The sequence below is a fragment of the Rhinatrema bivittatum genome, chromosome 6, assembly GCF_901001135.1.
Source record: "Rhinatrema bivittatum chromosome 6, aRhiBiv1.1, whole genome shotgun sequence".
In the NCBI taxonomy this organism is placed as follows: Eukaryota; Metazoa; Chordata; class Amphibia; order Gymnophiona; family Rhinatrematidae; genus Rhinatrema; species Rhinatrema bivittatum.
The window spans coordinates 339,824,589-340,061,697 of record NC_042620.1 but is presented as its reverse complement, the minus strand read 5'-3'; the positions used below and the strand labels follow the sequence as shown (position 1 = coordinate 340,061,697).

At 45.0% G+C, this 237,109-nt stretch overlaps 1 protein-coding gene across 1 annotated transcript; it reads right to left on the bottom strand.

The window, feature by feature from the left end:
* Positions 1-22,822: 22,822 nt before the first annotated feature.
* FMR1 (fragile X mental retardation 1) lies at positions 22,823-195,189 on the bottom strand. Its single transcript, XM_029607747.1, has 15 exons — positions 194,858-195,189; positions 162,229-162,281; positions 138,017-138,110; positions 118,857-118,928; positions 118,500-118,648; positions 115,710-115,803; positions 114,906-115,022; positions 113,061-113,231; positions 112,890-112,968; positions 103,376-103,485; positions 85,829-85,915; positions 59,322-59,511; positions 43,775-43,954; positions 39,021-39,106; positions 22,823-23,239 (listed from the first exon to the last, which is right to left on the bottom strand). Exons 1-15 carry the CDS (start codon positions 194,906-194,908, stop codon positions 23,078-23,080), a joined length of 1,695 nt encoding a protein of 564 aa, XP_029463607.1. The 5' UTR covers positions 194,909-195,189; the 3' UTR covers positions 22,823-23,077.
* Positions 195,190-237,109: the final 41,920 nt, after the last annotated feature.

Here is a 237,109-nt window from a genome sequence, read left to right as displayed (position 1 = left end):
GTATAACCCTGGATTTGGACAAATAGTTACAAAGTTTGTACAGAACTGCTTAACTTGTGCCAAACAATGTTGCTTCTGGAATTTATCTCCCTCAATAAGCTGCATCACCACCCTAGAGCCCATTTGTACAGTTACAGATGGATTTTATACATATGCCAAAAGCTCGTTATCAATATTGTTTGGTGATTGTAGACTACGGACCACGATTTCATAATGAGGTAATTGAACAAGTAACTGCTGATATGGGAATGAAAAAGACTACAATTTTCGTACCATCCAGAGTCATTCGGACAGGTGGAACAGATGAACCAAACAATTAAAACTAGACTGGCTAAAGCTGTAGATGAAACTGGTTTACCGTGGCCAGATGTATTACCAGCAGTCTTACTTAGTATTAGGGGTCCAATTGCTCTAAGTATGAATTTAAGTCCATTTGAAGTAGTTACTAGAAGCCTTATGCCAGTACCTCCTGCTCCAGGAATTAAGCTAATTGAATGTGATTTATCTCAATTAACTGATTAAGTGATCTCATATTGCAAATTACTAACTGAAGCTATTTCTAGAATATCTCCCCAGGTCAAAGATGCCCTGCCAAAACTTGGAATACAACCTAGTCATACTGTTCTCATTTGAAATTTCTTTTGAGCAACTCTTGAACCTTGCTGGGAAGGGACCTATCAAGTTCTTCGCACCACATCCACAGCTGTTCAGGTCAATGAAAAAAAAGCCTGGATCCACGCAGAATGGAGTTTGCCAATTCATCAACTTCTCTTGTTGTACCTTTATTGATAAATCTAGGGAAATACAAAAAGTCTCCACTGTCCTTTGAAACGTTGCCCACCAAGTTCACATACCCCTGCTTAATTCTTAGGACTGGGATTTTCTAGGTATAGAGGCCTGGTTTGGAAATCTGGGAAATAATTTAATGTATATAATAATTTTTATCATGTTAACCTCTTGTATTATGCCTCATTTACCCAATGCATGTTAAACGTCTGTCATAAATCCACTTCCAAGCTGATTGTTCCTGTAGTTGTAACTACACTACCTGACAGTCCTGAACTTTCTTCTGCGGCCATTTGTCCTATAGAATTTGACTGCCCTCCTGCTTCCCCTGAAGAAGAAAATGATATATTGCAAATAGACCTTATATAAACATAAGACCCCGTGAATAATTTCTTGCTGCAACTCTCTGACTGTATTACCAACCAAAGTGTGCAAGAAACAAGACCACAGTTAAAGATGTCCTTCTGAACTTAGAAGCAATAAACTGTTAACATATACTTCAATAGTAACAAGCTATATACAAGATTTGACATTGCTGATTGTTTAATAATGCTACTGTGCTAATGTGCCTTTATTTCATGTTCTCTATAATTACAATTCACTGAACAAAAGGGGGGTGAAACTGATTTAACTATTAAAAGATAAAATGAATTAATATGTATATATGTATCCACACAAAGATTATTTTAAATCTTCCTATTCCTACTTTGCAAGTATAGGCTAGTCCATTAGTCACTTTGTTAGAATTTACACTTATTTTTAATAATCAGTTAAGAAAAACAGCTTTTAGTTTGTATTTGAAAGTAGAAATACAGCATATAATAATTTTATTTTTACTAACATTTTATATTTTATTCATAAGTTTAGAAACATATAAAAGGATTTTTACTCTGTGAGAGTTTATTTTTTTAAATCAGGTTTGCTCATAGACTAGAATATTTTTCTTAGAAAAGCTACTCATGAAACTTTTTTAACTTTTTAATTTTGTTTTACACCTGACTACGATGTGTATCCATTTAATCTCTGCTATAAGTCCACCTCTAACTTTAATGATTTAGCAAGCACCTCATTAATAGGCCTCAAGATATATGCTGCTTCCTCTGTCCTACAAAGGGTAAGGCCCAGTCTATCTATAGCTCCTAGGATGCCAACACCCTGGGGCCAACCTAAGCCATGGAAGGGAGACAAATGATTGGAGCTTATTATGATATGTCATCATGAACATGATGAAAAGTGGGGATTGTTGTGGTGTTTATAGCCCCATCACAGACATGAAAGTGGTAAAGAGGCAGTGAAACATTTTTTGACATGTCACACATGAAGTCATTATTCTTGTTCTCCTAATTTTTTGATCATAGGCAGGTTTTACTAATAACATTATAGCTTTAGCCTTGTACTTGTCTTTCTAGACAAACAGATGATACAAGTTAGATAAAGATGCTAAGATACAAGGTTTTGAAACAATTTTGAACAGATATGAGGTCAGTTGACATTCCATCTAAGGTTATAGAATATATATATATATATTTTTTTTAACAAAGACAAGGCCAGTTGACATTCCTTCTAATTGCAAGCTATAGATATCTAAATGATGTAAATGATGTTATGAGGCAAGGATAATTAGCATGGAAGCTGAGAGCAAGTTACCATATGTCCATTGAGATTATTTGTTTATAATAGAAAACCAATCATAGAAATTTTGGCAATTATATAACCTAGTTTAGGGATAGACAAAACAGATGTACAAATCCTATTTATAGTCTTTTTATTAGTAAAATCACTTGAAAAAAAAATGTTATATCAGTGTTTTGTATAGCATGCTCTCTCTAAGGCAGTAGTTCCCAACCCTGTCCTGGGGACCCCCCAGCCAGTCGGGCTTTCAAGATATCCACAATGAATATGCATGAGAGAAAATGTGCATGGAGGCAATATATGCCAATTTTCTCTCATGCATATTCACTGTGGATATCCTGAAACTTGACTGGCTGGGAGGTTCCCAGTACAAGGTTGGGAATATCTGCTCTAAGGCATACCTTATATTATTTTGCAGCATTTTCATAAAGTTTATTTTCTCCTCAGCTGCTGGCTTTAAGCATGTTTTTATTTCAATGAACCACATCAGAGCAGGGGAAGGGGATTAAAATGGGGTACTGTAATGCTCCTTACCTTCAAATGCTCAGTGTGTTGCCCTGTGCAGCTCCAAGGGCTGTGGTTAGTACTTCCTGTTGCCAGGACATCCTCTTATAGGCCCTGATACCATGACTTCCTGGGGACGCTGGCTGATGACATCACATCCTGGCCTTCTGCTATCAGCTAGTGCCTCAGGATCAAGTCTGTTACAATCAAAGACTGCTATTATAAACTTCACGTATTAAAAAATGAAGGCCTCTTCTACATCACACTGACTTCAGAACGGTTTTACAGGCACTAATCTTCACAAAAATGGATTATTGTAACTACATATTATTAGGTCTCCCTGCGTCAACACTCAGACCCCTTCAACCTTTACAAAACGCCACCACCGGAGTCCTTACAAATACCCGTAGAAATGAACATATCCCACCGATCCTAAAAGAACTCCACTGGCTCCCGATTCCTTTCAGAATACTATTTAAGAGTCTATCTTTAATCCACAAAACTCTAATCTTAATGTACACTGGCTCGATGCCTCCCTTCATTTCCAGACCCCACATAGATCCTCCAACAATGGAACCCTCCCGATACCCTCACCTAAATTAGCACACCTAACCTCCACCTGTGAACGATCACTATCACTTGCTGGTCCTCCCATCTGGAACTCCTTGCCCCAAGAACTAAGACTCGAGCCCAACCCTCACACTTTCAAAAAAAGATTAAAAACCTGGCTGTTCAAGCAGGCATACTCCTAACACACTCCCCCTCTGATAACAGATCCACCAAGCATTAGTCACTTTATAAAAGCCATTTTACTCAGACACTTATACACCAATTGTATCGTTTTATATACGTTAATACTACTAATAGTTACTTCTCTGTTATCTATCTCTTGACATCCTTTTCTACCCCTTTGTAACAACTGCTGCTTGAAACCTTGATTTGTTTGAAATTTTGAGATGTAACTTCCTTTTCTGTTCACTTCAAGCCATAGGATTCTCCCAGATCATCTCCACCCCCACACACAAAGCAGGGCATACACTGGACCTCATCTTCATTAACTCCTGCATCCAATCGCCTTTCCCAGCTTCCTGTACCCCAGTACCTTGGTCAGACCACTCACTTATTGAGGCTCCCCTCAACATAAACATCCCCACCACCTGTGAGCCTCCTCAAAACAACTCCTCATTTAGAAAGTCCTGCCCCACTGATGAACTCACATCTGCACTCACAGATTCCTTGTCCAATTTAGACTGCTCCACTTCTGAAGCTGCCCTGTCATGGAACAATATCACCCAAGACACAGCCAACAAACTATGTCCCCTCACCACCTGCAACCAACACCCTGCACAAAAACAAACTCTGGTACACCCCAGAACTGCATCAAATGAAGAAAAACCTCAGACAGAGAGGATCTGGCGCAAAAACCCCATACAACAACATGCTGCCTCATACAAATCGACACTACATGCTTACCGACTCTCCATCCTAAAAACCAAATGTGACCACTACGCTGCTAAGATACATGAATACATGTTCAATCCCAAAGCCCTTTTCTCATACGTTGCCACCCTTACCAAATCCGCCCCATTCCTACAGCTAACAGCAAAGCCAGCAGTAAATGTGAGGAACTAGCTCTATTCTTCCATAACAAAATAACAAACATCCTCCTTCGCTTCCCTAACACATCCCACCCTCCCCCCCCCCCCCCCCCATCCCTAGTGCCACTCTAGACTTCATTGATCTCACCTCCTCCAAGGAAGTAGAGTCCATCCTCAAAAAGATCAAACCCGCCACCCACCCTGCTGACACCATTACCACCAAAACACTCCTAACCATTCCCAACACTATTGCCAAGCCCCTCGCAGACATCATCAACTGCTCCCTCTCTACCGGTGCTGTCCCTGACTCATTAAAGCACACAGTTGTCAAACCACTGCTAAAAAAACCCATCACTTGACCCCAAAGACCCAGCCAACAATTGCCCCATCTCAAACCTCCCCTTCATCGCAAAAATTATGGAAAAGGTAGTAAATTTGCAACTCATGGAATACCTCGAAAATAATAACATCCTCCACACTTCTCAATTTGGTTTTCGAAAAAATCTTAGCACAGAAACACTCTTACTCTCACTCACTGATGCCCTCCTTATTGGCCTAGTCCAAGGTCACAGCTACATCATTGCTTTCGTTGACATCTCCGCGGCTTTCGACACGATAAGCCACAAACTCCTCCTTTCACATCTAACTGACATCGGCATATCTGGCACAGCCCTTCTTTGGTTCAAATCATACCTTGAGTACAGAAAATTCTCTGATAAACTAGGAAAGTCAGAATGTACACACATCCCCCTCACCCAGGGAGTCCCCCAAGGTTCCTCCCTCTCGTCCACCCTATTTAACATATACCTCCTGCCCCTATGCCAGCTACTTTCTGAACTCGGCCTCAATTTCTACATCTACGCAGATGATGTACAAATCATCATACCCATACAAGAATCCATCAACTCCACGCTAAAATACTGGGAAAAATGTCTCTCTTCCATCAACTCCTTACTCACAAATCTCCACCTCGCTCTAAATTCATCAAAAACCGAACTACTCTTCATCCACAACCACCAAACGCATAAGCTCTCACCTACTGACTACCCAGCCAACAGCTCCTTCGCCTCTCAGCCCCCAGTAAGAAACTTGGGTGTATTAATTGATCAACATCTAAACCTAAAAAAACACATCAACTCCGTCTTAAAAGAAGGATTCTACAAGCTAAATACAATAAAAAAAACAAAAAACTTAAACCCTTACTCCACACCCACGACATCAGAACGGTTATACAAGCCACCCTCTCATCCAAACTAGACTATTGCAACTCCTTGTATTTAGGCCTCCCCTACTCCACAATCAAACCTCTTCAAATGCTACAAAACGCCACCCGCTAGAATCATCTTGAACGCACGTAAATCCGACCATATTACACCTCTACTAAATGACCTCCATTGGCTCCCCATCCCATCACGCATCCTTTTCAAGACCCTCACTATTATTCATAAATCCATATTCAAAAACAATTCCTTCTGGCTCAATGAACCCCTACGACTCACACAATCATCCCGCCCAACCACAGCACACCTCAAAGGCACTTTGTACATCCCACCACTCAAAAGCGCCTACCTCACCTCAACTAGGGACCGTGCCCTATCAATTGCTGGACCTACTCGAAGGAAATGCTAAGAGAAATTAGGGAAGCTAACCAAATTGGTAGTGCAGTAATAATGGGAGACTTCAATTATCCCAATATAGACTGGGTAAATGTATCATCGGGTCACGCTAGAGAGATAACGTTCCTGGATGGAATAAATGATAGCTTTATGGAGCAATTGGTTCAGGAACTGACGAGAGAGGGAGCAATTTTAGATCTAATTCTCAGTGGAGCACAAGACTTGGTGAGAGAGGTAACGGTGGTGGGGCCGCTTGGCAATAGTGATCATAATATGATCAAATTTGATTTAATGACAGGAAGAGGAACAGTGTGCAAATCCAAGGCTCTCGTGCTAAACTTTCAAAAGGGAAACTTTGATAAAATGAGAAAAATTGTTAGAAAAAAACTGAAAGGAGCAGCTACAAAAGTAAAAAATGTCCAAGAGGCGTGGTCATTGTTAAAAAATACCATTCTAGAAGCAGAGTCCAGATGTATTCCACACGTTAAGAAAGGTGGAAAGAAGGCAAAACGATTACCGGCATGGTTAAAAGGGGAGGTGAAAGAAGCTATTTTAGCCAAAAGATCTTCATTCAAAAATTGGAAGAAGGATCCAACAGAAGAAAATAGGATAAAGCATAAACGTTGGCAAGTTCAATGTAAGACATTGATAAGAAAGGCTAAGAGAGAATTTGAAAAGAAGTTGGCTGTAGAGGCAAAAACTCACAGTAAAAACTTTTTTAAATATATCCGAAGCAGAAAGCCTGTGAGGGAGTCAGTTGGACCGTTAGATGATCGAGGGGTTAAAAGGGCACTTAGAGAAGATAAGGCCATCGTGGAAATATTAAATGATTTCTTTGCTTCGGTGTTTACTGAAGAGGATGTTGGGGAGGTACCCGTAATGGAGAAGGTTTTCATGGGTTATGATTCAGATGGACTGAATCAAATCACGGTGAACCTAGAAGATGTGGTAGGCCTGATTGACAAACTGAAGAGTAGTAAATCACCTGGACCAGAGTTCTGAAGGAACTAAAAAATGAAATTTCAGACCTATTAGTAAAAATTTGTAACTTATCATTAAAATCATCCATTGTACCTGAAGACTGGAGGATAGCAAATGTAACCCCAATATTTAAAAAGGGCTCCAGGGGCGATCCGGGAAACTACAGACCAGTTAGCCTGACTTCAGTGCCAGGAAAAATAGTGGAAAGTGTTCTAAACATCAAAATCACAGAACATATAGAAAGACATGGTTTAATGGAACTAAGGCAGCATGGCTTTACCCAGGGCAAGTCTTGCCTCACAAATCTGCTTAACTTTTTTGAAGGAGTTAATAAACCTGTGGATAAAGGTGAACCGGTAGATATAGTATACTTGGATTTTCAGAAGGCGTTTGACAAAGTTCCTCAAGAGTGGCTTCTAGGAAAAGTAAAAAGTCATGGGATAGGTGGCAATGTCCTTTCGTGGATTGCAAACTGGCTAAAAGCCAGGAAGCAGAGAGTAGGATGAAATGGACAATTTTCTCAGTGGAAGGGAGTGGACAGTGGAGTGCCTCAGGGATCTGTATTAGGACCCTTACTTTTCAATATATTTATAAATGATCTGGAAAGAAATACGAGTAATATAATCAAATTTGCAGATGACACAAAATTGTTCAGAGTAGTTAAATCACAAGCAGATTGTGATAAATTGCAGGAAGACCTTGTGAGACTGGAAAATTGGGCATCCAAATGGCAGATGAAATCTAATGTGGATAAGTGCAAGGTGATGCATATAGGGAAAAATAACCCATGCTATAATTACACAATGTTGGGTTCCATATTAGGTGCTACAACCCAAGAAAGAGATCTAGGTGTCATAGTGGATAGCATATTGAAATCGTTAGTTCAGTGTGCTGTGGCAGTCAAAAAAGCAAACAGAATTTTGGGAATTATTAGAAAGGGAATGGTGAATAAAACTGAAAATGTCATAATGCCTCTGTATCGCTCCATGGTGAGACCGCACCTTGAATACTGTGTACAATTCTGGTCGCCACATCTCAAAAAAATATAATTGCGATGGAGAAGGTACAGAGAAGGGCTACCAAAATGATAAGGGGAATGGAACAACTTCCCTATGAGGAAAGACTAAAGAGGTTAGGTCTTTTCAGCTTGGAGAAGAGATGACTGAGGGGGGATATGATAGAGATGTTTAAAATCATGAGAGGTCTAGAACGGGTAGATGTGATACGGTTATTTACTCTTTCGGATAGTAGAAAGACTAGGGGGCACTCCATGAAGTTAGCATGGGGCACATTTAAAACTAATCGGAGAAAGTTCTTTTTTACTCAACGCACAATTAAACTCTGGAATTTGTTGCCAGAGGATGTGGTTAGTGCAGTTAGTATAGCTGTGTTTAAAAAAAGGATTGGATAAGTTCTTGGAGAAGTCCATTACCTGCTATTAAATTCACTTAGAGAATAGCCACTGCCATTAACAATGGTAATATGGAATAGACTTAGTTTTTGGGTACTTGCCACGTTCTTATGGCCTGGATTGGCCACTGTTGGAAACAGGATGCTGGGCTTGATGGATCCTTGGTCTGACCTTGTATGGCATTTTCTTATGTTCTTATGAATGCTCTACCTACCAATCTCCGCCTAGAACTCTGCCCCTTGAAATTCAAAAAAATGCTCAAGACCTGGCTCTTCCACCAGGCTTACCCTGACTAGACTCGCGCATGCTCCCCCACCTGGCCGCCAACTGTTGCCCTTCGTATTTATCAGCTTTCTGTTATTTATCAGTTACCAGTTATCTTACTAAATTGTTAATTATCTAATTATTATTTTCAGGCTCCCTTTATAGCCTACTCGAACTGTAACACTCTCTTGTTGCAGAAGTTTCCACTAGTTGTCCCATTTCCCCCGCTCCCTGTTCTTTGTACCTTTTCCAATCTAGAGTTTTAATGTAAACCGACATGATGTGCCTAGTAATGTCAGTATAGAAAAACTGTTAAATAAATAAATAAATAACCTGCATGGTGTGGCAGTTACTACCCTTAACAGAAGGCATGGAGATTACTACCCTTAACCAATAAGCCTAGATGCTTTTGATGCAACTTCAATGGCAGGGAGGAAAAGGGCATTTGGATTCTGATAGCAACCAAAATGGGACCTGACTTTTATGGTCTGGAGTACTGATATACAGACATAAGGGAAAAGCACAGGACTGTTTCTATGGGCAAGTCCAAAAGAAATGCATATCAAGCAGTATTGTCTGAATTTTCAAGAAAGCTCCTTGCCCAGTAAAATTGTTGCTAGCAGTAATTTTTTTTTATAGGTTTTATGGGTTTGACAGTTGCTTGCTTTTGATTATAAATATTACTATCCTTATGATAAGGCTTGGGGATAACCGATACTACCCTTAAGGAAAGCATGGGGGTAACCTGCACGACACTGCAGATACTTCCTTAAGAAACTTTCTGGGTAGACTGGATGGACCATTTGGTCCATTTCTGCCATCATTACTATGGCTTTCTACCCCCACTCCCAAGTCGGTAGGCCAATGCCTGCCAGAAGTTCAATTGATCCCCTGTTTGGCCTGAAAAAGCTTGAATGCTGGAGACAGAGAAATATGTTTGAGGGAATTCAACAGTTTAGTTGTTCTTTCTCCATTTGATGATAGGGGAGACTGTTCTGATGGTATAAAAAGGAAAAATAAATTACGTTCATTTAATTGCTGTTCTCTTATTTTTAAGGATATGTAAGCCTAAGTGGATATGTAAGCCTAAGAACTGGTCACAGAAATGGCAGCTTTCAGTGCCTCCAGGATGTCTTGAAATACGAGCAACAAGTATAACACTGTACGGGGGATTTATTATCACCATTATAGGTTTACAGCAGGCGATATTACATTTTCTGTAATCTCACCTGTTATTGAGCTGTACAAGCTGTTAATTCAAGATGTTTCTGCATGCTATTGTTATTGTAATTTGTCCCTTTGGGAATTTTTGATTGTAATTTGTATGCCAAGAAACGTTTATAAATAAATGGGTGAAGTGATTTACCAGAATAAAATAGTTACCTGAAAATTACCCCTCACTAAATTCAGTTAAAAGTACATGTGGCTTTTCATAGTGCATGATTTTTAGTTTGTTTGCGGGGAGGGTTGGAAAACAACACATACAGAGAACATTAAGGGGTGAATTCTAAAAGCGTTGCATAAAAAGTCCCATATATGCAAGATCAAAGAGTATTTGAAAAGCTGCAAATTATGCGCATATATGCACCTACTAAAAAAAAAAAAAAAAAAGAGGCGCAGTTGGGGTGTATCGGGGGTGTTCCAGGGCAGGGCCAAGATTTACATGTGAAAATCCATATATTAAATCCGGCTGCTGCAGTGGGCTGTTAGCTGTGCATGTTTACTTCTGCTCTTGATGAGGTAGGAGTCTGCATATATTTCTATTTAGGTCTAACTCGACTGGATTAGGGGTGTGGGTCAACTCGAGGGCAGGCAGGCTGAAGAACCAGAGGAATCTGGATGACTTCGAGACTGACTGGGCAAGCTGATGGACTAATTGATATAACTGGGAATGGCCTTCCGACAAGCATGTTGTAAAATCTGTTTAGCTGTACCCTTTAAATATGACAAAGTTCTAAGGAAGATATGCAAAATATGTTTGCTCAAGTAACTGCTTTATATTAGGAGCAGCTATAAGCACGGTAGGTATATTTTAAATCATATGCGTGTAATTGTTCATGGTTTAAAATCCCAGCGTATGGGCGCCTGCGCTCTTGTTTTATAGTTACCATCCCTATATGCATGTACTGTTTTTCCAGGAAAAATCTTGAGAATAGGAAATGCAGGTCCTTTGAACTTGGAGAAATTTTCAAATGGAAAGTACGTATGTGAAGGTTTGAGGGTGCAAAGTGTATCTGATGAGGAGCCCTCAAAACAGAGGAGACATGTTGAGGTGCCTTGGTTCAGGGTGGCTCCGTTACTGAAGCAGACTGGGAGAGAACTGGGGAAAAGGCCTATCCCATCGCTGCACGCATCTATTAAATTCCCCCCAACTTACACGTGCAAGTCTAAAAATCTACCTTTAACAGTGCTACTTTTCCAAGCCATTTCCGCAGGCATAACAGTGCTTTACCTGTGAAAATGGGCTTTTATAAGACTACTCTCCCAATATGTGGGTAAAACGTACATGCTTAGGGATCGTATAGGTGAATTTACCCACAATGAGCAGAGATATCCCATAGGCTAGGTTGGGCAGTAGTTTGCACTTACATGTATACTTTTTCATTTTCAAAAGTATACACACAATTTATCTCTATTATTGTATTCAGATTAGCACAGTGATGCTCAAACTGGTCCTATGGGCCCCTCCAGTCAGGTTTTCAGGATATCCCTAATGAATATGCATGAGATTTATTTGCATGCACTACCTCCTGTGCATGTCAAAATTCTGCAATTCTGAAAGAACTGTCAGAATAGTAAGAATTATTTTACTACCAGGAGCTCTGGCTTTGGATTTCAATTTATTCTGAAACTAGGAGAATGGGTCTATGATTTCTGCTTTTTGTGCAACATTGCTACTGTTTATATAGCTTGCCAGTGACCTTGTTCGAATATGACTAGTTTTGTAAAAGCTAACACTCATCCAATCTGGATTTGTTGGACAATTTTGGGACTATAGATTAAGCCTTGTGAGAAATATAGAAACTTCAACAAATTGTAACGCTTGTCACATGTCAAGTCCAGTCCCTGTACCAGCAAATTCAGCTTCAGCAGTTTCAGCAATACTGCTTTGAGTTGTTCCAACAATAACAACTTCATTCCTAGCTACTCTAGTGCCAGCAGTCTACACAGCTCCGGTACCAGTGAATCTGACACCGGTTGTCTGTATAACTCCAGTTCTCACACCAGTGAATCCAGCTTTTGCACCAGTGAACCTGGCTCCAGCTGTTCTAGCTACTCCAGATAATGCAGATACCGTGAAAGTCCTAGTAGATATCATCCAGAACCTATATCTGGCTATCGTAAAGGAACCTCTCCCACCAGGATTCCAAGACAAGATCCAGTATCATGCCTCTAGCCCAGCTTCAAGTTAGCTGTGGCACCAAAGGAACTGCATTTGTTCACGTCAGTGATTCCATTTCTGGAAAATTCTGCTCCAGCCATCTCTGAAAGGAAAATTGGTTCTTACCTGTTAATTTTAATTCCTGTAGTACCATGGATCAGTCCAAACTCCTGGGTTGTGCCTCCATTCCAGCAGATGGAGACAGAGAAAGTTTTACTGACACTGCTACTTAACCACATATGCCACCTGCAGTTCCTCAGTATTTATCCATATCCAAGCCAAACACAGTAAAAAGAAAAAAAGTCTCAACTTTTAAACCGTTACAAAAAATGAATATCTGAAAAAGCCTCTGCATTAAAAACTGGACGAGAGGATGATTCTCTCCCTTAATAGACTGGGCAGGTTCTGGACTGATCCATGGTACTACAGGAATGAAAATTAGCAGGTAAGAACCAGTTTTACTTTCCCTGTATGTACCCGGATCAGTCCAGACTCCTGGGATGTACCAAAGCTCCCCAGACAAGGTGGGACCTGGAGAGTCCTGCTTGCAGGACACTTTCACCAAAGGACGGGGAGTCCGTATCGCCCACATCCAAATAGTGTCTAGCAAATGTAGCGACTTCCAAGTCACTGCTCTGCAGATCTCTTGGGGAGAAACTAGCTAAACTTCCGCGCATGAGGCCGCCGGTGAACGTGTAGAATGAGCACGTAACCTCTACGGGACCAGCCGGTCTCGTAGAATATAGGTGGAACCAATAGCCTCCTTAAGCCAACGAGCAATGGTAGCCTTAGAAGCCTGAAAACATCTCTTGGGGCCGCTTCCCAGAACAAAGAGGTGATCTGATCTCCTAAAGTCATTTGTTACCTTGAGGTAAAGTAACAAAGCTCTTCGGACATCTAACAATCTGAGTTCAATCACATGGGAAAGGCTGGAAGTTCCACAGTCTGATTCACGTGGAACACAGATATCACTTTTGGCAAAAAAGAAGGTACTGTTCTCATCGAGACTCCTGAATTTGAAATCTGAAGGAACGGATCACGACGTGACAGCGCCTGCAACTCAGATCCTAGAAGAACATATGGCCACCAGAAAAACTACCTTCAGAGTCAAGTCCTTCAAAGTCGCCCTCCAAAGCGGTTCAAAAGGAGCCTCACAAACCCGAGGACAAAATTAAGATTCCAGGACGGACAAACTTGTTGAGGTGAAGGACGCAAATTCTTTACCCCTCGAAGAAAGCGGACAAAGTCCAGATGTGCAGAAATAGATGAACCATCAATCTTACTATGAAGGCAACCTATTTGCACTTTAAGTGAGCTAAGGGACAAGCCTTTGGCGAAACCACCTTGAAAAAAAAGGACTGACGACCTGAGAGGACGAACTTCGTTGGCGGTACACCAGGACTCAAAAACTTTCCTGACCCATACACATAGGAAAGATTAGTAGACTTTCTCCTGGCTTGCAACAATGTAGTAAAATAACCGCCTCAGGATAACCCCTGCACCATAACCTTCGCCTCTCAAAACCTAGGCCGTTAGACAAAAGCGAGCAGCCTGATTGGAATATATGGGTCCCTGGTGGAGAAGACCCTCCAGATGACCCAACCGAATTGGTCAGTCTACCGCCAGATTGATCAAATCTGTGAACCACGGATGGCATGGCCACTCCGGTGCCACCAAGATCACTTTTCCCTGATGCTTTTCCATGCAACGCCTTTCCCAAGAGAGGCCAAGGAGGAAAGAGAGTAGAACTCCTCTCAGCCAAGGAAGCACCAGCGCATCGACCCCCTCAGCCCTGTGCTCTCGCCTTCAACTGAAAAACAGAGGTGCTTTGGCATTCAGATGAGAAGCCATTAGGTCTACATGGGGAGGTCCCCACCGCTTGTAAACGAGCTGCATCACTGACTCAGACAACTCCCACTCGTTCTGGATCTAATACTGTCCAATTCAAGAAATCCACTTGAATGTTCTCGACCCTGGCAATATGAGATGCCTCTATGCGCTCCAGATGTTGTTCTGCCCAATGAATCAATTCCTGTGCCTCCCGTGCTACTCCCTGACTCCTGGTTCCGCCCTGATGAATGATATAAACCACCGTTGTTGTATTGTCTGATAAAATCCTCACTGACCGGCCTATCACCAACAGAAGAAATCCCTGCAAGGCTAAGTGGACTGCTCTGGTCTCTAGTCGGTTGATAGACCACACAGACTCTTTCCTGGACCAGCCACTCTGAACTGACTGGTGCTGACATATTGCTCCCCAACCAGAGGACTGGCCTCAGTAGTAACTATCACCCAATCCGGAACTTCTAGGTCCACACTGCGGACCAGACTGGAGGTTAGAAGCAACCAGGAAAGGCTCTCCTGTGCGATGCCCTCAAGTGCAACGGAATCTGAAAATCCTGTAAGAGCCCGCTGCAACGGTCTCATGTGAGCGAAGGCACATGCATTAACTCCAGTGTCGAGGCCATTGAGCCCAGCACTTACAAATAATCCCACACCCTGGGTACCTGTAACTGCAACAAATGCCGAATCTGTCCCTGCAGCTTCAAAATGCGTTCATCGGAGAGGTATACCTTGCCAACCAGGGTGTCGAACCGAGCCCCCAGATACTCCAGGGACTGCATCAGTGAGAGGAGACTCTTTGCTATGTTCACCCCCAACCAAGTGACTGTAGGAGATCGAGAACCCTTTGAACTGCCCAGCGACAAAGAGCCTCTGATTTTGCCCTGATAAGCCAGTCGTCCAGATACTGATGTACCAAAATCACCTCCTTCCGGAATGCCGCCGCCGCCACCACCACCACCATGGTGAAGGTGAGTGGTGCCGTGGCTAGCCCAAAATGAAGGGCCTGAAATTGAAAATGTTGTCTGAGAATCATGAAGTGCAGAAAGTGCTGCGAGGCCTAATGAATGAGGATATGCAGATAAACCTCCATCAAATCCAGGGACGCTAAAAACTCCCCTTAGCAAACTGCCTCCACTATGGACCTGAGGGTTTCCATTCTGAAATGTGGGACTTTGCAGCATTCACCTTCTTCAGATCTAAAATCAGGAGAAAGGTCCCATCCTTCTTTGGGACCACAAAGTAAATGGAATACTGCCCCTTGCGAAGCTCCTTGTGGGACACCGGAACCACCGCCCCCCAGGCGTCATAGGCGGTCTAACGTATCTCGAACAGCCGCCCCCCATGGGGAGGTTAGGAACAAATCAGTGACGAGACGAGCAAATTCTAACACGTAACCATCCCTTACCACACTGAGAACCCACTGATCCTAGGTGATACTTGTCCACTCCTCATAAAACTGCATCAGGCGACCACCTATAGTGGGAATGATGGAGTGGACCGGCCTTGCCTCAATGCGGGGATTTAGTACCAAAAGTACCCCCTCCAGTGGCTCCTTGGAAGGGCTGTCGAGCCGCCCAAAAGGATTGGCCTCCAGATTGACCCCGATAAGAGGACTGCCTTTGGGGCCCAGAAAGAGGTCTGGATGGCTGCGATCTATCAAGCCGAAACCATGAATGTGTCTGAAAAAAACACTTGCCCTTAAGCTTATCCTCCAATAACCTAAGGACTTTATTGTCCCCAAGAAACTGCATCAATTGTTCAAGGTCCTCCCCAAATAAAAGAAGACCTTTGAAAGGTACGGAACCTAGGAGGAAACGTCTGCCGCCCAATTACGAAGCCAGAGCAACCTTCTGGCAGAAACCACAGACTCCATAATACGAGATGAGGTACGGACCAAATCATACAGAACATCCGCCCCATAAGCCTCTGCTGCCTCAAGTCTCTCAGCCCTGTGTCCTTGCCTGAGGTGGAAAGGTTCTCCTGGGACTGTTGTACCCATCGGAGACATTCTCTCTGCATAAAACTAGTACAAATAGCTGCGCGCAGCCAGGGTCGGGACTTCAAAAATCCTTGAGGTGGACCTCTAACTTACTATCTTGAACATCCTTCAGCACTGTGGAGCCTACCACGGGAATGGTAGTTCTTTTTGTAACTGCCGATACAGCTGCAAAAAGTTCCAGTGCCTGTTTGGGTAAAGGATAAAGCCGCGCCATGGCTTTATCCTTTCTCTGTCTCCATCTGCTAGAAGGGAGGCACAACCCAGGAGTCTGGACTGATCCGGGTATGTACAGGGAAACTTTAGATTCTTTACCAGGGAATCTGGCTCCAGCCATCTCAATGATTCCAGCTCCTGTATGGAAGAATCAGGCACCAATTGTTCCATTCCTGGCAACACTGGTTCCAGTTCCAATCACCTCAATGATTCCAATCCCTGCATTGGAGAAATTGGATCTAGTCTTTTGTCAAGAATCCAGATCCCGCACCACAGCATCCAAGTCCAATCATCTCTCCAACTCCAGTTTTTGCTATCATGTTAGTGACTCCAGATCCAGCTCCAGATGTCTCAGCAGCAGCAGTTATAAATACTTTAATTGATGCTGTCCCTGACTTCGAGCCAACCATGTCTGGGCCGTTCTGATTGCATCTCTAAATGGGCTTTTGCCTCCCTGAGATGGATCAGGGATCCTGGGGGGTGTCAGAAGCCAGCTCTTTTTTTTTTTGGGGGGGGGGGGGGGGGGGGGGGGGTGGTAATGTGAGGTTTTGTTGGGCTGTTCTTACATCATATGCTAGTAGAGGGCTTTGGTGGGCCTCAGACTATTTGGTTTGTCCTCCCAGCTTTATGGCCCACACTACTTGCAGGTAGCAATCTTGTTCCTGTCTGGTCACAGTTATATTTCAGGCTCTGTTTTCACTTTTCTAAAGATTGCTTATGTTCCTATACTTAGTCCTGTTTGGTCCTCGATTACTTTGTGTATCTAGTCCTCCTGCCATGGTCCTACACTGCTACTCCACGTTTTCCTGCAGTGGTTCTTGCCCTGCTTCTGTGGGCACCTTCATGTACATTCTTTGTACATTCTTCATGTACATTCTTTGTACATTGTTTTATTCATTTTATTCATGTACATTCTTTGTACATTCTTCATGTACAATTCTTTGTACATTGTTTTATTGTTTTATTGTATCGCCCACCTGAGTTCTATGTAAACCGGCATGATGTGCTGCACGAATGTCGGTAAATAAAAGCTAATAAATAAATAAATAAATAAAATGTCTCCAGGTTTGGGTTCTACATTGTCTTAGTGTGTGCCTTGTGTTTCCTGTTTTTTTATTTTTATTTTTATTGAATTTTAACATTATCTATGAGAACAATTGTTCAGAAATTGGTGGGTTACAGCAATTATTAACCAATTCATTTAACATATATCCAATACCTGAGAAAAATATACAATCTACCTAATTTAAAAATAGGAAATGGGGAGAGAGAGAAAAGAAATAATTGAGCGTTTTATCCAGAAGAAAACAAAATATCAAGAAAATGACTCTTGAAATACCCCAATTTAAATACTTATATCGGTGGTTCTACTTGCAAGCCCAAGAGCAATTTAAGTTGCCCCAGGTCAGTGAAAATATACCTTTCATTATTATATCTGACAAAACATCTGCAAGGGTATTTAAGCAGAAATTGCCCCCTTTATCAAGCACTACTTGTCTATATACTAGAAAGTTTTTTCTTCGCTGCTGGGTGTTCCTGGCCAGATCTGGATAAATCCAGACTTTCTGGCCATAAAAAGTCACAGATCTATTCTTGAAGAAAAACCTTAAAACATTCTCTTTATCAGCCAAGAAAGCAAAGTTCACCATAAGTGTTCCTCTCTGTTTAATCTCATAATCTAGGGAACTTTGAAGAAATTCTGATAAATTCAAAGATTCATCCAATGGTGGTAGATTTCCTTCTCTTCCAACATACATTTGTTCTTTCTTCTGAGGAATGTAATAAACCTTATTCAACACAGGCATGCACTCTGAGGGCATTTTTATCACTTGTAATATATAATTTTTGAACAGTTCCACAGCATTCATTTGCTTTATAATGGGGAAATTTACAACCCTCAGGTTTAATGCCCGTATGTTATTTTCCATATATTCCATTTTCTTAAAGATATCACTTTCTACTTTAATCTGTTGAGATTGAATTTTTTCCACTTTACTTAGCCGACTATCCAAATTCACAGTTAACTCTTCTTGTTTCTTTAAAGTTTGAGAGTCTAATTTCAAGGTATTATTTATTTCTGCAACTGCTTGAGTCTGTTGATATTGAAGAGTCCATTCTTACTATTAAATTCCAAAGCGTTTCAAGAGTAATCACTGGAGGTTTAATAATTACTTTCCCACTGACCTGTGCACTTGGGCTTAGCCTCAGTTCCTGCTGAGGCTAAGTATCCTTCTAAATCGGCGTACTTGCCGCCATTGATGTTAGGGGAGGTGATCCAAAGGACCTGGAGGCAGACATCTCTTCATTTGCCTGACCCCTGGGTTTCCTTTCCTCGCTCCAGGCGTCCTCTCCCTTTGCGTCCCGAACGTTTACCGAATCCGATGCTCCGGGGGAGATGGTGTAGCTGGCACTCCCGGGCTTAACGAGATCTCTTCGTCCAGGAGGTCAGGACCTCGCTCTAGGTCCTCTACTTCAGCGGTCTTCACTTCGGGAGTACTTGGGGATGCCGCGAAACACTCCGAAATGGTTCTCTGCAATGAGTCCACTGACGAAACAACTGAAGTAAGCTTTAACTTTGTTTTTCTCTTTGTGTGTGGCATCTTTTCGCAAAGATAGGAAATTTTTCAAGAAGAAATAAAGCTTTGAGAGCCAGAGCAGAGCTTACGCCTGGCGTTCAAGGGTCAGCCATTTTGTCTCTCCCTCGTGTTTCCTGTTTTTGACCAAAGTCTTGTTGGCCTCCAGCACCTGAGGTGTCAGTGCCAGGGAAAGGTGGCCATCACAGGCAGAAGACATCCTGCTCCTTCTCCATTATGTCTTGCCTTGTATGTGCACCATTTGCTCTCGGTTTTGGGGTCACATCTCTGGCCGATTATACAGTATCACACCACCAATGTGGGCAGTTACAAAATTATCCCCTATAAGGTTTTGCTCAGTTTGAGACTATGAGAAATAGGCTTAGTACATCTGACCATCATTTGGTATCAGATTTAAAGAGAGGGCAAAACACAGGGATAGAAAATCTCTTATTTCTGTGAATAAAGAGGAACTGCTCCACCCAGCAAGATTATGACTTACCAGTTGATGATATGGCAAATAGTTATTTTAGGAGAGGCTAAAAAAAAAAAAAAAAGCAGTAGAGGCAGCTGATTTTATGCAGGTAGTTCTTACTGGATAATCAGGGAATGCAATTATGATGGCACTGAAAGGAAAATATAACATGTTACTTGCTTTTGTAATCAAACTAAGCCAATACTGAGCATTTTGCAAAGGAATTGGAAGATCTGATCCAAAAGTAATTGCACCAACAGTTACCATCATTCTAGAAATGTAAAAGATGTATTAATATATTGCTCCTAGGAGTTTTTGCATTCATGTTATGGAAAGAAATATGTGAACAATTCATTTGACTGTAACAGCCATAATGGGGGTAATATTCAGTCGCTGGCCGGATTGCAAAGTTAGCCAAATAAACCTATCCGGCTAACTTTGGAGGGATATTCAATGGTACAACCACACTACTGAATATAGCTGCACTATTGAATATATCAGAATTATCGGATAATTTAACTCAGCCCCGGTACATAATCCAGGTACATTTTAGCCAGATAACATTATCTGGTTAAACTTTAGCTGAATAAGTGGGGGAAGTATTGAAAAGTTGGCATTTAACGCAATAAATTGTGAGTTATCTGGCTAAATGCTGTTGTATAGTGACCCCCATGTGTTTTATTGCATTGAATGGCGTTCTGGTTCTTGATGTGTGGAGTACATTATCAAACTACCTAGTTTGGACACAAAAACATTTACACTGTCTCAGAAGACCCAACTTTTAATTTTTTCTCTACATTTTTTACTTGCTGCCAGCAGAATTTGTCCTTGCTCTCTCTTTGGGGGTATGGATTGTATATTGATACCAGGAAGTGGACAGAGGTGGGAGGGTCAGGCACAAATCATTTCTCAAACAAGACTGAAGGGATATTCATTTCTTCAGTTTTTATACTTCCCATTCAGAAATGACTCAGGGCGGTGTAATTGGATGGCCTTAGTTCTTCCTGACAATATGAATAACTTTATCGGGGTGGGCTGTTTTGTATTTAACTATTTAATTGTTTGAAGCATAAATGTGTATTTAGTGATACTTTCCAGAGAAATGATGGGTGCTTTCTGATTTACTACTGGAATTCTTTGGCTAGTGCAATGTGTTTGGCATGAATAAAGAGGTTTATGCTTTTTTAATTGCTGGCTGTAGGTGTCTGGTTCTTTGGTTCTTGTAATCTTTAAATGTATTTTTTGTTTTAATATTTATATAAATGCAACAAGCCTGGGTTGAAACTTGTTTGCAAAACCGTGAGTAGCAGCAGCAGCAGCAGTCCAAAGGTCACCACACAGCTACTTCAGGTGGACAACACACACTTTATGCAAAAATAAATCACAGCCTTGAAAAGTTGTATTGGAACTAAGTTGTGAATTTGATATGCTAGGTTAAATTTATGAGACAGGTTTTTTTTTCTATTCATGCACTGCCCTACATACATTCACCTCAATAGTTTGTCCTCACAACACATCCTCATATACTAACACAATGTAGTAAGCTCTAGCAGGGTTCTAGGATTGTGTGTCTTCTAACTTTTCATATACATCTAGCTTCACTAAGGTCATTAATAGATATTCGCTTACACAGAGGTTTCACTGGGTTCAATTTTATTAAAAAAAAAAAAAAAGAAAATCCAAAACCCACACATATGGTGCAAAATAGTAACCAAGGAAAGTAATTTCTTGCTCTGAAAACATGTCTGCTGCACCTTGACACATTCTTGCAAGAGCACACTGCCTTGTAATCAATTTATTCTGCTGACACTATCTTTTATAAGGATATAAATAGAAATTGAAATTATCAATATACATAATTTTAATATACATCTAATACTATTGCATGGTTAACATAACATATCTAAATATATTTCCATAAAAAGACTACAAATTACACTGCCATCGTTTAGCAGAGGAAGATCAAACTTTATTGAAACTGCTTGCATACAAAATATATTGCACTATAACCAAACAAATGTCAACATAAAATCCAATCTGTTGTAGCTAATATGTACAGAGACTATTGTCCCAAAGAGCAGTTACATTACAAGGTCAGTCTACCTTGGTTAATTATCTACAGTATTTTGAACCAAAACAGCTTACAGATGATGTGTGCAAGGTACCAATTATTGTTTCCAAATACTATACATTCCCAAAATAAATAACTAGAAATCAACATTAATGTTTGGCAATACTTTTAAGACATTTTATATTTGTTAAATCATGTGCAGTTTGTTGCCATTTTTATATACTCACTTGTATGCAAGTTAAAAAAAAAACCCCCCAAAAAAAACAAAACAGAAGAATGAAAGCAAAAAGACGAACAAAAGTCACAACATACATCAGAGGCAGGGTCAGGTCTGTACAGTTCTGTACATGATCAGTGGCACCCTAGTGGAATAATGGTAAGAAAAATACAAGCTTAAAATGAAGGCTGTCACAGTTTTGCCTTGTACATTTCATTCATGATCAGAAACAATATTAAAAAAAAGCAAAAAAAAAAAAATACAATTTCTAAATTCTTCCTTTGTTATGCACCACTCTGTAGGATATCCTCTGATGCCTACTAAGCCTGCTGATAAATCTGACCTTGCACCTCAGAAACTTCTACCATATCTGACCTGCCTTCCACATGAGCCATTTCTGCTCGGCCCATACCATCCAGGGCATCAGTTCAATATAGGTAATCTTCCCACCTTCCCCCAAGTTCGGCCAGAAATTAAAATTATGCAAAGAATATGAAAACTGTTGGGAGGCTGAAATAAAGGTTATAAATGTTATTTTATAATTTTATATTTCAGGCCACACAGCAGGCATTGTATGTTATCCTGTGAACAGATACATCCCTTTCAGTCAAATAAGAGTACGTAGTTTCTTACAAATTAAAAGCTGCTTACTTGACGTGTCTATAAAAACAAATTACACTCTTCTTAGTATTACTAATTGCTAAATCTTCAGTGCAAAACAAATTTCCTATCCTTTATACTGCCTAGACTGATGTTTTTTGTAAGGAAAAATTATGGAAAGCATGCATTCTTCTATAAAGTCCTAATGTCCGACAAGGTTTGCTACATATATTTTACATTTAGTGTTTCCAACTCATCTTCCCTGATTTCTGCGTCCAAATATAATATTCCTATCTGCCAAGATATAAAAAAGGCACAGGTCATACAACTTTTTTTTTTGCTAATGAAAATGACAGTTGTTATATCACACATTTCAGGGCCCACTAAAATACTGAAAGAGTGGGCAGACAACATGAACTGACACGGGACATGAAATGACAAAACATTTCATGAAGAACTTGTAAGATAAACTGAGAACAGAAGCCCATTCTTATTACTGCAAATACTATTTGTTCTGAACGTTGAAGTTTAGCAATGATTTTTACCAGCTGCCTTAAAATGGTATAACTGAACACAAGAATACCAACACACAGCCCAGTATTTTTGAAACAAACGGAAAAAAAAGAGACAAAAAAAAAAAACCTTTCATGTCAAGTGCAATATGTACTTGAAAGCATTTTTTTTTTTTTTAAGAATTTTCTCATATTTTTTTATGCAGACATTTTTGCTATTTCTTAATCCGAAACCACTGCTCATAGCCGATGTTAATAAAATAAGGCTAATCAAGAACTTTCTTCCATTCATGCCCTGCGCCGTCTTGCCTACTATTTGTCTTTGGCCTAACAGGTTTCTCTAATGTGGAATAAGAATTATGGAAACGGTGTAGGAAATGACTTCAGAATTATGCAGTTTAGGGTACTCCATTAACCACCATCTGCTGACCATCAATGTTCTCAGATTTTTCTTTCTTCGGATTTCGATCTTTACCCGTGCGCAGCCGACTCCCTTCGCTGGATGTGCTCTGCAAAGTTTTATTATGCACACTCCTTTCATTATTACAGTCAATTCTGATCTGAAATTAGATATAGTTAATGCTCATTTTTATTTTGTAGACATAGCCATAGTAAGTTTGTCCATAAAGCAAATTTCAAGCAATCTGAAGAATTTCATAATGTATATTTAAGTATCCTGAATCTAAAATATTCACAAAAAAAAAATCATTAAGATGGCAGAATGATCATTACAATGATCAATACATGAATATTATGCAGACTGATCAGTTCCACTGTGCATAAGACAGACTAATAAATTAATAGTTGGACTTCCCACTTGTACCAAGTTAAATCTCTTGTTCCCATTAAGATAATGGGATTCCCTAAGAGTCAGTAATATCAGCTATGCTGTTTAATATATGCATTGTGAATCATAAATAAGTCAGAAATCTGAATGCACTTAACATAACATACAGTTCAAGCATTCATGAAACAATTACCATATTTTCCGGCGTATAAGACGAGTTTTTAACCCCTGAAAATCTTCTCAAAAGTCGGGGGTCGTCTTATACGCCAGGTGTCGTCTTATAGGGAGAATAATTACTGCATTTTTCGCTCCATAAGACGCACTTTTTTCCCCCAAAAGTGGGGGGAAAATGTCTGCGTCTTATGGAGCGATTATAAAAAAAAATAAAAATCTAACAAAACCCTCCCCCCTCCTGCCCCCCCCCAGACCTGCCAAATTAATTTACTACAAACCCCCCCCCCCCAAGACCTGCCAAAAGTCCCTGGTGGTCCAGCGGGGGTCCGGGAGCGATCTCCTGGACTTGGGCCGTCGGCTGCCAGCAATCTAAATGGCGCCGACGGCCCTTTGCCCTTACTATGTCACTGGGGTCGACCAATGGCAGCGGTAGCCCCTGTGACATAGTAAGGGCAAAGGGCCGTCGGCGCCATTTTGATTACTGGCAGCCGGCTACCGGACTGAGCCGACTCATAAGGGGTTGAGCCGTTAAAAGGGCATCCCCTACTCCCTGGTGGTATGATGAGATGGAACTGAGGTGTACCCGTGCAGAGGATGTCTGGGGACCAGAATCCAAAAGGTATCCTAGATAGCCTAATAGAAATGCATGGGGCAGGAAATGGGGGCCAATACCTTTTTGTGCACGCCATTGGGTAAATCTTGCCCATTGCGAATGGTAAGATTTACGTGTGGAAGGTTTTCGTGAAGCTACAAGTACCTCAGAATATCAGTGAGTCTGTGTTATACGCTTGACCCTGTGGGCAGGCAAATTGGTTCCTGGAGTGATTGGTTGAGAAATATGGGGGAAGCATACTTGTCAAGGCCAGCACAGGGTTATGAGAATCATTGAAGACCTGTCCTGCTGTACCCTTCATGAGAGTTTTGACTATGAGCGATATCGGAAGAGATGCATATAGGTGGCCTTTGTTGCAGGGGCAAGCAAAGGCGTCCATGGCTAACGCATTTCGATGCCTGTGTAGGGAGCAGAATCTGTCCACATTGTAATTCAATTCGGACACAGAGAGGTCGAAGGTTGGTTGACCTCAGTGCCAGAAGATTTTGCTCGCTACACATGGATTCAGAAACCACTCGTGAGGATGGAGACAACGATTAAGATGGTCTGCTAGTACGTTCGGTATGCCTGTTAGATAAGTGTCCCGGAGATGCATGAAGTGTGCAAGGGCCCAGGCCCAGAACTGCGCAGCTTCCTGGCAGAGCAAATAAGAGCCTGTGCGTCCCTGTTTGTTCGAATACCACATTGCCACTATATTGTCTGTATCCACAAAGTTTTGTGTGAGAGGCAGTGTTTGAAGGCATAAAGGGAATAACACATGGCTCGAAGCTCCAGGAAGTTGATCTGAGACTTTTCATGGAGCGGAGTCGACGCGCTTTGGGACTGGAGGGTGTTGATACAAGCTCTCCAACCCAAATTGCATGCGACCGTTGCCAAGATCATCTGAGGATTTGGTTATTGCATCGGTGATATGGATCAGGGATGAAAGCGGTTGAAAGGCTTAGAGCACTGAAATTTTAAAATCCACTAAGTTTTTCTTATGGCTAGTCTGGCCATAGGAGTGACGTGGATCGTGGAAACCATGTGGCTCAGCAATGGAAGAATTGATGGGCTGACGCTATGTTGCATGCGCGCAGAGATGGGGAGCATTTGATAGGATGTCTGCATGGTTGTTGGGCAGGAAGGCTGTTGCGTCTGTAGTGCACAGATCTTCTTCCTATGGGATTTATGGTAGTTGATCAGAAATCCCAGCCAAAGTTAGTAGATTTATAGTGAATTTAGAGCTACTTGTTTGGATTGACTCCTTATAGGCAGTTGTCCAGGTAAGGAAACGCGTGAATGCTGCTGTTCTTTGTAAATGAGCGGCAGTCACTGATAGGCATTTGGTGTAATACACAAGTTATCGAAGGTAGTTCAAATGGTAGAACTTGGTATTGAAAATGTTGTAGACTCACTATGAAGCTTATAGAAATTCCAGAGAATAGAGGCAACCCCATTGTTGTAGTAAGGGAAGCATGATGCCGAGAGACACCATTCAGAGCTTTTCTTTCTGAAGAAATTTCTTGAGATTTCTGAGGTCCAGGATGGGTGGAGGTCACCTGTTTTCTTTGAAAGTAGGAAATAGCGGGATTAAAATCCTCTGCCTTGTTGCGTCCAGGGAATGGTATCCCGAGCCCTGGTACTCAGTGGGATTTATTTATTTATTTTTATTTCTTTTTAATTTTTCTATACCAAAGTTCCTGTACGAATACAGATCACTCCGGTTTACATGATAACCACAAAATTCGCTAGAGAGCGTTACATATAACAAATAGAAGATAACATATAACATATAAAATATAAACAGAGAGCAGCATAACTAAGGAGGCATCCAAATATGAACAGAATTTTTAAACTAATATATAAAGCAGAATATATCTTAATATAAACATGATAAATAGTAAACTTAATATGTATTAAGCAGAACATAACATATCGTATAAATTAACTTTTGGTTACTTAATTTCTCTTAAGTATGTATCTGTGGAAAGCTATGGAGGGTGGGTGGGAAATAAGGTGTGAGCCAATTACGGAGGGATGAGAGGGGGATTAAACAGTCGGAGGATGCTGGAGCTATGAGACTATAAAGGCTGGGATCTGGGTTATGAGAAGAATAGCATTAGGAGTCCGGGAAGGCTAAGCTGAATAGCCATGTTTTAAGTCTTTTTTTGAAGGAAGATGGACATTGTTCTTGCCTGAGGTCTGGTGGCAATGTGTTCCATTGATGGGGTCCTGCTGTCGAGAGGGCCCTCTTTCTTATGGCTGATTTTGCTTGTGGGGCAAACAGGGTGACTTTATAGGCACATCTAATGGGTCTGGATGAGGTGTGAGGTGTGAATTGAATGGTGGTGTCGATGGATGTGAAGTTGTGTTTAGCTTTATGGATAATCATGAGGACTTTGAAGAGGATTCTGAACTTGACGGGAAGCCAGTGGAGGTGCTGAAGGACGGGGGTGATATGATCTCTTTTTTTGGTGTTGGTGAGGATCCTAGCGGCTGAATTTTGAACCATTTGAAGTGGTTTTATGGTGTTAGCTGGGAGTCCGAGCAGAAGGGAGTTGCAATAGTCTAGTTTTGAGAGTATGATGGATTGCAATACCAGTCTAAAATCTTGTAGGTGAAGAAGAGGTTTTAAATTTCTGAGCACTTGTAATTTGAAGAAACAATCTTTCGCTGTGGTGTTCACGAAGTTCTTTAGGTTGAACTGATTATCTAGGATCACGCCTAGATCTCTAACGAAAGGAGAAGGTTTGATCGTTGAGTTGACCGAATGAGTTGGGGATGGTGATGTTGGGGGTTTGTTGAGGATTTCCTTTGAGATGATCAGAATTTCGGTTTTGTCACTATTTAGGACCAGGTTGAGTGTAGCAAGTAGTTGGTTAATTTCTTGGAGGCAGGTGGTCCAGTGGTTCAATGTTTTTTGAAGAGAGTTGTTGATTGGGATGAGGATTTGGACATCACCCGCGTAGAGGTAGTGGGAAAGTTTTAGTCTAGTGAGTAGTTGGCAGAGAGGTATAAGGTATATGTTGAAGAGTGTTGGAGAAAGGGAAGATCCTTGAGGGACACCTTGGTTGGAGCGAACAGGGGGAGATTCTTTATTGTTGATCCTGACTTTGTAGTATCTATTGGATAGGAAGGATCTGAACCAATCATGGGCAGGGCCTTTGACGCCTATGTTAGTTAGTTGATCGAGCAGGATGTTATGGTTCACGGTGTCAAAGGCGGCAGACAGATCCAGGAGGGCGAGAAGATATGTTTGTCCTTTTTCCAAGTTTAGTAGTATAGTGTCTGCTAGAGAAATGAGCAGGGTTTCAGTACTGCGTGTTTTACGAAATCCATGTTGCATGGGAGAGAGAATGTTGTGCTCCTCAAGATACTCTGATAGCTGTTTGTTGACTATTTTTTCCATGATTTTTGCTATCATGGGAAGGTTGGCTATTGGACGGAAACTCGACGGTTCTGTAGGAGGTAAGTTTGGTTTTTTTAAAATAGGTTTGAGAATCGCGAGCTTAAGAGGGTCTGGTACCGATCCTTGGGATAGGGAAAGGTTAATGATATCTGAAATTGGCTTGGAGATGGTGTTTGGGATGTTGAAGAGCAGGTTAGTTGGTATCGGGTCTGAAGGATGTGAAGATGGTTTTATTTTTTTGAGGATATTTTCAACTTCGAGTGATGAAGTTAGCTCAAACGCATCAATCGTGGAGTTCGGTTTTGGTAAAGAAGGGAGGGTGTGAGTAGGTATTCCATGGTGGGTGTGCAAAGTGGCGGTTAGGTTGATGATTTTTTCCTCGAAGAATTGTGCAAGTTCCGTAGCTTTGTTGAGTGCAAGGTCATCTGGGATGGTAGGGGGAGCTGGCTTAGAGAGTGCCGAAACATATGCGAAGAGAGCTTTGGTGTCGTAGATGAAATGATGGATCTTTTTTGCAAAGAAGTCTTTCTTTGTTTTGAGGATGGTGATTCTGTAAGCGTTAAGAAGGGATTTGTAGGCAGCTAATGTGGAGGAGGATGGGTTTCTTCGCCAAGTGTTTTCTTTTCTCCTTAGGTCTTGTTTGAGGGCCTTTAGGTCTGGGGTATACCATGGTTTTCTGTTCTGGGAGGCGGGAGAGATGAACGGGATGAACCGTTCTCTTCTCTGGCAAGGTTGAAGAATCCAGGAACCTGCCCGATTGGCGGAACTGGTGTGATCTGGATATCAGTTGGTCTCAGGCGGGAGCGTGAGTGGTAAAAGGCCCTTCTAGCATTCCTCTTTGCTGTCAAGAAACGTAGTGAGCTGTCGCAGTGTTTCGCGGTGGTCTTGCAATTGAGCCACTGCCTGCTGGACCTTGTGCATGAAGAGATTATCTGCGGTGCATGGCAGATCAGGCAGTTTATCTTGGACTTTGGGCCGTAAATCAGGGGCCGTAAGCCAGGTTACTATCTAGGATGGAGTCTTATTGCTGGTAACGGGAGGACATTTCAAAGCAATCACATGTTGCTCGAATTTCATGTGGATGGCAGAGAGGTTCCCTTGGTGTTGTGTCAAACATAGCTGGTAAATAGCAATATGTGACACCAATATAGTTCTTGGAAGATGTTATGACCTAGACCCTCCTGAAAATGTCTGGTCCTTTTTAGTGACCAGGTCGAAAGGGATGGTTTTAGATGCGTCCTTTACTTAGGTCTCGATGGGATCGGTGCCAAAGCGGGATTAGAATGCCCATCGCCCTTCGAGGATCCCGGGACAGGTATAGGGGTCCGTGGAGGCCCAGGAGGACGAGTCGGCGGCAATGGCTTAGGCTGTCATTGGTAGGTGCCACAACGAGGTGGTGCCTCAGCAGTACGAATATCGATGGCTGCGGTGTTAGTAGATTCCGGAAGGCATCGAGGACAGCCTGATGGACGAGGACGTCCATCTCCTCCCTGGAAGCTGGTATAGGTAGCGCAGCTACAGGGGGAGATAGGCTAGGCGTTACTGGCACTTCCACATGAATCTGTGTTGGCTCAGTACCCGGCACCGGTGTCAGTGGGGAACGCCTTGGTGCCTTGGGCGCAGAGGAGCATGGAGACTCTTGTACCCAGGCTCGCTTCGCAACTGGCTCAATGGACATTGATGCCGGTGCGGTATCAGTGCCGGCGACTATGTTTCCCTCAGTGCTCGGCCCGGTCATTCTCCAGCACAGAGGAAACTGACACCGGTGTCCAGAATAGCGCCAGTGACGGTCGGTTACCGTGGCAGTAATGATGTTTTCCTCGGTGCTTGGCCCGGTCATTCTCCAGCACCGAGGAAAATGCCCTCACTGTCCTGGGTGGTATTGGTGACAGATGGTCACCATGCCTCTACAGCTCCCGGCATTGTTTCTTGCCCAAGGATTACACGGAGCCTTGGTTGAGATCCCGAAGTATAGCAAAATTGCTTACCTTGTAATAGGTGTTATCCCAGGACAGCAGGATGTAGTCCTCACATATGGGTGACATCAGTAATGGAGCCCTATGTACGGAAAACTTCTTTAAAAGTTTCTATGAAACTTTTGACTGGCACCAGAGTGCCTACTGAGCATGCCCAGCATGTCATGATATTCCCTGCCACAGGGTTCTCCCTTCAGTCTTGTTTTGTAGCAATTAGCGTTAGCCAAAAATAAAATAGTAAAACGTATCGGACCCAACTCCGCGGGGTGGCGGGTGGGTTTCGTGAGGACTACATCCTGCTGTCCTGGGATAACACCTATTACAAGGTAAGCAATTTTGCTTTATCCCAGGACAAGCAGGATGCTAGTCCTCACATATGGGTGATTAGCAAGCTAGAGGCTGAGTCATTTTAAGGTGAAGCAACAGTGAAGTATCGTTGTTGAAATGAATCAGCCGAAATCACAGCAGGTTGGATGTAGAAGGAGTTGGGGTTATACTGGAAATAAGTTTTTTAAGACAGATTGTCCATATGCTGAATCTTGTCTGCCTTCTTTGTCTAAACAGTAGTGAGCTGCAAAAGTATGAAGAGAACTCCATGTTGCTGCTTTACAAATGTCCAGAAGAGGTACAGAGCGAAGGTGCGCCACTGAGGTTGACATCGCTCTGACAGAATGTGCTTTTACTCGCCCTTGAAGAGTAAGGCCTGCTTTTTCGTAACAAAATTGTATGCAATCTGCTAGCCAATTTGACAAAGTATGTTTACCCACTGGTTTACCAGGTTTGTTTGGATCATAGGATACAAATAGTTGACTGGATTTCCTTTGGACTGTAGTGCGGTTTAAATAGAAAGACAGTGCGCGCTTACAGTCCAAGGTATGTAAGGCTCTTTCACCCTGGTGAGAGTGAGGTCTTGGAAAGAATGTTGGTAAAACTATAGATTGATTGAGGTGGAATTCCGTGACTACTTTTGGAAGGAATTTTGGATGAGTACGGAGGACCACCCTGTCATGTAGGAACTTCATAAAAGGTTCGTATGTGACTAAAGCTTGTAGTTCACTGACCCTTCTAGCTGATGTAATGGCTATGAGGAATACAGTTTTCCAAGTAAGTTATTTAAGGTCACAGGTATCTATGGGTTCAAATGGAGAACGCATAAGTCTGGTTAATACTACGTTCAGGTCCCATTGTATGCTTGGGGAATGAACTGGAGGTTTAATGTGATTTAGGCCTGTCATGAATTTACTGACGAGAGGCTGTGTAGAGATAGGTGTGTCTCTCAGCTTGTTATGATAAGCTGAGATTGCACTCAAATGTACTCTTACAGATGAAGTCTTAAGACCAGAGTCTGAGAGATGGTATAGGTAATCTAGTAGTGAGGTAGTGGGGCAAGTGAAAGGATCTAGTGCTTTCTGAGTGCACCACAAAGTAAACCATTTCCATTTGTAGGAATAATTCTTTCTAGTGGAAGGTTTACGTGATGCTATCAGCACTTGAGATATAGTGGTTGGAAGGTTGAGTGGTTGTAAGATCAAGCTTTCAACATCCATGCTGTCAGGGACAGGGATTGAAGGTTGGGATGGCGCAGCTGACCCTGTTCCTGAGTTATGAGATTGGGAGCTACTCCCAGGCGAATTGGATCCCTGACAGAGATCTAGAAGTGTGGGGAACCATACTTGTCGAGGCCAATATGGGGCTATGAGTATCATGGTCCCCTTGTCCTGTTGTAGTTTCACTAGCGTTTTGGTTATGAGCGGTATCGGTGGATACGCATATAACAGGCCTGAATTCCAATGGCGAGCAAAGGCGTCCTTTGGCAGGCTGTTCTGCTGCCAGAGGAGTGAGCAGTAATTGTTCACTTTGTAGTTCAGATGGGACGCAAAGAGATCTATTGTTGGTTGACCCCAGCGTTGAAATATCTTGGTTGCTAGCGCTGGGTCTAGAGACCACTCGTGTGGTTGGAAGTGACGGCTGAGGCGATCCGCTACTGTGTTGTGGATGCCCGCTAGATAGGTGGCCCGTAGAAGAATTGAGTGTGCTAGGGTCCAGTCCCAAATTTGAGCTGCTTCTTGACAAAGGAGGTAGGAACCTGTTCCTCCTTGTTTGTTGATGTACCACATGGCTACTGTGTTGTCCGTTTGGATCAGAACAGTCTTGTGTGAAAGACAGTCCTTGAACGCATGTAGTGCATAGCGTATAGCTCGAAGCTCCAGGAAGTTTATTTGAAAGGAGGCTTCTTGCTTTGTCCACGTGCCCTGTGTCTTTAGATGACCAATGTGCGCTCCCCAACCCAAGGTGGATGCATCTGTAGTTAAAGTCACTTGTGGAACTGGTTGCTGGAAAGGTAGGCCTTTGAGCAAGTTGATCGTTGATGTCCACCAGAGAAGGGAAGATTTCAGGTCTTGTGTTATCTGAATGGGAGTGGACAATGGTTGAATGGCTTGAATCCACTGATCTTTTGAGTGTCCATTGCATTAGTCGCATGGTCAGTCTGGCCATGGGAGTGACGTGAACTGTTGAGGCCATGTGTCCGAGTAGGGTGAGGCACTGATGAGCTGTAACTCGAGACTGATTGCGAATAGAGTGCGCTAGGAGAACGAGCGTTTGAGCACGGTCTCTTGGAAGAAAAGCTTTTGCTGTGATGGTGTTGAGATCTGCACCTATGAACTGCAACTGGTGAGATGGTGTGAGATGGGATTTCTCGTAATTGATGAGAAATCCCAAGGAGTGAAGCAAATTTATTGTGAGCTGGAGAGAAGTGAGAGCTCCGCTTTGTGTTTGACTCCTGATGAGCCAGTCGTCTAAGTAAGGAAATACATGCACTCTTTGTTTGTGAAGATGTGCTACCGCTACTGCAAGACACTTTGTGAACACTCGAGGTGCTGAGGCTAGGCCGAATGGTAGCACTCGGTATTGGAAGTGTTGACCTTGCAGCAGAAATCGCAGGTACTGTCGATGAGGAGGAAAAATGGGAATGTGAGCGTAAGCGTCTTGAAGATCCAGAGAGCAGAGCCAATCTCCTTTTTGAAGAAGAGGTAGCATGGTGCCTAACGATACCATCCTGAATTTTTCTTTCTTTAGAAATTTGTTGAGATTTCTGAGGTCCAGGATAGGACGTAGGCCCCCAGTTTTCTTTGGAATGAGGAAATATCAGGAGTAGAATCCTCTGCCCCACTGAGGCCTGGGAACTGGTTCTATGGCCCTGGCTCTCAGAAGGGTGGACAATTCTGCTTGCAGGATTGTGGAGTGATGAGTCACTGTCCAAGATGAAAGAGGAGGATTTTCGTTTGGTACAGTGAGGAAATCCAAGCGGTACCCTTGAGCTGTAATTGAGAGTACCCATTGATCTGTTGTGATGGAGGTCCAAGTTTGATGGTAATAAGCTATTCGACCTCCGACTGGTATGTGTGGTAGAGGATTTCGAGAAGGGCTTCTGCTCTCTGGGTGGTTTTCAAAAGCCTGATGTGGATGCAGTTGGCGCAGGCTGCTGGGGCCTAGTAGGCCTCTGTCTAACTTGAGAATGCTGAGAAGGGCGTGGTTGTCTCGCTCTGGTAGCAGGAGGGTAGTATCGTCGAGGGCGATAATATGGTTCTCTCACTTCTCTTCTAGGAGGCCTCCTAGAAGGTTGATGTGTCTCCTGAGGAAGTTGAGACAATTGTTTTAGGGTTTCTGTGTGGTCTTTTATGGTCACCACTGCCTCCTTGACCTTGTCTCCAAAAAGGTTTTCACCTAGACAAGGTAGGTCTGCTAACCTTTCCTGCACTTCTGGCCTAAGTTCAGAGGATTTTAACCAGGCCCATCTCCGAGCCGTGATACCCGAGGCTGATAAACGGGAGGCCGTTTCGAAGCAATCATAAGTGGCTCTCACCTCGTGCTTGCCTGCTTCTAGGCCCTTATGCACGAGACGGAAGAAACCCTCTTGAAACTGGTCTGGAAGTTGTTGAGAAAGAGCTTCAACCTGTTTCCACAGGTCACGCTGATACTGGTTCATGAATAATTGATAGGAGTTTATCCGTGAGACCAGCATTGCTCCTTGGAAGATCTTTCTTCCTAAACTGTCTAGGAAACGACTGTCTTTGCCTGGAGGTGTGGAAGCATGTTGTTTCAGTCTCTTAGCCTTTTTCTGGGCTGATTCAACCACTACAGATTGGTATGGCAGCTGAGATTTTTGAAACCCTGGAATGGGTTGGACGAGATATGTGGCATCAGCTCGTTTGTTAACTGCTGCCACTGAGCCAGGGTGCTCCCACATCCGGTACATTAGCTCTTGCAGGACTTCGTGCACTGGAATAGCTAGTATCTCTTTAGGAGGATCCACAAACTGAAGGACCTCCAAGGTCTTCTGCCTAGTGTCTATTTCAGAAAGGAGCGAGAATGGAATAGTGTCAGACATCTCTTTGATGAAGTTAGAGAAGGAAAGATCTTCTGGGGGTGATTTCCTTCTGTCTTCTAGTGGTGAAGGTTCAGATAAGATATCTTCTTCAGATGAGATATCGTCCCCTGAGTCAGTACCAGTATCCAGTGGATGACCTGATGGTCTAAGAGGCTTAAAAGGAACCTCAGATAGTGGTGTATGTGGTCTCATAGGTGGGATAACCCCTGATGGACCAGGTACTGGTTCTGGAAGTGTATCTGAATCCAAACCCTGAGGTGAAGTAGAAAAAACTTGAATTAGTGAATCCAATTTATCCATTAATGGTTGAAAAATGGAGGATTCTTGACCTGGCATTGATGGTGTTATCTGTGCCGGCGGCCGAATGGGAATCGACGGCATCGGCGGTCCATACGCAGGAACCGGCGGCATCGATGGTTGTGGTGATGGTACGGCCGGAATCGGCATCGAGGGTACCGGTGCTGGAACGGGCGATGTCATCGGAATCGGTGTCGATGGCATCGCTGGCGTAGAAGGCTGAGATCGTGGCATCGCCTCGATGAATGCGTCTCTGACCGCTTGACATATATATACATCAAGTTCCGCCCGCATGGATGGTGAAAACAGAGCACACATGGGGGGAGGCGGTAATGGCGATGCCGGTACCTCCTCAGGGCCCTGAGGAGGCACGGTTCCCTGCGCCGGAATCGGCGGGGATCGCCCTGTCGATGGCTCCGAAGCCTGATCCTGGAGCCGAGGTTTCTTAGCAGTTGCACTGCTTTCTGTCGATGGCTTGCCGGGTATCGAGGTAGCAGATGCCGTATGCGGCCTACGGTGGCGATGGCGATGCTTTTCCTTTTCGCGGGCTTTTTCACTGCCCGATGTGATGCCCTGGACGATGGTGAGGGGGAGGAAAAAGGAGCATCTCCCGACTCACCTGGTAGACACTTTTTCAACACGACTTTTCGAATCGACCCAGCCGGAGACGATTGTGTTGAGGTAGATGGAGCTGATAAAAGCTGTATTTTAAACAATTGCTCCATTTTTTCTAGTCGGAGACGACGGCCCTTTGATGTCATGGTTGCACATAAGGGACAAGCCTTAACATCATGGGATTCACCAAGACAGAGGACACAATCCTGGTGAGGGTCCGTAATGAACATGTTCCTGGTGCACTTGGGGCACTTTTTGAAACCTGAAGCCATTTTGGGGCCGGACAGCCGTCGACGGCCAATGACCAGGGACAACAAAGTTGTCAGAAAACGGAACGGAACCGCGAAAATCCAAAAACTTACCGCGATGGTGTTTAATAAGGGGAGACCCTTTGCGGCTGAAGTTTTCTAAACTTTTTTTTTCAAAAGTTAAAGTTGTGGAAAATTTCCACAGGACTCCTAGAGACCGCGAGGCTAACTGCTTCGCGGAAAAAAGAAGACTGAAGGGAGACCCCTGTGGCAGGGAATATCATGGCATGCTGGGCATGCTCAGTAGGCACTCTGGTGCCAGTCAAAAGTTTCATAGAAACTTTTAAAGAAGTTTTCCGTACATAGGGCTCCATTACTGATGTCACCCATATGTGAGGACTAGCATCCTGCTTGTCCTGGGATAAGAAGCGTTTTCTTTAGTCGAGGGAATCGATGGAGGTATCGATGGCAGCTTCGATAGTATCGACGGCATCAAAGGGGGCATGGATGGCATCGTTGGCGACTGCAACGGGAACCGTGGATGTCCCAATCCCTCTAGCCCCGATGAACCCGGTGGAAGATTGCAGCAAGGACACTCGCGGGCATCATGGGGCAGACAGAGGGTAATAGACATAGGGAGAAAAGAGGGCCGCAATTCAGTTGGTAACCCGGGGGAACTGATAATGAGGTGACAGGAACTGACCTGAGAACAGGGCATAGTACTCACCGAGTGTGAGACCTGTGTAGGGAAATTATTTGTGAAGTAAAATGTCAAGTGCTTCCGTGAGGAAAAGTTGTGAGAAAAATCTCACAGAGCTCCTAGACGCGAGGCAAACTGCAGCGCGGAAAAAAAAAAAAGACTGAAGGGCCAAGCATGCCCAGCATGACATGATCCCTGTGGACACAGGGATCATGTCATGCTGGGCATGCTCGGTGTGCCAGTCAAAGTTTCTAGAAACTTTGACAAAAGTGTTCCGTAATAGGGCTCCGCCTGATGACATCACCCATATGTGAGGACTACCATCCTGCTTGTCCTGGGAGAATGACCTTTGCATTGTCCTGAAGGATATTTTGGACAGTCCTGGCAATGAGAGGAATTGGAAGATAGGCATAGGGTAAACCTGAGCTCCAGTCTAGCACAAAAGCATTGGAGGTGATCTCTAGCCTCTTGGATTCATGACCATAACAGTTTTCAACTTCAATTCCAAAGCTAACAGGTCGAGTCCTGGGCTCCCCAGCAAATGAATACGTCATCTGAGACTCCTTGATCCAAGAACCACTTCTACGGCCACATACTCTACAGAGATGGTCCACCAATGTATTCTGGATTCTTGGTAAGTAGGCTGCTTGGACATGGGCTCTGTAATGACTGGCCCATAGCCAGATTCAGAGGGCTTTCCTTGCAAAGGCCATATGAGCCTGTGCCACCTTTCTTGTTTACATAGAACATAGTCACTTGATTGTCCATCTGGATCAAGATTCTCTTTCCCAAGAACAGGTGAGATAAAGCTTTTAGAGCATAACAGATAGCTTATATTTCCAGGAGATTAATTTACAGAAGACTAAGGACCATGCAGCACCAGTGTGTGCTCCCCAACCCCTGGTGGAGGTTTTGGTAGATAGGGTATTTGGTATGCTAGAACCCGTAATGAAAGACCCCCAGTTAGAACTTCCAGGATCCTTCTCCACTGAAGGGATGCTCATTTTGAGAGTTCAAGAGGTTGGGTGGATTAACAATTTAAAAAGCTGATTTAACTGGCTTCAGAGGACCCACTGAAGACCTGGCATGTACAGACAAGTTTTGCATTGTTGAGGCTGCCAATAGGCATGATGCTGGTGTCCACAACATCCTCATCTGCAAAACCTCGAGGAGTATGTGCACTGGAATGTATGCACATACTCCTCGAGGTTGAAGAATCTGAAGCCCAAAGTCATCTGTTCATGGGTCTTGTTCTTTCCAGAAACTGATGGACAGAACCGTAGCCAGTTTATCCAAAAACAAGAGTAACAGAGATCAGAGGTATACTGCTACAAATCCAATAAGAGATCTGAAGGAATCATTATGGAATCTTCCTCCCCCTTCCCCTGACCATGGGGGTAATGCTGAGTCATTACCCTGACAATGGTGAGAGTGGCTTTCATTGGTCTGATGCAGAGATGTTTAGCAGGAACTGAGAATGAACAGAGTACACTTCTTCCCCTTTCAATTCATGAAGTGGTTTCCCTAGAAGAGGTAAAGCCCCTGGAAGCCCCTGAGGAAGCACACAATTTTAGAGGACTTTGGACAGCCCTATTATGTGCAATATTTCCTCCATCTTAGGAGAAAATCCAACCTCCCTCTCTAATCTTCAGGGCTTAAGGAGGCAAATAAATTCTTAACCTGCTCCGACAATTGGACTCCCAATAGCTGAGGGATCCTCTGCACTAGAGGTAAAAAGGAGAGACATCCTTCTCATAACTACTAAAGGATGCTGGCAGTGCTGAGGAAAAACTCATTATGGTTGCTGCATCTGCAGCAGAATTGGCTGGTTCCAAGATGCTCTGTGCCATTTGCTTTCATACCACCTATTGAACAGCATCATGTTTCATTCCTAGGGTCAATAAAACCTCTTTTGTACCATAGTCCCAGCAGTGGGACTCTTAGGTTAACGTGTTTAGGTGCTCTGCTTTATCATGATTGAAGACACCATGGCCTGCTGCACCAAGAGGGATAATTGCACCCTAGATTGCATGCTCTGCATTGATGATATGCAAAGCATACTTGTCAGTGCGGGATCTGGGTAAAATAGATGACTTGATTCCATGGGAGTCTTCCATGCCATGAACGATGGTGGCCCTGTGCTGCTGAGACTAAATCTCCCACCTCAGCATCAATGAAGAGTTCACTCTGGCAGAGGGCTGTACCAACATTCTCTTTGGTGCCTAGAGAGAAGGCCCTGGGGGTGGTCTCTTATGTTGTTTAGGCACTCTTCTCAGTGCCTTCACTAGCTTCCGTACCACTCTCAACTCTTGACCTGTGACAGATCGAGAACTAGCCCCACAGATAGGGGAAACCTTCCTGTGCTTGTGGGAATGAAAGGGAGAAGGAATCTCAACTTTTTGCGCTAGAATCTGACAGCAATTCTTTCCTTCAAGAGGATTACTTCTGCTGTTCAGCCTTGCACCATGGCTTCAGTCTCTTACTTGATGGTGCATAACTCAGAGCCTCCAATTTCCAGGCATGGAACTTCTGCTCCCTTAGGGACATCCGACCACTTCTTTAGGAGTTGAAGTTGTTATGATCCATGTCCTCTCAACGATAGAAAAAGGAATACATATCAGTGATGGACATATAGTGGCCACAAATGCAGGCCTTAAAACTACCGACTGTGTTCTTCTTGATCTTGGGCTTTTCCATACCTTTTTTTTTTTTTGAGTAGAGCTAAAACGTTCTGTTGAGGGCCTGCCCAAGGCAATGCAAAAATAAACATAAAATAAGGCACTATGCTACAGATGTGTCCAAGTCTTTCAGTGCTTTGATTTTAACCATTTAAAGACTGAAAAATGGTTAAAATCAAAGTACTGAAAGACTTGGACATATCTGTACCATAGTTCAGATAAAAAAACCTAAAGGGCTCACGAGGCAATGTGTGCATGTGGGAACTCCCCATGCATGCTTAGTATGATATTACCAATTGTGGGGTTCGTGTTGGCGTCGTCAGATGACATCACCCACACGTTTCGGCTGATTCATGCCTTCTTGTTGATGGTGAACAGAACTGTAATTTCATATGCCTATAGATTCCAACATATTCAAATTATTCTCCCCCCTTTTAAAGAAAAAACTATTATATGCACATATTTATAAATATACCTGTAGTGATCCATCTGCTGCTGTCCTTCCTTTAGTATCTCTTGAGTTACGCTGACGGTTATCTGTTCGTGATGGATCATCATTTACTATGAACACATGATGCAGCAATTATTAATCAAGTAGAGAAAATGTGACCTACTTTTGTTCATATTGTGTCATATAAGCACAGTATCAATTTAATTTAGAGAAATAAACAGTTCCATTATTATCCTACAGAAAACTCAGCAATCAGTGTGCAGAACATTAAATAGAGATTTCTAAGGCACTCCTAAATTCTAGTAATAAAGGAAAAAGCAGAACCCCCCCCCCCCCCAACTAAAAAAAAATGAACACTCAAGCTTAGCGGAAATAAGTATAACAGGCTTTGCAACTATAATGAACCAAAAGGTTTTTTTTAATATTCAAATAGAACACCACATAAATAAATCTTAAAACTCAATGATAAAAAAGCACAATAACCTGATATCCAGCATTTCCCAATTAGGATTAAAAAGGAAGTTAATTCTTATATTAACGTTAAAAGGGTATGGAATAGCAGCTTAGTGCAGGGGTGGCCAACTCTGGTTCTAAAGAACCACGAACAGGCCAAGTTTTCAGGATACCCACAAAGCAGAGTTGCTTACCTGTAACAGGTGTTCTCCCAGGACAGCAGTATGTAGTCCTCACATGTGGGTGACATCACTGGATGGAGCCCTCTCACAGAAAACCTGTCAGTTTCTAGAACTTTTGACTGGCACACTGAGCATGCCCAACATGCCATGATCCCTGCAGCCACAAGGGTCTCCCTTCAGTCCCATTTGTAGCAAAAGGTGCGAGCGAAAAAATAAAATAATAAAACGTTTCGGATCCAACTCCATGGGGTGGCGGGTGGGTTTCGTGAGGACTACATCCTGCTGTCCTGGGAGAATACCTGTTACAGGTAAGCAACTCTGCTTTCTCCCAGGACAAGCAGGATGGTAGTCCTCACATGTGGGTGATTAGCAAGCTACAGGCTGACTCATATTTGTGTGGACCAACCGCGTACAACTTATGCAACAGGCACAACAACTGGTGTACTGTTGGGAAAAATGAGGCAACCTGAAAATGACATTAGACTGGATGTGGAAGGAGTTGGGATTATACTGGAATAAGTTCTTCAAGACGGATTGGCCAAATGCAGAGTCTTGACGTCCTTCCTTGTCCAGGCAGTAATGAGCTGCAAATGTGTGAAGAGAGCTCCATGTTGCAGCTTTGCAGATGTCAGCAATCAGTACTGAACGATAGTATGCTACTGAGGTTGCCATGGCTCTTACTGAGTGCGCCTTCACTTGTCCCTGGAGAGGAAGGCCTGCTTTTTCATAGCAGAATTCAATACAGTCTGCTGAGAGAGTTTGCTTGCCCACTGCAACTCCCGATTTGTTTTTAATCGAAAGAAACAAAGAGCTGGGTGATTTTCCTATGGACTGCAGTGCAGTCTAAGTAAAATGCAAGTGCACGTTTACAATCCAAGGTGTGTAAAATTCTTGCCCTGGTGGGAGTGAGGCTTTGGGAAAAAGGTGGGCAAGACTATAGACTGATTCAAGTGGAAGTCAGTAACCACCTTGGGAAGGAATTTAGGGTGAGTACATAGGACCATTCAGTCATGTAGGAACCTTGTATAGGGTGAGTGTCAAGTGCTTATAACTCACTAACCCTTTGAGAAGATGTAACGGCTACTAGGAAGAGAAATTTAACATCGGAGTGCAAAGGCTCAAACGGGGAGCGCATGAGCCTTGTAAGTACTACATTTAGGTCCCATTCAGTGCTGGTAGCCGTAGAGAATGCTTAAGTTGCAGTAGGCCCCTCATAAACCTACTCACAAGGGGTTGCGCTGTTACCGAGGCATCCCCAACGCCTTTGTGGTACGCTGAGATAGCATGCAGGTGTACACTCACCGAAGAAGTCTGGAGACCAGAGTCTGAAAGGTGCCAGAGATAGTCTGAGATAGCATGGGGCAGGAAAAGGGGTCGATACCTTTTTGCATGCACCACGTGATGAATTTTTTCCACTTAGAACGATAGGATTTTCGTGTGGAAGGCTTTCGTGAGGCTACAAGCACTTGAGGGACATCAGTTGAAAGGTTGAGCAGTTGCAGTATCAAGCTTTCAACATCCAGGCTGTGAGGGATAGGGTTTGAAAGTTCGGATGGCATAACATGCCTGGGTTCTGAGGTGTGAGAGTGGGCGCTGAGCCCAGGCGAATGGGTTCTCTGATCGAGAGGTCGAGAAGCATGGGAAACCATACTTGTCGAGGACAATACAGGGCTATGAGTATCATTGACCCTTTGTCCTGTTGTAGCTTCACGAGAGTTTTGGCTATCAGCGGTATCGGGATATACGCGTATAGGAGGCCTGTGTTCCAGGAGCAAGCAAAGGCATCGATGGCTAACTTGTTTTGTTGCCTGTGCAGGGAGCAGAATCTTTCCATTTTGTGGTTTGGTTCGGATGCAAAGAGGTCTATTGTTGGTTGACTCCAGTGTTGGAAGATTCTGGTCGTTACCACAGAATCCAGAGACCACTCATGGGGATGGAACTGTCGGCTGATGCGATCTGCTACCATGTTCTACATGCCTGCCAGATAAGTAGATACATGGAGTGCAAGGGCCAGGCCAGATTTGCGCGGCTTCTTGGCAGAGGAGATAAGAGCCTGTGCCGCCCGGCTTGTTCAAGTACCACACTGCAACTGTGTTGTCTGTTTGTATGAGTACTGTCTTGTGTGAAAGGCAGTCCTTGAACGCATATAGAGTATAATGTATAGCTCGAAGCTCTAGGAAGTTAATCTGAAACGTTGCTTCGAGCTGTGTCCAAGTACCTGGAGTTTGAAGATTGTTCACATGAGCTCCCCAACCCAAGTTGGATGCGTCTGTGGTCAAAGTTATTTGCGGAACTGGTTGCTGAAAGGGTAGACCTGTTAGCAAGTTGACTTTGTTCATCCACCAGAGAAGCGATAAACGTAACTGGTGGGCTCGGTCATTGGGCAGGAAGGCCTTTACCATTGTGGTGTCCAAATCTGCTCTGATGAAAGTCAGGAGGTGAGATGGAGTCAGCTGGGATTTTTGGTAGTTGATGAGAAATCCCAGAGAGTGTAGCAGATTGATAGTGAGCTTGAGCGCGTCGAGAGCTCCTTGCTTGGATTGGCTCTTGATGTGCCAGTCGTCCAGGAAAGGAAAGACGTGTATGCTTTTCTTGCGTAGATGGGCCGCAGCCACTGCTAGGCACTTTGTAAATACACGGGGTGCCGAGGCAAGTCCAAAAGGCAGGACCCAGTACTGAAAGTGTTGATGTCCCACTAGCAAACGCAGGTACTTGTGGTGATGTGGGGATATTGGAATGTGATCGAAAGCGTCTTGAAGATCCAGAGAATAGAGCCAATCTCCTTTTTGCAGAAAGGGAAGCATGGTGCCCAAGGACACCATCCTGAACTTTTCTTTTTGTAGAAATTTGTTGAGATTGCGGAGGCCGCCTGATTTGTTTGGAATGAGAAAATAGTGGGAGTAGAACCCTCTGCCCTGCTGTGCCTGAGGCACAGGTTCCACAGTCCTGGCGCCCAGAAGGGTAGACAGTTCTGACTAGAAGACTTGTGTGATCTTTATGTATCCACAGTGGATTGGTGCTCGGCCCGGTCATTCTCCAGCACAGAGGAACATGCCCTCGCTGTCCCGGATTGTATTAGTGACGGATGGTCACTGTGCCTCTACTGCTCCTGGCATTGTTTCTCGCGCAAGGATTACACGGGGCTCAGGTTAAGAACCCTAAGTATGGAGCGTTTTCTTCAGTCGAGGGCATCGATGGAGGCATTGACGGCGGCCCTGGCAACATCAACGGCGACCAAAACGGGAACCATGGATGTCACAATCCCTCTAGCCCCAATGAACCTGGTGGAAGATTGCAGCAAGGACACTCGCAGGCATCGTGGGGCGGACCGAGGGTGATAGACATAGGGAGAAAAGAGGGCCACAATTCGGTTGGTAATCCAGGGGAATCGATAGTAAGGTGACATGAACCGACCGGAGAACAGGGCATAGTACTCACTGAGCATCGATGAAATGTACGCAAATTTCCGTGTAGGGAAATTATTTGTGAAGTAAATCTTCAAGTGTTTCCGTGAGGAAAAGTTGTGAGAAAAATCTCAGAGCTCCTAAATGTGAGGCAAACTGCAGCACGGAAAAAAAAAGAGACTGAAGGGAGACCATATGTGAGGACTACCATCCTGCTTGTCCTGGGAGAATAAATATGCATGAGATAAAATCTGCATACAATGGAGGCAGTGCATGCAAATCTATCTTATGCATATTCATTGTGAATACCCTGAAAACCTGGCTGTTTATGGCTCTTAAGGACCAAAGTCTGCTACCCTTGGGCTAGTGGTTAGAGCAGCATACTAAGAATCAGAGAAACCAGGGCTCAAATTCTACTGTCACTCTTTGTGACTTTAGGCAAGTCATTTCACCCTCCTTTGAATCAGGTACAAACAGATTATAATCCCTCTGGGGACAGAAAATACCTACTATATCTGTATGTAACTTGCCTTGTGCTACCAATAAAAAAGTGTGAACTATATCTAAATAAAGGAAAAGAAAAAAAAAGAATATGAAATAAAGCTTATGCAATCTAAGACCTCATGGCCATAGAAGATGGAGCAAGAGTTTTTAAAGCAAAATAAAATACACTGTGGTCCAAAGATCATTTCTAAATAAATTGTATTTCTTTTGCAATGAAAATTAGATCTTTAATAACCTTTGAAACCTCCTCGACCTCTTCCGCCTTGACCTCGTGCTCCACCACCACGTCTTCGTCCATCTCCCCTTCGAAGATAGCTGTCCCGTTCTTCTTCTGCTGGAGCTAATGACCAATCACTAAGTTCATCCCTGTGGTCCGACTCAGTTTCAGAAGCATTTGATGCTTCAGAATTTGTTCCTGCCAAAAACAAAACATGGAAATTAATTTATAATTTTAACTAAGTCATTATAATTTATTCATTATTCACTTTCTAGATCAAATCTCCAAAGCGATTTACAACACAATTAAACAACAACATAAAATACATCAAACATAAAATAATAATACAGTCGCCAACTACTGAGTCACTGAACGCCACTGTCATGAGCAATGGTCTTAGTTTGTTATGGAACTTCAAAATTTCCCTTTCTTCTTTTCAAGATAGAAAAATGCCATATTAACTTACTTTAATTACTTATCACTAAAGGCCCCTGTCATGAGGCATGTTTTTAAGTTTTTACAGATTTTCAAAATTTCCTTTTCCGCCTTCAGATTCAAAAGCAAGTTCCATAGGGTAGGAATCCCTACTGTAAACAACCTGTCTTGAACGAGTAGATGTGACTCGGTTATTTACACTTTCGAATAATAGAAGGACTAGGGGGCATTCCATGAAGTTAGCAAGTAACACATTTAAGACTAATCAGAGAAAATTCTTTTTCACTCAAAGCACAATAAAGCTCTGGAATTTGTTGCCAGAGGATGTGGTTAGTGTAGCTGGGTTCAAAAAAGGTTTGGATAAGTTTTTGGAGGAGAAGTCCATTAATGGCTATTTTACTTAGGGAATAGCCACTGCTATTAATTGCATCAGTAGCATGGGATCTTCTTGGTGTTTGGGTAATTGCCAGGTTCTTGTGGCCTGGTTTTGGCCTCTGTTGGAAACAGGATGCTGGGCTTGATGGACCCTTGGTCTGAACAGCATGGCAATTTCTTATGTTCTTATGTTTTGTAATCACTTCTAGCGAAAAGCCTTGACACTTGGTAGCTTGAGGAAGTGCTTTTTGTCCAGCGCAGATTCCTACCTGCTTTGTACTATTTTAATTTACCTTTTAAGTGTGGAGGACATGGGCATGCAAGGACAATGTATGTTTCACTGGGAGCCAATACAGGCTAAACAACAACGGCCTTGCTGAAGAACTTCTAGGGCTCCCGGTTAATATGCGCGCAGGAGTATTTTGAATTACCTGTAGCTTGCGCAATGATTTTACTGGTAATCCCACAAAAAGGCATTATAATAATCCAAGTGGGATAATATAGGTGCATAAGTTACAGTTTTCAAAGAATTCCAATCCAGAAAAGATCTAAGCTGTCTTACCATTTTTACTTTCAGATAAATATTGCATGTCACTTGCGATATGCATTTTTCTAAACACAAATCTGAATCCAAAATTATGCCAGAGTCTTACTTCTTTACATCATTCAATTTCATTCTTTTTTGAACCTCCCCCATTCCTAACCAAAGAACCTCAGTTTTGCTACTTTTCAACCACTGAAATAACCAATTCAAACAGATTTATGTACAAAAATTGTCATCCACATCTGTATCTACTGGTGCCAATACCTGCACATCATCAGCATAGATAAATGTACTAAAACCAGCATCTCAAACTAACTACCTGAACTGTATGAAAAATATATTAAACAATAATGGGGAAAGGGTTGAAACCTTGAGGTATATCCCATTTTGCTTCCTTCACACTAGAGATTTCTCCATAAAATACAATCATTTGTTTTCTATTTTGTAAAAAACTATCAACCCATTTTAATACCTTATTTCTCAATCCTAAAAACTTACATTGTTGTAACAGTAAACAATGGTCCACCAGGTCAAATGTGCTAGAGAGATCCAAAAGGATCAAAACTGCATTTTCCCCTTTATCTAACCTAAGGAGTATTTCATCCATCAATAAAACAATAAAGTTTCTGTGCTGCACCCTCTTCTAAAGCCAGCTTGAGCTGGACCCAACACTTTCTCCTTTTCTAAGGAGGAAGAAATTTGTTTAGTCACAACTTTGTCCAAAACCTTGGCAGAAAATGGCAAATTAGAAATAGGGTGATAGTTATTACATAACCTACAGTCTAAGCACTTATTCTTTAAAGAGAGGAAACCATCTCTTTCCTACAATTTTGTGGAACAGTATTTATTTCCAGTTAATAACTTGCCAAAAACAATCTCAGAGCACTATCTGAACAACCTCGAACAAGCCATGACAAAACTGCGCGTGCAAAGGCTGTGTCCTCCCGGGCCTGCACATCCAAACAATAAAACCTCGAAAAGGTGTGAAAGGAGAGCCATGTCGCAGCTTGGCAAATGTCAACGGGAGATAGCAACCAACCTCCGCCCACAATACTGCCTGAGCCCAAGAGGAATGAATCCTAACCTGACTAGGTAACAGCTTGCCAGAATCAATGTATGCTGCCATTACTGCCTCCTTAATCCAGCGAGCTATTGTAACCCATGAGGCCAGTTCTCCTTGTTTAGCACTGCTGTGAAGAACAAACAGGTGATCTGTTTTCCATAAAGGCTCAGTAACCTCCATATACCGGATATGCCGCTTGACATCCAAGGGTTGCATCAGAGATGGCAGGGAGATGGACTGATTCAAGTGAAATTCAGTGACCACTTTCTGTAAAAAGGAAGGAATAGTAGGCAGTTGTACCACCCCTGGAATCACCTGGAGGAAGGGCTCCAGGCAAGACAAGGCCTGCAGCTCGGAAACTCTCCGCGGAGAATAAATTGCCACAAGAAACACCATTTTCAAGGTCAGAAACCACAAGGACAGGTTATGCGTCTGTCTAAACATAGGATCCCTAAGAAATCCAACACCAAATTAAGATACCATACGGGTACTGGAGACCTCAAAGGATGACGAAGATGTTTCACTCCTTTCAGGAAATAGGCCACATCCTGATGAGCCGACAAGGAACCAGCATTCACCTGGCTCCTGAAACAGGTGAGAGCCGCTACTTGTACTTTTAAGGAATTGAGGGCCAAATCTTTCTTCAAGCCATCCTGAAAAAAATTCCAAAATGAGCAGGATCTTGGCCAAATGAAGAAGAGTACCCAGATCTTCACACCAGACCTCAAACACTTGCCAAACTCGCACATAAGCCAAGGAGGTGGAGAATTTTCTAGCCCTAAGCAAGGTGGAAATCACTGCAACTGAATATCCACGTTTCAGCAATTGAGCCCTTTCTAGGCCCATACCGTAAGACAAAACAGAGTCAGATCTTTGTGAAGAACCTGACCCTGACTTAGCAGGTTCCTGTGTGCCGGAAATCGAAGGGGTGAGTCCCCCCAAGAGCCTCTGCAAATCCATACACCACGGTCTCCTGGGCCAATCCGGAGCAACCACGAGCACCATCCTTCTGTGGCACTCGATCCTTCGAATCAACCTGCCCAATATGGGCCATGGAAGAAAAGCATACAACAACTTGTCTTCTGGCCACTCCTGCACTACGGCATCAATCCCCAATGACATCAGATCTCTCCTGCAACTGAAGAATCATGGAACTCTCGCACTGTGAAAAGTTGCCAGAAGGTCTAGGAACAGGGAACTCCAGCGATCCAGAATCAGCTGAAATGAAACTGATAATGGCCTTTATTACCCAGCGCAATGTCTTCATGCGAAAATGTGTCATTCGCAGATGACAGTTGACACCTTTGAGATCCAGGATGGGATGAAAGGAACCCTCCCTTCTTGGGCACATGAAATAAATAGAATATCGCCCTGTATTTTCTTGAGACTTGGGCACTGGAACCACAGCCCTCAGACTGAGGAGCCTTGCTAATGAAGTTTCCACTGCCTGCTTCTTCTGCAGTGAGTGGCAGGGAGACACCATGAACACGTCCTGAAGAACACTACAAAACTCCAGCACATATCACTCTCGTATCATTTTCAGGACTCATGGATCCAATGTGATCTCAACCCACCTCTGATAGAAGAGAGAGAAGTGTTCTATCTCCTTTTCCTGGGGGTGGGTCGGCAAACCTTCATTGGGAAGGTTGGGAGATTCCACTACCGGAACCCGCGCCCCTTCTAGACTGCTGGAGATGAAAGGACTGAGATCTACCAAAAGGTCGCGTTCTCTGAAGGGTCATTCCTCTATAGGGATGAAAATACCTGGAACCCTAATACAATCTCTCATGTTAAAAGAGCGTGGCGTCTGCTTCTTATCCCTCTGGCAAATGAGGAACCAGAGATTTGCCCCACTTACTGGCCAATTTTTTCAACTTGCTCCCAAATAAAAGCGAGCCTTTAAAGGGCAATTTGGAAAGGTTAGCCTTGGAAGTCGCATTGGCCGACCAATTTTGCAGCCATAACTGATGCCTGGCTGCTACTATGGAAGCCACTCCTCTGGCTGAAGAGCGGACCAAATCACAGCCCGCATATGCCAAAAAAGCAGCAGCTGCCTCCATATCTGCCCTGGGGGTCACTTCAGAGGCATCGACCACCTGGGAGAGAAGCAAACAAGATCGAACCAACAAGGAACAACAAGAAGCAATCTGCAAGGTCATTGCCACTGCATCAAATGCTTGCTTAAGGATAGACTAAATCCTTCTATAATGAGCTTCCTTCAAGGCCGCAAAAATAGTGGTCAGCTTGGAGACTGCACATACCAGGGAATCTACCTTCAGAAAACAAACATTCTCTTGTCACCCGATCCAGAGGATACAGGCCTTCCAAAACCTGGCCCCCTTTGAAATTAGCCTCTGGGGTGCCCCATTCAAGATCAATTAATTCTTGAATGGCTTCCATCACAGGGAAAAAACAAGAGGCCTTATGCAAGGAAACCAAAATGGGATTTTTCTTCAGCTCAGTCACCATGTCTGCCCCAATCTTATATCCGGCCAGGAAGAGCCAGGATTAGTGAAATAAGAGGAAGGCAAATCTCACTGAGCCTCCAAACAGCCTGACCCAAGTTAGCGGGCAATCCTGGCTGAGATGCCCGAATATCACAGGCAGCACCAAGAGAAAGACACTTAGGCATAGGCGCCATTATGGCCAACAGTGCGCCTAAGCAGTGGCTGAAGGCATGTGTTTAGCTTTTTTTTTTTTTTTTAATATCCAAAAATTCAAGACGTACAAAACTTAGGCGTCCAATATTTAGGTGTCTCACACCTAGGCGTTCCAATGCCTAGGCGTCCAAAACTTAGGCACCCCAAAAATAAGCGCCGTAAAACAATTTAAGCGCACAATGCAACTTATGCACATAGTTAAGTGTTCGGCCACTTAAGAAGCTGCTTAACTCAAATGCACATAATATAAGGCCCGACTAAGTGCCCAAAAACTGGACGCACAGCTAGATGCACACGTGGAACCAACAATCCTGTAGAGCGAAGCCTAAGAAAGCGTGCAAAATGCCATTGTGGCCTACCACACGGCGTGCAGTGAAAAAGTCTCAGAGTGGGGCCTGCCTACAGAGGCTGCTCAATCCACCAGGCTGCCCACGTCCCTCGACATCCCACGCAGCGGGACAAACATTGGAATGGCGTGCCGAGCACGCGCCAAGCACGGAGAGCGGAAAAAGGTGGAAGCCCTACACTACAAAAGCCTCATTTTATGTCTCTGTAAATATATATATATCTATCTTTCAAACTTACTTGAGCTCAGTTTTACCTGGCTGAATACAGAGTCAGTCTCCGGCTGCGTGGGGAGAGGGCATATGCCGTGACTGCTGCGCTCGGCTTCCTGCACCCACTGCCTTTCAGCCGCTTAAGCAGCTAAGTCCACGTCGGCTGAAAACAACAGCTACCAGACCAAGGCACTCATCTGAGAAAGCACCTCAGGAATTCTCAACTGGAGGAGGGACCATTTGGTATCACTGCAGGAGAGCAATATCCTTAATTCTCCCCAGTAAAGAGATGCACATCCACCATCTGTTGGAGACAGAGAATACTGGCAGGCTGATGTCACTGTAAGGGTATATGTACTGTGACATCAGTATGCTCGGTCTCCACCTGCTGGTAGAGGTGCATAACCCACTTGTTCTGGATTCATCTGACTGGATGCTATGAAAAATGGATTTAGACGGTCCCACTGCAGAACTCCCATGCCCCACCCCTTTTCAGCATGCTAATTTTAGCTCATGCACACACACATGGACATAAATAGTGGCTTTTAAAATTCACGTCACTTTTGTGCAGCCCACAAACTTGCATAGATGGGTGTTTTAACGCGAGCAATGCTTTTAAAATTTGGCCCTATATGAATAATTTAAAAAATCGTGACCCAATGGATTTGTAACAGATACATACAGGGGGTAATTTTTAAATTAAATGTTGGGTTTACAGTCTACAGATAAATTGTATCCACAAGACTACAAGCATATTTTCACAGGAAAGCCATATTCATACTTTCCCTCCCCTGATTTAACCCTACTCCTTTTGTAATGTGGGCAAACGTACCTGTGCTGTACAGCATGAATAATTTTACCAATAATAAGAGGAGGAGGAACATTTTCAGCACAGCTTTACAAATAGGTACCATATTTTCCCATGTAAAGGAAAATTGGTTCTTACCTGCTAATTTTCGTTCCTGTAGTACAATGGATCAGTCCAGACTCCTGGGTTTTGCCTCCCCTCCAGCAGATGAAAACAGTTGTTTGTTTTTTTTTAATTCTTTATATTCAAACATTTTTTGAACATTATACTCAAGAATAACTCTTGTACAGAAAAACTGGTGTTTACAATCATAGAACAAAATATAAAGAAAAACATAGGATAACTATCCATCATTAATATATTGCAAACAGCCATTAAATAAAAGAATATTTGGGAGGCGGAATTGTAAACGCATTATTTTAAAGAATATATAATCATTTATAGTAAATCATGTACACCAAGTGACACCACTACCTAAATTTTCTAACAAGCTGAGGTTTGAGGGGATGCCTCTTGGGAACAAGCATCTAAGAATGCCCTAAGTTGTACAGGTTCGAAGAAACTGTAATTAACACCAGAATGCTTCACATAGCATTTACATGGATATTTAAGAGTGAATGTGGCTCCTATTTGAAGGACTGATGAACACATATTGAGAAAATCTTTACGTCTAGTTTGAGTCATTTCCAGGACCTTGACTGGCCCCTACAGGGCATGCCCAGCATGGCACCAACCCTGCAGCCAGCAGGGGTCCCCCTTCAGTCTTATTTGATAGCTACAGGCAGTGCCGAAAAAATAAAACAAGAAAACTTTACGAACCCAACACCGAGGGTGGCGGGCGGGTTTCGTGAGGACTAACATCCTGCTGTCCTGTGAGAACACCTGTTACAGGTAAGCAACACTTGCTTTCTCACAGGACAAGCAGGATGGAAGTCTTCACATATGGGTGAGTACCGAGCTGAGGATGTCCAAACATGCACCAAATGAACCCAACGGCGTGCAACAGGCACAACAATTGGGGTGGAATTTGGTAGAGGGCATCCTGAACCCCACTGGGCAGGCAGAAGGGTGTTGGTACGTCCCGTTGGAAATAGGTTACGCAGGACAGACTGGCCGAAGATGGAATCTTGTCTTCCGGCTTTGTCCAAGCAATAATGGGCTGCGAAGGTATGGAGAGAGCTCTATGTGGCAGCCCTGCAAATGTCAGGAAGTGGCACCGATCTTAGGTGTGCTACTGAAGTCGCCATGGCCCTCACAGAGTGTGCTTTAACACGGTCTTGAAAAGGAATGCCTGCTTGCTGGTAGCAAAAAGATATGCATTCCGCCAACCAGGAGGAGAGAGTCTGCTTACCAACAGGTTGCCCTAATTTGTTGAGATGGAAAGAGACGAATAATTGAGTGCTCTTCCTGTGGGCAAGTGTACGGTCTAGATAGAAAGCTAGAGCCCGTTTACAATCAATTCCCCTGGATTGGAATGGGGCCTGGGAAAAAAGGTAGGTAGTATGATGGATTGATTAATGTGAAACTCTGAAACTACCTTGGGTAAAAACGTAGGGTGAGTGTGGAGTACTGCCCGGTCCTGCAGGAGTTTAGTATAAGGCGGATAGGTAACTAGGGCCTGTAACTCACTAACCCTGCGAGCTGAAGTGATAGCTAAAAGGAAAATCACTTTCCATGTGAGATATTTTAGGTCACAGGAGTGAAGAGCCTCAAATGGAGTTTTCATGAGCCGACCGAAAACCAGATTAAGGTCCCAAGAAGAGGCCGGAGGACGTAAAGGTGCCTTGATATGGAGCAAGCCCTTTAAAAATCGTGTTACGAGAGGTTGTACTGATATAAGGACATCCCCGACACCTTTATGGAAGGAAGCTACCGCACTGACATACATTCTGATGGAAGAGGTCTTTAGACCTGACTGACAAATGCCAGAGATAGTCCAAAAACCCTGGGATTGGACAGGAAAAGGGATCAAGGGACTGCGAAGTGCAACATGATGTGTACCTTTTCCATTTATAGGAATAAGATGTTCTTGTGGAAGGCTTCCGTGAAGCAATCAGGACATGAGAAACCGAATCTGAAAGGTTAAGTGGTTGAAGGATTAACCTTTCAACATCCATGCTGTCAGGGACAAGGCCTGAAGATTGGGATGGCGTAGGCATCCGTCATTTTGAGTGATCAGATGCGGGTCCGTTCCCAAAGGAATGTGCCTGCGGATTGAGAGATCCTGGAGTATGGGAAACCACACTTTGCGTGGCCAGTGGGGTGCTATCAGGATCATGGTTCCCTTGTCCTGATGTAGCATCACGAGAGTCTTCGAAAGAAGAGGAAGTGGAGGGAATGCATAGAGCAGACCGGTTGCCCACGAGAGGGAGAATGCATCTCTGGGCTGAGAGCGCTCGCTCCGAATGAGGGAGCAGTAATTGGCCACTTTGTGGTTCTGAGGGGACGCAAAGAGGTCTGTCTGGTGGTATCCCCATTGGCGAAAGATTGAGGTCGCTACCGAGGGGTTGAGAGACCACTCGTGAGGCTGGAAGACATGACTCAGTTTGTCTGCCAAGACATTGTTCACTCCTGGCAAGTAGGTGGCCCTGAGGTACATCGAGTGGGAGAGCGCTTCCGCCCAAATCTGCGCAGCTTCCTGACACAGGAGGAAGGAGCCTGTGCCTCCCTGCTTGCTGATGTACCACATGGCCACCTGATTGTCTGAATCAGGATGACGTGATTTGATAGGCGTTCCTGAAAAGCCCTGAGAGCATATCGCATTGCTCGAAGTTCTAGGAAGTTTATTTGATGTTTGGCTTCCTCTGGAGACCAAGATCCTTGTGTCTGTAGATTGTCCACGTGGGCTCCCTACCCGAGGTTGGAAGCGTCAGTGGTGAGAATGAGTTGAGGATCTGGCATTTGAAAAGGCAGTCCCTGGAGGAGATTGGTCTGATCTTTCCACCAGGCGAGAGACAGACGGAGTGAGTTGGTGATGTGAACAATGGTCGACAGAGGCTGAACAGCTTGAATCCATTGTGACCTCAGAGTCCAATGCATGAGTCTCATGGCCAGGCGGGCCATTGGTGTAACATGGACGGAGGACGCCATGTGTCCTAGCAGGACGAGGAATTGGTGAGCTGTTGCTGTATGTTGAGACTGCAACTGGTGAGCGAGTGCCACGAGTGTTAGCGCTCGTTGTCGAGGTAGAAAGGCTTTTGCCTGTAAACTGTCCAAGTCTGCCCCAATGAACGACAAGTTTTGAGATGGGATTAAATAGGATTTCCCGTAATTGACAAGAAATCCTAAAGAAATTAGAGTGTGTAGGGTGAAATTGAGGGACGACAGAGCGGCTTGCTGGGTTGGAGCCCTGATTAACCAGTCGTCCAGATAGGGGTAAATGTGCACACCTTCTTTCCTGAGGAAAGTTGCTACAACTACGAGGCATTTGGTGAAGACACATGGTGCAGACACTAGGCCGAAGGGAAGCACTCGATATTGATAGTGCTTTGGGCCTACTAAAAACCTGAGGTACTTGCGATGAGTTGGAGTGATCACAATGTGTGTGCATGCGTCCTGAAGGTCCAGAGAGGAGAGCCAGTCTTCTCTTTGTAGAAGAGGTAGAAGCGAGCCCAAGGTTACCATCTTGAACTGGAGGTACTTGTTGAGAGCAAGTAGTCCAGAATTGGATGAAGCCCCCCTGATTTTTTGGGGATCAAAAAGTACCGGGAATAGAACCCTAGGCTTTGCTGCGAGAGTGGGATGGGTTCTATTGCTCTTAACTGGAGCAGAAGGGAAACCTTCTGCTCCAAAAGGACAGAGTGGTCGGATACTCTCCATGTCTGCAGAGGTGGTGAGTCCGGTGGAAGAGCAAGAAAGTTTAGGTGGTAACCCTGAACAATGATTGCTAGCACCCATTGGTCGGTTGTGATTGATTGCCACATGTTGTGAAAGTGGCACAATTGACCTCCCACTGGTATGCTTGGGAGAGGAATTAGGCTGCTGCTCTCCAAGTGAAAGACAAAACCCTGAAGCAGGCCCCAGCTGGGGAGCTGCTTGTGGCTTTTGCTTTCGGGCCTGGCGAGGCTGAGGCTTTTGATAAGGCCTCATAGTTCGGGACCTTGTTGGTGGAGGATAGTATTTCCTTGGACGGAAGAATGACTTCTTAGAGTCCTTTCTGAAGGGCTGCCTTGAGGGGAAGTCGGAAGGTATCGATGAGAGCTGTTTAAGGGTCTCATGATGGTCCTTTAATTCAGCCACCATTTGCTGGATCTGCTCACCGAACAGATTGTCTCCTACACATGGTAGGTCAGATAGCCTGTCTTGTACTTCTGGGCAAAGGTCAGAAGATTTGAGCCAGGCCCATCGTCTTGCCGAAATGGCAGCTGCAGACACTCTAGTAGAGGTGTCGAAGATATCGTAAGCTGTTCTTATCTCATGCTTTCCTGCCTCAAATCCCTTGTTGACAAGGATTTGAAGCTGGTCTTGGAATTGTTCAGGCAGGGTTTCAGTATCTGTTTGAAGCTTCGTCCTTTTTGCTTTCTTTTGAGCCGATTCTACCACAACTGAGTGGTGGTTGAGCTGAGATTTTTGAAAGCCAGGGGCTGACTGCACTAAATAGGTGGTGTCAGCTTTTCTATGGACTGGGGCAATGGATCCAGGGTTTTCCCAGTTCTTTTTGAGGAGGTCAAGAAGAACTTGATGAATGGGAATAGAAGTGATCACTTTAGGGGCATCCAGGAACTGGAGCAACTCCATCATTTGGTGCCTATCATCCTGCTCCGTCTGAAGCTGAAAAGGGACCAACTCAGACATTTCCTTCACAAAAATAATGAAAGAAAGGTCCTCTGAAGGAGAACGCTTTCTACTTTCAGTAGGAGAGGGAGGTGAAGGTAAGTCATCGGTGTCTGAAGAAGTATCATCATCCCAGGTGTCATAAGGATCAGCAGACTGACCTGTAGGACGAAAAGGGGGTTGGATACCCGAAGGCCCCGGCCGAGGCTCCGAGAAAAATCGAAGGAATCGTCGTGGGCACCATGGACGGCCTGGAGGGCATCGGTGCCGGTATCGAAGACATCGATGGCGCCGTTGTATGTATCGCCCCGGATGAATGAAGTGGTGGCGAGGGACGAATTGGTATCGATGGCTGGGGCAAAAACTCCCGAAGGAGGAATGCGGAACGGTGTTTCTCCTCCCGATGAAGCTGTCAACGGGGAGCGCACCGGAGCCATCGGAGACCCGGGAACCACCGGTGGAAGGGCGGTTATGAGTAGAGATGTGAATCGGAACCAGAATCGGTTCGGATTTCAGTTCCGATTCACATCTCTATAGATGTGAATCGGAACCAGAATCGGTTCGGATTTCAGTTCCGATTCACATCTCTAGTTATGAGCGCCTCAATCCGGGAGAGCAGCGGTGCCAGCGCTGCTGGAATCGGGTCAATGACCGGTTCCACAATCAGTGCCGGTGTTGAAGGGACCTGGAGTCGTTGCATCGCCTTGTCGATGGCCTCCTGGACCAGCCGGTTCAGTTCTTCCCGGAGACCTGGAGCAAGCAGCCCCGGCTCCATGACAGAAGAGGGAGGTGGAGGGAGGCACAGTCGGAGGGGACCACCTTTAAAGGCGGAATCGCGACTCCCAAACCCCGATCAGGTGAGGGTGGCCTTGGTGACCCTGCCGCAGGAATGGTTGGTGCCTTTCCTGGACGAGGCTTCTTTGACGGTGGATCAGACGGTGGCGAGGTCGATGATTTCGCTCCCTCGACGGTCCGAGTCCTACGATGTCGATGGCGATGTTTCTCCCTCCGATCTCCTCGATCCTGAGGGGAAGTAGCGGGCGTCGATGGCCACAAGGGACGTCGATGGCGGACGGTGGACGATGCTGGCGCGACGTCGACGGTGCCAGTTCCGATGATGTCGACACGATGGACGGCGTCGGGGTCTGAGTATGGAAGAGGAGTTCCATCTTCTCCATTCTGGCTTTGAGACCTTTTGGCATCATGAGGGCACATTTGGTGCAAGTTAGGACATCGTGCTCACGGCCTAAACACATTACACAGACTCCATGGGGGTCTGTTATAGACATGGTGCGAGTACAGTCCGGGCACCGACGGAACCCCGACGCCATGGACATAGAAAAAAATTGAGCCACGGTACGGTCGACGGCCAGTAGGCCGCGAGGGCCAAACTCGACGGTAATCGATGGAAGAAGGTCAAAAAGCTTACCAGAGTACCGCGGCCTGAGAAAAGTTAGAGGAGGGACCCCTGTGGGGCAATTTAAGTTTAATTTATTCCGTGAGGAAAATTCCTGTCAAGAATCTCTTCAGAGCTCCTAAACTGCGAGGCTACTGCAGCGCGGAAAAAAGAAGACTGAAGGGGGACCCCTGCTGGCTGCAGGGTTGGTGTCATGCTGAGCATGCCCAGTAGGGGCCAGTCAATATTCTGGAAACTTTGATAGAAGTTTTCTGTGATTGGGCTCCATCCTGATGATGTCACCGATATGTGAGGACTACCATCCTGTTTGTCCTGTGAGAATAGACTTTATTCACAGATGGTAAATGTTCAGATGGTATTCTCAATGTCTTTAACATGTACTTCCCTTAATGTTGCTCCCCTGTAATCTTAGGGAAGTTCAAGATTCTTAATTTAATCTCCTTAGTCTATTTTCAATAGCCTCCACTTTTCTATTTACCACTTGCTTGTCTTGGATCAATGCTTGACAAATATTCTGTGCCGACTTTACTTCTTCTTGAATTAAAGTTATCTAGTTTGTATTTTCTTGTAACAAATTATCGTGTTCCTGGGACACTTTATCCAGCTTTCCAGACAATGAATTTAACTGCCTTGTAAGCCCCTGAAAGGTGGGGCCAAACTAGGCTACCAACTCCCATAGGGAGTCAAGAGTGACCATGTCCGGCTTAGGGAAGCCCTTACCCGCTAGCCCTCCCTGCAGGCCTCCTAGTTCTTCCTCTGCCGCAGATCTTCCAACTGAGGTAACTCACCACCTCCACAGAGGTTTGGCAGGATTGGGGCTGCAGCACCTAGCGTCTCTAGGCTTCCCGTCGCTTCCGCTGCCTCAGGATCACTCCTCGCAGCTTCCACTCCCTCCGACTTATTGGCAGAGCTCTTCGGTTCTGCTTCTATCGCCGTGGTTGCTGAAGGAGACTGCAGTCCTGGCACTATCTGATTTCACAAGTCTGGGGGGCTAAGAGATTGTTTCCCCAGAAGCAATCGACGCTCCCAATGGCGATACTTCAGCGGGGACTTTAGCATCCCCAAGTGGGTAAAGTGCGGCAAGTTCGTGGATTGTACATTGCCCTGGTAGAGTCGGGGGTAAGGAAGGATATACCCTCACTCGACCTTTCCTCTTAGGAGGCACTTTAAACATTTTTGAGGAAATATCCAAAATATTTCAAGGAAACCTTGAGCAGCTCTGGACCGCCAGCGTTAGCCTGCCGCCATCGTGGCTCCACCCCCTCATTATTTCTTTTATCCTAATGCTTCCTCAAGCCTACTCTTTCCCCTGCCTGCTACATTTATTTCAAGCAATCTTAAATGCTGTCAGTTTTGGTACTACTACCACCTCTGCTGTTAGGCTACACTTAATAGCTACCATCCCTCTCAGTGAAAAAGCATTTGCTCATATTTTTCTAAGCCTTCCTCTCATATTTACTCTTTGTCCTTGAATTATTGTTTTAATAAAGTAGTAAAATGTTATATAAATATGTGCACAGCATAACTACGGTGTTTCTCTCAAGATTTACACAATTGTGATTAAAACCGCTATTCCCTAACATACAGGCCGAAACAGTAAAGTCTGCGAGAGTCCGGGGAGGCCACTCTCCTGTGCGCGCGATTCTGTATTTAAATGAGGCCCGGCGGTAAAAACGGGCAAAAGGAGGCGCTAGGGACACTAGCGCGTCCCTAGCGCCTCCTTTTGGACCGGAGCGGCGGCTGTCAGCGGGTTTGATAGCCGACGCTCAATTTTGCCGGCATCGGTTCTCGAGCCCGCTGATAGCCATGGGCTCGGAAACCGGATGCCTGCAAAATTGAGCGTCTGGTTTTCGACCCGACAGCCACCGGCCGACTTCAACATTTTTTAAATTTTTTTTTTACACTTTTGAAAAGTTTCGGGTCCTCCGACTTAATATCGCCATGATATTAAGTTTTTACTGCTTTTCTGTGCACTTTCCCGGTGCCCGAAGAAATTAGCGCCTACCTTTGGATAGGCGCTAATTTCTGAAAGCAAAATGTGCGGCTTGGCTGCACATTTTGCTTTGTGAATCGCGCGGGAAAACCTAATAGGGCCATCAACATGCATTTGCATGTTGCGGGCGCTATTAGGTTCGGCGAATTGGACGCGTGTTTTCGGCCCCTTACTGAATAAGGGGGTAAGGGAAAACGTGTGTCCAGTGGCGGGTTAACAGTGTGCTCCATCGAAGCGCACTGTACTGTATCGGCCTGATACATGGTAACTTTTAAACCAGCGAGCAAGCACACATATGCGTGCGTTCGTCGGCCCGCACTCAGGGACACAGCCATTTTTTAACATACGTGCATGTTATAAAATAGCCTGACCGTGAAATTTTAAGTGGATGCGTGCCTAGGCGTGTAAATGCCACTTTTACCATTTAAGTGGTGGGATTTTAAAAGAGACACAAGTCGATGCAATTACCAGTTTTTACTGTTTGTTCTCAATCACCCAGGTAAGGGATAGGACTTCCAACCCCCCCTAGCCTAATAGCCTTCCTTCTGCCTGTTAACCCCTACCTTTAAAACCCCACTGAGCTGCCTATATGTTTTTGTTTTACTACTTACATGCCATCCATAGCAGAAGTAAAGTTATGCGGCAAGGGACCCCAGCGCGCATCAGTGTGCGTAAGCATTCATGCGCAAATTTCAAGTTTAAATTCCAGAAGGCCCATGCCCCGCCTCTTTTGGAAACTTTTTGTGCCCGTAGCAGCAAGTACGCATGCATCCCAGCAGCTTTAAAAATCCGCTCAGTGCACGCTGGCCTGCATATTTGCGTATCCCCTAATTCCGACACCTTATAGTGAATTATGCAGTAAACATTTTTTCCTGCAACATCTCAGTTTCTGAAGATTTATGCAAGTCACATGCTTTCTGGATTTCTCCTAGCATGATACCTGAGGCATAGCCTGGACCTCGCCTGCTGCGCCCTCGATTATTGTATGGTCTACTCCCTCGTCCCATTCCCGTGTTCTCATCAAACACTTTCTCTTTATCTGTACGATTTGGTGGTGGTCTAGAAGTAGCCCCAATCTGTCGCAGCTGTTCATCAATTTGCAACCTTTCCAATCGCAGTTGGTCCACTTCCTGTTTGGAAAACAAACAGCACTTAGACATTATATCATAATGAACTATACTAGAAAATATCATCTACTAGTAAATATGTCATTTCTATTTAAGAACTTAATATCTCTCCAACCATGAAACTACAATTCAAATACATGAACCAGTGCAATTAAAAAGTTTAGCTGTTAATTGGATAAAATCTATAATTTTACAGCTCTCAATTGCTAACTGGATTGCAATTTTGAAACCATAAAAATCAGAACAGTGTATATTATTTATCTAAGACTGACAAATCTAATAATCCAAAGAGTAATGAATTTACATCTGACAGACTGGTACTCTAGTTTATCACTTCATTCCACTCCTCTAGCAATGGCTTTGTCTTCTGTCTTTACCATTTACTAGTATTATTTATGTAGCACTTCACAAAAAAACAAGAGAGACAGTCCCTGCTCTTTGGATCTTACAATCCAGTCAAGACAGATGGATAAGACATACACACAAAAACTAAATTGTTTTGAGTTAAAAACAGCAAGGCCATGATTGGAAAGAACTAAACTAAATAGGTAATATGTAAAATTATCTGAGGAAGGGGCAGTTGTAATTGAGTGAAACTCTAAGAAATGAGGCTTCTTAGAAGTTTGTTTAATAAGAGACTTATGTAGAACTTGAAGCCCTTCCCAAAACGTTTTAGTAATATTATGCTCTTATATTCTAAACTGATACCTAAATGCATCAGCATTTCAAACTAGCTTAATACAGTACTCTGCAATTTTAAACAATTCACTACAAATAGAATGATTAGGTAGGGATCACGTGAGGACAGGTACCATTTAATCTAATTTGGTAAAGCTGAAACAAATTAGGACCATGCCTCATTCACCTACCACTCATGCTGCAGGCCAATACTGTGATCTAATTATCTCAAATTCTTTTACTTTGAGTGTGCCTATGCCCTCACTGATAGTTTTTCCCCATCCTTATGCCTTCCAGACCCGACACAGTTTCATATTCTTCATCACTTCAATCCAAAAACACTTTCAAATTATATTCTCATCTCCTTATATCACTTTCTCTTTCTTTACTATCCTTGACTCCTCTCTAATGCAGTGCTTGACTCATATGCCATGGTAAAGACTTTCCTGTACTGTCTGTTCGCAGTACCAATATGATCTTCTGTCTAGACCTGTGCCCCTAATCTCCTGCTTCAACCCCTTTCACCTTTCCCATAAGAACATAAGAACATGCCATACTGGATCAGACCAAGGGTCCATCAAGCCCAGCATCCTGTTTCCAACAGTGGCCAATTCAGGCCACAAGAACCTGGCAAGTACCCAAAAACTAAGTCTATTCCATGTTACCATTGCTAGTAATAGCAGTGGCTATTTTCTAAGTCAACTTAATTAATAGCAGGTAATGAACTTCTCCTCCAAGAACTTATCCAATCCTTTTTAAACACAGCTATACTAACTGCACGAACCACATCCTCTGGCAACAAATTCCAGAGTTTAATTGTGCGTTGAGTGAAAAAGAACTTTCTCCGATTAGTTTTAAATGTGCCTCATGCTAACTTCATGGAGTGCCCCCTAGTCTTTCTATTATCCGAAAGAGTAAAAAACCGATTCACATCTACCCGTTCTAGACCTCTCATGATTTTAAACACCTCTATCATATCCCCCCTCAGCTGTCTCTTCTCCAAGCTGAAAAGTCCTAACCTCTTTAGTCTTTCCTCATAGGGAAGCTGTTCCATTTCCTTTATCATTTTGGTAGTCCTTCTCTGTACCTTCGCCATCGCCTTCGCCATCGCAATTATATCTTTTTTGAGATGTGGCGACCAGAATTGTACACAATATTCAAGGTGCGGTCTACCATGGAGCGATACAGAGGCATTATGACATTTTCTATTTTATTCACCATTCCCTTTCTAATTCTCAAAATTCTGTTTGCTTTTTTGACTGCCGCAGCACACTGAACCGACGATTTCAATGTTTATCCACTATGACGCCTAGATCTCTTTTTTGGGTAGTAGCACCTAATATGGAACCTAACACTGTGTAACTATATCAAGGGTTATTTTTCCCTATATACATCACCTTGCACTTGTCCACATTAAATTTAATCTGCCATTTAGATGCCCAATTTTCCAGCCTCACAAGATCTTCCTGCAATTTATCACAATCTGCTTGTGATTTAACTACTCTGAACAATTTTGTATCATCTGCAAATTTGATTACCTCACTCGTCGTATTTCTTTCCAGATCATTTATAAATATATTGAAAAGTAAGGGTCCCAGTACAGATCCCTGAGGCACTCCACTGCCCACTCCCTTCCGCTGAGAAAATTGACCATTTAATCCTACTCTGTTTCCTATCTTTTAGCCAGCTTGCAATCCACGAAAGGACATCGCCACCTATCCCTTGACTTTTTACTTTTCCTAGAAGCCTCTCATGAGGAACTTTGTCAAATGCCTTCTGAAAATCCAAGTACACTACATCTACCGGTTCACCTTTATCCACATGTTTATTAACTCCTTCAAAAAAGTGAAGCAGATTTGTGAGGCAAGACTTGCCTTGGGTAAAGCCATGCTGACTTTCCCCATGTCAACCTGGAAGCACCGTAAAAAACAGGGGGGCAGGGGTTGGATCGGGGAGCTCACACAGCAGCAGTGAAGATTAGATAAGGGTCTCTGCTGCCTTCTCCTTCTTTTTCAGCTCACATCCACATCTACTGTATGTAGTACAAGGCTCTTCTCTGCTATGCTGTGTGTGCTCCAGCTGAGAGGAGGAAGTTAACTGGAGTTCTAGTCAGGTGAGAATGATTTGTGGGGAGGAAAGGGATGCGATTGCTGAAAGAGAGTGAGGGGAGAAAACAGAGTTCCCTGTACGCACCCAGATTAGTCCAGACTCCTGGGTTGTGCATCCCTTCCAGCAGATGGAGACAGAGAAATGTTCTTAGGCACTGCCTCATAACGCAGTGTGTCACCTACATCTTCTCAGTATTTCTCTGTCTCCAGCAGATGGAGGTGTAAAACCTGTAGTTCTGAACCCAAGTAAAAAAAAAAAAAAGATGTATCCTCCCAGGGGGTTGTCAGGTTCTAGTTGGGCCATCCCCCCTGGTAGTAGATTGAGGACGAGCAGGGGTTGGGAACCCCAAATTTGCTCCTTCTGGGTGCCGGGTGTGATAGCCTCTGCCACCTTTTCTTCAGGAAAGTATTGTTTTTTATTTCCTTGTAATATAGTTTAAAAAAGAAAAAAGAAGAAAGAAATAAGTGGTTAAAGGCGGACGGTAGCTGAGGTGTGCTGCTGTTGGGGCTGCTCGCTCAATCTAGGGGTGTGGCGGAAGGCAGTGAGTTCAGGCTTCTTTGGTGCTCTGCTCCCGTTTCCTGCTGCTTCTGTTGCCTGCCGTGCGGTCCTCGCCGGGCCACGCTATGCCTTGCACAACCGCTGCTCGCTGTGTGGAGAGCAACTTTCTTGACTCGCTAAGGCCGATCGATGTTCCTGCTGCCTCCCGGGGGGGGGGGGGGGGGGGGGGGGGAGAGGGCTCTTGGCGGCGGCATTAGTGAAGCAGTGTGGCCCTGGTTGGTTGCCGGCTTCCCCAGAGGAAGATACCGACCCGTTCCCACTAAGCGCAGGAAAGGCAGCAATTTTGAAAACATTCAAAGCAGCTGTAGAGACAGCGGCAGGGGAGGGGATCTCCCTCCAGTGCTGTTACTTGGTGGTTTGAGTTCCGAGGAGGCCCGAGAAACCAGTTCTGGGAGGATCCTGATCTCCAGGAAGGGGATCCGGGGGGGGGGGGGCACCCTCATTTTTCTCCTGACTTCATGCTCTTATTGCACCAGGCATATTTGGCCAGTAAACACAGGAAGAGCGCTTCTTCCAGGTGTATGTTTTTTGATGGGCCACCCAAGAAAATGCCCAGGCGCTCGGAGACGCCAGGGGCTACGCAGGTCCGAAAAGTTCAGGATCCAGTGGTAAGGTGTATCATGGAGGACCTTTCCTCGGAGGACTCTAACCACGGGGATATCAGCAGTGGATGATCCTCATGGCATCCCCCTTCCTAGAGGTAGTCAGATCAGGAGGAAGAGCCTGGAAAGATTCCTTCCATGGAAGAGGACGATCCGAAGATGTTGTGCTTATTCCAACGGGAAGAGCTGGTTCCTTTGATCACACATGTCCTAGCGGAGTTAGGAATAGCGGATCCGCAAGTTGAGCCGAACCAGGATATGGTGGACCCGGTCATGGCAGGTTTGTGGGGTCTGGCCAGGACTTTCTCCTTCCATAGCATGGTTAAGGAGCTGATAGTCAGGGAGTGGGATACTCCCGAGACAGGACTCAAAGTCAGTAGAGTCATGGTCAAGCTTTATCCCTTGCCTGAAGAAACTGGAGCTTTTAAGAAACATAAAAACAGAAATGACGGCAGAAAAAGATAAATCGGCCCATCTAGTCTGCCCTGCAAGCTCCCACACTTATTTTCCCATACTTATGTTTCATCAACCATCAAGTTCAGGGCCCTTGTTGGTAACTGATTCAAATTTCCTGCCATCCCCTGTCATTGATGCAGAGAGTAATCCTGGAGTTGCATCAAAGGTGAGCATAAGGCTTAATGGTTAAAGGTAGTAAATGCCGCATCAAGCAAGTTACCCCAATGCTTGTTTACCTAGACTGCACAGATCAATACCTTATTGGATGTTGTCTGAATATAAATCTTGTTTTCCACATTTCCCCTTGCCGTTGAAGCAGAGAGCAACACTGTATATGCATTGGTTTAGGGTAGTAACCACCAAAATAAGCAAGCTACCCCCCATGCTTATTTTTTTTATCCAGATTGTGAAGTTCAGTCCTTGTTGGTTGTTATCTGAATGCAAATCCTCTTTTCTACATTTCCCCTTTCCGTTGAAGCAGAGAACAATATTGGAGTTGCATTAACAGTGCGAAGGCTTATTGAGTAAAGGTAGTAATCACCAAGTAGTAGTAGTCTCCACTCCAGTAATCCACCCCCATGGTTCTTCTCTTCATTCCCATCCTCTAGCCTTTATGGATCCACAGTGTTTATCCCATGCCCCTTTGAAATCCTTCAGTTTTAGTCTTCGCCACTTCCTCCAGAAGGGCATTCCAGGCATCCACCACCCTCTCCGTGAACAAATACTTCCTGACATTGGTTCTGTCTTCCTCCCTGGAGCATCAAATCATGACCTCTAGTTCTAATGATTTTTTTCCAACATAAAAGGTTTGTTGTTGACCATGGATCATTAAAACCTTTCAAGTATCTGAAAGTCTGAATCATATCACCCCTGCTCCTCCTCTCCTCCAGGGTGTACATATTTAGGTTCTTCAATCTCTCCTCATAAATCATTTTATGAAGACCATCCATCTTTTTAGGGCGCCCTTCTCTGGACCGCCTCCATCCTGTCCCTTTGGAGATACAGTCTCCAGAACTGAACACAGTACTCCAGGTGAGGCCTCACCAAGGCCCTGTACAAGGGGATAGCAAATGTTGCTTACCTGATGTAACAGGTGTTCTCACAGGACAGCAGGATGTTAGTCCTCACAAATGGGTGACATCGAGGATGGAGCCCTGTACGGAAAACTTTTCTGTCAAAGTTTCAACAAGCTTTGACTGACACTGGCACACTGGGTGCACTGAGCATGCCCAGCCTGCAATTATCCCTGTGAGCCACAGGTGTCTCCCTCAGTCTCGTCTTATAGCTAAAAAGCTGTCCTGTGAGAACACCTGTTACATCAGGTAAGCAACATTTGCTTTCTCACAGGACAAGCAGGATGGTAGTCCTCACAAATGGGTGAGTACCGAGCTGAGGATGCCCGGGAATGCACCAGATACACCGCAGATGCGCAAAGGCGTAACGACTGAGGTGGAAATGGGAACGGAGGGCATCCGCAACACCATAATGGGTTCGTGGAAGGATGTTGGGTAGTGAATTGAAAAAAGTAAGAGTAGGCGGACTGGCCAAACATGGAGCATGCCGGCTAGTCAAATGTAAGCAATAATAGGCTGCGAAGGTATGGAGAGGACTCCAGGCTGCAACCTGATAAAGTACAAGCAGCAGTAACCAAAGGGAAGCTGTTAAGGCTAAGACGGACACAACAGTATGTGGATACCCACAGTGTTGTAGTGAAATGTCTGCTTGTTGGTAGGAAAGGAAATATAGACCACTTAATCAGAAGGATTAGGTCTGTGTGGCCACTGGAAGTAGCAGCTTGACCCTTGCATGAAGGAAAGAGTCAAGTGGAATTCACATGGAATGCAGTGCAATGTAGATAGAATGTAAGCGCAGCATTACTGTCCAGGAATGTGGAAAACCCAGTCTCTCCCTAGGGCGAGAGAGAGAGGTTAGGAAAAATTAATAGAGTATTTCCTGAGGAAAGGAGATACAACATCTACCTGAAAAGGATAGAAAGTTGAATGCGTAGAACTACTCAGTGGCAGAGGAACGGAGTCAGGTGAGTATGGAAAGAGTGCATAACTCACGGACCCTGCTGGCAGGAATGACATTAAGAGGGAAAGAAGTTCCCTTGCCAAACTGTGGAAGAGAGGAATGGAAAGGCTCAAACGTAGAATGTATGAGACTTATAAGGAGAATATATATGTTCATTCCGTGATTAGAGAAATAGAGGCGGCTTGATCAGTGGATAATCCATGGTAAGCCGACTCAGAGAGGATTACCGAAAACAGGAACCCAACTCCCAAAACGATACACCTCCTAAGAGAAAGGTGTATCTATGTGGAGGATGTCTGGAGAACAGAATCCGAGGGAGTAAGAAAAAATGGTGGAAAAGTAAAAGGGGTAATACCTCTTTTTTTTTTTTTTTTTAGCGTCAGGAGGTAAAGCCTGCCATATTAAACGGCAAGATTTATGTTTAGAAGGTTTTGTGATGCTACCAGAACCTAAGAACATCAGTAAGTCTATGATTTGGGACTGACTGGTGAGGGAATAAAAGGTTACTGATATGATGGATTGAGAAGTATGGGAAGCATACTGATCTCAGTCAGGGAGTGGGGAAAAGAATACTGAACCCCATCCCAGTTCAACATTAGAAGAATGCTGGCTACGAGAGGCAGCAGAAGAGATATATTGAAGAGGCCTTTGATGGAAGAAAAGGCATCTAAGGGAACGCATAGGAAACATGTGCAGGGAGCAGAACCTGTGCATCGTATGGAATGATGCAGACGCCGAGGAAAGTTTAGTTAAACTCAGCGTTAAAAGATTTGCCCTGTACACATGTAATTGAGACCATTCGAGAGGATAGAACCTACGTGGAGAAGGTCAGATAGAGCGTTCATTAAATCTCTTAGATATGTGGCCCAAGGACACATGAAGTGAACAAGGGCCAAGGGTAGAGCTGCGCAGCTGTCTAGCAGAGCAGCTAAGAGGTAATGCGTGCTTATGAGTTGGAAAGCACATTGTCCCTATGCTGTCTGTCTGTATGCACAAAGAATTGTTGCAAAAGCAGTATTGGAAGGCATAAGGGCATAACTCATGGGTGCAACGTCCAGGAAGTTTATGAGAAACTATGCTGGAGTGCAATAGATGCATAATGGGTTGACAGCTTTCAGGAGAAACTTTATAACCCTAAGGAATTGCGAGCATGAGTCGAAGGAGACTAGGTCCTAGTTCGATCTGGGATAAGAATCAGGGACGAAAGCAATGAAACCACTTAGGTCCATTGAGTATAGAATGTCACTGAATATAACCCATAGCAGTTTTGAATTATGAGAAAAATGCATAGTGGGAAGAAACCCCATAGCCCAACCATGAAAAGTTGAAAGGCTGAGGTTATGGAAAATATGCGCAGGGACATATAACAATGTATCAGAATGTCTGTGCGCATGCTGGACAAGAGGGTCTTAAGACTGTGGTGTCCAGAAGTGTTACAGAAGGGATTTATGGCAGTGACAGTAATCCCAGTTAGTAAATGTATAGTGAGTCCTGAAAAAAGTGAGAGCTCCTTGCATGTACTGAAAGTGGTTAGCAGTAGTCTATGCAAGGAAAGTGAATGATGTTACACTCCGCAGAGAAAACAGCATTCACCAACAGTGATGCAAGAGACAGTTCACTTACCGAAGCTGGTGCCAGCGGCAGAGCTTGGGGTTCTAATGTTGACTCACCATAAAGCACATAGAAACATTAAAATAATGTACTTACTGCAGTATGGAATGATGGTAACCAAAGATACCATTGTACCTGTGACGTCTAAAGAAAGTTGGATTTTCTTAGGTCCAGGATGTGCGGAGAGTAACTATTTTCTGTTAAAAGAAAGAATAGTGCAATTAAAACTCCCCAACCCCCCCTCCCTTCTCCCCTCTGCACTTCGTAGCGCCTGGGGGAGTGTACCGGGACTTTGGTACAAGGTGGGGTGGCCGCTCTGATATCTGACCAGATGGGAGACCAGGAGGTGTCCCAATGGAGGATATCATGTAGGCTCCTGCAGGTGTGTGAGCGGTAAGTGGTACCCGCATTTCTGTATGCTGTACAAGGAGACACTGAGACCTGTGGCCAGGCCTCAAGGTGGACTTGTACATGGGGCAATGGTTGCTGAATCTCATGTTTAGCAGATCAGCCAATGCAGCTGGACCTTGGTTGGGAGGGAACCAAGAGTCAGAGCATTGGTCGGCACAGGACTTGTTACTGACAAGAGAAGAAGCCCTGCTGCAATCCCAAGAAGATAGAGGGGTTCTCCTGATATTGTGGCTAACATAGCTAACATAGCGATATGTGACACTAATACAGTTCTAAAAGGCACATGACCCAGAACTTTTCGAACCACGGTCCGAATGGGAGAACACAACTCTATGGGAATGCCGCCGAAGCGGGTACTTACCATCCGACGTGGATCGCCGCAAGTCGAGCCGGTGAAGATTGTTGACTCCGACGGTCTCCAGAGTCCTCGAGGGTAAGGCCGGGGACGTAAACGTCCATCTCGCTCTGAAACCCGGTATGGTGGCACAGGTACAGAGGAGACAGGCCAGGCGTGAGTGGCGTTTAGACTGCTAAGTGTAACAGATGGCCATAGTCCCACACCACTTGACGGTGGGGCACGCCAGGAACAGAGGAGCCCTAACGGAACTCATGTTCCCTTCCCTCGTCACAGCGGCTCGATGTGTCGTGACGCCAATGCAGAAGCTGTCGGACCTGGATCCGGAAGTTCTGGATCACCAAGGACTGCCAAAACTGTAGGAACAGTGCTGATGGCAGTGGTGATGTCGCTCTGCCCGAGCGTTGTCCAGCCTGGAGAAGGATGGCACCGATGTGCTGGATGGCGTCAGCGGCGGACGATCACGATGTCGGCGATGATGGGTGCCACGGTGCTCGGCCCGGTCTTTCCCCAGCGCCGAGATGGAAGCCCTCGTCGTCCTGGAAGGCGATCGATGACGAACTGTCAGCACGCCTGCTCTGCTCCTGACACAATGGAGTGTCTTAAGCTAATACGGGGCTTAAAAAAGAACCCAAAGCGTGGAGCAATGTGAGGAGGCGAGGGTATTATGTGGCGGTGCTATGTCGGTATTGACGATATTGAAGGCAACCTAAGGGGCTTCGAGAATATCATCAAAATGGGTATGAAAAATCGTCGATGACTGGCCAGGAGAATGATGACAGTGACGGGCACTGACAGCAGTGGCATAGGTATCTTTGAAACGATGTGGAATCGAATAATCGAAAAACATTGCCGTTATTGAAAAAGATACCGGCATCGACTGAGTCGAAGTCGAATCAATAGGGCGTCAAGGACACCGAAGGAAAACGGAGGTGTCGAGGGCATCGATGCATGGAGGCGGGCATTTATGCCGTTTGTGGCATGGCCACGGGCATCAACTATAGGGCCACAGACGTTGACGGTATCGATTTGGACAGACTCAGATTTCCAAGTGTACATGGCATCGGTGCCCCAGACACGTGTGTCGGTGGCATCGATATGGACACGTATGGAATCGATGGCATGGATCTCCCAGTCGATGAATTCCATCCCGGCATCAACGCCAGTCCTGGAATCGGCATGGGCATCGATGCCAGCCATAAGGCTGGCATTGGCATCAACGCCCATCCACGGAATCGAGCCGGCATGGATACCCACCGATGGGACCCACCTGGGCATCGAATTTCACCGATGGGAGCAGCCTGGCATCGACTACCCTCGATGGATGCATTCTAACATAGCTGCCCATGGATGAAACACCTGGGCATCGGTGTCCATCGATGCAAAAGGACCTGGCACCGATGCCATCGACGGACGGCCATCCGGCACCAATGCCATCGACGGACAAGCCATCCGGCACCGATGTCCATCGATGGGGACCATCCGGCACCGATGTCCGCCGATGGGGACCATCCGGCACCGATGTCCGCCGATGGGGACCATCCGGCACCGATGCCCACCGACGAATCGATGTGGCACCGATGCCCACCGATGGAAAAGGGCTGGACATCGGTGGGGAGGATGGGGCATCGATGGCATCCCCAAAAGGGGGGGTGGCATCGATGAAGTGACCCTGGGATCGTTAAAAAGTGTCTCGGGCAGCGGTGGCGGCGACTCGAGTATGCATGGCAGTGACTAACAGCGTGTGCGTCAATGGCATGCATCCGGGTAGGGACGGCACCGAGGAAGTCCAAGGAAAAAAACAGTGCGTAGGAGGAAAAAGCCTGGTAGCACTGAAAAGCAAAAAACATGGATAAAGGCATCAGGGCACCGTGGGGGGAGGGGCGCTGATGACATATAAAAGCCCAGGGCGGTTTAGGAGGGTCCCGGTGTAGCGATAGGGTATCGACTGCGTGAGGGTACCAGGGAACGAAGGACTTGAAGCTACAGAGGTCCTAAAGTTAAGGAAAAAATCCCTACCCCACTAGCATAAGCAAGCAGAGTGTCACAGAGATACTCGCAAGCTGTTTAAAGCTAACTGAAAAATGGGGGAAGGGAAGGCTTCAGTCAGTTAACAGCCTTAAGATAGTGACAGGAACCGACCGAAAAATAAGAATTAGTACTCACCGAGCGTCGTAAAAACGTACGCGGAGGGAGACCTGTGCAGGGAAAAGTGTTTTTTGAAGTGAAAAGTTAAGTGTTTCCATGAGGTAATTAGTTAAAAAATCCTCACAGAGCTCCAACCGCTATGCTGACTGCAGAGCGGAAAAAAGAAGACTGAGGGAGACACCTGTGGCTCACAGGGATAATTGCAGGCTGGGCATGCTCAGTGCACCCAGTGTGCCAGTGTCAGTCAAAGCTTGTTGAAACTTTGACAGAAAAGTTTTCCGTACAGGGCTCCATCCTCGATGTCACCCATTTGTGAGGACTACCATCCTGCTTGTCCTGTGAGAACATCACTTCCTTTCTCTTACTAGATATTCCTCTCTCTATGCAGCCCAGCATTCTTCTGGCTTTAGCTATCGCCTTGTCACATTGTTTTGCAGACTTCAGATCGATAGACACTATCACCCCAAGGTCTCTCTCCTGGTCCGTATACCTCAGCCTTCAACCCCCATCAAATAGTTCTTTCGGATTTCCACACCCCATATGCATGACTCTGCACTTCTTGGCATTGAATCTCAGCTGCCATATCTTCAACCAATCTTCCAGCTTCCTTAAATCCTGTCTCATTCTCTTCACTCCTTCCGGCATGTCCACTCTGTTGCAGATTTTAGTATCATCCGCAAATAGACAAACCTTACCTTCTATCCCGTCCGCAATGTCGCTCACAAAGATATTGAACAGGAGTGGTCCCAACACAGATCCTTGCGGCATTCCGCTTAACACTGCTCTCTCTTCAGAGTAAGTTCCATTTACCATCACACATTATCTTCTGTCCATCAACCAGTTTGCAATCCAGGCCACCACTTGACACTCACTCTTAAGCTTCTCATTTTATTCACAAGCCTCCTATACGGGACCGTATCAAAAGCTTTGCTGAAATCCAAGTAGATGACATTGAGCGCTCTTCCTTGATCTAATTCCCTAGTCACCCAATAAAAAAAGTCAATCAGATTTATCTGACAGGACCTTCTCCTGGTGAATCCATGCTGCCTCTGGTCCAGCAATTCTTCTGACTGTAGGTAGCGGGACCACCACTGCTCTTCTCCAATCACGCATCCACTTAAGGGTACCTAAAATGGACATGTCTCTATCAGCGGTTACTTAAAGAACCACCACACCAAAAAGCAGGAGCGGTAGCTCTAAAAGATCTCCAGGATAGGAAGCTTGAAGTGCACCTTAAGAAGATTTTTGAGGTTTCTGCTCTAGGTATCCGGGCGGCAGCATGCAGCAGTTTTATGCTTCGTGCAAGCCTCAGATGGGTGCAACAGTTGCAGAGTGCCAGGGATCTCTTGCCCCAGGAGTCTGAGCAGGTATAACGCTTAGAGACAGCGGTGGCTTTGGGGCTGATGCTTTATACGACCTTATTCGCACCTCTTCCTGGACGATGGTGTGTGCGATCTCGACTACGAGACTCATGTGCTTTCGAAACTGGTTGGCGGATGTTTCATCGAAGGCTCAGCTTGGAGCGCTCCCCTTTAAGAGCAAGCTACTTTTTTGGGGAGGACGGAGAAGCTGATAAAGCAGCTCGGAGATGAGGTGCACAAGCTCCCAGAAGACAAACCGAAAGGGCCTAAAGGGTTTCTACCGGTTCGCTCAGGAGGATCAGAGCAGAGCTCCAGGCACAGGCCAGAGGCAGGTCTCGGGGAGGTCTCAGTCTTGGCCCCAGTCCTTTCATGGACGCAGAGCAAACAGGGATGGCTCCGGCCAAGGCCTAGCGGAGTCAAATCCACACAATGAGGGCTGGCTGGCCCACTCCTTGGTTCCTTTCATTGAGGGTCAGTTGACTTTTTTACAAAGAGTGGGTCAAGATCACGTCGGATCAGTGGGTTCTAAGCATGATAGGAGAAGGCTACGTGTTAGAATTTGCTCGGCCGCTAAGAAACCTATTTATAGTATCTCCTTGCATTTCCTCAGGAAAGAAATTTGTCGATCAGCAGACCATTCAGAGACTGAGGATGCTGGGAGCCATTGTTCCTGCCCCTGGGAGGAGCAGGATACAGGACATTATTCTATCTATTTCACGGTACCAAAGGAAGGAACCTTCCGTCCAATACTGGATTTAAAAAAGGTGAACGTGGTTCTCACGGTCCCCCATTTTCGGATGGAGACTCTCAGGTCGATCATAGCGGTGGTACGAAACTGAGAATTCTTGGCTTTGCTGGATTTAACAGAAGCGTATCTCCACATCGAGATCCGCCAGGATCATTAGAGGTATCTTGGGTTCATGATCCTTGGACAACATTTTCAATTTTGTGTGCTTCCATTTGGTCTAGCCACTGCTCCGAGAACTTTCACCAAGGTAATGGTGGTGGTAACAGTGGCCCTCAGAAAGGAGGGGGTGCTGGTTCACCCATACCTGGCTGACTGGCTCATTCGAGCGAAGTCGGAGGACATTTGCAGGCATGCAGTTTTAAACCACCTGAGATCCCTGTGCTGGGAGCCACCCTTCATCAGAGGTTCTGTACTTAGTTGCATGCTTCGACACACGTGTGGGCAAGGATTTTCTCACGGAAGAACGGACTGTCAAGCTGCAAACGCAAGTTCAAAACATGTTGGACACCAGAGTGCCCAGGGTCTGGGGTTACTTGCAGGTCCTTGGTTCCATGGCATCGACCTTGGAAAGCATATGCCACCTCTACAGAAAGTGCTGCTATCCCGCTGGGATACACTGTCTGAACAGTTTCATTTTCCACTGCTGCTTACAGAAGTCGCCAGTTCCAGTCTTTGATGGTGGCTTGGTGGGGCCATCTGGAGCAGGGGATGGTCCTCGAAGTGCCTCAATGGGTAGTGGTGACTACTGATGCCAGTCTCTCTGGCTGGGGGGCTGTGAGTCAGGCCCATTCGGTGCAGGGCCTATGGTTGGCAGAGGAAGAAACTGGGTTGATCAATCGGCTAGAGACAAGGGCAGTGCGGTTGGCTTTGGAGAGGTTTTTTTCCCCTTCTGGGCAACCAGGCTTCGGACAATGTGACGACGGTGGCTTACATCAACCGTCAGGGAGGAACCAAGAGTCAATCCGTGGCTCTGGAAGAGGAGATGCTGGTGGCCTGTGGGGAGCAACATTTGGCGTTGTTAGTGGTGTTGCACATAGCAGGCTCCGACAATGTGCAAGTGGACTTTATCAGCTGGCAGCATTTGGATCCCGGGGAATGGGAGTTGTTTGACAACGCCATGGGCCTAATCTCTTGCAGATGGGGCAAGCCTTACATGGATCTGATAGCAACTCAGAAGAATGCCAAAGCACAGTGGTTTTTCAGTTGCAGAAGAGAGCACAGAGCAGAAGGGGGTTGATGCCCTTGTACTGCCTTGGCCACACAACGTTCCACTATGTTGCGACTGTCGCTGCCTAATGTCTCCACCCTGCCCACCTTACCTCTGTGGCGACTCCCTCTTTGCTTGCTGGTTGTTTGGCTGACGTGGCGTCAACTTGCCGCCCTCCTCCAGCGTCCCTGGACCGGCAAGACGCTGCACTTCCCCATGTTTCCCAGAAGCCTAAGGGCGCGCACGCGGCGTGGTCCCGACTCAAGTACCAGCAGTGGCATGAACCTCAGGGGCATCCCCCTGAGATGAAGTCACTGGCAGTGGATATTTAAGGTCTCTGAATTCGCTAACTAATCGAGTTAGCAAGGAAAGGTTTCTTACGCTTCTAGCTACTCTGCCTCCTCGGACTTACCAGGGGTACCCGCTCCTCAGGGGCTTCGTTTCTCTTTTGCCTTTCAGGTCGCACTCTGGAACCGGTACTCGCTCCTCGAGGGCCCACATTCTTGGACCTGCTTCTGAATACCACTTCTGCCAGGAAGTCATCGCTGCCTACAACACCAGTGAGTTACCATCCTTTTCTCAGAGCTTTCCCTGGAATCAGGTACTCTCTGCTCGAGGGCCTAATCCATTCCAGCTCCTGGGCTGCTTCAAGAGAATATTGTGTGAGTGTTACCATCAAGGTTCTATTCCTGAACTCTGCATACCTTGCCTACTCACTATACTTAGTTTCCCTACAGCTCTGCCATCCTGGGATCGCTGTTCCAGTATCTGAGGGACTACCGCCCAGCCGGGCACTTCCAGCTCACTACTGCCACCTCTGGTGGTTCAATATACTGGTTAATAAAAGAACTAGTGTGTGTTTCTGTCTCCAAACTCTGAGCCTGACCGGTGGTCCCTCTCGGGATCTTCCCCCGGGGGCGTGGTCATCTGCCACCGGCCCAAGGATCTACCCACAACTATCCCAAACAATAACACACTCTATGTCCCTCCATGGCCTCTAGTGGGCAAGGTCATCAGGATAGAGGTCTACCCAGGAAAGGTGATCCTTGTGGCTCCGGAGTGGCTATGCTGGCCTTGGTTTGCAGATCTGGTAAATCTTGCAGTAGACGGGCCTCTGAGGCTTAGTCTTCTACCAAATCTTCTGTATCAAGGCCCTATATTTTTCAATCAAGCAGATCGCTTTTGTCTAGAGGCTTGGCTTTTTAAAGGAGGCAACTAAGGAAGAAAGGCTATCCTGAGGACGTTATTTCTTCTCTGCTCCGGGCCCGTAAAACCTCTACTTCCTTGGCGTATGTTCGGAGAGTCTTCGAGTCTTGGTGTATGGAGCAGGGGGTTGATCCTCGCTGGGCACTGGTGGCACAAGTTTTGGATTTTTTGCAGAAAGGCCTTGCAAAAGGTTTGTCCTTTAGTTCCCTGAGGCTGCAGGTTTCGGCCTTGAGTTGCTTGCGGGACAAGACTCATGTTTTATCTTTGGCCGCGCATCCAGATGTGGTGCATTTCCTACAAGGGGCGAAGCACTTGTGATCCCCTGTTCGTCAGGTGTGTCCTTCTTGGAGCCTTAACTTGGTCCTCAAAAGCACGTGTGAAGCTCCGTTTGAGCATCTTAAAAGGGCCACCATAAAAGATTGGACTTTAAAGGTGTTTTGTTTGGTTGTGATTTGTTCAGCCAGGAGGGTGTCTGAATTTCAAGCACTGTCATGCAGGGAGCCGTTTTTGCGAATTTCAGATTAAGGAATCTCTCTAAGGACGGTTCTGTCTTTTCTGACAAAGGTAGTTTCAGCGTTCCACTTAAGTCAGTCCATGGAGCTTCCAGCCTTTATGAATTTAGAGCCTGATGCACCTCTTGCACAGGAGCTGAACCTGGATGTTAGAAGGGCCTTGTTATGGTATTTGGAGGTCACCACAGTTTCTGGTTGTCAGATCATCTTTTTGTAATATGAAGTGGTACAAAAAAGGTCAGATGGCATCAAAGGTTACAAAAGCACGTTGGTTGAAAGAGGCTATTGGTTCTGCATATATCTGTAGCGGTTGTTCTGTCCCAGAGGAGTTAAGGGGTCATGCTACCCGTTCCCAGGTGGCCTCCTGGGCTGAGTGCCAACTGGTTTCACTGCAAGAGATTTGCAGGGTGGCTACTTGGAAGTCATTGCATACTTTTGCCAGACACTACAGCTTGGACGTCCAGGCTCCGGCCGTCGACAATTTTGGTGGGAGTGTTCTTCGAGCGGGACTCTCACAGTCCCACCCAGTTTAGGGAAGCTTGGGTACATCCCAGGAGTTTGGACTGATCTGGGTATGTACAGGGAAAGGAAAATTGGTTTTTACCTGCTAATTTTCGTTCCTGTAGTACCACAGATCAGTTCAGAGCCTCACACTCTGGAGAACAGGAGTTTTTATTTCTGGAGAGTCCACTCGATGTGTACCTTTTTCTGATTTCTTCTGAAGAATGGCACATGTTTCTCAATAATCCTTTTAAGGAGTTATCTAAATTTAATTATGAATTTTTCTTGTCCTCTGCTTGTTCTGGAGGAAGTTTCTAGTGTGTCTCATTTTTAAGGTTTTTTGGTCTTATATTTCTGCTTGGGTATCGATAAATACTGAGGAGATGCAGGTGGCACACCAGGTTATGAGGCGGTGCCTAAGAACATTTCTCCATCTGCTGGAAGGGAGGCAAAACCCAGGAGTCTGGACTGATCTGTGGTACTACAGGAATGAAAGTTAGCAGGTAAGAACCAATTTTCCTTTAATTATCTGTAACAGGTGTTCTCCAAGGACAGCAGGATGACAGTCCTCACATGGATGATATCACATGAAGGATGGCACAGAATTTTGACAACGTTTCTACAAGCTCTGAACATGCCCACTGGCTATGCAGAGCCCTGGCCACTTCCCTTATTCTGCAGTGCCCCTAAGTCCATAGCAAATCTAAGACTCTGAGAAAACAACTCCAAGAGAAGGCAGTTTTTTTATTCTTTTTTGAGAAATGACATCCTGCTATCCTCAGAGAAGACCTTCTAAAGGTAAGAGCAATTTTCTTGGAAGACAAACAGGATGGCAGTCCTCACACATGGGAACTCCCAAGCTACAAGCTGCTCCAAACACAAACAAACAAACAAAAAAAAAGAAAAGAAAAAAGAAAAATGAAACCCCAACAATGCCCACAGGCAAGACTGTTTTTGGTGGTAACAGGCCAACCTAATGCTCTCTCTTTTTTTTTAAATAGCTTTCTGGAACTGCTAGAGAGGGATAGGATTGGATTCTACACCTCAAGGAGATTCCATAGGACAGAATTTTCCATAACTACTGTTGCATCGAGAGCCCAAGCTGAAGCAGTAGTGAGATGTGAACATATGGAGAACTATGTGGCAGCTTTGTAGATCTCCTCCATTGAAGTAGATCTCAGGAGGACAACAGATACCACCATGGCTCCAACATTGTAAGCTTTGACGTACATCACCAGAACCTGACTTGCCTAGACATAAAAGGAGACGTAATCTATTAGCTAAACAGAACTAGAGAATTTGGCGATGGGAATTCCAAGCTTAATGGTGTCAAACAAAAGAAAAAGCTGGCTATGTCTATTCATCTTTATGGACTCCAACACAAATGTAGGCAGATTTAGGATGAGCATGTAGCACAACCGTATTGTGAAAAAGTTTGCATGAGATGGATAAGTCACTAGGACCTGGAGTTCACTAAATCCATGTGCCAAAGCAATTGACAGAAAATAGATGAACTTTCAGGCCATAAGAGTCCAGTCTGAGAGATCATGGATTGTCCTCAGGCAAAGCACCCATCAATCCTGGAGTATGACCGACCTAACCCAGTTGCTCAGGGGCAGTATCTAAGTTATAGGTCCTCTGAGGCATCAGCCAAAAAATAAATGAGGTGAACAAATGACTCAAATGCTGGATATAAACTAACTGGAGCCACTCTGGCGCATCAGTATTAATGTACCTCACAGCTAACAAAGTACCGTGCCAGTCTCCATCTGATGTCACAATATGCGAGGACTGCCATTCTGTCTGTCCACAGAGAAATGGGTGAATGCTTGGGAGGGCAGTTTGAGAGGTAGTGAACAATGGGAGAGGAGAGGAAGGGTGTGACTACTTGTGGGACGAGAGGTGGAGGGAGGGTGGGAGAAAGGAAACAGATATGCTTAAAAGAAATGAAAGAAAGAGCTTCTGTGTTGTCAGCTGAGTGCATTTTCTCTTACTATTTGCCACTCTCAGAGACAGGATATTGAGCTTGATAAGAACATAAGAAATTGCCATATCGGGTCAGACCAAGGGTCCATCAAGCCCAGCATCCTGTTGCCAACAGTGGCCAAACCAGGCTACAAGTACCTGGCAAGTACCCAAACACTAAGTAGATCCCATGCTACTGATGCCAGTAATAGCAGAGGCTATTCCCTAAGTCAACTTGATTAATAGCAGTTAAAGGACTTCTCCTCCAAGAACTTATCCAAACCTTTTTTAAACCCAGCTACACTAATTGCACTAAAAACATCCTCTGGCAACAAATTACAGAGTTTAATTGTGCGCTGAGTGAAAAAGAATTTTCTCAGATTAGTTTTAAATGTGCTACTTGCTAACTTCATGGTCCTCCTATTCCTCCTTCTGATAATAGGACTTCTTCATATTCCTCCTTTCTGATAATAGGAGGACTTCCTAGTCCTCCTATTATCAGAAAGAGTAAATAACCGATTCACATCTACCCATTCTAGACCTCTCATGATTTTAAACACCTCTATCATATCCCCCCTCATCTGTCTCTTCTCCAAGCTGAAAAGTCCTAACCTCTTTCCTCATAGGGGAGCTGTACCATTCCCTTTATCATTTTGGTCGCCCTTCTCTGTACCGTCTCCATCGCAACTATATCTTTTTTGAGATGCGGCGACCAGAATTGTACACAGTATTCAAGGTGCGGTCTCACCATGGAGCGAAACAGAGGCATTATGACATCTTCCATTTTATTCAGCATTTCCTTCCTAATAATTCCTAACATTGTTTGCTTTTTTGATTGCCGCAGCACACTAAGCCGACAATTTCAATGTATTATCCACTATGATGCCTTGATCTTTTTCCTGGGTGGTAACTCCCAATATAAAACCTAACATCGTGTAACTACATCATGGGTTATTTTTCCCTATATGCAATATCTTGCACTTTTCCACATTAAATTTCATCTGCCATTTGGATTCCCAATCTTCCAGTCTCACAAAGTCCTTCTGCAATTTATCACAATCCGCTTGTGATTTAACTACTCTGAATAATTTTGTATCATCTGGAAATCTGATAACCTTATTCGTCTTATTTCTTTCCAGATCATTTATAAATATATTGAAAAGTACTCCACTGCCCACTCCCTTTCACTGAGAAGATTGTTCTTTTAATCCTACTCTCTGTTTCCTGTCTATTAGCCAGTTTGTAATCCACGAAAGGACATTACCACCTATCCCATGACTTTTTACTTTTCCTAGGAACCTCTCATGAGGAACTTTGTCAAACGCCTTCTAAAAATCCAAATATACTAACGTACCGGTTTCACCTTTATCTACAAGTTTACTAACTTCTTCAAAAAAGTGAAGCAGATTTGTGAGGCAAGACATGCCTTGGGTAAAGCCATGCTGACTTTGTTCCATTAAACCATGTCTTTATATATGTTCTGTGATTATGATCTTTAGAACACTTTCCACTATTTTTCCTGGCACTGAAGTCAGGCTAACTGGTCTGTAGTTTCCCGGATCGCCCCTGGAGCCCTTTCTAAATATTGGGGTTACAGTAGCCACCCTCCAGTCGTCAGGTACAATGGATGATTTTAATGACAGGTAACAAATTTTTACTAATAGGTCTGAAATTTCATTTTTGAGTTCCTTCAGAACCCTGGGGTGTATACCATCCGGTCCAAGTGATTTGCTACTCTTCAGTTTATCAATCAGGCCTACCACATCTTCTAGGGTCACCGTGATTTTTTTTTCCTGATGATGCCTTCTGTGGTTCCTCCTACTTAGTACTGCAACGATATTAAGTAGGAGGAACTACAGAAACCAGTATTTTTTGTTTTGTGGAGCGCATGAAGACTTAACGCCAGCTCTAGGGTTGGTGTTAAGTTTTGTGTGTTAAAACGTGCATCTGGGGTAATAACTATTACCCACAGATACAAAGCTAATAGCCTCATCTACATGGCATTTACATGTGATGAATGATATAGGAAAATTGGTCATTACCTGCTAATTTTCGTTCCTGTAGTACCACGGATCAGTCCAGACAGCTGGGTTTTGCCTCCCTTCCAGCAGATGGAGACAGAAAAAAACTTCGAGAGCGCCTTCACATAACCACCTGCTGCTCCTCAGTATTTACTCATACCCAAGCAGAACAACAGTATTCAAATAACTATGCAACTCAATTAACCTCCCTTTACCCCTTGAATGAGCAGAGGATGAAGAACCAAACTTCGAAATGTGAACGTTTTGGAAACCATATAATAGCCCATGCCATTTTTTCCGAAAAAAGGGCTAAAAAGAATAGAATAGTTCGAGCGAGCTCTCCACACACACACACCCCCCCTAAACCCTTCATTGGGTGGATGTGGACTGATCCGTGGTACTACAGGAACAAAAATTAGCAGGTAAGAACCAATTTTCCTTTCCCTGTACGTATCCGGATCAGTCCAGACAGCTGGGATGTACCCAAGCTTTCCTAAGTAGGACGGGACCACAAGAGCCCCGTTTGAATGACACTGGCACCGAAATTTCCAGCATCTGAATCCAGGATGTCTGAACGGTAGTGTCTGGAAAAGGTGTGCAGAGACTTCCAGGTAGATGCCCTGCAGATCTCCTGTGGGGAGACCAGCTGACATTCTGCCCATGAGGCCGCCTGCACCCTGGCAGAGTGAGCTTTCAGCCCATCCAGGACTGGTCGACCACGGCATATATATATATATATATATATGCCGACAAAATAGCCTCCTTCAGCCAACGAGCGATAGTAGGTTTGGACGCCTTCTGGCCTCTCTTCGGACCGTGCCACAGCACAAACAGGTGATCTGACAATTGGAAACCATTGGTAGCCTCCAGATAGAGCAACAAAGCCCTGCGAACATCTAGCCTCCTCAGCTCCTTCACCTGATGATCCTTCAGTTGTGTGTACGAAAAGGCTGGAATCTACACGGACTGGTTTAGATGATAGGCTGAGACCACCTTAAGTAAAAAAGATGGAACTGTGCGTAGCGAAACTCCAGAATCAGAGATGCGGAGAAAAGAATCCCTGCAGGATAAGGCCTGAAGCTCAGACACCCTCCTGGCAGAGCAAATAGCCACCAAAAAAACCACCTTCAACATAAGATCTTTCAAAGTGGCTTTCTTCAATGGTTCGAAGGGGGCTTCGCACAATGCCCAGAGCACCAAATTTAGATTCCATGAGGGGCAGAGACTGTGAGTTGGTGGGCGCAAGTGTTTGACTCCTCTGAGAAAGTGCACCACATCCGGATGAGTCGCCAGGGAAGAACCCTGGATAGGGCCCCTCAAAACATCCCAGAGCCGAAAACCTGAGCCTTCAGGGAATTGTAAGACAGCCCTTTGTCGAGACTATCCCGCAGAAAGGAAAGAACCAGGGTCATGGGCGCTTGTCAGGATGTACCCCATGAGGTTGACACCAGGACTGGAAAACCTTCCAGACACGAGCATATGCTTGTGACTTTGATTTCCGAGCACACAGCAGGGTAGATACAACTGCCTCCGGCTAACCCTTCTTCCTTAACTGTCCCCTTTCAAAAGCCAAGCCACAAGACAAAAGCGATCCACCTGATCGAAAAATATAGGTCCCTGGTACAGGAGATTGGGAAGATGGCCCAGCATCTCCAAATTCTGTTCCGCCCAGGACAATAGCAATGCCGCTTCGAGAGCTACAGGATGACTCTTAGTTCCCCCTTATCTGTTGATATAGGCCATGGTCGTCGCATTGTCCGACAATACCCTGACCGCCTGATTGCGCAATAGGGGGAGAAAGCTCTCCAGTGCCCGAATAGCCCTTGTCTCTAAGCGATTGATCGACCAAGTCGCCTCTACCGGTGACCACCGACCCTGAACTGCTCGGGACTGACACACTGTCCCCCAGCCAGACAGGCTGGCATTGGTTATCACCGCCATCCACTGGGGGATCTCCAGATTCACCCCGTGATCCAGATAGCTGGGGGCAAGCCACCACGACAGACCGGACCTGGCGGTGGCTGGAAGTGGTAGCGGAAGATGGAATTATTCCGACAGCGGATTCCAGCAGGCCAGCAATGCATCTTGCAGAGGTCTCATATGCGAAAAGGCCCACGGGACTAGCTCCAAGGTAGATGCCATGAAACCAAGAACCTGTAAATAATCCCAGACTCTGGGCACCAAGGCCCGCAGCAAATTCTAGACTTGGCCCTGCAGCTTGTGAATCCCGTTTCTGGAGAGAAAAACCTTCCCCATTCGGGTATCGAAACGCGCTCCCAAAAATTCCAGGACCTGGGAAGGGACTAAATGGCTCTTGGCGAGGTTGACCACCAGCCCAGGGATCTCAGGCAACGTACAACTACATCCACTGCCTGGGAGCATAGAACTTCCAACTTCGCTCGGATAAGCCAATCGTCCAGGTAGAGATGCATCAGAATTCCCTCCTTCCTGAGGGCCACCGCTACCATCACCATAACTTTGGTGAAGGTCCAAGGCGCCGTGGCAAGGCTGAAAGGTAGAGCACAGAACTGGTAATGTTGCCCCATAATCATGAACCTGAGGAACCTCTGATGGTCCTGTCGGATATCAGTATGTTGATAGGCTTCCGTCAGGTTCAGGGATACCAGATATTCGCCCTTTCGGACTGCTGCAATGACAGAATAGAGCATCTCCATTCGGAAGCGGGGCACCTTGACAGCCATGTTCACCTTCTTCAAATCCAGGATGGGGTGAAAGGACTCTTCCTTCTTTGGGACAACAAAGTAAATGGAGTAACACCCCTTCCCGTGCTCAGACTGGGGGACAGGATCGATGGCCCCCAGGGAACAGAGTCGACAGAGGGTCTGGCGAACTACGGATTCTTTTTCTGATGACCCGCAATGGGACACCAGAAACAGGTCCCTTAGCAGACAAGCAAATTCTAATGCGTAGCCGTGTTCTATTACACTGAGAACCCACCGGTCTGATGTAACCTTGACCCACTCCTGGAGAAAAAGGGAAAGGCAGCCCCCTATGACAAGGTCCACGGAATGGGTTGGCCGCAACTCACTCTGCTGATTTGGTCCCGATGGGCCCTTGTCCCGCACCATCCCGGACCATCCGGCAGCCACGATATGACTGCGACCAAGGCTGAAACCTCCCAGAGGCTTGCCTCTGGCTCGAGGTGGGGGCCCTGCTCTGACAAAACCGCTTTTGGCCATGAAAGCAGGAGCAGGCGGAAGAAAAGGGCCTCTGTCCTCTAGGCCTATCTTCCGGGAGCTTATGGACCTTGTTCTCCCCCAAATTCTTGATCAGCTACTCGAGGTCCTCTCTGAAAAGGAGTTTGCCTTTGAAGGTGAGTGCCTCCAGCTGAGCTTTGGAGGAAACATCCGCCGACCAATTCCGGAGCCACAGCACCCTGCGCGCTGACACTGCAGAGACCACAGTACGCGAGGAAGTGCGAAGCAGATCATAGAGGGCATCCGCACCACACACCACCACAGCTTCCAAGCGCTCGGCCTGCTTCGCCTCCAAGGGATCGAGATCCTTGGCACTTTGCAATTGCTGCACCCAGCAGAGGCCTGCCCGGAGCATGTAACTGCTGCAAACTGCAGCACGAATGCCCAGGGCAGAGACGTCAAATATCCTCTTGAGATAACTCTTCAGTTTACAATCATGGAGATCCTTCAAAGCCGCTGCTCCCAATACAGGAATAGTTGTGCGCTTGGTGACGGCCGTAACGGACGCATCCACTTTGGGAGCCTCAGGAGGTCCAAGATATCCTCCGGCAGGGGATATAGTTTATCCATCACCCTGCTGACCTTGAGGCCTGTCTCTGGAGTATTCCACTCCTGGAGCATCCTCTGTCGGAGCATGGAATTCAGAGGAAAGGTCAGAGCGGGCCCACGCATGCCCACAAGAACAGGATCCACCTTATCTGGACCCAGTTGCACTGGCGATTCTGCAACCCCGAGCTCCGCTAGTACATACGAAATAAGGGGTGCCAACTCGCCAAGCTGAAATAATCACACTACCTCAGGATCATCCCCCTCTACCGAGGGCAAATGATCAGGCCTGGTCTCAAGGTCCAGGGCATCAGGGGGGCGGAGTGGGGTACACCGGTTCCTCCCCCAGGTCCGAATCATCCGGAAAAGCGTCCCGTGTGGTTCCCCGTACCATGGGGCCCGCACTTTGCGGATCCTGGTCGCCGTCAGCGTATCATCCACCCTGGGAATCTTGGCAGGCGGACCCCATGGGGTTTGGGAGTCCCCTCTTAGAGATACCACTGGCCAAAACGGTCTGGTGCATCAAAAAAATAAATTTTGGCGGAGAAAACTGCAGGACCCCGAATTCCCCTCCGGGGAAAAAGGGTCCTCCTCATGAAGCCCCCCTTCCACAGGGCTAGTACTGGCCGGAAAGCGCACTGAGGGAAGATCCCCACCCCCCCACAGCTCTCTCCTCCGCGGCACAAAACATGCCCAAAATGGCCGCCGTTCCCGTGCTTAGGGGGAATGGTTTGGCGTGAGCTGCTGAGCAGCGCGCAACCTCCCGGTGCTCGTATGCTGCCCAATCGTACCTGAAATGGCGCCCGAAGAGCCCTCCCCACCGGGGAGGCACAGGTCGCCGCAGCCCGAGGAGACACGGCCCAAAAGCCATTCTCCACAGCGCGAGCACCGGCTCGTGCGCAGTATGTCGGGCGCAGGAAGTTCGGGGCAGTCGCCAGCAGCCGCGGGAGGGGGGTGAAAAAAGAATTGGGAGAGAAGGAAATCCCCCAACCTGTCTTCCCCACTGACTAGAATCGCTTGGGAACCGCTGCGCAGCCAATCAGCCCTGCCGTCAAGTTCCCCTCAGCTGCAGAAAGTTCAGCTTTTTTTTTTTTGACAGAGTAAGAAATAAATTAAAGGGATACTTCCCTGAATATCTGGCAGAGGCAGCAAAAGGCTGAAGGGAAAGGAGGAGGGAGCTGGACCACCAGCTATCACCCCGCCGGCTACAAGACAGGAGCCAATTTTGGGGTTCCCAACCCCTGCTCGTCCACTGTCCACTACCAGGGAGGACGGTCCCACTAGGACCTAACCACTTCCTGGGAGGCTCCAAAGTCTGAAATCCCTTTCTTTTCTTGCTTTTTTTTTTACTCAAATTCACGCTTGGGATCAGAACTGCAGGTTTTGCACCACCTCCATCTGCTGGAGACAGAAACACTGAGGAGCAGTAGGTGGCACACCAGGTTATGAGAGGGCGCTCTCAAAGTTTTTCGCTGTCTCCAACTGCTGGAAGGGAGGCAAAACCCAGCTCTCTGGACTTATCCGGGTACATACAAGGAATAGCTATGCGCTAGTTTGGACATGCGTTTTGGACGCGCTAATCCCATAATTAAATTGGGAGTTATTTTAGCGGGTCCAAAATGTGCGTCCAACCATGCATAAAGCTGTGCACTAGGCCGAGCGCACTGTATTGCATCGACCCCTTAGACATTCACTATACTTTTGCATACAAAGTCTTCCAAATCTCCGGAAACCACAGTGTTTAAAATGAATTTCATTAGAAGGCATTTGTGAAAATCTCAAAACTCTGATATAAAAAAAATTCAGTTTTTAGTAAAATAATTTCATAATGCTATTTCATAAACTTGAAGATCAAAAAAACATATTTTACATGTACCCAAATGTTATAAAAAGCACATTAGCTCTTCTAAATACTGGATCTTTGTATTTTTTTTTTTTGCTGTAAAGAGATCTTTCTATGTTGTGATACCTTTAAAGCACCAATAGGATAGTGTTAATAATTCTAATCAAAACATGCTTTATTAAGATTTTACAATAATATATTCCATTTATCAGTAGTTTTCCTAATCTCACCTTTAAATAATTGAGGTGATAGTCCAAAAGAACAGTTGCATTAGTGATGCTGTCTTTGGTCCCCACAAATACAAATGGTACCATTCCCTGCAAAGCAAATTTGTGCCATAAAAAAACATTAATTATCTATCAAATACAATGCGTGCAAGTGAACAAAATTACATTTTCAATAACTTAACAGAATGAAAACCTGTATATTTCTAAGAAAAAGAGATATATTCCTTGTAATTGCTCTATTAAATTTTATAAAGCAGTAGTCTGCTTCATAAAGTATTTGCTTTTGGAAAATGATTAAAGGGAAATGTTTCTCCAACTTACAACTAATAAACTCTCAAGGAAGACGCATCGCTTACAAGTGGATAAAGAAAATAAAAATTGCATGTATTCTCTTATACCATTTTTTAAAAAACATGTTAATCTGAAAAATTGGAGACTGAATTAAAACAAACATCACACAACACTTCATTATAAAAAATGATGTCTTGCTAATTGGCCAAAACCAGAATTTCAAATGGTCAGGAACATCCTACTCCACAACTCAGATGTGAAGCCTGTAATTAAAAGACCAAGTATTGCCATTTAATTGGTTGAATATTTGATTTATCTAGTTAAACATTTTCTTGATGTTCATTTTTGTCCCTGATCTTACTTTATAAATGCCGAGTGTTTCCTGCTATGTATGACAGATAGAACATGAGTGTGCTGGGTGTGTCTGATATAAAGAAGGGTGCGAGATATACGGACAGTAATGTCTATGCTAGATAAAATGACTGTATAGTAGTTATAACTAGTACCATGAGTACTCGGTGTAATGGAATAATGCTCGTTTACGTAGCTATGCAATATGTCAACAGTGTGTGAGTCTTTTGATCTCCTTAAAGATCTGCAGTCACATGGATATGTGATATAAAAAGCTGACAAGTATTTCTGAAAATGGAATTGCATGAATATAGAAAGAATACACAGTGCAAGTATAAATATGAATGTTAAAAATGTGGCTGAAGTTTGTGAATTAAAGAAAAAGCTGAGCTGCTTACCTGTAACAGGTGTTCTCTGAAGATAGCAGGATGTCAGTCTTCACAAATGGGTAACATCATCCAATGGAGCCTGGCATGGAAAAATTACCTCAAAGTTTCTAGAACTTTCATTATACCTCACTGGGCATGCTCATGCATGCCATTATAATCGCACATCCTCGCAGGGTCCCTTTAGTCTCATAATTTAGCAATGACGAAACATTTTTGGAAAAAACAACTCTATGGGGAGGTGGGGTGATTTTCTTGAGGACTGACATCCTGTTGTGCTCGGAGACACCTGTTACAGGTTAGCAACTGCTTACACTGAAAAGGAGGAGGATGGCAGTCACACACATGGGAAACATCCCTAGCTGCAGGCTACCTCCAACGAAAAAAGGGGAAGTACAGTAACAGGTGACAAAGTGCAAAACAACAATATTTTTTCTTGGCAACAAGCCTTTTTTCTATTATTTCACTAACTTATGAGGAGGCAGTCTGAAACAGAAAGAATGGCCCTAGGAAAGGAAAGTGTTGGGTTTTACATCTCAAACAAATTCTGAAGGACAGATTAGCCAAACCTACTGTTACGTCAGCCATCCCTATCCAAAACAGTAGTGAGGTGTGAATAAATGACAAGAACTCCATGTCACAGCCTTGCAGATCTCCTCCACATGAACTAATTGCAGGTGAGCCACTGATGCGATCATGGCTCAAACAGAGTAAGCCTTGACATGAACCACCAGATTCTGGGCTCCTTGGGCACAACAGAAGGAGATGAAATCTGCTATCCAATCAGAAATAGTTTGGCAATGGCGATTCCCAGGTTATTTGTGTCAAAAGAACAAAATGTTGGGTAGACTTTAAGGACTTCATCCACGTCAGGTGGAAGGCCAAGGCTCTCTTTCCCTCCAAATGGTGCAGTGCTTGTTCACCTTGGTAAACATGTGGCCTGGGAAATAATTTTGTAAGGACAATTGACTGGTTAATATGGAATTCCAACATCACCTTAGGAAGAAACTTAGCATGGATGCACAAAACCACCCTATCATGAAAAAAACTTAGTATAAGGTAGCTAAGTCACTACAGCCTGAAGCTCACTGACCTTGCATGCCAAAGTGACCACCACCAAGAAAACTTTGCAAGTCAGATACTTCTGATCACATGAGTGCAGTGACTCAAAGGGAGCTTTCATCAGCTGGAACAAAACCATGCTGAGGAACCAAGACACAGTAGATGGTCTGATGGGAGGCTTCAAATAAAGAAGACTCTGCATAAACCGTAGAACTAATGGCTGTACGGAGATGGGTTAACTTTCTATATGATAGTAGGATCAACTGCACTAAATTGGACTCTAACAAAGTTGGTCTCAAGACCCAACTCAGAAAAATGTAGAAGGTAATCAAGCAGATTTTGTGTGGAGCAGGAGAAAAGATCTAGGACCTTTTGCTCACATCATACGGCCAATTTCCTCCACTTAAATTTCTAAGATTTTCTAGTGGAAACCTTTCTTGAAGCTAAAAGAACTCAAGATACATTATCAAGCAAATCAAGGAGGTTGCAGAATCAACCTCTCAACATGCAAGCGGTGAGTGATCGGGACTTGAGGTTGGGATAGTGCAACCTGCCTTGATCCTGAAGTAATGAAATCTGGAGAAAACCCTAGATTGATCAGTTCCCTGATGGACATCCCCCATAGGAATGAGAACCAGAACTGTCTTGGCCAATGGAGGGTTAAGAGAATCTATGGTTTGCCTCTCCTCTTTGAGCTTCAACGTTTTTGCTAGTAGGGATATAGAAAGGTACGCATATGGTAGGCTCCTGTCCCAATGCACGGCAAAGTCATCTGAAGCTAGCTTGCCATGCACCCTCTGTCGAAAGCAGAAGAGTAGGACCTTCCTGTTCTAAGAGGACGTGAACAGATCCACCACAGGTATTTACCAACAGTAGAAGATCTGGTTCACTACTCTTTGATGGACACCGGATTCCACCGCGACAGAAGTTCCCTCTGCAACGGTCTCAGGTGAGCGAAGGCCCAAGGGACCAACTCAAATGTCGATGCCATGGACCCTAGGACTTGCAGATAGTCCCACACTCTGGGGATCGGGAGATGCAGTAGAAGACGCACCTGCTGCTGCAATTTGCACATCCTGTCCGTTGTCAGGAACACCCTGCCATGCAAGGTGTCGAAGTGGGCTCCCAAATATTCCAGGGACTGGGAAGAGATCAGATGACTCTTCACCTCGTTGATCACCCAACCGAGGGACTGAAGGCTATGGGTCACCCGGCATACTGCTTGCATGCAATCCTCTTCAGACTTGGCTCGAATCAGCCAATCATCGGGATACGGGTGAACCATCACCCCTTCCTGCCGTAGGGCCACTGCCACCATGACCATCACCTTCGTAAAGGTGCGCAGGACCATCGCCAGGCCAAATGGAAGCACTCGGAACTGGAAATGATGACCCAGAATCTTGAAGCGCAAGACCTTCCAGTGATTGCTGCAAATCGGGATGTGCAGGTAAGCCTAGATGAGATCCAGAGAGGCGAGGAATTCCCCCTTCCGGACCGCCATGATAACAGATCGGAGAGTCTCCATCCGAAAGCAGGGGACCTTTAGTCTGCGATTCACCTTCTGCAGGTCCAGAATGGGGTGGAAAGTCCCCTCTTTCTTGGGAACCACGAAATAAATGGAATACCTGGCCCGCCCCTGCTCTTCCAGCTGTACGGGACGATAGCCTGCGGGTCCAACAATCTTTGCAGGGTGCCTTCCACCGCGCCCACTTGTTGTGGGAAACAGCGCGATTCCAGGAAACCCTCCCTGAGAGGCCGAGAAAATTCTAAGGCGTAACAGTCCTTTACCATGACCAGCACCCAGCGATCTTGGCCCACTCCTCATAAAAATGGGACAACCTGCCCATGATCGTCCCGCACGAGGGGTGGGCAAGCCTGGCTTCACTGGGCAGGTTTACCGGCTCCAGCCCCCTGCCTGAAGTCTCCTCTTGCAGGCTGGCCAGCGCCACAAAAGGACTGTGAGTGAGAAGTGAACTGCCTGGCACCAGAGAAGGGAGCAACCCTCCCTGACCTGGTTCTTCGGGAGTCCCAAAACCGGGTCCATGGAACAAAGGACTTCTTAAAGGACTTCCTATCTTCCAGCAACTTACTGCCCTTGGATTCTTGCAGAGATTTCATCAGCTGGTCCAAACCCTCTCCAAATAGTAATTTCCCTCGAAAGGGAAGATTACACAATTGCGACTTAGAGGAAGCATCTGCCGCCCAATTGCAGAGCCACAGAAGCCGTCGAGCCGCTACCGATGATATCATTGTCCAGGCAGACGCACATACCAGGTCATATAAGGCATCCGCCACATAATCGACCGCCGATGTGGCCAGGAAACCCGAGGATGTCACTTCTTGTGGTTTCTGAATCCAACATAAACACGCCTGTTGCATCATGCTCGCTCACACTGCCGCCCGAAGACCCAATGAGGAGACTTCGAACAAGCGTTTCAGCTGCAATTCCAGCTTGCGGTCTTGCACATCTCGAAGTGCTGCAGCCCCCGCCACTGGGATTGTAGTTTTCCTATTGACTGCTGATACCACCGCATCCACCTTAGGGACCCTTAAGGTGTTCCAAGTGCTCAAGTAGCGGATATAACTTTTGCATTGCCCGGCCGACCTTAAGACCTGCGTCTGGGGAATCCCACTCACGACTGATGAGCTTCTGAATTTTCTTCGGGATGGGGAAAGCGCTAGGCGGCCCCCGGAGGCCATCCAGGACCGGGTTCACGCCATCACTGTCTGATTCTTCCAGAGAGAGTTTCACCCCTAGTTCCTCAAGCACCTGGGGAACAAGGGGACACAGCTCCTCCTTCTTGAACAACTGGACCACGCGGGGATCGTCGCCTTCCGAGCCAAGATCCACCTGACACTGGTCACCATCGTCCGCATCCAAGTCCAGGGGGATCTTCCCCTGATCATCAGCGGTGTCACCCCGGGGAGGAGGAACCTCTTCCTCCAACGGGTCGTCCAAGCCATCCAAATCTTCCCGCGCCAAGGCAGCGCTGGAAGTACGATTGCCTGCTCAGAGATTAGGATGCTTCGGGGCCCCCACATTCCCCTCCAGGGATCTGCACTTCGCAAACTTCCGTGCCAGGAATGCCTTATGCATTAGGAGCACAAATTCCCATTAAAAACCGCCCAGGCCAGCGTCATCACCGCTGGAATCCAACTCCGCGGCCCTTAAGTCCTCCGGCCTCGATTCCTACACCGCGGGAGACAGCGGAGGCGGGTCATCCTGGGAATCTTTTTCCCACAGGGGGAGCAGCGGACGGTGAAGCCCTACCTTTGAACCCAGTGCCGGTGCCCGATTCGCGTGCGGCCTTCCGAGGCTTAGACCCCTTAACTGAGGACCCCTCCCCTCTCACAGCACAAGTAGTGCAAAGTGAGAGGGTGTTCAAATAGGCATACCATACACCCCACAAGCCTTGCAGGGTTCCACCAGTGGCTTCTCTGCCATTGCAGCGCTCCAAAAATGACCCAAGGGCACTCTCCCCGGGAGGAATCAAGTGCTGCCTTAGAGAACTGATATTGCCCAAAATAATACCTGGCAAAAATCAGTCCCAGCACCTTCAGGGAACTTCGTGGAAGCTGAAAAAGAAAAAAAATGGCTGCCGCACAAAAAATAGACCTGGGACCACCGCGGAGACACTGCATAGGAGGCCCTACACCACCCGGGGAAGGCTCCAAGCTCTCCCCTTTTTAGGAAATCGAAATCGGGGCCCTGTCTGGCCCAGCCCCGCTGAGCAGACTGATTCACCCGGGGAGCAGCGGGACAGAAAAAAAAAAGGCATTTTTTTTTTTCAAACTAAACTTAAAGAAAGCAGAAAAAATTAACTTTCCCGAACGGGGATCCTTCCCTGAACCCGCAGTCACGGAGAGGGAGCCTGTTTCCTGGCTATCAGGAGTCCCGGAACACATGGGCTAGCACTGCTGGGGATATCCAACCCCCCATTCGCCCGGCTCTAACTCGAGGGATGGGCCAAAAAACTGAACCTGGCAGCCCGAAGAACAAGAAATCCAAACTCAGCTCACAGTTGCAGGTATGCACCATCATCTACTGGAGACAGAAATACTGAGGAGCTGCAGGTGGCACACTTGGATATAGCAGTGCCTCAAAGTTTTGGTCTCTGCCTCCATCTGTTGGTGGGAGTGCATAACCCACTGGTCTGGACTGATCTGGGTATGTACAGGAATGTCTGCTAGCACATTCTCCACTCTGGCCAGATAAGTGGCTCTGAGAACCATCCCAAGAGATGGCCCTCCAACTGGACAACCTCCTTATAAAGAAGGTACAAATCCATACTTCCCTGCTTGTTGATGTAATACATTGTCATCTGGTTTCCCATCTAGACAAAGAAAACTTTGTTGGATAGCTATCTCTGAAAGACTTTAGAGCATATTGAATCATCCAAAGCTCCAGTAAATCGTTTTGATGCAACTTTTACTGGCAAAGCCATAAGCCCTGGGTGCAGAGCCCATCACATGAGCTCCCCAACCTAGAATGGATGCATCCTTCTAAGGACAATTTGAATCGGAGAAATTTGGAAGGGGATTCCTCTGACCAGATTGGAATTGTCCCGCTACCATGACAGGGAGTCCCTGAGTGGTTGAGTGATCTGGATGCTGTCCCGCAGATTATGACTTAAAGCCACTAAGACCTTAAGGTCCATTGGGCTCTTCTAATGTAAAGATGTGGAAGTTATATTCACTATTGATGCCATGAGGTCCAATAGCCTCAACATGTTCCATTCTGATGTCTGCTGACTCTTTTGAATCTCCTCTGCCATGGCCATCAATGTGGCAGCCCATTGTTGTACAAGAAAGGTCTCTGCCTGGGTCATGTCTAGCATACTAGCATAGCTCCAATAAACTCCAATTGAGGTGTTGGGCCAAGATGAGACTTGGGGACGTTAACAATGAAACCTGGCGTCTCCAGCACCAGGAAAGTTATGCACATAGATTCCTAGGCTTCTGCCTGAGATGGGCTCTTGACTAGCTAATCGTCCAGCTAAGAATATACATGAACCTACAGTTTGTGTAAATACGTGATCTGGCATTTTGTAAAGACACATGGAGCAGACACTAGCCCAAACGGCAGAAAACGATACTGGAGGTGATGGTTTCTCACAACAAATTGGAGATATAGAGTATAAGCATCCTTGAGATCGAGAGCATAGCCAGTCCCCTCTTTGAATAAAGGAAAGTAAGGTTCACAGGGAAACCATCTGGAACTTTTCCTTTTTGATGAATTTGTTCAAGGCCCTTAGGTCTAGAATGGGATGGAGTCTCCCTGTTTTCTTCAGAATCAGAAAATTCTTGGCATAAAATCCCTGCCCTCTGCCCTGGTGGAACAGGCTTGACCACTATGGTCTTTAGTAGGGAGGAGAATGCAGTTAGACGAGGTTCCTGATGCAACCACTGATCTCAATTGAAATCTGATTTGGAGAAGTCAGAGGTTTAAGATCATGAGAGGTCTTGAACGAGTAGATGTGACTCTGTTATTTACACTTTCGAATAATAGAAGGACTAGGGGGCATTCCATGAAGTTAGCAAGTCGCACATTTAACACTAATTGGAGAAAATTCTTTTTCACTCAACGCACAATAAAGCTCTGGAATTTGTTGCCAAGGGATGTGGTTAGTGCAGTTAGTGTAGCTGGGTTCAAAAAAGATTTGGATAAGTTCTTGGAGGAAAAGTCCATTAATGGCTATTATTCAATTTTACTTAGGGAATAGCCACTGCCATTAATTGCATCAGTAGCATGGGATCTTCTTAGTGTTTGGGTAATTGCCAGGTTCTTGTGGCCTGGTTTTGGCCTCTGTTGGAAACAGGATGCTGGGCTTGATGGACCCTTGGTCTGACCCAGCATGGCAATTTCTTATGTTCTTACCCTCGTTTGATGATGCTGAGGACCCACATATGTGTGAGGCTACTCTCAGCCACTAGTTAATGTAAAACTACAGTCCCCCCCCTTGATTGGAAGGTTTGCTTGCATGGGTACTGGGATTCTGGCATTGTTCTCTGCGATGCAGTCAAAACTCCATCCCAGGTGTGGATTGGGTTGCCATTTGGAGCTTAGGTACGTTTTGCTGCCTCAGACAAGCATAAGGAATCTGCTATGGATGGGACAAAGGGGGAGCAGAGGAAAGTGCCTCGGGTGGAAAAAGGGCTTCTCTGAACTGGCCTCAGATACATCCTGGAGGAGGAGGAGATCAGGTCCAAAGTGCCCATGGAGAGCTGCTGGAGCAATGTACAATGATCCCTGATCTGTGCAACCACATCCTTGACCCTATCTCTGAAGAGATTCTCCTCTGCACACAGCATGTCAACAAATCTTTCCTACACTTCCGAATAGAGATTAGAGGCTCGCAGCCAGGCGAGTTTGTGTGCCCCTATCCCTACGGCAGAAAATCTTGATGTAGTTTCGAAAATATTGAAGGTTGAGTGGACTGCATGTTTTCCATACTCCAACCATTCTTTCATTAGTGACTGGAGGGCATCTTTCTGCTTTCAAGAAAGCTGCTCAGTCACCCTCTCCACCTACTTCAGAATTTCTTTCATGAACTGGCCCATTAAGAGCCACATATAGCCACAACCAGATAACTTATTTGGCTAACTTCTAATATTTGAGCTATTTGGTTATCTAAGCTTTGCCCGGTGACAACCCTGAAAGGCCTCTACATGAGACATGTACATTTTAGCCAGATAAGTGCCTGGAATATTCAAAAGTAGGCATTTCGGCAGATAACGCAAAATCTCAGTCCCTCGATCATCTGGTCACATATATATTCTAAATATCTGCTTTTACAACATTAGGGCTTCATGTTTTTCTTCCATTGCTCACCTTCCAGTGGTCTAAAATAATTTGAGTGAATTAAGCCTGTAAAAGTTGTTTAAGCATATGCAGTGTTCATTCTTCCTAGTTACTTGAGACAAGTGTTTGTATGACCAATTTGTGAGTGACAAACAGTGCATTATTCACAGTGATCACAAAGAGACTCAACAATGCCTCATGGGCAAATTTTATTCTACAATTAATACATCAGCGTTAATCTTGTTAATTGAAGTAATTATTTACAGTTGTGCTCATAAGTTTACGTACCCCTAGCAGAAAGTGAAGTTGCTTACCTGTAACAGGTGTTCTCCTAGGACAAGCAGAATGGTAGTCCTCACAGATGGGTGACATCATCAGATGGAGCCAAACACAGAAAACTTTTGTCAAAGTTTCTAGAAGCTTTGATTGGCTGACTGGCACACTGAGCATGCCCAGCATGACACTATCCGCACGTCCATGTGAGGCCCCCTTCAATCTCGTAACAGAAAAATACGAGCAAAAAAATAAAACAACAGAAACGAAGGAGAAACTAACTTTGTGGGGTAGAGGGCGGGTTTCCTGAGGACTAACATCCTAGGAGAACATCTGTTACAGATAAGCAACTGTGCATTCTCCTAGGACAAGCAGGATGGTAGTCCTCACAGATGAGTAAATACCATGCACAGATGAGTAAATACCATGCAACAACTAAAACCAACAGGTACAGAACAAGGTGCCAATGGGCACAATAACAATTGAGGTACAGTTGGGTGGTAGGGAAGCAGCTTGGTTTCAACTTCCAGGGGGGCTTCCGGTAGGAAAAGTTGTGTTTAAGTCTGGAAGAGATTGTGCAGGACAGACTGGCCGAACTACCATCTTGTCAATCATCCTTGTCCAAGCAGTAATGGGCGGTGAACGTGTAGGGAGCTCCACATCGTAGCCCTGCAGATTTTGATGGGGACCACTGTAACGGTCACAGACGCCACCATAGCCCTCACAGAGTGAGCCTTAACTCTACTGTCTAGATGAAGACCTACCTGTGCATAGCAGAATGAGATGCAGTCTGCTAGCCAGTTGGATAAGGTCTGTTTGCACACCGTAACCCCCATTCTGTTCTTGTCAAAAAATATGAACAGTTGGATGGACTGCCTATGGCCTGATGAGAATTCTAAGTAGAAGGCCAGAGCTCTTTTGCAATCCAATGTATGTAGAGCCCATTTCCCCTTCGTGGGAATGTGGCCTCAGAAAAAAGGTGGGCAACACAATGTTCTGATTGAAGTTCGGCAGGAACTTGGGATGCGTACGAAGGACCACACGATCATGAAAGAATTTCGTGTAGTGCAGGTACGTAACCAAGGCCTGAAGCTCACTTACCCTACAAGCCGAAGTAACTGCCAACCGGAAAAATACTTTGCAGGTGAGAAATTTCAGCTCACAGGAGCACATAGGCTCAAAAGGAGGATGCATGAGCCGTGCCAACACAATGTTGAGATCCCAGGATACAACAGGGGGGCACAGAGGGGGCTTTAGCTGAATCAGGCCCTGCATAAAGTGACCTACTATGGGCTGAACTGAGATGGATGCACCAGAAACCCCACTATGGTAAGCACTAACCACACTCAAATGTACCCTAACTGAGGTGGTTTTGAGTCCAGTCTCGGAAAGGTGCCACAGGTAGTCCAGAAATATCAGCACTGGGCAAGTGAACGATTCTGTCCTGTTCCTCACACTAGGCTGAGAACCTCTTCCACTTCAACTTCAACTTATAAGACTTCCTGGAGGCCACCAGCACCTGGGATATGTTATCAGACAGGTTCAGGGGCTGAAGGACTAGGTGCGCAACATCCAAGCCGTCAAGGCCAACATCTGGAGGTTTGGATGGCGCAGCGTGCCCCGGTCCTGAGTTATCAGGTTGGGCACAGTCCCCAGGCTGATGGTAGTCCTTATCGACAGATGTTGGAGGAGCGGGAACCAGACTTGCCAAGGCCAGTATGGCACTAGTAGAATCATGTTCCCGTTGGAGCTTCAGAAGAGTCCTCATGAGAAGCGGAATAGGAGGATACACATAGAGGAGACCTGTACCCCCAATGGAGGGCAAAGGTGTCAGGACTGGGTGCCCATCCATCCTGAAGAGGGTGCAGAAGTTGCTCACTTTTCAATTGTAGGGGGAGACGAAGAGATCCATATCCGGAGTTAAGGACCACTCATGTGGCTGGAAAGAGCGGCTCAAGTGGTCTGCCAGTATGTTGAACGCCCCAGCCAGGTACATCGCTCGCAGGGACATACCCTGTGAAAGAGCCCAAACCCAGATCTGCACCGCCTCCTGACAGAGGAGGTACGATCCTGTGCCTCCCTGCTTGTTGATATATCACATTGCTACGTGACTGACTGTACGAATCAGGACTGCTATGTGGAACAGCCGATCATGAAACGCCCAAAGAGCGTAGCAATTCACCCAAAGCTCCAGAAGTATATCTGGTACTGAGCTTCCTGAGCTGTCCAGTTCCCCTGTGTGTGGAGGCAATCCACATGCACCCCCCAGCCATGGGGGGAGGCTTCTGTGATAAGGACTACTTGAGGTAGTGCAGGTTGGAAGGGAACCCTCTATTCCAGATTGGAGAGATTCTCCCACCGGGACAAGGAAATCCTCAGGGGCTGCGTGATGGAGACACGAGTACCAAGGTCATGGGATGCTTGCTGCCACTACAAATGCAGAGTCCACTGTGTCCTGCGCATGGAGAGGTGGGTCAAGTGGGTGACATGGACAGAAGCTGCCACGTGGCCCAGCAATTGAAGAAGTAGACGAGCAGTTACCTGCTGACTGCCACCCACTAAGGCCGCCAGCTAGTACAGGGCGAGAGCCTGATTGTGGGGCAAAAATGCCCTCACGTGAGTCATGTCCAGCTTGGCTCCTATGAAATCCAGCTGGGGAGACGGGCAGAGGTTGGACTTCAGGTAACTGAGGACAAATCCCAGAAAGTGCAGCACCTGCATGGCAAGAGTCAAAGCGCTCAATGCTCCTTCGCGGGAGTTGCTTTTGACCAATGAGACATCTAGGTAAAGGAACACATGTACCCCCCCCCCCCCCGATGTCTGAGGTGCACTGCAACCACTGCCAGGCATTGGTGAAGACTGGAGGAGCTGACGCCAAGCAAAACGGACATACTCTGTACTGGTAGTGAATTTGCCCCACCACAAAGCGGAGGTACTTCCTGTGCCTCGGGAGGATGGCAATATGAGCATAGGTGTCTTTGAGATAGAGGGAACAGAGCCAGTCTCCTCTTCTGAGGCGCGGTATCAGAGTGCCCAGAGAGACCATCTTGAAGTTTTCCCTGTGGAGGAATTTGCTCAATGCCCTGAGATTGAGAATGGGGCAAAGGCCCCCAGGTCTCTTTGGTATCAGGAAATACCTTGAATAAAACCCTTGCTCTTTCTGACAACGGGGAATGGGTCCTACCGCTCCTGCTGCTTTTCTAGCGGCGAGTTCTGTTAGAAGAATATCCTGCGAGATGGACAAACCCCACGATGAACATGGGGGAAAGTCTGTTGGGACGTCTCTGAAGTTCAGACGATACCCCTGGCGAACAATGGCGAGGCCCCACCGGACCGATGTGATAAGCGGCCAGCGGTGGGCGAAGCCAAGAAGCCTGCCCCCCACTGGGGGATCGTGTGCCAGGGGTACGACACACTGACTCATACTCCCTCGCCTTCAGTGAGAAACCCCACAGCCGGAGCCTGCTGGGCTCTGGGAGTTCACTGTTGATGGCAGCGACCTCTGGAACCAGCATGGGACGTGTGAGTCCAGGTGGCTGCAGGATAATACTTCCACTGTCGATAAAAGGACTTCCTGGAACTTGGTCAGGAAGATTTCCTAGCAGAGGAAGGCGAGTCAGAAGCACTAGCTGTTGAAGGGTTTTGTTGTGATCCTTCGGCTGAGCTATCGCGTCCCTGACCTTATCCCCAAAGAGATTTTCTCCTGTACAAGGGAGGTCAGCCAATTTCTCTTGGACTTCTGGATGAAAGTCAGAAGCATGGAGTCAGGCCATCCTACGGGCGCAGATGCCCATAGTGGCCACGCGGGCTGCTGATTCAAAAACATCATAGGTGGATTTCACCTCGTGTTTTCCTGCTTCCAGGCCCTGTTGTACAACAGCAGAGAATGACTCCTATTACTGCTGTGGCAGTCACTCTGCAAACCCTTGGACCTGTTTCTCCAGGTTCCAGTTCTACTGGGTCATGTATAACTGGTAGGAGGTGATACGGGAAATGAGCATAGCACCCTGAAAGACCTTCCAACCTAAGGCATCCAGCAGAGGAATGGGTGTGGGAACACTTGGCCTTTTGAGAGTGGACTACACCACCACAGATTGGTGGGGGAGATGGCGTTTCTCAAAACCTAAGGCCTGTTGCACCTCGTAAGTGGAGTCTGCCTTCCTGTTTACAGGAGAAATAGATATCGGGTGTTCCCATATTCTAAGGAGAAGATCCTTAAAGATGTCGTGGATAGAAACTGCCACTATCTCCTTAGGTGTATTGACAAACTGGAGAACCTCCAGCATCTTATGTCATGCATCCTCCTCAGGAGTTGAAAGGAAATAGCTTTGGCCATGGCCTTGAAAAACCCCTCAAAGGAGAGGTCTTCCAGGAGAGTCTGACACCTTTCCTCTGGTGGCGAAGGTTCCGAGAGGAGGTCACCAGAGTCTTCAGAAGAAGACTCGGAACAGTTATCTCCCTATGGATCATACGGGCCCTTCTCCTCACTTGGGTCCCTAAGGGGCCTGTGTGGGTGAGGCCTGTCCAAACCTTTCGGTCTGGCTACTGAGGGCACAGAGGAAACAGTTGGCATTGTCGGCAGGGAAGGCGCCGATGGCAGTGGGAGGCCCGACAGCCTGGGCACAGGCTTGGGAAACCGTGGCCTTGGGACTAAAGCACCGGTCGGTGCATGTTTTCCTCCTCGGAGGACCCGATGATAGGAATCGCTCCCGAGGAGGGTATCAGTGGCCATTAGGGAACTGATGGTCCCCGGGCACTGGCTGCGTCTGAAAGGCGCCAATTAGGCCATCCAGATGCTTGAGCTGGGGCGACGACAGAGATGGTGCGGACTCCAGCACCTGTATGGGGGCTAGGACCGGGGGCGGTTCAATGCCCCTTAAGGCTCGGAGCACCACACACTGCATCCTGCAATCCAACTTCTTCTGGAAGTCCGGTGAAAACAGGACTGATGGAGGGGGACGAGGCGTCACCAGTCTCCTCGGCACCCCAAGGAGGCTCAATGCCCGGCACCGATGTCAGTTGGGAAGGCCTAGGACTCCTGGGTCTGCCAGAGGATGGGGCCTCCTCACCATGGGGCCTCTTCGGTGGTGGCACGGTGCTGTTACCACACAAGGACCAGAGTCGTGCACTGATGACGATGCTTTCAGGGGTCCCACGGTGCATGGTCCGGTGTTTCCATGGCACCGAGGAAGCGGAGGAACCCGATGACCGAGACAGCACAGACAGTTGCGAGGGCCTATCACAGACTCCCAGATATTTGGAAATAGCTGCTGGGGGTTGTAGAGAGCGACAGCATATCCAGCGGTTCTCCCCTACCTCCAGGTGTCAGGGATTCCGAAGCCAGTGTAGATGGAGTGGACTTTTGGGGCCAAAGCGGTTCTCCATTTTTTCGAGACAAGCATGACGGCCCTTGGGGGTCATCTGATCACAGAGCTGACATCCTCTGAGGATGCAAATCTCATGCGGGTCCGTGGTTGGCATAGTCTGCGGGCACTGGCGAAAATTGGACGCCAAAACATATATCTCCCTGCACTGGGTTCACTACAGGTATCCTATATTATAGAATTATACACAATATATCCGTATTTCCACATTAAATGTATTTAAATACTTTATTACAATGTTTATTAAAAAACATACACACCCTAAATTACCATTCACCCTCTCATTCATTCATCTAAGCAACATGTAATAAATACACCCTAAAACCTCTCCTTAACATCATGTACATACTATGCAATTGATATTAATACAATGTAAACATTCCCCTCCAATTACATATTTTCAATCATATATCTCTGCCAGGTGTTTAAAATCATGAGAGGTCTAGAACGGGTAGATGTAAATCGATTATTTACTCTTTCGGATAGTAGAAAGACTAGGGGGCACTCCATGAAGTTAGCATGGGGCACATTTAAAACTAATCGGAGAAAGTTCTTTTTTACTCAACGCACAATTAAACTCTGGAATTTGTTGCCAGAGAATGTGGTTCGTGCAGTTAGTATAGCTGTGTTTAAAAAAGGATTGGATAAGTTCTTGGAGGAGAAGTCCATTACCTGCTATTAAGTTCACTTAGAGAATAGCCACTGCCATTAGCAATGGTTACATGGAATAGACTTAGTTTTTGGGTACTTGCCAGGTTCTTGTGGCCTGGATTGGCCACTGTTGGAAACAGGATGCTGGGCTTGATGGACCCTTGGTCTGACCCAGTATGGCATTTTCTTATGTTCTTATGTAAGTTTTTCACAGATATTAAATTACTTCAATACAGGTCTGAACTTGTTCATGAGCCGGTGAGCGGTCGATGGTCGGCAGTCACAGAGAAGCGAACCGTCGGGAATCGACCGCGAAAAGGTTGAAATGGTAAAATTAATCTCTTCTGCCGAGGGGGCACCATCCGGAGGAAGGGGGACCAGACATGAAACAGGAGAAAAAAATGCTTTAAAAGCTTGAAAAGAGAACACAAACTAGAGAGCTCCATAAACCGTGAGGCAACTAGCACCGCGGAAAAAAAGAGAGACTGAAGGGGGACCTCGTGTGGATAGTGGCATGCTGGGCATGCTCAGTATGCCAGTCAAAACTTCTAAAAACTATGTCAAAGGTTTTTCGTGCCGGGCTCCATCTCATGATGTCGCCCATCTGTGAGGACTACCATCCTGCTTGTCCTAGGAGAATTTGTAAGATGTGCAACATTTTAAGAAAACATGAGTGATCAGACAAAACACAACTGTTATATTTAATGTTTCAAATTAAATTATTTTATGCATCTCAGAGTAGCACAATCATTAACCCATAGCAATAAAGGAAATAATAAAATGGTCCTATTCAAACTTTTACATACCCTTGAATGTTTAGGCTGATAATATGCACTCAAGTTGACACACACTGGTTGAGTTGGCAATGAAGGGTAGGTATCCATACCTGTGCCTTGTTTGATTATAATTAGGAATTAGCTCTTGAGAAACCCTTGTGCATTTCATTCAGGGTTGCATTGACTTTGGTGATTACTGAAGCATGGTGAAAGCAAAATAACTGTCAAAGGATCTGCGAGCAAATGTAGTTCAACTTTATAAATCAGGAAAACGATATAAAAAGATATCCAAAGATTTGAAAATGCCAAACAGTACTGTTCAAACTCTGATCAAGCAGTAGAAAATTATGGGTTCGGTTAATACCAAGCCAGGCCAAGAAAGATTTCAGACAACTCCCAGGAAAATTTGTTGGGATGCAAAGAAATACCCACAAGCAACGTCTACTGAAATACAGGCTTCTGTGAAACAAAGTGGTGTGGGTGTTTCAGCATGCACAATAAGGAGATACTTGAACAAAACTTGACTGTATGGTAGAGTTGCCAGGAAAAAGTCATTGCTGTGCCAACGCCACAATACAGCCCACTTACAATATGCCAATTAGCACCTAGAGAAGCCTTAGAACTTCTGGAACAAAATAATTTGGAGTGATGAGACCAAAATTGAACTTTATGGTCACAACCAAACTCGCTATGATTGGAGAGGAGTCAACACCCACCCTACCATGAAGCATGGATGTGGATTTCTGCTGTTTTGAGGGGGTGTGAGCTACAGCTGCACAGGGAATTTAGTCACAATTGATGGCAGGATGAATGCAGCATCGTATCAGAAATTAGAGGAGAATTTGCATTCATCAGCCAGGAAGCCATACATGGGGCACAATTGGATTTTCCAGCATGGTAATGATGCAAAACATAAGGCCAAGTCAACCCTTCCACAGCTGCAGCAGAAGAAAGTGGAGGCTCTGGAGTGACCATCACAATCTCCTGACCTCATCATCACTGGGCAAATTTAGGGAGAACTTACAGGATCTGGAGGCTTTTTGCCAAGAGGAATGGGCAGCTTTACCCCATGAGAATTTAAAGGGCCTCATTCACAACTACCACAAAAGACTACAAAGCTGTCACTGTTGCAAAAGGGGGCAATACACAATATTAAGAACTAATGGTATGCAAACTTTTCAACAGGACCATTTTATTATTTGTTTAAAATGATTGTGCTATTTGCGATGCATAAAATAGTTTAATCTGAAACATTTAAAATAACAGAAGTGTTTTGTCTCATCACTCAGGTTTTCTTAAAATGTTACACATCTTACAAATTCTGCCAGGGGTATGTAAACTTACGAGCACAACTGTAGATCTGTCAGATGAGCTCATAAGAAATGTTTTTGAAACATTTTAAATTTTATGAAGACTTGCAAAGTCATATCTTCGTAATGAAAAATCCTCTTAATTGTTAAAGTTCTCGTGTCCCATATGGCTACAGTCAGCACACAGAGGTGAAAAACAAATACAATTTTGTAAATCATACCTAAAGGTCTCTTAAAAGAAGATGCTTGAATAAATAAGCATACCTCTTCTTGTGGAATATTTTTATCATTCTCAGCTTCAATTCGCACTCGTACAACACCTGATTTGTCCACTATCTCTTGAATCAGTTTCCCATTTTTTCCTATAACTTTTCCTAAAGACAAAAACGCATAGAATATGTCATTTTTATTACTTAGCTTATACTTTATACTAAAAATAATTGTTATATATCAGCTCTTGCAGATGACAGCTATTTTCATACATTAATACAAACAGGTGTGGTAAAATAGCAAACTAGTAAGTAACTATACTTATTCAAACTATCATGCAAACAGAATGGTGCTGAATAGTTAAAAAGTTAAGTTGCAATGACCAGCCAGAAGCATAATCTAGTCTGTACCAAAAGGATTAAATTGCAAAGTCATGTGACTGGAAGAAAAATAATTCTATTCACACAACTACTGCAATGACAAGTACAAAGCCACAGAAATAAAAACTTGAAAGCAAAACCATTCAGTAGAGATTAATTTGACATAGTGCGATAAGACAGGGGTCAAAAACAACAAAGTTCAAGTTATCTGCAAACATCTCAAATTTGATAAGCAAACTAAGAAATTAAGGCCAGATTAAAAAATGTTATCTGGACTTGTAGAAGCAGCTAAATGGGATCTCATACACCTAAGAAGCCTGGTCTAAATCATCAAAATGCAATGTAAAACGCAAATAAAGGCACCAAATTATCTAGATGGTCCCTGGTCTTGTATACATTTACTTGCCTCACTTTGAGTTCCTTTAACTTTTTCTTTACACTGTAAAAACCGCATACAATATTGTTTGTCAGATAGCTGTTCACAAACATGGACAAAGCACTAGCAGAAGTAGATCAACTGTCCTACTTAAAAAAACTGGAATCTTATCTCTAAAAATGTTCCCCCCACCCCTCCCCACATACAGTAATCCAGCTATGGGGATATGCAGATTTCAAACACTAAGGATTGATTAAGATATGCCACCAAAAGAAAGAGGCTGGGGATGGGCCAGTGGCTGCTTAAACAGTTCTGGCCATCAACCCCTGCAATCCTGTTCCATTGGCCTCTGCCCTTTTGCCAACCCCCCCACTCCAGCACTGCCCGCCCTTTACCAGCTTTTCAGGTGAGGGCTGGGACTGGGGGAAGGGAACAGGAGCACTAGCTGACTTGTGGCCTTTCCCACCACGACATGGGGTTGTTTCAAGCTCCTATGTTCTCTACACCAAAACATTTTACATATGTTAATTTACAAAGGAAGACAAAAGGAAAACTGGTTCTTACCTGCTAATTTTTGTTCCTGTAATACTACAGATCAGTCCAGACCAGTGAGTTGTGCATTCCTACCAGCAGAAGGAGTCAGATAACAAAAACTTTGGGCACTGCTACGTAACCGAGTGTGTCACCTGCAGTCCCTCAGTATTGGCCTGTACCCAAGCCCAAACAGTGCTCCTGTCCCCTTCCCCCAGTCCCAGCCCTCACCTGAAAAGCTGGTCAAGGGCAAAGGGGGTTGGGAACCCAAAACGCAACAGCCAACCCCTCGCCAGTAACAGAGAAAAACAAAAAACCACTAGAGCACCTCGGAACCTGCTCCTTCAAGAGCATCTGCAATAGAACAAAATTGTTTCTTCACGAAAATATCACTTCTCAAGACAGTCTTTCGGAATCTGAAATGGGGGTGGGCCTCTGGACTGATCTGTGGTATTACAGGAACGAAAATTAGCAGGTAAGAACCAATTTTCCTTTCCTGAACATACCCAGATCAGTCCAGACCAGTGGGATGTACCCAAGCCACCCTACACTGGGCGGGTGCCTTGGGTACAGGCCAATACTGTACACTCTCACCGAAGGACGATTCATCGTGCGCCCTAACATCCAAACGATAATGCTTGGTGAAAGTGTGAAGGGAGGACCAAACCAACTCTCTGCAGATTCCCTGTGGCGACAGAAGCTGACACTCAGCTCAGGAGGTCGCCTGGGCCCTTGTGGAATGTGCTCTCAGACCCACGGGGACCTGATGCTCTCGGGCAACATAGGCCGAAGAGATAGCCTCCTTAATCCAGTGCGAAATCGTCGCCTTGGAAGCCTTGTCTCTCTTTTTAGGACCCCCGAACAAGAAAACCAGATGGTCTGACCGCCAGAAGTCAATGGTAACCTCCAAATAGCACAAAAGAGTGCCACGCACATCCAAAAGATGAAGCTCCTTCTCCTGAGGGGAATCCCTGGACCACTGCGGAAATCCTGGCAGATCCACTGCCTGATTGACATGAAAGGTAGATACCATCTTGAGAACGAAAGAAGGAAACTATCATTGTAAATCCTAAGGAAGGGATCCCGACATGACAAAGCCTGCAACTCTGAAACCCGTCGTGCAGAACAAATGGTTACCAGGAAAACTGTCTTCAAGCTCAAATCCTTAATTGGAGCCCTGCTTAAAGGCTCAAAGTGGGCTCCGCAAAGCACACGAAGCACCAGGTTCAAACTCCAGTCCAGACATAACGGACGTACGGGAGTATGTAAATGTTTGACTCCCTTGAGGAACCGTGAAATATCTGGGTGCACCGCCAGCGACCAACCGTGAAACCTGCCCCTTAAGGCACCTAAGGCCGCTACCTGGACCCGAAGGGAGTTGAAAGCCAAACCCTTAGCCAAGCCCTGTTGAAGGAAATCCAACACTGGGGTATCTCCGCTGACAAAAGGATCCAAGGAGCGCTGGCGGCACCATGCCTCAAACAACTTCCAGACCTTAACATAGGCCATAGAAGTAGACTGTCGACGCGCCTGAAGAAGAGTGGAAATAACCAGGTCTGAATATCCCCTCAATAGCAATCATCACCTCTCAAAAGTCAAGCCGCGAGAGAGAAGTGATCCTCCTGATCCGAAAATATGGGCCCCTGACGGAGTAGATGCGGGAGATGAGCCAGCTGCAGGGGGCCTTCCAGTGCTATTCGCACCAGGTCTGATAACCATGGACGATGCGGCCATTCCGGCGCCAGCAGCACTACGCTCTATGCATCGGAGAAGCCAACCGATGAGAGGCCGGGGGGGGGGGGGGGGGGGAGGCATTGAGAAGAATGTCCATGGGCCACGGACACACTAGGGCGCCTAACCCTACCGAGCCCACCTCTCGACGACTGAAAAAGTGTTCTGTCTTCGCATTGGCCTGAGTTGCCATCAGATCCAACTGAGGCACGCCCCACCTGGTGCAAATGAGGATCCAAGCTTCGGGAGCTAACTCCCACTCCCCCGGATCGAGCTGTTGCCTGCTGAGGAAGTCCGCCTGAACATTTTCCACTCCTGCGACATGGTGCTCCGCCCAAGTGAACAAAAGCCTTGCTTCCAGCGTCACCGCGAGACTCCGTGTCCTGCCTTGCTGGTTGATGTAAGCTACCGTCATTGCATTGTCTGAGAACACTTGAACCATTCTGTTCTCGACTAGGGGCAGAAATGCTTACAGGGTCAGTCGGACAGCCCTTGTCTTGAGGCAGCTGATGGACCAAGATCTCTCTGTTGGGGACCAAGACCTTGAGCGGACTTGTAAGTGATGCCAAACCATCTGAACCTTCCTCTGAAGGAGGTCCTTGACCTGATCTTGCAACTTCATTACACGGTCCGATGCTAGAGAAACCTTGCCTTGGAAGGTATTGAAGGGTACTCCCAAGTAAACCAGTGACTGAGTGGGCTCCAAGTGACTTTTCTGGACATTTATGACCCAGCCGAGCGACTGAAAGGTGAGCATCACCCTCTGGACCGATCTTACGCAGTTCTCCTGTGACTTCACTCAAATCAGCCAGTCGTCTAGATACAGGTGAACTAGGACTCCCTCCTTGCGCAGGAACACCGCCACGACCACCATAACCTTGGTGAAGGTACGTGGGGCCGTCGCTAGGCTGAAAGGAAGAGCTTAAAATTGGAAATGTCGACCCAGCACCTTGAATCGGAGGAACTGCTGCTGATCCTGGCGAATCGGGATGTGGAGATATGCCTCGGTGAGGTCTAAGGACGAGAGAAACTACCCTTTGCGCACAGCGGCTACCACAGTCCTGAAGATCTCCATGCGAAAACGGGGGACTCGCAGACACCGGTTCACCTTCTGCAAATCCAGAATGGGACAAAAGGTGCCCTCTTTCTTGGGAATAAAAAGTACATTGAATACCGTCCCTTGCCCTGTTCCGCAAGGGGGACTGGAACAATGGTCCGGAGATCGAGAAGCCATTGTGGGGTCCCCTGTACTGCCTCACGTTTGGCCCGCGTGACTCCACAAAGGCCTCCCACACCAGATGTGAAAATTCGAGAGCATAACTGTCCCGGACCACTTCCAAGACCTATCGGTCCAAGGTAATCCTTTCCCACTCTGCGTAAAAGCTCAACAATCTGCCTCCGACAGCTTCTACGACAGAATGGGTGCTCCTGGCTTCATTGGGAGGGTTTTCCATGTCCAGCACCCTGGCCCGTGGACTCTCTGCCTGGGCGCCAACCTCCACGAAAGGACTGCTGACGCCCCGAGACCCGCTTGGGCCCTGAAGGAGCTGAAGATCTACCAGTGCGAAATCTGCGAGAATCCCGAAAACAAGCTTGAGGGGGAAAAAACTTCCCAGAAGGTTTCCTATCCTCCAGAAGTCGGTTGCCTTTGGCCTCCCCCAGTAATTTTACCAATTGCTCCAGATCCTCCCCGAAGAGAAGCTTGCCCTTAAAGGGGAGGTTACAGAGTTGAGACTTGGAAGACAAATCTGCTGACCAATTCCGCAACCAGAGGAGACTATGAGCTGTGACAGTGGACATCATACTATGCGCCGAGGTCCGAATCAAGTCATACAACGCGTCTTCGACATAGGCAACACCTGCCTCCAATCGTGCGGCCTGCAAGGGCCCCCCGCCGTCGGCACGTGGAGCCAAGGTTGCCTCCTGGACCCAACAAAGGCAGGCTCTCTGCATGAGGCTGGCACAAATCGCTGCCCTGAGACTCAGCACGGGGACCTCGAAGACTCGCTTAAGCTGGATATCCAGCTTACGGTCCTGAATGTCCTCCAGTGCAGCAGCCCCGGCCACAGGAATGGTGGTCTTCTTAGTCACGGCAGACACTGCCGTGTCCACCTTCGGTACCTTCAGAAGATCCAAAACATCTTGCGACAGGGGGTAAAGTTTTGCCATGGCTCTACCCATTTTCAAACCAGCATCTGGCAAATCCCACTCCCGGGTCACCAGCTTGTAGACCTTCTTAGCAACGGGAAGGAAGTTGTCTGTCCCCGAATCCCATCCAGGACCGGGTTAACTCCTTCACTGTCGGACTCTTCCTGCGAAACTTTGATCCCCAGGACCTCCAAGATAAAGGTGAACCGGTAGATGTAGTGTATTTGGATTTTCAGAAGGCGTTTGACAAAGTTCCTCATGAGAGCCTTCTAGGAAAAGTAAAAAGTAATGGGATAGTTGGCGATGTCCTTTCGTGGATTACAAACTGGCTAAAAGACAGGAAACAGAGAGTAGAATTAAATGGACAATTTTCTCAGTGGGAGTGGGCAGTGGAGTGCCTCAGGGATCTGTATTGGGACCCATACTTTTCAATATATTTATAAATGATCTGGAAAGAAATACGACGAGTGAGGTAATCAAATTTGCAGATGATACAAAATTGTTCAGAGTAGTTAAATCACAAGCAGATTGTGATAAATTGCAGAAAGATCTGGTGAGACTGGAAAATCGGGGATCGAAATGGCAGATGAAATTTAATGTGGATAAGTGCAAGGTGATGCATATAGGGAAAAATAACCCTTGCTATAGTTACAGAATGTTAGGTTCCATATTAGTTCCTCCCACTTAAATAAGAGCACCACGCTGGGATCATCACCCTCCAAGGGTGGGAGCTCGGCTGGGTCTGGGTCGCCCTGGTTTCTATCACCCATATCATGGGTGAGTCCCGGATCCTGATCTACTCCGGAGCCCGTGAGATCCCTGAGAAGGACCGGCAACCTATCCTCGACTTGAGCCCCCTGTTGAGCCCCTAAAGGTTGTTGGAGGTCCGGAGGCCCCATGGATACCCGTTTAAGGTTGAATCTTCTCAAAACATCTGGCCATGCTGCTCTCTTCAGGATCGCCTATTTCCTAGCCAGGAACGCCTGGTGCAACAGCAGCAGCACAAAACTCAGGACAGAACTCCTCCGAGTCGGCACCCCCCTCAGCTGGAGGGTCCGGTAGCCCAGATTATCCCCAAAGGTGGAAACCTGCTCCACCAGGGATAGAATGGGAGGGGCATCCTCCTCCCGCGACACCTGCCGCGAGCCACCCTCCCCCACTGAGGAGGACCACGGCCCGGAAGAACAGAGCCTTTGTCTGCCTGATGTCTCCGCCAAGGAATTTCCTCCTGCCCTGTGGAACAGACAGAACAGAGGAAACTAGCGTCTAGGGCCTGTCCTGGCGTGCCACATGCGCGCAGCAGGTCCCCATTTTGGGTCGGGGTGCCGTAATCCAGACCGAGCTGCCACGCGGTGGTCAGCAAAAAAGAAAAAAAAAAGGTCGGGAAACCTTTGCGCAGTTGCAGGAGTTAAAAATAGCAAACTCCCTGCAGGCACAAAAACTTCTCTGTGGAGAGCTGCCGGCGCGAAAAAACGCGGCCTAGAACATGCAAAAAGGCTCCCCCCGCCGACCTACCCAGAGTCCAAAGCCGTCATCGAGACCCGCGGGATATAGCTCCCCGCTCCGACTGGCCTGCTGATGAAACGGCATGGCCCGTCCCCAGACCAGACTCCGCCTACCTTAGAGAAGATCTGCTTCAGACACACACCATTTCTTTTTTTTTTTTTTCCAAGAAAACTTTAAATAGCTACTCCTGGAGCCTGAGGAAAGGAGTGAAGGGAGCCTCCTCAGTGGTCGAGGAAACCAGGAGCCCCTGGCTGTCGAAGGCACTGGACCGTGTGCGGGCGAGACTCAGGCAGGGATGTCCAACCCTCCCTGGTTGCCCGGCTTCAACTGAGGGATGGCCCATGAAGGTGCCTAACACCTCAGAAAGCTATACAGCTAACTACTAACTAGCCTAACCTAGGAAAAAAAACTTTCCCTAATCCTTTTTTTTTTTTTTTAAACTATCAGACTGCAAGTTTGCATCTCTACCATCTGCTGGAGAAATACTGAGGGACTGCAGGTGGCACTCTCGGTTATGTAGCAGTGCCCAAAGTTTTTGTTCTCTGACTTCGTCTGCTGGTAGGAATGTTCTGGACTTCATCTGCTGGTAGGAATGTTCTCTGACTTCATCTGCTGGTAGGAATGGTCTGGACTGATCTGGGTATGTTCAGGAATGGGGTTTAAAAGTTTTCTCCCATTTTGTGCCTATGGGAAAAATGTTCAGTGCATAAGGCCTACTATGTCAGATACCAAGTCAGTAACTGGCCCTCAGATAACAGTGTCATATTCCCCAACAGATACTGCAGCTCACACACAAAAGTAAATAATCACTTGCTTAAAAATCCCATGCTCTGACAGCTTTCAAGTTATCTGGTTAAGTAGTTAGCCAGATAAAACTTACCTGGAAAACTTGGAGGAGTTTTGGAGTGGAGTTAAGTTAGACAGATAAGCTATCAAACTAACTTCACTATTCAGAGTTTTCTAGATAACTTATCCAGTTAAGTCTGGTCGTGCCAGAGAACAGCCCTAATATTAAGCTATGTGGTTAAACAGGACTTTATCCTGACATATTCAGTGGCGTGACTAATCAGCGTGCTCTGCTGAATATCCATTAAAATGTATCTGGTTAACTTTAATTGGCTAAACTGTGTACTGACTGTACTGCTGAATATGGATCACATGAGTACAGGTAGATTGTCAAATATATTTTCTTTTATTCTGAACTCAGAAAATCCAGCCCCCTTGATTAAAAAAAAAAAGTTCTAATGCATACACATAGAAGATGATCACAGGTCAATCTGAGCACAAACGCTTCCTTCTCCAGACTCTTCTCACAGCACTGGCAAGACAACTGCACTTCTTCTCAGGCTAAGAAGGTTTTAACTAAATTTCAGTCACAGATAAAGTAGGGATTTAAAGTGGGGGCTGGGGAGTGCAGGTAGCTGGGATTTCAACTACAACCATTTATTTAAGAAAACCAGGCACGAGTAATTCATTTCAGCATTACTGCAGTAGGGGTAACTTGGTTTCTGATAAGAAAAAACTGTAGCTCCATATATCAAGTAGTAAGGATGTCACTGCAGGAAGTAGATCCCACTAATGAAGTACTATGTTAAAACATTTGGGGGGGATGGCAAGATTTTTGAAACAGATTCTGTGTCCAAAATCACAGCTTCCTATGGTAAATGATTACAATGTTCATTTAGAGATTTTCACGTATAAAATTGGCGTGAAAGTAGTGGGTGCACGTTTATATGCTATTTTGGAAACACTGCGAATAAGTGTGTACTTGCGGTGTCACATATAAATGTTAACACAGGCAAAAAAAAAAAAAAAAAAAAAGAGGTGGCTTGGAGGCATTCCAGGGCAGAGTTCAGAAGTACAGGCACAAGTGGTATATATATATTACCAAACTTATTCCTACCCTTTTACACCTGCTAATTAGGCTGCAAAAGTAAAATTGCACTTGTCTGCAGATTTTGGCTGGGAGGACTGGGTTAAGTGGCGGGGGTCAGGGTGAAGGGCTGGAAGGTATGGATGAACTGGTGGAGGTGTTGGCAAACTGGCGGTTTTACGTCTGCACACAAGTATTTTCAGAAGTGGAGCACCCACATTCTTTATAAAATATGCGCCAAGGCTATTACGTGCATGTTACAATTATTATGTGCATAAAACTATATGCAAGCACATTTATAAAATGGGTAGAGAATGTATGGGCTTTCCAGCATTACATGTAAACACGCACATACGTTCGGGGAGAAATACATGGTATTTTATTAACTGTACAGCTCCTGCCACATGATTTATAAAAAAAAAACTAGCATAAATCCCTGCAGGCCCACTAACGAGTGCATTTGGTGATTTACACAGACAATTGAAAATTTGGCTCTTAACGTAAATTTTCCTTACAATTCATGCAGTAGTCTTTCCTTTAACCTTCAAGGGGTCTAATTTTAGAAAATATTTTTTTCCCCCACTTGCAACATCTAAGCAGATTCACCAATTAGCCAATTTGATTCAACAACTAAAAACAGGAATACTTATGAGTACTGGGAGAGGAGTCCAGAGCGGGGAAGGTAAGGTTCAATAAACCTACAATAAAAGAAAAAGTAATGGTCATAAGAGCTAAACATTTGCTTATTGGTTTAAATGTCTTACTCATTCATTTTCTTACCTGTTTGAATAATACAATGCCACAGACATTTTCTGTGCTGATTTCCAATCATACTTATAACTAAATTTCAAGTGAAAGCAGAAAGTGAGAGAATTTGAGCAGTAACTTTAACAGAAGAGTATTTTGGTGGGGTGGGAATGTCCTTAAACCAGACTGTGTGGTGGGGGTTGGTTTACAACACCAATTCAGGTATCCAGATTAATAAAAACAGGTAATACGAGCAACACCCCAAAAATGACATACCTACTAAATTTCGTGGGACTTGTATTACGTCTTCAGCAAATTCAAGATAACTTCTGGCCTTCTTTACAGCATCCTGGTCCTAAGACATTGAAAAAAAATTCTGTGACATACTATTTTTATAGTCTTTAAGTCAATTTCATTTACAAACATGATCACGTTCTGGAAACTTACTTCTCCGTAAATATGAAACGTGCAGGTATCTTCATCTAAATCTATAGCGGTGACACCAGGCACTTTTCTGGCTTGTTGAATATTAGCACCGTGCGTACCAATGGCCAAACCCATTAGGTCTTCACGTACAACGAACTGTTCGTGAAATCGAGATGCAAGCTGCCTTGAGCTCTGAAGAAGAATAGGGGTCTCATTAGCTTTATTTTTTCACCTTTATAAATGTATCTAAAAGCAAAGTAATGATTTGCCATACATACATATCATGGACAATTTTCAAATCAGCCTGCCCAGGTACTAAGTCCATCCTTATTTTCCCTTTGAAAACTACCTCCGTGTATTATAGGCCTGTGAAGTTTGTACCTGGTTTTGTGTGGAGTAAATTTGGCGGGGAAAAAGCATGCATACCTTTGAAAATGCAATGTTCGCATGCTATTTCCTAATTTTGTCCCAAACATGACTGTGGAAACACGCCCTCTCTTAAATCAACTAAACATGTGTGCTGTGCAACCCTGAACATTTTCAGCAGGATAAAGGGTAGCTAATTTCAGACAGTCCTTTTCAGCCAAGTAAATCACTTTAAGAAAATTGTCCTTATCAAGTTCAGTGTTGGTTTTTTTTAAGCATGCTGATTGGTCAAAGTGCATTGTAATATTTTTTTCAGAAGTATCCAGTTTCATGAATACAGCCATATTTATACTGGGGCTGATATTCAGCCACGGACCAGCTAAATAAGTTAACCGGATTCACATATCTGACTAACATAACCGGGATATTCAGTAGTGAATCAGTGCCGTAGAATACACCTGGATAACAAAGTTAGCCGGATAAGTATATCCAGCTAATTTTAGGACATTCCTAAAGTGCGACCAGAGTTAGCTTCATAACTTACGCGGCTAACTCCGCTCCTCCCAGAAATACCTGCAGCCTGCCCCCGATTTACGCAGCTACATTCTAGCCGCATAAAGACATGAATATTGCTGTTTTTCCATTTACACAAATAACCTTTCAGTTATCCGTCTAAATGGCTTTTGAATACTGACCTCACCATTTGTAAAGTATCTACTTGGTATGGTAAACTAATTAACAAAGCTATTCAGTCCTTCCACACCCATCAACTAATTGTTAGTAAATACCCTATCCACTATAGAAAAGAACCTATATATGGTTACTATCTTTCTTATATGAGAAACAGCACTAGAGAAACACTGCAAGCGTTTTGGTTTTCAACAAGCCAAGAAACATTTATATGTAAACTTTAGCCATAATGTTCAGGGATGGAAAATTTTCAGGCCACCTAAAATAAAATGTAATATTGGCGCTTGACAAATTTTGGAGCAGAAGCCCTGGCACTCACATTGGGCCACTAGAGAAGAACCCATGGCAGCCCATGCAGACTGAGGAGAATTAAGAACATGAAAGGGATAGGGGAAGAAGGAAAAAGTCCCCCCAAAACGGAGCTCAAATTAACAAAAAAGATTAAAAAAAAAAAAAAAGAATAGGAAAGCAAGCAGGTTTTTATCCTGGTGCCTAAAAATTCTAGTTAAATACTGCCAAGTTCTTCCATCCTTGAAAATGAGTAATAAATGTAAATGTACTTTAAATTTGCCTATTTTTAATCTTTTTATTTTATGTTTTGTGATTTTACTTTGTTATTTTATTAAGCTTATTATTGCTGTTTTTATGCCTGTTTTTTTGTAAATCGCCTGCATTAGGCGATCTATAAATTTAATAAATATAAAATGTAAATGTAAATGAGTAACCCAAAAAAATCATAGACCTTCTCACTCAAGTGAACTCTCCACCTAGCAAAGGGTTTTAAGTGTATATTGTAGAGAACAAACATACTTCGAGTTGTTTACTAGCTTCTTCGTTCCTCATCATCAAAGACAATTTGGTGCGAAGACTTCGAAAATGCATGTCACTCAGCATGCTTGATCGTTTTGTCGTCACCTCGTTAATGGACTAAATTGTATAAAAAGACAAACAAAATTAAAAACATACTTGCTCACATCATCTACTAAATACAGAAAAGTAGGTGCTTGAGGAGTACAATAGTGGAAATCTATTATGTCTTTGAGAATTCATAAGACCAAAAGATACAATACTTTGTCAGTTTCTCATATTTTTACAATACAGTGCATTTAGTTTGTTATACTTCACAGAAACTTCCTGAACAAAAATGACTACCACAGGAACATCATGAGCTATGTTCAATTCCTGTGACCTGCAGAATTTATAAACATTTTTAGGGTTTATTTTAATGTTTCCTGGAAGTTTGGAATCCAAACTAATTAATATTTTCCAAGATGCTGACAAGCTACAAAGAAAAGTATGTCAGGAATCTATAGCATGTACCAGGAGAAGAAAGACTGGGGTTACTGGGACATTTGTGGCAGTGAAGAATATTTTGTAGTAACATTCCTTGACCATATTTCTGTATTGGAAAACTGCAGAATCATTTCCATGGAGACACCATGCAAAGTGGAAGTCATAAATGCAAAAAAAAAATAAAAAATACAGAGGGTAATAAAACAGCACATAACTGATTTAATAACTGTAGGCAAAGCCAAGATCTAAAATAAAAATGAAGGGCTTTTTAAACCATTCTTGGTTGTAAAATAAACCACTGCAGAAATTGTTCATACTCACTAAAACGATAAGCTGATTGTTTTCCGAATCATATGTTACAGAAAAAGCTCCAACAGCTTTCTTAAATTCCTTATGCGCAGATTCTTTGGCACACCTTAATGAAAACACCAAATTACCATATGTAACATGAAAAATCCAATCTCTAAACAAACTACAAAATTTACAACTCCATAGTACCAATTCAGTAGGCCTGATATTATAGTATTCTCCAGAACTCAATTTTAAAGGAGGCATATTTTGATTTATTTTTTAAATTTCTATGAGCATGATTATTTTAAATATGATAATGATCAAACTGTACTACCAAACTGCTAATCCCTGATAAAAGGACCTATCTGTCCACAGATGATGTCATTATTTAAATGCAAGTAAATCAATATGGAGTAACTGTGATGCTTTTAGCTATCACGTTTCCAAGAATTAGTGACAATATCCTAGTCTGCACTAAACAGGCAACGATCAGCAAAACATTGCACTTGGTTGGCTGTATTACACTGTAGTGTACTTAATAAAGGACTCCAATATAAAAAGCACTTTGTTTAAAAAAAAAACCAAAACAAAACCTGACCATATGCAAGACTGTTCCATGACTGCTCAATTTTCTGAATCAAATATATTTTCCTTTATGCAATCAGTTATTACAAAAGCAAAACTGCATTAGATGGATAGATAGATGTCAATATAGATATGATACTTTCAGGAAATGATGCACCTGGACAATGGCCATCATGTTGTCAGATGTAAGGTTTGTTTTTTTGTTTTAAATAATTTTTTAAGCATTTTCAATTAAACATAGAAAGTAGAACAAATAGGCAGCCCATAACATAGATATCGTTTTCATTTTTTCTTTTAAATTTATAGCTGTTATGGATCAGGCAGCCCAAGAAATGCCGGGCAGCTTTTGCTAGAATTTTATAAATAAGAAAACAAATTTTTAGGCGCATTTAACAACAGATTTTCAAAAGCATTTAAGTCTCTGCTGCACCCCAATTTCATAGGATCTTCCCCTTAAGCTGCAATTATTGAAAAACATAAAACAGTTAATAAGGTGATATTTCTCCTGAATAGTTTGAAGAGAAAGGGGGAATCACTAAAAAACTAACCCATGTGTCACTCACTAGTAATATCTTGCGAACCGCTTTTCTAGGTCTGAAAACTGTTTCAGAAAATATACTGTTTAGGGAAACTCGATTTAAGTCCCTCAGACACTTATATGTGTCCAGAGCCTGGGCCTATAGGGTAAAAATGATTGACAGTGACATGTGTATTAAATGTAAGGCATTCCCAAATGCCTTATCCTCAGGCATTTGGGAATGCCTGAGGATAAGGCAATTTTGGCAGGATATCACTGCTTTCCTATATGGATTACAAATACCGCCTTTTCCAGAGGCAGCAAATGCATTATTCGGTGAGATGACTGTTTTTCACGCCTCCATATTGGCATTTTAACGGGAATTTATCCACAAAGCCTTCTGGTTAGTCAAAAAATTGATCCTAGCTTAAGGAAGACGCTCCAACAAGGACTCAGTGGAGGTTGAAGCTGCACAAGATGGCAGTATTTGAACATATCACCTTCTGCCACAAAATACCACGACTATCTGGCCCGGTGGAACCCATACTTAATGTCTTTGTCGGTTAAAGCCAGAAGCAACCTACTCAATATGATTTAATGGACCCTGAAACGCTCACCCATTGAAGATGGTGACATGGACTTGACGCACTCTAACCCTTGCCCGTTCAATTATGAACAATAGGGGAAAGGGGGGGGAGGGATGTGGGCATTAACATTGTACCCCTGTTTCCGCTCCCTCGGGAGTGGACTGTTAATGTTTCACTAAGGAAGTTTGAAAAAGCAAAATAAAGAAAATAAAAACAAAAACTGACCCACTACACAAATCTCCTGTTGACTATTATGAAAAATTTGAGTTATTCCAGTGAGGAAAGAGAGGGAAGAGAGAAACTGCTTCACAGCAGAAACTCTATATCAAATGTCTAAGACAGAGGAAATAAAAGGATGGTCAACACGAGACATTTTCCACAACTGTGGTGACGCCCAAAGAGGGATAGCAAAGTTTTTAATCAAGAAAAATGCTGGTCAACTACTGCAAATAAGTTAGAGGTAGGTGAGTACCTGCAACTTATTTAAAGTTCAAAACTGTTCCTTTTTTTTTTTTAAACTGAGCGCAGCAGCGGGTTCAAAAACCCTCTCGGCAGCCAGAGGGGGGAACGAGACCCCGAGAACCTCGGTCCCCACACCTGGAAGCGTCCACGGACTCAGGCTATGCAGGGAATCCCCTCCTGCAAAAGGGGCAAAGCCCCTCTGAGCCGGGCAAGAGCTGGGAGACGGAACCGTCTCCCACACAGAAAAAGGAAAAATCACTAAAAAAAGGCAACTTCCCTTTCTCTGTTTTTTTTTTTTTTTTTTTTTAAACAAGTGAGAACCAAAAGAAGTACTTGCTTGAGCCTAGCAAAAGACAGAAAGAAGAGGCTGACTAGACTACAGCAGAGAACCGAAGGGGAGATGCTACACCTGCTGGAGACAGACAAATACTGAAGGGTTAGAGGATAGGCTCTGTCCTGATATAGGGCATCTTTCAAGTTTTAGTCTGTCTCCACCTGCTGGAAAGGAGGATCAATCCACTGTCTGGATTGATCCGGGTACGTACAGGAACTTACATTATGTATAAAAATTCATTACTCAGAATGACCACAATCCTGGCTATGCCAGATAAACTGTACTTTAGTGTAACAATCAATCATGAATATTTTTTGCAAGAATATGCTACTTACATTTGCCTTAAATCCTCCGGCACTTCCAACTTGATCTTGTTAAACGTGGTTTTTGTTGCCGGTTTGTTTGGATTCACAGATCTTAAACGTTCGATTGTAACGATTTCATTATATGTAGCATCACAGGCTGCATATTCTATTACATAAAACTGATTAAAAAAAGTTAATAAAAATCACCCAATTCACCCTCGTAACAAAAAAAATACACTAGCTCTTAAAAAAAAAAAAAGTATAAAATACAATGGCAAGGGTTTTAAACTTTAGAATAAAAAATGAATAAAAGGTTTTTAATACATTTAAAATACATTAAAGTAAGCAAAAGTGTAAGCAAATTAAAAAAAAGAAATATATTCCTACCTCACCCTTTATCATTCGTACTTTTGCCAGCCACCAACAACATGGTTCCTTTTCATTTGCTCTGGAATACACCTATATAAAACAAATGTTTTATATAATTTTAAAAAAATGCAATATCATATATGAATTTAGTAAAATAAACAAATGTGTGCACAGTTAAATATCCCAGTACATATCTGTGTCTCTATACATATCAATAACCAATATACAGGGAGGAGAGCAGTCTTGAGCACACCTGCTGTGTGGAGCTTCCTGATTGCCGCAAATATCTACTGCCTTCAACCTTCCTCTTCTGATGCCCTATGATCAAGCGGCATGTGAAGTTGAGGGCGAGTCCCTCTCCTTACCCACAATGGGGGTCACCTGTGACAGGCTGCTATACCAGAATTTCTGTAGCCTTCTCCATCATTGTCAGTGGCAGCTCCCAATGCTGGGGATATCGAGGGAGCGATTCGCCAGCTGGGACGTTAAGGTGTCCCTGAGCCCAGACCGCAGATCTCCTCCCGCTCTTCCTTCTGCTTTGTCGACGGAGTCGCTTGTTCCAGGCTTTGTTACTCACCCAGATGGACAAGCTAGGGGGGGGGGGGGGGGGCACAGATGCTGATTCAAGCAGCGAAAGGTACGCAGAATGTGGTAGCATTATCAGTTTTGAGCTCCATGGAGGCTCCCCAGGCTGGAGTGAGCTTTTCTCTAAGTTTTGCCATCAAGCCTGCATTTCAGAGTTCTCAGACATTGCTCCCACCAGTAATACAAAGTGTTAAACTGTCCATAACATTGGACATCATCTGGTTACTTCGATCCTCTATGGAACAGTCATGTTTCCACTAATAACATTCTATCTCACTTTCAATTTCAGGAGGTTACTGTTTCATCTCACTCCAAAGACATTCAGGATCTTAAAGTGGTTACAGAGAATTTTTCCAAGGTTCAGATTTCCATACTAAGGATAGGATGATTGACTCTTGGAGGATAAAGAATTTGAAAAATTCTTCCAGAGCAATGACCCCATTGTGGGTAAGGGGAGGGACTCGTCCTCAACCTCACATACAACTTGACCATAGGGCGTCAGAAGAAAGGTTGAAGGCAGGTTAATTTTCCTGCTGTCCCTATGATCTCTCCTGCTGAACTCTTCAAATCTTATATGCAAGAGGTGTTGGGAATCTCTGAAGAAATGTCCCCTATTATTGTTAAGGCATATTATCTACCCTCAAGAACCTCCCCTGAAATTACTGATCCAAGTCAGGTGGGTACAGTGGGACCTGCAGACCTGGACCTTTCTGCTTTCCTGGAAACCACAGTGGTTGATGAAGATCATAGGGCTGCCCCCTTCTGGTTTCTTTTGCTTCAGTTACTCAGCAGGATCCGGTTCCAAAGCTCTTTTTTCGTGCAGATCAATTGCCTTTCATGAGATTCAAACTTTGGGTTTTTCCCGATTTATCTAGAGTGACTCAAGCAAGAATGAAGAAATTTCTTTCTATGCGTAATGAAGTGATTGCTTTAGGGGTACTTTTTATTTTGTGCTCTCCCTGTAAATATCAAATTTATATTTCTTCAGAAAGATATGCCTTTCTTGAATCTTCTCAGCTTTGCTCCTTTTTAGATTCTAGGTCATCTAGGGCAGAAGATCAAAGTGCTGTCTCTTGAATGGGTGGTTTTTGCAGGGTGGGGTTGACATCTGCTTTATAATGTATCATGGAGATGTATTCTTGGAAGAGTTTTTCATTGAAATATTTTTCTTTTTTGTCTCTCTGGTTTCTGGCTCTCTATTTTGGGACTGTTTTATTTCATATGGTTATATTGTTAACAATCCTTTATGTTTTCTCTTTTCCTATTGCAAAGATTTTTCTTACTATATGTTTAGCTTAATGTGCCTTACAAGTTTTACTTGTATGTTTTTTTTGGGTTTTTTTTTTTTTTAATATAAAGGAAAAAAATTGTATGGTGCAACCACAAAGTTATACAAAAAGGGCTATTCTAGTAAATTTACATGGAATAGTAATTACAATTTATTAAATATCAAAAGTCATTAAGACATAAAAAAAAAATCCTAAATAGTTATCAAAAAATCTTATAAGCCTTAAATATATGCCACTAAGACCAAACCAACATTAAATTGACACAAAAAATCAAAATAAATCCAAAATGACAATTATAAATTGACACTTATGGAGTATCAAAATATTCTAATAAAATAAATACATTTTGTGTGTCAATTTAATGTTGGTTTAGGTTTTAGTGGCATACATTTAGACTTTTTTGATACTGTATTTAGGATTTATGTACTGACTTGTTTGATATTTAATAAATTATAATTATTTCCTTGTAAATCTGACAGTATAGCCATTTTTGTGTACACATGTCTACAAACTAGCTTCCTTTACCACCCTCCTTTGAAGGCATGCCCAAGAATTTTTACTTCCTCTACAAAAGTGAATTCTAAATTTGCTTTCACATTCCTAGTAAGTAATATCAGAAATATCTAATTTATTTAAACATGTTTCTATATCGCTTATAACAAAAATATACTAAGCAGTTTACAATTAAAACATTCTAAAATACATTTAATAAATTAAGCAAAACACAATTAAAACATTAAAATAACATTTAAAAATTACACAAACAGTACATTAGATTCCATCTATATGCAGCATAGTTTATTACACTAGTTTTTTTCTTTGCTAGGACTATCTTCCTTTGGTGTACATGAAGGTGCTATGGAATTCAAGAATAAATGCTTAGTCTATTGTAGATTTAAGATATCATCACTGATCCTATTGTTGAAATACCATTAGTTCTCACGAGCCCTCCAAGGTACAATCTTGTCCAGCTTGGTTGAAAAAACTGTAAAATGTCTGGGTGACCAATTTCCTGTCTCCACCCTTTCCCCTAAGAAAGAAAATGTTTTTCAGATTTTCCCTATTTTAATACTTGGTGTGAAAGCTTCAGTTTCCTACTTGAATGACAGAAGAAAAAAAGATTTTAAAATTCTCATTTTTATAAAAATGTGTGTCATTTGTCTTGCTGTTTTCTTTTCTAACATTAACTTTCCCCATGTCCATAAATTGAACAAGATACCAAAGACTATACTATTTACTACTTTCTTTAGCTAGGTCTGGCTTATTTCTTCTATGCTAGAAGAGCAAGTTTGCTTACCGTAAACGGTGTTTTCCGTAGATAGCAGATGAATTAGCCATGCTGTCTGGGAAGTCCTCCTCCGGGCGGCTATGTGGCAGACCTCTCTTAGAACACTGAGTCAGTGTAGTGTGCCTGCTTGGATCCTCCTGTGCTTCCCCCATCCCCCTCAGTCCGTATCCAAGCAGAGGAAATGTAGCAATAACTGTCCGGGGAGGGTCAGCATGGCTAATTCAACTGCTATCTACGGAAAACACTGTTTACAATAAGCAAACTTGCTCTTTTCCCGCAGATAAGCAGCATGAATTAGCCATGCTGTCTGGCAGTCCCCAGTGCAAAGTTCCTGATCATGGCCCAATGAAAACTTAAAGTAGTGCGCTCAAGACAGTAGAGAAGATAGGTGGACAGTTCATCTCTGTTGTCTTTGCAACTTTAAGAAGTGCCTGATTTGAGAATTGTTTTGCCCATGTCTGCATCAGCTGCAGTGTGCTTGTCTAAACAGTAGTGAGCCGTGAATGTGTGCAGTGAGGACCAGGTGGCAGCTCTGCAAACATCTAGAATAGGCACCTCATGAAGGTGAGCTATTAAAACAGCCATAGCATGGACTTGGTGAGCCTTAGATGAGGCAGACAAGGTCTCAGAACATTTCTGATAGCAGAATTGTATGCAGTTTGAAATCCAGGACGAAAGGGTCCTTTTGGAAACCGGAAGTCCTGGAGCGTTAGGGTTAAATGACACAAAAAGCTGGGAGGCTCTGCGCTCAGTGAAGCGTTTACAGTAAGCGAGAGCCCGCTTACAATCCAGTGTGTGTAGTTTATGCTCTGCCTCATTACTATGTGGCCTTGGGTAAAAGGTTGGAAGGGAAATGGATTGGTTGAGGTGGAAAAGTGAAGGAAGGACGGCAGGATGCGTACGCAATGTAACTTTGTCATGACAGAACTCCAGGTATGGCGAGTAGTGCACCAGGGCCTGCAGCTCACTGACACATCTTGCGGAGGTGAGGGCAACCAGAAGCAGCACCTTCCAGGAGAGGAACTTGGGATGGCAAGTGTCCAGTGGTTCAAAGGGCGGTAGCATCAACTGCTCTAGTACTACATTCAAATCCCATGGAACTGGAGGTTTCAGGATCGGATGCCAGAGGCGAAAACCCCCTTCATGAATCATGAGATGAGCAGGTGGCAAGAGATTGGGGTTTCGTGGTGCAGAGAATGGTACACTACTATGGCACTGAGGTGAATTCTGACTGAAGCTGTGGTTAGTCCCTTCCGGCAGGACAGATGGAGGTAGTCCAGCAATCATTCAGGCAGACAAGTGACCAAGTCCGTCCCGTTTTCTGAGCACCAGGAGGCATGACAGGCCCATTTCCTTTGATAATTAATTCTTGTGAATGGGTTCCTGGAGGAAACTAAGATATCCTTAAGTGGAGGTGAAAGGTTCAGGTGGTGGAGTACCAGCCTTTCAATCTCCACGCAGTGAGAGAGATGAGTGAAGCGGATGAAGCAGGAAGCCTCCTTCTTGGGTAAGGGGGCATGAACTGTTGCCCAGGGGGATCAGTTGGTCTAACTAGATACGCGCACCACGGTTGCCTGAGCCATGCTGGAGCAATGAGAATGAGGTCTGCGTTGTCTGTGATTTCTGGACTGTGCGAGAGATTAGCGGTATGGGGGGGAGGAGGGGGGAGGCGTAAAGCAGACCCCCCTGTCCAGTCGATGAGGAACACATCCTGCCCTAGTTGTTGGGAGCTGGAATACACCGAGCAGAAGGTCTGTATCTTCCGATTGTATTCCATAGCAAAGAGATCGACGTGTGGCAGGCCCCAGGTTTGAAAAAGTCTGTCCGCCACGTCCTGATGGAGTTCCCACTCATGGGGGTGAAAGATTCTGCTCAATCTGTCCGCCCTGGCGTTGTTGATGCCGGGCAGGTACGTGGCCTGCAGGGTGATGGATCTGCTGTCTGCCCATTCCAGGATCTGTACAGCCTCCCTGCAAAGGATCCAGGAACCGGACCCTCCTTTCTTGTTGATGTAGAATATGGCCACTTGGTTGTCCGTGTGGACCATGACTGTCGAATGGCTCGTAGCTCCAGTAGGTTGATCTGTTGCGATCGTTCCCAGGCGGACCACAGGCCTAGAGTTTTAAGGTGGACTAGGTGAGCGCACCATCCTTTGGTGGAAGCGTCCGTGGTGAGGATGGTATGATGCACTGGGGTTCGCAGGGGAGCTCCTGCCGTGAGAGCTGCTGATGTCAGCCACCACTCCAAATCTCGTTTCATGCTGGGCATGAGGGTGATAGGAGTGGAGATGGTTGGAAAACTGGTTCCATTGGGCCTTCAGGCCCCATTGCAGATGGCGCATGGGCAGGCAAGTAAGGGGAATGACACAGATAGCTGCTGCCATGTGGCCAAGGATTGTCAGGATCTGGTGAGCAGGGGCAGTGGTAGCCTTCTGGAGGCGGCTGGCGAGCAATGTCAGGGTTAGGGCTTGGGATTCCGGAAAGAAGGCTCTGTACCGATATGAGCTCCAACGAATTAAAAGACCTGAGTGGGTTGTAGATTTGATTTTTTGTAGTTGACAAGCAGCCCTAGGTTGTCTAGGCAGTGTATGGTTGCGAGAAGATTGTTCTGCAGGAGGGACAGGTTGTGGGCCACCAGCAGCCAATCGTCTAAGTAGGGGAATATTTGAATCCCCCGTTGTTGGAGGTGAGCCATCGCTAGGCATTTGGTAAAAACTGGGGGCTGAGGAGAGGCCAAATGGGAGCACCTTCTACTGAAAATGGCGGCCAGTGGCCATAAAGCATAGGAACCGCCAGGAGGTGGGATGCATCAGTATGTGCGAATAGGCATCCTTGAGTTCTAGTGAACACATCCAATCGCTGGGGCGAAGGAAGGGAAGGATGGACTTGAGTGAAGTCATTTTGAATTTTACCCTCGCCAAGTGTCTGTTGAGAGAGCGAAAATCTAGGATGGGACGTAACCCTCCTGACTTCTTGGGTGTGAGGAAGTATTGGGAGTAGAAGCCCTGGTAGAACTGAACCGAAGGCAGTTCGTGAATGCACTGTTGCTGAAGCAAGTTGTTGATCTCCAGTTGCAGTGGACTGAAATGTGCCGACAGGTGTTTCTGGTGCACCAGGGGTGGAGTGGAGGGGTGGAGTGAAAACTGAGGGAGTAGACCTCCTGTATAATACGTAAAACCCAGAGGTCGGATGTGATCTCCTTCTATGCTGGAAAAAAGTGGGAGAGCCTGCCCCCCACCGGAAGCGGTAGCGATGGGTTCACTCGCCCTAAAAACCCTGGGGGGGCTTAGGGGGGGGGGGATAGAATCCTGAGGTGGACGAGGCTGCCAAGGAGTGCGTTGAAGTTACCAAGTCCCCTGTTGTTGGGAAGACTGAGGATGACTCGGTGTATATTGAGGAGGCCGGTAGGACGGGTAAGGCCGGTAAAGACGTCGCAGGTAATAAGGCTTTTTATATGAGGAAAAGTATCACCTCGAGGAAGCAGCATCTGAAGGAGAGGTCAGTGGCATTACGGCCACATCTGCTCCTTGAGCTGAGCCAACGTTTCTCTCAATTTGTCCCCAAAGAGATTACCTGGGAGACAGGGAAGGTCCGCGAGTTTCTCATGTATGTCCTCGCGAATGGCGCTGGCTCACAGCCACGCTAGGCATCAGGCCGCGATGGCATTGGCCGTGGACTTAGCCGAAGTCTGAAATCCTTCATAGACCGTTCACAGGAGGTGCCGCAATCCTTCCTCTAAGTCATGACATTGTTCAGGAGGTCGGTGGTCTGGGGACACCTCCTAAAACAGGGGCTTTAAAGATTGCAGGCATTCTATAGGTACTGTGTTATATAAAACTGGTCCTGCTGGATCTTGGCATTCAGCATCCCAGATTGGAAAGCCTTCTTCCCAAAGTCGTCCAAGTACTTGGAATCCTTCCCAGGTGGAGTATTAGAGTGCAGGTGTGATTTCTTGGCCTTCTGCATAGCAGACTCCACAACTACAGAGGTATGAGGAAGTTGCACTGTAGAATAGAATGGGGACTGCCACATACGGAATTTCAAGTCTGTTTTGCGAGAGGGTGGTGGTTCTGCAAAGGGAGATTCCCAGGCCCTGGTCATGACAGCATCTAGGACTATGTGAGAGGGCAAGGCCATGGGCTCCGAAAGTGATTCAAATATTTTGAGGATACCCAAGACTTCTGCTCTCGGGTCAGGAATTCTTCTAGTCTCAATATTTCTCCACAAAATTAGAATACAATAAGTCCTCTGGTGGAGAGATCGGCTCCCGTTGTTCTTCCGCCACATTAGAGGGGTACCCCGCAGAGGATCCTGGTGACATGGAAGGCTGGGGGAAAACATCCCCAGGCGGAGAAGTCTGTAGAGGTTGGCCAGGAGAAGGATCTGGACTGAGGCTGTCTTGTGGCAATAGAGGGGCTTCCAGCTCCACGGTGGTAAGGAACTGAGAGAGTATAAGGAAATCTGGAACACTGCTTCAGAGGTCAAGGTGTCCTGAGGGCTCGGCATAGTCTGTGAGGATTGCTGGGTGGCAGCCTAGGTTCCCTGGGAGCACTGCTGGGGGGGTACTGCAACCAGCAGGATTTCCGTGTCAGGACCTCTAGGTGAGGGAGGGACCGTAGGAGGCCACTTGTGTTTCTTATGCAAAGGTTCTTGGAGGCCTGATCTTTTCTTATGTTGTGAGGCAGTGGGCAGGCCAGAGTAGAACCTGGATGAGGCCGAGGAACTCTGAACTGAACGAAATCACTGTGAACCTGGAAGATGTAGTAGGCCAGATTGACAAACTAAAGAGTAGCAAATCACCTGGACCGGATGGTATGCATCCTAGGGTTCTGAAGGAACTCAAAAATGAAATTTCTGATCTATTAGTTAAAATTTGTAACCTATCATTAAAATCATCCATTGTACCTGAAGACTGGAGGGTGGCCAATGTAACCCCAATATTTAAAAAAGACTCCAGGGGCGATCCGGGTAACTATAGACCAGTGAGCCTGACGTCAGTGCCGGGAAAAATAGTGGAAACTATTCTCAAGATCAAAATCGTAGAGCATATAGAAAGACATGATTTAATGGGACACAGTCAACATGGATTTACCCAAGGGAAGTCTTGCCTAACAAATCTGCTTCATTTTTTTGAAAGGGTTAATAAACATGTGGATAAAGGTGAACCGGTAGATGTAGTGTATTTGGATTTTCAGAAGGCGTTTGACAAAGTCCCTCATGAGAGGCTTCTATGAAAACTAAAAAGTCATGGGATAGGAGGCGATGTCCTTTCGTGGATTACAAGCTGGTTAAAAGACAGGAAACAGAGAGTAGGATTAAATGGTCAATTTTCTCAGTGGAAAAGGGTAAACAGTGGAGTGCCTCAGGGATCTGTACTTGGACCGGTGCTTTATTTATTTATTTATTTATTTAACATTTTTTTATATACCGAAGTTCTAGCAACAATGTTGCTAATCACTTCGGTTTACATATAACATTGGAGTGACTTAACAAGTGTGTCTTACATGGAACAGGAAAATGAACTTGGAGAAAAATTGAATAAATACTAATAACAAATAACATTAAAACAAAAACAGTAGTAATAGAAATGTTATATACAGGCGATTAAAATGAATCAATTATGAATAAGGTATCTGCAAAATAGACAAGAGGGATAGGAAAATTAATTCTTTAGTTGTTGAGCTAAGAGGTATTATATGGCATAGACCTGGAGGAGGGATTTGTGAATAGTACTCAATCGTAGGCTTGAGAGAAGAGCCAAGTTTTAAGTCTTTTTTTTTTTAAAGTGAGGGGGCATTGTTCAAGCCTGAGATCCGATGGTAGAGAGTTCCAGTGGATTGGACCTGCAGTGGAGAAGGGTCTTTTGTTTGACGAAATTTTGAGTGGAGGGGTTTTCAGAGAGCCTTTTTGCGCAGTTCTCAGTGGACGGGAGGAAGTATGTAGCTGGAATGGGATCCTGAGGTCTAGGTGTGAGGCTTTGTAAATGGATTTATGAATGGATGAAAGGGTTTTGTAGGTGATTCTGTATTTTATAGGGAGCCAATGGAGATTTTTTAATATTGGTGTTATGTGGTCCCTTTTTTTTGCTTTAGTTAAGATCCTGGCAGTGGCATTTTGGAGCATTTGTAGCGGTTTTAGGGAGATATCTGGGAGTCCAAGTAAAAGGGAGTTGCAGTAATCAATTTTAGAAAATATGATTGCTTGCAGAACTGATCTGAAATCCTGGGGGTGCAATAAAGGTCTGAGTCTTTTTAGAACCTGGAGTTTGAAGAAGCATTCTTTCACTGTGTTACTGATAAAACTTTTGAAATTCAGTAGGTTATCCATAGTGACTCCTAGGTTTCTGACCTGGGTAGATAGAGGAGGTGGTGCCGAAGGATGAGTGTTGGAGAGTTGGTAGTTGCCTTCTTGGGTGATTAGGAGGTATTCCTTTTTGTTGGTATTCAGAACTAGACAGAGATCAGCAAGGAGATTGGATATGGAGAGGAAGCATGAATTCCAAAAGTGAAGAGTTTCTTGCAAGGATTTGGTGATAGGAATAAGTATTTGGACATCGTCCGCATAAAGGTAGTGGGTTAGATTTAGTTTAGAAAGTAGGTTACAGAGTGGGAGCAGGTAAATGTTGCGCCAAGGATCCTCTTTATCCCCGACCTTATTCAACATTTACCTGCTCCCACTCTGTAACCTACTTTCTTTTCAATATATATATAAATGATCTGGAAGGGAATACGACGAGTGAGGTTATCAGGTTTGCGGATGGTGCAAAACTGTTTGGAGTGGTTGAATCACGGGCAGACTGTGATACATTACAGGAGGACCTTGCAAGACTGGAAGATTGGGCATCCAAATGGCAGATGAAATTTAATGTGGACAAGTGCAAGGTGTTGCATAAAGGGAAAAATAACCCTTGCTGTAATTACACGATGTTAGGTTCCATATTAGGAACTACCACCCAGGAAAAAGATCTAGGCATCATAGTGGATAATACTTTAAAATCGTCGGCTCAGTGTGCTGCAGCAGTCAAAAAAAGCAAATAGAATGTTAGGAATTATTAGGAAGGGAATGGTTAATAGAACAGAAAATGTCATAATGCCTCTCTATCGCTCCATGGTGAGACCGCACCTTGAATGCTGTGTGCAATTCTGGTCGCCACATCTCAGGAAAGATGTGGTTGCGATGGAGAGGGTGCAGAGAGCGGCAGCCAGGATGGTGGAGGGGATGGAGCGGCTCCCTTATGAGAAAGGGCTGGAGAGGAGACGGCTGAGGGGGGATGTGATGGAGGTCTTTGAGATCATGAGAGGTCTTGAACGAGTAGATGTGACTCGGTTGTTTACACTTTTGAATGGAGGAGGGACTGGGGGGCATTCCATGGGGTTAGCAGGTGACACATTTGGGACTAATCGGAGAAAGTTCTTTTTCACTTGACGCGCAATAGAGCTCTGGAGTTTGTTGCCAGAGGAGGTGGTTGGTGCAGTTGGTGTAGCTGGGTTCAAAAGGGTTTTGGATAGGTTCTTGGAGGAGAAGTCCATTAATGGCTATTAATCAATTATACTTAGGGAATAGGCACTGCTATTAGTTGCATCAGTGGCATGGGTTCTTCTTAGTGTTTGGGTGATTGCTAGGTTCTTGTGGCCTGGTTTTGGCCTCTGTTGGAAACAGGATGCTGGGCTTGATGGACCCTTGGTCTGACCCACCGTGGCTATTTCTTATGTTCTTCTTATGTTCTTATGAGGCAGCTGGTGAAGAAGGCGCCACATCTGAGTCCACTATTAGGAGTGGGGAAGGTTCCCTGGGCCGTTTGTGCCCTGAAGAGCACTTTTTGGGGGGTCTTTGTGACAGTGTGCATCGAGGGCATCGGCGTTGATTTGCTTCGATGCACCAATGTCTTGTGCTTTGATCCAGAAGCATACAGTTGGCTCCCTGTGTCAGTGATGCGTTGGAGGCCCGACGCTACTCGGCGCAGATGGCTTCTTTGATGCCGTCGACACATCTCGTGCGTCTGCGCCGTTAGCGCTCGCTTCGGCGCAGGCCCAGACAAACCGGGAGGCTCAGTGATGCATCAAATCTTTGGAGGCCTGGGGGGGGGGGGGGGGGGGGGTCCTGGGGAGGACAGAGTCGAGTCTTCAGAAGGGGGCATATGATCCCGATGCCGCTTCACGTAGTTTTGCGATCCTGGCAGCCTGCAGTCGCTGGACTCGGGGGAACATGTGTCTGCAAGTCCCTGCAGGTTTGCCTGGTCGTGGTCTGGTCCAAGGCAGATGTAGCATCTGGTGTGCCCAGTCAGAGACATCATTTTGCCACATTGGCAAAACTTGAAGCCCGGTGGCCGCAGCATTTTGTCGAAAAACTGAAAAAACTTTTTTTTTTTTGGTCAGAAGAAGCGAGAAGAGCTCCGCATGTAGTCAGGCGCGTGGAAAAAAAATGTACTGAGGGGGATGGGAGAAGCGCGGGAGGATCCAAGCAGGCACACTACACTGAAAGACTCAGTGTTCTAAGAGAGCTCCGCCACCTAGCCACCCGGAGGACGTCCCAGACAGCATGGCTAATTCATACTGCTCATCTATGGGAAAAATATCGAAACCCAATAAGAACATAAGAACATAAGAAAATGCCATACTGGGTCAGACCAAGGGTCCATCAAGCCCAGCATCCTGTTTCCAACAGTGGCCAATCCAGGCCATAAGAACCTGGCAAGTACCCAAAAACTAAGTCTATTCCATGTAACCATTGCTAATGGCAGTGGCTATTCTCTAAGTGAACTTAATAGCAGGTAATGGACTTCTCCTCCAAGAACTTATCCAATCCTTTTTTAAACACAGCTATACTAACTGCACGAACCACATTCTCTGGCAACAAATTCCAGAGTTTAATTGTGCGTTGAGTAAAAAAGAACTTTCTCCGATTAGTTTTAAATGTGCCCCATGCTAACTTCATGGAGTGTCCCCTAGTCCTTCTACTATCCGAAAGAGTAAATAACCGATTCACATCTACCCGTTCTAGACCTCTCATGATTTTAAACACCTCTATCATATCCCCCCTCAGTCGTCTCTTCTCCAAGCTGAAAAGTCCTAACCTCTTTAGTCTTTCCTCATAGGGGAGTTGTTCCATTCCCCTTATCATTTTGGTAAGACCTCTAAGTCACATGGATCCTATCTGCATCAGTGGAAAGAAACCTCAAACCTGGTCTACACCTTATTATTTGTGGCAGCAATTTTCAAGAGCATTTATGTGCATAAAATGCAGTTTTACTCACGAAAATGGGCTTTTTGAAAATTACCCTGAGAGTTGTACATGGGTTGTACATGTAAAAGCACAGAAGCAATTTTGCTGGAGAAAGGGATTCATTTGCACACGTATTTTTGAATTTCCCTAGCAAGTATAAATGTTTGTGGCACGTACTGATGAGCGAAAGTTCACTTCGAAAATTCCTTTTTACACATGGACTTCAGCCCTATCCATGCTGTTATAAAATCAGGCTCCGTAAGTATAAATTCAGAAAGTAGAAAAGTAGCCAGCCAAAAATTAAAAAAGAACCATAAAGTAACTAATCCTGATACCTTTATCAAGGCAGTCTTTTGAGTCTATGATAATTCTTTCCTCAAGTAGTGATGAAAGAACTCTTTACACATTAGTGTAATAGAAGGCAACAAATCGCTAACAGACTATTTTGCTTGCACTTGTAACTAAAGCAAAAATGAAAAATCCTTAGATGGTAGTGCATCAAAATTTCTCTCAAAGCAACTACTACTCTTTAAGGAGGTAGTTCTGTAATAGCATGTAAGCTTGCCTTGAAAATTATCCTGGAAAAACTGTGTACACAAATACACCTGCTATTTTGCATGCATAGCTTTTCTAAGAATTTTAAAATTAAAAAGAGGGAAGGTAATTTTCAGAGCAGTGCATGGGCACACACTGATGCAAGTGCACTGGCGAGTACCCAGATACGCGGCCATTTTATAACTTGCACGCACCTTATAAAATAGCCAGGGCGTGTGCACATGTGCACACAATTTTAAGTGTGTGTGTGAACCCAGTGGCATAAAAGCAAGTTTGCTTACCGTAAACAGTGTTTTCTGTACATAGCCGGATGATTTAAGCATGCTGAGTGACATCATCTGGTGTCACGGGGTGGAGCTATCTCTCCAAGACTGCAGGGTTTTGCTTTTGTACTTGTGCGACTCACAGGTTTTCTGCAGGTCTCCTCAGCTGATGATAAAGCAACTTTAACCCATTAACATAGGGAAGAGGGCTGTCTAGGGAGGAGGGCAGAGGCGCATGGCTAAATCATCCTGCTATCTACAGAAAACACCGTTTATGGTAAGCAAACTTGCTTTTTTCTATCAATAAGCAGGCTGAATTAGCCATGCTTTCTGGGAGTCCTCCTTCTGGACAGCCCCTCAAGTCCTTGTTACGTGGTTTAAGACTGCTGATCCCACCAAGCTGTTGGATGCCGATTGTTGGTCCAGTGGGATGTGAACATATGAATTGATGACCATGTAGCTGCTGCTTTACAAATGTCCTAAATCGGAATGTTGTAAAGATGTGCTGTGGAAGCAACCGTTGCTGTCACTTGATGAGCTTTAATGGAACCTTTCAGTTTAGCAGATTGTGCAGCGCAGCAAAATTGAATACACTGAGTTATCCAATTCGACAATGTCCTCTTTGTCACCGCTGTAACAGGCGCATTTGGATTAAAAGAGACTGGAGTGTTTCCTGTTCCATTGTTTTATGTATAACCTAGGGCCTCTACTTTGGCCCTGGGCATGTTTATTTCTGTTCCATGTAAACCGGATTGATTTGTATTTCTTACAAGAACTTCGGTATAAAAAAAAAAAAATCCTAAATAAATAAATAAATAAATAAATAAATAATAGCTGGGATGTCAGTCTGATGAAGAGAGCCCTTTTTTTGTAATAGGCTAAAGCCCATTTGCCGTCTAATGTGTGTAATGTCGCTCCCCGTCAATCCCATGTAGTTTGATTCAAACGGAATGCAGAGACCACTTTTGGCAAGAAAGTTGGCTGGGTCAGAAGAAAGACCTTGTCATGGTGGAATTGCAAATATGGGGAATATTGTACCAGTGCTTGACGTTCACTCACTCATCTTGCTGAAGTCATTGTGATCAGAAAAATGACCTGCCAAGCTGAGTGCTTCAAAGACACTGATTCCAGAGGTTCAAATGGCTGAAACATGTCTTTCTAAAACCATGTTTATGTCCCATGGGACCTGAGGTTTTTGGATTGGAGGGTAAAGCTGGAGAAGAAATTTCATAAAACGAGATACTAGAGGATGAGTAGAAATGGAAGACCCATACTTTGTTGTATGATAAGCTGCTATTGTGCTTAGATGAACCCATATGGATGCTTCTGCTAACCTAGACATTGAGAGAGTATGAAGGTATTCTAATAAATGTTCAGGAGTGTAGGTGAACGGGTCAATGTTATTGGTTTAACACCATTTCGAGTATCTTTGCCATTTGAAGGCATAATTTCTCCTGATTGAAGGCTTTCTCGCAGACACTATAATGTCCTGAATGTACGTTGGCAGCTTGAAGGGCTCTAGAACCATCCGTTCAATCTCCATGCTGTCAGCTGGAGGAAGGAACGCATCCCCTTCTTGGGTTAGTAGTCAGGGGTATTGTTGGATGACTAGAAAGATGTACTAGATAGGAATACCAAGATTGCCTTGGCCACACTGACACAATAAAAATCATGTTTACTCTATCTTGGATGCACTTTTGGACTGTTTGAGATATCAGAGGAATTGGCGAGTATGTGTAGAACAGACCATTCAACTAAACAATAAGGAACACGCCTTGAGATACCTTCCTGGAGCAGAACCTGCCCAGTTTTGTGTTGTGTTTTGTTGCAAATAGGTCTATCCAAGGAAGTCCCCAGTGACTGAATAGGTCGTCCGCTACTGCTTGGTCTAGTGACCATTCGTGAGGATGAAATATCCTGCTGAGTCCATTGGCTTCCATATTCGTCACCGCCTGCAGGGGGAAAGAGTGTTTTTCTGCTCATTGTAATTTTCGCATAACTTCCTTGCAAAGGGTCCAGGAACCGGATCAACCTTCCTTGATTATGTAAAACATGGTTAATTGATTGTCAGTATGTATTATTACACATAGTCCCTGAAGACTTGGCGCAAATGTAAGAACTGTATTCTTTATCGCTCTCAACTCTAAGAGGTTGATCTGGAAGCTGCTTTCTTTTGGAGACCACAAGCTCTGTGTTTTGAACTGAAGCAAACGGGTTCCCCACCCTCGCATTGAGGCATCTGCTATATTGACTGGTGTGGCAGAATCCAAAAAAGGGCCCCTTCTGTCACAACTAATGGAGTCAGCCACCAAGACATGTCCCTTTTCATGGAGGCTGTTATATGTACTCTCTTTGACATGGGTTGTCTGTATTGCGTCCACTAGGCCTTTAGTCCCCACTGCAATCACCGTATGTGCAGGTGGGTGTAAGGGACTACATGCATTGCTGCTGCCATGTGACCCAGCAGAACGAGAACTCAGTGTACCATCACATGTGATTGTTGCCGAAGTTGGAGGCAAAGTGAGCATAGCACCTGAGCTCTGTTGTCGAGCAGGAATGCTCTGCAAAGAGGAGTATGGATCCTAACTCTAATAAATTGAAGAATCTGAGATGGAACGAGATTGTATTTCTAGTAATTTATGAGAAAGCTCAGGTTCTCAAGGCATTGAATTGTCGGCTAGATGGTCCCGAAGATCTTTTGAGTTGCAGGAGACAATGAGCCAGTCATCCAGATATGGGAAAATTCAAATCCCCTTCTTCCATAAATAAGCCACAGCTACTGCAAGGCATTTTGTGAAAACTCTTGGGGCAGATGAGAAGCCCCAAGCAGATGCTTAAGTCACTCTTCCAAATTGACCATAGGTTAAAGTGTTAAATGCTCACCTGTGTCCGATCTTCCAAAAGGTTTTAGATTCTGAACACGTTCGTAGAAGTACTAAAAAACTGGTGTTGAATTCTTGAATTGAGCATGGAACTCAAAAAACTTGTGGCCAGAATCATCGAAGATCCTGTTATCTTTGCCATGGGGCATATTAGAGTGGAGCCTTAGTTTCATCATCGCTGACTCTACCACCACTGAGGCATGTGGGAGTTGCATACCCCATAGTGAGAAGATTGTTTCATCCGGAACTTCGGATCTAATGTCTGGTAGACTGGCAATCCTGAGAAGGGGGCCTCCCATGTTTATCCATCACCAAGTCTAGCAGCAAATGGGATATTAAGGCTGTTGGTTCCACCGGTACATCCAAATTCTTCAAGATACCGAGCACCTTGGATCTGGAATCTTGTGTGTTTCAACGTTCAACAATGTATCCACTTTCTCCACAAATTTTGAGTAAGTTAAATTCTCAGGGAGAGAAAAGGGCTCCAGCACTTCTTCCAGTGGATCCGAGGAATTCTTGTGGAGCTACCCTGTGAAGAATGTGGCGACTCCTGTCGCTGATCATCTGGTTCTGGTGAGAACTGCAAAATAGGTTGTGACCAGTGTCTGGCAGATTACTATCACCCTCAATCTGAGACAGTGGATAATCTCTAAGCGAGGAGAGGTCCTCTTCTGAAGGGCTCACCATCTAATGTGGCACAGAATGCTCTTTGGTAGCCAGAGTATTGAAGAAAGTTTTTAATATGGTGGTATCCTGGTCCATCACCTGCGAGGCTGCTGTGCCTTGGGCTATAGGATGTCTCTCTTCTAATGGAATTACATCTATATCCCAAGAAGGGCTCCAAGGCTAAGGAGAATTTCTACTGCATTTCCTCCGTGGGGCCACAGCTGTTAACAAGATGAAGGAGTTTTACATGTTTCGATGAAAGAGGTTCTGGAATGGAAGCTTTGGATCTCTTCTCCAAGAGTTCTTGTAGGAGAGGAGAATGATGCCGTTTATGTGCACCAGGAAGAGAGACCTGAGTGGAGCCTCTTCTCTGACTGGGTTGATATAGAAGAGGCAGAACAGTGTACTTGAACTGGAAACATCCTCCTCGCCTCTTGGTCTGAGGAATATGACTCCAGTAAATCATTAATTCTGAAGGGGCTCTAATTGACATTGCTCTCCTGTCCTCTTCTCTACGAGGTACACATGGTACTCTTAGGTAGGACAGACTCAGGTTCGGATATTTTGCCTTGTGCGTTGGCCGTAAATTTCCCCTGCATGGTAGGTGTGTCGAGAGATCTCAGCTTCATATACTTTGAGATTGGCTGGTGCATCGTTGCATCACAAGGGTGATGAGTCAAGTGTCGGATGTGTCATGCACCTGATGCGCCAACTGCTTCGGATACAATGACAGTTTTGTGTTGTGCTTCCCATGCGTTGCAGGCTCCAGCATCATATGGGAAGCAGCCCTAAATTGTGGTTCCGATGCACTTGGTTTCTTGGTGGTTTTTGCAAGTATGTCCGACAGCTGTACTGTAAGACCTACCTTCAAATGGAGCATGCTGGGACTCTTACCCATTTGGCTCTTTTTAGTGGTGGTTTCCAGCAGGCCCTATTGATGATGCCCTCCTTACCAGATCCAGATGGTGGGATTTTGGGTCCGGGGATGAAGGAGTTGACCGGCTGTCATCGTGTGGAGGAGAGAGTGTGTAACTACTTGTCATCAAAGACCCATTCTCTTTCAGTCTGGCAATTTTCACGGCCCACTACCTTTATGTTCAGGGAGACATTCAGCCACAGTTCCGGCAGGAAGCCTGGTCATGGTCAGGCCAGAGGCAAAAATAACAATAATTATGTCCATTGTTAATGGACATAATATAGCCGCACTGGCAGTATTTAAATCCCAGTGACTTGCGGAACATGTTAGCACTGAAAAGTTCTATTTTGGGCTTCACCATTCTGAAGGAGAGAAAAATCACAAGGAGAAAAAATGGAAAGATGTGTCTGCACAACTGTTTACAGCGTGAAAAATAAAACTGAGAAGACCTGCAGGAAACACGTGGGAAGAGCCATGCAGGTGCACAAGCAAAATCTGCAATCTTGGAGAGATAACTCTGGTCCCATGACGCTGGATGATGACACCCAGAAGGAATGGCTAATTCAGCCTCTTTATCAATGGAAAAATAGGGTTTCTAGTGCACAATTCAGGATATTTCAGAACAGATGCACGCCCATGCCATGACCAGTTTTACCAGTTCGCCCAGTCTACAGTTATGTCCTTCAAACCCCCCTGGTTTAATAGCCTGCATTCCCTCTAGGTTTTTTTTAAACTTGCACTTCCTCCATTGCAGAAGTAAAATTATTTGATAATGGACCAGGGAGCATAAGTATTTATGAGGAGATTATGAACGAGTGTGTATGTGTGTGTATGTGTTTGAGAGACTGGGAGCTGGTGTGCATGAAAAAGGGATGTGTGTATGTGAGGGTTGCTTGTTTGTGAGAGAGGGAGCCTGTGTGAAGGGATGTGTGTGTGTAAGGGGGGAGTGAGAGAAAGAGGGTGTCAGTGTGCATTGGTATGTGTGTGAGAGATAAGTAGCCTGTATGAGGGTATATGTGGAAGAGAAAAAGGGGGCCTGGGTGGGCGTGTGTACAAGAGAGTGAGCCCATGCCCATTTTAAAGTCAAATGAGATGTATGCACTGCAGGAGATATGCGTGCATCACGCGGCTTTTAAAATTCGGTCAGCGTGCGCAAGCCCAACTTGGATGCGCATCAGTCAATTGATGCATGCACCAGGCTTTTAAAATCTATGTCTGAGTAGTTAAGTTTCAACCCAACCAGCCTCTGGAATACCTCTCCCCTACGAGCATAAGAGTACACACATACACTCTATATGTACTTAATTTTATGAGCATTATCAGTTGCACAATTTTATAAAGGATTATTTCTGCAGGTAAAGCACCACTTTACCCACAGAAGTCCCTTTGAAAATTACCCTCCCTAGCACAACAGCCAACCACATTTAAAAATTCCCTAAATTATTACACTCAGAGCCTCTTTCTCCCATCACTATTTCAACAGGAAAAGTATTGGCTAATAAGGTTGACTTACCTCTACTTCATCACTTTCACTTATATCTTTATTATAACCGGAAGGCGGTGGGAATCTCACATCATGGAATGGTATCTGTCTCTCCGGCTGCCAACTATAAACAAAACATGTGTTGAATGGCTTATTGTCAATGATTTCCTTTGTTACAAGTATTAAAAAGATACAAAGCAACTACATTCAAGGTTCTACTTACAAGAATCACACCAAAAATATCCTTCAGAGAAAAATAGAAAAGTTACCAAAGAAACAAACAACCCCCCCCCCCCCAAAAAAAAAAAAAAGAAAGCAAGCCCAGGTTCCAAAGTCTTTATATATATTTATATTTTTTTTAATTTTTGTATTGGAATTTAGACATAATGCAATTGCCAAAATGTCTATATCAAATATACAATCAAATATTCCATTAATATGACAACTGCATCAAGAAAACCCTAATGTGTTCAACCAAAAAGGGAACAGGAATCTAACTTAACTCACTCACTTATGTTCTCAATAGCGAGCAAGAATCTGGCCTGTTGTGTCTGAGGAAATTTTCTAATATATAAACACCAAACATGAGAAAATACATTAAATCCATTTGACTTTCTACATCGTGTCATTCGGGGCATCTAAATTCAATCATCACAACAGAATACTGACTGCTTCATGGAGCAGCTAGTACAAGAATCAACAAGAAGGAAAACTATTTTAGACCTAGTCCTTAGTGGAACACACGATTTGATGCAAGAGGTAACCGTGTTGGAGCCACTTGACAATAGTAATCACAACGTTATCAAATCTGACTTAACTGAATGGAGCGCAAAAAAGAAATCTACTACAACAACATTTAACTTTCAAAAAGGTGACTATGATAAAATGAGGAAAATGGTTAAGAAAAAACTGAAAGCAACTGAAAAAGTTAAGAGTTTAGCTCAGGCATGGATACTGTTTAAAAATACCATCTTGGAAGCCCGGAACAGATGTATTCCATGCATTAGAAAAGGTGGAAAGGAGGCTAAACGACTACCAGCATGGTTGAAAGGTGAGATGTGAGAGGTTGTAATATCTAAAAGAACATCTTTCAAGAAATGGAAAAGGAATCCCAATGAAGAAAACAGGAAACAGCATAAGCACTAGCAAGTCAAGATGCAAAGCACTGATAAGGAAGGCAAAGAGAAAATTTGAAAATAAGCTTGTAGTGAAAGCAAAAACTCATAAAACATTTTTGGGTACATTTGAGGTAAAAAGCCCATGAGGGAGTCAGTTGGACTATTAGATGATCAAGAGGTAAAAGGAGCACTTAGGGATGACAAAACCATAGCAGAGAGACTAAATTAATTCTTTGCTTCGGTATTCACTGAAGAAGACGTAAGAGATATACCAATGCTAGAAATGATATTCAAAGGTGATGATTCAGAGGAACTGAAACAAATTTCATAGAACCTGGAAGATGTACTACAGCAAATTGACAAACTAAAGAGTAGTAGATCACCTGGTCCAGATGGTATATATCCTAGAGTGCCGAAAGAACTGAGAAATGAAATTGCAGACCTGTTATTGGAAATTTGTAAACTATCAATATCATCATTCATGGTACCTGAAGACTGGAAGGTTGCAAATGTATTGCCAACTTTTAAAAAGGATCAAGGGGCGAGCAAGGAAATTACAAACCCGCAAAGATATATCTATTTACGTTTTAACTTATATTTATTCTGCAACCCCATGGTATTTTATTAGCCATGTTATACTTCTTATCCGCAACCCCATGTTAATTGTTTTATATTTTTATCTACTTGATCTTTCCAAAGCCTGCTATATACCTCTGTATACTGTCCAAGTTCCACCTTTCTCCCTGTTTTATTGTATTTCCCTGCTTTTATAAGTTACATGTAAACCGATATGATGTCTCAACGAATACCGGTATAAAAAAACCCTAAATAAAAAACCCTAAATAAATAAACCAGTGAGTCTGACATCTGTATCAGGCAAAATGGTAGAAACTATCATAAACAACAAAACTGCTGAACATATAGATAAGCATAGTTTAATGGGACAAAGCCAACATGGATTTACCCAAGGGAAGTCTTGCCTCACAAATCTACTACATTTTTTTTGAGGGCGTAAATAAACATGTGAATAAAGATGAGCCAATTGATATAGTATATCTGGATTTCCAGAAAACATTCACAAAGTCCCTCATGAGAGACTTCTTAGGAAATTCAAAAGTCATGGGATGGGGGCAGTGTCCTATTATGGATTGCAAACTGGTTAAAAGATAGAAAACAGAGAGTAGGGCTGAATGGTACATTTTCCCAATGGAAAAAGGTGAATAGTACAGTGCCCCAGGTATCTGTTCTGGGAGCACTGCTTTTTAATATATTTATAAACGACCTGGAAATGGGAACAAGTGAGGTGATCAAATTTGCAGATGACACAAAAGTATTCAAGGTTGTTAAATCACAAGAGGATTGTGAGAAATTGCAAGAGGACATTGCAAAACTGGGAGACTGAACATGCAAATGGCAAATGAAATTTAATGTGGACAAGTGCAAAGTGATGCACTTAGGGAAGAGTAACCCAAATTATAGCTACATAATACTAGGTTCTACATTAGGAGTCACCACTCGGGAATAGGATCTAGGTATCATCGTTCTAGTCAGTGTGCTGCTGCCAAGACAGCAAATAGAATGCTAGGGATTATTAGGAAAGGAATGGAGAATAAAACAGAGAATATCATAATGCCTCTGTATCACTCCACACTGAAACCTCATCTTGAGTATTGTGTGCAGTTTGGTCACCACATCAAGAAAGATATGGAAAAATTAAAAAAGCTAAAGAGAAGGGAGACCATGATGATAAAGGGAATGGAACAATTTCCCTATGAAGAAAGGCTAAAGAGGTTAAGGAAACTTCAGCTTGGAAAAGAGACAGCTGAAGGGATATATGATAGAGGTCTATAAAATAATGAGGATGGAATGAGTAAACATTAATCAGCTGTTTACTCTTTCGAAAATTACAAAGACGAGGGGATACACAATGAAGTTACTAGGTGATATATTTAAAACTAATAAAAGAAAATAATTTTTTACTCAGTACATAATTAAGCTCTGGAATTTGTTGCCAGAGGATATGGTGAAAGCTATTAATATAGTTGTGTTTAAAAAAGGTTTGGACAAGTTCCTGGAAGAAAAGTCCATTAACTATTATTAAGGTAGAGTTGTAGAAATCCACTGCTTATTCTCGGAATAAGCAGCTTGGACTCCATCTACCTGCTGGGATTCTGCCAGGTACTTGTGACTTGGCCACTGTTAGAAACAGGATACTGGGCTTGAAGAATCCTTGGTCTGACCCAGTATGGAAAGTCTTAAGTTCTTATAAATACAAGGTCATGAGACTACAAGGGCTTTGTTGTACAGTAGGGTTATATTTTTTACTTCTGATATTAAATTGTAGATTATTTATTTAGTATTTTAAAATCTTTTCTATACTGTCGTTAAGTGATATACCATCACAACGGTTTACAGAAAGGCACATATATAAATTTGGTAATTGTATATGTTAATACTTATCTATAAGAAGTGCCATTAAAGTCCGGTAACAGTTTCATAATAAAGACTATTTGCTGAATGTTATAAATCTTGTCCTTTTCCTACATGTATCAGTATTAATTATATGTATGGCTCTATTGGATTGTATATTTTATGTTAAAGGTGAACATCAGACAAACATCAAGAAAAACATTACCAGTTGCAATCTTGCAAATAACTTTGGCCTCAAAATTTCTTAATTTCATCACAGAACTATAAACAATGTGGGCCGGATTTTATAAAGTTGCGCGAGCACGTACTTTTGTTCCGCACCAGGCGCAAACAAAAGTACACTGGATTTTATAAGATACTCACGTAGCCGCGCGTATCATAAAATCCGGGGTCGGCACGCGCAAGGGGGTGCACATTTGTGCAACTTGCGCGCGCTGAGTCCGGCGCGCGCTGCCTGTTCCCTCCGAGGCCTCCAAAACCTATAACTCTCTCAGTGATAGAAACCATTTCTTTATATAAGCAAAGAAAGACTTAATAGTGTCAAGAGTTACCCTCAGACTCACACCACACTGCCATTACATGCCAAGTTCTCAAAAACATTCACAGTGAGGAGGAGGGAGAGAGTCCTGTACGCTGGGAATCCTCGACAGGTTCTACCTGCGCGTAGTTTTGAGAGAGAGACCTTACTCCCAGTCGAGAGAGGGGAGGCCCGGATAGGCGGGGCGGAACCCCGCTACGGTGACGTCATCGGTGAGTGCCCCGGGACAGCACAAAAGCAAGGGCACAGCGGCGCGCAGCTCGAGAAGGAGGGAGAGAGTCCTGCACACTGGGAATCCTCGACAGGTTCTACCTGCGGGTAGTTTTGAGAGAGAGAGAGAGAGAGAGACCTTACTCCCAGTCGAGAGAGGGGAGGCCCAGATAGGAGGGGTGGAACCCCGCTACGGTGACGTCATCGGTGAGTGCCCCGGGACAGCACAAAAGCAAGGGCACAGCGGCGCGCTGCCGCTGGCGCGCTGCCGAAGCGGCGCACCCCTGGATGAAATTATGGGAAGGAAAAGAAAATCCAAAACCTATGCCTCTTCGCCTACAACACCCGTGACAAAGAGGATAGGTCCGATAGACTCCCATGTGGTGTTTACTGGTGAGTCCATTGTTGGGGAATTAATGGAGGGGAATACCTTTTTAGGAGCCACTCAAATCCCCAAGGCCATACAATCTTCCCTACAACCCGTATTGGAAGCAACAAATGCAGCTAATGAAGTTATAGTCTCCACGGATGGAGTGATACAAACCCAAAGAGGTAATGGTTCACCACCAGAACGGACTATACATTCTGAATTAACAGTTTTGGGTGGCGAGGCAACTGATACTTGTAATAAGGTTAAGTTCCTATCCATTATTTCTGAAATAAGAAGTGATGGAGAAGAAAGTATCGTTGAACCAGAGAATATAACATTGTTAGATGTGTGCAAATTGTCTGTTAAGATAGATAAGAAAATGTCAGGATTTATATCTAATGTGCAGACTTTTTCCGTAGAAGTTAGAGAAAAATTTGAGGAATTGGATAAAAGAACTGAGAGAATAGAGCAGGAAGTTGCAAAATTGAACCCTGTAGTAAATAAATTGCAAGCTATAAGTGTTGCTTCCATTAAAGATAACGTGATACTGCATAGTAGAATTGAAAGTTTGGAGAATGAATTAAGATCTAGTAATCTTAGATTACTTAATTTTCCAATCTCTAGACTACTATCGGCTGATGAGTTACATAAAAAATATGTGATTGAAGTTTTACAGATTGAATAAGAGAAAATACCTTTAGTTTCAAGACTATATTATTTACCTAAAAGGAAGATAGAGCAGAATCAGGAAGGTGGAGTGGATAATTTAGAAAGTCCAGGAGTCTCTACCTTTTTGGAAGACTCCTTAGACTTGATAAATTCAAGAGCAACATTGCTCGTTTCTTTTTCTTTGAAACGGGATAAAGACTTGTTTTTTCTTAAATATTTTCAAAATAAAGATTGTAATTTTTGTGGATATAAAATACAAGTCTTCCCAGATGTTTCCCGTGCAACTCAAGCACGGAGGAAACTTTTCTTATCTATGAAACAATCGGTGTTGAATATCGGAGCTAGCTTTTTCCTAAAATTTCCCTGTAAATGCCAGATTTTGTTTCAAAATAACAAGTTTGTATTTCTTGATCCATCCCATCTGCAACGCTTCATTTTAGATAAGTCTCAGACTCTATAAAAGGGTAGCAAGGGAATATTTGATTGTAAAAGAGAAATGTCAAATGTTTGCAGTCAGTAACTCTCTTCTCCAAGATGTGGGCTGGAATACAATTATATTTTCTTTAAAAGTTGTGATGTATGAATTATGTAATACCTGATTATATCATTTCATTGTAAATGTTATAATTTGAAAAATATAAATAAAAAATTAAAACATCCACAGGAGCAAAATTCAGGTTTTTATATAAATTAGATAAAGAAATCAACCCTATTCTAGTAGATGTAAGTAATGACTCTAAAAGGAGAAATTACAAATGCCTTACCATCTTTGCCAGGGCAAAATAACTTATGCCGACTACTGCTTGAGAGACTACAACTTGTTACCAAGCCATCTGATGGCTTGGTAACAAGATGGTTAATGTAAATTGGTTATTTATTCTCTCAGATAATAGAAGGACTAGGGGGGTACTCCATGAACTTAGCAAGTAGCTCATTTAAACAAATTGAAGTAAATGCCAGATACTTGTGAATTGGATTAGCCACACATGATGCTGGCTTGATGGTCCCTTCGTCTGTCCCAGTATGGCATATCTTATGTTCTTATGTTCCCTGCTTCTGTGGGAGACATCCTTGGTGACCTCTCAGTACCCTGGAGGGAAGGGTCCCTTCAGCTGAAAAAACTTTTTTTTTTGTTTTTGTTTTTTGTGGTGTAAGAGGTATTGCTCAAGCGACCACTATCCTGGAAATGAGGACTGCCAGTTCCCTTTTTTTTCTGGGATAGGCATATTATAGTGGAGTCATTGACATCTAATGCCAGCACTCCAGCTCTCTCTCTTCCTCGACAGTGAGTTTGCTTTTAAGCTTAACCACAGCCAGATAGCCAGTTAGGAGCACAAGAAAAGATGAGCTTCCAAATTTGGGAGCACAACAAAAGAAATGCTCCTATACTTGCTTTCCCATTCAGCCCCTCCCCTTTCAAGTTGAAATGGACATTCAGCCTGTGCTGACCTCGATTATTGACTTGTGTATGCACATTTTTACTCCCAGTGCATTAGCATAGCATCAGCTTACTGTAACTGGAGTGGAAAAAAAAACTTTTAACCTGTGCGTTAAAACTGTCCGCTCTTAATGCACAGGTTATTGCAACAGCCTGTTTGTTAGGTACTATTTAACCCATGCAGATCGTCACACTCCCAATTAAGTAATGATAGCCTTGCAGTATTCTTTCAGGCCTTACCCAGCCTGTTTGAAAAACTGATAGGTGTATCACCAACGTAGCACTTAATGCTAAAGAAACAACTAGGACAATAGTTTAATAGCAGGGAGTTATACCTTTTCCTCTACAGTAAGGAATATGCTCTACTGCTGTCCTCTCTGGCATATGTATATCTACAAAGAAAACAGCTCAGCTGCTACATACTAATGCTAAAAGCTGATCCGGCTTCTACTTACTTTTGCTATTCCTTCACCTTGAGAGAGAGAGGCAGGAATAGAGCGAGCAAGAGTGTCTTGCAAGCCTCCTGAGTAGATAAGAGACCAACATTGTGCTTTGAAGACACTATAGCCCCTGCAAGGTACTGGGCCAAAAACCATTCTCTGGAGGCAACATGGAGGGACCTCCAGGAACTCATCCAGGGTAGGGCCTGGGAACTGCTACCACTGGGATTAACCAGGAGCTCAGCCAGGCAAAAGCTAGGGAGACTGCTCCCACTGGGAGAAGTAACTCCTAGGATGGTAGTTCCAGGTGCAACAAGGACTCAACCAACAAGGGTACACCCCGATTCTGGGAGCTACATCCTCTTCACGTGTCAGTCATTGCTGAAGACAGAGAACTTCAGGTTTTGGTTAGGGCCACACCTTTGGAACTCTGAGTGAAGTCCTAAGAGGTGTGTCTTCTGTCTCTGTCAGCTGTGGAGGAGGGAAAACTCAATCGGGGTGACTGGTTTAGCAGGAGGATAAGGAAGCACCATAAGTGGAGGCTTGAGCAGGTGAGGTTCTTCTTGAAGAAGAGGAGAATGAGCATTTGCTTTCAGAACAGCCAGGGCCTCTGCTTCCTCTGCAAGAGGTAGATCCAGGGGACAAGCAGTAGACTGGCCCTATGATTGATCCCTCTGTTAGCCGGCCAGGGACTCCCTTTTGGGGGGGGGGGGGGGTTCCATCAGATTCTGTTTAAGCTTAGTGCTCATGATGCACTAGGTATTCTGTACCATGCAGAAGCTTAGTCGAATTGCAGATCCAGGATTCCTGTCCCAGGATGGGAGAGAGCAAGGAAGAGGGGTCCCTATTAAAAGGCTGGACTTCCTGAGAACTGGACCTTCTCCGGTCTCCACCCCCATTCCGGTATTCAATAAGGAGGGATTGTCTCTGTGTGATTCAGAACCAGGTGGTGTTTTACCTTCTCGGGATGAAGAACAGGCTATTCAGAAGAGGAGAGTTCTGTGATTTTCTGGAAAGTGGAGCTTATTGCAGGGATGGAGGACCAAATCTAGCAGGACTGTGGAGAGGGACTCCCATCTTGCAGAAGGTGAGAAAGTATTTAAAGGATTTCCATCAGCATGGAGTTCTAAAGCAAATGGTGTTAGCAGAGTGGGACTGCTCGTTAGGGATCCTTAGAGGGGAGGGATTTCCAGGACTATGGGAAAGTTATATCCCCTGCTTGTGGAAGGAAAGGAAAGGCTGCTGAGAATCCCGAAGGTGAACACAGCAGTCTCAGCAATAGCATGCAGGGCGACCATCCCCGTGGAGGTAAGCACTGCTTTAAAAGTATCCGCAGGATAGGAAATCTGACGTCAGTCCCTAGTACATATACCCCTGCAGGAAGTGCAGCTCTTCAGTATTCTCCTCGAAAAGCGTTGTGGATATGTGTGACTGACTAATTGATTAACTTGAATAACTTCATAACTTGGTTAAACTTTATAACTTGATTAATTTGATTAACTTGAACTGGTTGGGACGACTATAGCTGGAGCCCGCCAGTGTACTCAACCGGAAAGAGTCGACACCCGGTAGGGTGGGTGCCCTAGGTGAATGAAAGCATGGCTTACTCTTGAATCATTCGAAGTTCCATGCGTAACCGCAGCCAAGGGTGGGATGCTGAGTCCATCTGTCTACACTAAGGAAAACAAAATTATCAGGTAAGTAATTTCTCCATTTCCTAGCATGTAGCACAGGGGTCAGGAACCTATGGCTCGGGAGCCAGATATGGCTCTTTTGATGGCTGCATCTGGCTCACAGACAAATCTTTAATAAAAAAAGTAAAAATCTAACAAAATCCCCCACCCTCCTGACGCCCTCCAAGACCTCCAAAATTAATTTACTACAACCCCCACCCTCCTGACCCCCCCCCCCAAGACCTGCCAAAAGTCCCTGGTGGTCCAGCGGAGGTCCGGGAGTGATCTCCTGGACTTGGGCTGTCGGCTGCCAGTAGTCAAAATGGCGCCGACAGCCCTTCACCCTCACTATGTCACTGGGGTCGACCAATGGCGGCGGTAGCCCCTGTGACATAGTAAGGGCAAAGGGCCGTCGACGCCATTTTGATTACTGGCAGCCGACGGCCCTTTGCCCTTACTATGTCACAGGGGCTACCGCCGCCATTGGTCGACCCCAGTGACATAGTGAGGGCGAAGGGCCGTCGGCGCCATTTTGACTACTGGCAGCCGACAGCCCAAGTCCAGGAGATCGCTCCCGGACCCCCGCTGGACCACCAGGGACTTTTGGCAGGTCTTGGGGGGGGGGGGGGTCAGGAGGGTGGGGGTTGTAGTAAATAAATTTTGGAGGTCTTGGGGGGGCATCAGGAGGGTGGGGGGTTTTGTTAGATTTTTACTTTTTTATTAAAGATTTGTCTGCGAGCCCTGGACCCCCGCTGGATCACCAGGGACTTTTGGCAGGTCTTGGAGGGGGGGGGGTGTTAGGAGAATGGGGGGCTGTAGTAAATTAATTTGGCAGGTCTTGGGGGCATCAGGAGAGTAGGGGGTTGTAGTAAATGAATTTGGTAGGTCTTGGGGGAGTCAGGAGGGTGGGGGGTTGTAGTTAGTATGGCTCTCACGGAATTACATTTTAAAATATGTGGCGTTCATGGCTCTCTCAGCCAAAAAGGTTCCCGACCCCTGGTGTAGCAGATGGACTCAGGACCAATGGGATGTATAAAAGCTACTCCCGAACCGGGTGGGAGGCTGCCCATGACTCACTTAGTACTGCCCTTGCAAATGCCGTGTCCTCCCGAGCCTGAATGTTCAGACAGTAAAATCTGGAGAAGGTGTGGATGGAGGACCATGTCGCCACCCTGCAGATCTCGGTGGGTGACAGCATTCTGGTTTCTGCCCAGGATACTGCCTGGGCTCTGGTAGAATGGGCCTTGACCTGTAGAGGCAGAGGCTTGCCTGCTTCTACATAGGCCGCCTTGATTACTTCCTTGATCCAGCGGGCTATGGTTGCCCGCGAGGCCGCTTTCCCTTGTCTCTTCCCGCTGTGAAGGACAAAAAGGTGGTCCATTTTTCATACTGGTTCCGACATTTCCAGGTATCTGGACAGGAGTCTGCCTATATTGAGATGGCGTAGACAACAAGCTTCTTCCGAATTCTTCAAGTCACCCAGCGATGGTAGCGAGATGGTTTGGATAAGATGGAAGTGTGATACCACCTTGGGAAGAAACGAAGGGACCGTGCGTAGCTGGATGGATCCGGGGGTGAGCCTGAGGAACGGCTCACGGCAGGACAGTGCTTGTAGTTCTGAAATGCGGCGGGCTGAGCAAACTGCCAGCAGAAAGACTGTCTTTAAAGTCAACAGACTGAGGGACAGACCTCGGAGGGCTCTTAAGGAGGTTCCTGCTAGGAAATCCGGGACCAAGTTGAGATTCCACAGATGTACCAGCCACTTTAATGGTGGGCGGATGTGTTTGACTCCTTTCAGGAAATGTGGCACGTCCAGGTGAGAAGCTATGCTGTCGCCCCCATCTTGGGGCCTTGCATGACAATGCGGCCACCTGTACCTTGATAGAGTTGAGGGACAGCCCCTTCTGTAGCCATTCTGTAAAAATTCCAGGACCATGGGAACTTTAGTTGAGCGTGGCTTGATGTCGTGGTCTTCGCACCAGGCTTCAAAAACTCTCCAAATCCTTATGTACATTAGAGATGTGGAGAACTTAAGTGCTCGGAGCAGGGTGTCAATTACAGCCCCCGAGTATCCACTCTTTCTCAGGCGAGCCCTCTCAATGGCCAGGCCGTAAGAGAGAATTGAGCTGGGTCCTCATGGAGGATCGGTCCTTGTTGGAGCAGGTCTCTGTGTGGAGGCAGTGGTAGGGGGTTCCCTGCCAATAGTCTTCTCATGTCGGCGTACCACAGTCTTCCTGGCCAGTCCGAGGCCACCAGAAGAACTAGTCCCCTGTGCAGCTGTATTGTGGATGATTGCGCCCAGTAGGGGCCACGGTGGGAAGGCGTATAATAGGGTCCCCTGTAGCCAGGTCTGTACCAGGGCATCAATCCCCTAGGACTGAGGTTCCCACCTGCGGCTGAAGTACCTGGGTACTTGGGCTTTGGCCCGGTTTGCCAGAAGGTCCATGTCTGGTGTCCCCCACCGGTTCACTATCATTTGGAACGCTGCGGGCGACAGCTTCCATTCTCCTGGGTCTAGACTTTCCCTGCTGAGGTAGTCCGCCGTGATGTTGTCTTTCCCGGCGATGTGGACGGCCGAGATCTCTTGGAGGTTTACTTCCGCCCATGTCATTAGGGGGTCTATTTCCAGAAACACCTGTTGGCTTCTGGTTCCTCCCTGACGGTTGATGTAGGCCACTGTTGTGGTGTTGTCTGACATTACTCTGACTGCTTTGTCTCTGAGTCTGTGAGCGAAGCGTAGGCAGGCTAGTCTGACTGCCCGCGCTTCTAGGCGGTTGATGTTCCATCCCACCTCTTCTGCATTCCACTGCCCTTGGGCGGTTAATTCCTCGCAGTGAGCTCCCCATCCTTGTAGGCTGGCGTCTGTGGTGAGCAGGGTCCAGGTTGGGGAGGATAGTCTTGTTCCCTGGCTCAGGTGGCTGGCCAGTAGCCACCACCGTAGCTGGGTCCGAACCCAGCCCGGGAGTGATAGACGTATGGCGTAGTTCTGAGACAGTGGATTCCACCGTGGTAGAAGTGAGCGCTGCAGGGGGTCTCATGTGAGCTCGCGCCCATGGCACTACTTCCAGTGTGGATGCCATCAGACTGAGGACTTGTAGGTAATCCCATGCTGTGGGTCAAGGTTCGCTCAACAGGCTTTGTAACCGGTTCCGCAGTTTTGATCTCCTTGTGGGAGTCAGGCTGATCTTGTCTTCTTTGGTTTCGAATCGGACTCCTAGATACTCTAGAGACTGTGAGGGCTGCAGACAACTTTTGTTTGTGTTGACCACCCATCCTAGGCTCTCCAGTAGAGTTTTGATTCTGTTGGTGCTTGGCGGCTTTCCTCTGGGGATTTCGCCCTGATCAGCCAATCGTCTAGGTAAGGATGTACGAGGATTCCTTCCTTCCTCAATCTCGCCGCCGCCACCACCACTATGATCTTGGTGAACGTCTGGGGTGCTGTGGCTAACCCCAAGGGTAGTGCCCGGAACTGGTAGTGACGGTCCAGGATTTTGATGCGTAGATAGCACTGGTGTTCCTGATGAATTGGGATGTGTAGGTAGGCCTCCAATAGATCCAGGGATGTGAGAAACTCTCCCAGTTGTATTGCCCTTATTACGGAGCATAGAGTTTCCATGCGGAAGCGGGGGATCCTCAGGTAGCAGTTGACCGACTTGAGGTCCAGGATGGACCTCAAATCGGAATAATGCCCAGTATTTATTTCTTGTGGAGGCACTAGTAGTCTGGTTAGTGTAGCTTCCACTGCTACCCTCTTGGCGAGGACGTGGCAGGGGGACTCCACAAACTTGTCCGGAGGGGTTCGCAGGAAATCCAGATAGTACCCCTCCCGAATGATGGCTAGGACCCACTGTCCGAAGTTATCTCGCCCCATCTGTGGTAGAATAGGGCTAGTCTGCCCCCTATGGCTTCTTCCCTTTGACGAGTCGGCTGAATCTCACTGTGGGGTACGGCTGGGGCCTGTACCTGAGCTGGTTCCCCCTCTTGTTGTGCTTGGTCCGAAAGGACTGGTTCCTGCCCATAGGGCGTGGGGCTTAATAGTTGCTTCTGTATGGATTGAAGCGCTGTGAACTTCTGCCCCTGGAGGGCCGGGGGAAGGGTCGCTGGTTCCTCTTCGTCCTGTCCTCCGGTAGTCGCGGCAATGGGTACTCGCCCCATTTGCTGGCCAGTTTCTCTAGCTCGCTGCTGAACAGGAGGGATCCTTTGAAGGGCATCGGTCGACCAGCTTCGGACCCAGAGTTGCCTCCTGGCAGCCACCGCAGATGACACTCCCCTGGCCGCTGTGCGCACCAGATTGGAAGCAGCGTCCGCAAGGAATGACACTGTTGGTTCCATGACTTCTCCAGGGGTGTTGCTCCTGGTCTGAGATAAGCAGGCACGTGTCACTAAGGTGCAGCAGGCCGCTATTTGTAGGGACATAGCGGCTACGTCAAAAGACTGTTTAAGGATGGATTCCAGATGCCGGTCATGTGTGCATCTTTTAACGCTGCTCCTCCCTCCACTGGGATAGTAGTGCGCTTCGAGACCGCGCAGACCATGGCATCGACTCTTGGGCATGTGAGAAGAGCCATAGCTCGTCCCCCTTTTAATATGGACTCTGGAGCGCTCCATTCCAGGTCAATTAGCTGCTGGATGGCTTGTAACAGTGGGAAATGGCGGGAGGTCTGGCGGAGGCCCTCCAGTAGGGGATTCGGCTTGGGCCCCCCCGAAGCATCTGGGCCCGGAATAGCGAGCTCCCTCAGGCTGTGGGTGACCAGGTCAGGGAGCTCGTCCTTGGTGAAAAAGCGTCTCATGGTTCGGTGAGGCTCTGTCCCCGGGGGGAGTTCTCCCTCTTCTAGGGGCTCTGCTTCCTCTTCAGAGTTGTCCGTGTCCCCATAGATGGGGCTCCTGGGTGGTGGAACCCTTTGTCTAGGCCTCGAGGGGCCCGGGGTATAAAGGTCATCTGGCGGAGAATGTGGCTGGTCAGCCAGGAGTTCCATTTGCATGTAGACAAAGGTGTGTAGCCCTTTGAAGAACTCCACCCATGAGATAGACGCTGGATCCAAGCCGAGGGGCGTAGGGTCCCTGGGGGTCCCCGTTTGTGGGGGTGTCCCGCTGGGATTTGCAAGGTCCGGGGTACCCACTGAGGAGCCATTACTTGGCCCTGAGAGGGACTGGCCCTAGTCTGATCTCCCAGGGCCTCCTCACACTGAGCGCACAGGGCGTTGACCTCCTCGCTTTGTGCAGCTCTGATATGGCATGCTGGGCAGAGACCTTGAGCCTTTATCTCCGTTTCTGGTTGTGCCATGGTTGTCGGCTCGTAAACCTTTATGCGCTCCGGTGCGTCTAGTTGTGCGTGTGGGTTGTGTACGCAGCTGTGCGCCCAAGTTGTGGTTATGCGCTTGGCCCGGTAGGCGCATGGCGCCCGTATATCTTGTGCGCGCAGCCCTTGTGCGTGTAACTTATGCGCACAAGGAGTATGTGCGTGTAACTTTATGTGCACATGTAATTTGTGCACCTAAGTAAACTTGTGCGCCCGGCCCGAGTCTACGAGCGGAGCAGCGAATAGGGCCAAGATGGTGACGGCGACCACGCGGGTAATATGGCGACTACCTCGGAGGGTCTCCACATGAGTAGACCCTTGGATCTAACTGGGGCCTGGCCCTGCTAGGGTGTATCAACCCGGCGGCACTGGTCCCGGTCAGCGACCTGTGCGACTCCTTGAACCTCTGAGACCAGAGTCGACGCTGAAGATTTCTACCTTACCTTGTCTTCGGCGCTTCCCGGTTTCGTTCCGGGTGGTCTCCGGCTGCGGGGGAAGAGGGCAAATACCTTCACTGCCACACTCGAGGTGCCACCCGCTGCCTCTCAGCCGCACCCGGAAACATAGAAACATAGAAATGACGGCAGAAGAAGACCAAATGGCTCATCCAGTCTGCCCAGCAAGCTTCACACATTTTTTTTCTCTCATACTTATCTGTTTCTCTTAGCTCTTGGTTCTATTTCCCTTCCACCCCCACCATTAATGTAGAGAGCAGTGATGGAGCTGCATCCAAGTGAAATATCTAGCTTGATTAGTTAGGGGTAGTAGGGGTAGTAACCGCCGCAATAAGCAAGCTACACCCATGCTTATTTGTTTTACCCAGACTATGTTGTACAGCCCTTGTTGGTTGTTTTTTCTTCTCCCCTGCCGTTGAAGCAGAGAGCTATGCTGGATATGCGTGAAGTATTAGTTTTTCTTCTCTCCTGCCGTTGAAGCAAAGAGCCATGCTGGATATGCATGGAAAGTGAAGTATCAGGCACATTTGGTTTGGGGTAGTAACCGCCGTAACAAGCCAGCTACTCCCCGCTTTGTGAGTGCGAACCCTTTTTTCTTCTCCCCTGCCGTTGAAGCAGAGAGCTCTGCTGGATGTGTGAAGTATCAGTTATTCTTCTCCCCTGCTGTTGAAGCAGAGAGCTATGCTGTATATGCATTGAAAGTGAAGTATCAGGCATATTTGGTTTGGGGTAGTAACCGCCGTCACAAGCCAGCTACTCCCCTCTTCGTAAGTGCAAATCCTTTTTTCACATTTCCTCTTGCTGTTGAAGCTTAGAGCGATGTTGGAGTCACAGTAAGCATGTGTATGTTTATTGAATAAGGGTATTGTGTCCAGACAGTAGCCATCATTCTGGCGAGTCACCCACTCTTCATTGGCGGCCTCTTGACTTTATGGATCCACAGTGTTTATCCCACGCCCCTTTGAAGTCCTTCACAGTTCTGGTCTTCACCACTTCCACCGGAAGGGCATTCCAGGCATCCACCACCCTCTCCGTGAAGAAATACTTCCTGACATTGGTTCTGAATCTTCCTCCCTGGAGCCTCAAATCGTGACCCCTGGGTTCTGCTGATTTTTTTCCTACGGAAAAGGTTTGTCGTTGTCTTTGGATCATTAAAACCTTTCAAGTATCTGAAAGTCTGTATCATATCACCTCTGCTCCTCCTTTCCTCCAGGGTGTACATATTTAGATTCTTCAATCTCTCCTCGTACGTCATCCGATGAAGATCCTCCACCTTCCTGGTCGCCCTTCTCTGTACCGCTTCCATCTTGTCTTTGTCTTTTTGTAGATACGGTCTCCAGAACTGAACACAGTACTCCAGGTGAGGCCTCACCAAGGACCTGTACAAGGGAATAATCACTTCTCTTTTCTTACTCGATATTCCTCTCTCTATGCAGCCCAGCATTCTTCTGGCTTTTGCTATCGCCTTGTCGCATTGTTTCGCAGACTTCATATCGGTGGCTAGGTCCTCGCCGTGATTCGGCCGTCGGACCGAGGCTCACCTCCGAGGGACCACAGAAATCACCTCAGGAAATCTCAATTGGGGGAGGGACCCGAGGGTATCACCGCAGGAGAGCGGGGCTCGTCTTCAGAGGTAAGTTTCGTCTTCAAATTTGGATTTTCTTCTTGAATTAGTTCTAACGCTGCAAGAGCGTGCAGATAGTCCCTAACTGCTATGGAGACGGAACATACTGAAGAGCTGCACTTCCTGCAGGGGTATATGTACTAGGGGCTGACGTCAAATTGAAATCTGATCCGTCTCCAACTGCTATCAGGAGTACACTATACCCATTGGTCCTGAGTCCATCTGCTACACACTAGGAAACCAGAATTGCACACAGTATTCAAGGTGCAGTCTCACCATAGAGCGATATAGATGCACTATGACATCCACTGTTTTATTTTCCATTCCCTTCCTAATAATTCCTAACATTCTGTTTGCTTTTTTGACCGCCACAGCACACTGAACAGACAATTTCAATGCATTATCCACTATGATGCCTAGATCTTTTTCCTGGGTGTAACTACAGCATGGGTTATTTTTCCCTATATGCATCACCTTGCACTTGTCCACATTAGATTTCATCTGCTATTTGGAAGCCCAATCTTCCAGTCTCACAAGGTCCTACTGCAATTTATCACAATCCGCTTGAGATTTAACTACTCTGCAGAATTATGTGTCATCCACAAACTTGATTACCTCACTTGTCATACCCTTTCCAGATCATTTATAAATATATTAAAAAGCACCGGTCCAAGTACAGATCCCTGTGACAACAGACCATTTATTTTGTAAATCGCTTAGAGCCTTTGCACAAAGCAATTAAGAAATTTTAATAAACTAAACCATTTAATCCTACTCTTTGTTTCCTGTCTTTTAACCAGTTTATAATCTACAAAAGGATATCGTTTCCTATCCCATGACTTTTTAGTTTTCTTAGAAGTACCTCATGAGGGATTTTGTCGAACGATTTCTGAAAATCCAAATACACCACATCTACTGTATCATATCCCCCCTCAGCAGTCTCTTCTCCAAGCTGAACAGCCCTAACCTCTTCAGCCTTTCCTCATAGGGGAGCTGTTCCATCCCCTTTATCATTTTGGTTGCCCTTCTCTGTACCCTCTCCATCGCAATTAAATCTTTTTTGAGATGCAGCGACCAGAATTGCACACAGAATTCAAAGTGTGGTCTCACCATGGAGCGATATAGAGGCATTATGACATTTTCTGTTCTATTAACCTTTCCCTTCCTAATAATTTCTAACATTGTTTGCTTTTTTGACTGCTGCAGCACACTGAGCCGAAGATTTTAAAGTATTATCCACTATGATGCCTAGATCTTTTTCCTGGGTGGTAGCTCCTAATATGGAACCTAATATCGTGTAACTACAGCAAGGGTTATTTTTCCCTATATGCAAAACCTTGTACTTGTCCACATTAAATTTCATCTGCCATTTGGATGCCCAATCTTCCGATCTTGCAAGGTACTCCTGTAATTAATCACAGTCTGCTTGTGATTTAACTACTCTGAATAATTTTGTATCATCCGCAAATTTGATAACCTCACTCGTCGTATTCCTTTCCAGATCATTTATATATATATTGAAAAGCACCAATCCAAGTACAGATCCCTGAGGCACTCCACTGTTTACCCTTTTCCACTGAGAAAATTGTCCATTTAATCCTACTCTCTGTTTCCTATCTTTTAACCAGTTTGTAATCCGCGAAAGCCATGATGACGTCTTGAAACCAACAGGCTATAGTTGCCCGTGTCACCAGTTCATCCTATTTAGCTTCACCACGGAGCACAAACAGTCGATCACGCTTCCTGACAGATCTAGTAATCTTCAAGTACAACATCAAATGCCATTTGTCATCCAAGGCACGCAAAAGACGATATAATACTCTCATCTCCAGTCCTGTCCAACGTGAAATAGCATGATTCAGAAGAAACTCCAAAACCACTTTTGGCAAAAAGGAATGTACAGTCCAAAGTTGGCTCACAGCAAGATAAAGCCTGCAGCTTGGAAACCCGACAGGCTGAACACATTGCCAAGAGAAAAACTGTCTTCAAGGTAAGCAGCCGCAAGGGAGGATGGAGATGCTTAACTTTCTTCAAGAACCGGGACACATATGGATGAGAAGACAAAGATTCACCATTGACTCTCTCCCTATAACATGCAAGAGCTGCTACTTGAACCTTCAAAGTGTCAAGGGCCAAGCCTTTAAGCAAACCTTCCTGTAGAAATTCCAAAATTAATGGAATTTCCACTTTGAGAAGCTGCAAACCTCACTCCTCACACCAAGCCTCAAAAACTCTCCAAACGAGGACCCCGAGCAAAGTGGAAATCACTACAGAAGAATAAACTTGCTTCAACAACCGAGCCCTCTCAAGGGCCAAACCGTAAGACAAAACCAACCCGGATCGTCATGCAGAAAGGGTCCCTAACACAACAGATCCTGCTTGAGCAGCAGCCTGAGAGGACAATGCAGCAGCAGCAGCCTCTGCAGATCAGCATACCACGGCTTCTTGGGCCAATCCAGAGCCACCAGAAGTAGAGTTACGGTCTGGCTTGCAATCTTTCGAACGATCCTGCCTATCAGTGGCCATGGCGGGAAGGCATAACACACCCCTCCCTGTGGCCACACCTGAATGAGAGCACTGATAACCAGTGCTCTTGGATCCCTTCTTAACTAAAAAAAAAACCACGGAATCTTTGCAATGCTGGAAGTTGCTAGTAAGTTCAGATATGGGCAACCCCAGTATACCACTATGAGTTGAAAGGCTTAGTTTGCTAATTCCCACTCTTCTGAGTCCAAATTCTGTCTACTGAGAAAATCAGCTCTTTCATTGTCCTTTCTGGCAATGTGGGAGGAGATTATGTCTTGCAGATGTTGCTCAGCTCATACCATGAGCACATCTATCTCCTCCGACACCTGTTGGCTTCTGGTTTCACCCTGATGATTGACGTAAGCCACCGTTGTCACATTATCTGACATTATCCTAACTGCCTGAGCCTTTAGATGCTTGGCAAACTTCAAGCACACCAGCCAGACTGTACGTGTTGACACTCCTCGCACTCCAACAACTTTGCAGTACAAACTCTTAACAGTGAGTCCCCCTACCCAGAAGGCTCGCATCTGTTGTGAGCACTAACCAATCAAGCATCTCCAAGGAAACTCCCTTCCTGAGATGATCCGCCTATAACCAGCACTGCAATTGGGTGCTCCTCTCCAATCGAAAATGATGCCTCACCATGTACTCCTGTGATTGCAGTCTATACAGGGAAAGCAACATACATTAAAGAGGTCAGATGTGCGCCCTCGCCCAGGGGACAACCTTCAATAAGGCTGCCATCAACTTCAGGACCTGCAGATAAGACCACACTGTAGGGCGAATAGTCCTTATTAGGGTTTAAACTTGAGCAATTAACTTCTGAATGTGACTCCCTCGCAGAAACACTCTGCCCTGCTTCATATCGAAATGAACGCCAACGTCTGAGATGGCTGTAAGCAGCTCTTGGCCAAGTTCACCACCCAGTCTAGATCTTGCAGTAAGGAGACCACCTAGTGAGAAGTCAGAAGACTCTCTGAATCAACCAGTCATCTAGGGACGAATGAACCAGGATGCCACGCTTGCACAAGGACGCCATTACGACCACCATGACCTTAGAGAAGGTCCTGGGTGCAATGGGCAGCCTGAAGGGCAGGGCCTGAAACTGATAATGACATCCCAGAACGGCAAACCGCAGCAACTGTTGATGTTCCCAGTGAATGGGAATATGCAGATATGCCTCCGTCAGGTCTAGAGACATGAGAATATTCCTTTGATCATTATTACAGAGCACAGTGTTTCCATTCGGATATGAGTCACTTACAAATATCAATTGACACATCTGAGAACGTAAGAACGTAAGAAATTACCATGCTGGGTCAGACCAAGGATCCATCAAGCCCAGCATCCTGTTTCCAACAGAGGCCAAACCAGACTACAAACGAACCATCCAGGATGGGCTGAAAGGACCTATCCTTTTTTGTTACGACAAAATTAATAGATTAGCGGCCCATATTTCTTGTGATTTGGGAAAAGAAATCACGGCCTTCAAATCCAACAGCCTCCGTAATGTAGTCTCCACTGCCACCCTCTTCTGTAGAGAACTGGAGGGAGAAACCATAAGGCATCTGTAGAAATGCAAAAAAACTTTAGAGCATAGCCATCCCTTATCACTTCCAGGATCCATTGGTTTGACATTATCTGGACCCATCTGATAAAAGTGAGATAGAGGCTCACTTATCTCCTGCACCAATAGGTGAGTTTGCACACCATTGTGAAGATCAAGGCACTCCAGTCCCAGAGCCTGCATCCTTCAGAGGCTTTAAAAGGGCTGAAAGAACTACTGAAGGGATGAGGCCTCTGAGTACTCACTCCCCTATAAGGGCAAAAATGACTGTAATCTCTAAAGTGTCCTCTTGTCCCAAAGGGACACGAGGTTGGCTTTTTATCCTCTTGCAAACAAGGGACCTGGGATTCCCCCTATCTATTTGCCATTTTCTCCAACTCACTGCCAAATAAAAAAGAACTCTTAAAGGGTAACCTTGTGAGATTGGAACTGGAAATTATGTCCATCAACCAATTTCACAGCCACAGCTGATGCCTAGCTGCTATCACGGAAGCCAACTCTCTGGCAGCAGTTCAAAAAAGGTCACAGCTCGCATCAGCTAAGGCGGTGACTTCCAGTTCCATTACCACCCTGCTCCCATTCCGACCCCGCTCCCTCAGACTCCTGAGAGAGACACAGACTAGCTCGAGCCACCAAGGAGCAACAAGAAGCATTTTCCAAATTTATTGCCATGCCTAAAAGACCTGCTTAAGGATAGCCTCAATTCTCCTATCCTGAGCATTCCTTAGAGCTGAACCTCCTTCCACCAGAATGGTGGTCCACTTGGTAACAGAACACACCAGCGCATCCACCTTCGGGAAACATAACTGTTCCCTTGCCTTCGGATCCAAGAGGTACAGGCCTACTAAAGTGTGCTCCCCTATTAAAGTTTGCCTCTGGAGCACTCCATTCAAGGTCAATCAACTCTTGAATTGCTTCTATAAGGGAAAAGCAACATGATGCTTTGTGTACCATTATGGGGTCCTTTTTTTGCACACCCAAATAGTCACTCCCATTCACACCAAGCGTCTTCAGAGTCTGAGAAAACAGACTCAGCAACTCATCTCTATGAAAGAAACAGAGCCACATAAGACACTGCTCCAAATCGAGGGAATTTTCCTTTCTTCCAAAAGGGGAGAAACCCAAATCCCCGTCAAAGACATCAGACATATCTTCATCCATATTCTTCTGAACTTCACCAGAGACCAATTCACCACGGCACTTGCACACAGTGGAACTCTGAGTACGTGAACCCAGTTTAGGAGGTATTACCACCTCTGCTGGGTGACCCTGCAGTAGTCTGTAGACCCTGGAAAAATTCCAACCAGGAAGAGGAGGATGGGTCCACATCAGGTCCCACAGGCCCAAACCAGACACTCTCCAACAGAACAACTCTTGAAGATGTATCTGTCATTGGGAAGGAAGAAGGGGACACCCTGTTGTGTCGCCTTCTGCCCCACTCCCTTATATCCGAGGGGATGGATCAGTGTTGGCAAAATCAGTCCAGACAGCGCAGATACAGACTCGGAGAAAGCTCTGGCTATTTCGCACTTATATGGCAGGCCGCACAAATCGCAAGGGGCTTAGATGTCTTTGTCAGTGGAGCCACACTTCCCTACAATGAGCAGTATGCGACTACTTGCACATCTAAAAATAAAGTACGCACACAAATATGCGCTCACCAGAAGGCCACAAGAGTATGAGCAGAAGAAACCCTGGTGCATACCTATACACATATAGGCTGCAATGTGTGCGCCAACATCACCACACTGCCGCACAGCTAGAATGTCCACACACAAGCACACAGGAAAAAAAGCCTCTATGGCTTACCATGCGGCTGAAGAAACCAAGCCTAAGAGTGGGGCCTAGCCAAAAGCTGTTGAACCCGCCAAGCCCTCACCACCTCCACACCTTACTAAACTCCCCAGAGAAGTGGGAGGAAAGAAAAGGAAAAGATGCTGACCAACACCGAACCTGAGAGAGCTGGGACAGCTGCGGGAATCGGAAGGGAAGCATAATTTAAAAAAATAAATAAATCATATATATATATTTTATCACACACATATATACAATGCTGCGGGGCTGGATGTGTTCTGCATGTGGAAACAGGAGACTGCCTACGGTGGAAGGCTGTATTTGCCTGACATGAAGGCTGGCCGGCATGCCACGCCACTGAATGCCTTTATTTCCTCCCCCAGACTGAGTTTCCAGTACTCAGCCAACTGAGGGATCCTTCTCACAGCCCTGTGCCATGGTTCTACTACTACCGCTCACTTTCTGTCGATGTCTCTCTCTCTCTCTTTTTTTTTTTTTAACTTTACTTTCACAATGAGGGACAGCAAATGGAGCAAACAACATGACAAGGGAGTGAAGCTAGGAGTGGGGGAGGGTGATACCTCAAGGCTTCTCTTTTAATTTAGTAGCCTGGCCTCTTGATTCTTCTCTCCCTAAGGAGTGGGGGGGAGGGGGTTTCTTCCTAAGGGGATGCTAATCTGAAGAAGCCTTAATGAGGGGGACCATTTGGAAGGCAAGCTACATTGAGGGGAATCTACCTTAAGGGTAGTTGCCCCAGGAGCTTTGGCACTCAACCACACTGGGAATTTCTTCTCTCATTGTCTGCAGCTGTCAGAAACAAAGACAGACAATGCCTAAGACCACACCCCCTTTCATGGCCCAAGAATGATGTCATCAAGGGGGCATGTCCTTTGTCTCCAGCAGCTGAGGAGCGTGAAATTTCCTAGTGTAATGGACTGGTCTAGCAGACGAAAAGTAACCAGAATCTGAACCTGTATCTCCAGGAAGTGGCAGGGCTCAGATAGCTCAAGTATCTCTGGGCAGCAATAAAGCTCGGGCCTCTTGGTATCTCCAAATTTGGGGCTCAGGCCTCTGTTTCTTTGAGTTTCAGCCCGTGTATCTAGACATTGGCAGCAGCCCAGGATCAAAATCACTTCTAAGCAAAACAATGAATGAACATCATAAACAAAGCATGTGGTATAAAGGGTTATCATCATCAAAAGGCTGAGGCCATACAACTGTACCATTCAATGTATAATAAAAAAAAGTCTTGCAACTAAAGCAGAGAGAAGAAAAAAAACTATGGAAAAAGCCTCCTAATCCGAAAAAACAAATACTGCTAGCTGATTAGCACAAACACTGAAGAAAACAACCACTAATCTTGAAAGCATAACAGCTAAGATCCCAACAGACTCATTGCCAACTGAAGCAAAAATGACACCAGGATCAAATAGCAGAGATGAACATTTGTTTGAAATGAAATTAACACGTTTGGAGTTTAAAAATACAAGGTAAAGAACTTTTTATTTTATCTGGTTTGCAGCTGACTGAAGGCTAAATTCAGCCAAATTCATCGTAATCTTTGGCAAATGGAACAACAGGTTCTATTAGGGGGGCTTTAAGAACAGCAAGTAATACAAGGAGATCATCCACAAGATTCAGTAGAAAAAAACCCAAAACATGTATTAAAGCCTCCAAAAAAGACATTTGAAATGCGCCAGAGGAAAAACTACCACACAAGTTCCATTTATGACCTCCACTCCAGTCACAAACATTTATTCGACCAAATGCACATGCATTTTATTCAAATCACAGGATCCTCAACAGATCCAAAAAGCTGGACTTCCCTAAAATATGTTAAAATGTTCAAAATTCATTGATCTTATAGTAAGTATTAGTCTATTTACTCGGTTTGTTCAATAACATTTTGAATATTTGGTATATAGTTTATGAATGCTCAATTTTCTATATTGTATTATGGTTTCTAGTGACTAGATTTACCTTGTACTAGCATAGTACTGCCACAGATCAAGCACAAGATGAGGGTCAAACTGGGTAAACTCTGTAGATGCAAACTGGAAATTTTCAAGTATAAACAAGCATACTTACTTGTTTTCAAATGTGACTGTTATCGAATCATCATGTACATCTTTCACAAATGCCTGTAAGGGAACAAATCAAAGTTCATTAAAGTTTAAATATGCAAGGAGCAGAACATTAATGCACAAATTAATTTTCAAACTTGTAAAATCAGACTCAACCTTCAAATTTTCTATATAAACAGAGGAAATCTTTTGAACTGACTCTTGTAGTTTCTGAAACTCTGTATTTAACAATGTGGGATCTACAGAAAAAATGGTGCAATCTTTAAAATAAGTTAACAGGCTATTTCAACATGCCTGACAAAAAATCCACAAGGCTGAAATACTAGCCACAGATGAATACCACTGTGTGATTAGTTTAAAAGGCTGTTCCCTCCACACCAGCATGTTAACCCCTGCAGAGTTTATCAAGGAACCCTGCATACTGCAATAATACCCTGACTGACCTCACAAAGGTCATGGTAAGCAAACAGAGGTGCAGCATGAGATATTTTAGATGACGAACTTTATTCAACACTTATGAGACCTCTTTTGAAATACTATGTACTGTTTGAAGACTGCATCTTCAAAAGGATATAAATTGGATGGAATCAGTAAAGAGGGTAGCTATTAAAATGAACAATGGTCTTCATCAAAAATCATATTGGAGCAAAAATTTAAACATGCATATCCCGGAGAAAAGGAGAAATAATGAGAGACATTTAAATACCTCCAAGGATTAAATGCATGAGAAGCAGGCCTCTTTCAATACAAAAAGGTGGCTCTAAAACAAGGTTTCATAGGAAGACGATGAAAAGTGGTAGGGTTATGTGTAATCTAAGGAAATATGTCTTTGCAGAACACATGGAACAACCTCCCAGTTAAGGACAGAATCAGAATTCAAGAAAGCATGGGACAAGAACAGAGGATCTCTAACTGAGAGGAAAGACTGTAAAGCTGAGGTGGTGGTGCGGATGGGCAGACTGGATGGTATGAATGTCTTTATCTACTATCATGTTCTCTGTTTCTGTTCTTCCTTTTTCAGGTGTGCAAGGTTATATGCTCATTGGCAGTATTGCTATATGATCAACTTTTTGAGTTCACCAAGGCAGTGTTTCCTACCACTCGCTTGGAGGCAGATTTTCAGATTTATCACAATGAGTATGCATGAGATAGATTTGCATAGACTGGGTATCCAAAGTAAGCAAGTCTCCCTCATGTATACTTATTACAGATATCCTGAAAATCCGACTGGTTAGGCGTACCTCCAGGAGAGAGTTCGGAAACGTGCACTAAGGTGAACTATCTTTAATGTGAGACGATGGCATTATATGGTTAGAACTCTACATGACTGGAAAAATTAGAATTTGTATTGGAATGCTTGCATTTCTGGCCTCAGCGGTGATTTCCATAGCCTTACTTTATTATTTTGTACGCTCAAACTGACTTGTGAAGTCTATGTCATGGATCTGTTGTCAAGTACAGTGCCATTAAACCAACAAATTGACAACAGGTGTGATCATTTCAATGTGGCAGTTTTATTAAACGTCACTGGGGTCTTATAGCACCCAACCCTACCCCCCTCCTATTTCGCACAAGTGAGGAACACAGTACCGTATGATATCATTATCATACGGTACCTTCCTTCCCCTTCCCCTCTCCTCCCCAAAGGATGAGCATTACAACTTGCAACATTTTAAAGATTTTAAGAGAGCGTAAAGCTTATGGCTTTATTTCAAGGACTGTTTAAATACTTGTGATCTTAACTTCTATACAAAAACTAAAAGTTATACTAAGCTTCCTGAAGATAATCAATGAAATATTAAGTATCTATTGAACTATCTGATTCAAAAAACATGTTTGCTTACCATAGTGTTCTCTGCAGATATGCTGTCTACAGAGAATTAGCCATGGCATGTGGATGACATCATCCGACGGCACCAAATGAACCTCTCTCTCATAGAGTTTTTGCTCTATGTGAGTCCCTCAGTCGATTTTTGGGCTGGCTGGTTGACTCTCCAGGGAGGCAGGCAGGTATTTAGCATGGCTAATTCATCCTGCTGTCTATGGAGAACACCATTTACGGTAAGAAAATGTGCTTTCTTTATCAACAAGCAGGGCTGAATTAATCATAACACATGGGGAGTCCCAAGCTGAGGGCTGCAACGGAGCAATTAATGAATAAGCAACCTGGCCCTCATCGTGGAAAGTAAACTATTGGGTGAACAAGTCACGCAGAACTGCTTGCCCAAATTTACTGTCACTTTTTGAAAGATTGCCCAGACAGTAATGGGACGTGAAAACGTGTACAGCAGACCAAGCTGCAGCTTTGCAGAAGTCTTCAAATTGGTACTGCTCTCAGATGAACTTGGCTCTCACTTGAAGAACATTGATAGAGTCTATGATCTGGATGCTTGCTAAGGCATAATAATGCACAATACAGTCTGCTAGCCAACTAGACAAGGTTTGTTTGATTATTGCTACGCCCAATTGGTTAGGATCATAAGAGACAAATAGCTGTGAGGCCTGACAATGTGGATGAGTTCTTTCTTGTAGTAATCCAAGGCTTTTTACACAGTGTAAGGGCTAAATGGCTTTTTCACCTTCATGTAAACATGGTCTCGGAAAGAATGGAGGCAAGACGATGGCTTCATTAATATGGAAAGCAAATACATTCTTTGATAAAAACAGGGTGGTGTTTCACTCACACACACACACACACACACACACACACACACACTTGTAGAACTGTATATAAGGAGAGGACTGAACTAAAGCATGGGACTCACCGACTCTTCTGGCTGTCGTGACTGCAACTGGAATATTATTTTCCACAGAGAAGAAGACTACAAATGGCGGCCTCATTAATTGTGTCAGAACCACATTCCAATTCCATGAAACAGAAGGTTTGACAACTGGAGGTTTAGGGGTAGATTTTAGAACATGCGCGTGGTTCCCGGCGCACGCACATGGACGTGCCAATTTTATAACGTGCACACCGGCGCATGCGTGTAATAAAATCTGTTGGCTATGCGCATACGTGTGAACAGTAAACTCAAGGAGGGGGGGCTGAATTTATGCAAAGTCCATGCAGCGATGCAATCCAGGCTTCCCCAGTTCCTCTCAGTCCGCTCCTTAAGCGGACTGGAAGGGAATTTCCCTAACCCCCTGCCTAACCTTCTTTCCCCTGTCTTCCTCATCCCCTAAAGCTAACCTACCTGGCCTGTATTTTATTTTTTATTTTTTTTGTTTTTTTATTATTTGCTGCTCCTCGGGCCGCTGTCCCGGCTGGACTCTATCCCGCCCCCACCTAGACCCCACCCCCTGGCCCGTCCCTTCGAAGAGGCCCAGCACTTGTGCGCATTACAGGGTTTACACCCATGGCTGGGCCCCTTTGAAAATTCGTGCAGTGCCTGCAAAGCCTGGCTTCGCACATAAACCCCTGGATTTACGCACGCAGGCCTTTTAAAATCCACGCCTTAGTATGCCAAAAGCCTTTCATGAACTTGGAAACTAAGATAAGTGGAGCTTGGTTTACCCTCCATTTGAAAATGGTAGGCTGCTATGGCACAGAGATGTACTCTCACTGCTGAGGTACTGAGACCTGAGGAAGAAAGAGAAAGCAAGGCCTAAGTTCACATGGTTCGCATGTGACTGGGTCCAAGGAAAGTCTCTTGAAACCAGGAGAGAACAGTTTTCATTTAAATCAGTAAACCCTTCTAGTAGATGGCTTCTTGGCAGTCACTACTAAATCCTCAAGCTCACTGGGTACAGAAAATTGGGGGATAAGCGAACATTCAACATCCATGCCATCAGGTTGAAAGAGGGAAGGTTCAGATGATTACTGATATCCCTCTTCTTGAGTTAATAAGGATAGTAGATTGGAGGTTTGCTGGATAGCTGTACCAGGTACACAAACTAAACTTGTCTGGGCCACGCTGGAGTAATAAGAATCAGACGGGTCTGATCCTTAAGGGCTTTTTGCACCATCCTGGTTATCAGTCGAAAAGTGTACATGGAATCTGCATTTTAGATGAGCAGAAAACCATCCTGAGTGAATCTGAGTTTGCTGGGAAAAACAGAGCAAAATCTTTCCACTATTCTGTTTTCTTCTGATGTAAATAGGTCAATTGTTGGAAGTTCCTATAGACTGAACAGTATTTAGGCAGTTATCTGTTGCAGGGACCATTCATGAGGGTGAAATACTTTGCTAAAGTGGTCTGCTAATGTGTTGGATATCCCTAGAAGGTAGACTGCTTAGGCCCAGGAGTTTCCCGGACGGATAGGACACTCCTCACTAGGAGTTCCTCAAGGCTCCTCCCTATCCCCCACTCTTTTCAACATTTACCTTCTTCCACTATGCCAGCTGTTAACCAACCTTAAACTAAAACACTTCCTATACGCCGACGACGTGCAAATTTTGATCCCCAAAGAATCCATTACCAAAACACTCGAACATTGGGAAAATTGCCTCAGAGAGATTAACCGTCTCCTCGTTAGTTTAAACCTAATACTAAATTCAGCTAAGACTGAACTCCTCCTCATCTCCCCGGAAAACAGTAATACCACACAAAGTGCATAATCTAATATATTTGTCACCCAAGCAAGAGACCTAGGAGTATTAATTGACAACCGCCTGAACTTTAAAACATTCATCAACCACACAACCAAGGACTGCTTTTACAAACTGCAGGTACTAAAAAGAATTAAACCACCCCTTCACTTTCATGACTTCAGAACTGCCCAAGATAGACTACTGTAACTATCTTGCTAGGTCTCCCTTCCTCCTCCATCAAACCTCTTCAGATGCTCCAAAACGTGAGGAGCCAGAGTCCTGACAAACACTAGAAGATGAGACCACATCTCTACCATCCTTAAAAATTTACACTGGCTGCCAATACATTTCAGAATTCTTCACAAGTCCATTACCATCATCCATAAATCCATCCATAATCAAGCCCCTCTTAATCTTCAAATCCCGCTCAGACTACATACCTCATCCAGACCCATCAGAGAAGCCTACAGAGGATCACTGCATGTCCCCCAAACCAAATCTACACATCACCTAGCATTCAGAGACCGGGCCTTCTCTACAGCGGGACCTTCTATGGAATGCTTACTAACATTCAGAAAAAGGCTTAAGACTTGGCTGTTTAAACAAGCCTTTCCCGAACCTAACTGAAGCCCCGCAATAACTATTGATTGACTTTCAGCACAATGTAAATAATTGCTCAGCCTACTGTTAAGTTACTCTAGCTTTGTCTTCTTCTTCCCCGAGTTCTAGCACCCTTGTTTTATTGTAACTTTTTTTGCTCCTCTTCACTTGTTTAATGTTCAAGGCTTTTTACACCCCCTGTTAACTGTAAACCAGCATGATGTGATTGTATCATGAATGCCAGTATAGAAAAGCTATAAATAAATAAATAAATAAGTCCGGAGGTGATGGCCGGAAGCCCCGCAGTACAGGCACAAGCTGGAGTCCCTCAGTCTGAGACGTTCCACTAGAGTAAGGCGCCAACGACCCAGCTGCATAGGTTTCTCTGACTTGATGGTACACTGAACCCCACTACTAGTGGGCTTCATAGTGGGAGGAGAGCGGGATCGCTCCATAGCAACATGTCAGAGTGTCCGAACTTCACTGTGACGTTCCTAGAGGTGGTGATCAATCTGGCCTGTCAAGTCTATTAAATCCTCCAGAGAGGATGGAGGTTTTCGGACTGCGAGTTCGTCTTTCAATTGGGATGAAAGACCGTCCAAGTAAATGGCTCAAAGACAATCCTCTTACCATACCAACTCAGTGGTTAGAGTCCGGAACTCAATGGTGTAGTTGTTGAGTGGTCTCTGACCCTGTCAAAAGCGTAAAAGATGGGTACTGGCCACAGCCTGCCTGCCAGGATCATCGAAGGTCCGACGAAAGACTGTCACGAAGCATGACAATTCTTGCAGGAGAGAGTCCAAGCGCTCCCATAAGGGAGAAGCCCACACCAATGCCTTGCCTTCCAAATGAGAAAGAAAAAAAAATTCACCTTTCTCACTTCATCCTGGAAGATGGAAGGCTGCAGAGCAAACTGCATATAGCACTAGTTAATAAACCTGCTGCAGAGACGAAGATCCCCGTTAAAGTGGGGTGGAGTGGGCAGGGCCAACAAAGCCCTGGTAGGTGAGGCTGCAAGCGATGGGCTGACTAGTGCAGATGTCGGAGCTTGTGGCACTTATGTGAGTATCCAGTCGAGCGTGGAGACGTTCGACAGAAGAGGCCAATGCCTCTAGGAACCGCTGCTGTTCTTGTATCTTCAAGGCCAGGCTGGACTACCGTGGCTAAAGCCTGCTGATTCTCCTGGATAGATATAGCTCTGATACGCCAATTATCCAAGTAGGGATGAACAATTATTCCTTGCTTGAAAGGACTGCCACTACAACCACCAAGCTCTTAGTGAAGGTTCTTGGGGCTATTGTAAGCCCTAAAGTTACAGCCTTAAACTGATAATGACAGCCTAGAACACAAAATAATGGAGCTGTTAAAAGAAAGGTCTCATAGGACTGTGAAAATAGGCCTCTGCTAGATACAATGAAACTAGGAACGTTCCTTTTCTTACTGCCGCCATAACCCAGCAGAGGGTCTCCATTCTGAAATGTGGTACCCTCAGGAACTTGTTGATTCCTTTTAAATCTTGCACAGGCCAAAAGGTACTGTTCTTTTTTGGAACTACAAAATACATGGATCAGGCCTGGAACTATGGCTTCCAAGTCCCATAGTCTTTGAAGAGTTACTTTTACCTAACTCTTTTTTCATTTGCAACATGCGGGGAGAATCATAAATACACTGGGCACTGGGGAGATGCACTCTGGTGAGTATCTCCCTTTAAAATATCCAGGACACATTGGTCCACTGTTATCTGGGCCCATGCTAAGAAATACTACACCAGACATCCCCCTACTGGTTGCAGGCAGGTCTATCCCTGACCTTTTTGCACTGCGAAAAGACAGATTTATCTCCTAATGTGTAGGCGGCTGCTGACTACGCTTTACTTTTGCGTCGATATCGCAAATGCTGCTAAAACCCCACATGCTCGAGCAACCTCCATCTTCTGCAAGTTCATAGGGCCTGGTTTCACTCATTTCATTTTCATTTATTAAACTTTATTAATCGCCTGTCACAAAATAGGTATAGCGATTTACAATAAAACATACACAAAATAATTTGATAAAATATAAATATAACAGACAATCATATCATTAACATTCAAGATAAATAACAAAAGGCAGAACAAAAGACGTTCACCGGAGGAAGTTCATATTAATAGTTTTCACCAACAATATCTATCCATCATCAGTTATTTAGGACATGCCATAAGAATATTGAAGAAGGAAGCTTTTTAGTTGATGCCTGAATTTTTTAAAGTTATCCTGTATACGAAACTCATATGAAAGAGTATTCCACAACGATGTAACAGCTACAGAAAATGTTTCACGGGTTGAAGAAAGATGCGCAAGACGAACAGAGGGTATGTCAAGTAAACCAAGTTGAAATGATCTTAACCCACGAGTAGGTTTATAGAGTCTTAATAAAGCATTAGTCTAAGGAGGAGAATCAGGATTAAGTAGTTTGGATACTGTCATAGCAATCTTATACCAGATACGCTCAGAAATAGATAACCATTTCAGACTAAAAGAACTGGTGTAATGTGCTCAAATTGTTTAATATTAGACACAAATCTGGCAGCTGAATTAAGTAATAACTGCAAAGTTTGTAGAGTAGATTTAGGCAAACCTAATAACAAGCTGTTGCAATAATCAACATGTGGGAAGAGAATAGCTCTATGAAGATCAAAATCATACAGCAAATGATGCAATCCTGAGATTAGCCGAAGTTTATAGAACCCAGATTTAATAATGCCTTTATTTGGGGTTTAAAAGATAAAGTGGCATCAAGCAAAACGCCAAGACTTAATAGGTTTAAGTGGAAAAGACAGATTGTCAAGTCATTTATCAATTTTTCCAAGCCTTCCCTGAAGAGAAGTCCCTCTTTAAAGGGGAGCTTGTACGGGCAGTATTTAGATGCTAAATCTGCCACCCAGCTTTAGAGACAAAGCAGCCTCTTGGATGCCACCCTGAAGACAATTGGTCTAGAGGTCAACCTAATCAGGTTGTAAATTATATCTGTTAGAAAGACAACTGCTGACTCCAAACATGCAGTTTCTTGACTCTCGGGCAGTGCTATATCCAGCACAAGGTTGCCTGAGCAACATAGCCTCTGTGGATTGAGTCCTGGATTACATGGCCACCTGTGGAGAAGGCCTGCTTAAGGACTGTGTTACGCCCGGTCGCAGGTGGCTGCGACCTCTCATGCTCACCTTTTTCTGCTGGACGAATTGCGGCCTCCGCCAGCCAACACCGACCAGCCTGGCGTCCCCGGGACGGTGTGGGCGCTGCCAACCGCCATGGCGGGAACCTCGGGGGCGTCCCCCCTGAATGATGTCATCCGCCTCCGGTACTTAAACTAATCAGCCCTTCACTGCTACGAGTTAGTATAGACTTCCTTCCTGCTGAATTCCAATCTTCGGACTTCCGTTCCAGTTTCTTCATTGGCGTGAGACTCTCTGGGTACCCGCTCCTGAGGGCCCTATCCGTCTCTGGTTATGTGCTCCTTGGAGGACCCTCAAATTTGTTCTACTATCGGTTCTTCTCCTTGGAACCTTTTCTGGAACTAATTCCTGTGAGTAACTGTTTCTACAGACTTCTGCTATTTAAAGCCTCATTGGGGATTTGCTGCGGTGAACCCCGGGCTTCGGGCCACTACCGCTTCTCCTCTGAAGGAACTACTCCGGGATCCCCTGCCTGTTAGCTATTGCTGCACTTTGGACAAGCCTTCTCATTTCATCTCAGAGACTCATTCCCAGCGTACACCACTTGCGGGCCACTACTGGATCGTCATCTGTGACATCACCATCACTGAGTATACCCCATGCTCTACTTTCTGCTATCAATAAAGACTATTTCACAGCTGTGTCTGACGTTGCTGAGGCCACGCCTACTGGCAGTGAGGCTCACAAGGCTCCTCCCTGTGAGTGGAGACACCTCTCACCTCGGCCCAGGGGTTCACACTAGTACTAAACATAACAGATTGCTAACTCCATGGACCTGGCCCAGCGGATCTCAGAGCAACAAAAGCTATTGGAGACCTTGGCTAATGCCATCAATCAGCTAAACTCTCGGCTCCGCCTTGACGCCTGTCAAACCTACCTCTGCCTCACAGATGCTGCCTGTCCGGCTTTCTGTGCCCTTGCCTGCACCTACTTGTTTTACAGGTGATCCCCTGTTATGTAGGGGCTTTCTGAATCAATGCTGTATGCATTTTCGCTGCAACCTACTTACTTCCCAGACGTAGTGTCCAAAACTATGTACATCTTGTCCCTTTTGGACGGAAAGGCCCTGGCCTGGGCCTCACCTCTTTGGGAAAGAATGGATCCAGTCCTTAATGATTTGACAGGGTTCCTTGCGCTATTTCATTCTGTATTTGACGACCATGCTCGCAAGACTGTCGCTGGATCTGCACTCCTGCATCTACAGCAAGATACCAGACCTTTAACAGAGTACATGATCGAGTTTAAAACCCTATCCTCGGAAGTACATTGGGATCAGAGATGCCTATATGCCATATGCCTGGAGGGTCTCCAGGCACACATAAAAGACGAATTAGCTACACGTGAACTCCCCGAGACTCTGGACTCCCTCATCGACCTCACTGATCGCATTGATCGTCGCCTGTGTGAGCGATCCCAGGAGACTAAGGGATCCAAGAAGTTCTCCTCGGGGGTTCCGCGGCCTCATCCTACACTGGTTACCCAGAATACTCCCACGCCCAGTATCGAGGAGGAAGAACCCATACAAATGGGCCGCAGTCACCTATCGGCTAAAGAGAGACGTCCCCAGCAAAGATTAGGCCTCTGTATGTACTGCAGTCAGCCAGGACACGCTGTGCCCTCTTGTCCTATCTGTCCGGGAAACTCTCAGACCTAGGATCCGCCGGAGGACTCTTCCTAGGTCTCACCTCTCCATCTCCTCCATTGACACTTCCAGACTCCATTATCTCAGACGCCCTCGAGTTCCATACTTTATCTCTGGTGGACTCCGGTGCCGGAGGGAACTTTATACTCGAAAAACTTGTGGAGCACCTATGAATTCCTACTGTGCCGACACCTACACCTCTTCTATTATCAATACATGACGAGCCGTTGCCTGGCGAAGACACCTATTCTACGCAACCCATCAGACTCCGCACTGGATCTCTACATATGGAGACCATTTCCTTCTTAAGTCTCGGATAAAGCAATACACCCGGTGGTACTTGGACTGCCATGGCTACAAACACACACACCCCACTTCGACTGGAGTACCCTGCAGTTGTCCAAATGGGGCGAGTCTTGCCATGGTAAGTGCCTAGAGACTGTGACTCCTATGCCTTGCCTGACCACCACCACCACCACATCTCTTCCGGGTTTGCCTCTGCAGTATTCCGGGTTACCAAGACATATTTTCCAAGAAGGCAGTGAACACCTTACCATCTCACAGATCTTTTAACTGCACCATAAATTTAATTCCTAACACCGAACCCCCCAGAGGAAGGGTGTACCCACTTTCTCTGACAGACTAAAGCAATGTCTGACTACATTCAAGAAAACCTGGCTAAGGGTTTTATCCGACCTTCTAAATCACTTGCTGGAGCCGGGTTCTTTTTTATGGGAAAGAAGTACGGATCCCTTCACCCATGTATAGACTACCGCGGCTTAAATGAGATCACCATTGCCACTGATCTCTGAACATTTTGATAGGCTTCAAGGGGCCAAAATACTCACTAAATTGGACCTCAGAGGGACGTACAACTTGGTCCGAATACGTCAAGGTGACGAGTGAAAAACCACATTTAATACCCGCGATGGTATTTTGAATATTTAGTCTTGGCTTTGCAACACCCTGGTCATTTTTCAAAACATGATGAATGAAATCTTCAGGGACTTGCTTTACAGCTGTGTAGTAGTATACCTAGACGACATTTTGGTCTTCTCTCAAGACCTCCAAAGCCATCAATTAGACGTCATCAACGTTCTGCAGAGACTACGGGACAGCCGTCTATATGCCAAATTGGAAAAATGCTCCTTCCACCAGGAGTCTGTTCCATTTTTAGGCTATGTCGTATCCAGCAAAGGATTTCAGATGGATTCACAAAAAACCAAGAGTATTCGGGACTGGCCACAACCCACTGGTCTCAAGGCCCTGAGAAGGTTCCTTGGTTTATTAACTACTACAGATCATTCATCCACCACTATTCTACGTTGACTGTGCCTCTTACAGCCATGACGTGGAAGGGAGCCAACCCCTCTCAATGGTCTCAAGAAGCCGTGACTGCCTTTCAGAAACTAAACAAGGCGTTTCTTCGAAAGCCATGTTTACACCACCCCAATCCTCGACAACTCTTCATCGTAGAGGTGTATGCCTCTGACGTCGGGGTTGGTACCATCCTCAGCCAACATAGTGATAACCACACTTGCATCCCTGCCCGTTTTTTTCTCAACGCTTCTCTCCAGCCTAGCGAAACTATGGGATTGGAGATAAAGAGTTATTGGTGATTAAGTTGGCATTCAAGGAATGGCGTCCATGGCTCAAGGGTGCATAACATCAAATTACGGTTTACACCAACCATAAAACCTCGAATATTTACGTCAAGTGCAATGCGTGAACCACAGGCAGGCCCGCTGGTCTTTATTTTTTAATCACTTTGACTTCATCTTGAGATACCATCCCGCAGACAAGAATACCCGCGCGGACGCACTCTCCCAATCTTTTGCTACGGAAGATATACCTGATTCTCCGCATCACATCATTGACCCTACAAGAGTACTCCTCTCTGCTATCCACATGGTTCCAGTTGGGAAGACGGTGGTTCCCCAGACACTCAGAAAAAAGATCCTCAAGTGGGCACATGACTCTGCTCGCAAGTCATCCTGCACAAGCCAGAACACGTGCCACTATACAAAGATTCTACTGGTGGCCCACCATGAAGAAAGATGTCCAGACCTCGTAGAGTCCTGCCCTACATGCGCCAGACAGAAGCCACCAGTGGATGGTCCCTGGGGTCTCCTTCAGCCACTCCCTGCACCAAGTGAACCGTGGACGCACGCTGCCATGGATTTCATTGTTGACTTACCAGTATCCAACGGCAACACCACCATCTGGGTCACAGTGGACCGGTTTTCAAAGATGGCTCATTTCATGGCATTACCCGGTTTACCTTCAGCTCCTGAATTAGCGCAGCTTTTCATCCGCCATGTCTTTTGCCTTCATGGCCTGCCAAGACACATACTCTCCCGATTGAGGAGTCCAGTTCACAGCTACATTCTGGAGATCCCTATGCAAAACGTTTGACATCTCCCTGGATCTCACATCAACTTACCATCTGCAGGCCAATGGACAGACAGAGGACAAACCGTACGCTATAACAGTTTCTCCGGGCATACGTTAATTCCAGACAGAGTGATTAGTCCGAATTACTCCCCTGGGCCGAATTTGCGTTAAATTCACACCGGTCTGCTTCAACCGGATCTTCACCTTTCCAAGTCGTCTACAGACGTCAACCTCTACCTCCTCTCCCAGTGCCTTTGTAGGTTATTGTTCCCCGCAGCACAGGCGTTGGCGCAAGAACTGCACCAACTCTGGCAGCATACCAAGCAACTTCTTCAAAAGGCTGGACAAAAGGCTAAGAGGTTCTATGATGCTCACCATCGTGCAGCCCCACAGCTACAACCCGGAGACAAGGTGTGGCTCAGCACCCGTTACATTCGTCTAAAGCTGCCCTCTGCTCGATTCGTGCCAAGATACATTGGACCCTTCGCTGTCCTTCGCCGCCTGGGTCCAGTCACTTATAGCCTTCAGCTGCCTTCCTCCCTTAGAATCCACAACGCCTTCCACATCTCTCTGCTAAAACCACGCATTCTCTCTGAATTTTCAAAGAGGGCACCTGATCCTAAACCTCTTATTGCAGAAGAGGACATCACCTACCAGGTTGAGGATATATTAGATGTAAGAAAACGTGGAAGACGCTGGGAGTATCTCACATCCTGGGAAGGATTTGATCCCGAGAATAGTTGGGAATCTGCAAGCAAAATCCTCGACAAAGACTTGATCAGGCAATTCCACATTGCCCATCCTAGGAAATCGAAACCCCCGGGGAGGGGCCCTAAGAAGGGGGGTACTGTTGCGCACGTCTGTCGCAGACGGCTGCGACCTCTCATGCTCATCTCTTTTTCTGCTGCATCTTCATTCCTTGGATGAATGGCGGCCTCCACCAGCCAACGCCAACCAGCCTGGTGTCCCCGGGATGGTGTGGGCACTGCCGACCGCCATCTTGGACCAGGGATCACTTAGGCGCGCACATGCATGGGCCATTCTTGTACATGTCATGGCGGGAACTTCGGGCGCGTCCCCTCTGAATGATATCATCCGCCTCCGGTACTAAAATTAATCAGCCCTTACTGCTACAAGTTAGCAAGGACTTTCTTCCTGCTGAATTCCACTCTTCGGACTTCCGTTCCAGTTTCTTCATCGGCATGAGATGCTCTGGATACCCGCTCCTCGGGGGCCCTGTCCGTCTCTGGTTATGCGCTCCTCGGAGGACCCTCAGCCTTGATCTACTATCGGTTCCTCTCCCTGGAACCTTTTCTGGAACTAATTCCTATGAGTAACTATTTCTACAGACTTCTGCTATTTAAAGCCTCGTTGGGGATTTGCTGCAGTGTACCCCGTGCTTTGGGCCACTACCGCTTCTCCTCTGAAGGAACTACTCCGGGATACCCTGCCTGTTGGCTATTGCTGCACTTCAGATAAGCCTTCTCATTTTATCTCTGAGACTCATTCCCGGCGTACCCCGCTTGCTGGCCACTACCGGATCTGCACGTCCAAGTGTTCTCCATTAGAGCAAGACTTTCTGGCACACCCCGCTCCGCGGACCACTACCGGATCGTCATCTGTGACATAACTGGGTATATCCCCTGCTCTGAACTTTACTTTCTGCTATCAATACTCTATTCCACAGCTGTGTCTGAAGTTGCTGAGGCCACGCCTACTGGCGGTGAGGCTCACAGGGCTCCTCCCTGTGAGTGGAGACACCTCTCACCTTGGCCCAGGGGTTCACACTAGTACTAAATATAACAGACTGCTTCTATCTTTCTGTTCCGAGGGTCTTTTAACGCTGTTCTATGGTAGTTCTGGTATCAGCAGTGGCCCATAGAACATTCAGCTTCGGGATTCACCATAACCAATTCTTCTTGTCCGCAGAAAGGGGATACAACTTCTCCAACACCCTGCCTCCTCTAAATCCCCCATGAGGGGAGTCCGATTCAGCTAGCATAATTTGACTTAGGGCTTCATGCAAAGGAGAGCTCCTTGACGGCTTCCTTTTATATCCTGTAGTTTGGGGTCCCCTTCCAACAGGTCATCTGACTTGCCATTTGAAATTTTTAAGGTCACCTGTACACTAGACAGGAAGGCTGCAAGCTCCTCCTTTTCGAAACAGTCTAACAAGGGAGGAATCTTCCTCCTCAGATTAGCATTGTCCCTCCTCCTGAGAGCTCAGAGGTATCCTCAGCTCTGACTTGTCCCGCTGACCATTCTTCCTTTCTGGAGTCCAGAGTGGAAGTCAAGGCAGGGGACATCTTAGGTCTCAAATGTATCCTGCAATTGTTTAGAGGCCGGATCTTCCAAGGACCCATGGTCCAGGGATCTTGCATCCTCTGCAGAACCAGGCAGAGAAGGCCTAATGCATTATTAGTACATTTGGGGAAAACCCCACAGGGAGGGCCCCTGCTAGGCCCCTAGTGGGATCTAGTCTAAGGCCCTGTTCTGGGCCCATTATCTTGCTCCCTGGGCCCTTACCAGTACCTTCTTCCACTAAAAGGGGGGACATCAGGCCTGGCTGCCCTGGAGGCAGCCCCACATCTTCCTTCAGAGTGAGAGAAACATTGTCAGCCAGCTCAGACCCTCCTGTGGCCCTTCCCCAACACAAGGGGGGTGGGGTCAGACAGAAAGGCCAGCTACACTGGCTACCTTCTTGGCCCCACATAAGCAACATCTGAAGCCTCTGAGCATTGTAGAGGCCCATATTCACATATTTTACTTAGCTCCACGCTGTTGCATCTCTGCGATCCTATGGTCCTACCCATCTCACTCCTAATGGGATTCCCATCACACCATGGTTCCCTTTCTCTCTGGGTTCTCCTTTGCACTAACCTCCTACAGGGAACAAGAAGTGTGGGCCACTGGTCGTGGCCTGCCACTCTGTCTGCTGCGGCCTGCCAGCTCCATCTCTCTCTCCTGACTTTTTTTTTTTAAATTTACCTCACTGCCAGAGCTGCAAAAGGGACAGCCAGGGCTCCCACAGAGGCTGGACAGAGAGAGAGGTGGAGGGAGAGGGGGCAGGCTGGGAAAGGACCTCAAGCCCCTATTTTTTTTTTTTAAAGGGCTAGGCCCTCTAGAAACCACTACTCTCTAAAGAAGTGTTTCCCAACCCTCTCCTGGAGGCACACCTAACCAGTCATGCATCCTGAAAGCCCATTTGTATACATACATATTCATTGTGGCAATCCTGAAAAAGTAACTGGTTAGGTATGCCTCCAGGAGAGGACTGGAAAACACTGCCCTGAGGAGTGGGGATCCTCTCCTTAGATACCTGTAACCAGGGGAATCCCATCTGAAAGGCAGCTGCACTAGGAAATGTTACCCCAAGAGGTAGTTGCCCTAGGAGCTTAGCAGGTTCACTCTAACTCTGAAAGCTCCCTACGTCAGTCTACATTCACCCACAGCTACAGGAGACAGAGACTGCTGACAAGGGTCTCCGACCATTCCCCTATTATGGCTGAAGGAAAGTCATAAAAAAGAGCTGTGACCTTCATCTTCAACAGCTGTGGAGTGGGGTAATCCAAAGTGAAATGGACTGGTCTAGCAGGAGGACAAGAAATAAAATCAAAAAAAGGCCTGCATGAACAGCTATGCCTTTAGGCTTTTTATAAGCTAAGGATTACTTACTTCACCGCAAACATCTAATGGAACAGCATCTCATTATGCATGTCCTACAATGTGGAACATGCATGTGTCAATGCCAATTTTACCCATTACAGGGGCAAATATTTGAAACTAAAGTTAGAATTTTGAACTGTACTTGCCACTGGACTGGGAGCTAATGTAGCTCCCTCCAAAGTGTCAAACATGATCTCTAACCCTTGCACTTAAGATCCTGGCTGCTGTATTCTGAAGAAGTTATACTAACCATTGGTTTTCCATATCTGAAATAATAAACCATATTTTCAAAAATATGAAAAGTTAACAGTAACTTGCTACAAACATTACTGACAAGTAATTTCACACGGACCAGTGGGGTTGGACAGCATACAAATTCAAGGCTGGCTGGACTAAGGAGACTTCATTTTACTATCTTCGCCGTCAGCAACATGCCTTGAAGCTGTAATACCTCACAAAGATTCTCAGAACTCCACCTCCATCACTTACCCAAACAGGCTATGAAGAAAATCTGCTCCAAAAATACTATAGATTTTTTTTTTTAATTTTAGGAAGCAGAATACATACTGCATTACCATAAAGTTAGTACTTACTTATGAATTATATTAACCAAAGGGCATGCCAGGAACAGTTTTGTTTAAAATTATCAGATATATATATAGAGGCAGAATCAACAAATTTCTAGAAATACAATTTTTTAAAATGTGTCAAATTATCAGATTTCCACACAAAGCAGACATTTGAGAAAGGAAATTCTGTAGTCTAAAAATCTCAAGCATTACATCATTGTGGTTTGTATCACAACCTACCAAGATGCCATACAAGCAGAAAAATACATAACACCAATCTGCAATTCTTTTAACATTATTATAATTTCTACAACATTCTCAAAACATACTGTGATCCCATCTCCCTCCTCCCTTTCGTATTCAAACTGTTTGAATGTGCTGTTCACCTCTGCTGTCTTGACTTTGTTTCAAGCAGTTCTGGATCCACTCAGGTCTGGTTTTTGCCCTCTATATGCCACAGAAACTGCTCTTGCCAAAGTCTCCAGTGAACTCTTTGTGGCTAAGACCCTTTACTCAATCCTCATTCTCCTTGACCTATTCACTGCCTTTGACACGGTTGATAGTCTACTCCTTGACACACTGTACTCTGTTGGATTTCACAACTTTGCTCTATCCTGGTTCTCTTCTTACCTCTCCCATTGTATTTTTACTGTATCTTCCAGTGGCTCTTCCGCCACAGTTATTCCGCTATTACTTGGTGTGCCTCAAAGCTCTGCCCTGGTACCTCTTTTCTTCTCTCTCTCTACATATCTTCCTTTGGTGTTCCAATCTCCTCCCACATCTTTCAGTATCACTTCTATGCTGATTCCCACAATTACCTCTTTAACCAGAGATTGCGCCAAGAATCCAGTTCAAAATCTCAGCCTCCTTGTCCAACATCACTGCCTGGTCCAGCCACCACCTTACAAACTTAACATGGCCAAGATAGATTTTCTCCTCTTGCCCTACAAGCCCACTTCCCCTCCTTCCTCTTTCAGTGGATGGCACACTCATTCTCCTGGTTTCCTTGGCCTGCAACCTTGGGTCATCTTCATTCCTCTCTTTCCTTCCAGCTAAAGTATTCATTTCTTTCTCAATATTATTGCCAAAATCTGCCCCCGTCTCTTCTAAGCACACTACAAAAATGCTTATCCACTCTTATCTCCCACTTAAACTTACTCTTTGAAGGCCTTCCACTGAACCACCTTTCTCTACAGCAATCCATTCAAAATTCAGTTGCACGACATCTTCCTTCATTGTCGCTATGACCATGTAACTCCTCTTCATAGGTTGCTACACTGGCTCCCCCTCCACTTCCGCATACAATTCAGGTTTCTCTTATTCACCTACAAATGTATTCGTTCTGTAGCTCTTTATTACCTATTATCTTTCTTCCTGCACCTTTCCCCGTGAGCTCTAGTCACTAGGTAAGTGGCACTTGTCAACGCCCTTCTCTTCCACTATCAACACCTGACTCCACACTTTCCACCTTGCTGTGCCAAATGCATGGAATAGTCTTCCTGATTCGGTGCATCATGCTCTCTCTCTGGATTCATCCAGTCTAAAACCTCACCTCTTTGAGGCTACTTTTAAATCATAAGAACTTCTCTATGCTAAATATACTTCCCACAGATTCGTTTGTCATGTATATTTGTCTTTACTAGATTGTAAGCTGCATGGCACAGGGACAATCTTTTATATTCATTTATTTTAAAATATTTATAGCCCACAGATCCAAAAGGAACAACATTACAAATAGTACAAGCATAATAAAACGTACAAGCAAAAATACACAAAATTCAAAAATCTGTGTTCATAATGAGAGACAGAATTAAGACAGGGGGAAAGCTTGTTTGAACAAGTTTTCTCTTCCGAAAAGTTAAATAACAATCTGCCAAGTAAATAGCAGGAAATGTGTTCAAGTGTTCAGAAACTACCACTACAAATGCTTTTGAATGAATCTTTATCAGATAAATTATTTTAACTGGAGGCATGTTCAAAAGCATTGCCTCTTGAGATCCCAAGGTTGCATTGAGAATGGATTCAGGAAGTTTTGTGCAATGCTTTAAAAACCAATATAAGACTCTTAAATTTAATTTGCCAGCAGATTAGAAGCCAAAGATCAGAAAACAGAGATATATGTTCAGAATATAGGAACTTAGAAATTATTTGTGCTACTGCATTTATACTATCTAAAGAACATTCAGAAGTATAGAGGAGTCCTAAATATAAGTCATACTGATCTAACTGCAAGAGTACACAGGCCCCTAAGACCAAACTCCCTTTGTATAATAGTCTCCCTTTCCCCCTGTTAGCCATGATCCTTAAAACCCCACTGACTAGCCTACAATTTGTTTTTATTACTTACACACCATTCATAGCAGTAGTAAAATTTGTGGCAGGGGACCCCAGCGCACGTCTGTACTCTTAAATATTTATGCACACATCTCTTGGCCTTTCCCCAACACGCCCACACCCACGTTCCGCTCTTTTTTAGAAACGTTTGTTTTATGCGCACAGCAGTAGATATGCACGTCTATGGGCAGCTTATAAAATCCGCTCAGCGCACTGCCCAACTTGTATGCATATCTCCCAGCTTTGGTGCATGCAGGGTTTTTAAAATTTGCCTTTTAAGTTTGTTAAAAGGCAGTTTTTATGGAAAAACTGGAATCAAGGTAAACACCCAGATATTTAGAATAGATTGGAATTGTGATATTTATCTGAAATGAACTGGGGAGATTTATCATGGCTTGACTGATCCAAAGCACTTCCATTTCACTCATATAGAGCATGTCTATTTTGAGATATTCAGGATTTTACTGCCTGAAAGCAAAGGCAAATTAATTGGGGTGATAGGAAAAAGCAACTGCATGACATCTGCATATATTGAAAATTGAACACCCAAGCGAGCCAAGGAGGAAAAATATACATATTAAAAAAAAGTGTTAAAGAAAAAGTTTATCTCTGAGGCACACCTGACTCAAATGGACTTCATCTAGGAGAGGAGCTGCCAGCTATAATTTGTTGGTATCAAGAAGTTAAAGATGGTGCAAACCAGTTTAGAATGGGCAACTCAGTACCCATCTCCTTTAGCCATAAGAGTAAGATTGCATAATGTGTGCTGTCAAAGACTGCCATGATGTCTAACAAAATCATTAGGAATACTTCACCTTTTACACAATATGGGGCAGATTTTCAAAGGAATACGCGCGTATCCCCCGAAAACCTGCCCCAACCTCCCCCTGTGCGCACCAAGCCTATGTTGAATAGGCTCGCCGGCGTGCGCAAGTCCCGGGATGCGAGTAAGTCCTGGGGCTTTGCTGGGGGGGGGGGTGTCGGGGGGGGGGCGTGGCCACGGTCTCCAGACAATCCCCCGGACCGGAACATGGCACGCCGGTAGCCGGCCCGGCGCATGCAAGTTACGCCTGCCTCGATTTCGGAGCGGCCTCGGAGGGAATGGAGGCAGGCTGCGTGGCTCGGCGTGCGCAAGCTGCCGATTTTGCACAGCCTTGCGCGCCGACCCCGGATTTTAAAAGATATGCGCGGCTATACGCGTATCTATTAAAATCCGGCTTACTTTTGCTTGCGCCAGTCACGCGAACAAAAGTACGCGCGAGTGTAGTTTTTAAAAATCTACCCCTATCTTATTTTAAGTAATCCGGAGTGGACAACAATAAGGTTTCAGTACTTCCAGAAACCATACTGTCTGGGATGCAGTGCGAGATCATCCAGAAATTCTTGGAGTTGTACAAAGCTGGGTATGTCTAGCAGCACTTTAAAAATGATAAGTAGTAGCATTGGTCTTTTTTAATAAGTTTTTTTAGACACAGAATGGGAGAAAAACTTAATAAAACAGACCATAAATTTAAAAGTTGGTTTATCTATCAAATTTACATACCACAGAATCAGTAAAAACCAAATCAACCAAGAAAAGCTCTACTTTTACTAAAAAGATAAGAAAAGCTGCCTAGTGGCTGAAGTCAGCAATCTTAATTCTTGTGTTACAGTGTTTTAACCATTTTAAAAACACAACACATATGTATTCTGATACACATGAAAGACTTTGCACTAACCAAACCATGCAACTTAACTACTACAATTTAGTAATTAACTTATTCAATGCTGGTTAAATATTTTGATTATATGCTTTTGCAAACCAACATTCATGGGAGGAAGAATAGCCTAGTGGTTAGAGCAGTGGGCTACGAAGCAGGAGTCCCGCTGACGCTCCTTGTGTTATCCTCCATTGCCTCAGGTAAGCCCTCTGGGGAAAGGGAAATACCTACAGTACCTGAATGTAAACCGATGTGATATCTCAGATTGAATGTCGGTATATTCCATATGTATATTCCATACGTATATTCCATATGTATATTCCATTGAATGTCGGTATATTCCATATGTATATTCCATATGTACATATGTTCCATATGTACCACTGTTCTATGTAAAGCCCCCTTATCTCTGTTGGGCAGTTTATCGTTGGGCAGTTTATCGTTATATGTAAACTCTGTTTACATATAAACGAAAACGTTATCATATAACGATACATATAACGATAAACATATAAGTTTATCGTTATATGTAAACTCTGTTGGGCAGTTTATCGTTATATGTAAACCGGAGTGATTTATAGTCTCTATAAGAACCTCGGTATATAAAAATTAAAAATAATAATAATAATAATAATATATAAAAATAATAAATAATAATAAATAAATAAGGCAAATTACATTCAGATACAATAGGTTCTTCCCTTCCCTAGAGGGATTACAATCAAAAGGATTTAATTTTCAAAAAGAGTTTATGCATGTAAATAGACTTCTGAAAATTGATATGATATATGGAGAAATTACTACTTACCTCATAATCAGGCCAATTCAGTATGGTGCGCTCAGGCCAAGCGCACCGTTAGCCCCCCGTCTGGACGTGCGTTTTCGACGCATTATTACCTGTTATACAGTAAGGGGTAATAGCATGTGGAAAACGTGCGTCCAACCCCCCGAAACTAACAGCGCCCTCAACATGCAAATGCATGTTGATGAGCCTATTAGTTAGTCCCGCGCGATAGAGAAAGTAAAATGTGCAGCCAAACCGCACATTTTACTCTCAGAAATTAACGCCTGCCTTAAATTCGGCCGACAATATTGTCAGAGGCCCCAAAAATAAAAAAAAATCTGCTCGCGGCCCGTGGGTTGGAAAACGGATGCTCAATTTTGCCGGCGTCCGTTTTCTGAACCCGTGGCTGTCAGCGGGTTCGACAACCGACGCCGGTAAAATTGAGTGTCGGCTGTCAAATCCGCTGACAGCCGCCGCTTCTGCCAATAAGGAGGCACGGGACGCGCTAGTGTCCCTAGCGCCTCCTTATTAGCACGGGCCCTCGTTTGCATACAGAATTGCGCGCCCAGGAGAGTGGCCTGGGCGTGCGCTGGGGGAGCAGGCGCTCGCCTCAGGGCGCCAGCTCTCCTGTGCATTTCACTGAATCGGCCCGAATTTCCTTTTCTTTAGATGAACCAGAACAAGTGGGTTATGCACCTCTACCAGCAGATGGAGATGGAGCAAAATGACGTCACAGTATATATACCCCTGCAGTGACATCAAACTGCCAGTATTTTCTTCAAAAGCAACGGAGGACAGACTAGCAAAAAACTTGATTAATAGCAGATAACCATTTCAAAACTCGGCCAACAGGCAACAGAGTTCAGACAAGAAACATATTAACACTAGTCTAACACTTTCCAGTAATCCCTGTAGCATTTAATCACACAAGAGGACCATGGTCAATCATTTGACAACCAAGGAAGGGAAGGTGGATTCATCTGACTGCCCTAAAGAAAAGGAAATTATCAGGTAAGCAGTAATTTCTCCTCTCTTAGCATCCAGTGAGATGAATCCAGAACAAGTGGAATGTACCCAAGTTACTCCCGAATAGGGTGGGAGGCTGCCTGCGCAAAGGCTGTGTCCTCCCGAGCCAAAATATCCAAACGATAAAATCTGGAAAAGATGTGTAAGAAGGACCACATCGCAGCGCTGCAAATGTCAATGGGAGACAGCAACCTAACTTCAGCCCATAACGCTGCCTGAGACCTAGTAGAATGAGCCCTAACGACTAGGTAAAGACTTGCCAGCATCAACGTATGCTACCGTGACTAACACCGTAATCCAGGAGGCTACTGTAGCCCGCGAGGCCAGTTCTCCTTGTTTAGTACAGCCGTGAAGAACAAACAGGAGATCTGTTTTCTGTAAAGGCTCAGTACCAGATACCGGATGACATCCAAGGGTCAGAACAGATGATACTCCCCTACGTCTCTCTCTCTCTCTCTCTATCCAAAGACAGCAGGGAGATAGACTGATTCAAGTGAAATTCAGTGACCACCTTCAGTAAAAAAGAAGGAACAGTACGCAGCTGTACTGCCCCTGGAGTCACCCAGAGGAAGGGCTCCCAGCAAGACAAGGCCTGCAGCTCAGAAATTCTCCATGCAGAAAAAATTGCCACAAAAAAACATCGTTTTCAAGGTCAGTAACCGCAAGGACAGGTCACGCATCAGTCTAAACGTAGGACCCGCTAAAAAAACCAAAACCAAATTAAGATTTCATAAGGGTATTGGAAACTGCAAAGGAGGACAAAGATGTTTCACTCCTTTCAGGAAACCACCATTCATCTGACCCCTGAAACAGGCGAAAGCCACTACTTGTACCTTTAAGGAACTAAAGCCCAAACCTTTATTCAAGCCATCCTGCAAAAATTCCAAAATGAGCGGGATCTTGGTCAAATGAGGAAGAGCATCCCAATCCTCACACCAGAGCTCAAACACTCGCCAAACTCGCACATAAGCCAAGAAGGTAGAGAATTTTCTAACCCTAAGCAAGGTGGATATCACTGCAACCGAATATCCATGTTTTAACAATCAAGCCCTCTAAAGGGCCATACTGTAAGAGAAAACAGAGTCGGATCTTAGTGAAGAACCGGACCCCGACTTAGCAGTTTCCTATGTGCCAGAAATCAAAGGGGTGAGTCCGCAAGTCCGCAAGTCCACATATCACGGTCTCCTGGGCCAATCTGGAGCAACCAAGAGCACCATCCCTCTATGGCACTCGATCCTTTAAATCAACCTGACCAACGTGGGCCATGGAGGAAAAACATACAGCAATTTATTTTCTGAACACTCCTGCACTAGGTCATCGATCCCCAATGACTTCGGATCTCTCCTGCACCTGAAGAATCACAGAACTTTCACATTGTGAGAAGTCGCCAGGAGGTCTAGTAATGGGGAACCCCAGTGATCCAGAATCAGCTGAAACACCTCGTCGGCCAAGGCCCATTCTCCTGGGCCCAGACACTCCCTGCTGAGAAAGTCTGATCTTACATTGTCCTTTCCTGCTATGTGTGAGGCTGAGATCATCTGGAGATGCACTTCTGCCCATTCCATAAGCAGATCTATTTCCTGCGACACTTGTTGGCTGATTTAAGTCACAGTAGTTGCATTGTTGGACATTATCCGAACTGCAAACTTGCCAACTGGACCACCCTAGCTTCAGTCGATTGATGTTCCAGAGAGACTCCTCTATATTCCAGTGTCCTTTCACCATCAGCTCCTGACAGTGAACTCCCCAACCAAGGAGGCTCGAATATGTTGTCAGTAGTAGCCAGTCCGGTGGTGCAAGGGAAACTCCCTGCCTTAGATGATCCACCTGCAGCCAACAGTGCAGTTGATAGACTTCCATTGGCAGAAGCCGCCAAATCGAATAGTCCAGAGACTGTGGGTTCCACCAAGACAGCAGGGAGCGCCGAAGAGGACGCATATGCGCCCTTGCCCATGGGACCACTTCCAGAGTCACCGCCATTAAGCCAAGTACTTGCAGATAGGGCCATATGATCGGGCGCAAATGTTTAAAAACAGTGAGAGCTGTGTCATCAACTTCTGAATGCACGCTTCCAGCGGGAAAACCTTGCCCTGCCTTGTGTCAAACTGAACCCCGATGTACTCCCAACGACGGAGCAGGCTGAAGACTCCTCTTCCAACAGGTCACCATCCAGCCAAGCTCCTCAAACAGGGAGATCACTTTGCAGGTCACTCTGCAGCACTCTTCCAGTCACTTGGCTCAAATCAACCAGTCATCCAAATATGGGTCTACAGGAATCCCATCTTTTCTCAATTCTGCAGCCACTACCATCTTTATCTTGGAAACGGTCCTTGGGGCGGTGGCCAGATCAAAGGGCAGGGCGTCCCAGAACTGCAGAAAGCATTGATGTTCTAATCAGATGGGAATATGAAGGTATGCTTCAAACAAATCCAAAGAGGTCAGAAATTCCCCCGACTGCACGGCCATTATTACCGAGCACAATGTCTCCATGTGAAAATGCGCTGCCTACAGATGACGGCTGACACCTTTGAGATCCAGGATGGGATGAAAGAAGCCCTCCTTCTTAGGCACAATGAAATAAATGGAATATCACCCCGTATTTTCTTGAGACTTGGCCACTGGAACCACAGCCCTGAGCCTTACTATTGAAGTTTCCACTGCCTGCTTCTTCTGCGGTGAGTAGCAGGGAGACACCATGAACATATCCCGAAGAACACTGCAAAACTCCAGCGCATATCCCTCTCCTATCACTTCCAGGACCCATTGATTCAATATGATCTCAACCTACCTCTGATAGAAGAGAGAGAGGCATTCCTATTGCTCCTTTTCCTGGGGATAGGTCGGCAAACCTTCATTGGAAGGGTCAGGAGATTCCACTACCCGAATCCGCACCCCTTCTAGACTGTTGGTGACGAAAGGACTGAGATCTACCAAAAGGTCAAGTTCTTTGAAGGGTCGTTCCTCTATAGGGACAAAAAGACCTGGATCCCCTATTATGACCTCTCATGTTAAGAGCGCAACATCTGCTTCTTATCCTCTAGCAAACAAGGAACCACAGATTTGCCCCACTTACTGGCCAATTTTTCCAACTTGCTCCCAATAACAACGAGCCTTTAAAGGGCAATTTAGTAAGGTTAGCATTTGAAGGTTGCATTGGCCGACCAATTTAGCACCCATAACTGATATCTGGCCGCTACTATGGAAGCCACTCCTCTGGCTGAAGAGTGGACCAAATCACAGCCCGCATCTGCCAAAAAAGCAGCAGCTGGTTCCATATCTGCCCTGGGGCTCACTCCAGTCAACAACCACCTGGGAGAGAAGCAAACAAGCTTAAGCTACCAAGGAATAACAAGAAGTGATCTGCAAGGTCATTGCCACTGCATCAAATGCTTAAGGATAGACTCAATCCTATCATAAGCATACTTCAAGGCCGCTCCTCCTTCCATGACAATAGTGGTCTGCTTGGAGACTGCACAGACCAGGGCATCTACCTTCAGAAAACGTAAACACTCTCTTGCCACTGGATTCAGAGGGTACAGGCCTTCCAAAATCCAATCCCCTTTGAAATTAGCCTCTGGGGTGCCCCACTCAAGATCAATTAATTCTTGAATTGCTTCCATCAAAGTGAAAAAACAAGAGGAAACCAAAATGGGATTTTTCTTCAGTTCAGTCACCGCATCTGCCCCAGGAACTCCGAGCATTTTCAAGGTCTCGGAAATCAGAGCTGGCGGTTCACCTTTATGAAAGAACCGTAGCATAGTTCTATACGGTTCTAATCCTGGAGGAATTTCACCATCCTCATGGGAATAAGGATCAGTGTTATCATCTGTGTCATCCGGACCTCCATCTGAAAGACTCGCTGCCGCTCTAGCAATACTCCGGCGCTTAACAGTAGGCCCGACAAGGTTCCCCACCTGTCACTCTGCTTTGCGAGTATTGGAAAGGGCTGAAGATTGCGCCTGGAGAAAAGTTTTCAAGCCCTGGAAAAAAATTCTACCCACGAAAGGGAAGATGCATCCAAACACAGAGGTACTTGAGGTGTACTCACTGAGCTACCATCCCCTACTGAGGATCTAGTTAGGGGAGATCCAAAATCAGGAGCCCCACCGGAACCATCCATACCCAGGCTTCTATCCAGCTGGGAAGAGCCAGGCTTAGTGAAATCAGAGGATGGCAAATCTCCCTAAGCCTCCAAAAGGCGGTGGCACAAGTTAGCAGGCACTCCTGGCTGAGATGCCTGAATATGACGGGCAGCGCAAAGAGAAAGATATTAGGCATAGTCGCTATTATGGCCAACAGTGCACTTAAGCGGCAGCTGGAGGCATGCGTCTAGGTTTTTTTCTTTTTTTGTACGTCCAAAAATGCTAGACGTCCAAAAATTAGGCATCCCAAAAATAAGTGCCATAAAACAATTTAAGGGCACATTGCAACTTGTGCGCACAGTTAAGCGTGCGACCACTTAAGGAGCCGCTTAACTCAGACGCACATAATACAAGGCCTGACTAAGCACCTAAAAACTGGACGTATAACCTGGACACACAGCTAGACGGACAAGCCAAACCTACAATTCTGTTTAGGGCAGCCTAAGAAAGCGTGCAAAATGCCATTGCGGCCTACCATGCGTCACGCAGCGAAAAAGCCTCAGAGCGGGGCCTAGCCTCTAGAGGCTGTTCAATCCGCCAGGCTACCCACGTCCCTCGACCTCCCACGGAGCAGAATGAACATCAGAACGGTGCACAGAGTAAGGAGACCGGAAAAAGGAGGAAGCCCTACACTACAAAAGCCTCCTTTTATATCTCTGTAAACATATAATTTTTAAATTTTTAAAATTTACCTGACTGAGTACAGAGGTCTCTGGCTGCAGGGGAATGGGCATATGTCGTCACCACCGTGGTCAGCTTCCTGCACCCACTGCCTTTCAGCTGCTTAAGCAGCTAAGTCCACACCAGCTGCCAGCTACCTGACCAAGGCACTCATCTCAGGGACCACGGAAATCACCTCAGGAATTCTCAACTGGGGAGGGACCATTTGGTATCACCGCAGGAGCATGGGGCAAATTAATTTTCTTTTCATTTCTCTTTCTGAAATCTGAAGAAATCCCCAGTAGGGAGATGCATGTCCACCATCTGCTGGAGAAGGAGAATACTGGTAGGCTGTCACTGCAGGGTATATATATATATACAGTGACATCAGTTTGCTCGGTCTCCATCTGCTGGTAAAGGTGCATAACCCACTTGTTTTGGATTCATCTGAATGGACGCTAAGAAAGCTTTTACATGTGTAACTTCTTTGAAAATTCACTTTTATCTTTGTACCTGAGGTAATGGAGGGCAAAGACTCTTTAACAAGAGTGAGATCATTGTGAGAAGTGGGAGAAGTGGACTTGAACCCTGGTTCTCAATTCCCTGTTCTACTAGGCGACTCCTCCATTAATGCTTCTTTTAGTATATTAAAAATATTTTATAATATTTGAAAACAGTGGTAGTCCAACTTAAGGAGCTGAAAGCCTGTGGGCCAGGCTTCAGGTTCTCCACACAAAGCATTAACCAGTAAAAATGCCACATCAAAAGGTAATTATTACTTTTATGCTAGATAGGATGTTTTATTTTACTTGGTACTATTAATTTGAAAAGATAATGAAACTCTGTTTTGGTAATCTCAAATACAATAATTCCGAAAAGGGGGAGAGAGTATCTATCCAAGGACATGAGCCCAACAAAATTTGCATTTACAAAGACTTGCTCTATCTGATATTAGAATATTTGTGTGTGTGTGGGGGGGGGGGGGGGTACAGCAGAGGAGAAGGAAGAACATTCAGTCAACATTTTCTAAAACCTACTAGCATAAAAGGCCCAACAAAACTGACAAACTAAAGCAGTCCCTTTTACTGAAATGACCTCTCCCCCTCTGGGTTCCCCCTACCTCTGGTTTCAGATGTCTCCAAGTGACCCCTACCTCCTATTCCTTGCCCATTGCGAGGCTCACTCCAGTTCTTCATACCCCAACTCCTCGTAATCCTTATTTGTCTTTTGTCCAGGCCAGTCCTCTCTGCTAACTCTGTCCATCGGCAGACTGAGAGACTCCTGTAGCTAGTCTGCATATGTGTTCCAGACACATGGCAAGCTCTTTGCATTTAATGCACACTAATCATATATACTGAACACTATTTGCCTGAAGTGCATGGAAGCACTTCAGAGCCGACAAACACAAACTGTACAGTATGTCTGAATAGATGATTGTACCAAAAAGCTGCAGGAAAAGTGAACTGGCACCTACATTGTGTGACTGATAACAAGAGAGCTGCCATTTAATTCAGAATACAGTAGCTAGGCTTATTTTTGGTTTAAGGCAATTTGAGCATATTACTCCCACATTGAGAAGATTTCATTGCTACCTATATCTTGGTGCTCTAAATTTATGTTAGTGGTCACATTTCATAAATTACTTTACGGTGAGCGCCACTGTGTTATATGTAACCTATCAGAATACTGTCCAAATAAGAGACTGTGGTATGCAGACTTGCATTGACTTACTATACCTTCACTCCGTAGCTATAGACTACAATCTACTCATGCCAGAGCTCTTTCCTACATTGGGCCACTATTGTGGAATGCTTTACTCCCGGATGTACATAGAGAGACAGAATGAGGTGTTTAGGAAAAATGTGAAAGCTTCTTAATTTAGTGAAGATTTTGAATAACCATGTTTTTTCTGTGTTTTTATTTTATTGTATTTTATTGTTTTATGAGTGATTTTTATCCACCGTGAACTACTTGTGTGGGACTGTGCAGAATATAAGTGTTGTATAAATAAATAAAATAAATAAACAAGGTGGGCCTCTTCTAATTTCCTCCTGACTTTGCTGGTGGCACCTATCTATCTACAGGAAAGGTTTATCAACAACTATACAATGATTTCTAGCACTATTATATGTACTAGAAACTGCTGAGTGAAATTTCCTGAGCCCAATCCCCCACCCTACTCCTAACTCAGAATCAGCAAAACTCAAACATTCACAGATACGGAAAAATATTTAGAAAACCCAGGCCCCAGCCAAAAAAAATCTAGAGCCAAGAATATTTTTTCACTCTTTATTTTGACTGTAGAAGGGATCCCCCAACTTGATCCTCAAGGGCTGTAACATGGGTTTTCCAAAGTGAATATGTGTGAGATCTATTTGCATATAGTGGAGGCAGTGCATGTAAATAGGTCTCGTGCATATTCAGTGTGGAAATCCTGAAAACCCGACCGAGTTGTGGCCCTTGAGAATCAAGTTGGGGGATCCCTGCTTTACAGTATAGTTGTGTATTTTTCTTTGCTTCTTTGACATTTTGTTATTCTTTGCTGTCCCCAAACCACCTCCTCCCTCCTGGAATCCTTCTTCCCATAACTCTCTCCCCTTGCCCATCCCCTTCCTTACTTCTGGCACTCTCCTGTGTTGTCCAGCTTCTTCCTACTAGCTCATCAACAGCAGCCATAAATTCTCTGTGATTTGGGCCTTGCTGGGGGCAAGCCAATGGCAGTCACCCCATCACTCCACTGACAGGGACCCTCTGGTAGAATGTCCTCCAATGCTCAACCAGTTGGGCCCTGTTGTAAATAGCTGCCCCTACCCCTCTGCCTGGGCACCAGAACTCAAGTTAAGCATCCAGGTGACTTGGCACCTGGAAATTTTCCCAGCCCTGTTCAGAAGTTTCACCCTACCCTCTCCTATTTTCCCATCCCTTTAATCTCGCTCTCCTCCCCCAAATCTATCACTCCTTTCCCTATTCCTTGCTCTGTCTTTCTCGCAGCACCTTCCCATTTGCTTTCTCTTGCTATACTGAACATATCTTATCACTGCTCCAGCATGAATGGGCCATAGAAAGAAAGCACTCTTCTCAAGAACTACTGTTCCAGGCACCTATTGGTTATTAATATTCTTACTGGCTATAGAAAGCAGCACTTGAGAAATGTACTTCCTCCTTTCTGACTCCTGTGATCTTTTGCACTAAAGTAGTGGTATTAGCACTGGCAACTTATCATTAGGTATGAATTTCTAATCACTAGTAGCAAGCAGAAATTGTGTGTCCTCTATATGTGACTGAACTTCACAATCTGGATAAACAAATAAGCATGGAGGTAGCTTGCTTATTACAGCGGTTACTACCATAAACCAATTAAGCCTGATACATCACTTTGAATGCATACACAGCATTGCTCTCTGCTTCAACGGCAGGGGGAAATGTGGAAAACAGGATTTACATTCAGACAACATCCAACAAGGCAATGATCTGTGCAGTCTGGGTAAACAAGTATCGGGATAACTTGCTTGATGTGGCAGTTACTACCCTTAACCATTAAGCCTTATGCTCACCCTTGATGAAACTCCAACATTACTCTCTGCATCAATGGCAGGGGGTGGCAGGAAACTTGAATCAAACAGTTACCAACAAGGGCCCTGAAATTGGTGGTTGGTGAAACTGATATGTATGAGAAAATAAGTGTGGAAGCTTGCTGGGCAGAATGGATGGGCCGAATGGTCTTTTTCTGCCGTCATTTCTATGTTTCTATGTATACATTTTTTAGTTTCATATAGATAATGAGATTTATTTATTTTATTTATATTCTTTTCTATACCGACGTTCATGGCAAAAGTTCAAAGTTCTTAGGAACCAGGAAAAAATTTTAAAGCTTTTTTTCGTAATTCTTTTTAAAAGTTTGAATCTTTTGTTTTTTTTCTTTTTTGACACTTCTTGCTTTCTTCTTCCCAACTTTTTTCCCCCTTCCTGCCTGGCAGCAGCTGCTCTTCCTGTTTCCAGCTACTGTACTTAGCAACAGGCACCAAGTTTTAGGCAACCAGGCAACATGATGCCCACATTTTTTCTGGTATTTATGTATGTGATACATACACACACACACGCACATATATATATATATATATATGCATACATGCACAGTTTGACAAATCCAGAATATCTTCTTTTCAGAAACAAAACACAAAGAAAGTATATCCCTTTTTATAGTGAAATGCTACAGTACAAAAAAAAAGTGTCTACATAAAAACTATATGATCCAGATGCTAATACTGTAAATAAGGGGGGAGAATACAGAATGGATTGAAAAGCTTAAATATCAGAAATTTAATAAAAGCCATCTCCTCAATTTGGGGAAATATGAATATCATGAAGTGTATAGAACCACACAACTGTGATTCCACAAAAACTGCTTCCAAAATTATTTACAAAGATTTAGCCTAAGGGTCAGTGCAAAACGGGAAAACAAACTCCAAACACAAATCCCCACCTCCAGGGTTCAGTTGTCACCCTTGAATGCCACATAATGTATTTACAATATAGTTTTGAACACAGAGATCAAGACAAGAATTCTATATACACAGCATGTATTGTGAAAAATACTGCACACACTGACAGCTCTACAATAACAATTAGGAAAACCAGAATAAGAAGCCACAGCATCTAAACAATATGGCCTCTCTTGTGTAAAATTCAGAGAAGTGTGTAAAAAAAATTGTGCACAGAAGACAGTTCTAAATATCCCCCATGCTGGTCCATACATCTTTTTCGAGGCATGAGAACAAATTTCCTCAAACCAAATGCTACCATACATTTGATAATTTACACAACTCACGAATGTTGTAGAATAGATACCTAGAAGAGTAGACAGTGAATTTAAAACTGGCTTTGTAACTTGTTTTCATATTCTTATGGATCTTGCACTTAACCGCACTTTCCTCTCTATATTTCTTATTGATCACCATCTACTAGAACTATTTTCATCCAGTTATAAAAGCAGGCGTTTTAAAGAGGTCTAATTAGATTATATTACATTTCAATCAATACTCCCAACTGGCTTCTAACGGTTTCTACAATGCTTAGGATGTGGGGAAATTAATGATCAGGGGAAATAAGTAAATAATTTATATTCTACCATGATAACAAGAAAAAAAAAAGAGAACCTCCCCCCCCCCCCCCACGAAATCATTAATAAATTACAGACATACACGGAAAGGGCCTAGACTGAGGCTGGATTAAGGTAACAGCGCAGCGGCTGAAACCGGTCCTGCAGAGCGAGGCGGGGAGAGCGAAAAGGGGGCTCAGGTGGAACTTAGCAGCAGGCACCGGAAGAAAGAAAAAAAAAAAAAAAGAAACTCGACGCCAGGCCTAAATCCGGTACCTTGTAAAAAGCTCCGTTCGATCCCCGCACCTCCACCACCAGCTCCTCCATATTGCTCAGTGCAACGGCGAGGAGGAGGGGAGAGGAGGGGGGGCGAGGAGGAGGAGGAGGAGGAGGAAACCTGCGCGCAAATTCCGCGTCCGCTTCCTGGGCTGTTGCTGGTGCTCCCGCCGTCGTTTGTCCCCCCCTCAGCTTCGGGCGCGACGCGTGAATTGGCGCGGACGGAGCCTACGCTGCCGGCTCCCCACCTCGCGAAGAAATGAAACCGAAACGGCGACCTGCGGCCGGCGGCTTTTCCGCCCACCCAGCCCCCCTCCTCTCGAATGTAAACATTAAAATCCCCGCTCACGTGACCAGGCCCGCCGGGTCACGCCCCTTCATAAACCGACGGCGGGCGCTCCGCTCTGACGGTTAGGCTCGTCGGCGATGATTGACAGCTGCCCTAGTCGCTAGGGGGGGGGAGGCAGGCAGAGCCAATCAGGCGGGCTTCAACCCATTACTGTCTGACGCAAGAAGAGAGGGTTTTTGGGGGGCGACCCGGAGAGAGGAAAGGGGGGGGTGGGGGTGAGTGAGGGCGCGTGAATGGGCGGCTGGCGTGAACCGCTCAACCAGGTTGCCATGGCTTTGGAAGAGTAGACAAGGGTGTGTCGGGGCTTTCGGTAATAGGCTGAATAGTCTTTTTCATGTTTTATTTTAGCATAGCCTTTTTTAACAAAAAAAAAAAAAAATGTTTGGTCTTAGTGTTTGCGCTATTCTAATGTATTTCGTCGGTGCAAGCGAGGGTTTCAGTTATGCTTGCTCTTTTTACTGAAGAAATAGTTGCCATTTTTATAGTAGCTGCTGCACTACAATAGTGCAGAAATGTTAACAAGTACAAATGTTAAGACGATAGCTTTTTTTGTTGGACTAACATTATTTCTAGAGCTAATACTCCTTTCCTTTGAATAGAATAAGCAAAAAATTACGTTTTACTAAAAAATGTAAGTGAATAATTTCCTGTTAAGTCATAGTTTGCTCATTTTATTCTGACTTTAGGAAGAGAGTATTAGCTATCAAAAGCTACTCAAGAAATGCATTTAGTTTTTATAAAAAGGGATCACCTTTATATTTTTTTTATAATTTGTTTGGATTTTGTTTGCCTTTATTTTTCTGCATTCAGGTAGACAAACATACAACATAGTAACCTGTGAATGATGGCAGATAAAGACCAAAATTCTCAATCTAGTCTATCCAGCATATATATATATATATATATATATATATATATATATATTTTATTTTTTTTTTAAGGGTAGTAGCAACTGCAGGCAGCTCCCAAGCCTTCTGTTAAGGGTTAGGGTTGCCCACTTTTCCATAGACCAGGACTGGACACTTAAGGATGTGTGGGGAGATGGTACCCTTCATCTGCATAAATTTTAGATCCTGCCAGTGAACTGCCTATATAGTGTATCTGTGTATGCATGATTAAAGGACAATAATGGGCTGATCAGCTGCATACAGGCTACAATTTCTGTTCCAGCCTCTCAAGGCAATGAAGGGGGCCTCCTGCCACTTAGCTGCACCCATTTATCATGGCTTATTAGGGAGTAACGGGGAACACAAATTGTCTCCTCTTTCTCTCATACACTTTCATTGTCTCATGCACACACACTCGCACATACTCCCTCTCCCACGTGATCTCAGAGGGTCAGAAGCCTGCTGGGCAGGGAGGGTTCCGGAAAGATAGAAGAACCAGGACTGGCAGGTGGGGAAGGTAACGGCTCAGAGGGTTGGGCATCAGTGCTGCATGCCACCATTGTAGTGGAAAAAGTGCTCCTTAGCCCTTATGTGGCTGCTGGCTCAGCTGGCCAGTCATGTCATCCAAGGAGGCACTACCACCCTTCCCTATGGCCAGACATATTATCTGCACTGGCTGAGTACTGGGCAGCTCAACAACAGGCCTGAGGGGAGCAGGGTGAGGAAAGACTGGGGTTGGGGCAGGGGATGCCAGGCAGGGAAAGGGCCAGGAAAGGGGTAGAAGCATCGGCAGAGAGGGGGAGGGAGTCACTGCAGTACAGTATGTTTTTGTTTAACACCAGGTAAATTTCAAGTTATTAAGGGGCAAGACATGAGTCCCTAGTGAGACCTGAGAGAGGAAGGTACAGCTGAAGCTATTGGCTGGACTGTAGAAAACCCTGTAACCCATTTCCTCCCTTCATGTGCCCCATCTATTTCAATCCTCCCATACTCCTCATGTGTCAATCTCCCCTTTTGTTGCGGTCCCTTGTGTGTCTCTCCTCTCCCCACCTTGCACCTCTGTCTGTCACTCCACCTTCTTCTTTATGCTTGTATCTGTTTCGGCAGGGTCACTGCAACCCCTCTCTCTCGGTTCTTGGCCCAGCATGCTGTGAGGAAGGAGGTGGGACCAAGAGGGTCATAGCTACAGATATCTGTGGTGCCACTGGGAACTGAGGGCTGTGCTGTGCCCCACTTCCCTCCCTATGCTGGCCAATCACAACATGGGAAAGGAAGCAACGGGCAGGGATACAGTACAGCTCGCCTCTGAGACTTTCTCCCTTTAACTAAGAGACTGTGGGAGAGAGAAGCAGCCATCTTGCAAAACCAGACTTTTAGCGTCCGGTCAGAGGTTCTGACCGGGCCCTGCACAAAATCCCTAAAAGCCTGGCTATCCGGTCCAAAACCAGGCAGTTGGCAACCCTTCGTGCAGGCAACCCCCAAGCAGAAATGTAAACTCTAGGTGTAACAGTAAAGCTACCCCATTTGGTCATTTCCGTTGTCTAGCTAGCAGGGATCTTCTGTTTATTCAGCAAATAAGCTAGTCCAGCTTTTAGCCTCTCTTATCCCAGTTTTGCTCTTATCCTAGTGGAAACATTTTTGAGGTCAGACAAGTGAGATGAACCAAAACTGCACACAGAGGCCAAGATGTAATGAGGTGTGTTAGGATGTGCACACAGTGTGTGATTATGCCTATAACTTTACTCCCTATTTAACAAGGAGTTTTGTGCACAAAAGTATGCATTCGTGTTTGTGTACCTCCAAGCAAATCACATGTTAATGAAGGCATTAGGTATTACTCCTCAATGCAGGGAAATGTGTTGAAGCCCTGAAGGCTCATCAGAACCTTACTCCATCATGCATTGCATTTTTAATTTCTTCAATACACTGCATGACTGCACTTTTGTGCATTAAATCTTAGTTGCCAATCTCATGACCACTGCCTTAGATCATGCCTCATTTTTCCCACTCCTTGAGTGTCCTTGCTGTGACAGATCTTTAGGGTTTGTCTTTTACAAATTATACTAACCCCTCTGGAATATCACTTATAAAAATATTGAATAGAACTGGATCTAGGATTGATCTCTAAGACATTTGTTGATAGAAGCATGAAACATTTATTTATTTTAGTTAGTTATTTTATATACTGTCGTTCCAAGTGAAGATCACAATGATTTGCAAACATAACATTTGTCCTTTAGGTCATTATATTATGGTGTAACACATATTGGTCTAACACACTTTTAGTAAGATACATTTTGGTATTACATATACTTTGGTAAAATACATATTTTGGTATGGCAGATATATTGCAAGAAAATAGGGTCATATGAAGCAAGGGTGATGTTCTTATACTTCTCAACTGAGTAAGGGGACAATAGGTTTGTAGAATAGGGAATCTATTTAGTAATTTACATGGTTGTAGGGGGGTTGTCATGAGCTACGTTGTTCTCTCGTTACTTAGTATTGTTTTTTGTTCAGGTTATTGTTAACTCTGCATTCAGATAGAGTGTAAGTTAAGCTATAAGTTCTTGACACAGCATACTGATAGTATTTGTTAGATTATAAAAAGCCAAGTTAGATTTTTAAAAAGCCAAGTTTTTAGTTTGCGTTTGAATGTCTTTCCTTCTGGGATCAGTCGCATTGTCTCTGGAAGTGAGTTTCACAGTTTAAGGCCTGTTATGGAGAACGCGTGATCTCTTTATCTGCAACAGGTGTGTGCTCCAGATCGTAGGTGGAGTTAATAGTCCTTTGTTTTGGGACCTTAGGGTTTGTTGTGGAGTGTTTGGTTGAAGTGTCATGCCTATTAGTCCTAGGTTATCGTTATGTATGATTTTAGAAATTAAAGTTTAAAATTTTATAATATATTCGGTACTGTATCTGTAGCCAATGCAGTGCTATGAGGTTATGAAGTGATCAAATTTCCTGGTTCCAATTGTCTTGCCACAGCATTTTGTAATGGTTCTAGGTTTTTTTTTTTTTACATAACATGACAGACCAAATGGCCTATCATCAACACAATACACATAACATCCCTATCCTTACTGATTTAGCGGGGATTAGAACCTGCTCTAATATTTTCCCAGTGGTCATGGTGGGATTTTGTAGGTACCGGTAGGTTTTCGCATATCGTGCACCTCTCCAGCCTCCTCCTCCAGCCCCCGCAGGCAAAGAAAGGAGAATCCCATCGGCCACGGGAGGCTCATGCTGCTGTTTCCTTTCCCGATTACCGGCTGCTTCGATTGCTCGGGGGCCGCCGATGCTGCTGCTGCCACTGCTATTTTTCCACGCGGCACGGCTCTTTCTCCTTCCCGCACACCGCGTATCACTTCCTGTTCCGGGTCACGGGGGGGGGGGGCGCGGGAAGAAGAAAAGGCCAGCCACTGGTGCCACTGCTTCTTCTACCACCGCTGCCATTCCCACTGGGCTTGAACGTACTGATAGCCCGGTGGCAATGGCAGCAGGGAAGGAAGAGCAGCGGGAGAGACCGGGAGCACGCGACACACCTGCCGGTACTTGGCGACACACTGGTGTGTCGCAACACACCGGTTGAGAAGCGCTGGTCTAGGGAGGTGTCTACTTTGGCAGATTTCTTTCAGTGGTTGAATTCCCGCAAGGAAGGCTTTAAACAGGAAGAGGGAATGACAGCAGAGGTGCTACATTGTCTGGACTTTTTGCAGAAGCAGGTGCAAGAGAGAAAACTGGTGGTAGTTGTACTCTAGTTCATCCTCTGTGTTCCCATAGTTTACAGAGGAACTGTAGGCTACAAAGTCAACATAGGTTGATATAATAGATTTGGACTTGAGTAGCAGTTTTCTTATGTCTAGGGCTCTTCAAGTTCCTTTGTCATCAGCTGAAGTGCATAAGCAGTTAATAGCTTCTGGGTATTCACTAGACGCCAACGGAACCACCACACTTTCGGGGCAAACCCATTCCAGGGAGCCCTTTCCTGCGCAAAGGAAAGGGAACTCTCCCCGGGTTTAGCCAGCCTATCTCTTAGTGCCTGCCGACCCATGTTGAACCAGAACTGCTGTTCACTTGGAAATCTCCATGTTGACTTGCTACACTTGCCCAGGCTCATGCCCCACTCTCACGGCGAACCCATTTCAGGGAGCCCTTTCCTGCGCAAAGGAAAGGGAACTCTCCCCGGGGCCAGCCTGTCTTGCCCCTATCCAAACCACAGGAACCTGACTACTTCAGCTCTGCCAGCCTGTCTTGCCCCTATCAACTTTCTGCCACTCTGCCTTGCTGCCATACACCAGATGACTCTACTTGTGGTGTTCTTGCCACTATCATGGTTCCTCTGTGTGTTGGTGCTAGTCTTTCTGCTGCTTTGTCCCTTTATCGGCACTTTGTGGTTTTTTCTGACACCCTTTCTGCTTGCTGTGTTCCCCCTTCATTGTGCTGTAGGATGTTGATGCCATTTGTCTTGCCACTTTGCCTGTCGTGCTGCCTTCGAGGGTTCATGCAACTGTTATCGGTGCTCTCTTTTCAAGCTGTGATGTATTTTAGATACTCTCGCCGCTGCTTTGCACCTCTGTTAAAGCACTCTTGCCACTCCTGATATCCCTTTGCCCCTTTAAAGTGCCTTAGGCTATTCATGCCACTTTGGTGCCCCTTTGCCACAGTCTAAGTACTTTGGAGCTCTTTTCTCATTCTGATGATTGCTCCCCAGAAGTTTCATCAGAATTGATAAGAAACCCCCAATTCTGCACCCAAAAATAGGCTGCAAATACTTCCCCCTTTGACTTTAATGGGAAAACGAAAAATGAATGAAACTAATAAACAAATTGGTTTTCCCCCCTATGAAACTAATGAAATGAATTTTGGTCCCGACAAAATGAAAAACAAAAGGAAACATTTTTTCCTTCTGCACATCCCTAGTAGATTTAAATGTCTCACATTATTCTTCTATAAAGAGCATTCTAGTCCTTCACAATGTAGCATTAAATCCCTAAATACTTTTAATAGTATCTTCAACTTTGGAGATTTTAAAATTAAGTGCATCCACTTGCTCCTGCATAGCTGAAACTTTTTGTTGGCAGTTTATTCAGAAAAGATTTATATTTGTATTCATTAACTTGCAAGAGTTCCCTAAGTTAGCAACTAGATCCTAGATAGCCTCAAGAGTCCCCACCTCTCGAAGAGGTGGAATAGAAAAGGACTTGCCGATCTCCATGACCACAACTTCCTGAGACAGAACAGCCAGAGGTGATCCCAACAACGGCTCCAAACCACCAACGAGGAGCCAGCAGCCCCCCTCAGCCGTCTCACCAGAAGTCTAAATCAAGGGAAGAAGTTCCTGTGAGGGCGATGAAACTCGGGCAGGCAGCCTCTCCACCGCAGACACTCAGCACATCGCTGGGGTGCTGCTCGTCGCACGGGAGGGGGCACGAAGATCCGGGCTCAGGGATGCCTCCTCTGCAAGAATTTGAGGATCTCCCACGTCAGAAATCACATCTCGGTTCCATGCAGAACTGTCACAGGGGTCATGAAGCTGATGATAATCTGCTTCCCTGGCAAAGGTAAGAGGTCTGTGGGAAAGGCTCGTACTTTCCCCTTACGTTTGGAGGGCATGTTAGCGGGAAAAATAGTAACGTGGAAACAAGGGTCAGAGCAGCAGAACAATGCGACCCAATCTATGCTGCCATCTTGCCCTTTGAATATTGCTTATCTTTAAACATTCCTAAGCCTATGCAGTTATATAGGCAAATATTATCTCTTCACTTTTCCAAAAAAATTGAAACATCTCCAATCAAAAGCTGTACTTGACCCTCCTACATCTTCATGTGCTATGCCTGTTCCTTTACTAGAAAGTAAGTGCAATATGGGAACAAAAGAGCCATCAGTATCACAGCTAGCACCAATGGAGCCATCACTATCAGGGCTATCATTTATTTATTTAAAAATGTATTATTCACATGCTCCACAGTGCACAGTAGGTGAACATAACATAAAATACAGACATTCCCGCTGCTTAGCACCTACACATTCATATCCATGATCACTGAACACTAATAGTACAACATAAATGACTCTCTCTTGACAGCATGTATCAGAATGTTAAGCAGTCAACTCAAATGCTTGTTAAAATAAATAGGTTTTCAATTGTTTTTAAACAACTTGAGACTCTAAATGGCTCTCAATTGGACAGGAAACGAGTTCCAGAGTAAGAGACTTGAAATTGAAAGGGCTCTGTCATGGAGCCGGTGCCATTTACAATAGCCATTGATAGATGAAGATCAGCATCAACAGAGCAGAAGATTTCTACACAAAGGACCAAATTTTAAATGTTTGCATGAAAATGGCCTCACACGTATATATTGACTGTGTATGAACAGCATGGATTTTGAAACCTGCAATGAACACGCGTATATGTGTGTGCTCGAGCAATGGTACATGCTTTTAAAAAGGGTGTGGTCTGGGAATGACTATACGTACGCATATAATGATGCATTTTAAAACCAACCTACGTGCTGATGTGTGTATCCTGATGCACCTGAATTTGCTAAAACTGGTTTATGCACACAGGCACCAGAGAGACTTTTGATTAGCTGCTTTGCATTTGCCAGGCCATCTTCTCCCACCAAGTGGAAGTAGTAACTGCCAGTCAAGGGAGAGGGAGACTCTCCAGTGCTTACTGGGACCTATGGGGAGATACTGACAAAGCCTTGCTCTTCATTGTGGGAACAGGGACAGAGTCACATGAGGAATGCCCTCAGCATAGCAGGGACACACCAGCTGATCAGGTTGCTTCTTTCAACCTCTTGCATTTGACGGCCGTAGAAGAACAAATTGCATCAAACAGGGACCTTTCGGGCCATCGACTGGTTTGGTGTGGGAATAGCAGTGACATTTTGAGAGATGTGAGACACTGGGTGACACTCTCATTTCAAAATGACACTAATCACCTTATGGGTACTCATGGCTTTAAGATGGAGGAGAGAGAAAATGGAGAGGAGGAGGAGAAGATACCACCCACACAGTCTTCAGAACAGGGACTCAATTTTTAGATCTGGCAGAGGAGGAAGTCATGCATATGTTCAGGTTTAGTAAGGAAATCATAAGGTATATATGCCAGCAGTTACAGCCGGACCTACAACCCACCAGCCCGAGGGGCCATGCCTTGCCTGCATCTCAAATCACCATTGCCCTAGGTTTGTTTGTTTTTGTTGTTTTTGTTTTTTTACTGCCAGCACCTTCCAAACTGCTCTTGGGGTCTTGGCTGGCATAAGCCAGTCCTCCACCAGCATGTGCATCAATCAGGTGTTGACCATCTTGCTAAGGAGAACACACCAGTATTTATCCTTCCCTCAGTGTAGTTGTCAGCAAGAACAAATCATGCAGGATTTCTATCAAGTGGCATACTTTCTCTCTGCCTTGGGGTTGCTTGATTGCACTCACATCCCAATAAAGGCAGAAGGGGGGAGATGAGGCAGTCTACCGCAATTCCAAGGGCTTCCACTCCCTCAATATGCAGGTGGTCTGTGACACTAAGGGCCTCATCCTAGACGTTGTGCCCAAGTTTCCTGGATCTACTCATGATGCCTATATCCTCTTGCAGTCAGGAATTTATGACTGCTTATAGAAAGGACACAAAACTGGAGGCTGGCTACGAGGTAGAAAGCATCCATTGCTAACACCATATCACAAAGAACCTCCTCTGTGGGTCTCCCACATCTCTAGTTGGCCTGCCTGCCTAGGAGGACAACTCAAACCCAGCCTAATCCCCTGATGTGCAGTCCTAACCTCAAAGCCTATCCTAATATTCTCCTCTGGTTTCTCCCTTATAGGTGTCAGAGGCTATCCACTCAAAACTTGCCTCATGATCCCTGTGGCCAACCCACAGAGTGCCATGGAGTAGTGATACAACAGGGCCCAATGGATGACCAGAGCAATCATCGAGAGAACCTTTGACCTACTCAAAAGACGCTTCCACTGGATAGATCTGGGGCATGCTTTCTCTACAACCCACTGAGAGTCTGTGAGATGTTCTAGCCCGCTGTATACCACATAACGGCCAAAACCAGATGCATGCCTCTTCCAGAAGGACTGCTTGAGAATACAGATAAGAGGAAAAGGAGGAGGAACAAGAGCAGTTGGGGAATTGCAAGTGATATATTGCCACAGTCATCACAGGCTATAGATGAAAGGAACACTCTTATACAAAGATGTTTTTGTTGGTGACAGTGCATTTAATAATATGTGCTTAGAGAAGTGCTGTACAAATACAGTTTATACCTCTTTCTGCCTCATTTTCCCTTTGGTCGGCCATGTGCAGGGGCAGCCCTTATCTAGAGTTCCTCCTCAATGCAACTGCCTCAGAGGAAGCGGGATCTGGTTCCTGTGAAAGGTGGGCTGCAGGAGGGTGTGCCAGGTGGGGAAAGAACAGCTGATGTTGCTGGTGATGGCTGCGGCTGCCAAAGAGACATTCATTGGAGCAACTCCATCCAGATGGCTGTCTGTTCACGCATTTCCTCTTAAAAGCCCCAAATTTCCTCCCTTAGAGCCTGTCCTTTCTGACATATCACCACCTAGAGGCCATGGAGCTCTGGCCGCAGTGCAGCCACCTCCTCCAAGATAAGGCCATTCATTTCAATGAGGAGCTCTCAGCTGACCTGGCCCCCACCTGTGGGTGTTCAGCACCTTCCTCTGTAGAGGAATCCAGTTCAGCTCGCTGCTTTTCCTACTCTGGCTCACCAGATGGCTTTTGCTGCAGTTCCCCCATTAGATCCTGCAGATCCTTCTCCAAAGGCAACGTCTGGCAGCTGACATATGTGGTGACAATGCTTTTGTACCCCACTTAGCTCTGCCTATTCTTTCTGTTGGTTCCCTGCAACAGTGAAAATTGTACATATTTTAGTTTCACATCATAGGTGTGTATATATTTCATGGATTTCAATGTTAACAATCAGTACAGTTCCCCAAGCCCTCTTTCAGTACCGCCTGATACTCCAGTGAAAATCTCAAAAGTGTACCTCTTCCAAACATATATTCCCTGAAAGCACAAGCTGTTACTCAGCCTGTCTAGCTGTTGAGGGCACTGACTATCTGCATAAGCTCTCTAAAAGGGTTGCTTATTGGCTCAAGATCTGGCACACTGCAAGCTCAGTTCTCACATACAAGTCAAGGTGGAAAATGAAATGTGCCTATGAACTGTCCATTTAATTGGGCTACAGGTGAGAGGAAAGTGGACAGCACTAGGTCATGTGTCCATGCATATATGGAAGGCACAAAATAAACACCATGTGCCTATCTACAACTAGAAAGGCACGTCCTCTATGTGCAGACCATAGATCCTACTATAGTATCATGGCATATACAGCAGACAGAGCCACCTATCTTATAGTGCAGTGGCCTAAACTCTAGACCTAGTGCTCTGGAGCCAAGGGGTGATTTGGACTCTTCTCTGTGGGCACATGTGCCCTGTATCATTATAATAGAAGGACGTTATATAGCCACACAAAGAAACTATGTGCCATGTAGAAACCAATCTCTTTACATAGGCTAAGACAAGGTATATTATAAACCGTGTTCACCTGGCTGTTGATCTTCTTGGGAGGTGTCAAGCTCCACCACCGCAGTCACAGCTGATCTAGAAATGATAGGCAACACTATCCGCTCTGCTGCCATCAACATCACTTGTGTGTCTGCCCTCTCAGCTCACATTTGGGCTTACTTATATTTGACCACACGCCACTTGTGGCACAATTTGGCCACACTTCTGCTATTCTTGAATATAGCATTTAACGTGGCAAATGTGCTCCCATATTTGAGCCCATTCATTTGGACTCTGCACCACACGGAACGCTATGAGCTCTCATCACTTCCTTACAAGGAAGTAAACCTCCCTTGGCTTAAAGTTTGGCTTCCACATATGGTGTGCTTTGTGCTTTCGAGAAAAAACAAGTTCTTGTCTCCCTCCTTTTATCTCTGCAAAGGCATGTAGTGTTTGTATACATACATGCACAAGAGTATAATATGCATGTACTTACATTCGTGAGTGGCCAGGACTTACATGGGTAAATATTATGTTGCGACGGAGGTGGACCCTTGGGCTGAGGTGGGGTTGATGCTACCTATAGGAAGGATCCTACGGGTCCCCACTGTCAGTAGGCGGAGTTGGCTGATGGACGGAGGCTGGTTGGCGCTCACCAATACCAGCCCTCGTTCCCCGTGGGTTGAGCCTTTGGGTACTGGCACCGGCTGGGCTTAGGTGGGCCTCCGTATGTCATCATCGATGGAAAGGGAGAGAGGTCAGCCCAGAGGCAGCAACAGCAAAGCTGGTAAGTCTGTACTGGATGAGGGGGAGACCCGGGCGCCAATAGAACCAAAGTCAGACAGGGGGCACCTGATCAAGAACAGGCTGAAGCCTGAATATGCCAAGTCCAGGACGTAGACTGAAGAGGCATCATAGAGCAAACTGGAGTCAGGGCCGGTAGCAATCAAGGACCGGTGGCAAGGCAAGACTGAGGTCTCAGCGAGGAGAAGACCAATGGCGTATTCAGGCAAACAAGTGGTCTGGGCTTGGAGAAGATCAGTAGCATGGTCAGGCAAAGCAGAGGTCCGGGCTTGAAGAAGATCAGTAGCATGGTCAGGCAAAGCAGAGGTCCGGGCTTGAAGAAGATCAGTAGCGTGGTCAGGCAAAGCAGAGGTCCGGGCTTGGAGAGGATCAGTAGCATAGTCAGGCAATGCAGAGGTCCGGGCTTGGAGAGGATCAGTAGCGTAGTCAGGCAAAGCAGAGGTCATGTCCAAGAAGTCAATCCGAAGAAGGGCTAGGAATCAGGACCGCAGGAAAGAAGGAGAACAGAAACTGGAACTTGCAGGGATCAGGAACACAGGAGAATCACCAGGAGGCAATGAAGTACATGACCAGCGTGGAGACCTGTTGCAAAGGCAATTATCAGGAGCCGAGCCCGGCCTTAAGTACCGGAGCTTCAGCGACGTCATCATCAGGGGCCGCGGCCAAGTTGCCGCCACAGGCCCTTCATAAGCAACAGTGTTGCACGCCTAGGGAGGGGCGTGGCACTGAATGGCAGCGTCTCTCTGCAGGCCATGCGGAGAAGCCCATCGTGGAGCATAGAGGCATGTAGCAGAAGCTGGAGCACTGGGGGTGGCCCGAAGACGGAGCCGGCGGCCCACTGCTGCCAGAGATGTGGAAGTAGACCCTGGATTAGGGAAAAGAGATGAGGGAGCTGAGCTGCGGGTCTGCTGCGGCCGGCACACACAACAGTACTCCCCCTTGGAGGTCTGGGTTTGCCCAGATGGGCATGATGAAACTGAAGGAAGAGGCTTTTATCCAGGATGTTACGAGCTGGTTCTCACAAATTCTCTTCTGGGCCGTAACCCTCCTAGGAAAGGAGGTATTCCCACCGGCGGCCCCTACAGCGAACATCTAGGACTTCAATGACCTTATAGGTAGTGTCGGATTCCACAACTAGCGGAGATGGTTCGGGAACTTTTCATGAAGGCCAAGATAGAACCACTGGCTTCAGAAGTGATATGTGGAACGTATTATGGATTCCTAAAGTTGATGGTAGCCGAAGCTGGTATGTAACTGGTCGAACACGTCGAATGATTGGAAAAGGTCCGATGTATCTCGGTGCAAACCTTTGGGAAGGTATCTTAAGCCGAATGTACTGAGTGCTTAACAAGACTTTCTGGCCAGGAAGAAACTCAGGAGCAGATCATCGATGGCTGTCCACAGACGTCTTGGCCAGGGATGCGGCTTGGCATAAGCGAAGATTTGTCTGATTCCAGAGTACCTTGAGAGCATCTGCCGTAGCTTGCATGGCAGGAGAGGGCACAGATAATGGTATGGGTAGTGGTAGTCGAGTTTGCTTCCCATAAACAATAGAGAAGGTTGACGTGCCTGTGGCAGCGGCAATATGGGACTTATGGGAGAACTCCACCCAAGGAAGGAGTTCGGACCAGTTGTCTTGACGGTCATTGATATAGGCACGAAGGAAGGATTTTAAAGAGCGATTAATTCGCTCAGCTGCCCGTTGGCTTGCGGATGGTATGCTGTGGTTAAACTGATATTAATGTCAAATTTATTACAGAGGGTGCGCCAGTTTCGGGCAACAAATTGTGAACCTCTATCAGAAACAATGTCCTTGGATAAGCCGTGCAGCCGAAATATATGGAGGAAGAACAGGCGTGCCAATTAGGGAGCGGATGGTAGGCCCGGTAATGGAACAAAATGGACCATTTTGGAAAATCTATCTATAGTAACCCATATGACCGTGTGACCCTTGGATGGTGGCAAGTCCACAATGAAATCTGTGGAGAGATGTGTCCACGGTTCTTTGGGAGCTGGAAGTGGCTGGAGCAAACACCATGGTCGACCGACTGGGGGTTTCTATTGGGCGCAAGTATTGCAGGAATCGACGTACACTTTAGTGTCAGAAACCATAGCGGGCCACCAGAAGAAATGCTGTAGCAAGGCTAGGGTTCACGCTCGCCCTGGGTGACTGGTGAACTTAGAATCATGTGCTCACTGGAGGACTCTTTCATGGAGGTGATGGGGCACAACAGTCTTCCCAGCTGGAACTGGGTGAGTTGCAGACAAGCAAATACAGGCTGGGTCAATGATATGACCGGGTTCTTCAGGAGTATCTTCTGGTTCGAAGGAATGTGACAGGGCATCTGCCTGAAGATTTTTTCCAGCTGGAAGATAGCGAAGTTCGAAGTTGAACCTAGAAAAAAACAAGGCCCAACGAGTTTGATGGTCGTTGAAATGCTGAGCATGATTCAAGTGTTCCAGGTTCTTGTGATCAGTAAATATTGTGAATTTATGCTGAGCGCCCTCTAGCCACGGAGCCATTCCTCTAGGGCTAATTTGATAGCAAGCAATTCACGGTCTCCAATGCTATAGTTTTGTTCCACATACGAGAACTTGCATGAGTAGAACGAGCACAGAACCAGGGATACAGAGGTTGAATGCTGGCTCAGAACCACTCCAGCCCCAATAGCAGAGGCGTCTACTTCGACCTGAAACGGGCAGTTTGGGTCTGGATGGTGAAGGCAGGGTCCAGCAAGGAAGGCCTCTTTGAGGCGTTGGAAGGCTGTAATGGCTTCCGAGGTCCAGTTCCGGGTATCCTGGCCCTTGCGGGTAAACGCTGTGAACAGAGCCGCCAGTGATCTAGCATAGTCAGGCAATGCAGAGGTCAGGGCTTGGAGAAGTGTTGCATCCGTCGGTCGCAGATGGCTGCGACCGCTCTGCCTCACCTCTCTTTTACCTTGCTCCTCCTCCCTCGGAAGGATGACTGCCTCCGCTGCTGTTTGCCGAACCCCTTGGCATCTCTGAGCCAGCATGGGTGTCCCCGTCCGCCATGCTTCTTCCTGAGGCCTCCTAGGGTGCACGCTGCCCACGTTCTTAAACATGTCATGGCGGGAGCCTCGGGGGCGGCCCCACCGCATGACGTCAGTAACTCCGGGTATTTAAACCTCCGCTCCAATACAACGAGTTAGCAAGGACTTCAGTTTTGCTACTCGGACTGCTTCTAAGCTGTTCGCTTGGATTCCTCACTACCCTCCAGGGTATTTGCTATCTACTGAAGCTCTGGGTACATGCTCCTTGGGGGACCTTTGCTTCTACTTGCCCTCTGGGGTTATTCAGCCTAACCATCAGGACACCTGCCCCTCAGGGGTCTTGTCTGCTTTATTCCTGGTACCCTCGGTGCTCCAAGGTACTCACTCCTCGAGAGCCTATCCTGCTCTGGGTATCCTGCACCTTGGACCATGGGTCCTTCTCTTCACTCAACTACCGAAGGAAGCTATCATTGCTGCTACCCAGTGAGTATTACTACACTCCAAGCTCTCCTCGCTCCACCCTTCAGTGCGGAACACTACCGGACCTTTGCTACATCTGGGTGAGATCATCAACTACAGTACTACTGAGACTATCTGGAGCCTTACTGTGATATCGCTGGACTAAGCACTGTCCGTCCTTGGATGAGTATCATCTTCATCACAGCAGTATAATAAAGCTTCCTTTCCTCTGTGTCCACTTGCTATTGAGTCTAGCCTATCGTTGTGGTTCCCCACGGGGCCCCTCCCTGTGGGAGGAGTCATCACCACTCCAACCAAGAGTGCACATTATGCCACAAACACAACAAGATCAGTAGCATAGTCAGGCAGTGCAGAGGTCCGGGCTTGAAGAAGATCAGTAGCATAGTCAGGCAGTGCAGAGGTCCGGGCTTGAAGAAGATCAGTAGCGTAGTCAGGCAGTGCAGAGGTCAGGGCTTGGAGAAGATCAGTAGCGTAGTCAGGCAGTGCAGAGGTCCGGGCTTGGAGAAGATCAGTAGCGTAGTCAGGCAGTGCAGAGGTCCGGGCTTGGAGAAGATCAGTAGCGTAGTCAGGCAGTGCAGAGGTCCGGGCTTGGAGAAGATCAGTAGCGTAGTCAGGCAGTGCAGAGGTCAGGGCTTGGAGAGGATCCATAGCGTAATCAGCAAAGCAGAGGTCGTGTGCTAGGAATGCAGGAATGAAGGCAAACAGGAACTGGAACTAACAGGGATCAGGAACACAGGAGAATCACCAAGAGGCAACGAAGTATACGACCAGCGTGGAGACCTGTTGCAAAGGTGACTCTGAGGAGCCGAGCCCGGCCTTAAGTATCGGAACTTCGGCAACGTCATCATCCGGGGCCGTGGCCAGGTTCCCTCTGTGGGCCCTTCATAAGTGACAGTGATGCGCACGCACCTAGGGAGGGGCTGAATGGAGAGGTCCAACGCGGAGCACAGAGGCCTGTAGCAGAAGCTGGAGCACCGGGGGTATCCCGAGGACGGAGTAGGCGGCCCACTGCCGCCAGAGACGTGGAACTAGATGCTGGATTTTTCAAAGAGAGGTGAGAGGGCCAGGCCGCGGGTCTGCTGCGGCCGGCACACATAATACTGAAAGGGTATTCGCTCTGATGTTCTTTGCGGCCGGTCTCTACCACAAAGTCGAAACAGCAGAAAATCAGCGACCTGCGAGACTGCTAGGCGTTCAATCTCTGGGCATGATGAAGGTGCTCTAAGTTTTTGTGGTCAGTGTAGACTGCAATAGTGTGTTGTGCCTCTTCTAGCCATTGACGCCATTCCTCGAAGGACAACTTTATGGCCAGGAGTTCTTTATCCCTGATACTATAATTCCTCTTTGCAGGAGTGAACTTCCGCGAGAAATAGGAACAGGGATGGAAGGTCCCTTTTGGGGAGAACTGGCCTAGGACTGCTCCAACTGCGATGGCAGAAGCGTCAACCTCCACAATGAAAAGACGAGTGGGATCCGGGTGACGAAGACATGGCTCCTGAAAGAAGGCCTGTGTCAGCCTGAGGAATGCTGAGATTGCCTCTTTGGTCCACTCCTTGGGATTAGCACCTTTCTTAGTAAGGGCTGTGAGAGAAGCAACAAACTGAGAAACGTTGGGAATAAAATGTCTGTAGAAATTGGCAAAACCAAGGAATCACTGTAAAGGTCGAAATCCGGAAGGTTGGGGCCAGTCCCGGATTCAGGCCACCTTCTCTGGGTCCATACGGAACCCGGCACTATTTATTTATTTTTAATGAGATGATACAGAGAACAGGGGAGGCAATTAACAGGGGAACGCTGAAAAAAAAACAAAACAGAGGGGTCAAAACACTACAGTGGAACGGGTCAAAACAAAACACTAGAGATAATTATATCCAAGGAAGGGGAGAGACTCCCGCTCGAACATACATTTCTCGAGCTTAGCATAAAGTTGATTGGCATGCAGTCTTTGGAGCATCTGTCACACATCCTGTCAATGAGAGGGGAGATCCTTGGAGAAAATAAGGACATCATCCAAGTAGACCACTATGTTGACATAAAGGAGATCTCTGAAGATTTCATTGATCATGTGTTGGAAAACCACAGGGGCATTGCATAAGCCGAAGGACATGACCAGGTACGCGTAGTGGCCATCGTGTGTGTTAAATGAGGTCTTCCACTCATCTCCAAGTCTAATATTGACCAAGTTGTATGCTCCTCTGAGGTCCAATTTAGTGAAGATTTTTCCCCTTGCATGCGATCCAGCAACTCTGCGATGAGGGGTGGAGGATAGCAGTCCTTCTTAGTGATAGCATTGAGGCCCCGGTAATTGATACAGGGCCAGAGGGTGCTGTCTTTCTTGGCCACAACAAAGAACCCCGCCCCTGCCGGTGAAGTGGAGGGGCAAATCATGTGGGGAACGAGGGTTGGTAGTGGTGAAGCTCCAGTTTGGTCTCTGCACTGCTCTGCTCCACCTGTCGACGATGGGGACCTGCAGAGGGGATCTCCTTCTGCTGGTAGCACCAACCCCATCTTGGTCCAAGGGTCCACATCACAACAGCTTGCTGAGGCCATGAACCCAGCAGACCTCTCAAGCCTCCAGGCCATACCAGGTCTGGCTCAAAAACTTCAGCAACATCAGCAGTTCCTGGAGATGTTGGTGACGTCAGACTGCATAAATGCCTGCCTCAGCACCTCGGAAGCTCCCACCAACACTCCTCCACTATTCGCCTTCCGGCTCCTCCTAGATATGCCAGCAACCTCAAGCAGTGCCGCAGGTTCCTCACCCAGTTCTTTATCCACTTCACCTTGCAGCCTGCACAATTTACTACGAACATCATCAAGACCATGTTTATTCTTTCCCTCCTTGATGGGAAGGCCTTGGCATAGGCTTCCCCCTGTGGGGACCCACTTCTACAGGATCTGCAGTGCTTCATCTAGATGTTTACAGACTGAGCCAGGCCGTCTAGCCGCGGCGGGGTCAGACATCTTGTACCTTCACTAGGGGGTGAGGCCCCTTATTGACAACGCAATAGAACTCCGCACCATGGCAATGGAACTCGGTTGGAGGGAGGACTGTCTAAAGAGTATCTCTTTGTAAGGACTGTCTTCACGTATTAAGGATGAGCTGACAGCCAGAGACCTCCCAGGGTCCTTGGATGAATTGATTGACCTGGCTGGAAGGATGGACTGTTGCCTCCAGCAACGAGCCCGAGAACTTTGGACTCCGCATTGCCCCATTACACTGGCACAATCCTTCTCATACCCAGCACTGCCTCCGCTCCGGTATGCCCTGATAAGATCATGCAGCTAGGACGAAGCCCACTGACTTCTGAGGAGAGACAATGTCATCGGGCAATGGGCTTATGCCTGTACTGTGCTGGAAAAGGTCACTTCCTTGCTCAATGTTCAGAGAATCCAGGAAACTCCCGAGCCTAGGACCCATCAGGGATGTGGTCCTAGGTTCACTAATCCCACTCCCCAACTTGTTCTTCCTGTGGCTCTTCGCTCGCATAGTCAGGAATTCCAGACCCATGCCCTCATTGATTCTGGAGCAGGAGGGAACTTCATCATGAAGAGCCTGGTGGAAGACCTGAAGTTACCTACCACCCTGCGGGACTGGCCTCTTGTAATCTTTTTTTCTCTCTCTCTCTCACCAGCAGCCCCAAAAAGTAAAAAGCCTGTTTGAGCACTTTTCAGTTTGTGATGTGAAAATATTGCAGATGCAATAAATTTAAGGCATGATACAGTAAAATAGCAGACATTGCAGTACCTCAAAAATTACCCTAACCACACCCCCTTTTTTATCGCAGGTGCTATTATTGCTATATTTATAGCAAAATGATAAATCTAGATCTAGGTTAGTTGGCTAAATTGTCGAGCCACAAAGTGGCTAAATATGGACCTCATCAAAACCCAAATGATTGTGGGGATGTAATGCAGGAAAGATTGGCAAACCCAGAGAGAACTGTTAGCATGAGCAGCATCCTGTCAGCTACCACTTTCTCCTTTATATCAATATACCACAGTCATGTTGTCCCCACAGAACAATCTCTCCTAACACAGGCCATAGCTAGAGAAGTTGGCAACATATACCCTTGCACCAACCCTGCAAAGGAGATGCCAGCATAAATTTCTGTGACCACTACCAGATAGAGCCCATCGAGGATATGGCCCAGATCCACTGGAATATTGAGCACACAAGTCCTTGGTCTGGGCAGAATTCTTTCTTGCCATCTTTCTTGCCCACCAACCAGCATGCCCTGCGAATGTGTTATCTCAATGGCAGGGGGTATTGTAAGCCTATGTTGTTCAAGGCTGGTGCCAGAGTTGATGGGAAAATGTTGTCTTCTTGAAAATCAATCTACCTTTCCTGGGTTTCCCAGAATATGCATGCAAGTGGGGGAATTGCTGCCACTCTGCCTAGTTGCCATGCCCTGATGCTACACTTGGGGGGGGGGGGTCTTACTACTGCTTTACTTTGTTGCTTTGCTCCTGATGCTACACCTTGGGGGTCTTGCTGTCACTCTGCCTAGCTACCATGTTCTTGAACTACACCATGGTGGTCTTGCAGCCATTCTTCCTTACTGTGCTACTCCTGATGCTACATTTTAGAGTATTGCTACCACACTTCCTAGCTCCCATTAAACTGACTACACATTGGGATTTTGATGGCTCCATATTCCTTATAACTTGGATCCCAGCCTAGTTCTCTCACCCTATTTATTTCTTTGTTATACTGGAATGTTTAGTCCACAACATAAAATGTAAAAAAAAAGGAAAAAAATATTCAAGTTTCTCATTCCACCTCACCTCTTTTCTGGATCTCCACTTTACTGTTTTGTTGTACCTTACTAGGATGCCAGCCTAGATCTCCTAAACTGCTTCTTTCTTGATTGTACTTGGGTGATCTGCCCTTAAAAGAAAATGTAAAAAAAAAAAAAAAAAGATAATTACAAGTTTCTCCACACATCCCACTTCTTTTTTTGGTTCTATACCTTGCAATCTAAGGGCTAGATTCATCAAACTATCGCATGCGATAGGAAGAGGGGCGTGTTTTATGGTAATAGCCTATTTATCACAACGTGTGCTATCTTAGTGCTTCACATAGGTATTACCTCAAAGTGTATTAACTTTTCGCACTTTGCGGTAATACCATAATTATTGCATTTCCTACCTGCAATCGCTGGGGGGGGGGGGGGGAGACAGAGAGAGACAGACAGACATACTATCAGGCCCTTGTAGTAGTTAAGCTATTTATATTTGTTTAGGAGGCCCATCTAGTAACTCAAAGTGAGGTTTAGGTAGTAATGTAGTGTTAGGGGCCACTTTGACATGCGGAGTGAGATGTATGAACAGAACAGTACATTCTTGTAAAGATTTGATGTCCTTTGGAGTGAGGAAACTCACACAAAGATGAGATTTGTACAATGTTCTCTCAACCTAGCTTGATGGACTCTCTACCTGGGTAACGCCTTAACACATACGAAAACGCCATAACACGAGTTGGAAAATAAACCCCTAAATCTGCTAATATTACTGCCCTGCCTGATACTGGATCTCTTATTATGCCTTGGAGAACAACTGCAGCTGTGTATCATTTTGCCATTTGTAATTCCTTAGGGCATATTCATGTCACCGATGGTGCTACTTTTGCTGCTTTTTTTGGTGCCGTCACTGCCTTGGATTGTTCATTCAACCATATTTGGTACTGTGGTAACTGGGAGTGGCCATAGCTTGGGGAAACAGCCAGGAGGTTAGAAAGAAGCATACTCCAGCTAGATAAAAAATACAGAGCAAAAGGCTGCTTACGTCTGAAGTCGTTAAAGCAATTCAAAACCATCAAATATGTTTGGGCCTCCTCAAACCTTAATGGCCCTGCTTCTTATCCTGTGCTGCAGGGAACCTCCCTGTACCCAGAATCCATTGCTAGGGTTAGCTCTTAAAAAGACCGGGCCAGTTAGCTAAGTTGTTCTAAGGGAGTTTCCTATGCACTCCCTCACAGGTTCCCTTTCCTCGCTCATGGTGGCTTGGGGGTTTTGATGTTTCCATGCTGTTTGTGGTTCTATGAATTCTACTCCTTTTGGGGATTTGAAGCCTCTGTGCTGTTTGTGATATCTCTACATTCTACACCTTGAGGGTTTTGATGCCTCTATGCTGTTTGTGATTCCCTGCACTCTATGTCTGGGTATCTTGATACCTTTGTGCTGTTTGTATTGCCCCACGCGGGGGTTTGTGCCTTTGTTCTGTTTGTAATAACCATTACTCTATTCCTTACTACTACTTATCATTTCTATAGTACTACATGACATAGGCAACACTGTACAATTAACACACAAAAAATACATTTCTTGCTCAATAGAGCTTACAATCTACTAAGACAAACATATAGACAAGAGACAAGGGGCATTTCATAAAGTAAGACTGGTTAAAATAGAAAAGAAAAAGAAAATTAGTTAATGAGGCTAGAAATAGAACTTGGGGTTTTTGATGCATCTGTGCAGTTTGTGTTCCACCTCACTGTATACCTTAGATTTCTTTGATGGATTTGTACAGTTTTTGATTCCCTATACTCTTTGTCTTGGGGATTTTGATGCCTCTGTGTGGTTTGTGATACCTTACTTTCTACACATGCCTCTGTGCTATTTTCAATTCTCCATACTCTCTGCTTTAGGGATTTTGATGACTCTGCATTTCCTCCCTCTATACTGATTGCGTTCCCCTTCACTGTACACTTTGGGGTTTTTTGATGCCTCTGTGCTGTTTGGATCCCCACACTCTGTCTTGAGTATTTCGATGCCTCTCTACTGTTTGTGATACCTCCCCCCCAAGTATACACACACACTAAGATAGTTTTGATGTAACTCTTTCTGTTTCACTCTGTGTGTTGTTGTTATATCTTCTAAACTGTACCTACTATTAACTTCAGAAGCAGATTGCAGTGAACACCAGCCTGACCTTTTTTTTTCTTTTCTGCCTCTGAAAAGAACTAAGCACACATATATAGTATGTGAGAGACATTTTTGCATACACTGTGAGAACTGTCATGTATAGTATTGTACCATGCAGCTGAAATTTACAACATCCACTAGCGAACCAGTAGCAGTATGTGCCATTGTCAAGCATTCTAACTCTGCTTGCTAAGCAGTACCACTCTTTTTTCTGGATTTCCCTGAACCTACCATTTGTGATTTTAATTGCCAGTTCCACTACTGATGTTGCTGGTCCAAACCACTCTTTGTACCTTTTTGTTGTTCCTCCTTTTCTCTGGCTATCTTCAAGATTATTTCCAAATTCCATTCCCTTTTGGTATTTGACAGCCTTAACCTGGCAATCTGAACACTTGCTGTACCGCTTATTTATCCTTGGACCCTTCATGCCACTCCTGGTACTGCTTTGCCCATCTTGGTGCCTTGGACATTCAATGTCTTTCTTCCTCCTGCCTCAGCCCTCTTTGTATATCTTGGGGCCTTGCTGCCATTATTCTTGCTGTATTGCTCTGTACCTATTGTTTGTAATTTCAATTGCTAATGCTACTACTGCTACCATAAGCCACTCTTGGTATCTTTGAGTGGTTCATCCTCTACTCTAGCTGTCTTTGAGATTCTTTTCAAATTTCTTTCCCTTATGGTACTTGCTGACTCTTGGTCTTGCTGTAGTAATCCAGTGCATTACACACTGGATTACCCAGTTATCTTGAATGCCCTCATTCATACTCTTATGAAATTTACTTCAAACTCTTTTCCTTTACTGTTCTTACTGACTATTGGTATCATCTGATATTTAACTTTTAATGGCTTATACCACAGAAAAAAGCATCAGCAGGAGAAGAAAAGCATCCTAAACTCTGACAGCACGCCTTTATTATTACTGCTTCTCAGGTAATACAGGCAGTATTTGCAAAACCTGATTCAGATGAACAATCATAAGAACATACGGAATTGCCATAATGGGTCAGACCAAGTGTCCACCAAGCCCAGCATCCTGTTTCCAACAGTTGCCAATCCAGGCCACAAGTACCTGGCAAAGAACCAAACCCTAAGAAGTCAGTGCAGTGTGCTGCGGCAGTCAAAAAAGCAAACAATGTTGGGAATTATTAGAAAAGGAATGGTGAATAAAACGGAAAATGTCATAATGCCTCTGTATCGCTCCATGGTGAGACCGCACCTTGAATATTGTGTACAATTCTGGTCGCCGCATCTCAAAAAAGATATAATTGCGATGGAGAAGGTACAGAGAAGGGCTACCAAAATAAGGGGAATGGAACAACTCCCCTATGAGGAAAGACTAAAGAGGTTAGGACTTTTCAGCTTGGAGAAGAGACGACTGAGGGGGGATATGATAGAGGTGTTTAAAATCATGAGAGGTCTAGAACGGGTGGATGTGAATCAGTTATTTACTCTTTCGGATAGTAGAAAGACTAGGGGGCACTCCATGAAGTTAGCATGGGGCACATTTAAAACTTATCGGAGAAAGTTCTTTTTTACTCAACGCACAATTAAACTCTGGAATTTGTTGCCAGAGAATGTGGTTAGTGCAGTTAGTATAGCTGTGTTTAAAAAAGGATTGGATAAGTTCTTGGAGGAGAAGTCCATTACCTGCTATTAAGTTCACTTAGAGAATAGCCACTGCCATTAGTAATGGTAACATGGAATAGACTTAGTTTTTGGGTACTTGCCAGGTTCTTATGGCCTGGATTGGCCACTGTTGGAAACAGGATGCTGGGCTTGATGGACCCTTGGTCTGACCCAGTATGGCATTTTCTTATGTTCTTATGATCCCATGCTACTGATGCAATTAATAGCAGTGGCTATTTCCTAAGTAAACTTGATTAATAGCCGTTAATGGACTTCTCCTCCAAGAACTTATCCAAACCTTTTTTGAACCCAGCTACACTAACTGCACTATCCACATTCTCTGGCAACAAATTCCAGAGCTTAATTGTGCGTTGAGTGAAAAATAATTTTCTCCGATTAGTCTTAAATGTGGTACTTGCTAAATTCATGGAATGCCCCCTAGTTCTTCTATTCGAAAGTGAAAATAACCGAGTCACATCTACTCGTTCAAGACCTCTCATGATCTTAAAGACCTCTATCATATCCCCCCTCAGCCGTCTCTTCTCCAAGCTCAACAGCCCTAACCTCTTCAGCCTTTCCTCATAGGGACTTTACTAGGGGTGTGCATTCGTTTTGAACTTATAGGTAAAACGCAACTTTTTTTTTTTTTAACTTAAAGTGATGAGACGAAAACGATCGGATTTCCAACTTATTCAACATAGCTATGTTGAATACGTTGGAAATTGCGATTGTTGATCCTAAATAAAAATTTAAACCCCTCACCCTCCTTAATCCCCCACCAAGACTTACCAAAACTCCCTGGAGGTCTAGCGGGGAGTCAGGACGCCATTTCTGAACTCCTTTGCGAGGAGCACGTGATGTCGATGTCACGTGATTCCCCGCGCGTTCGCTCCGGGACCCTCGTTGGACCCAAAAGGAACTTTTGGCCAGCTTGGGGGGGTCAGGAGGCCCCCCCAAGCTGGCCAAAAGTTCCTTTTGGGTCCAACGAGGGTCCCGGAGCGAACCCGCGGGGAATCACGTGACGTCCGCGTCACTCCGATGTGACGCCGATGTCACGTGCTCCTCGCAAAGGAGTACAGAAATGGCGTCCTGACTCCCCGCTAGACCACCAGGGAGTTTTGGTAAGTCTTGGGGGGAGGATTAAGGAGGGTGAGGGGTTTACATTTTTATTTAGGGAATCGGTGCACGTATGGACATAGACTCAACTTATGGAATTCTCCATATGTTCATATTGACCGAAATTGACCTCCCCTTTCGACTTATGGACTTATGAACATAAACCTTTGGTCTGCACATCCCTAGACTTTACCCAGGGCAAGTCTTGCCTCACAAATCTGCTTCACTTTTTTGAAGGAGTTAATAAACATGTGGATAAAGGTGAACCGGTAGATATAGTATACTTGGATTTTCAGAAGGCGTTTGACAAAGTTGGTCTCACCATGGAGCGATATAGAGGCATTATGACATTTTCCGTTTTATTAACCATTCCCTTCCTAATAATTCCTAACATTCTGTTTGCTTTTTTGACTGCTGCAGCACACTGAACCGACAATTTTAAAGTATTATCCACTATGATGCCTAGATCTTTTTCCTGGGTGGTAGCTCCTAATATAGAACCTAACATCGTGTAACTACAGCAAGGGTTATTTTTCCCTATATGTAACACCTTGCACTTAAGAACATAAGAACATGCCATACTGGGTCAGACCAAGGGTCCATCAAGCCCAGCATCCTGTTTCCAACAGTGGCCAATCCAGGCCATTAGAACCTGGCAAGTACCCAAAAACTAAGTCTATTCCATGTAACCATTGCTAATGGCAGTGGCTATTCTCTAAGTGAACTTAAAAGCAGGTAATGGACTTCTCCTCCAAGAACTTATCCAATCCTTTTTTAAACACAGCTATACTAACTGCACTAACCACATCCTCTGGCAACAAATTCCAGAGTTTAATTGTGCGTTGAGTAAAAAAGAACTTTCTCCGATTAGTTTTAAATGTGCCACATGCTAACTTCATGGAGTGCCCCCTAGTCTTTCTCCTATCCGAAAGAGTAAATAACCGATTCACATCTACCCGTTCTAGACCTCTCATGATTTTAAACACCTCTATCATATCCCCCCTCAGTCGTCTCTTCTCCAAGCTGAAAAGTCCTAACCTCTTTAGTCTTTCCTCATAGGGGAGTTGTTCCATTCCCCTTATCATTTCGGTAGCCCTTCTCTGTACCTTCTCCATCGCAATTATATCTTTTTTGAGATGCGGCGACCAGAATTGTACACAATATTCAAGGTGCGGTCTCACCATGGAGCAATACAGAGGCATTATGACATTTTCCGTTTTATTCACCATTCCCTTTCTAATAATTCCCAACATTCTGTTTGCTTTTTTGACTGCCGCAGCACACTGTACCGACGATTTCAATGTGTTATCCACTATGACACCTAGATCTCTTTCTTGGGTTGTAGCACCTAATATGGAACCCAACATTGTGTAATTATAGCATGGGTTATTTTTCCCTATATGCATCACCTTGAACTTATCCACATTAAATTTCATCTGCCATTTGGATGCCCAATTTTCCAGTCTCACAAGGTCTTCCTGCAATTTATCACAATCTGCTTGTGATTTAACTACTCTGAACAATTTGTGTCATCTGCAAATTTGATTATCTCACTCGTCGTATTTCTTTCCAGATCATTTATAAATATATTGAAAAGTAAGGGTCCCAATACAGATCCCTGAGGCACTCCACTGTCCGCTCCCTTCCACTGAGAAAATTGCCCATTTAATCCTACTCTCTGTTTCCTGTCTTTTAGCCAGTTTGCAATCCACGAAAGGACATCGCCACCTATCCCATGACTTTTTACTTTTCCTAGAAGCCTCTCATGAGGAACTTTGTCAAACGCCTTCTGAAAATCCAAGTATACTATATCTACCGGTTCACCTTTATCCACATGTTTATTAACTCCTTCAAAAAAGTGAAGCAGATTTGTGAGGGAAGACTTGCCCTGGGTAAAGCCATGCTGACTTGTCCACATTAAATTTCATCTGCCATTTGGATGCCTAATCTTCCAGTCTTTCAAGGTGCTCCTGTAATGTATCACAGTCTGCTTGTGATTTAACTACTCTGAATAATTTTGTATCATCCGCAGATTTGATAACCTCACTCGTCATATTCCTTTCCAGATCATTTATATATATATATATATATATATATATATATATATATATATATATATATATATATTGAAAAGCACCGTTCCAAGTACAGATCCCTGAGGCACTCCACTGTTTACCCTTTTCCACTGAGAAAATTGACCATTTAATCCTACTGTCTGTTTCCTGTCTTTTAACCATTTTGTAATCCACGAAAGGACATCGCCTCCTATCCCATGACTTTTTAGTTTTCGTAGAAGCCTCTCATGAGGGACTTTGTCAAACACCTTCTGAAAATCCAAGTACACTATATTTACTGGATTATCTTAATCCACATGTTTATTAATCCCTTCAAAAAAATGAAGCAGATTTGTTAGGCAAGACTTCCCTTGGGTATATCCGTGTTGATTGTGTTCCTTTAAATCATGTCTTTCTATATGCTCTACGATTTTGATCTTGAGAATAGTTTCCACTATTTTTCCAGGCACTGAAGTTAGGCTCACTGGTCTATAGTTACCCGGATCGCCCCTGGAGCCTTTTTTGCATATTGCGTTTACATTGCCCACCCTCCAGTCTTCAGGTACAATCAATGATTTTCATGATAGGTTACAAATTTTAACTAATAGATCAGAAATTTCATTTTTTAGTTCCTTCAGTGCCCTAGGATGCATACCATCCGGTCCAGGTGGTTTGCTACTCTTTAGTTTGTCAATCTGGCCTACTACATCTTCCAGGTTCACAGTGATTTCGTTCAGTTCGTCTGACTCATCAGCCCTGAAAACCATCTCCGGAACTGGTATCTCCCCAACATCCTCATTAGTCAACACGGAAGCAAAGAATTCATTTAGTTTTTCTGCAATGGCCTTATCTTCCCTAAGAGCCCCTTTAACCCCTCGGTCATCTAATGGTCCAACCGACTCCCTCACAGGTTTCTTGCTTTGGATATATTTTAGAAAGTTTTTATTATGAGTTTTTGCCTCTATGGCCAACTTCATTTCAAATTCTCTCTTCGCCTGTCTTATCAATGGTTTACACTTAACTTGACAATGCTATGTTTTATCCTATTTTCTTCAGATGGATCCTTCTTCCAATTTTTGAAGGATTTTTTTTGGCTAAAATAGCCTCTTTCACCTCACCTTTTAACCATGACTGTAATCGTTTTGCCTTCCTTCCACCTTTCTTAATGCGTGGAATACATATGGACTGCGCCTCTAGGATTGTATTTTTAAACAATGTCCAAGCCTGTTGAACACTTTTAACCTTTGCAGCTGCACCTTTCTGGTTTTTTACTAACTATTTTCCTCATTTTATCAAAGTTTCCCTTTTGAAAGTTTAGTGTTAGAGCTGCAGATTTACTTATTGTCCCCTTCCAGTTATTAGTTTAAATTTGATCATGTTATGATCATGGTTGCCAACTGGCCCCACCACCGTTACCTCTCTCACCAAATCCTGCTTTCCACTAACAATTAAGTCTAAAATAGCTCCCGCTCTTGTTGGTTCCTGAACCAATTGCTCCAAGAAGCAATCATTTATTACATCCAGGATCTGTATGTCTCTAGCAAGTCCTGATGTTACATTTACCCAGTCAATATTGGGGTAATTGAAATTTCCCATTATTATTGCACTGCCAAATTGGTTTGCTTCCCTGATTTCTCTTAGCATTTCATCATCTGTCTGACCATTTTGTCCAGGTGGACAATAGTATACTCCTATCACTATACTCTTACCCAACACACATGGGATTTCTACCCATATAGATTCTACTGAGCATTTAATCTCTTGTATGATCTTTATCCTGTTGGACTCTATACCCTCCCGGACATAAAGTGCCACATCCCCGCCAAGTTGATCCTCCCTATCATTGCGATATAATTTGTACCCTGATATAGCACTGTCCCACTGGTTATCTTCCTTCCACCAGGTCTCTGTGATGCCAATTATGTCAATCTCATCATTTGCTGCTATACACTCTATCTCTCCCATCTTACTACTTAGACTTCTGGCATTGGCATACAGACATTTCAAAGTGTGTTTTTTGTTTGTATTAACAACCTGCTTTTCAGTTGTTTGGGATAATTTGGAAATCATTAGCTTTGGTGATTTTTTACATATAGGCATATGGACTATGTTTGTGCTTAATGGAACCTCTCTGTTGGGATGCCCTAACTCTCCTGTTTCATTGGATCCCATGCTACTGATGCCAGTAATAGCAGTGGCTGTTCCCTAAGTCACCTTGATTAATAGCAGTTAATTGACTTTTCCTCCAAGAATTTATCCAAACCTTTTTTAAACCTAGCTATACTAACTGCACTAACCTCATCCTCTGGCAACACATTCCAGAGCTTAATTGTGCATTGAGTGACATATGCGGCCCACCTTGTGTTCTCTCTAGAGATGTGCCTCTGGTCTAAATATCATGTCAGGCTTCATTTTGCCCCCCCCCCCCCATGGGAATTTCATTTTTCCTGCAGTTTGGGGGTTTTTTTCTCATTAGTGCGCACTAACCCGAAAATGAATTTTTTCCGACATTTTGGAAAAAAATTGATCGTTTTTCGGTACTCCTGAACCATTCCAAATTGCCTAATTTGGGAAAAATGATTGCACATCCCTAGTTCTCTCCAAGTGTGTGCTCCTGCTCCTTCCCATTCCTCTTGCCTCTTTAAAATGTTGTGAAGTGTGATTGGCAGCACCCTTTCACATCCTATCTACCCTCAGCTGTGAGGCTTGCTGTTAGGATTGCCTTCAGTCTGGGAACTTGGACCCACCTTACCTTTAACCATATATTGAAGAGCTTCAGGTGTGCATATTACAAAACCATCAGGGAATGGCTGCTGTAACAGGCCAACAAAGGCTCCAAAGGCTGCATAGCTTGCTCCTGCAATATGATACAGGTGGACCTGGAATGGTAGATTTTTCAGAGCTATTGTTTTACTTGCCCTCTGAAGGGATTTCTTGTTGTCATCCATCTGCTGTATTGTAAGGCGTTTGTATACAGGCAAGCCCTTCTGAGACAGGGGAAAGGTTGACTGCATACTGTTCCTTTTTGGCTACCAGACCTAGCTACTGTATGGAAACCAAATTCTTGCATTGATTTAATGTCATATGCCACTTAATGGGCACAAACTATACTTTTATACACCTTTACTAATAACCTTAGACATGCAGCACAGTAAGACTGCTGGTGGATGGGAATGCAGAATGTGTGGATTCAGGGGAAGAAAGGTGCTGTGTGTTTTCTCCCCTCCTCTAATACTTCTTGAGCCTCCACTGCATTCACCACTTGTAATTGCCAGTGCATCAGATTTCCACCATCTCAGTAGTGGGTCTGTGGCCTCTAAGTGTGCTCCCATATCTTGGACTGCTGCCCCATGCTCCTCCTCCTTTCTTTAATCTGTTTGACCACTTCACCACCACACTAAATCTTGTTCCCTATAATCACTCCCATGACCTAAAGCACAACAAATACCTTACGTGATTTCTCCTTCACATTTTCCTCTGATGCCTTATTTATTTCCCCAGCCCCCTTCCCCAGATGTACTATCCTTTTTTTTACTCTCAACCTTATGTTCACCAGCAACATAGGCAGCAGGAATGTCTCGTGTTTAACCACTGAAAACACTCAATATGAATCATAATAGCCAAGGATGGATACTGACGAGTATGCTAGCAGACCAAAAACACTGTCTCAGCTGAAACTAGAAACTTTGCCCAGATGAGAGCCTTAACTAGGACTGAAGGATAATTATCAAGATCCAATGGGAGCACTGAGAGGAGAGGATCACCTTGCTGGTGGCTGAAAGGAATCAGTACGTTTTGCTTGGGAATTTTTTTTTTTTTTTTAAATATTGGGGAGATGTAAACTATTGGGGTATATTCTTTAGTGTGTTTGTGCTTTTAATAGTAAGGTAGCTAATAAACAGAAGGGGAAAGCCGACAGTCGCTCAGCAGCGCATGGTTCGGAGGGAGGTATCTTCAAAGGATACTAAAGATACATCAGAATTAGGGCATCCCAACAGTGAGGTTCCAATAATAAGAAAAGTAGTCCAAGTGCCTGTAACTAAAAACTCACCTGAGCTAAAAAAAAATTCTAATTTATCCTTATCAATCAAAAAGCAGAATGAAAATTCAATCAAAAAAACACTTTGAAATGTTTGTATGCTAATGCAGAAGTCTGAGAAGTAAGATGGGAGAATTAGAATATATAGCAGTGAATGATGACATAGACTTAATTTGCATCTCAGAGACATGGTGGAAGGAGGATAACCAATGGTACAGTGTTATACTGGAGTACAAATTATATCACAATGACAGAGAGGAGCATCCGGGAGGCAGTATGGTGCTTTATGTCTGGGATGGCATAGAGTCAAACAGGATAAGCATCCTGCATGAGACTAAATGCACATTGAATCTTTATGGGTAGAAATCATTTGTGTGTTGGGAGGAGTATAGTGATAGGAGTATACTACCGTCCACCTGGCCAAAATGGTGAGACAGTGAAATGCTAAGAGAAATTAGGGAAGCTAACCAATTTGGTAGTGCAGCAATAATGGGAGATTTCAATTACCTATATAAACACACGTGGTATTTGAAAATTTTTAAACAATCACAACGCTGTAGAATTTTATCATGTATGTTTAAGGACCATCATACCACCCCCAGTGCTCACAAGTCAAACTTGCATCTCATGCACTTTCACAGGGTCACATTTAATCAATTGGTCCAAATGGATAGCATCAAAGTTCAATTTTTTATGCTTTTTTTAATCTTTTTACTATATATTTAAAAAAAGGCAACTTCCCTTGTTTCTGGGTTATCGGGGTTGTTCATCCCGTAGCTGTCGGGGTCACTTGTCCGACGCGCGCGTTTCGCCACACAAGCTGCTTCAGAGACATCCGTTTCAAGCTCTCCTGATCCAGCACATCCCCTTGTCTTAGCGGGGGTATAAGCAAAATAATTTCATACAAGGTGCCGAAGGTCCATCAATTTTTCGAACGCCGACACCGTCTCCCTGCTGAGGCAAATCAACTGGAAGAGCTTGACAGAGATCTGGTTGAAGACATCCAAAAGATGGCAAAGAAGGGAGAAGTGGTGATTGTTGGAGATTTTAATCTGCCAAATGTAGACTGAATAATCTCTTCTGCAGAATTTAACAATAGTAGAGAGATAGTGGATGCCCTGCAAGGGGCTCTGTTCAAACAAATGGTAATGGAACCCACGAGGGAGGGAGCTATACTCGATTTAGTGCTCACTAATGGAGATAATGTCTCTAATGTCCAGGTGGGTGCCCACCTCAGCACAAGTGATCATCAAATGGTATGGTTTCATATCACAAATAGGATACGGAGAAGAAGCACGAAGACCCGCGTTTTGCAGTTCAAAAACACAGACTTTGATGAAATGGGGAAGTACCTGGAGGAAGAACTAGAAGGCTGGGAGAACAAGAGAGATGTGGATCAACAATGGACCAAACTAAAAGGAGCAATTACCAAGGCAACTAATCTATATGTTAGAAAAGTAAAGAAAAGCAAAAGAAAAATGAAACCTATCTGGTTCTCAAAGGAGGTGGCTGACAAAATAAAAGCTAAAAGAACAGCATTCAAGAAATATAAAGGATCTCAAAGGGAGGAGCACAAGGAAGAATATCTGGTGGAACTGAGGGAGACAAAGAAAGTAATCAAGACAGCAAATAGTTTAGCGGAAGAAAGGATTGCCAAAGAGGTAAAGCGAGGTGACAAAACATTTTTCAGATACATCAGAGAAAGGAGAAAAGTTCAAAGCAGTATGGTGAAAAGGATCAATGTGTGGAGAGAGATGAAGAAATAGCAGAAATATTAAATGAATACTTCAGATCGGTGTTCACTAAAGAGGACTCTGGAGAAGGACCATCACTAGTTAACAAGAAACTGGAGGGGAGTGGAGTAGCTAAAGCCAGAAGAATGTTGGGCTGCATAGAGAGAGGAATATCGAGTAAGAAAAGGGAAGTGATTATCCCCTTGTACAGGTCCTTGGTGAGGCCTCACCTGGAGTACTGTGTTCAGTTCTGGAGACCGTATCTCCGAAGGGACAGAGACAGGATGGAGGAGGTCCAGAGAAGGGCGACAAAAAAGGTGGAGGGTCTTCATTGAATGACTTATGAGGAGAGATTGAGGAATCTAAATATGTACACCCTGGAGGAAAGGAGGAGCAGGGATGATATGATACAGACTTTCAGATACTTGAAAGGTTTTAATGATCCGTCGGAAAAAAATCAACAGAACCAGAGGTCACGATTTGAAGCTCCAGGGAGGAAGACTCAGAACCAATGTCAGGAAGTATCGCACGCTCCCGGTCTCTCCCACTGCCGTTGCCGCCGGGCTATCAGCACGTTCAAGCCCAGTGGGAACTGTAGCGGTGCTAGAAGAAGCTGTGGCACCCGCGGCTGGCCTTTTCTTCTTCCCGCGCCCCCCCCCCCCCCCCCCCCGTGACCCGGAACAGGAAATGGTGCGCGGGAAGGAGAAAGAGCCGTGCCGCGTGATAAAGTAGCAGCGGCAACTGCAGCATCAGCCTCTGAGCAATTGAAGCAGCCGGTAATCGAGAACGGAGTCAGCAGCATGAGCCTCCCGCGGCCAATGGGATTCTTCTTTCTTGACCTGCGGGGGCTGCTGCAGCTCCCATTTGTGCTCGGGGGGGTGGGGGGGGGTGGGAAGAGGAAGTGAGTGAGAGAAAGAGAGAGAAGCAGCCAGCCTGTGTGTGATTGACTGGTCAGAGAGCTGATGTGTGTGTGTTTGTGTGTGTGTATGTGAGAGACAATGAAAGTGATTGCTCAGAGAGATGACTGATGTGTGTGTGAGCATTAGTCAGGGAGGTGACTGATGTGTGTGTGTGTGTATGTATGAGAGAGAGAAAGCATGGAAGTGAGAAGTCTGGGTATGTGGGAAAGCATGGGCGTAAGAAGCCTGGTGTTGGGGGGTGGAAAGAAAGCATGGGAGTGAGAAACCTGGATGAGTGTGCATGCATGAGAGAGAGAGACTGGTTGGTAAGGTGACGGTGTGTGTGAGAGAAAAAGACTGGTGTGTGTGAATGTGAGAGAATGTGATTCAGGGAATGAGAAGCCTGTGCACGTGGAGAGTGAGCATGGGAGTGAGAAACCTGGGTGTATGTGTGAGACACAGCATGGGAGGGAGAAGCCTGTATATCTGAAAGAGAACATGGGAGTGTGAAGCCTGTGTGTGTGTGTGTGTATGCCTGAGCGAGATCAGGTGACTGGTGAGTGTGTGTGTGAGAGAGAGAGAAAGTGATTATGAGAGTGAGAATCCCATATATGTAAGTAGAACACGGGAGTGGGAAGCCTGTGTGTGTGTGTGTATGCCTGAGCGAGATCAGGTGAGTGTGTGTGTGAGAGAGAGAGAAAGTGATTATGAGAGTGAGAAGCCCATATATGTAAGTAGAACACGGGAGTGGGAAGCCTGTGTGTGTGTGTATGGCATGAGAGAAACTGTTCAGGAAGGTGACAGGTGTGTGTGTGCCAAAGACTGTTTGGGAGATGATTGGTGTGTGAGAGACAGAAACTGGTCATGGGGGCATGACTGGTATGGTGTGTGTGTGTGAGAGAGACATGGGCACTAAGGAAGAGGACCATGAGTATAGAGCTTAGCTTCTACTGCTGCTTCTGGTGTGTGCCACAGCCTGCAGGGAAGGGGAGTAGGAGAGCTGCTGGAAGGAGTAAGTAAAGGTGGCTTTTTAAGTTTATTTTTCTTGACTGCCATTTTAATTGTGTGATGTCTGCTTTTTTTGAAATATTTTATTGGTGTTTGGAGAATGTTTAATAGTTTTTATGAGTTTTTAATTGTTGGATGTTATTCTGTTCATAGCTGTTTTGAAACATTTATTCTGCTTATTAGTATAGTTTTACAATTATTTCTGTGTGGGGATCTATAGCTGCTTGCTAGTTCTGTTTTCCTAATAAGAGGTGTATTGATTTTTAGGACCTGATTTAATATTTGTAGTGTTGCCTTTTCATAGATGGGGTTGCTCCTGTTTGAGTGTATTCCATAATACAGGTGTAACTGTGTGTGGATTAGTTTATGTGCATTACTACAGATCCTGGGAGTATGTTAGGTCGGTTCTGTGTCTGTTACCTAGATGAGATATTTTACTAGCATGTAAGCGTTTGTATCGGTCTTATTTGTTGTGTTTTCTCAAGAGGACATGCATTGGTGGTAAACTGCTGTCTTTTCATAGGTAGGGCTATTGAGCCTGGAAGTAGAAGGAGTTTGAGTTGCTGTTACTGAGATATCAGAACCAGAATATCTTTTTTGTAGGGCGAGTTGTATGGGGAATGTCATAATTCTGCTTTACATCCATTATTGTGGGTCGGGGGGTTCCTGTGGATGCAAACTGTACTTTTACATCTAGCCCCGTGACGATCATGGGTCAGTGTGTCATGCATGAGAGAACCTATGGTGAGTTGTTTCATTCACATTATAAATGTCATAATTAAATTATAAGTGTGCACTAAAATCCAACCCCCTCCATAACCCCGCCCCCATATGACCAAAGCCCCACCCCACCCCGCCGGGCCATGGAAAAATGGTCTTGCTTGAAGCTGGTCCCTGGTGCAAAAAAGGTTGGGGACCACTGGTCTAGAGGATGTGAATGAAGAGTGGGTGGCTCGCGGGAATGTTGGCTACTACCTGGAGATAATACGCTTATTCAATAAACATACACACTGTTAATGCGACTCCAACATTGCTCAAAGCTTCAACGCCAAGAGGAAATGTGGAAAAAAGGATTTGTATTCACAAAAAAGCGGGGAGTAGCTTGCTTGTTACGGCAGTTACTACCCCAAACCAAATAAGCCTGATCACGATCCTAGCCTGAAGTACAGCCTAGGATCGAAGTCCAGGTGAAGGTCAAGATCCAAAGAAATGCGGGATGCAGGAATAAGAACCTCCTGGGAAATGGAAGAAGGAGCCAAGAAGCCAAGACAAGGTCTGCAGGCCAGGCGTTGCCTTAAATAGGCTGGGATATCGCCTCAGGAGGGAGGGGCCACATCAATTTCCCGCCATGGTCCCTTTAAATTTCGGAGGACAGCACGTGCGCACGCCTAGGGTGCCCGGGGTGCAAGAGGGGTCCAGGACAGCGTTCGGCCACATCCCGACCAGAATGAGTGTTGGCAGCATGAGTCTGGCGGGGGGCCTGCGTGAGGGATCCACGTCTGCAGCGGTTCCCCATCGCCACTTGGTTCCCGGGGCTGGCCTGGGCCTCACTGCGAGTAAGTAGAGGGAGCCGGTCGTGGGCCTAATTGTCTTGTTTGTGTGTCCTGATTAGATTTTAAGCTCCATAGAGCAGGGATTGCCTCTTATTTATATCTGCGCATATATATATATATATATATATATAGTAGCACTATAGAAATAACTAATACTGATAGAAGTAGTAATGCATATGATCCCATGTAGTGAAACATATGGTGATAATTTGACATTGTTTGTAAACAGGATGTTCTTTTTTTACAGTGAAGAATATGTTTACATTCTGCAATTTGTTTCTGTACACTTATCTTAATCGTCATTTGTACTCTATTGAAACTGGCATAACTGTCTTTGGGCATTTTTCCAGATTAACAGATGGGTGTAAGCAGGGGCATGCAAGACTACCAATATATGTATCAGTTGTTGCTATAAGAATGATTCTAGGCCAAGACTGGGAAACAGAAGATCATGCAGCATTCTGTGCCTATATTTAATGAGGCATGTATTGTTACCTTAGTGCAAAATCCAAAATAGCATGCATGAGTATAGAACAGAATACATTCTTGGTTTAGGTAGGTCATGAGCCATGTTCTGAACATTCCTGTTAAGCAGCTCATTTTGATTTGCAGACCAGATCTGTAATATTTAATAGTACCCCCTCAATGGAAAAGACCATCCAATAGTCTATTGAACAAACCTTAATTATATTTTGCTAAATGTTACAATTTAATTTGTATATTAAGTATACTGGTTAGTGGTTTGCAGTGTTACTGGTCATGGATGTAATATTTTCTTGAATATTAAAATAATAAGATATTAAAGGATTGTGTATTTATTGTAAGCAATATTTTTGTGAATGGTCTTTGACCAACAAAAATGCTTTCACTTGCTTGCAATACTGTCGAGTAGCTAGTTACTAAGGGCTCTATGCCACAACATTTCCGAGCCATGCAAATAGCCAAACAATTGGAGATACAGAGCATGCAGCATTTTTTCTTGTGCTACAAAGCACCAAAATATTCAGACTGACTTAGGAAATATTTATGGAGATTTACTCCTGTGTAGAACAGAGGCCAAAGTTTAACCACACTATTGAGAAATAAGCAATGAAACTAATGACTGTTGACAGTACTACTTTTTCATAAAATGTTGTTAATGTAAACCCTCACATATAGGAGGTGCAATATAAATAACGCCACCTCACAGCTGTGTGATTTAGAATAGGTATGAGTAACATGCCCACACAACTAAACATTCTCCCAAGGATGAGGAGGAGAGACTGGAATAGAGAATAAAAAATAACATAAAATAAAATAAACACACACCACTATTGCAAGTAATATAAGCAAAATCAATGCATGCGCATTTATATAACACATTTAGGGGGTCATTTATTAAACTGCAATGTGGATATAATGCACTTAAAACTAAAAACAGCAATAGGGCATTATATTCATATTGCATGGTATTTTGGACAAAAAAACGCTCCTATCAAGATGAGCTGCTCTGCATGCAATTTGCATGCATGAACTTTGCAAATTGCATGCAAAACAGCTCATGCCTAGGTAATTCAATACAAATGAATTAATGGGGCTTGCCAGAAAAAAACCGCAGGCTGCCGGATCATTAGAATTGTAATGGATATCCCAATGCTCTGGGACAAAATATAAAGGGCTAGCATCAGCCCTAACTTCCCCCTTCCAAAGTGTAAAAGTTCCCTCTGGGTGGTCTTGACAGACTCCTGCCCACCCCCACCACCTCTATAGGCAGTCCAGCAGGCTGAAAAGTTTAAAGATATAAAATAGAATCATGTGGTGACACCACACTCTGTCTCTAAACCCCTCCCCTTTGAATAAAATATATCCCCCAGTTCAAGTAAAGCCTCAAGCATCCAAACCACCTATCCCGCCCCTCCTTCCATAGAATCAAATCCCTGGTAGTCTAGTGGAACCCCAGAACCCCCCATACCTGGAGAAAACACTCTGCTGTCTAGTTGTGGCCTGGAGTGCCCCCTAACTCCAGGTCAGTCAACACAATTTTCCAAAATGGCACTGACCAACCTTTTCCCCCTAGCACCTGACACTGATGCCGTGATGGCAGCCCCTTTGTGAAGGGGGCTGCCATCACGTCTTTTTTTTTTTTTACAGGTTTCCCGCAATATTTTTTCTTGTAGAGTCTTTCAGCAAGAAAAAATATCGCAGGGAACCCACTGTGATAATTTTTCATGGAAGGGGCAAAATATTGCCAAATAGCCTTACACAGCATTTTTCCCCTCCCCTGCAATAAAATAGCATGGCTTAGTAAACAGACTTCTTAAGTTCTTATACTCTATAGGAAACAGAAGCATATAGCATTATAGGAAAATTTTTTTTATTAGCATTGTAAAATTCAGACAATTTAGGGTAGATTTTAAAATGTGCGCACGCGTCAATGTGCACGCACTACCCAGCGTGAACATGGATGCACCAATTTTATAACTTGTGCACACCAGTGCGCGCATGTTATAAAATATGTGGGCCGCATGCACATACGCACTGGATTTTATAAGGGGGAGTAAAACTTAGCAAATTCGCGCAGTGACGAGATCGGGGGCTCCCCCAGTTCCCACCCAGTCCGCTCCAATTTAGGAGTGGACTGGGAGGGAGCTTTCCTACCCCTATCCTAACCTCCCTTCCCCTTTCCCTCTCCTCCCCACCCTCTAAACCCCCCCCTTTTTTTTTTTTTTACCTTTATTCCTTAAGTTACTTCAGGGCCCGACCTGACCTAACTTGTGAGCGCCGGGTCAGCAAGGAATGGTGCTGTCCTGGCCCACTCCCCAAGCTCTCCCCAGTCCACTCTCTGGACCGCCTATGCCGGCCCCCCCCCCCCCCCCCCCCAGGCCCGCCTATTTGTCAGGGCCCGGCACTTATGCGCGTATGGCCACTTATGCACGTGGCCGAGCCCTTTTTAAAATGCGAGCAGGGCCCAGCCATGCACGTAAGTGGCCATTTCTACGCGCATGGCTGATTTAAAATCCATATGTACCAAAAAGACTCTCTACAAAAATTATATGCAGTGATAACAGCAAAATGTAGATCTCTCAAAAAGCTGCTGTAGCATCACAATTTTTTCAAGCAGAATTTATGAAACCACCTCAAGTGAGAGAAAATGTTTTTTTTAAAGTCACCAGACCTCATAAACCGGCATACTTAGTAATGCTAAATTAGCATGAAGTGTCTTTGCCCACGTTTATAATCATAGGTCATAGTTATATAAATTTTTGTGCTTGCGTGCTTTCGTGAAAAATGAAAATAGAGATATAAAACTTTTTGCTTATTCTTTTTCAAGTCACATTGACGGAAACTTAGCTTAAGTGAAGAAACGCCATGTTCTTCAGATGAGGCTAGCATGGAAAAAGCCCGACACTGGATCCGTGTTTCGGCTCATGCCTTCGTCGGGGGCCGAATTAGCTGTCAATGCAAAAAACCATGATTAATACCGATATTTCAACCCAACAAGTCAATACTTAATGGTAGTCGTGGGAGTATTCGCTACACAGACATGGTGCTAGGAACGGCTTGGGAATGGCGGCGTCTGCCGATACTGCGTCTCTTCCACCTAGAATGAGTAGAAGCGCGCCACTTTCTTTAAAAGGCAACGTAGCCAATCATCATATACCACGTCAATGATGACGTGAATCAACTTAGGTGGGATTTAAACTAAAGAAAACCATTCAACGGCAATATTGAGACCGAATGGCTGTACGGTATTTAATTTGAAAATCCACTGCTGCTCTCTGATATTCAATAATTTTTGTGGATCGCCCCCCCTCCCTGATAGCTGAATAACATCTATCACCCTCCATCTTAAGTCCACAAACTGATGTTTTTTAGCAAGACAATGTCCTACAATAGGAGCTTGTAATTTTTCTGTCTGAAGGCAGCTTTTATGTTCAATGAGTCTCGTACGTATTGCACGTTTAGTACGACCAACATAAAGTAAATCGCAGGGACATTTGATGATGTATATAACATGTGATGTCTGACAATCTGAATAAGACTTGGCTGACCATATTCTTTCTTGATTGTCTGTCCAATCCGGACCTACTAAAGAGGTAGTGCACATCGAACATTTTTGACAAGGCCAATGGCCGAGCAGTAAATCAGATCTGTCAATATGAGCAGATGAAAAAAATGAATGGGTTAAAGTCTCTCTTAAATTCCTGCCACGGCTATACGAGATTATGGGTACATCCGAAAAAATTTTGTGAATCTGTAGAATATACCAATATTGACGTATAATTGATGCTATTGAAGCCGACTTTGATGAAAAACGTATTGTGCACACTAAGGGATGTTCTTCAGACTCAATTGATTCCTCTAACAGTAACCACTGACGGTGTGCGTTAGAAGCTCTTTTCCAAGCTTTCTGTATAATACGTGATGGGTAGTCGCGTTGTAGCAAATTACTCGCCAACTGTTGTGCTTGTGAATGAAATTCAGATATATCTGAGCACAAGCGTCGTAGCCGGAGAAATTGTCCAATGGGCAGATTCTGTTTAAGACTATATGAATGCCAACTGGAAAAATGTAATAAAGTATTACAATCAGACGGTTTTCTGTATAATGATGTGGATAGATGATCATCCTGTTTCGTGATCGAAATGTCCAAAAAATTGATTGATTTATGATGATGATGCATCGTGAAAAAAATATTGTTATCGATGGAATTTAACCAATCCAAAAAAGTGTTCAAATATTGGATATCACTGTGCCACAAGAAGAAAATGTCGTCGATGTAACGAACCCAATGGGAAATCTGCAAAAAAATATATGGAAGGGTAAATGTGAATGGACTCAAAATCAGCCATAAATAAATTGGCCAAACTTGGCGCCATGGTAGTACCCATGGCAGTTCCATGGATTTGTTGGTAAAAACATTCATTGAAAACAAAATAGTTTTCTTTGAGAGCTATTTCCGCCAAATTCAACAAAAAAGTGGTGGGAATACGATGTGGTCTGATCCTGGTCTCTAAATTGCGTTCCAAGATAGTAAGAGATTGCTGTTGCGGGACACTGGTGTATAATGCTCGTATGTCAAGGGTGACCATAATGACATCAGTAGAAAATTGAACAGAAGCTAAAATATTCAACATAGATTTGGTGTCTTTGACATACGATGTAATATGAGGGACCATAGGTTGTAAAAATGTGTCCACAAACACCGAAAGCGGTTCAAGGAGGGAGCCAATAGTACTGACAATTGGTCTACCTGGTGGAACACTTCATGCTAATTTAGCATTACTAAGTATGCCGGTTTATGAGGTCTGGTGACTTTAAAAAAAAACATTTTCTCTCACTTGAGGTGGTTTCATAAATTCTGCTTGAAAAAATTGTGATGCTACAGCAGCTTTTTGAGTGATTTAAAATCCAGCCATTAACTATTTGTAGTTTATAACAGAAAAACTACAAATTCTGCCTTCTCTCTGTTCCAGTTCAAACAAATTAAGAATGAGCTTCCAAAATTCCCAACTAAATTCTCGGCAGAATGTTTGCATAATTTCTCAATTTAATCTCATGTGATCAAACTCTTTAGATGAACTTCTCTGTAGTCTAGCTGATTGATGAAGCTGTTGCTGATGTTTGGGAGGTCTATGATTGTTTCCAGTACTCCAGTGGGTCTGCAATGAACTTGCCTCATGAAGAAGTCCACAGCCACACTCCAATTACCCCCTCTCAAAACTACCAGACTCGACACAACCAGAAAACGTGCCTTTGCCATAGCTGGCCCCTCCTGCTGGAACAGTTTGCCACCTGATCTTCGTCAGGAACTATGCCCAAAAAAATTCAAGCAGAAACTTAAAACATGGTTATTCTTAAAAGCCTTCACATAAAGTACCCAACTTCACATCCAGCTATTCCCCTCTTGCTTTTCCCTGAGACTAAACTTATGTAAATTTGTAAATATGCATTATCCTTTTGAGTTACATAAAGTACTCCTTTCTAATATCTTTATAAAGTTGACGCCTAGTAATCTATTGTACCTAATGTATTTAATGTATTTATCCTATGTATTAATTTTAATGTAATCATCTTATTTCTACTTTTTCATTTTTCCTCTCCCTCCCCTTCCCTGTTTGCATTCCCTGCTCTAACTTTTCTTTGTTATAATCTCCTAATGACCTTCCTTAAGTTGAATATTAATTGTAAAGCACTGCCGCTAATTTCTATCTGTTCCAGCGCTGCTGCTAAAATTTTGTTGAATGTT

Bases quoted from the DNA above. Each gene is read 5' to 3' on its own strand.
- FMR1 (XM_029607747.1), bottom strand. From the start codon at position 194,908: ATGGAGGAGCTGGTGGTGGAGGTGCGGGGATCGAACGGAGCTTTTTAC. The intron at 118,929-138,016 runs GTAAGTCAACCT...TGTTTTATATAG, and splicing joins GTGAAAGTGATGAAGTAGAG to GTGTATTCCAGAGCAAATGA. The intron at 43,955-59,321 runs GTATCATGCTAG...TGTTTTTGGCAG, and splicing joins AGGTCCAGGCTATGCCTCAG to GAACAAATTCTGAAGCATCA.